At 51.3% G+C, this 281,474-nt stretch overlaps 7 protein-coding genes, 3 long non-coding RNA genes and 1 pseudogene across 18 annotated transcripts in view; 4 read left to right on the top strand and 7 right to left on the bottom strand.

Annotated features, from left to right (window-relative positions):
- Positions 1–2,015, top strand: part of Tmem217 (transmembrane protein 217) — a 34,587-nt gene extending 32,572 nt beyond the window's left edge. The window contains exon 2 of the mRNA XM_037200041.1: positions 1,279–2,015. Coding sequence (XP_037055936.1) covers positions 1,305–1,847 — 543 coding nt within the window. The 5' untranslated portion in view covers positions 1,279–1,304 and the 3' untranslated portion in view covers positions 1,848–2,015. The remainder of the gene's footprint in view (positions 1–1,278) is intronic.
- A 23,776-nt stretch (positions 2,016–25,791) lies between these two features.
- Positions 25,792–31,104, bottom strand: Pim1 (Pim-1 proto-oncogene, serine/threonine kinase). Its single transcript, XM_028885034.2, has 6 exons — positions 30,637–31,104; positions 30,424–30,530; positions 30,277–30,327; positions 29,814–30,180; positions 28,110–28,286; positions 25,792–27,239 (listed from the first exon to the last, which is right to left on the bottom strand). Exons 1-6 carry the CDS (start codon positions 30,716–30,718, stop codon positions 27,082–27,084), a joined length of 942 nt encoding a protein of 313 aa, XP_028740867.1. The 5' UTR covers positions 30,719–31,104; the 3' UTR covers positions 25,792–27,081.
- Positions 31,105–32,330: 1,226 nt separating this feature from the next.
- On the bottom strand, positions 32,331–34,424 carry LOC119086753. The gene is made up of 2 exons (XR_005090106.1): positions 34,311–34,424; positions 32,331–32,655 (listed from the first exon to the last, which is right to left on the bottom strand). It is a non-coding gene; the product is annotated as an uncharacterized LOC119086753 (long non-coding RNA).
- A 2,806-nt stretch (positions 34,425–37,230) lies between these two features.
- Positions 37,231–37,704, bottom strand: LOC114704006 (annotated as a pseudogene).
- A 36,582-nt stretch (positions 37,705–74,286) lies between these two features.
- Positions 74,287–93,620, top strand: LOC119086797. The gene is made up of 3 exons (XR_005090153.1): positions 74,287–75,206; positions 78,384–78,530; positions 93,403–93,620. It is a non-coding gene; the product is annotated as an uncharacterized LOC119086797 (long non-coding RNA).
- A 51,598-nt stretch (positions 93,621–145,218) lies between these two features.
- Fgd2 (FYVE, RhoGEF and PH domain containing 2) lies at positions 145,219–163,295 on the bottom strand. Of its 2 annotated transcripts, none has more exons than XM_028885032.2 (16): positions 163,047–163,295; positions 159,946–160,180; positions 159,210–159,290; positions 158,571–158,719; positions 157,086–157,242; positions 156,786–156,924; positions 156,213–156,271; positions 155,854–156,000; positions 155,329–155,421; positions 151,609–151,688; positions 151,488–151,518; positions 151,038–151,130; positions 150,012–150,143; positions 147,682–147,828; positions 146,350–146,496; positions 145,219–146,010 (listed from the first exon to the last, which is right to left on the bottom strand). In XM_028885032.2, the coding sequence occupies exons 1-16, from the start codon at positions 163,109–163,111 to the stop codon at positions 145,795–145,797; spliced, it is 1,971 nt and encodes a 656-aa protein (XP_028740865.2). In that variant the 5' UTR covers positions 163,112–163,295; the 3' UTR covers positions 145,219–145,794. The 2 variants fall into 2 exon arrangements, with proteins under 2 accessions (XP_028740865.2, XP_028740866.2); XM_028885033.2 differs by having other exon boundaries at positions 159,946–160,177; positions 163,047–163,271.
- Positions 163,296–177,155: 13,860 nt separating this feature from the next.
- On the top strand, positions 177,156–194,104 carry Mtch1 (mitochondrial carrier 1). Of its 2 annotated transcripts, none has more exons than XM_028885031.1 (12): positions 177,156–177,630; positions 182,458–182,542; positions 184,764–184,870; positions 185,190–185,267; positions 185,522–185,579; positions 185,862–185,913; positions 186,909–186,968; positions 189,057–189,150; positions 191,040–191,087; positions 191,204–191,271; positions 191,466–191,541; positions 193,400–194,104. In XM_028885031.1, exons 1-12 carry the CDS (start codon positions 177,310–177,312, stop codon positions 193,469–193,471), a joined length of 1,119 nt encoding a protein of 372 aa, XP_028740864.1. In that variant the 5' UTR covers positions 177,156–177,309; the 3' UTR covers positions 193,472–194,104. The 2 variants fall into 2 exon arrangements, with proteins under 2 accessions (XP_028740864.1, XP_028740863.1); XM_028885030.1 differs by having other exon boundaries at positions 189,057–189,201.
- Positions 194,105–197,268: 3,164 nt separating this feature from the next.
- Positions 197,269–205,639, bottom strand: Pi16 (peptidase inhibitor 16). 2 transcript variants are annotated; one of them, XM_028885029.2, is made up of 7 exons: positions 205,155–205,639; positions 202,165–202,386; positions 199,840–199,949; positions 199,491–199,579; positions 198,326–199,003; positions 198,005–198,136; positions 197,269–197,663 (listed from the first exon to the last, which is right to left on the bottom strand). In XM_028885029.2, the coding sequence occupies exons 1-6, from the start codon at positions 205,317–205,319 to the stop codon at positions 198,024–198,026; spliced, it is 1,377 nt and encodes a 458-aa protein (XP_028740862.1). In that variant the 5' UTR covers positions 205,320–205,639; the 3' UTR covers positions 197,269–197,663; positions 198,005–198,023. The 2 variants fall into 2 exon arrangements, with proteins under 2 accessions (XP_028740862.1, XP_037055707.1); XM_037199812.1 differs by having other exon boundaries at positions 197,269–197,665; positions 198,011–198,136; positions 205,155–205,638.
- A 17,913-nt stretch (positions 205,640–223,552) lies between these two features.
- On the bottom strand, positions 223,553–257,753 carry C16_21H6orf89 (chromosome 16_21 C6orf89 homolog). Of its 6 annotated transcripts, XM_028885026.2 has the most exons (10): positions 257,619–257,753; positions 248,407–248,616; positions 246,059–246,204; positions 242,190–242,397; positions 241,542–241,755; positions 232,020–232,174; positions 231,777–231,916; positions 228,956–229,085; positions 226,763–226,886; positions 223,553–223,731 (listed from the first exon to the last, which is right to left on the bottom strand). In XM_028885026.2, the coding sequence occupies exons 4-10, from the start codon at positions 242,376–242,378 to the stop codon at positions 223,637–223,639; spliced, it is 1,047 nt and encodes a 348-aa protein (XP_028740859.1). In that variant the 5' UTR covers positions 242,379–242,397; positions 246,059–246,204; positions 248,407–248,616; positions 257,619–257,753; the 3' UTR covers positions 223,553–223,636. The 6 variants fall into 6 exon arrangements, with proteins under 6 accessions (XP_028740859.1, XP_028740857.1, XP_028740860.1 ...); XM_028885024.2 differs by lacking the exon at positions 246,059–246,204 and having other exon boundaries at positions 257,619–257,752; XM_028885027.2 differs by lacking the exon at positions 246,059–246,204 and having other exon boundaries at positions 248,407–248,498; positions 257,619–257,752.
- Positions 257,754–262,860: 5,107 nt separating this feature from the next.
- On the top strand, positions 262,861–279,096 carry Ppil1 (peptidylprolyl isomerase like 1). The gene is made up of 4 exons (XM_028885022.2): positions 262,861–263,160; positions 266,893–267,047; positions 277,636–277,704; positions 278,184–279,096. Exons 1-4 carry the CDS (start codon positions 263,105–263,107, stop codon positions 278,402–278,404), a joined length of 501 nt encoding a protein of 166 aa, XP_028740855.1. The 5' UTR covers positions 262,861–263,104; the 3' UTR covers positions 278,405–279,096.
- LOC119086743 lies at positions 272,553–273,808 on the bottom strand. The gene is made up of 2 exons (XR_005090087.1): positions 273,407–273,808; positions 272,553–273,230 (listed from the first exon to the last, which is right to left on the bottom strand). It is a non-coding gene; the product is annotated as an uncharacterized LOC119086743 (long non-coding RNA).
- Positions 279,097–281,474: the final 2,378 nt, after the last annotated feature.

Raw genomic sequence — 281,474 nt, 5'->3', positions numbered from 1 at the left:
CTGGACTTACAGGTAGCTGAGTTTTGCTCCTCTATAAGACCACACAAGCCCCTGTTATTTTATTTTGTTTTGAGGCAGGGTCTCCCGTAACCCATGCTGAGAATGGACATTTAATGTCCTACCCGCCAGTTCCCAAATAACCATTCAGAAGCTTTATATTAGTTATAAATGTTCAGTCAATAGCTCAGGCTTATTACTATTTCTTACAATTAAATTAAGCCATTTCTATTAATCTATGTATTGCCACGTGGCTGATGGCTTTACCTGTCTCCTAGCACCTTGCTTCCTTGGTGTCTCGCTGGCATCTCCCTCGACTCTACCCTTCTTCATCCCAGTCCTCAGTTTGATTGTCCCACCTAACTTTATTCTGCCTTCCTATAGGCCAATCAGCTTTTTTATTAACCAATGAGAGCGATACATAGTCACAGAGTACAGAAGATCACCACACAGCAAACCCTTATCTTCCCACCCTACAGAACTCTCCATCACCTTACAGAGACGCTGGCATGGACACAGAGTTGGAAGCTACTTGAAGACACACACAGACACAGACACACACACACACACACACACACACACACACACACACACACAGCCAGTGGCATTTCCGTGTCCCAACAATGTGGTTCCAGTTATTTAGGCTAGACTACAGCTCAGACTCTCGGCCCACTGCCTTTCCATGGATCATTGTTGTGGAATAACCTTTTTGTACACTGTGAAGGTGTTGTCTTTGCCAAGGCGCCTTCTCACTGGTTTAACACAGAGAGCTGAATGATCAGTAGCTAGGCAGGAAGAAGTTAGACAAGACTTCCGGGTAAAGAGAGAAGGAGAGGATATGAATCTAGGTGCGGGACAGACAAGCCAGAGGTCACAGAGAGGAAGCAGGAGGTGCAAGATGAAAGAGAGATAAAAAGCCTGAAGCAAAACATAGATTCATATAAATGGGTTGTTATAAGAGCTGGTGGGACGAGCCTAAGCTATAGGCCAAGCTTTTATAGTTAATAAGAAGTCTCTGTGTCATTTTATTGTGAGCTGGCAGCCCAAAGAAAAATCTGTCTACAGATCATCTGTGCTCCTCGATCCCCAAGTTATGCCTAGTGATTTGGGAAACTGGTCTTGGGCTAGCTCTGCCTCTTATGTTGTTTTGCTTTGTCTTTGTTTTTCCGGAGCTGAGGACCGAACCCAGGGCCTTGCGCTTGCCAGGCCAGCGCTCTACCACTGAGCTAAATCCCAACCCCCACCCCGCCTCTTATGTTTATCCCTGATTTTCTCCTTCAGGACTTACCCTGCTGAGTCCAGGATAAATGAACACCAGGATGATAGCCGTGATGGCGGGCATCTTCTCTATCCTCAATACCATCCAGTTCTTCATCTTTGAGCTGAATCAGATAACACACATTGGCTTCCTCGAAGACAAATACAGCATCTACCTGGACACAGATTCTAAGGTCTCATCCTGGGCCGTGGTCTACAGGCACGACATCAGCACGGGCCTGTCCATCATCACCATCATTGTCAGCTGCTTCTTCCTCTTCTGCCTCGACAAGAACATGTTCATCGGGCTGATCATCTACACCCTGTGGATCATCACTTACGAGCTCTTCAGCTTCACCATGGTGGTGCTCATCCACGGCGCCATCAAGGATCAGTTCAAGGACCTGGGCTACCTGTACCTGCTCCTGCAAATCTCCCGCATGATCCTGCACTTCACCCCGCTGCCCTTCATCGTCAGGCACAGCTACATGCTCTGCAAGGACCCCAGGACTGTGACCTTGGCCGGCCGCCGCAAGTGCTCCTCCATCAGCACCATGGACTCCTGGCCACCTTTGTACCGCAAAACAAACTGAACCGGAAGTGGGGCGGTGCTCGCCCGCGGCGGAGCCCTCCCTTCCCGGCCTCCGGATCTGTTCAATCAACTTGCCTCTTCAGGGTTTTGGAGTTAATATGAATGGGAGGGGCAGGGATGCAGCCTGTTTGATCGTTGGTTACCTCACGATATATGTGTATGTGTGTTAGCTTTGCGTGGACTGTCTTGTTGGTACCTATTTTAACTCTTTCCAAACGATATTTCATTTTTATCGTTTTCTTTTCTTTTCTTTTTTTTTTTTTTGGGTGGGGGACAGGGTCTTATTATGTAGCCCTGTAACTCAACATGTAGATCGGGCTGGCCTCAAACTCAGAGATTTTCCTGTCTCTGCCCCAGGGGCCGGAGCTGCGGGGAGTTGTGAGCTGCCCAGCTGGGGTGCTGGGAGCCACAATTAGGTCTTCTGAGGAGCCAGGAGCATTTCCTGTCCTAACCACCAGCCCTCTCCTTCCCCTCTCGCTGCCCTTGGTTCGGACTTCGTATGTTTCTGTGGATGTGTGCCTTCATACATGTGAGTGCAGGCCCACAGGTGCCTTGCGTGTGGAGTGGTCCTCCCCCCCACCCCCCCGTTTGAGGTGAGGTCTCAGCTTCCTTGATGCAGCTGCATCCCCAGGTGAGCTGGCCTGTGGGCTTCCAGAATTCTCCCATCTCCGCCTCTCACCTTACTGTAAGAGCGCTGGGATGACAGATGTTATTACAGATGTGTGTGCGCCACAGGCCTGGCTTTTCTGTGGGTTCTGTGGAGTCGCATGCAGGTCTTCACACTTTACCCACTCTGCCGTTCCCCAGGCCTTTTATCCCCAAACATTTTCTCCCATGATGGCCTCCAACGCTCTATTAGCTAAGTATGATCCAGACTTTCTGATCTTCCTCCCTCTGGAGGCTGAGATGAAAGATGGACAGCAAGCATCATATCCCGTTTATACAGTGCTGCGGATTAAACAGGGTTTTATTCATGCTAGAGAAGCACTCTATGGGACTGAAAGATGGCTCAGTGGTTAAGAACACTGGCTGCTCTTCCAGAGGACCCAGGTTCAATTCCCAGCACCCACATGGCAGCTCACACCTGTCTGTAACTCCAGTTCCAAAGGATTCAACACATTCACACAGACTTACAAGCAGATCAAACACCAATGCACATAAAATAAAAATAATCACTAAAGAAAAAAGAAAGAAACTGGGCGGTGGTGGCGTACGCCTTTAATCCCAGCACTCGGGAGGCAGAGCCAGGTGGATCATTGTGAGTTCGAGGCCAGCCTGGGCTACCAAGTGAGTTCCAGGACAGGCGCAAAGCTACACTGAGAAACCCTGTCTCGAAAAAAAAAACCAAAAAAAAAAAAAAAAAAAAGAAGAAGAAAGAAAAGCACTCTACTGAGTACATCCCTAGTCCAAAGAGTTATTTAAAAAAAAATCAAAAAAGATTGATTGAATCAGGGTCTCCTTATACAGCACCAGCTACCCTGAAACTTATGTCAATGAGGCTGGCCTGGAACTTACAGAGATCCACATACCTCTGTCTCCTGAGTGCTAAGATTGAAGGTACCCCCTTTAATAAGCCACCTCACCCTACTTTAAAGATTTATTTTTGTCTTTTAATTCTGTGTCAGTGTGTATATGAGGATGTGGGTACGTGTATATGAGTACAAGTTCCCAGGAAGGTCAGAAGAGGCCATTGGATTCTCTGGAGTCGAGTTACAGGGGGTTGTGAACCACCAGGGTGGGGTGCCAGGAACCAAACCCAGGTCAGAACAGCACATGCCCTTAACCACCGAGCCATCTCTCCAGGCCCCTAAAGAGCCCTTATTTCTTTTCTTTTCTTTTATTTATTTATTATGTATACAGTGTTCTGCCTGCATGTATGCCTGTACGCCAGAAGAGGGCGCCAGATCTCATTACAGATGGCTGTGAGCCACCATGAGGGTGCTGGGAATTGAACTCAGGATCTCTGGAAGAGCAGTCAGTGCTCCTAACCTCTGAGCCATCTCTCCAGCCCGAGCCCTTATTTCAAAGCTGACTGCTGAGAGCTGGTGAGCACCTGTGGTCAGCAAAGAGCCACTCTCCTGGCACGTGTTTTGCGTTGAAGTGATATGTTGGAGCCAAGCACCCACTGTTCTCACAGTTGGATGACACAAGGGCAGGGAGGGAGGTGTCCAGGTCACATAATAAAAACAAACGGGAAGAAGATGCGGTACATCCTCTCCAGTACCTTCCACGCACTTCTGGACTCCCAGCACGCAGTAGCCCTAATGCTGAGTGGGACAATAGGGTCACCTTTCTAAAACACGCCCTTACATTCTTCCCAATACCTTCCTAATCTGCCAAACGCAGGCATGGTGGAGCTATCAGTCTGGAATCACAATTGGCAATAGGAGGCAGGGGGTCAGGAGTTCAAGGTCATCCTCGGCTACATATCACATCTCAAGCCAGCCTGGGCTGCTTGAGACCATGTATTGGGGGCGGGGGGTGGGGTGGGGGTGGGGTGGGGATGGAAAAGCTAGAAGCTGGGCACAGTGGCATTCATGCTCTGTCCCAGTACTTGGGAGGCTGAGACTGGTCAGTCTCTGTGAGTTGGGAGCTAACTTGCTCTACAGAGAGAGTTCTGGTCTGCATAATGAAACCCTGTCTCAAAAAATAACATAAACCTTTGGGAGTGAAGGTGAACTGTTAGTCATGATGTTGGGGGGGGGGTGTGCACAATCATGGAGACCCTAGAGGCAGAGGAAGGCGTCAATGGTCTCTCTCCTTTTCATTCCCTCAGCACAGGGCCTCTCAGTGGACCTGGAGTTTGCAGTTTCTTGGCTAAGCTACTGGCCTGCAAAGCTTCCTGTCTCCAGCCCCAGTTCTGGTATTGCAGGTGCACACAGTCCTCCGGGCTGGATGCTATGATCTTAACTCTGGTTCACAGGCTTGTGTAGCTCTTACCCACTGAGCCATTTTCCCAGACCCCATCACGGTCTGTTTGGACCACACTCCCCCTCCCCAGCCTGACAGCCGGTGACTCACTGAACCCAGAACAGTCAGTCAGTGGTCTAACAATTCCATCACCTCTTGCCAGCGAGCTACAAGAAATGATATGGACCCAGGGCAGTTCTTCAAACCACCACTAGATGGCAGTCGGTGACAAGTTTCCAGTTAACTGTGGTTGGTCAAAGCCAGATTCCCCAAGCAGGGTTGAAATCCGCAACGGGATCTAATCCCCTACGCTGGTGTCTTTGGCTGAACTGGGAACTGGGGAACCTGTACGCCAAAGAGACAAAGCAAGGAAAGTTCCAGGAGTAAGCTCAACTAAGAGATACTTGAGCTGGGCCATCCCACCTGCTGAGGAGACTGAGGCAGGAGGATCAAAAAGTTCCAGACCCGCCTGGGTTCGAGTGAGAATTGAAGACCAACCCCAGGACCTTCGTGAAACTCTATCACAAAATAAAAAATAAAACGAGGGCTGGGCTGGGGAACTGGCGAGATGGCTTCACAATCTGCAGGCATTTGCTGCCGGAGCCTGGAGGCCACCACAGCGGAAAGAGAGACCCTCATCCTGAAGGCTGTTCTCTGATGTCCCCACGCGCACCAGGGCACCCGTGCACCGGCACACACAGAGACACAGTAAGAGTGACAATAAATACATATTTTTAGGTTTTTAAGAGAAGAAAGAAGGTGCCTGGTGTAGGGAGCTCTAAGGTACCGTACACAAAGCTGAGCTCCTAAAAATACCCAAACCCCCAAAGGCACGGTTGCCCCTACTCCCTGCTTCCTGTTCTCTATTATCCTCTGGTCCAGCTGCTTCTGTTAGGGTGACCAAGGGCCCGTGACAGGTAGATACCCCTCTCCTGCCAACAGGTGTCTCTCCTGGCTCATGGACACCAACAAACACTTCTGCTCCGATTTCTGGAGGCCTCTTCTCCCCTGGCTCCAAACGCCAGAGCTCAGTCCCACCCTCCCCAGGGTTCCCTCTGCCCTCATGAGGCCCACACAGGCCTCCAGTTTGACCTCTCTGAAGTCCAGTTTGTTGATGTGCCTGCTTCCCTGAGGGGGTAGCCCCACCTCACACAGCTCAGGAAGAGCCGTCAGTGCGCATGCCCTCAACAAACAGCCCAGCAGAGAGAGATGTTGCTTCCAAGGTGAATCTACAATCAGACGGTGAGGGTCAGAGGAGAGAGAGACTCGGTTCCCACAAGCTGTCCTCTGACCTCCACACTCCAGCCCCGGCTCTGCAGTCCACTCCCATACATGCACACACACAAATATGTAAGTGTAATCTTAAATCTTAAAGTCTGTTTTGAATTTTTAGTATTAAGCCAGGCGGTGGTGGTGCACATCTTTAATCTCAGCACTCAGGAGGCAGAGGCAGGAGGATCTCTGTGAGTTCCAGGCCAGCCAGGTCTACACAGAGAAACCCTGTCTCAAAAAATAAATAATGCCAGGCGGTGGTGGTGCAAGCCTTTAAACCCAGCATTCAGGGAGGCAGAGCCAGGCGGATCTCTGTGAGTTCCAGGCCAGCCTGGTCTACAGAGTGAGTTCCAGGAAAGGCTCCAAAGCTACACAGAGAAACCCTGCCTCGGAAAACCAACCAACCAAACAAACAAACAAATGCATAAACAGATGCATAAATAAATAAATAAATAAAATCTTGAGGGCAGTGGTGGCAGATGCCTGTAATCCCAGCACTAGGGAGGCAGAGGCAGGAAGATCTCTGTGAGTTCAAGGCCAGCCTGGACTAGAGAGTGGGATCCAGGACAGGTTCCAAAGCTACAAAGAAAAACCCTGTCTCAAAAAGGGGGGGGGGGCTGGAGATAGGGCTTAGCGCTTAAGAGCACTGGCTGCTCTTCCAGAGGACCAGGGTTCAATTCCCAGCATTCACATGGCAGCTCACAACTGTCTGTAACTCCAGTTCCATGGCAAAACACCAATGCACATAAAAAAATAAAAATAAAAAATTGCGGGCATGGGTGGTGCACGCCTTTAATCCCAGCACTCAGGAGGCAGAGCCAGGCAGATCTTTGTGAGTTTGAGGCCAGCCTGGTCTACAGAGCGAGATCCAGGAAAGGCACAAAGCTACACAGAGAAACCCTGTCTCGAGAAACCAAAAATAAATAAATAAATAATAAAAGTATATATTCTATGTTAGGCGCACGCCTTTAATCCCAGCACTCAGGAGGCAGAGGCAGGCGAGTCTCTGAGTTCAAGGCCAGCCTGGCCTACAAAGTGAGTTCCAGGAGAGCAAGGACTAAACAGAGAAACCCTGTCTTGAAAAATCAAAACAACAACAACAACAACAACAATAATAATAATAATAATATATTTCCTTTGTTTATTTGTTAGGAGGGGCTGGTGTGCCTGATTGCATGTGGAGGTCAGAGGACAACTTTCAGAAGTCCATTCTCTCCTCCTTCCACATGAATTCCAGGGTTCAAACTTGGTCAGGCTTGGCAGCAAACACCAAGACCCAAGCTGTCTCACCCACCCTGAAAAACCTCTTTTAATATAAAGATCTCAGTGCGGCTGGTAGCAAGAAGCCAGCTGCCCTGTTGCTAGAGTCCCTGCAGAGACATTTATTTGGCTGGGAACTAATGTCCCCAAACCACAGACCCCAAGATCCTACCAATAACCCCCGAGTAACCTTGGAGACACTACTCCAGTCACCTCTGGTGACGAGCCCTGGGTTCTCACAGGAACTAGGGCACGCTCACCATGAACAGCCTTAACCACCGAGTGTCGGGGTCATCTGTTTCCCACCAACAGCTGAAGCAGGGAGAAACCACTTGCATGCATGTACCCACTTCCCTCACTGGTTTCAGAGGTCACTGAGCTAAATGGAGCGCTGTCCTGTCCCGGCCAGGTCTGCTGCGACATCACCTCTGACCCACGGGTCATAACAATGACAGTTGCTTAAGTTGGTTTGTCTGTTTGTTTGTTTCAGGAACTTGAAGATAGCTCAGGTAGACTGACACCCTTGGCCCCTGACCTGTGCCTGTGAGGGTGTCCTGTAGGTGACCTTTTGACTTCAGCTAGCCCAAAACTCTACCCCTTAGATCACGCGAAAGACGCACACTTCCTACAAAGCGCGGTGAAGTTGGTTTGTGCAGACCACAGGTTACCTTACTCTTCCTTCTTTCCCATCACCTTCCCCACACCTCAAACCACCGTCACCCCATTCCACAGATCCCCTAAACGTGAAATTTTCAAAACTTAAAAAGTTCTAGGTGGCTAGGCAGTGGTAGTGCATGCTTTTAATCCCAGCACTCGGGAGGCAGAGGCAGCTGGATCTCCAGGCCAGCCTGGTCTACAGAGTGAGTTCCAGGATAGCCTGGGCTACACAGTGAAACCCTATCCTGGGGAAGTTCTAGGCTACCCTGGGAGACACGAGTCCCTGTCTCCAAACAAACAAAAACAACCCAGGCGTGATGTTTATCACACACCCTTAATGCCAGCACTTCCATGCTGACAGATCTCTGAATCCATCCTCCGGTCTACAAAGTGAGTTCCAGGTCAGCCAGCAAAGGTCTCAAACACCAAAACAACAAAGTCCCCTCAGGTGTCTTGAGAGGGCTGTCTGCAGAGGAAGTAGGGAGGTGCAGGGTAAACCAGCCAGGAGCTGCTCTGCAAAAGTCTGGGCAAGGCAGAGATGAGAGCGGGGCCTGGGGTGGAGGCAAAGGGTGATAAGGTGTCTAAGATATCGGGATCTAAGTCGAAACGGATTGATGGGACACACTGAGAGCATGGCACAGGCTGGGGGAGAGAACCCAGAGATACTGGGTTTATAGGAGAAAACAGGAATGCAGGAGGGACTTGTTTTACGGCTGCAAGGCAATCATCAGGCTGTGTTAGAACACACTCTGTGTTATCCATCAGGCATCATGAGGCTGTGTTAGAACACACACTGTATTATCCGTCAGGCATCATCAGGCTGTGTTAGAACACACACTGTGTTATCCGTCAGGCATCATCAGGCTGTGTTAGAACACACACTGTGTTATCCGTCAGGCATCATCAGGCTGTGTTAGAACACACACTGTGTTATCCGTCAGGCATCATGAGGCTGTGTTAGAACACTGTGTTATCCGTCAGGCATCATGAGGCTGTGTTAGAACACTGTATTATCCGTCAGGCATCATCAGGCTGTGTTAGAACACACACTGTGTTATCCGTCAGGCATCATCAGGCTGTGTTAGAACACACAGTGTTATCCGTCAGGCATCATCAGGCTGTGTTAGAACACACACTGTGTTATCCGTCAGGCATCATCAGGCTGTGTTAGAACACACACTGTATTATCCGTCAGGCATCATCAGGCTGTGTTAGAACACACAGTGTTATCCGTCAGGCATCATCAGGCTGTGTTAGAACACACACTGTGTTATCCGTCAGGCATCATCAGGCTGTGTTAGAACACACACTGTATTATCCGTCAGGCATCATCAGGCTGTGTTAGAACACACAGTGTTATCCGTCAGGCATCATCAGGCTGTGTTAGAACACACACTGTGTTATCCGTCAGGCATCATCAGGCTGTGTTAGAACACACACAGTGTTATCCGTCAGGCATCATCAGGCTGTGTTAGAACACACACTGTATTATCCGTCAGGCATCATGAGACTGTGTTAGAACACACTGTGTTATCCGTCAGGCATCATCAGGCTGTGTTAGAACACACGGTGTTATCCGTCAGGCATCATCAGGCTGTGTTAGAACACACACACTGTGTTATCCGTCAGGCATCATCAGGCTGTGTTAGAACACTCTGTGTTATCCATCAGGCGTCATGAGGCTGTGTTAGAACACACAGTGTTATCCATCAGGCATCATCAGGCTGTGTTAGAACACACACATTGTGTTATCCGTCCGGCATTCATGAGGCTGTGTTAGAACACACACACTGTGTTATCCGTCAGGCATCATCAGGCTGTGTTAGAACACACACTGTGTTATCCGTCAGGCATCATGAGGCTGTGTTAGAACACACACTGTGTTATCCATTGAGCCCATTCTGTCCACAGCGATCACTGAGGCGGTAAGTTCCCAAAGAGAGTTTGTCGTGGGCTGAGGGGTGGCTTGGCGTGTGTGAGAATGCTCGCCACACAAGCATGCCGACCCACGTTCAAACCCCCAGCACTCACTTTTGAAGCCAGTAAAATCTCTTGTAAACACACACACACACACACACACACACACACACACACACACACACACAGAGCACATGCCCATGCTGAAGGGCAGAGTAGAGACTGGAGGATTTCTGGGGCTTGCTTGACCTCAAGACTAGCTTCAGATTCATCATCCCCCTTTCAAGGGAGTAAGGTGTGAGTGACAGAGCAGGACATGTGACATCCTCCTCTGGCCTCCAGACTTGAACTTTCTCTAGCAGGTGCTTCTACTTACAACACACGTGTACACATGCGTTTCCAGCTATGAGAACAAGGGGCTCTGTCTCAACTCCTCCTTCTCCTCAAAAATAGTGTTTGTGGCCAGGCATTGGTGGCACATACCTCTAATCCCAGCACTCCCAAGGCAGAGGTAGGTGGGTCTCTGAGTTGGAGGCCAGCCTGGTCTACAGAGTGAGTTCCAGGACAGCCTGTCTTGAAAAAAACCAAAGAAGTAAAATAAATAAAATTGCGTTTGAAAGTCATTTAGGAGCAATGCCTTCCCTACACGGCCCAGGCGCCAGCCCTTCTATCCACCCCTCTGCCCCGCTTGTCTTTGGGCACGGGCAGTGAGTGGCGATCAAGCCCATGACGTTGTGCCTGCCTGGCAAATGCTGTCACTGTACTCCAGCCCACGCATATCTCTTCCATAACATTTTATCCCCTGACTATGCATAGTCATCTCCTGTGCCCTCTCCTCAGGACACGGGAAGGCCATATTTATTTCATGGTTGTCTTCCCCAACACCTAGAGCAACGCCCAGCACATTGCAGGTGCTCCAGAAATACTCGAGTGGAATACACACAGACCCTCCGCTGAACGGAAGGGTAGCCCGGCCTGTCTGTTTTCCCAGCTGACAGGAACAGCTGCTGAGTGGCCGAGTCTTCATCTTGTTTTGTGGTGGGTTTTGTTTGTTTGTTTTATTTTTGTGAGGTTTTTTTTTTTCTTTTTAAGATAATTCCTGGACTGTAACCCAGGCTGGCCTAGAACTTGCTATGTAGCCCCTGGCCTCAAACTCAGCATCATCCTCAGTGTTGGGATGAAAGGCCTGGGCCACCATACCCAGCAAGAGGCTAGCCTCATCTTCCATATCCTTCCCCCAACTCGCCCCCCAATTTTGTTGAGTCAGAGTCTCCGGTAGCCCAGGCTGGCCTTCACTCACTACTCACCGACCATAATCTTGAATTTCTGATTAGAGCCTTGAATTTGGGATCCGTGTGCCTGGTTTCTGTGACACTGGGGTTCGGCCAAGCTAACTGAGCACCCCTCTCCTCCCTCACCCTGTCTGCAGTTTTGGGGGGAAAACTCCAGATTGCTGCTGGTAGGAGACTGGCCGAGGGATCGATCTCAGCCCCATCTCCCTCCTGCCTCCGGGGTCTTGGCCTTGCTCCTGTTTGCCGACACCAGGACCTCGCCTCGAGCTCTTTCTCACCAAGGACAAAACAGGCCTTCCCATCAGGGCCAATGTTCCTGAGAAGGAAACTCCGGGAACTGTCAAAAACGCTGGGACCTTTTCTCTTTTCCTTTCCTTTTTCTCTCTTTTTCCTAAAACCAGATCTCATTTAGCCCCAGCTACTTGAACTCCCTAGTAGCCAAAGATAGCCTTGAACTTCTGGCCTTCCTCTTCCTCCTGAGTGTTGAATTACACGTGGCCCCTCCAGGCCTGGGTTTATACAGTGTGCCCCAGTTTTCAGCCCAGGGCTTGGTGCACGCTAACTAAGCAAACGCTCACCCAGCTCAGCCACGTCCCCGGCCTGGCTTGCTCTCCTTCATAGTTTCTTACTAGGTGGCAGACCTTAGACAGGAGCCGAGACATAGCTTGGGAATCGAGTCATAGCTCACATTCCCTTGAGCTTGCAGCCCGGTGAGGAACAAGGCCACCTGAGGCTCTTGGATCCAGTATGACACGTCCCGGAGGAAGTTCTCAGGGACTCGGGGGGTGGTGCCCAACCATTAGAGGGTGGAGGGTAAGTCTTCCTGGAGGTGAGTGGGTGTCTCTAAGTTCCAGAAGAGTGTGTAAGTCAGCCCTTAGAGAGGCTGTAATTCCATCTCCTCGGGAGGCTGAAGCAGGTGGGTTGAAGTTCACGGTTAAAAAGCCTGGGCTCTAGCTCCCTGGGAGAGCGCTTTGCCTAGCAGCTGCAGGGCCCTGAGTACAATCCTCGATATAAAAACCAATGAGGGCCGGGCGGTGGTGGCGCAGGCCTTTGATCCCAGCACTCGGGAGGCAGAGCCAGGTGGATCTCTGTGAGTTCGAGGCCAGCCTGGGCTACAGAGTGAGTTCCAGGAAAGGCGCAAAGCTACATAGAGAAACCCTGTCTCGAAAAACAAAAAACAAAACAAAACAAAAAACCCAATGAGGTAACCCATGGGAGAGTAGCACTGTAAGCTCTCAGGCACAGGCCCGCCGCCTCGGCTGAAGGAAGGAGCTCTGCCCAGGGGCCAGGGTGTCTAGCAGGAGCTAGCAATCACAAACTTCCCCAGAGGAAGAGGTCTCGGTCTCCTGTTTTCCCACAGCCTCTGTTCCAGGCTGTCCACCCCCACCCCTCACTCCCCCCACCCCCTCACCCCCAGTAGTTTTTGACTCCCTCCCAATGACGGCCACTGGGATGTCTTTTCTAGGGTGTCCCACACAGGGGAACCACGCCCCTCCAACATTTGCCTGGGTTTTGAGGTTTTCCCTGTATCTGGAGTTATAGTCACTGTAAACAGGCCAGAGTGGGTGCTAGGAACCGAACTAAGGTCCCCTGGAAGAACAGGACCTGCTTTTGACCACTGAGCCACCTTCTCTGCAGACACAGAAAAAAAAAGTGATTTTTAAGGAAAATAAAGGCTCTCTTTCAGATGCACCGGAAGTAGCTATAAAAAGTGCCCAGTGACAGCCGTCAGACACTGTACAGCTGCTTGCTTGCTTGCTTGCTTTTCTTTTTTTCTTTCTTTCTTTTTCTTTTTGGTTTTTTCGAGACAGGGTTTCTCTGTGTAGCTTTGTGCCTTTCCTGGAACTCACTTGGTAGCCCAGGCTGGCCTCGAACTCACAGAGATCCGCCTGGCTCTGCCTCCTGAGTGCTGGGATTAAAGGCGTGCACCACCACCACCTGGTTCTTTTCTTTTTTTTCTGAGACAGGATTTCCCTGTGTAGTTTTGGTGCCTGTCCTGGACCTTGCTATGCAAACCAAGCTAGCCTCGAACTCACAGAGATCCGCCTGGCTCTGCCTCCCGAGTGCTGGGATTAAAGGTGTGCACCACCACTGCCGGGCAGTACAGCTGCTTTCTAAGGTCTCTCAGCTCTCCTGACATCCTCTGAGGCTGAGCCTCCTCACCTGCTACCCAGACCTCAGTCCAGTCAGTGCCTTTGGCCATAGCCTCCCATCCAAGGCTGTCTCCATTTTCTGGCCTAACAGGCATTATTACAGTCAGCATTTAATACCTCGATCCAACACCCAACCTCATTCCTCTGTAACAAACACCATGGTGGCGGGCACTCACCCGCACCTACTTTCTCCTGGCCTTTATTCAATCATCAAAAAGGCGTCAGGTCACCCAGCCATGGAAGCACACACCTGCAATCCCAACAGCCAGGCTGAAGCAGGTGAATTGCTACAAGTTTACTGCCAGCCATTATTACGTAGGGAGTTTCAGGTCAGAACTGGTTACAGGGCAACCTTCTAAAACAGACAAATGAAATGTATCCACTTTCAGGCCGCACACCAGGCAGTTCGTGCAAAAATCAAAAACAAGATGGAGTTTTGACCCTGAATCAACCCCCAGCAACTAAATCAAATGAAGGGGGCTGGAGCCATGGCTCCACAGTTAAGAGCAGTTATTGCTCTTGCAGAGGACCTGGGTTCGATTCCCAGCACCCACATGGTGGCTTACAACCATCCAGAACTCCAGTTCCAGGGGATCCAACTCAACTCCCTTTCCTGACCTCTGAGGGCATTAGGCATGTGCATGCTGCACATATGTACAAACAGGCAAAACAATCACACACAAAATAAATCCATCTTTTTTGTTGTTGTTATGGTTTTTCAACCTGGAGGCAGGAGCTGATGCAGAGGATATGGAGGGTGCTGCTTACTGGCTTGCTCTCCATGACTTTCTCAAGCTGTTTTCTTTCTTTTCATTCTTTTTTTTAAAATTTATTTATTCTTATTTTTTAATAGTGTCTTGCCTGTATGTATGTCTGTGTGAGGTTGTTGGATCCTGGTCTTACAGACGGTAGTGACTGGTCATGTGGTTGCTGGAAATTGAACCCAAGTCCTCTGGAAGAGCAGTCTGTGTTCTTAACCACTGAGCCACCTCTCCAGCCCCCTCAGCCTGCTTTCTTATAGAACCCAGGACCACCAGCCCAGGGATGGCCCCACCTACCATGGGCTGGGCCCTTCCCTGCCAATCACTAATTGTGAAAATGCCCTCCAGGCTTGCCTACAGCACAATCTTATGGAGGCATTTTCTCAACTGAGTTCTCCCTTCTGATGACTCTTAAGCTTGTGTCAAGTTGACATAAAACTAGCCAAGACATCTGACCCCTTGGCAACTTGACACACAAACACATCACTGTTAAGTCAAATCCTTTCTTGATCATCCCCAAGACTACACATTAATGAAAACATCACAATAGAAAACACTTTACACACTAAAAAGCCCCACAGCCTTACAAATTCAAACACTTTTAAAGCTCTGCTTTTTTTAAAGATTTATTTATTTATTTATTTATTATTTATTATGTATACAGTGTTCTGCCTGCACATATGTCTGCAGGCCAGAAGAGGGCATCAGACCTCATTACAGATGGTTGTGAGCCACCATGTGGTTGCTGGGAATTGAACTCAGGGCCTCTGGAAGAACAGCCAGTGCTCTTAAGCTCTGAGCCATCTCTCCAGCCCAAATTCAAACACTTTTAAAGTTCTCTCTTTAAAAATATCCAGTCTCACAGGGTGGTGGTGGTGCACACCTTTAATCCCAGCACTCAGGAGGCAGAGCCAGGTGGATCTTTGTGAGTTTGAGGCCAGCCTGGTCTACAGAGTGAGATCCAGGACAGGCACCAAAACTACACAGAGAAACCCTGTCTCGGGGGGATATATATATATACACACATCTCCAGTCTCAGCCATGTAGTGGTGGTGCACACCTTTAATCCTAGCACTCTGGAGGCAGAGACAGGCAGATCTCTGAGTCCAAAGCCAGCCTGGTCTACAGATCGAGTTCCAGGATAGCCTGGGCTACACAGTGCTGGAGATGCTGTAAATGTGTTGCTCTGATTGACTGATAAATAAAACGCTGATTGGCCAGTAGCCAGGCAGGAAGTAAGTATAGGTGGGACAAGGAGAGAGGAGAATTCTGGGAAGTGGAAGGCTGGGTCAGGTGATGCTGCCACCGTGCAATGAGAAGCAACATATAAGATGCCGGTAAGCCATGAGCCACGTGGCAATGTATAGATTTATAGAAATGGATTATGGGTTTTTTTTTTTTTTTTTTTTTTTTTTTTGGTTTTTAGAGACAGGGTTTCTCTGTGTAGCTTTGTGCCTTTTCCTGGATCTCACTCTGTAGACCAGGCTGGCCTCGAACTCACAGAGATCCACCAAGTGCTGGGACTAAAGGCGTGTGCCACCACCGCCCAGCTGAAATGGGTTAATTTAAGATATAAGAACTAGATAGCAAGAAGTCTTGGCCATTAGATCCAACAGTTTAAATAATATAAGCATCTGTGTGTTTATTTGAGTCTGAGTGGCTGCTGGCCCAGGCAGGATTGGGGATAACTCCAGCTACAACACAGAGAAACCCTGTCTCAAAAAACAAAAATAAAAATCCATTCTGTTTTAAAATGCAAATTCCCTGTATAACTCTAAAATCTCTTTTTAAAAAAAATTTAGTCTCAATCGTGGGCTCCTATGATGTCAAAAGGTAATTAAGTACTTCCTCACTTCAAGAGGGAAGAACCAGGGCACAGTCACAATCTGAACAAAGCAAAATCAAAATCCAACAGTATAAATAACTCAATGTTTCGTATCTGAGATTCACTCACCATCTTCTGGGCTCTTCCAAGGGGCGTGGGTCACTTCTCCAGCTCCGCCCTCTGCAGCACCCACAGCTCGTCTTCTAGGTTCCGGCTGGCTCCACACCACCCCGCTGCTGTTCTTGGTGACCATCTCATGGTACTTGGCATCTCCAAAACTGCTGGGGTCTTCTGCTGCCCCCAGGCTGCACTTTCCCCAGTAGCCTCTCTGGGCTCTCTCTCCGGGGACTCCAGCACCACCCAGTGCCAAGTCTCACCTGCTCTCCATGACCCCTTCATACCTTCAAAATCAGCACCACCTGGGTGACTGACTCCTAGACCACCACATCCGGCTGCCAGCAGGAGGCACCACCTCTGGAACACAGCTTCTGTGTGCTGACCCTGAGGAAATACTTCCCAGAAGTTTTCCCTTCAATAATGCGGCTCTCTTCTTAATCACAGCTGGTTCTTTAGCCCCTGCTGACCAGACACAACAAATTCTCCACACAAACAGCCTGGTAGAATCTTTCCTTCCCTCTGAGACTTCCCAAGCCAGGCCTCCATCAGCTGCACTGCTCTGAAGTCTCGTTTCCAGAGCTCCCTCAGAACCGCTCACTAAACTCTCAACACTCAATGGCTCTCCTAGCCCAAAGTTCCAAAGCCCTTCCACAATCCTCTGCAAAACATGGTCAGGTCTGTCACAGCAATACTCCACTATCCTGATACCAACTTGTCTTAGGTAGGGTTACTATTGCTGTGATGAGACACCATGACCAAAAGTAACTCCGGGAGGAAAGGGTTTATTTCACTCACAGTTCCATATAACAGTTTAATCATCAAAAGCAGTGAGGGCAGGAACTCACACAGGGCAGGAACCTGGAGGCAGGAGCTGATGCAGAGGCCACGGAGGGGTGCTGCTTACTGGCTTGCTCCTCATGGCTTGCTCAGCCTGCTTCCTTATAGAACCCAGGACCATCAGCCCAGGGATGGCACTACCCACCATGGGCTGGGCCCTCCTCCATCAGTCATTAATTAAGAAAATGCCCTACAGGTTTGCCTACAGCCGGATCTTATGGAGGCATTTTCTCAACTGAGGCTCCCTCCACTCAGAAGACTGGAGCTGGTGTCAAGTTGACTTAACCTAGTCGGGTATGGTAGTGTATATCTTTAATCCCAGCACTCAGGAGGCAGAGGCAGGTGCCTCTGTGAGTTCGAGGCCAGGCTGGTCTACAGAGTCAGTTCCAGGACAGCCAGGGCTACACAGAGAAATCCTGTCTCAAAATACAAACAAACAAATAAATAAATACCAATAAATCCACCTTGTAGGTACTGGGAATTGAACTCAGGACCTCTGGAAGAGCAGCCAGTGCTCTTAACCATTGAGCCATATCTCCAGCCCCTATGAGCTGTTTAAGAAGTTTTGTTTTGTTTTATCATGACAGGCTCTCTTGTAGCCCAAACTGGCCTCAGACTTAGTACATAGCCAAGGATAACCTTGAACTCCTGATCCTCCTGCCTCTGGATGACAGATGTGCACTTTACAGCTGCTCCTAATGTACACTTGCATAGAGATGGAAAGTCATCTACAGCAGGATCCATTAGTCTCTCTCCTTCTCATTGCTAGCTAGTCATGTGGCTGCCTGAAGAAGACAGATTACATATTCCAGTGTTCCTCACAGCTGGCTGTGGACGTATGACACAATAAAGTCAGGGAGATGTAAGCAGAAATGTTGTGAGTGAACACCGAAGACAGACTCCTTCAAAGATACTTTGGTAAGCCCATTTCACTCCAAGGGGGAAAGAGATGGGAAGGAGTGATGGGTGAAGAGAGAGCGGATCAGGTGCGTCACATGACCCTCTTGGTCACTGCAGATACCTAAGGCTGCACCGCATGGCATCTTGTCACGTTGTTTAGCAGGAGGGTCTCATGTAGCCCAGGCTGGTGTGGATCTCACCAAGTGTTGGAGGATGACCTCCGCTGCCTGAACCTCCCGCCTCCACTTCTCAAGGTGCTGGGCTCACTGGCATGCTTCACCACCACACCCAACCATCATCTTGCCTGTAAAATAGTTTTCGTGTTTCGCCAGAGGACTACGCTCCCCTTTAAGTACGTGATTTTTTAAAAATGTGTGGTATGTAAGCGTATCTCCGTCATCGCGTGGTCCCGGCATCTGCCCCCTCCACCCCCTGATGACACGTCTCTCTAATTTTACACTCTGCAGTCAAAAGTGAGATGGGACATTAAGCCAGTTCTGGTTTATTTATATCAGTCCACGGGGAGAATGCACACGATAGCATGAATAATCTCACCGGAAAGGGAACTTCCGTGGTATATTTGGCTCGGGGACGTGTTTTCATTGATGGGGAAAAGGAAAAAAGTGAACATTGAAAAAAAAAACAAAGTCATTTTCCCCATGGGGTAATTTACACACAGAAGAGACAGCGGGCAGTTTAAGTGCTCACTCGGTAAGGTCTGTTTTTGACAAATGTTCACAGCACATGAGCATCCCCACAGTCAGGACGTCCACATCCACACCCCTCCCCTGAGGTGCCTGGCGCCCTTTTCAGTCTGCCTCTTCCCCTCAGCTAGCTCCAGGTCACCACCAAGCTACTTTCTGTCACCGTGATTCCGTCTAGCTGGTTCTAAAATCTCCTTTCGATGGTGTGGTACCGGCTGTGACTGGTTTGTAGGAGTGACCACGGCTGGGTGACAGAGACTTTACAAACTCGTGACATTTATTTCTCTTCCATAGATGAGAAACCAAAACGCAGAAACTAGGTATCTGCCATGCTCTTGTGAAGAGTTCGAGTCAGAACAGAATTCAACTGCAATGTGTCTCCGGGTCAGGGAGGGGTCATGGCTTACATACCACACTGCTACTGCCCCCGGTTTGATGTGGGCTCTCAAGGTCCCAGGGAGTTAAATAAAAGGTTCTCTCATACACAGTGGTAAAATCTTGGAAAATAAAAGATTAATTATGGGAGCTGGAGAGATGGCTCAGTGGTTAAGAGCACTAACTGCTCTTCCAAAGGACCTGGGTTCAATTCCCAGGGCCCACATGGGAGCTCACAACTGCCTGTAACTCCAGTTCCAGGGAATCTGGCACCCTCTCACAGACAAACATACAAAACACCAATGCATATTAAAAATAAATAAATCTTTTTAAAAAAGATTAGTTATGTATTTCTACCTTACGGCCATGGGTTGGTGGCTATGTGGCTTAGTTAACAGAGGGCTTCCCTAGCATCCTAGGAGTCCTGGGTTCTGTCCCCAGCACCCATAGGCCAGGCAGGGAGACACACACCTCTGTCCGAGCACTTCGAGAGGTAGCAACAGGAAGATCAAAGGTTCGAGGCTAGCCTGAGCTATTAAACAACAAACAAACAAACAAACAAACAAATAAACAACACACCTAGAGAGATGTTCAATGGTTAAGCGTGCATACTAGTCTTACCGAGAGTCCAAGTGTGGTACCCAACATCCACATCAGACAGCTCACAATTGCCTGTAACCCAGGATCCAGTGTCATCTTCTGGCCTCTGCCTGTTTGCACTCAGCTTTGGACACACCCCTACACAGACACAAGCATACATATAATTAAACACTGAAAATAAATCTTTAAACTACAACATCAAAATAAATAAATGGAAAAACATTTATTTCAAAGTAAGAAAAAGCTACATAGAACATTCAGGACAGCGGGTTATGTCTGGGGCAATGGGACACTAGCTAAGGAAACGATCCAATCCACAGACAGACACAGCGGGACCCGACTGCTACTGTCCTGCTTGGAGGTCAGTCAGTATGGCCTAAAACTCACTATGTAGCTGAGGATGACCTTGAACATCGGATCCTCCCGCTTCTGCTTCCTGTGCAGGGATTCCAAGCCCCCAAACTCTCTGCCCAGGGCTTCCCGCACAGCTACATAAGCACCCTCCCAACTGAGTCACAGGCCCAGCCGGCTTAAGGTTGGCCCTTGGGCTGGGTGTTGGACGTACAACAGTATGATACAATTCCTGAAGAGCCGTGTTTAGATGGGTCATGAGACTATCCCGGACCTAAGGTCACCAAGAATTCCGCACCTCGGATGTCCTGTTAGAGTAAATAAAAATGATGCGGTCCCTCCGCTCGGTCCCAGTTCTGCTTTGTCTCCACTTCCTCCCACAGCTGCCAGTCGGAGGGGTCACTGCAACCTTGCTGTTGGCAATCGGGGTTAGTAGCACAGGGCCACTGCGGAAACGAGCCGGGGGGAGGGCGAGGCCCTATCTGCTCCAACACTGCTCTCGATAGGTCCTTGTGGTGAGGGTTTCCAAGAACCAGCGGAGCGTTAAAGGAGCTGAGCAACACTTACGAGAAATGCGAGCTGCCCCGCCCCACCCCCACCCCCTGGCCCCTTTCTCCCCCACTTTGCGGTCTCCAGCCCTTCCTCCCTTCCAGGACGCACAGGTGCTGGGGACGTCTATTTCCACAGAGTGTGGGTTCCTTCCCCAGCTCGGCTCCGACCTCCACGTCCTGGAGCCTGAAGGGGCCCTGAATGGCCCTTCGCTCAGATGCCTAGTCGTCCGCAAACACGTCTCGGGTTCAATCCCCCCCACCAAGAGGGAAATGGTGTCCGGCTAACAAAGCAGCAATGGGCACGGATGATCCGCACCCACATTCCAAGATTCTCACCTTAACAGTTCTTTATCGTGTCATTTTTTGTTTTGTTTTCATTTTTTTTTTTTTTTTGGAAACAGTACCACGTAGCGGAGGAAGGTCTTGAACTGGATAAGCTGAAAATGACCCTGAACGCCTGTTCTCTTCACCTCCCAAAGGCTGGGATTAGGCACACCCAGTTCACACGTCACGAAATACTCTTCTAAACCAGGCAGTGGTGGCACACACTTTTAACCCCAGCACTCAGGAGGCAGAGGCAGGCAGATCTCAGCCTGGTCTACAGAGTGAGATCCAGGCCAGCCAGGGCTACACAGAGAAACCCTGTCTGGGGAAAAAAACAAAAACAGACAAAAAATACTATTTTTTTTAAACTTTATTATTGATGGGGTGCATGTCGTGATACACATGAAGAGGTCAGAGGACAACCTGGAGGACTTGATTCTCTCCTCCCACTATTCGGCTCCGGGCCCTAGCGGCTGAACTCGGATCATCAAGTTTGGCAGGAAGAGCCTTCACTCACCAAAGCTGAGCCATCTCACAAACCCTCAAAATACTATCATACTTCACTACACTTTCAAGTGTAAAAATCCCCGGGCCAGGCGCCAGGGCACTGTGATCCCAGTACCAGGAGGCTACAGCAAGGTCAGGAGTTCAAGGTCACCCTCTGCTACTTTTCCAAATTGAAGGCCAGCCAGCCTGGTCTCCTGAGATCACTATTAGGAAAGGGAGGAAGGTTCTCAGCAGGAGGGAGAGGAGAAGAGAGGGGGCTGGGGGTAAAGGTGATGAAGATACATTAGATCCAGGGATGAAAATGTCGAGTGGGAGGAGGAGAGTTGGCTCAGGCGTTAGGAGCACTGGCTGCTCTTCCTGAAGACGCACACGACAGCTCACAGATGTCGGTAACTCTCAGGCACCAGGGGCGCACATGGCACACAGATGTAGGCAGGTAAAATGCCCATACACATGAAGTGGGTAAAATGTTTAATGTCAATATGGAGCCCACCTTTCCCAAAGCAGACTTAGAGTTTATCAAAACAACTCAAGGAGGAAGGGTGCTTGCGGCCAAGCCTGATAGCCTGATAACTTGAGTTTGATTCCTGGGATCCACGCGGTGGAAGGGCAGAAAAAAACTCTGGCAAGCCGTCATGTGACCGCCACAGGTCACCATGGCATCGGATCCCAGACAGCGCTGCATACTGAGACCCTGTCTCAAAAAAAATTAATCAATCAATTAATTAAAAATAATAATAATAAAATAAACCAGTGAAACGCTGCTTCCCCTTTGAAGCCTTCCCAGTCTCTTCAGTCATGGGCCCCATCCCCCATCTCCTGCCTCCTGCCCAGGAAGCACAGCAATGTCTTTTTTTTTTTCTTTATTTTTATGTGCATTGGTGTATGCATGTATGTCTGTGTGAGGATGTCAGATCTTAGAGTTACAGACAGTTGTGAGCTGCCATGAGGGTGCTGGGAATTGAACCCGGGTCCTCTGGTACAGCAGTTGGTGCTCTTAACCACTGAGCCGTCTCTCCAGTCCCCGGCTATGTCTATAAATAATGTCAAAACCATGCTGTGCTGCTCTCACAGCAAACCAAGAGAGACATGAACACCCTGGTCTCCAGCTCTTGGAGAAGAAGCAGTACCCAAATAGCTGAGCCTACCCCCCCCCCCAAGGTCACAACCCTCTTCTTACTCCATAGAAGTGACAGCCACAACCCTGACACCCTCACCACCACTCCGGGACCTGCCTGGAACCGTCCTGAACTTGCAGGAGGGATTTGCATGTGCATACACCCAATAATACCTAACCGTTCTTTCTAACAACCCAGTCAAGAACAGGTCCTTCTACGCAGCGGCCCCTCATTGGTCTCAATAATACGACCAGGTCGTGGAGAATGAGGGAAATGGTAGGATCTGAACCCAAGGCTGATTCCCCAATGGATGTCCTTAACAACTGTTCCAAAACTGCCCCGACAAGAAGACCAGCTAGGACCTTTCGCCTTCTCCAGGAGCTCTTAGTCTCAGCTGGGTACATCTGTAATCCCAGGGTTCAAAACTACCCTGGAATGTATGAGATGCTGTCGAAGAAGAAGAAGAAGAAGAAGAAGAAGAAGAAGAAGAAGAAGAAGAAGAAGAAGAAGAGTGTGGTGTGTGGTGGCACATACCTTTAAGCTTAGCCCTCTGGGAGGCAGAGGCAGGTGGATCTATTTCAGTGAGTTTGAGACCAACTTGGTTTACATAAAGAGGTCCAGGCCAGCCGGGGACTACATAGTGAGTGAGACCTTGTCTCCAAAAAGAGAAAGAAAGAAAGAAAACCCGCTACCATCTCCTGACCTCTGACCTCGTCTACCCAGTAAGAATGCGTTTGCCTTTCCCCAGACACCCTGTCTTTCCCCCAGCAGTCTCAACAGATGAGCAAAAGGCCCCAACTCATTTCAAGGGCAGGTAGGGTGAGGCTCTGCCAGATTTCATTAGAAAACCCCAGCAACTTCCAGTTGTTCACTTGCAACTTTACTGGAAAGGATGCAAGGCGTGCCTAGACTCCCCGAGCTGCCCGGCAGTGTGTGCAGGAAGGAGGAGAGGATGAAGGGGTGAGGAATAGAGGAACTTCAGAAAATCAGCCCCCAAGAACTGAGAAATCCTTCCTTCCTTTCTGCAGCCACATGGAGACTGTACTGGGGTTTGGGACCTAGTCCAAGCCGAAGTGGTAGTGGACATCTCTGGCGGGAGGGAAGGAGGGAGGGAGGGAGGGTACTGTGGCCTGGATCCTCCACTAAACACAAGTGCATGGGGCCAAGTTCCCAAGAGATTGTGGGTACACAGAGAAGAGGTCAAGACGACCCACAGAGAGGTAAGAATGTTAGAATTGTTACTAATGTGCATAAAGAAATAAGACAGCCATGTTTACACCTGGGTGTGGTGATGGTAAGTCTGTGATCCTAGACGCAGGGAGATCAGGAGTTCAAGGCTATACTGAGCTGTTTAAGCAGTTTGTCAGCCTAGGCTACATGAGACCTTGTCTCCAAAAAGAAAACAACAATGATTAATATTTAGTACACCAGGACAGGCTCCAAAAGCTGCACAGAGAAACCCTGTCTTGAAAAGAGGAAAAAAAAATTTAGTACCTGAATCAGCAGTGATTCAAATATTAAGACACACTCAGACCACATGTGAGGCAAATTGGGGGTCCCATCTCCCAGTATAAAACACAAAACAGACACTAACCTATGAAAACAAGGGCTAAAGATAGTTAGGGGTAACATTTCACTCAGTCCCAGCAAAAGCCGTCAAGTGGGCTGCAGGGGAAACGCTACAGCAAGCCAGGTAGTTCCACGTAGTCAACGCCCAACCTTCTCACTAAAGGTGAACGGACCCGAACCAAGCCCTAATCCAGCACCACGGTCCAAATTTGTGATCCTAATACTCAGGAGGTTGAGACAGGGAGATGGCTGTGAGTTCAAGGCCAGCCTGGGCTATAAAGTCAGACCCTAGAATAAGCACTTCCTAGTTTTGTTGTTGTTTTACTTTTTCCAGACCGGGTTTCTCTGTGTAACAGTGCTGCCTGTCCTGGATCTCGCTCTGTAGACCAGGCTGGCCTCGAAATCACAGAGATCACCTGCCTCTGCCTCCCGAGTGCTGGGATTAAAGGTGTGAGCCGCCGCCGCCCTTCGTATCTTTTTTAAAAGATGTATTTTCTCTTTAGTGTATGAGTGCTGGTCTACACGTATATCTGCACACACATTACTTGCATGTCTCAGATCCCCTGGAACTGGAATTATAGACAGATGTGAGGTCATATAGGTGCTGGGAACCAATCCTAGGTCCCCTGCAAGAGCAAGTCTTTTCTTTTTCTTGGGTGATCTGTCCACATGTTTGTGTGTGCTCGTGCTTATTCGCATGCTTAGTGCCCTCACAGGCCAGAAGAGGGCATTGGATCCTCCGGAGCTGGAGTTACAGATGGTTGCAAGCCACCATGTTCTCTGGAAGAACTATTAACCATCTCTCCATCTCCACCCTCTGTCCCTACCACCTTTTGAGGCAGGACCCATATAGTCCCAGAACCCTAGTCCAGGCTGGCCTTGAACTTATAGGGATCCACTTGGCCCTGTCTAATAGAGTGTTTGTCTTTTTAGTTGATTAGACAAGGTCTCATGTATCCCAGGTTCATCTTCAACTCCTGATTCGGATTCTCACACTTTCAACTCCCAAATGCTGGGATTACAAATTTACTCAAACATGCCGGCTACTCAGCATATTCTGAGATCTGTCCTATGCTAATCTTGAACTTCCGGATTCAAATGATTCTGCTAATCAGATGTTACCACCTCTGGCTTCAACTCCAGTGGAGTGGGCAAGGTTACACATGCTTTTAATCCCAACACTTAGGAGGCAGAAGCAGGATCCAGGAGCTCTAGAGCAGCCTGGTCTACACATAGCAAATTCCAGGGCAGCCAAAGCTGCATAGTAAAACCTTGCCTCAAAAAACAAAACCAATCCCAAAGTGCTATCTCTGGTCTAGTCTGTAATCCCAGCATCTTTTTTTTTTTTTAATATTTTTTTATTTTAATATTTTTTATTTTAATATATTTTTTTTAATATTACCTATTATGTATACAACATTCTGTCTCTATGTATGCCTGCATGCCAGAAGAGGGCACCAGATCTCACTACAGATGGCTGTGAACCACCACATGGTTGCTAAGAATTGAACTCAGGACCTCTGGAAAAGCAGGCAGTGCTCTTAACCTCTGAGCGATCTCTCCAGCCCCTGTAATCCCAGCATCTGATAATACCAAGTCAAGGCTCAGTGCCAGCCAGTTACAGGACACCATGTCAGGGAAAATTGTCCAGCATCCCTGGTGTTGCTAGTATGGCTGCACCTGCTTTAGAAAGGTGAGGATCCCCAAGCTTGGGGGAAGGGAACTGGTAGCCTCACAGGCGGGGGAAGCCCTGCATTCCATCTAACACTGGGTCATGCAGAAAGCCCCATACTTCTGACTGCACCCCACCAGGAAATAAGATTCAATCTGAAAGTGTCTTTTCTACCTGGCTTGGGACCCCAAGTATCCCTCTTTGTATGAATGAATGGAAAACACAAGTTAAGACAAAAGGTTTTTATTCAAAAAATGCCATGTATAAAAAAAAAAAAATAAGATCTCTTTTATTCCCCTGTACAGTATTTCACTCAGATAAAACCAGCAGGCTACATGCTGCTCAAACGAAGCTCAGCCCCAGAGGATCCCGGAAGGCACACCATGCCGGAACTGCCTTCCTTTTATGTACAGCCAGCAATGCCCCTTCCCAGACAGAGCCCAGACCCACTCCAGTAAGCAGGCAAGGGACCCCCACCACAGAAGGAACTACAGCAGCTGTCCCACCAGAGTCCCTTCACCCCAGCAAGCATTGCAGCACCCCCCCCCCAAAAAAAGGTCCCCAGGTCAGGAGGAAAAAAAAAAACAAAACAGAACACGACAATAAAATCCTCGGGCAGCAGCCAATGGAAGCTTGGAAGAGGAAGGCCAACCAAATAAATAAATAAATAAATACATTAACATCGACTTCCAGGCTAGAATGTGCCGTCTTTCAAAAAAACAAAACAGAAAACAAAAAAAAACCCCAACACGTACAATAACTTAAAGGCATTTTTTTTTTCTCGAAATTGTATCAACTACAGTCCTTTTGCAGGCTACCATGCCGACTGTACACACATTTACAGCTGTCTGGTTGTTGCATTGAGTGTGCATTCTGTGTGAGGTCTTGGCTTTGAAACAGTTAAGTGGAAACCAAAAAGGAAGACCAGTTCACTCGTTCTACTAAAGGAGGCAGAAGAAGGGCGGGCGGCTCAGCAATTGGCCCTGTAGCCTCTTCCATGGCACCTTTCATAGGAAGTGGGGGGGTGGGGGGAGGACGGGAACGGGAAAAGAAGAGGGAACCAAACCCAGGCAGATTTTTGGAGAAGCAGCAGGTAAGAGGCAAGTTCAAGTATTTCTCCCAGCACAGCCGGAGTCCCCACAGAAGGCACTCAGAGGAGTTGGAAGAGGTGAACAGGGACTTAAAATATGGTGCTAGTTTTTCGTTGTTGTTGTTTTTTTTTTTAATCCCACCCCCAACATATTTTCCCCCTACCCTAGCCCATCTTGGTGACCCCGGAAGTCTCCGTGGTGACTAAAGTTCCATGGCAGGGTTCGGACCCACTCCCACCCCCCCACCCTAGGATTCTGCAGAGCCCAGTAAAACTAGACACTGTGAGAGGCGTCTATGCAGGGGGCAGAGGGGCCTGGAAAACGTGAAGTCGAGTCTCTCTCCCCTGTGGGAGGCTGCTCCAGGAACCTGGAGTCTGGAATGAGTTCTCACTGCTGTTCCTGTCCGAAGCAGGGTCCTGCTGGAAGAAGCAGGGAGACAGCTCTCCCTCCCCGGAGTCTGGCGGAAAGGCTGCTATTTGCTGGGCGCCGGTGAGAGGCTGCGCAGATGAATCTCAGCGGTTGCCTGGGGTAGGAGGACATCCTGCATCCACGGATGGTTCTGGATTTCTTCGAAGGATGGCCGATCTGATGGTCTCAGGGCCAGACACCATCTAATGAGATGCTGACATTCTGCAGGAGGCAGGACAGACAGAGGTTAGGGATGACTCAACTTGTTTTTGTGATGCAAAGTCTTCCCAAGGCCCACAAGTCTGGAGTTTTTAAAGAGGCATGGACTTTATTCAGGACACTGCAGGGTTCTCTCAGTGGGAAAGGCTGCATACTGAGAGCCTCCAGTCTGCTCTCAGTTAAAAAGTGGCTCCCCTCCTAAACCTGTGGTTTCAAACTTCAAATAGCTCGTGCCTTTCCCACGACACCCACTCACCAGAAATAGGAAGGATGACAGGGGTTTTGATGAGCCATCACTGAGCAAGATGAGGTGATTCAATTCACTTAACTCAACAAACACTGACACTACTCAGGATGAGGTCACCGGGACCACAATATTTACAGAGCTACTGCCTTAAGGGGAGATGGCTTAAACAGCCCTTGATTTTTTTTTTTAACTTTGTTAAAGAGATCAGGTCTATGCTGGTACTTAAACTTTACAGGGTCTGGTGGTTAGGGTGGGATGTATATAAAACCTGTCTGTTTCAATTCCAGCCCGACCAAAACAAAAACTGAAACAGAAAGGGCCGAGACAAGATTCCAAGGCCAACAAAAACTCTGAGTGAAACCCTATCTCCTAAGTCAACCCAGCACACTTGGGAGGTCACAGGCAGGCTAGCGGCCCTACATAGTGACCCTGTCTCCCCATAAGAAAATGAATACAATTGATAGTTAGGATATAACCCCACACCCCCTTTTACAAAGTGCCAGGTTTAGTCTGGTTCACCCCTGCAATCTCAGTACTTAGGAGTGGGGGGCATTCCCAGAACCAGCCTTTCTAAGCTAACAACCCCAAGTGAGGGCCCCAACCACCAAAGGGCTTGGAGAAGTTACCTGAAGAGACCCTTTGCCTGAAGAACACTTGACCCTTGACGATCTCTTCGTCGTGCTCAAATGGAATATCTCCGCAGACCATATCATAAAGCAGGATCCCCAGGGACCAGACCGCTGCCGACCGGCCGTGGTAACGATGGTAGCGAATCCACTCTGGAGGACTGTACACTCGGGTTCCTGCCAGCAAGGGAATTGAAAGAAAAACGGTGTTAGCAAAAATAAACAAAGCAACTAGTCCAAGTAGCTTCTTTAAATAAAAAAAAATTTTTTTAAATGAAACAAGGTTTCTCTGTGCAGTCCTGGCTATGCTGGAACTCCTGTAGACCAGGCTGACCTTGAACTCAGAGATCCACCTGCCTCGGCCTTGAGTGCTAGGATTAAAGGCATGTGCCACCAACACCCGGTTTTTAAAATACATTTTTTCCTCTCCAAAAAATGGGAGTGAAATATGGTGCCTCTCCACCAGCACCAACCCAAAACCGAAATCCCTTACAAGGACCCCCCCCCCCCAAACACAGAGCCACTGAATAGCTTGTCTTAGGCCCTAGGCTGTAGAACTCACAATGGGATAGCCTTGAACTACACACCGACCCTGGCCAGGACCCTGTCAGATTCGATTCTCATCTAGACCCGACCGGGTGAGGATCCTTATACACACACCAGTCAGGGCGCTTCCAGGTTCCGCGCTAGCAAAGTACAAAACCTACTCTCTTTCCTCCCTAGACGGGAAAGGCAGAGTCGCAGGGCGGGTTCCAGACCACGTGATTCCTGTTTACAAACTTTGGATAGTAAAAAAAAAAAAAAGTGCTAACCTCATGTCGCTCGACAGGGGGCAGCAAAGACTTGCCCGGGGGAGAAAAAAAAAACACAAGGGAGGACTCAGCCAGCCATTAACTGTTAAATACAAAAAATGCAGCCCAACCCAGCGTCCTCCATGGGCAAAGAAAACACAAACCACAAGGCATAGTCAGAAGTTTGGAAAGGCTGTCGTTTGTTAGCGTGAGCCACTCAGCTCATGACCCACCCTCCTGCTTTGATCTACTCTCCCCCTCCGTCGTTCCTTTTCTGAAAGAACGCGATCCAAGCCCCTCCCTATGATAGATAGGTTTTCAGTCTCCCCGCGGGAGACACCCAACTAATTTTCAAACCAGCAACAGATCTTATTTCACAACATTCATTCCAGACTCCGTCACCCCACAACACCCCCAAGTGTAGTGAAACCACGGCTCTTATTCCTCAACCCTCAAAAACAAAACAAAACAAAACAAAAAACCCCTGCAGTTCTAAGAACTACCTTAAAACTCCCCCCTCAAAACAAAAACAAACTACAAAACCGGCATCAATGTCTCCCGCCACCACCACCGGCTCCACCTCCTTCTACTGGCGAGAAAACTGGGTCAGACTTTAGAAATCTGGGCTATAGCCGGTTGCCCACGACTTCTTTTTTCACCGGGAAAGTATGGAATTTCCTAAATTCCACTGAAAAAATTTAAAAAAAAATTACAACCACGCCAGAAATGTTGCAGGTTCGCTCAACCAGCTTGAAATCCCCGGCTGTACTATGCCGGGAAGCTCGCCTCTGCCCCACCCCTGCGAGCACCGAGCCAGGCGGCCCAATGACCTTTACAAAGGGCCGGAGCCGAGGCCGACGGCGGCTTCCAGGCCGGCACCTTGGGCAGCTCCCCTCCCCGGGGCCTGGCTCACCATCGAAGTCCGTGTAGACTGTGTCCTTGAGCAGCGCCCCCGATCCGAAGTCGATGAGTTTGAGCTCGCCGCGGTTCAGGTCGATCAGGATGTTCTCGTCCTTGATGTCGCGGTGGAGAACCCCGCAGTCGTGGCAATGCCGCACGGCCTCCAACACCTGCCAGAAGAAGCTCCGAGCCAGCTCCTCCTGGAGGGCTCCCCGCTCGGTGATAAAGTCGAAGAGGTCTTGCACCGGCTCGGGCCTCTCCAGGATCAGCACGAAACTGTCGGGCCTCTCGAACCAGTCCAGAAGTCGAATGACGCCCGAGAAGCCCGAGCTCACCTTCTTCAGCAGGACCACTTCCATGGGCACTCGGGTGCCATTGGGCTGCAAGGGTGAGGACCCGGGTTAGCGCGCCGGTTCCGGCACGCCCGTCACCACCCACCCACCCTTACGGAGGGTCGCCGGCTCGGGCTCACTCACCAGTTCTCCCCAGTCGGAAATCCGGTCCTTCTCCACGTGCTTGATGGCCACCTGGAAGAGAGCCCCGAGTCTCCATCAGATTCTCTCTCTCCCCTGCTCAAAGCATCCCTCCGCGCGCCCTCCCCAAAGGCGGGGTTGCCCACTCACCGGCAAGTTGTCGGCGACGCGGATGCCCGAGTAGACCGAGCCGAAGCCACCGCTGCCCAACAGCGGGCCCACCTGGTACTGCGACTCCAGGGGCTCCTTCTCTTTGCCTAGGGGGAGGAGGCACGGGACACTAAGCGCCAGGCCCACGCAGGGGTCCCCGGGGGTCTCCCCCCTCCACGACCCGCGCGCCCGGGGTGGGGTGGGGACACTCACCCGGCGCCAGCTTGGTAGCGTGCAGGTCGTTGCAGGGCGCGGCGCGCAGGTGGGCCAGGGAGTTGATCTTGGACAGGAGCATCCCCACCTCCAGGGTGTCGGTGCGGGGCCGGTGCTGGGACGAACAGCAGCGGCGACGGAGCGAGCTGGGGCTGCGCCGGCGGCCGGGGCTCAGACTGCGGGTGGCGTTGCAGCTCGGGCTGCGGCTGGCGCGCAAGGCCGAGGGCGAGTCAGAGGACGACTGAGGGCGCTGGCGGGGCTGGCGGCGGGCGGGCTCGCCGGCCGGGTCAGGCAGTACGGGAGGCAGCGGGGCGAGTGGCGCCGCGGGACCCAGGGCTGCTGCTGTCTGCGACTGCTGCTGCTGCTGCTGCCGCTGCCGCCGCTGCTACTGCTACTGCCGATCCCGCCGCCGGCACTGCCGACTCCCCTCCAGCCTCCTCCGCCACCGCGGCCGCTGCTGCAGACGCCCGGCTCGCCCCGCCGCCAGGAGTAAAGGGGCGGAGCGCGCCGCTGGGGAGGGCGCGCGCGGCGGGCGGGGACGGGGCGGGGCCTCTCCGGGAGGCCGAGGCGGGGAGCCCGGCTGGCGCGGTGGCGGAGGGCGGAGAGGGGGCGGGGAGGCGGCGGGACCAGGGCCGCTCCCCCTCGGCTCCGCCCCCTGGCGGCTTCGCCCTGTCCCCGGCCCACCCCGCGGGCGCGGCTCCAGCCAACCAGAAGCGATCTGATCTGCATAGCGCGCGGCGGGCCCCACCCACCGCCGCCCCGCCCGGCCCGGCCCCGCCCCGCGCCTCGCGGTCAGAATGGGTCCTCTAACGCCGCCACGACGTGGCGGGAAGGAAAAGGCGCCAAAACGGAGGGGAGGGGCGCGGGGCGTGCGGGAGGCGGGAGCTGGGTGGCGCGCGCGGCGGCCGGGGTGGGGTGGGGTGGGATCGGGGAGGGGTGGGGGGGGCGGGAGGAAGGATGGGGAGGGGCGTATCGATTCAAACCCAAACAATAACAAAGCCATCAAAGGCCGCCCGGGGCCAGCTCCGCCGGCGCTGGGTTTCCCGGAGATTTGGGGGTGGGGGCTGCGGGCTGGGGGGGTGTGGGGGGGTAGAATCCCAGGGCTGGAGCTGGAGCGTGGCGAGTTGTGAGCCCTGGAAGGGCGTTGGTGTGGCCGGCCGGCGCGGAGGCCGCGAGGAGGGACCGCGTGTGTGTGTGTGTGTGTGTGTGGATGCCGACCAGGGTGGTCCTCTTGTGTGACTCAGCCCCGAGACCTCCAAGGCTGCCGGGGCGGGGTGACGATGCGCTGTGGGCTAAGATCCTGGGGGTGGTGATGGTGGTGTTTTGGGGGGCGAAGGCTGTGCAAGACGTGAGTCACCGGCGTTTGCACACCGAGGGAGGGAAGGAGTCGGTCCCAGACAGGCCTGCAGCAGAGTGGGGGCGAGCCCCGTTTCCCACCGAGACCCTGGAGGAGGAGGAGACCTGGGCGGCGAGGAGCCGGTGATGAAGAGCCTCGATTTAGAAATGCAAAAAAAAAGAAAGAAAGAAAACTTAAAAGGGTATCAGTGGGTCCTGATCCCTTCAGAAATGATCCGTGTCCGAGTGTGCCTGAGAGAGGAAATCACGACACAAATGTTAGCTGGCTGGTGCCAGATGCTGCCTCAGCCCCTTCCGAGAGGGCGGGAGGAAGGAGGAAAATTCCTGATCGCGGGCGAGGGTGGGCGAGTGCCGCTGTGTTTAATCAGAGGTTGCTGGGGTAGTCACCTCCTCATCAGCTTGGTATTAGCAGTCAGGCGATACCAGCTATTATTGGCCCCGACCTCAGCCTTGGCTCAAAGGAAAGTCCCCACGTACACGTGGAAATACCACGGAAAGCCAGCCGATTCCGCTTTCTTCTTTTGTCCTTTTAAACTTCCCCGAGAGTTGATGACGACGGGGTGAAATGAGTGTGTAATTCATCAGTGGCCAGAGTAATGGAAAGCGAACCGCATCCCATTTTCGTTATTTTTTAAGTCCGAGGGGCTTACAGGAGGAACGGGCCTGTGAGAGATGCAGTTATTAACGCATTTAAATGTTTCCTTTATAAGTTTTTCCTGGTGCTTATAAAGATGCCCAGGGACTCCATAACTTTTATGGATGCCTCTTACAAAACATTACATATTTCCCTTTTGTTTGTGTTCTGTGGCTGGCCTAACTCATTCATTTTTGATGACGAAAGGAGAAAACCCAGGGGAACAAGAATTACTTCCTTTTTTGCAGATAGGAAAATGAAACGTAAGTAGCATGACACGGGGTCATACGGCAGCCACGGGAGCCGATGAAATGACCCAAATTCTGCTCCCTGAGTGTTCAGAGCTCTCCCTTAGGTCAGTCTTAAAACTCCTGTGACCCGGACATTGAACAGGACACCGGGGAAAAGGACAAGAGTGCCCGGAGTGCTGCACACACCTCCAATCCCAGCATTCTGGACCAGGCTAGTCTTGCCTAGAGAAACCCTGTCTAAATAAATAGATATTTTAAAAACACCAGCGTGACTCCAGTCCTTTATCAGACCCTCAGCTCTGCCCAAACAGGACTGTGCCCGCCTGTTTTCACTCTCCTAGTGCATGCATATTCCAGACTTTGTGCCTCTGAAGACTCCGATCTCCCTGTCCTGGAAGTGCCCCGTCCTCTTCTAAAGGTGTAAGAGGTTGGGAAATAAATCCGGGGTCTTACGGGTGCACCCCGCCACCAAGCTATACTCCAAAGCTCTTTTATTCAAAGCCTGGCCTTCTGAACTAGGGAGGCAGATGTACTTCCACATTTTTGCTGAACCAAATCCAAGCATGCATTCACTGCTCCCCTCCACCCATCTGACAGTCATGTGGGGTTATTAAAAAAAAATCTCTCTGGGCTGGGAACGCAGCTCAGCTGGTGGGGTGCTTGCTTGCCTGACATACCTGAAACCCTGGGTTTGATCCCCATCACTACATAGAGGGCACCAGGGAGCATGATCCCAGCACAAAGGAGGATCAAAAGTTCCAAGTCAGCCAGAGATACACAAGATCTTTTTGTTTGTTTTTTTTTTTTTTTTTTTTTTTTTTTTTTTTAGTTTTTCGAGACAGGGTTTCTCTGTGTAGCTTTGCACCTTTCCTTGAACTCATTTGGTAGACCAGGCTAGCCTTGAACTCACAGAGATCCACCTGCCTCTGCCTCCCGAGTGCTGGGATTAAAGTTGTGCACCACCACGCCCAGCTCCTTTTGTATTCTTAATATAATCACTATATACTCCGTAGCCCAGGTCTCCAACAATTCTTTGGCTTCTGCCTTCCCAGCTACCTACATCACAAGCACCGTGTCCACCTTGTGCTCAACAGTTACTGATGGACAAGAAAGCATAGGACCCAACGTAAAGATCATGATTAAAAGCAATTTATGAACCAGGTAGAATGGCTCATAACTGTAATCCTAGCACTTGAGAGGCTGAGACAGGAGGATTGCCAAACTGAGCTGTATAGTGAAGCCAGACTTACGGTTGAGTATGTAGTTCAGTAGTAAACATTCACCTAGCATTCCTGAGGTTCATTTCCCCAACAGAGCAAACAACAACAAAACCCCTGTACATTTAAGTGGGCTCAGGAAAAATAAAGGAAGGAGGTGAGAACAGAGAAACCGGAAGATTCAATCAAGCTGCTTTCCATTCTGAGAAGTGGTACCTGGTGGCTAGGAAAATGGCGGTTCCCTAACTTTTCTTCCTAAGGTGTAGACTGGATGCAGATAGTATCGCCTACCTCTCTGCTGTAAGAAGCAAAGGGCAGCCTGCTCCTCGCGAGAAGCCCACCCCCAGACACCGCACAAACTCCTAACAGGCCAGTTATGACGGTGGCAATGATGCCAATTGTGATGACGATGATGACGGCCACAGGAAGAGAGACTGTGGGAATGTCATTTTATTATTATTATTATTATTACATTATGTGGGGCAAGGGGCATGGGTGCACACCGCAGTGAGCATGTGGAGGTCAGAGGACAACTCTTGGGAGCTGATGTTGGAATGTTCTTACACCTGGAAGGGTCCAAAGGTAAATACTGGGTAAGGGTGAGTGAGATGGCTTTGTGGTCACGGTGCTGCCGAGCAGAGTTTGAGCTCTGGGATCTTCAACTCCCAAGTGGTCCTGTGTCCTGTTCTGGCCCCTTCAGGCACCAGCTCGCACAGGGGCCTGCCCTCCACCCCCACCCCCACACATCACTTAAAATGAAATACTTTAAAAAAAAAAACTGGGAGGGGAAAAAACAAACTACTTTAAAAGGTAATGAATTATTAGCTGGGTGTGGTGATACCTGTAATTCCATCACTCAAGGGTGCTGAGGCCGGGCAATTGTGAGTTCCAGGTCAGCCTGGGCGACTTAATCAACTCGGAAAAAACAGTGGGGGAGGGAATGGGGAAGACTAACAAAGAATCAGAAAAGTCACTAAAGACAAAAGCCACGGTCCTGCGGCACAGGTGGGGAAAGAAGACCACTAGCTGTCACTGTGCCCAACAGTAATCGCCATGCCCCATAGGTCATCTCCATAAGATAGATTTAATCAAGTCCGTGTCAAAGGTTGACCAGCAATGTTTGTAATCAGAGAGGTGTAGGAGGAAGTTTGAAGGGATAGCCACACCAGTTTTAAAGCACTTTATTTTTTCAATGCAAGGGATCTGATCGAGGACCCTGGACATCTAGGTGAGAGTACACACCAGTAAAACCGTACCCCTGGGCGTCTGGGACTGAACAGGATGATGTAGCTTTTTCTTGTTAAGGTTTTTAAGTTAATTCAGTAGAAGTAATTAGTATATGTATGATCTATTTCTCTCTTACAAAAAAAAAAAAATTGGCCTAGGCTGGGTAGGTGTGGTAGTGCCTGCTTTCAATCCCAGCACTGGGGAGGTAGAGGCAGGCAGATCTCTGAGTTTGAGGCTAGCCTGGCCTACAGAGCTAGTTCCAGGACAGCCAGGACTACACAGAAAAACCCTGTATCAGAAAGGAGGAGGGGAAGTGCTATGGGATGGTCTTTCTGTACGCTGTGAGTATGTGTTGCTACCACTGGTTAACAAAGAAGCTGCTCTGGCCCATGGCAAGACAGGATATAGCCAGGCGGGAAATCCAAGAGAGAGACAGGGAGAAGAGAGGCAGGTCAGAGGGGATGCTGTGAGCCACTGCCTGAGAAGCAAGATACAATGGAACTCAGGTAAAGCCAGGAGAAACATGGCAATACATAGATTAATGGAAATGGGTTAATTTAAGATGAGTGCGCGGCCGGGCGGTGGTGGCGCACACCTTTAATCCCAGCACTCGGGAGGCAGAGCCAGGCGGATCTCTGTGAGTTCGAGGCCAGCCTGGGATACAGAGTGAGTTCCAGGAAAGACGCAAAGCTACACAGAGAAACCGTCTCGAAAAACTAAAAAAAAAAAAAAACAGACACACACAAATTTATACATTATAATAATGACGCTGGGTGGCGGTGGCGGTGGCAGCGGCGGCGGCAGTGGCGCACGCCTTTAATCCCAGTGCTCGGGAGGCAGAGGCAGGCGGATCTTTGTAAGTTCGAGGACAGCCTGGTCTCCAAAGCAAGTTCCAGGAAAGGCGCAAAGCTACACAGAGAAACCCTGTCTCGAGAAAAAAAAAATAAAATAAATAATTTTTTTAAAAAGTGAAAAGGCATTCTATAGTTAAGTTCAGACAGTATGGCCAAGGCAAAGTTTCAAAGAAGCTGTAGAGATCTAGGAACATGATATTAGTTTTTGTTTTTGTTATTTTGTTTTTTAAATGGGTAAAAATACGGTTTTATTGGAGAAACTCATATCTAAGTTACTTTCAGTTTCTAAGAACTCCTAACAAGTATCCAGAAAGAAAGCACACACAGGTTCAAATGAACAAGACAAACAGGCTGTAGCCACCGCAAGGACACCATCTAAAAAGTGTTACCTACCTCCTGAGGAAAGTAAGTACACTGAGTGTCATAAATAAGACATCCTTACTTTATATAGGAAGGAAGTGTTGTACCTGTTTCTCGAAACCCCCAGAGACCACCAAGGAGCCGGTTTCCAATGCAAGCACATAAGGGTCCTTTTATTGTCAGGTTCAACCTGGGCCACCGCCAGGCAGATGGAGGGAAATGCGGCAACGGCCATGAGCCCGGGTGTAGAGAGTTTTTATAGGGAAAAAACACAAGCCAGGAATTGGCAACTTGGGATTGGGTAGAATGGATATGGCACAAGGTGATTTTTTGAAACTATTGGTCTATACTTTGGGGGCGAAACCACATTTGAAACCATTGGTTTAGACTTTTGGCAGGGAACCACAGCCCGCTGAACAGGATTATCTGGACTGCTCAGCAAGATTATCTAGATATCTTCAAGGGCATAAACTGCAGACAGGATGTCTGCAGGATACTGCTCTGTATCTGGTCCAGTTGCCATGGCACATTCCTGAGGTCCTTTCTGGAACTGAGTACAGCAGGTGGTCTGAGATGGTGGCCCTTTCCCCAAGATGGAGCCTGTAAAGTCAAGTCTAGGCCTTCACAGAAGAACCAAGATCCTATTTGGAGGTATATTAAATACAAAATATAAAATACTCTGTGACCCAGATGAGGGGGGACATTCTCCAACACCTCAAGTCTCATGCAATAAAATCCAGAGGTCTGTTGAATCCGCCTTTTCGATTCATGTACTGCCTGTATTTCCTCTTCTGAGACACGTTTATGGCATAGGCATTTACGGAGCCAGCTACCTTCTTCCCTTTTGTGGAGTCAAAAGAAGCAAATCCCATTAATTTCATCATTTCTATTTCTTCCTCTGTCTTACCTTCCAGATTTTCCTCACTGATCGGACGTTCTTCGATCTTTACTTCTGTAGTTTCTTTCTTCTCCACATCTCTTCTTTCCTTCAGTCAAGAATGGGAAGGAGATGTGGATCTATGCCGCCTTGGAGACCTGGAGCGTCTTTGGTGTGGGGATCTTGAGCGGCTCCTTCTGGACCTTTTTTGGCGCCTTCTTTCTCGATCCTGTGATGTGGACCTGGACTGCCTACGTTCCCTTCTCGGGGAGTGGCCACGGCTACGACCCATCGGAGCCCTACTCCTCTCTTTTTTGTTATTTTTTTGCTGTTGGTTTCTTTTCTCGCGACAAGGTTTCTCTGAGTAACCTTGGCTGTCTTGGAACTTACTCTGTAGACCAGGCTGCCTCTGCTTCCCGAGTGCTGGGATTAAAGACCATGGCCCAGCTTTAAGTGGATCTTAAAATATAAAGTATGAGTATGTAGCCAGGCGTGGTGGTGCACACCTTTAATCCGGACACTATGGAGATTGAAGCAGGCAGATCTCTTGTGAGTTCAAGGTCAGCCTGGTCTACAGAGCTAGTTTCAGGAGGGCCCAGGCTACACAGAGAAGCACTATCTTGGAAAAACAAACAAACAAAGTATGAATATGTAAAGGATAGACAGAACAGAGAGAATAAAATGAGAAAGAATGAGCCCGGTGGTGGTGGTGGCCCATGCCTTTAATCCCAGCACTCTGGAGGCAGAGGCAGGCGGATCTCTGTGAGGTCGAGGATAGCCTGGGCTCCAGAGTGAGTTCTAGGGAAAACACAAAGTTACACAGAGAAACCCTGTCTCAAGGAAAAAAAAAATAGGAAGAATGTAGGCACAGAAGCATACACCTTTAATCACAGCATGCATGAAGCAGAAGTGAGCTGATGTCTGTGAGTTCACAGTCAGCCTCATCTACATAGTGAGTTCCAGGACAGCCAGGGCTATGTAGAGAGACCTCTCAAATAGGTAGATAGATAAATAGGTAGACAGACAGACAGACAGACATATCTATCTAGATATCAGGAAGGGAAACAAAAGATGCTTTGGGTCATATCCTGTCACTCTTGTGTGTGTGTATCTAAATGTGAATGTGTACACTTACATGGAAATGCTCTCAAAGGCCAGAAGAGGGCATTGGATTTCGTGGAGCCAGAGCCTTTGGATGAAGGTGCTAAGAATCAGCATCTGTCCTCAGCATGAGCAGTCCATATTTGTAACTGATGAGCCATGATCTCTCCAGCCCCGGCATGTTTTTTGTATTTCCCTCCAACCCCTGATATGAGTGAATAAAAGTTTCCTTAAATAAAGCAAAGGCAGGAATCCAGAGGGGGCGTCAGTAGGCTCTCCTGGAGGCCGGCCACAGAGCAGGAGACATAACAAAGCTGGCTGACTTCCCTTCCCAGAGGAGAGACAGAAGGTCCCCAATGCAAAGAACCTTTCGAAGCTGCCAGTTGCTGCCTACGGTATCAGCCCACATCCGGGTCAGTTCCCGGTGTGCCTGAAATCCAGATGCCAGCAAAGGCAGCCACTAACGCACTGGCTCACTTGGAGAAACCCAAATTTACTTTTCATCGGACGGATACTTCCTCTTTTCCAGCTCTGTTTTCCTCTCCTTGGAGGTGCTGAGCTACTAGAAACAGACACATCTCAGCCCAGCCAGGGCTTCTAGGCAAGTAGCCAAGCTGTCCGGCCTCCCTCGCTTACAAACCTTTGTCAAAGACCCTTGGAAGCAGCTTGTTTTGTTTTGTGGGCTTTTGTTTGTGTTTTTGTGTTTGTGTTACGGAAGTGGTGATTGGAGGGGGTTTTTTTGTTTTGTTTTGTTCCTCTGCTTTTTTTGTTTGTTTGTTTTTGTTTTTGTTTTTTACATGGGAGCTGAGTTCAGTTCCCAGGAACCACATGGTAGCTCACAAAACCACCTGTAAGTCTAGTTCCAGGGGACTTGACATCCTTCTCTGTCCTCCAGCAGCCTCCTGCATGATCACACACAATACCTATAAACTGACAGGGTCATGCACACACACACACACACACACACACACACACATGCACCCACACATAGAATAACTAACGCTTTAAATTTTTTTGCATGTATTTCTTTTATTATATGTCTGTGTATGTGGGCTGTGTGGGGAGACAGCTCTTTCCTTCCACACTTGGAGCCTGGGAATAGAACTCAGTTCTTGGGGCTTGGCAGCAAGCACCTCACCTGGTGAGCTAGCTCCCCAGCTCTTGACAGTTTTGCATTTGGGGTTTTGATGCTATTTCCAGTATTGGGGACTGAGTGAACTAGGCCCGTCCGTGTGCAAAACATCACACAACTGCTGAACCGCATCCCCAGCCCTCCGCGCTCTCTTTAAGACGAAGACTCACTAAAGTGCCCAAGCTGTCCTTGAACTCAATCTGTACATAAGATTGTGCTTGAATATGTCATCCTCCTGCCTCAGCCTCTGAAGAACCACTGTACCTGGCTTACTTTGTTTTCTATTTTATTTTGGTGGTTATTGTTTCTATTTGTTTATTGTCATTTATTTGTTTTTAATGGTGGGCATGAAACTCACTCTGGCTTGGGGGTGACTCCATCTCAAAAGGATCTACCTGCCTCAGTTTCCCCACCATGCCCAGCTCCATTTAATTTTATTTCTGCGTATGCATGCTTTGTCTTCACTTATGTCTGTGTATCATGTCTGTGCCTGGTGCCTGTGGAGGCCACAGAGGGGCATCGGATCCCCTGGAGCTGGAGTTACAGATGGTTGTAAGCCTCCATGTGGGTGTTGGGAATTGAACCCGGGTCCTCTAGAAGAACAGCCAGTGCTCTTAACCACTGAATCATCTCTCCAGCCCTGTTAAACATGGTCTTACATTGTAGTCCTGGCTTTGTTTTATTTTTAAGATGGGATTCAAACCCCTCAGACTCAAGGAATATCTCTGCCTCAGCCTCCTCGGTAGCTGAGATTACAGACCTCTGTAGTAGGACCTCTGTAATAGAGTCGAGGAAATTGGCTCAAACCAGTTGCCAAGGCACGCACATAACATACTCCCTTATGAGCCAACCTGGAGTCTGCCTGAGGGCTTAGCAACAGGCGCTGTCAGAGTTCCTGATCTTGCAGAGTTCCTAGTTGCTGTCAGAGTGCCCAGCCAATGAGGGATAACCAGGCCATGCTACCAGATTGGGACACAGCTTGGGTGCTGGGAGGAGAGTATATAAGGCCTTCCCCATTATTGAATAAAGGAATTTGTTGTTTGTCTTCAACTGACTCACAGTGTCTGTGCCATTGACATCGAGGCTTCTCACGCCCTCCACCGAGGGAGCCGTTAGGATCCAGCAACAGGCCTCAACAGTGTACAACAGATGCCTGGAAGCAAGAGTCTTGAGTGTCTGAATACAAAGTTGGCCGTCCCCAGGAACTTAGCAAGCTGTGCAGCCCCATACAGCACTGGCATTACCTTTCCTTGCCCGGGTGGCCTTTGATTCTGTGTTCAGAGATACCACTTTACTAAGGAGCCATATGATTGAGGCATGGTGGCACATGCTTGTGATCCCAGAAGTCATGGAAGCTAAAGTGGGAAAAGCAGGAGTTCTAGGTCAAAATAAGGGCCAAAAAAGACACCCACTCATCAAGAGAAGGTCACACTTTCATGGGTCATCGTAGTCCCTGAAATCACTCTTATGAATGGGAGTTAAGCTGGCAAACAGCCAGTCATGAGTTCCTTGTGTTTGTTTCAGACTAATTGGAGGCTGCCTGGTCTTCTCTCCCTCTCCACCCTGACCATTGTAGCCACTTCTTTTCAAACTCACAGTCAGGTGGTAGTGGCACATGCCTTTAATTCCAGCACTTGGGAAGCAGGGGTAGACAGATCTCTGTGAGTTTTGAGGCCAGCCTGGGCTACAGAGCAAGTTCCAGGACAGCCAGGGATACACAGTGAAACCCTGTCTCAAAAAAGCAAACTCACAGCAATTGTTTGTAGTGCTGATATGACACCATCTAAGGATTTAGTGTCGCCATCCAAAGAACAGTGAACATCACACTGTGGCTAAGTGACAGAACACTTGTCTAGCACACATAAGGCTCTGTGTCCAACATCCAGCACCTTAGTTATCAGTCAGCCAATCAAATTAGGACTGGAGATGAGGCTCGGTGGTAAAAGCACTTGCCTAACATGTGGTGGGCCCTGGGTTCAACCTGTAGCACTGGGGGGAAAAATATAAAGTTATTTATAATGGTTAATAAGAGTTATTTTTCTATTGCTGTGATAAAACACCCTGAAAAGGCAGTTTACAGAAGGAAGGATTTAGTGGAGCTTATGGTTGCTTAGGGTGAGAGTCCATGATGTCAGAGCTCAGGCAGCAGGCAGGGCAGATGGAGCGGGCTGAAGGCTCACATCCTGAACCAAAGCAAACAGAGAGAACAAACTCTGAATGGTCTGAGTCTTTAAGCTTTCAAAGCCCATCCGGTGATGCTCTTCCTTCAGCAAAGCCATACCAACTAAACCTCCCCACACCGTCATCAGTGGAGACCAAGTCCAAAGGCCTGAGACTCGGGGACAAATTGACTGTTTGTTTGTTTCATGTAGCAGACTATCTTTGGACTGTCAGCCGAAAAATAATGACCTAGAGACTTATTATTAATTATGAAAACTTGGCCTTAGCTTAGGCTTTTTCCCAACTAGCTCTTATAACTTAATTAGCCCATATTTTTTAATGTACATTCTGCCACGTGGCTCGGTTACCTCTTAGTATATCACATCCAACTTGCTCCAAGTCTGCTGGCAAAATCCTCCGCCTAGATTTTTCCTTCCAATTTCTCTCTCTGCCCAGAAGTCCTGCTTGCTCTCCTCTGCCCAGCTATCGGCCATGTAGCTCTTTATTAAACCAATCAGAAGGCAGAGACACATCTTTACAGCGTAAACAAATATGCCAAAACAATTTTGTTTTGTTTATAAAGACAGGGTTTTGCTGTGTAGCCCTGGCTGTCCTGGAACTTGCTTTGTAGATCAGGCTGGTCTCAAACTCACAGAGATCCACCTGCCTCTGCCTCCCAAGTACTAGGATTAAAGGCGTGCGCCACCACCGCCCAGTGGCCTTCATTGTTTTGATTATAATGAAAAGGCAGATGGCTGTTCACTCTTGCACAATACAGACTTAATAGGTGCCTCATGGATGCAAAAGGTAATGAATTAGTCTCATAAAAATACAAACTTCACAGCAACTGATGGAGGCAGATGCAGAGACCCACAGCCAAACATTAGGCGGAGTTCTGGAATCCTGTGGAGGAGGGGAAAGGAGTGTATGAGCCAGAGGAGTCAAGGACACCACGGGAAGGCTCACACAATCAACTAACCTGGGCTCATAGAGGCTCACAGAAACTAAACCATCAACCAGAGAGCCTGCATGGGACTGATCTAGGCACCTTGTGTGTATATGTTACAGTTGTGTAGTTTGGTCCTCTTATGGGACTCCTAACAGTGGGAGCAGGGGCTGTCTCTGACTTTTACTGGCTTTTGGGGCCCTCCTCCTCATACTGGGTCGCTTTGCCCAACCTTAACACAAGGGAAGGTCCTTAGTCTTACTGCAACTTGATATGCCATGTTTTATTGATACTCAAGGGAGACCTGCCCTTTCCTGGATGGAGACAGAAGAGGAGGGGATAGGGAGGGGGAACGAGGGGAGGGTCTGGAAGAGGAGGATGGGGGTGATGCTGCCACTAGGATGTAAAATAGATGAATAAAAAAGGAAGAAAGAAAGAAATTAGTTATATATGACCTCTTCTCTCTGAAACAGAAAAAAACAAAACGAAACAACAACAACAAAACTTCAACCCAGAGGTGGAGGCCACCTCTGACCTAAATCCCAGAACTCAAAAGACTTAAAAAAAAGGAAGATCATTTCAAGTTTGAGGCCAGCCTGAGCTATAGAGTGAGACTAAGGCAGAAAGATCTCTTAATTTGAGGTTACATTGAGCTACATATCGATACTCTATCTCAGAAAATAAAATAAAATAATTGGACTTCAGGGCTGGGGATACAGCTCAGTAAGTGAAATTACCTAAGTATGCACAAGGCTCTGAGTTCAGTTCCTAATATCAAACAAACAAAAAACAGATTTATTTATTTATTTATTTATATTTTTATTTTTATTTTTTTTTTTCGAGACAGGGTTTCTCTGTGTAGCTTTGTGCCTCTCCTGGAACTCACTTGGTAGCCAAGGCTGGCCTCGAACTCACAGAGATCCACCTGGCTCTTCCTCCCAAGTGCTGGCATTAAAGGCGTGTGCCACCGCCGCCCAGCCAAAAAACAGATTTAAAAAAAAAAAACAAAAGCTGGGCGGCGGTGGCGCACGCCTTTAATGCCAGCACTCGGGAGGCAGAGGCAGGTGGATCTTTGTGAGTTCGAGGAAAGGCACAAAGCTACACAGAGAAACCCTGTCTCGAAAAAAAACAAAAATAAATAAATAAATAAATAAATAAATAAATAAATAAATAAATAAATAAAATATTTTTGAAGCAAAATTTTGTCTTCTTCAAAAATGTACTTGTACCAAATGTAGTGGTAGACACTTTTGATCCCAGCACTTGGGAGACAGAAGCAGGTGAGTATCTGTGAGTTTATTGGCAGCCTTGTCTACATGGAGAGACCCTATCTCCAAAACAAAACAAAACAAGAAAAAAAGGTACTGGAATAAATTTATTTCCAGATTCCAGGCTTGGGGAATATCTCAGTGGCAGAGAGCTTTTGCTTAACATGTACAAGGCCCTGGGTTCTTTTCCCAACCTTAGAAATAAGTAACTAAATATAAATAAATGAATAAAAAGATGGCCAGTTTCCTAAAGCAAAGGCCTAGAGAAACAGGTGCGGTCTAATTAAAAAAAAAAAAAAAAAAAAAAAAGATCCCAATGCTGCGTATGGTAATGCGTGAATGCCATCCTTGGCACTGGAGACTCGGGAGGTAGTGGCTGGAGAATCAGGGGTTTTAGATCCTCTCTGGCTATACAAGGAGTTCAACTGTAGCCTGAGCTACCCCAGACCCTGTCCAAACGAACAAACAAACAAAGCAAAGCAAATCAATCTTTTTTGGAGAGTGAGGGGTTGAGATAAGGTCTCACCAAATTCTTGCCGGTCTGGAAATCACTATGTAGACCAGGCTGCCCTTGAACTTCCTGCCTAATGTTCTCTTCCCTTAGCCTCCCCATAATAGTCACAGGATTACAGGTGTACGCTGCCACGTCCAGCTGCTATCTAATATTAGCTGTGTGTTAATTAATCATTTTCTGCGGCACATATGGCACATACATATTCATGTATATCCATATGGCACATACGTGCACAGTTTTCTCTAATTCTTTTAATTACTAGCATACCTAGAAAATGACATAAGTTGCCCAAGGAGCGACCACAGGTGAAGAAGATGTGTGCTGTCATTCATTCCTGGGAGATGCCTGGGGTGTCACTGTGTGTCAGCAGGCGCACTCGGATCAAAGACAGCAGAGGGGCACATTCTAGAGAACCAGGAAGTGAGGTGACAGACGAAAGATAACATTGCGCCCAAGTGGAATGGCGCATAGGACAATACTAAAAGCGGGCTGAGACCTGACTCCATGATGGAGTGCTAGTGTAGCGCACATCAGGCCCTGGGTGATACCCTGATCCTGGGCAATGCTAAAGAAGCACCGTCTTTAATCCCAGCAGAGGGGGGCATAGGCACTTAGATCTCTGAGTTCAAGGCCAGCCTGGTCTATATAAGGAATTCCAGGAAAACCAGGTCTGCACAGTGAGACTCTGTTTTAAAGGAGAAGGAGGAGGAGAAGAAGAACACTAAAAATTCAGGGTGTGAGATGTCTCAAGGGCAAATGGCTGCCCAAAATGAGTGTCAAACATTGGCCCTCTGAGAACTTTCTCTGTGCCGTGGGCAGCAGCTAATCGGAGACTCGTAACTGGCTAAGGCGCTGAGCAGTGACCACAGAGTGAGTGCTCAGCCCTGAACCGGACATCTACACCGACCACCCCCCAAGGCTTGGGGAGCAGGGTAGAAGAGGATTCAGAAGGACTGTAAAATGGGGTGGAGTGCTGGGCAGTGGTGGCGCACGCCTTTAATCCCAGCACTCGGGAGGCAGAGCCAGGCGGATCTCTGTGAGTTCGAGGCCAACCTGGGCTACAGAGTGAGTTCCAGGACGGGCTCCAAAGTTACAAACCCTGTCTCCAAAAAAAAAAACGAGAGAAAAAAGAAAAAAAAAAGATGGGGCAGAGTGCCAAGAAATGCTGTCCTCTGGGCAGGCAGGACGGTCGCACTCACGAGCACACTTCAGCTCTGGCTACCTGCACAAGACCTACACAAGATCAAGCCGACCAGACCAGTCAACACACCAGCAGGAAGCAATTAAAAATAAAATAAAACGAAAAGTACATCACAGGAGCCAGGAAACTTGCTGGGAATGCTGGGAGAAGTGAAAGGGGAGACTTGGATGCATATGATCAAGATATATAGCTGGGCAGCGGTGGTGCACGCCTTTAATCACAGCACTCAGAAGGCAGAACCAAGCAGATCTCTATGAGTTCAAGGCTAGCCTGGTCTACAGAGTAATTTCCAAACACCAAAACTACACAGAGAAACCTTGTCTAGAGAAACCAAAACCAAACCAAAACAACAACAACAACAAAAAACCCATTGTGTTTACATGTATAAAATTATCAAAGAATAAATAAAAGGTATTTGCCTGGTGTGGTTACTCAAATCCTTAATCCCAACACAGGGGAAGCAGAGGCAGGAGGATACCTGTGAGTTCAAGGCCAGCCTGGTCTACAGAGTGAATGGGAGGCTAGCCAGAGCTACATAGTGAGACCTTGTCTCAAAAAATAAGGAATGACTCTCTTGCTGGGTGGTGGCACGCCTTTAATCCCAGCACTTGGGAGGCGGAGGCAGGTGTATCTCAGTGAGTTCCAGGACAGCCAGGGCTACACAGAGTAATCCTGTCTTGAAAAACCAAAAAAAAAAAAAAAAAAAAAGAAAAAGAAAGAAAGAAAGAAAGAAAGAAAGAAAGAAAGAAAGAAAGAAAGAAAGAAAGAGAGAGAGAGAGAGAAAAGGAAAAGGAAAAGGAAAAGGAAAAAGAAAAAGAAAAAGAAAAGGAAAAAGAAAGAAAGAAAGAAATGACTCTCTTGTGTCTTGTGCTGGTACTGACTAATTTTGACAAAATGAGGAAATAACTAATATTGAATGGCTACAATATTCAAGGTACTGCTTTAAATTCTGGGAAGCAGGAAGGAATGTAGAAGAAACAAATCATGGTTCTGGTCTCTGTTTAATGGTCATTTATTTCAGATATACGTACATACACATTTATGATCCACAGACTCATAAAGATCGAGAGCTATTAGGACAATTAAAGAACTGCTCATCTGGGTTGGGGAGAAAATTCAGTGCGTAGCAAGTGTGAGGACCTGAGTTCAAATCTCCGGAACGTACATAAATCCCAGTGCTCCTGTGGAGAGATGGAGGCGGAGACAGGAGAGTCTCAGACAAGGCTGCCAGGAGCAAATAAAGATCCTGACTCAGGGTGCAAAGTAAGTACCCCCACCTGAGGTTGTCCTCTGACCCCTACAGGCATCCCTTGGCCCATTCACGCTGGTGCTGTCATGAAGATGTGCATGCGCATGTGCACAGGTGTGCATGAACACACACACACACACACGCACACACACGTGCTAGTCTGCTCTCAACCCTATAGGTGACTAACACCAAGTCTCAGAGACGCAGTGACTTGTCGAAGTTCCATGGCTGCGATGCCATACTGACTTGGTTGCTGGCACAGGCTGCTTCGACGCTCACCGAGATACCACTGGTAATGACAGGCGGTATTTGCCAAAGGGCACATTCATGGTAGAGGCAGTGCAGGCTTCTTCCGGTAACCTGTTTACAAGTTGGAGTACTGCGATAACCAAAACTCTTTCTGGGGAATTTTCAGGTGCATGGGGACTTTCCGGCTGTCCCCTCGGCGCGAATATGGAAAACGGCCTTTCTCTGCTCTGCACCTGCCTGATTCGCCCCACTCACAGGGGCCACAAGGGGAAGGTTCTGAAAGCGTGTGGTCCTTGGAGCCCCAGCACCTGGAAGCCTGTCAGAAATGCAAATTTGGGGGCTACTCCAAACCCACAAGATCAGAAACTGAGGTGAGGCGGAGCAGCCACCATCTGCTTTTTTTTTTTTTTCTGTTGTTTTTGTATTTTGTTTTGACTTTTGACTTTTGGTACAGGGTTTCATTATGTAACACAGCCAGATGGCCGTCTAGCTCACAAAGTCTTCCTGCCTCAGTCTCCTAATTGCTGGGATTATTGGCTTGCATCACCCCTTCTAACAGATTTCCTGAATTACATTTGTTTATTTTATGTATGAGCCTGGACACATGAGCTCCAGCTCTGTCCTGTGTGCCATCATGTCCCTTTCTCTTCTGGGGGTGGGGGCAGGCAGTAATTTTTTGAGACAGGGTCTCACTATGTAGCTCTGGCTGTTCTGGATCTCACTCTGTAGACCAGGCTGACCTGGAACTCACAGAGATCCACCTGCCTGTCTTCCAAATGCTAGAATTTAAGGCATGCCACTATGATCTTGTGGCGGTCCAAGGATAACTTTCAGGAGTTAAGTTCTCTCCTATCATCTAGACCCTGACAAGCCAACTCAGGCTGTCAGACTTGGCAGCAAATGCCTTTACCCACAAGTCGCCTCACTGGTTCCCCTTCCCCATTTTTATTTTTTAATTTTTTAATTCATTAGTTTGTTCAAGACAGAGTCTCCAGCCTGGTCTACAGCGTGAGTTCCAGGATAACCAGAGCTACACAGTAAAACCCTGACTGGGGTGGGGGTGGGGGTCAGAGTCTCAATGTAGCCTAGGCTGGCCTGAACTCACACTAACGTCACATCTCAGCCTCCCGTATTCTGGGATTCCCTCCCAAATAATGACATGGAGACTCCTTGTTAATTATGAATGTTTGTTAGACTTGTTTCAAACTAGCACTTATAACTTAAACTAACCCGTTTATATTAATCTATGGTCTGCCATGTTGCTCGTTACCTCTCCTCAGTACCGTGTGTCCCATTTCCTCTGAGTCTGGCTGGCAAATCCCACGTGCCTCAGATTCTCCCCAGACTTTCCCCAGAAGTCCCGCCTAGTCTCTCCTGCCTAGCTATTGGCTGTTCAGCTCTTTATTAACCCAATCAGAATGTGCCTTGGCAGAGACACATCTCCACAGTGTACAAAAATATTATTCCATAATACTGCTTCGAAAAAGAGAGCTGGGGGTAGGGTGGAGGGGAAGATTGGGAACACAGAAAACCTTGAGAAGACACAGGAAAAGACAGCTATCTACGAGCCGTAGGGAGAGGCCTAGGAGGAAAGCAGCCCTGTAGACTTCTAGTATCCAGAACTAAGAGGGGAATTGGTTTCTGTTGTTCATGAAACCCAGATTCCAGCACTTGGTTTTCAAAGTCCCAGCAAGCTAAGAGCTTCTTAAGTAACTTTTCCACAAGTTGGAGGATCTCAAATTCAAGGCAACTCAGTGAGACCCTAACACAAAATTCATGTGATTAGAGCGCTGGATGTTCTTCCAGAAGACCCAAGTTCTGCTCCTAGCACCCACATGGTGGCCTTCATCTGCTAACTTCAGCTCCCAGAGATCTGATGCTGTCCTCTGGCCTCCAAGGACACACAATACATACATACAGCACACATACAACACAACACATACATACAACACAATGCACACAATTTTGTTTTGTTTTTGTTTTTGTTTTTTTGAGACAAGGTTTCTCTGTAGTTTTGGTGACTGTCCTGGATCTCACTCTGTAGACCAGGCTGGCCTCGAACTCACAGAGATCCGCCTGGCTCTGCCTCCCGAGTGCTGGGATTAAAGGTTTGTGCCACCACTCACTGCTGGGCAAGTAATTTTTTTAAAAAAAGGGAAGGTTCTTTGGCTCAGAGGTAGATTACTTGTTCAAGCATGTACAAGGCCTTGGGGGTGGGGTGGGGTGGTGGCGGTGGAAACTGTCTCTGAAATTCAGGCGGCATCCAAAGCTATGGCAGGACGACCTTCTTTTTTTGATGACTCGGGCTAGGTCATAGTTGATTGTCAAGACTTCAAGGAGTCACTGTTTCATGTTTCCAGTGCGTTCAGGTTTTAACCCCCCCCTCCGTCCTGACTCAGCCAGTTGGAGGTTGGGCAAGCTGAACCTCTGAAGACTCAGTTTCCTTGCCTATAATTGAGGCTAATAATAGCCCCCTCCTAGACACAATTCAATAATTGCCAAGTACATCACAGGCGCTTGGGACACGGTGACTTAGCCTGGTAATTAACTGTTCACAGTGGCACCCTTCGTGAAGTTTTGGCTGTATCCTTTACACCTGTTCAGCACACATAGAAAGCACTACAGTGAGTTGTTTTACTTACGTTTATGTGTATTTTATTTTTGTTTGTTTTGGGACAGGGCCTGACGACAACCCTGGAACTCTCTATATAGAGCAGGTTGGCCTTGAACTCATAGAGATCTGCTTGCCTCTGTCTCCTGAGTGCTAGAATTGAAGACATACAGGCCACCACAGCAGCCTGGAATCCTCTTGGGAACATCTGGAGTCCTCTCCCTCCATCTCCTGGGCTAGTCTTGTGATCAGGCCAGAAGGTAACTGTCAGTGTCCTCTGCTAGGTCCCTCATCTGAGTGGCCCAGCACTCCAGACTTCTGACCCTGGAGAATCAGCTCCCTAATCAAAAGGAATCTGCCCTGTGTCCTCTTCAGCCCATCTGGTGATTTCCTTTGGATGCAGGAAGTACCATTGAGCGCCAGTGCGGTGCTCCGGCTACTCTTGGGTAACAGTCGCCATTCCGCAGCACCTTGCAGGAAGCGTCAGTGATACGTTAAGGACAAGTGCCAAGGCCATCCACGGGGGGAAGATATTTTAAGCAGGGGATTTCCTCAAACCCATCAAATTACCATGTAGACAGCTGCCTATCCCACATGACCTGGCAAACTCTCAGGCATGCAGTTAGCAATCCTCCATCCAGGGTGATGGAGGAAGCAGGCCACCCCTTCCCTAATGAGGCTTAGAAGCAGGGACTACACCATGTGAGTTACCTCATGCAAAAGGCATCCACTCTAGAACCACGTGGTCCAGAGGTTTAGAGAAGACACCCTCTGCCTAAAATTCCAAACCATTCACTTACTCCCAATGAGTGCAGGGGAGTTGTGGGTATGGGGGAGAGTGGGAGGGCAAGTGTGTGGGGGGATTTAGGATTAGTCAATGTGAACAGGGACCCACAATCACTGAGAAGAGACTAATGTGAACTTTGCAGATGAAAAGTTCCCGAAAGGGTTGAGGATGCAGCTCAGTTGCACAAGACTCTGATTCTGATAGGGAGCAGCCTTTATTCCCAGCGCTTGGGACTCGGGAGGCAGAGGCAAGTGGATCTGTGAGTTCGAGGCCAGCCTGGGCTACCAAGCGAGTTCCAAATGCAGAGCCTCAAGCTTGCAAACACTTTACCCACTGAGTTCTCTGGGAATTTTTGGCTTTCGTCTGTCTGTCTGTCTGTCTGTTTTGAGACAAAGTTTCTCTGTGTAACAGCCCTGGCTGTCCTGGCTCACTTTGTAGACCAGGCTGGCCTCAAACTCACAGAGATCCGCCTGCATCTGTCTCTTGAGTGCTGGGATTAAAGGCGTGTGCTGCCACGCCCGGCAATAATAATAATGATGATGATAATTATTATTATTATTATTATTATTATTATTATTATTATTATTGAAAATAGAAAAAAGAATGAATGAAGTTGGTCTGATTTGTCCTAACTGAAGACTGGGGGACTTCAAACAGGAGGATGGAGGCATCTCATATTCACCTTAAGAATGGAAAAGGAACAGAGCAGTCAGGCAGCGGAAGGGCATGAACTCACATTTCAGGGATAAAAAACGGCTTGTGGGGGAAAAGATAAAAAGTGTGTAAATTCCCCAATGCAGCCAGAAGAGAGGGAAAGATTTGAAGTTGCTCTGATAGTTCTTTGGGGTCGGGGGTGTAGTTCAATCGGTAGAATGCTGCCTGGCATGTGTGAAGCCAAGTGAAGCCTTGGGTTCCAACCCCAGCACCACTGATAAATATTTTTATATCCCTGGTAGTGGATTTCTCCACCAACACAATAAGCCAGATCAAGCCGAACCAAAAAAACCAGGTTTAATGAACAAAGCCCCTCCACCCTCCATCCCCTCCCCCCAGGACCATCTGCCCAAGGATGACACCACCCACAATGGGCTGAACCCTCCCACATGATCACTAAGAAAAAGCCCTCCAGCCTGATCTTATGGAGGCGTTTTCTCAATGGAGGTTCCCCACTCTCAAATGACTCTAGCTTGTGTCAAGTTGACATAAAACTAGCCCACAAGTGACCCCTTGTCAACTTGACACACAAACATATCAGTGTGAAGCCATACTTTTCTTTTTTTTTTTAATCCCCAAGATCACACATTAATATCAAGATTAATCCCAAAATTTTAAAAGTTCCAGTCTTTAAAAATCCAGTCTCTTTAAAACATCTAGTCCTTTTAATAATCTAAAATCTGTATAATATTCAAAAATCTCTCTTTTTTTTAAATTTAAAGTCTCTCAAATGTGGGTTCCTGTGATATCAATAAATAAATAAATAAATAAAAAGTGCTGTTGTGGAATGTTTGTTTAACTATGCAAAGATCTGTTGCATGTTTATGTTGGGAAATATTTAACTATGTAAAGATGTGTTACATTCATGTATGCTGCATTTGTTTAACTATGTAAAGATGTGTTGCTGTTTCACCTTGCCTGCCTAAGGCACCTGATTGGTCTAATAAACAGCTGAACAGCCAATAGTGGGGGAGGAGCTATAGGTAGAACTTCTGGGCAGGGAGAGTAAATAGGAGGAGAAATTTAGGCTGGAGGAAAGAAAGAAAAAAAAAAAAAAAAGACAAGAGACTCCAGGGGGATGCCAGACATGGAGGAAGCAGGAAAGCAGGACGTACAGAATGAAAGAAAGGTAAAAACCCCAGGCAGGGCTGGAGAGATGGCTCAGAGGTTAAGAGCACTGACTGCTCTTCCAGAGGTCCTGAGTTCAATTCCCAGCAACCACATGGTGGCTCACAACCATCTGTAACGAGATCTGGCGCCCTCTTCTGTATACATAATAAATAAATAAATCTTTGAAAAAAAAAAAAAAAAACCCAGGCAAAATGTAGATGAACAGAAACAGGTTACATTAAGCTAAAAACACTAGTAGGAGAAGCCGGACACTGATAATTATTAAGTCTCCATGTCTTTATTTGGGAACTGGTTGGTGGCCCAAAGAAAATTCCAAATACAAAGTACTTTCTTACTTCAAGAAGGAAGAACCAGGGTACAATCTGAACAAAACAAAACCAAACTCCAACAGTGAAAAAAAAAAAAAACAATGTCCAATGTCTGGAATCCAATCACGATCTTCTGGGCTCCTTCAAACGGCCAGGGTCACCTCTCCAGCTCTGCCCTCTGCAGCACCCAGGTTGACTCCTAGATCCAGGCTGGCTCTACACCTGCTGCTGTCCTTAGCAGTTGTCCCAAGGTCCTTACTGGCATCTCCAAAACGCTGGGGTCTTCTGCTGTGACCGGGCTGCACGTTCACCAATCGCCTCTCCTGGGTTCTCTTCAGGGACTCCAGCCCTGCCACACACAGTGCCGAGTTCCACCTGCTCTCCATGACCCTTTTATGCCTTCAAAACCAGGACCACTTGGTACAGCAAGTCAACCTTGGCCACCTCTGGATCACGGTTCGCCTGTGCTGACCCTCAGGAAACACTTCCCAGAAGACTTCACTTCCATGATGCTGGTATCTTCTTAATCACCGCTAATTTCTCGGCTTCAGCCGACCAGCATCATGTGCCAGTGGAGGACAGGTTTCGCTTTGATGGTACTGGGGTCTTGTTAATCACAGCTGACTCTTCAGGTCCAGTTGACCAAAATCACAGATGCTTATTTCAAAATATGCAATGGCCCCAATATAGCCATTAAGTGATTCTCAAATGTCCCTCAGGAACTTTGCAAGCCTGGTCTCCATCTCCTTGCATTTTTCTCAATTTTCTTATCTTCAAGTTCCCACAGAACAGCTCACCAAGCTTTGATTACTCAATGGCTTTTCCAACCCAAAGTTCCAAAGTCCTATAATTCTCCCCAAGAAAATATTGTTAAGTCTGACACAGTAATACCCCACTCCTGGTACCAATTTCTGTTTGAGTTAAGGTTACCATTGCTGTGATGACAAAGAGATATTCTGTTTAAGACTATGAAAGTCAGACAGCCAGGCAGTGGTGGCACATGCCTTTAATCCCATCACTTGGGAGGCAGAGGCAGGTGGAGCTCTGTGAATTCAAGGCTGGATACCTGTGAGTTCAAGGATAGCCTAGTCTACAGAGCTAGTTCCAGGACAACCAGGGCTACACACACACACACACACACACACACACACACACACACACACACACACACAAATCTTGTCTCAAAAAACCAAAAATAATTAAAAAAAAAAAAAAGAAAGAAAGAAAGAAAAGGGAAAAAATAGACTATGAAAGCTACAAAAAACAAAGAAACAAAAAACACCCCAAGTAAGCACTAGAATGTGGGAGTAATAAATGGGCCCGGCATGATGAATGGTGACATACTCCTTTAATTCCTTCACTTGAGAGGCAGAGGCAGGTGGATCTCTGTGAATTCCAGGCCAACCAGAGTTACAAAGAGGGACCCTGATACAAAAAACAAAACAAAACAAAAAACAAACAACAACAACAAAAGCACACACACACACATTTGTAACCATGACGGAATTGATTCATCTAGCAGATCATTATGAGAGCTAATTCCTCTGTCAACATCCCTCTCAGAACCCTTAAGCCTCTCAATCTCCCTGTTATTCCAAGGGGAAGTGCCTAGATCCTGCAGAACCAACCCCGATTCTCCAAGTCCCCACTCAGAACTCCAGGCCAGCAGGTTTCCACATGTGGCCCCACAACCAGGACCCGCAGCACCCAGGAACTGTACCAAATACTGGGCCAGCACTCAGAAGAAGAACAGAACAGATGCAAGGAACCTGCAGGGCACCAAGTTCACCCTGGGAGTCACTGCCTCAGCTCTCTTTAGGCTGTCCTTTCCAAGGGAGGGTGGGTGGAGAGTTCTGGAAGGAATTGCCAGGGCCCTTTATTATCTATTGGTTTGGTGTGCTTTGACATTCTCCTAATACGGGCGGAATGCAAAGCCTGCTAGACAAAACACGAACCAGACCTGTTCCGCGGAACTCTGAAGTCAGTTTTCCTTGGCTTTGCTTTGGCCATTTAAATAAAAAAAAAAAAAAAGATTGCTTCACGGGCCCTACTGGTCTCTGAACTTTTGCCTTTTCTAGTAAAACTCCAAATTCCAGCTGAGAGTCCTGACCCACAGACAGCACCCTTCTTCAGAAGCCGCTGTCCCCCACGCCTTGCCGAGTTCCAGAGATAAGATAAATAATTTACCAAATGTAGGTTTCTGGCTATTCACTCTGCTAGCATTTAGAGCTCGGAGCTCCAGCCCCAGGGGAGTTTGATTTGTTCAGATGCAACCCATCTGCTTTTTTTTCTTTCCTGGGGAGCTTTTTTTTTTTTCCCTTCTGGGGGTGTAGGGAGGGGCTTGGGGTTGCCTGGAAAATCCAGGGAGCTCCCAGCATCCCACACATATTTCAGGAATGAGCTGCTTCCATCTTAGGGGTTTTACTGGAAATTCTGGAGAACACTATTTTATTACTTAAAAAACACACAGCTGCTGGGGCTCTTGGCCTCCCCCCACATCATGCCTCCACCCTTTAAGTAGAGTGAAAACAAAACTCCAGATATGAGACACCACATCTGTAATCCCAACACTCGGGAGTTTGAGGCAGGAGGATTGCTTCTAGTTCAAGGCCAGCCCAGGCTACAGGGTGAGACCTAGTCTCAAAAAACCAAGAACAACAGCAAAACGCACATACAGACAGATGCATGTGTTATCTCTAGAACTTCTACAGAATGAGCTCTCAGAAGGGTAATTTCAGTGTTGTGCAATCCGTTTATCCTAAATTCCTGGGGCACGCTATCAGCGTCATTTCAGGGATTTCAGAGAAGAGATTACAGAGTTTCTCCAAAATCAGCGACTCTGGGGGGAAAGGGGACCTGTGCATTCCATGCAAGGCTCACACTCTTCTCACTCAGGGCCTGGAGGACAGGAAGGTGGAGGGGGGCAGAGGCTCCCGAGGCCCTTCAGCCATGGCCTGAGCCGTCAGTAGCACTTCAAACAGAAATAAAGCAAGAGTAGCCAGTGCTGAAGATCACTGAGGGTCATCAGTCACACGGGAAAGGAGAAACAAACCACCCTGTAGGGATGGAGGGATGGAACACCTTCTGTTCTTTTGACACTGATCTCCAAGTAGCTCAAGTGGCCTTGAACTCCCTGCATGTGTTTTAGAGGTCGGATCCTCCTGCCCTGGCCTCTAAAACACTAACATTGATAGACAGCATATTCTGCCTTTTTTTTTTTTTGGAGCTGAGGATCGAACCCAGGGCTTGCTAGGCAAGCGCTCTACCACTGAGCTAAATCCCTAACCCTCTGCCTTTTTTTAAAAAAAATACTTTAAATGGTTTATTATTTTATTTTAGCTAGATGTCACATATCCCCAGACAGCCTGGAATTTTCTACGTATCGGAGAATCCTCACCAAGGTTGGGAGTGTGAGCATGTGCACTAAACACGGTATCTCAGCCTTTCGTCTTCTCTGTTTGTCTTCTCAGTGTATTTATTTGTTTACGTAAACGTGTGTGTGCCCATGAGTGTGTACACGTGCACATATGCGTGTGTGGAGGTCAGAGAACACCTTGTGAGGGTCCATTCTCTCTTTCTACCAGGTATGCCCCGGGATCAAACTTGGGTGTGCAGGCTTGGCAGCAAGTGCCTTTGCCCTCCGAGCCCTCTCCCTGGCAGCTGTTTTTGAAAAGAGAGATGGAACTGGTCTAGGTGGCGTTTTGTAGGGGTGTGTGAGCATTATTCTGCTGATCACAAAAGAAAAGAAATTGAGGCTGGGGATGTGGCTCAATCTGATGGAGTTTTTGCCTAGCCTGGGCTACAAGAGACTCTGTCTCAAAACACAGAGAAGACAAGTCCGAGCTTGGTGACTTATTCCTTTAACTCCAGTGCTGAGGAGGCAGAGGCAGGTAAATAACTGAGTTCAAGGCCAGCCTGGTCTACATATCAAGTTCCAGGCTGGGGCGAGTGACCTGCTGTCTCTTGTCTCTGTTTTTTGATCCACAGCCCCACGCTCAGACATGGTGAACGGGTGGTGGTAGCTCGGGCGTTACCGCAACACCGGGGCTATATAGTGAGACTTTCTCAAAAAAAAAAAAAAAAAAGATTGTAAAAAGGACGAAGAGAAATAAATAAAAAGACATAGCGAAACAAGTTCACTAAGCCTGTAAAGGTGAGGCGAGGACAAGAGGAATCTCTTGTGCTCCACGGCTCCCGGTCTGAAGAAATTAGAGTGAACGGTGCATTTAAAAAAAAAAAAAAAAAAAAAGTACCTGCTACCTCTTCTGTTTCTGCGGGAGATTAACCTACTTTCCTAGCTCATTTCTTCTCTCTGCTACATTACCGAGGGTAAACGCTGTGGTAGCTCTCGGCCTCCGAGGGCTCCGGCAGCAGGCGAGCTAGTTGGGACACACAGAAGCCATTACCTCCTTGCTCTTGTCCTTCCTCCCTTCGCCAGGTTATAAAAAAAAAAAAGAGTCTTCCGTAGCTTAGCCACGTCCTGCCTGAGCCCAAGAATCGGCTACCACTGCTCTCCCTCGTCTGGCTTTCTGAGATAGGGAAGGCGGAGAAGCACCCAGAAAGAACACCCACCCCGGGAACTCAGGCCCAGCACTCGCCCGCCCGGGTCTGCTGCCTTCAGCCAGGATCCCAAGGGTTTCGAGTTGCTCCCGCCCGCCCGCATGGTTTTGGTTGGTTGGATGGCTGAATGAAACACTACCTTCCCTGCAGACATCAAAGCCTGTCTCCAGCCGGAGCCAGCTCTGCCTCCAGCCTTTCGTCTCCCTGGTACATTCCAATTTCGCTGAGGCTGCCTTGCATGTTAATGAGGCCTAATTATCGCTTTATCCCTTGATTGAGGTGCTGAGTTTTTGAGACAGCGGAGATCTCGGCTGGGCTCCCCTCGGCCTCCCTCTGATCCTTTAAAAGCACACCCCTTGCCTGAGATTCAGCCGGACATCTGTAGCCTATAGGTAGAACAGAAAGAACAGGATTGGGCCGGGAGGGTACCAGGCCAGCCCCGAGTAGCCGCTCGCACATTCCTGCCCAAACTGTGGGGAGAATTTGCGCATACAGGATGCTCGGAATACCACGGGAGTTTTAAGCGATTTATTACTAGATTAAAGAGTAAAACAAAGACCCGGAGCCGATTACCCTCATTCCCTGGTTTCTTGCCTTCTCTCTTTCTACACACACGGGCCCTTTCACTCCAGCTCTCGGGAGGCAGAGGCAGGAGGAGCCAGGCAAGTTCGAGGCTGGCCTGATCTACATAGTGAGTTCCAGGCCCACCAAGGCTGCAGAATGGGACTCTTGGCCCCTCAAATAATGACAAAGTGTAGAGACCAGAAGGAAGGGGCTATAAACCAGTTTTTTTTTTTTGGGGGGGGGGGTTCTAATTGTTTCCTTTGGTGAGCTGTAGTTAAACACCTCCATTGCCCCCAAATGTAAAATAAATCACAGGCATGAAGTGGCATTTTGTTATTTTGTCTTTCAGGGCTGAGGATCCAATCCTGGGCCCCTGATGTCCTAGGCATGGAGCTCTTCCACAGAGCCGGGACTCGTGGCCCAGAATTTATATTCCACTCACAGTTTCTGGCTGCTGAGCTGAGAGCACTAACTATGGTACCAAGGCCCTGGGTTCAATCCCCAGCCTATCTACCACCTTATCAAGAGTGTTAGTGTTGCAATTGCGGGTGCTTACCACCAAGCCTGGCAAGAAGTTTTATTATTATTATTATTATTATTATTATTATTATTATTATTATAGAGTTTGGGCACAGGCGTGGCACACCATGGAGGTATAGAGGTCAGGGGACAACTTTTGGGGATCAGCCTCTCCTTCCACTGTGGGTTCCAGGGATTGAATCTTCTCCCCAGGCCCTCAAGGCCTGTCCTTTTACCCACTGAGTGATCATTCCAGCCCAGGAAGGACCTTGAACCACGGATCCTCCTTCCTTTGGAAGTGTGGGCCTCCATGCCCAGCTAGATTTAAAAAAATTTTTTTACTTATTTATTATGTGAGTTTATACAAATTATGTGCATTTGGCCCTCCAGGTGCTCAGAAGGCTTCCTTCCCTTGGAAATGGAGCTGCAGCCTGCTGTGAGTTACCTGGGTCCTTTGTAAAAGCGCTAAGTGCCCTGACCTTTTGAACCCTCTTCCCAGCCCGCTCAAGCTAAATTACTTTATTATTATTAATTATTATTATTACTATTATTATTATTATTAAAGCACATAATAAACAAGCGCTTGGTCAACTGCACTATACCCCTAGCCTAGACTGATTAGTTTATTGAGTCAGGCTTACTGCGGTGGACTCCGAAGAGGCAGGAGGACAAACATTTGTTAGAGAACAACAACTTCTTGGAACTCACTGGAATCAGAGAATTTCTGAGCTACAAAAGAGAACCTTCCAGATCTATAGTCTAGACTACTGTACCTGAGACACTGTGAGTGGCGTGTTGAGGGGGGTGGGGTGGAGATAGATCTGCATTTACAGTTAGTTCTCAAGCTCCCACAGATCAGCCTTTGCTGCTGGTCAGGGGTGGTGGTTTCATTAACAAGGGTTGAAGTGTAGCGCTCTGCAGGTAAAGGATGCTGGGCCACACAGTGCTGTGGAGATCTCAAGGGCCACTCGATATGTGACTCTCCGGACGTGGCTTTTCTCTTTCACAATTTTCACTGCATTTAAATGTGTGTGTGTGTGTGTGTGTGTGTGTGTGTGTGCTCACAAACCATGCCACAGAGGTGGAGATCAGAGGACAATTTTTGATAGTCTGCTCTCTCCTTCTAGGGGGGGGTGGGTTCCTGGGGATTGAACATGGGTTGTAAGGATTGGCAGCAAGCACCTTCGCTCACTAAGCCGTCTTGCTGGCCCACAGCTTGTTATTTCCTTATGTCTAGCCTCTTGAATTCTTCTTGGAATTCCACGAGGCCTCTTGGGCAATATAAGAAGGGTTGCTGAATGCAGGACCTTCTGTACTAATGTGGGCCCGAATATTTAGCATGTTTTTTGGTCAGATGCTGGGGGATTGAGCAAGGAAGTTAACTATCCTGAACAGAAAAAAAAAAAAAAAAAAAAAAAAAAAAAAAAAAAAAAAAAAAAAAAACAAAAAACAATATGGATTAGTAATCCATTACACAGGCTCCCTAACATCAGGACTGGGGAGCCAGCCCGCCTTGAAACAGGAAATCCTGCTTCACACAAAGCCGGAAATGCCAGGAACTGATTATTCTAAGTCGGTACAGATTCAAAACAGCTTTTTGGCCCTCCTTGAAGGATGACTGAGGTAGTTAATCACCCTTGGAGAAAAGAGAAAAGGAATTCTCGGAGGGAGGAGGGGCTACTTCCTAAGCTTCAAGGGTTGAGGTCAGAGAAGTTGTCCCGGCTGTCTGTCTGCCTGTCTGTGACAGGCCAGACAGGGTCCCAAGAACCTCTGGGCGTGTTTTGTAATCACTAATTTCCAGGTAGGTGAAACTCAAGAAATTTACAAAAAAAAAAAAAAAAAGACACATTGCCAGGGGGCTGGGATTTTGCTGTGTGGTAGAACACTCACCTTGCACGTGCCCCCTGCCTCTGGATTGCACCCCCAAACACACACACACACACACACCTTCGTGTGTGCAAGCTTGAGCATGGAGATCAACTTCAAGAGTCTTTCTACCACGAGGGTCCTAGGGAATAGAACTCAAGTCATCGGGCTTGGCTTTGCCCGATGAGCCAACTCCAGAGATCCAATAAGCCACTTTATATATAAATGCGTGACGTTTTATGAACAGTTTGCTTGTATGAATTTGTGTGCAGAACGTTTGCCTGTTGGATCCACTGGGACTCGGTTTATGGACGGTTGTGAGCCGCCCTATGGATGCTGGGGACTCGAACCCCGGGTCCTCTGCAAGAACGGCAGGTGCTCTTTATCAACGAACCCTTTCTCCAGTCCTTCAGCCACTTTTTAATCTAGCCTGGAAACAAATCTTAGAAAGAGGTGTTCCCCAGGTTGGAACGCCCTGTGATCTCCTCCCGGGGACAGATGGTGTCTCTTTGAATCCACACTTGTTACATTACTATCTTATCCCCAGATCCAAAGACACATTTTTCTCTGAGCCCTTTTATCTGGAGGGGTTGAAGAGGAGGCGGATGGATGGCTGTGAGAACCTCTTTATGGGGGCGGTCGTGGACTGGGTGAGGTTTGAACGCTTTTCTTAAAATCAGAATCCCGGGGGAAATTCACTTTGGCTTCTGAGCAAGCACATGGACTTGGGCACTGGTGAGGGTGAGGAGCGAGGGTGTAGAATCAGCTCTTGGGAAGTGGAGAGGGTTGGAGGAGGGGGGGGGGCCTCCCTGGAGCGTGGTCTCCTTTAGTAATCTGCTTTGTGAATGGGGCTGGGGGAGGAGAGGAAGGGGGGCGCACATGCTTGGAATTCCTTCATCTGGGTGGGCTTCTCCTCTCCAAACTTTCAGGATGTGGGAAACAGAAGATAAAGGAGGCTGGATTGCCAACCTCTCGGGTTACAGCGTGCAAGACGGAGAGAGAAAGAGGTAGGGGGTGCGAGAGGGGGGCGGGGAGGCCCTCCTGAGAGGGGCCCCCGGGAAACCCAGTTTGAGTTCTGGCTGGGGAGAGTGAGAAGAGATGGCTGGAGCGTGGGGATCACATTTCAAATCACATCAGGGCTGTGGAATTTCCTCTCTTGCAGGGGTGTGGGGGGGGGGGCTCTGAAGATGTAGTTGGTTTAAGGTTAGTTAGTGATGGAGCGTGGCCCATGGGCGCTCGATCGAGGTCCTACTTACTGAAGGGATTGGTGTTGACAAGAAGCCGAGCTGCCCTGGCGGGGTGCTGGGGCCTTCCTCTGCCCGGGTGGTTAGCTAAAGCCCGTGACCCGAGAGCCGTATCCATGTATGGATTTTATTTGTGTCTGACCTCTGTGGTATGCAGAGAGCGTACGCAGGGGCCGAGAAAGGGGAGCTGCGGGAACTGGGAGGTGACGGGAGAGACTGCAGCGAGGGTGTGGGATCCCAGGCGTGTTTCGGGAGTCCCCAGGGCGCCCTGTCCCTGAAGGCTCTGTTTCTCTTCTACCTTCACTGTGCACCGCTGACTCCTGACCGCCTGGCATCTCCACAGATGCAGATTTAGAAAATGCATCCCTCTTCTTTCTGCTAGCAGAGCACATAGGTCTCCTCCTTCATCCAGGACCAACACTCGGTGTGTGGAACCTGCCATGCTGGACCATCCTTCCTATGGCTTGGCACATCACCTCACCAGTGAAGGACACGTCAGGGAGGAGCTGGGACCAAGCATGAAGTCCTGGCCCAGCAAAGTACACAGCTTGGAGCAGAAAGAACACAAATTCAAGGTCAGCCAGGGTTACATATCTAGATCCTGTCTCAAAACACCAAACCAAACGACAGAAACTGTGCAGACATACAACAGGAAATGATAACATAGCAGGCCTCGTTACAGCCTAGTCTGGCCTCAGACTTTGGTATCCCAGGGTACTCCTGAACTCCAGATGTCCCGTCCCTCATCCTCTAAATGTCCAACTCAAGAAAAAAAAACAATTCTTTCTTTGAGTGTAGCAAAGGCGACCCTCGAATTATGTTGCCGTGGAAGATCTAAAACTCCTTCATCCCCTGCTCCCACATCCTGAGGTGACTGGGGGTACAGATGCCACCAGGCCCGACATGCCAGGGCTGGGCATCGAACCAAGGGCTTCATGCACACTAAGGCAAACATTCTACCAACTCAGCTACATCATCCCCTGATGCTGCAAGGAATATTTATTAAGCCCTCATTCCTACCATAACTGAGCAATGTATTGTCTCGATGCTACGATGGGCAGGAAGTTATTTAGGCAGTATATAAACTGTGTCATACCACACACGGCAACAATGCTGCTTGTTTTTTAAAAAATTAGAATACAATAAAACACACCTGTCAGAGACCGTCCTGAGCTTCCTCTAATTCCCTGCCCCCTCTCTCGTTTCAAAACGATATTCAGGGTTCTCAGTGTATCAGGGTCATCATTTTCAAACATCTATTAGTGCCATCTCCCAGTCGAGGGAGAGATTCAGTTAATAAAGATTTCTGCTTGATAGAGCCGTGCCATCTATTAGAACTGCCACCACCGAGCAGTCACAACACAAGGGTTCACTAGTGTGCTGCAGACCACAAGCGCATGCGCAATTCCCCTCCTGTCTGTCCCAACGCTGCTGCTTCGGGTAGCTTTGAATATGTGTGTGTGTGTGTGTGTGTGTGTGTGTGTGTGTGTGTGCATTCATCTTTTTGTATTTAATTATGTGTGTGTGTGTGTCTGTGTGAGGATGTGCATGTGGAGGAAGTACCCTTGAAGACCAGAGGCACTTGGTCCCTTGGGATGTTGGTAGGGCCTGATGTGGATACTGGGAAACGAACTCGGGGCTCTTCAAGAGCAAGGCATGCTATTAACCGCTGAGCTGTCTCGTGCAGCTTATCCATATGTATTTGATATATATTTGACAGAGATATCTGCGTTGTGGGTTTTTGTTTGATGGTTTTTATTTAGACAAGCGTCTCTGGTCCATGCTGTTCTCAAACTCACTGTGTTGCCTGAGGGTGGTTTTGAACTTCTGATCCTCCTGCTTCCGCCTCCTGAGTGCTGGACTTACAGGTCTGCACCTCCACACTTAGCTTATGTAAGGCTGAGGCTGGAGCCCAGGGCCTGGTGTATGTCCAGCCAATACTCAAGGAGCTGCGTCCCTAGTTCTGTTCCTTCTTTTTGTCTGTCTCTGCCTCACCTCACCTCCTAAATAGATAACTAAGACTTCCATATTTTTGAAAAATATTTATTTAGGGGTCTGGGGAGACAGCTTAATGGTTACGAGCACTTGCTGCTCTCACTGAGGACCTGAGTTCAATCCCAGCACCCACACTGTTGCTCACAGCCACCTGTAACTTCAGTTCCTGGGAATGTGACACCCTCCTCAGACCTTCTCAGGCACCAGGCACACACATGGTGCACATACATGTAGGTGAAACAGGCATGCACATTAAAGTACACAAGTCTTTTTTACAACTGCCTTTTAAAATTATTATTGCGTGTGTACGTGTGATGGGCGCACATTTGAAGGCCAAAGGACAACTTTGTGGAGTCATTTCTCTCTTTCCATCTTTTACACTGGCCAGGGCATGGAACTGAAGTCTCCAGGCTTCCACGGCACCTTTACCCACTGAACCACCTCTGGCCTTTCTTTCTTTTCTTTCTTTCTTTTCTTTCTTTCTTCCTTCCTTCCTTTCTTTCTTTCTTTCGAGGCAAGGTCTCAGGCAGCCCAAGATGCCTATGTCTCTGAGGCTGACTTTGAATTCCTGATCCTCCCCCTCCACCGCTTAAACGCTGGGGTTCCAGGTGTGTTACTACACCCAGTGTGACGCTGTAAAACTGAGACCTATTAAATCAGGGGAAGGCACAGTATCTGAACTGGTCCTTCTGGAATTCTCTGTGGTTTCCTAAGAACAGGGAAGCTTAGGAGCCGGAATGCTATTTTCTGTGTGTACAAGTAACATAAGTCAACATGGATTTCTATTCTTGGTTGAAATGAAAATTAATTTTTGAAAGTCCTGTAGTCGTTCAGTCCGTGGTGTCCTGCTTCTGACCCCAGTGGCTGAGGGCCCGAGGATTCAAATGTTAAAATTAGAACTGGCTTGGAGGACTGACCCTATTTACCAGCCCAGCAGCTTGTTTTTATTTACCTAACACTTAATACAGCATTCGCTGGGAGCCAAGCGCTGTTGTAAGCATTTCCCAAATATTTGCTGGGCGATTCTTCAGACTGGGGATGCCATTATAGAAGACTGCCGGGCGAAGCTGGGCTATTATCTCCAACTCACGTATGAGGGACCCGAGAAGGCGGTGGGGTGGGGGTGCCCTGGCGTGCATCAGCCCAGGAGTTTCAGCTCTCTTCCACTGCACGCCCAGCGCGAGCTAGGTGATACAGCCCTTTTGACACTACAGCGTCGCCCCGGGGGCAGGGGAGGGGGTGACGAGTGACCACCTTCACCCGAGCGAGCAAGAAGGCTCCAAGTCCTCCTGGCGGCGGCGCAGAGGGTTTAGGAAGTCCCAGGAAAGGCAGCGTTCTCTCCCGCTGGCGTGTGTATTCAGTCTCAGAACCTTTTTGTTATTCAGTCCGCAGTCCCCATCTTGTGCGTTTCCGTTTCCTTGAACAGCAGGCTTCTAGACATGATGCTGGTCCCCACAGCTTCTGACCTCATTACTCACTCTGTTTACGGCGAAGCCTCCTCACCCTCCAGACTGCCCTGATTTCCCAGCCAGGAATTTGGCTGCCCTCCTTGTCTATGATTCAGATTTTCGCCCCAGCGACACGACAAACAGGCCCTCCCGGGCGCACATCCCTCTGACATCCTGGGGACCCTGTCAGGACTACGGCGGGGCTCAGCGAAGCACGTCCCATCCCAGTGGGTTTGGACGGGGTTCGGGGGGGGGGGGGCTTCGAGAGAAACTGAAAAAAATAGAGGGCTGGTTTTGGCCAAGATGTAGAGGAAGGTACCGCCGAGACAAGGGCCTGTGGAGGAATTGAGGGCAGTGCCGGGGGGGGGGGGGGGGGGGGGGGGGATGATTAGAGGGAAGCGTTAATGTAAGGGACAGTAGAAGAGTCACAGTTGGTCCCTGCAGTTCCCTACGCCAAGCACCCGAGGAGCTGGTGCCCTGGGAGGCAGGAGGGTGGGGTTCACCACCTCAGCACCAAGTGGAGGCTTGGCAGGCGTCTACAGTATTTGGCCTATTTATGTCAAATCTCTAGATGCCTCTCTGACTCATTCATTTACTTATTTACCTGTTCTTGGTTTTTCGAGACAGGGTTTCTCTGTGTAGCCCTGTCTGTCCTGGAGTTCACTCCATAGACCAGGCTGGCCTTGAACTCAGATATCCACCTACCTCTGCCTCCCAAGTGAGTGCTGGTGCACCCTCCCCCTACTACTGTTTTTTAAATTTATTGAGACAGGATCTTTGTGAAGCTCGGGGTGGCTGAAAACTCACTATGAAGTTGAGGATGACTTTAAAAAGAAGTCACATTTCTTATTGTATGAGCACAGGTGTCAATCAGAGTTGGGAGTTGGCTCCTTGCAACAAGTGGGTCCTGTGGGTCCTGTGGGTCCAGGGATCAAACTCAGGTCCTCAGGCTTGGCAGCAAGCTCCTTTGCAGGCTAAGCCATCTTTTGATCCTTCTGCCTCTACTTCCTAATTGCTGGGAATACAGGCATGCATTACAACCCTGGGCTCCAGGCTGGTACTTACTGAACGCTCACTGCCTCCCAGGTCTTCCCTGCGTCAGAGTTTCCCATTGAACACCCAGGGCCATATTATAAATTTTGTTTGGATGAGGTTCCGAAGGACCCTAGGTGGTCTAGAATTCTAGATCTTCATTCATAGACACACCTATCTGTATTCTTGGGTTCTTCCCTTCCTGGGCTACAGGGCGGGCAGACCCAGGTGGGCTCCGGCTGCAGGCAGTGCGATTCCAGGCTTCAGTTTGCACAGCCTGGACTCATTAACGTTGAAAAGGACCTGCTTGTGATTTGGTTTTAGCCCAGAAGTGATCCTAGGAAGGGTTAGGACGGGGATGGGGGCACCCCTCAGACTCTAGCTGACTAGTATGTGTGAAGGGAGGGCTGGAGGCACTCAGTGGTGTGGGGACCATTCTAGAAGTGTTCGTATCTCCTGGCCTGCTGGGAGGGGAGGCCGGGCTGTCCTGGCAGCAGCAGGGCTGGAGGCCTGGACTTCCCTTCCCAGGTCTTTAGCAATCTTGGATGGAGTGGCAGCAACTGTGTGACATCAAGGAGACATTTTCTTCTTTGTGAGCTCAGCGCTTCCATTTCAAAATTCCTCAGTCACAAGACAGAAGCCGCAGAAGCCCAGGCACACACTTGTGGCTGCAGCAGGTGACCCGAGCTTGTTCCAAGCCCTCCAGAGGCTGTGTAATCCCTGGGATTCCGGCGGCTGGCTGCCTGGATGGCCATGTAAGGTGCGGCGGCTGGCCTTCATTATCCCTGAGAGCTGACAGCTTCTGGACGGTCTGCCCAGATGGAGCCGGTCCCATTGGATGGCGCCCGGGAGTCACAGGCTTCCCCTAGCAGTCTGTCTCTTGTCTTTATTTGAGGTTCATCCTGTCCCTAGGTTTGACTTTACATGAGCAACTCTAATATGCTGGTATATGCCTGTCATCCGAGGTTGGAGGCCAGCCTGGGGCTGTCTCTACAGTGAGCTCCAAACCAGCCAAAGGTGCAATGGGAGTCCCTGTCTCAAGATAAAAATAAAGAAGGGGTTGGGCATTTAACTCAGTGGTAGAGCACTTGCCTAGCAAGCACAAGGCCCTGGGTTCTATCCTCAGCTCCAAAAATAAATAAATAAATAAATAAATAAATAAATAAATAAATAGACCCTCTGCTCCAATATACTACATATATTGTACATATATTACAGAAATATAACAAAAAATTAAAAAGGAAAAAATTAAAAAGGATACAATAGTGAGATCAAAGTTATACAAACATATTTTTCATTGATACATATGGAGCCCCTAGAAGTGAAATTACCGATGGTTATGAGCCTCCATGTGGGTGCTAGAAACAACCTGGGTCCTCTGCAAGAACAGCCAGCCAGTGTTCTCAACTGCTGAGACTTCTCTCCAGCATTCGGACCAGCTCAGTGGCAGATCTCTGTGAGCTGGAGGTCAGTCTGGTCTATAACGCGAGTTCCAGGACCTCCAGGGCTGTTACACAGAGAAACCCTGACTCAAAACAAAACACAACAAGAAAACCCAAACAAATAAATAAATAAGCAGAACATTCTAATATAATCTAATATATATATATATATATATATATATATATTAATCTTTATACACGCTTGAGGAATGATAGTTGAAAGGTAGAGAAAGACTTAAACCTTTATGTTTCTATTAGAACAAAGACCTTTAAGTCGGTAAAGTCAAACCCAGCAGTTTACAGCACGAGACAGCATGGGTCCCAAGCTGAGGGGTTTCAGGCAGGCCTGGCCTTGGTGGGACAGTCCCCAAACCGAGGAGACGTGGATGAGTGACACCAGGAACACCTGGGATCAACCCTTTAGTGTGCTTTTTGCTGGCTGTGCCTTCAGAAATCTCTGGCCGTTGCCTGACTTTTCATGACACACACACACACACACACACACACACACACACACACACACACATTCAGTTCCCAAACCCACATGGTAGCACGACTCACAGTTTAAGAAGCTAGACCCAGTGCTGGAGAGATGGCTCAGAGGTTAAGAGCATTGGCTGCTCTTCCAGAGGACCCAGGTTCCATTCCCATCACCTACACATCAATCAACAACCTTCTGTAACTCTAGTCACAGGGGATCCCACACCCTCTGAAAGCACCAGACACACTGGTGGTGCACGGACAGACATACAGACAAAACACTCACACATACAATGAATAAATAAAAACAAACTTTAAAAAACAAATAAGATTAGGCCAGGCGTAGTGGCACCTGCCTGATCCCAGCCCTTGGGAGGCAATGGCAGGTGAATCTCAAGTTCAAGGCCATCCTGGTCTACAGAGCGAGTTCCAAGCCACAGATTACGCACCCTTGAATTTGACCCTTGTCTCACAATGATATTTGGAGTTGGGGATCCGTATAGGGAGAACCAGGATGGATGCTCCTTTCACAACGACAAACAAAAACCTCAAAGTGGTCAGTTAAAGCTGTGTTCCAGTGAGTTTCCCCGGTAGCCAAAGCAGCTTGGCGCCCACCCGTCTGTAGTCATCACTAAGAAGCTGGACCATGCTTTTCCCAGAGCAGCACTTGGACACTGTCCTGCAAGCTCAGATTTGGAGTTTGGGTACTGAAATATCTTTTGGCTACTCTGAATCTTGCTCCTGTGGCACCTCCAGCTGGCTTAGCAGTGACCAAGGTGGAGCCCAGACAACAGCTGAAAATACAGTATTAATACCCTGTGTCTTTAGCATCCAGAGACCTGCCAGGAGCTGGGATTCCTCCTGACCAGGTGTCACCAGGGGGCAGAGGGACATGCAAATGGGTGTGTGGGACTTGGGATGTGGCTATCTAGGGGCCTTCAGAGACAAAGGCCATCTAAAATTCTCTCTCTCTCTCTCTTATTTATTTATTTATTTATTTGGTTTATTTTTTTAATTTATTATTATTATTTTTTGAGACAGGGTTTCTCTGTGTAGCTTTGGAGCCTGTCCTGGAACTCTCTTTGTAGACCACGCTGGCCTCGAACTCACAGATATCTGCCTGGCTCTGTCTCCTGGGTGCTGGGATTAAAGGCATGTGCCACCACTGCCTGACTCTGTGTGCGTGCGTGCGTGCGTATATGGAGACCAGAAGTCCACATCTGGTGTGTTCCTCATTCACTAAGACTGGCTGTCCAGACAGCCCGGGCCTCTCAAGCTTCCATCTCCCCAGCTCTGGGGTGCAGACCCTCCCTCACCCATCCCTTTTCCATGGGTGCTCCTGATTGAACTCAGCTTACCTTTTTTTTTTTTTGTTCTTTCTTTTGAGACAGGGTCTCACTACTATGTAGACCAAGCTGGCCTCGAACTCTCAGAGATCTGTCTGCTTTTGCCTCCCCCTCCCCAGTGCTGGGATTAGAGGTGTGTGCAGTACCGCTGGGTAGTGTTGGCAGCAGGCAGGAGGCAGAGGCAGGTGGATCTCTGAGTTTGAGGCCAGCTTGGTCTACAGAGACAGTTCCAGAATGGCTCAGAGCTACACAAAGAAATCCTGTCTTGGGAAGAAAAAAAAATGTCAACAAACATGTCCTGCCTATTTTTATTATTTTATTTTGATTTTTGTTTTGTTTTGTTTTTCAAGACAGGGTTTCTCTGTGTGGTTTTGGTGCCTTTCCTGGATCTGGCTGGCCTTGAACTCACAGAGATCCACCTGGCTCTGCCTCCCGAGTGCTGGGAGTCACCACTGCCCCGCTATTTTTATTATTTAAAATTGTATGTTTGTGTGTGGGTGCTCAGGGAGGTTAGAGTCTTGTGATGCTGGAGTTCCGGCAGGGTGTGAACAGCCCAACTGGTGGGTGAAACCAAACCCAGGTCCTCTACAGGAGCAGTGTGCTTCCCAGACAGGGTCTCCTATTGTAGCCCTGGATGGCCTAGAAACCAGGATGTAGTCCAGGTTGGCTTCCAACTCTTCCGGGTCCTCCCGTCTCCCCGGGTCTTAAACTGCAGCGCGACTATCACACCCAATTTGCAAATCACTTGTTGGAGCCCCCTGATGTCATGTGTCGCCCGAACCCAGTGAAACGTGGTAGCTTGCTTGCCCTTGAGTCCAAAGCGCAGCCCTCTGATGACCTGGAGGAGAATCCAAACTTGGCGAAAGGCCTCTGTGTCTCTTCAGGCCACAGTCTAAAAAAAGCAGCCGCCCACCCCGCACTCCCCCTCCCCCCCAACTAATGAACTATATCTAATGGCCTCTCTTTCGGGAGTCCTTTGAGGAGGAGGCGGTGCTTGGTTTTGACCTCATTATCCACGCATTTCCCCCCCACCCCCACTGGGGCAGGTACATTCCTTGCATTCCTGCCTGCAGGAGCTGCTCGGAGGTCGTTAACCCCGGGCGAGCCTGAGAAAACGCGGCCGACTGCCTCGGGGAGTCCTCGGGGAGCAGGCACGAGATAACGAGAGGTGACGGGGTCAGCCTGGAAGCCCCTTTGGTCTTTTCAGCTTGCTTCCAACGCGGACAAAAGGTTCTGTCCAGGGGTGCCAGTACCACTCGGCTCCATTTGATGCCTTGGCCCTGGGAGGGGGCTGGGAGGAGGCTTGGTCGTGTCTGGATATTGTTTTAGGGGAGCCAATGCCTTCCTCTCGGGACCCCCGGGACCCCTGAGGGAATGCTAAGTGGAAGGCCCTTACTGGGGCAAAGAGACCACCCAGGTCCTGGGAGGAGGATGTGGAGGGTCCGGGGGGAAGCAGCCGCCGAGCAGAGTTCACCATTTAGACAGTCAGACTAAGGGCCAGGCTGGGAGGCCACCGGGGAACCCGGCTGGATTTTGCCGCCAAAGTGAGAAAGGGGGTGTGGCTGGGAAGAGGCCTGGGCACTGGGAGGGCCTACCTCCTCCAGCTGGCCTCTAATCAAGACCTTTGTGCCTGTCCACCCCTGGAAGGGTGCCCTGGGGTGCTGGGGGCATCCCTGGGGGGACGGGGAGAGGATGTCTGCCTCCCGGAGTACCTCTATTCCTATGCTTTCTCCAACTTTCCTCAGCCACTGTGCCTTTATCAGAACAGAATTCTCCACTGAAAGTCCGTGGAGAGGAGCCGCCTTGCCTGGAATTACGTAGGTGGAGGCAGGGGCATGGAGAGTTGAAAAACAGCTGGACTACACTGGGGGAACTGGGGAGTTTTGTCCCCCCAACAACAAAGCAAAGCAAAACAAAACAAACACACACACACACACACAAAAAAAAAAAAAAAAAACACACAAAAAGTTTGAAAGTCAAGCTGGGGTAGAGGGGGACTCGAGCCTTTAATCCCAGCATTCAGGAGGCAGAGGCAGGTGGATCTCTCAAGGCCAGCCAATTTGAAAGTCTAGAATTCTACATCTGTCCACACTCCTGCCCCTGTCCTGCCCGGCCAACGATAGTCATGTTTAGTGCCCTGTTCCCATAGGACCAAACATGTTTCCTTCCCTTCCTTCTTTACCTTCAGTAACTTGCGGAGTTGGTATAACACAAATCTTTTTTTTCCCTGGTTTTTCGAGACGGTTTCTCTGTAGAGTTTTGGTGCCTGTCCTCTGTAGACCAGGCTGGGCTGGAACTCACAGAGATCCGCCTGGCTCTGCCTCCCAAGAGTGTGAGTGCTGGGACTAAAGGTGTGCGCCACCACTGCCCAGCTAACACAAATCTTAAAAGGTCTTATTAAGTGAAAACCCAGAGTCAAATATTGGGGTGAAAACTGAAAGGCCAGAGGGATAAAACAAGCCACGGCCAACTGGACCTCACCAACTCCTCAGCCGATCCTGTTTCCACAAAGAATCCTCAGACTGAAAGCCCCTGAGTCCTCACCCCTGAGGGTCTCAGTTGAACTGTTGCTAAAAGCCTCTATCTAGTTCCCGGTCCTCAGCCTTATATACCTTTCTGCTTCCTGACATCACTTCCTGGGATTAAAGACGTGTGTTCTTCCCAAGCAAAGGCATGAGATCTCAAGTCCTGGGATTAAAAGTGTGGGCCACCGATGCCTGGCTCTGTTCCCAGTGTGGCCTTGAACTCACAGAGATCCAGATGGATCTCTGCCTCCCGAGTGGTAGGATTAAGGGTGTGTGCCACCACTGTCTGGTCTCTGTGTCTAAACTAGTGGCTGTTCTGTTCTCTGACCCCAGATAAGTTTATTAGGGTGCACAATGTATCAACTACAAGTTGGTTCTCTCCTCCTACCATGTAGGTTCCAGGGATTGGACTCCAGTCATCTGGCTTGTTGACATTCATATTCACCGGGTGAGCCATCTTGCCAGCTCCCATGTCCTTATTTATTGATTTATTTTTGTTTTTTGAGACAGGCTTTCTCTGTGTAGCCCAGGCAGTCCTGGAACTTGCTCTGTAGACCCGTCTGGCCTCGAACTCACAGAGATCTGCCTGCCTCTGTCCCCTGAGTGCTGGGATTAAAGACGTGAGCCACCACTGCCTAGCTATTTATTTTATTTTTAATGCAGGGTCTCACTGTTAATATTGTAAAATGGCAGGGAGGGGCCTTGGGAGGTTTGAACCAAGGTGCCCCGGGGCGGGTGAGCGCTGTGGATGCTGCTGCAGTGGAAAGTTACAAGGCAGCCGCAGACCCGAAGGAAGTCTACAGGACAAGTTTGGTTTGGGGGAGGGTAGAGAGAATGGAGAGAAGGAGAAAGGAGAGAGGGAGAAAGGAGAGAGAGAGAGAGAAACAGGTGAGGGCTACCCATGGCGAGAGGGGGGAGGAGTTTTTTCCTCTTAAGGGGGCTTTAACATAAGATGACATCAGGACATCAGGATGCTGGGCAGGTAAAAATACTAACACTCACTCTGTCTCAGCCTGGCTTTGAACCCATGACATTGCTCCTGTCTCAGCCGGGGATTGAACTAAAGATAGCACAGAATATGCCAGACAATATTCAATATTCCATTTCTCTCTCTCTCTCTCTCTCTCTCTCTCTCTCTCTCTCTCTCTCTCTCTCTCTCTGTGTGTGTTTGTGTGTGTGTGTGTGTGTGTGTGTGTGTGTGTGTCCGTCCGTCCGTCCGTCCGTCCGTCCGTGTGTCCCTGTCTGGCCTGGGAACTCCCTCTATAGACCAGGCTGGCCTCTGCCTCTCAAGTGCTGGAATTGAAGGTGTGTGCTACCCCGTCTGGCTGGTGGTGGAGTCTTTAATATAGGTAAGTCTAGAGGCTGACAAGGGGACTCAGCAGATAAAGGTGTTTGCTTGCAATCCTGGGTTCAAGACCCAGGACCCACATGGTGGAAGGAGACACCCAGATTCTGTAAAGTTGTCTTCTGACCCCCACACACAGACCATGGCATGTGCACTCTCACGTGAATAATGTCCACTAGAGAAACAAAAAGTAGCTAAAAGAGAAAAGTCTAGTGGGATGAAGTAATGGGGAACCCTTGAAGGGATATTGGGGACCCCCCCTCCTTTTCTGCTTCTTGGTTTTTATGAGACAAACAGACTTCCAATTACTCCTGACCTGATGTTTTCTATCACTATAGGCAACAGAGTCCACACCATTAGTGAAAATGAACCTTTTTATTGAGCTGATTTTCTTGGGTGTTTTCTCACAGTCATGGGAAGATGACTATCACATTTAGTAGTAATCAGAATAAGAATGCCAAGTTGTTTTTTTTTTTCAACGTGGGGGAGGGAGTGCCTGTCAGGAGGATCTGATTGTGTCAAGGAGAATCTGCCTGGGAAGGGATTGTTGTTTAGAAAGCATGGGTTCAGGACCTCCTGGCTCATACTCAGAACCCTTGCACTCTGGAGGCAGAGGCAGGAGGATCCTCACAGGCCCGAGGCCAGCCGGGACTGCATAGCCTGTGCTGGGGAATGGAGGAAGGGGGGGGAGGGGGAGGGGGGGAAGCTTGTTGCCAGAACTGTCAAATAACCCCAAAGCTTTCTTTTTATGCATACGGGTGCTTTTGCCAGCATGTATGTATGGGCACCACATGTGTGCCTGGTGCCCGTGGAGGCCAGAAGAAGGCCTCAGATAGATCCCCTGGGACTGGAGTTATAGATGGTTTTGAGCCACCATATTGGTTATGGAACCGATCCTGGGTCCTCTGCAAGAATAGCAAGTGCTCTTAAAGGCGACCGTCTCTCCAGCTCCATTTCTTTTTTCTTTTTTCTTTTTTTTGTTTTGTTTTTCAAGACAGACTTTCTCTGTGTAGCCTTGGCTGTCCTGGAACTCACTCTGTAGACCAGGCTGGCCTCGAACTCACAGAGATCTGCCTGCCTCTGCCTCCCGAGTGCTGGGATTAAAGGTGTGCACCACCACCACCCCCGCCGCTATTTTTTATTTTTTTAAATAGGCTCTCACTATGTAGTTCTTGTTGGCCTTGAACTCACAGAGATCCACCGCCTCTGCTTCTTCGATACTGGAATAAAGGCCTGCGCCACTAACTGCATCCAGCATCTTCAAAGTTTTAACAGCATCAGGCTGGACAGCCAGACTGGTCCATCTTCACAAGGAAGACGTCCTTGTCTGTCTTCTAAGCCAGTACCCCACACCCTTTTCCATGCCCCATTAGTTTATGATTCTGCCCTCAGTTATTGCATCTGTAAGAGGTGGCTTAACACATCAGAGTCACCTGAGGGTCCGATTCTGCTACCTGGGAGGAGCCTGAGAGACTGACCTTTTAGCCAGTTGCCAGTGGGATCCAAAATGCCGAGCAACAGGCAGTTGTGATGTTTCACTTTCTAGAGAACGCACTTATAAAGCAAAACAAAACCCAGGGTCTCCTCTAGCCTACACTGGTTTTAAACTCACGAGGCTTCCTGAGCCCCTGACCTCTTCTTCCCAATTGAGGGGATTTCTGTCAAAAGCTCCCATCCCCAGTTGAGAGGGTTGTTTTTTGTTGTTGTTGTTGTTTGTTTGTTTTGTTTTTAAAGATGGGCGGAAACTGAGGATTATTTATTTATGTGTAGAGGTAAATGATTCAGCAAAGGGAAACCCGTGCAGGAGTGGTGGTATTGAGGGTGGATGAACCAGGGGCAGGGAGTGCTGGCCTGGGAGTGTTCGCCTGAGATAGGAGCCCAGGTGCTTTATCCCAGACCGCAGTGCAGAAAAGCAGAATTGGGACAAATTGACACATCCCGTGATCATCAACTGCTACTCTCCTAAGATGTTTGCCAGACCGCCTCTCTGCCTCTCACTGTGCCCTCTGTGAGGAAGATAAGCCCCAGACAAGGGATTTGGGAGAGGTACACCCTCGGTGAGAAGCAGGATGAACTAGAGGAAGGCCTTCTGCACTGCCAGGGAGAGCTCTAAGCATCGATGAGGGCGTGGGAGGAAGGAAATGGAGAAATTCAGAATAGGAGCGTGGGGATTGTTAAAGGGGTGGGTGGGTAATAATTAACTGGAAAATCCACTTAGGCAGAGTCTCCTGTAGCCCAGGCTAGCCTCAAATTGGCTATATAGCCAAGGATGGCTTAGAACTAACTCTCCGTTTTGTTCTGTTTTTGAGGCAAGCACCTTAAAACACACGTGACAGAGATCCATCTGCCTCTACCCCCAGGGTACCAGGACTGAAGTTCTGCACCACCACACCCAGTGATCTGGAATTTCTAAGGATTTGTTTTTATTATTTTTAAATTATGTGTACATATATCTGGGTATGTGCACATGAGCGCAGGTGCCCGCAGAAGTCAGAGGCACCTGATTCCCTTAGAAGCTAGAGTTACAGGTGACTGTGAACTCCAGACATGGGTGCTGGGAGCTCGAGTCTTCTGCTAGCGTGGGGAGTGCTCTTAACTGCTGAGCCATCTCTCCAGCCTCGAGGCTCCTCCTCTTAGTGTGAGGGTTTGCAGGAGTCCTCACCACACCTGCTTTATGTAGTTGCCGGGATCGAACCCAGGGTTTGAAGTGTGCTAGGCCAGTACTCTACTGATTGAACTAGTCCCTCACTCTGGCGTGAGTGTGAGTGTGTGTGTGTGTGTGTGTGTGTGTGTGTAAGAGGTGAGACAGGATGTTGTATAGCCAGTGCTGGCCTTGAACCCCTGATGTTCCTGTCTATATCACCCTAGTGCAGCAATTACAGGTATTCAGCACCACATCTGGCTGGATTGTATTTGTTTATTTTTTAATTTATTATTATTATTATTATTATTATTATCATTATTATTATTACTACTATTTTCCTTTCAGATTTTCACACTATAGCCCAGCCTGGCCTGGGACTCAGTTGGCCGAGTCTGCCAGAAATTCACAGTGATCCTGCTGCCTCAATCCCCTAAGTGCTGGGCGACAGGCATGAGCCACCACACCTAGCAAGTTAACTGAAATGTCTCCTGATGTCCCAAAACTGTAAACTGACAAACGGCTTAAGAAAGCGCACTAAGAGAATAGTTTAAACCCAAAATGCACAGGTCCTTCGGGGAGATGGATTCTAGGAGTTAAATGTCCCATCGAACATTTTGTTTTCTCCTTTTTTATTACATTGTGTGTGTGTGTGTATGTATGCACGTGTGAGCACATGTGCCCATGTGTAGGTCGGAAAACAACTTGTGAGAGTCAGTTCTCTCTTTCTGCCATGTGGGTCTTTAGGCTTAGCGTTCAGGCCCCAAGGTGAGCATCTAAGGTTGTGTTTGTTTTTGTTTTCCTTCATGTGTTGGGGGTTGAACCTGTGAGCTTCCTGCATGCTAGGCAGATGTTTTACCATTGAGCTACACCCCACCAGCCCAAGTACCCCTCTCTCTCCCTCTATTTTTTTTTTTTTTTTTTTTTTAATAATGGTCTCCTGTAGCCCAGGCTAACCTTGAACTTGCTATGTCGTCAAGGATGGCCTTGAACTTCTGATCATCCTGCCTCCACTCCCAAATGCTGCTGGGATTGTCAGGGGTGCACTCCTAGGCCCAGTTTGTGGGGACCTGAGAACGTAGGGCTTTGTGTATCCCAGGAGAACATTCCACCAGCTGAGTTATCCTCCAGCCCCAAACCTTGTCCCTTGACGCGGGGTCTGGAAATATAGGACCCGCCCACTTGGACTGAGTTGAATACAGCACAGGGAGGCGACAGCCAATGAGCTTTCAGAAGGAAGGGTCACAGCGGAAGAGAACCAAAGAAGTGGACCCATGCAGCCACAGCCATGCTCGCCCTGACCTCCCGGAAGCTCGGCACACCCCTGAATTCTCCTCCTCCCAGTCTCCTTCGCGTGAAGGAAGTGGTGGTCCACAGAGCTGTAAATGGGGGCCGTACAGAGAGATGGATGGCCAGAGATCCTGCCCTGAGTTTCCCAGTCCTGGAGTGAGCCGTTCATACATGCGCCTGAGATTTCAGACCCACGGCTCTGTCTCCTGATGATGCTTTCTGCCTCTCAATTATCTCCAGCCTGGACAGGAGGGGGGCGGTGGAGCTCGGGGGAGACTGTCTCTTGTCACTGGGAAGATAACTCCCAGACTGTAGCTTCAAAAATATAAATTATAAAGTGCTCTCCGGTACAAATTATTCCCCTGGGAGCTTGTTGAGCGTGTGATCCACTTATCTGCAGGGCTGATCGCTAGTTAAACCCTGCCCAAGTAGCTGAAAGCCTGTTTGTTTTATGACAGACAGGACAAAGGAGCCTAGCTAAGGTTCAGGGATAGCCCTCCCCGTAAGCCAAGGTAGAAAACCTTGGCTTGGGAATGCCTAAGCAGGTGTAGGCTGGATGTGGACACTCTCTTATGCCTTGTACCGAAAGTGTGTGTGTGTGTGTGTGTGTGTGTGTGTTCATGTTATGGTGTATCTCTGTGTGTGTGTGTGTGTGTGTGTGTGTGTGTGTGTGTGTGTGTGTGTGTGTTCATGTTATGGTATACCTGTGCAGTCCTCCAGCTTGAAAGGTGGAGGCCGGATCAGGAATTCAAGGCCATTCTGGGATACAAGATATTCTGTCTTAAAAAAACAAAAGGAAACAAAAAACCAAACAAGAATGAGACGCCATGGGCACAGGCCTTTGATCCCAACACTCTGGAGACAGAAGCAGGTGGATCTTTGTGATTTTGAGGCCAGCTAGTTTCTAGCTAGCCAGGGCTACATAGTGTGTCCCTGTTGAAAAAAAAAAAAAAGAGGGGAGCAGGGCGGGGGTGGTGGTGAGGAAATGTTGCTGGAGAGATGGTCTGAGATGGAGGGCACTTGCTGCTCTGGCAGAGAGCCTGGGTTTGATTCCCAGCACCCACATGGCAACATGGCAGCTCACAACCTCCTGTCACTTTGAGTTCCAGGGGATCTGAGGCCCCTCCTCTGACCTCTGTGGGCACCAGGCACTCATGTGGTACACAGTATACATGCAGGCAAAACAATCATACACAGACATAAGTATATATATATTTTAAAGAAACCCAAAGAGGAGTAATAAGTGGTATGGGGCCCCAGAGGGCCAGGTGCTGACCCCTGACACCACATGACTTTAAAACAGGCTGAGGACCCGAGAGGCCATGGCAGACAGAACTCCACTACTTGCTTCTGCAAAGAAATCGCCCTTGTCTCTTTCTGTTCCCCTTTGCAGTGGATTCCAAGCACTGCAATGTCCCCGATTTCTCGGAACCCTCACATCACCCCTGAGGTAGGTGGAGAAGTTTATTATCAAGGCTTTGCAGCTGAAGACTGAGGCTCTCATTCATGTGACTGGCCTGGGTCACAGGGCTAATAAGAAGTTGAGCTCTCTCCTCCCCAAAGTGTCCGGGAGGCATTCCTCAGCTGCCAGCTGCTCTAGAACTCCCTGGACTTCCAGAGAAGTCAGGTGAGGGGACCTGCTGTCGTCCCTGCCCATCATGCTCTGAATCCCAGCTGCAGGAACAGAGGCCACTTGTTATTTATCGGTCTTTGCTTCTGATTTCTCAGCTATAACATGAGGCAGAAAATAATCACTCCGTGGAAAGTGAGATGTACGCACACACGGGGCCCTGGGGATGGGGCTCATGGGCTGGAGAGCGTGCTGAGCCTCCTGGGCACGGTGTCTGAGGTGGTGCCAGACACAAGTGGAGGTTCTCTTTCCTCTAAGTCCCACTGCAAAACAGAAAGAACCGTTTATGGCACGGTCTACCCTCCCCTCTCCCTGCTGACGCCGTCTCCGTCCTTACAGCTTTAAAATGAATTAATTTAATTAGTCACTTTCTCGGGTTTTTTGTTGATGTTGTTGTTGTTTTGTAGTCTTGGCTGCCTTGTAACAATCCTCGTGTGTGTGTGTCTGTGGTGTGTTGTGTTTATTTCAGACGGTCTCACTGTGTAGACCAAGATTGAAGGCATACATCGCAACACCTGGTTGTTGTTGTTGTAGTTTAATTTTATTTTCATTTTCGGTGTGTGAGTGTTTTGCCTGCAGCGTATGCATATGTACCATGTGAGTGCCTGTCCGAGGAGGCCAGAATGCCTCAGATCCCCTGGCACTGTAGTTACAGATGATTGTGAGCCGCCATGTGGGTGCTGGGGATTGAACCTGAGTTTTCTGGAAGAACAGCCAATACTCTTAACTGCTGAGCCATCGCTCCAGTCCCGGTTGCTATTGTTTTTGAGATGGGTTCTCTGTAGCTCAGGTTAACCTTGAGCTCCCTATGAAGCTTGAGGCGGAGGGTGACCTTGGATTTTTTTTTTTTTTTTTTTTTTTTTTTTTTGGTTTTTCGAGACAAGATTTCTCTGTGCAATTTTACACCGTTCCTGGAACTCACTTTGGAGACCAGGCTGGCCTCGAACTCACAGAGATCCGCCTGGCTCTGCCTCCTGAGTGCTGGGACTAAAGGCGTGTGCCACCACCGCCCGGCTGACCTTGGATTTTTTAAAAATGTTTTATTTGTTTTCATTTTTGTGGATTTGTACGCCTGCGCAGTGTCCATGGAGTCCAGAAGAAGGCGCTGTAGTCTGTGGACTTGGAGTTTCAGGTGGTGCTAAACTGTGTGCCCGATGTGGGTGCTGAGAACTGAACCAGATCTTCTGCAGATGCAGCAAAAGCATTCAGGGCTCTCAACCTCTGAACCATCTCTCCAGACCTAAGCTTGGAATTTTCATCCTCCTGCCTCTGTGCCTCCAGAGCTTGGAGTACAGGGATGTGCCAGCATACTCTATGCGGGCATGGAACCTGGAGCTTTGAGCATTCTAGGCAAGTACTCTACCAACTGAGGCACATCCCCAGGCTCACCTGTCTGTCTGTCTGTCTGTCTGTCTTTTTTGCTACCTTTTCCCCCACCCCAGTCCTCAGAGCCTTGAGTAGGCTTAGAAGACAATCTACCACAGACCTATAACCCAAGCCCCAGTGTTTAACTTTTCAAAGTACTTCCTTAACTGGTCACCTCAGGAGAGTCTAACGACCTTTCCTGTAAGGTAAATGGAACCCAGCCAAGGATGGTGGCACACACCTGTTATCCCAACACTCAAGAGTCCAAAGCAGGAGACTCCTCAACTGGAGGTTAACCTGGGATACATGCTGAGGCCTGAGCTTGGTTCTTTCCTGACTGCCCTGAGGCAGGAGACACTGTCTTAGCAACCAGACTCGTGTAGCCCAAAGATAACCCGGAACTCTTGAGGTTCCTGTCTTCTGCTCTCAAGGGCAAGAGATTATAGGCGCTCACAACCACGCCCAGGCTTATCCTTTGCTTTCAGTTCTGTGTTCCTGGAAATCCTGGCTGAGCAGTGTGGCTTTCCTTTTCTACCTCTGGGGAGGGGGGTGCTAGGAATGCTAAGACCCAAGTGAGAGTCTGCAAGCTCAGGATTGCCCTGGGGAATGAACAGCGGAGTGTGGGGGGTTAGGGATGGAATTGAGGGTAAGAGCACTTGCCTACCATATCCAGGAATTGGGGCAGGGGCTGTTGGGAGGGAAGAACCCAAGCAATACGGAGTAACTCAGGGACCCTGGTTCTCAGCCCACTCGGCCTTCTACGCAAGCTGAAGACCTCGGTTGGACGTTCAGCCAGCCGCTAGCTCACTCCAGCCCAGGCTCCATCCCCAGTCACAACTTGAAACGGGGCCTGGGGGCTGGAATGGCAGAGTAGAAGAGGGCAGATTCTATCAGCCGGCCAAGACCAGCTAGATGCTGACTCCTACAAGCAGGGGAGGGTTCAAAGGTCAAAGGGTGCTGTTCTCTAGAGATTCCCGAATCTACTCAGTCCCTGAATATCTCAGAACACCTTGACCGAGCCAGGGTGCGACTCAGTTTCCTCACATTTATAACAGGAAAACAGATTAGATAATGTTTCTCTGCTGCCCTCCTGATAACTCCAAAGGGATTTGCCTGAGGTGGCCAGTGACGTTTCCCTTCCCGCCTCCCACAAGCAGGCTCTCTCTGGGTAGCTCTGGTTGGCATAGAACTTAAAATCTCTCTGGCCTTAGCCTCCATGATTCTGGAATTGTAGACCCATGTTACCATACCTGGCACTTATAGGAAATTTTATTTATCATTGTTTATATACATATCATATATATATATAATTTTTATTTTATGTTCATTGGTGTTTTGCCTGCATGAATGTCTGTGTGAGGGTATCAGAAGCCCTGAAACTGGACAGGTGTGAGCTGCCATGTGGGTGCTGGGAATTGCACCTAGGTCCTCTGGAAGAGCAGCCAGTGCTCTTAACCACTGAGCCATCTTTGGTTTTCCAAGACAGGGTTTCTCTGTGTAGCTTTGGAGCCTGTCCTGGACTAGCTCTGTAGACCAGGCTGGCCTCGAACTCAGAGATCCTTCTGCCTCTTCCTCCTGAGTGCTGGGATTAAAGGTGTGTGCCACCATTGTCTAGCTTGGAAATTTTATTAAAATTTTATTATAGTCAGATGGTGATGGTGCACGCCTTTAATCCTATCACTTGGGAGGCAGAGGCAGATGGATCTCTGTGAGTTTGAGGCCAGCCTGGTCTACAAAGCAAGTTCCAGGACAGACAGCCATAGTGGTTACACAGAGAAACCCTGTCTTGAAAAGTAAAAAAAAAAAAAAAAAAAAACCAACCAAACAAAAAACTTTGTTATAGACAAGGCATAGTGGTGCACACCTTCAATCCTAGCATTCCAGCACTCCAGAATCTGTGAGTTCGAGGCCAGCCTGGTCTGCAGAGCAAGTTCCAGGCCAGCCAGGGCTACACAGTACGTTGCACGCTTTCATGAAAGAAAGAGTACAGAAATCTAATTAGTGGAGTCGGGGACGTCATAGCTCCGGTGTCGGCGTGCTTTCCTGCCACGTAGGAAGCCCCACATGCCTGTCATCACACCTCTTAGGACCTAGTCAGCACGGAGGGAAGCGTCTGAGTGAGTGAGTGAGTGAATGAATGAATGAATGAATGAATGAATGAATACAGGGGAGGGCTCCTTCTAGAACCACATATTGGTGCAGTAATGTTGACCTGGGCTCCCAAGGAGCTCGTCTGTCTTGCTGTCTGTGGGCCACATCTTTCTCTCTGCATCAAGCGAGCAGTTATTTACCTGTCCCCTTGGAAGCCACGGCGTTTGGAAGGAAGGAGGCTAGTTTCCTGGCAAAATGTGACCCAGAGGACCATCTTTCTCCCACCTCCCAAGCCCCACCAAAAGAGAGGAGGGGAGAGAGAGAGAGAGAGAGAGAGAGAGAGAGAGAGAGAGAGAGAGAGAGCCACACTGGCTATCAGGGATGCTTCCTGTTTTCCTTTCCTGAAGTATTCTGGATGGATAAGCCTCTGGGGCTTGGGGACAGGCAGGATGGCTTTTAACCCTCTGCTAGCTCCCACATTTGAGCTGCCAGCCTTGGATGTCCCCGGTGGATTTTATGAGCAGCTGGGGATTGAACCCAGGGCTTTCTGAACACTTGGCAAGCACTCTGTGGACTGAACTCTATCCCACCCTAGCTTTTTTAACCTCTCGAGGGGCCATTCATTCATTCACCAGTCAATGATGCCTTCTGCCCAGTATCCACTCTCTGTGAAGATCTGGGGATACAGAGGTGGTCATGATGGGGTCCCCAATCTCATTAAGCGTAATGACCCCCAAGTGCTGTCGAGAGGAAGCACCACACACTGGGTGCTAACGGCAAGCACATGGGTGTGATTTCTTCACCTCAGACCAGAAACTTGCCAGGATAGTGGTAGTTAAGCTTCCCACAGGCACCGAACTGGTGGGTGTAAGGATGGGTTGGAGCCCAGGAGGCTGGCAACTGGCACCCGAGTGCCCCTTGGAGACCTGCCTTCCTGTCTGCGGCCTGTGAGTGACTCACCTCCAGCAGTTCTTACGAAAGTAATTTATCTCTGGGCGTGGCTAGGTGGCCTCAGATGGGCAGCTTTTGTTTATGCCTTATTACGGAACCTGGCCATTCTAGAGCAGAGGTGAGGGCGCCCAGCTCAGAGGCCCCGAAGACCGAAACAGGGCTGCAGCTACCAAGGGGTCCCATCTGGCTGTCCTCGGTGGACGCTGTTAGCCTCTGACTCTGCCATTTCCAGAACAGACAGTTCCCCAGATCTGCTTTGGTTTTGTTTGACTGGGTAGGAATCAGGTAACTCAGTCCGGTTTTGATCTCACAGGAGAGATGACCATGAACTTGTGGGGTCCACACGACACCACTTCTGCAGGGCTGGGGTCACAGGTACACACCACAGTCCTGGGTTTTGTGGCCTTGGGGAGCCAACCATGGGCGGCTTCCTGAATGCTAAGCAAGCATTCTACAAACGGAGTCCCATCAGCAGCCCGGATTTGTTTGGTTTTGCATTTTTTCCCCCAAAGCCTCTGGCGGAGGGAGGCTCTGACTGGTTGGTGAACACATCTCTCTAATCACACAGCTAGACTCTGCCAGGGTTTCACTGCAGGTCTGACTAACTCCAAAACATGTGCACTTGAGTTGTACCGTTTCCTCTGATACTGAAGTCGGCCGAGGGAAGAGGAATTCCCTTGCCGCCCAGGCCCAGGACAAACGAGATGTCGGCTAAGGGCACCGAGGAATCAATTGCAATCCATTGATTGGAGAGAGCCGGCATGAGGAACCTTTTTTTGATTTACTTTTATTTTCTGCTTATGAATATTTTGCCTGCATATATGTGTGCCACGTGTGCGCCTGTTCCCCTCAGAGGTCAGAAAAAGGCATTAGATCCTCTGGAACTCTAGGATCAGAAGGTTGTGAGCCACCGCCATGTGGGTGCTGGGAACTGAACCTAAGCCGGCTACAGAAGCAGCAAGTGCTTTTAAAGGTTGAGCCAGGCAGGAAGGGGTCCTAGGTGATTATGGAATTCTGTCTCTTTAAGAGCCAGCCTATAGGCTCTTCAGAGAATTCCAGGGTCGGGGAACTGGACTGGCTGTGAGGAGCAACAGAAGGCCTCTTCATTTTCAGCTGGCCTCGGTGGCTCCGCTCCCCACCCCCTTATTTATTTCCTGCAATGCGGTTCCCGGGCTCCACTGCTGTGTCAATACTGATAAAAGCAATCGTCCTACAAACAGGTGCAGCTGGGAACTGCCCCTTGGACAGCTGCCAGGGAAATGTGATGGCTCAGCTGGGGTGACCTGCCCCTGCCCAGCCCCCTCTTGGGTTTCAGTCAAGGCAAGTGTCCTTGGGCAGTTCCTGTGGTCTAAAGGTCCAGCTTGGCATCTCAGTTGGCATCATGGACTCACTGGGGTGTGTGCCGATGGAAAGGGGCGGGTGTGCACAGGGAAGAGCGAGCAAGGACTCCAGAGAGTTATCTATTTTCTCTCTCAGTTTCTTCCAACAAATTCAGAGAGACCGCCTCCTCTCCAAGTGTTTGACAATATTTCCCAAGAACACCACCAGCAGATATTTCTAGGTAGGAAACGTTTTTAATGGGGGTATGATCATGATCAGAATATATTCTACACATGTATGAAAATGTCATAATGAAACTTACTATTATGTATAATTAATATATGCTACTAAAACAAAAAAAACTCTTCAAGCCGGGTGGTGGTGGCACACGCCCTTAATCCCTTTACTCCTTGGGAGGCAGAGGCAGGTGGATCCCTGTGAGTTCCAGGCCAGCCTGGGCAACAAAGAGAGTTCCAGGACAGCCAGGGCTACACAGAGAAACTCTGTCTCGAAAACAAACAAACGAAAAAGCTCTTCAAGAAAAAAAATAAAACATTTTGAATAGTAAAAACAAACAAATCAGTATTAGGCCGGGCGTACTGGCACAGGCCTTTAATTCCAGCACTTGGTAGGCAGAAGTAGGTGGATTTCTTTGAGTTCAAGGCCAACCTGGTCTACATAGCAAGTTTCAGGCCAACAAGGACTAAAATTGCCTCCAAAAAAAAAAAATGTGATTTCCCCCCCAAGCCACTGGTTTCCAAATCCACACACACTGCCAATGACCTGACCCAAAAGGCATTTCCCGAGTACCCACCAGGGCCTCTCTACAGGATCACCTAAATAAACATTTTTGAGCCATCCTCCGTTATCCACAATGCATTGGGATGCTATCACCAGACTCTGGTTTGAGAGATTATATTTCATCACCCCTCCCCCATTTGTGTTTTGTCCCCCAAGCATCACTTCCCGTGGTCTCCAGGGTACCAGCCTCTCCGGAAATACCCTGGTTGGGCGGGTAGCCACTGCTCCCAGAGGACAGGCCATGACAAGGCTGGGGGAGCTGAGCCGCGGGGCGGGCCTGGCTGAGGACAGGGGCGGGTGCCCCGGCTGTCGCATGTCGCCCGAGTTGCTCGTGGGAGGGAGGAGGTTGCTATGCAAATGGTGCGGCCCACAGGGGTGGGGAGAGGGGGGGGCGGCCCTTACCCAGGGGCCCTCTGGTTGCCAAAACAGGCCATTCCCCCAGAACAGTCGCCTGGAAACGGGCGGGCGCTGTCATAGCAGCCTGAGCGTAACGGTGAGCCGGCCTGCTGCCAAGCAAGTGCTGGGTCAAGATGTGCAGAATTCAGCATCTCTCTCTCCTCTCTCTCTCTCCCTTCCCACCAGTCTGCACCTCGGGGAAGGGCGTGGCGGCTCAGCCTCCACCAGAGAGGAGGGGGCAATAATTGGATTGGATCGCTCCAGAAACCCATCAGCTGCTCTTCTCTGGGGACAGGGGGTTGTGCGGGAGGCTGCAGACGGTCTTTGTGATAGGTCTCAGCCCCTCTCGCTCTGCAGACCTGCCCTGACCTGGTGTGGCTGGGCCTGGTCGGCCTTCCCTGGTCTGGGACGCAGCGCAAGCTCCCTATAGGCCAGAAGAAGCAGGCGTCCATCATGTAATCAGCAGAATGGAATTCGGCTCTGATGGACAATGTGGGTGATGGGTGGGGAGAGCTGACCGGTTGGAGGGGCTGGGAAGACAGGGATGGCCTGCGGTCACCAATCAATGCTTATGTACTTCATTCTTCCAAAACCTTGTCTGTCTGTCTGTCTGTCTGTCTGTCTGTCTTTAAAATTATGTGTGACCGTCTGGGTGTGTGGGTGTGTGTATACACAGGTACACATGTGAATGCAGGCTTGTCAGAGCCCAGAGGGGTCAGGTCCTCGGACTTGAGCTGGGATCCCATGCAAGAGCCGTATGCTTTACAACTGCTGAGCCGACTCTTCAGCTGCTGCGGTTTGGGGGTTTGGGGTTATGTTGTTTTGTCTTGTATTTTGAGACAGGGTCTTTCTCTGCAGCCCTGACTGGCCTAGAACTCACTGTGTAGACCAGGCCGATTTCAAACTCAGAGATCCACCTGCCACTGCCTCCCAAGTGCTGGGATTATCACCATCACCGTACCTGGCTAAGATTTATTATTTTTTTTGTTCCTCTGTGTGGACATCAGATCCCCCGAAGCTGCAGTTAAAAGCCATTGTGAGCCACCTCGGGTGGGTGCTAGGAACCAAGCGCTGATGCTCTACAACAGCAGTAAGTACTCTTCACTGCTGGACCGACTGTCTCTCCAGCCCCAGGATACACCCTCAACTCCCTCCCACAGCTCCGTAGGACCCAGGGCAGGTGTGATGGTTCAGGCCTCTAATTCCAGCAGAAGGAGTTAGGAGAATCAAGAGTTCAAGGTTATCCTAAACTACAGGTGAGTTAAGGTCAGCCTGGCCTGTGTGAGACTCTGTTGCAATAATATAATGAAGCCATCCCATATCTGTAGGAGAGTAAGCTAAGCCATAGTTCGGGTGACATTTGTCATGTCTCATGAGATCAGCATCCTTTGATCAGCTTTCCTGTATGTGTCATAAATCCCACTTCCCCAAAGTAAAGGACAGAAATTGACTTTCCCAGTCATCTTTGCAACCAAGGTGTAGGCATGAGACCTAGATTCCACTAGTCAGAGGCACGAGTGTGAGGTTTTGATCTGGGAAAGGGCAAGTGAGCAGATATGCATTCTGGGGAAAGAACTTCAGGAGCCTGGGCCTCCAGAGCAGCAGGAAGGCTGTCAGGATGCTCAGCAGTCCAGCTGCATCACAGCATGGGCAGGAGAGGTGAGGCAGCCTGCAGATCAGCATGCAGACCAGGCTGGCCTTGAACTCAGAGATATGCCAGCTTCTGCCTCCTGAGGGCTGGGGAGCAAAGGTGTGCAGCACCACTCCCAGCCAAGATTTAAGAGTGTGTGTGTTTGCGCACACACGAGTGCAGGTGCCCTCAAAGACGAGAAGAGGCATCAGATCCCCTGGAGCTGCAGTTACCGGCAGTTGTGATCTGCCCCACCTGGGTGCTGGGAACTGAATGTGGTGCCTCTACAAGAGCTCTTCCCGTCGAGACATTTCTCCAGCTCCAAGAGTTTGTGTGTTTCTTTTCCTTCCTTCCTCCCTCCCTCCCTCCTTCCTCTCTTTTCCTTGATGTGAGGATCTGAACTCGGCTCCTCACCCTGGCACAGCGGGCTCGTCACCAGTCGAATCCTCTCCTTCCTAAGCTACCTCTTTCTTTTTCTCAATGTTGAGGACTAATAATATCAAATATTAGAGCTAAATGCTATGCACACGAGTAATCACAGCACCCAGGTAGCTGAGGCAGGGAGATCAGTAGTTCAAAGACAGCTTTGAATACATAGGAGCCCAGTCTGGGCTACACGAGCCCCTGTTATAAAAATGGGGGGGCGTGAGGGGGGAGACCTCAGCAAGATAGGTGCAGAATTTCTGTGTATGATGAGGTCAGCTGGGGACTTGGAAGCCAGCTCTAAAAACTGGACTACAACCTGACCACTGAGCAGTACTCTAGCCCCAGCAAGTTCTAACCCCGCCCCCACCCCACCCCACCCCCACCCACTTGTCTTCTGAATCCAGTGCTGGCCACCAGCCTCTCAGGCATGCACTGGGCTCATCATGCCTTGTGACATTGTCCTGACTGTTACTCAACAACCCCATTTTACCTTGAGCAAGGAGGACACATGTACCCTGACTCATCTATTGTTCCGCCCTCTCCCAGCTCTGGCCTCCATGGCACTGACTGTCCCTTGGCTGGCATGTGCTAGAGCCTTGTTCTACAGCTCCTTCTCACAGGGCATGTCTGTCATCCGCTGCCCAGCAGAGCTGAGGATGACAGTTCATGTAACCTTTGCAAGCTGGATTTCTCACAGCCCTCCAGAGAAGCAGGGTTTTACTTATGGATGAGAATCAATTTTTCGGTTGTTGCTGTTGGTTTTAAAGATTTATTTATATTTATTTGTTTGTTTGTTTGTTTGTTTATTTTTTGGTTTTTCGAGACAGGGTTTCTCTGTGTAGCTTTGCACCTTTCCTGGATCTCACTCTGTAGACCAGGCTGGCCTCGAACCCACAGAGATCCGCCTAGCTCTGCCTCCCAAGTGCTGGGATTAAAGGTGTGCGCCACCACCGCCCGGTGAGATTTATTTTTAATTGCACGTATATACGTGTGTCTGTGCGTGTGGGTGTGCACATGTGAGTTCAGGCGCCCATGGAGTCCAGAAGAGGGCGTTAGACCTCCTGAGCTGGAGTTAAAGGTGGTCGTGCACCCCGATGTGGGTGCTGGGGACTGAATTCAGGTCCTCTGCAGAAACAGTAAGAGCTCCTAACCAAAAGTTGTTTCTCAAGCATGGAAATCCTGTTCTTCATTTTCATGTTGACTTTCTCCAATGAGATGCTAAGCTTCCCTAGGGAGAGTCCTTTGTCTCTTCCCCTGGCTGGTGGTGTGCCTGACATCAGGTCAGAGCTGTGAAAAGGTGCATTCCTCTGGCCCTTTATAATGCATTAATCCAATAACAAGGAGATTCAGGATGTGTGGGTAAGTGGCATAAAACCTCTGGTGTCTACATGTACAAGAAGAGGGCTTTATTTGGGCCAGCAAAATCTGCTTTAAAGAAAAAGCCCATCTGCTGGGCGGTGGTGGCCCACGCCTTTAATCCCGGTACTTGAGAGGCAGAGCCAGGCGGATCTCTGTGAGTTCGAGGCCAGCCTGGTCTACAGAGTGAGTTCCAGGAAAGGCTCAAAGCTACACAGAGAAACTCTGTCTTGAAACCCCGCCCCCCCCAAAAAGAAAAAGCCCATCTATTTATTTGAGGCAAGGTTTCATGGATCACAGGCTGGCTTCCAAAGACTGCCTGTCTCAGGATGATCCTGAACTCGAAACTCTCCTGTCTCCGCTTTTACTCTCCGAGCCCTCTTGTAGGCTTTTTGTTGTTTTGTTTTTATACTTTTTTTTTGGTTTTTCAAGACAGAGTTTCCCTGTGTAGCTTTGTGCCTTTCCTGGAACTCACTTGGTAGCCCAGGCTGGCCTCGAACTGACAGACATCCACCTGGCTCTGCCTCCCGAGTGCTGGGATTAAAGGCGTGCGCCACCACTGCCCAGCTTTGTTTTGTTTTGTTGAGAGAGTTTTTACTCTCTTATCCTAGGCTAACTTGGGATATCCCAGGCTGGCCTCAGACTCGTGGAAGTCTTCCCACTTCAGCTTTCCAAGTGCTGGGATTACAGATGTGCGCCATCATATCAGGTTTAAAAATATTTAAAAACAACAACGACCAAACAAACAAAAAAAACCCAGAACTCACGAGCCCCACTATGGACATCCCTTTGTTCCATGGTGGGTAACTCTAGTATTGAAATGCAGTTGACCAAACCAAGGAGACGGAATGGACTTCTCCCTAGGTGGAGCAGAACCTAGTGGACCCAGCAGGGTGTGGTGGAGCACCTCTCTGAAGCCAGCAACAGGGCGGTAGAAGCTGTAGTGTCCCAAGTTCAAGGTTATCCTCCACTACATAGGGATCACTTTGGGCTATGTAAGACCCCGTTACAAATAGACAAAATAATAATAATAATGATGATGATAATAATAATAATAACAACAAGGACTTTGGACCTGGTAGGGACCCTGCCTCTGCACCGCTAAAGTGGCTTGGGACACATCACTCAGTGTCTCTGAGCCCTGGTTTCTCCCCAGTAACCCAGGTGATCAGCTTGTGCAGAAGCCTTCACGGAAGGGCGGGGCAGCGAGCCTGCCAGCATCGGCATCTGTTTAGGTCTACACCTCTTTATCTATGACTCCAAGTGCCTAGGAGGACTGAAGACAAAATATATTTAGCACAGAGATGCGAACTGAGCTGACAAAGGACCTGCACCAGCTGCCTTTATTCCCTCACGTGAATGTCCAAAGAGGTCTCTTCAGTGTTTGATTCGAGTGTGCCGTTCCAGACCCTGTGGGGCTGTAATGAAACAGTCTATGGTCTGACACTGATGCTTTTCCGAAGTCCAAAAGAATAAACAACAAGCCAGGCGTGGTGGTAGTAGCTGTCATCCCAGTACTTGGGAAGTGGAGGCAGGTGAAGTGGGGTGTGGGGTTAGGGGTGGGGGAGTGTCCAAGGACAGCCTTGAACACATATTGAGTTGGAGGAGGCCAGCCTGAGCTACGTGAGTAGCTCGAGAGATGGTTCAATGGTTAAGAGCACATACTGCTGTTTGAAGAGGACCTGAGTTCAATTCCTAGCACACCCATTGAGTGGCTCACAAAATCTGTAACTCCGGTGCCTGAGGATCTGGTGTGCCCTATTCTGACTTCCCATGCACCCTACATACACCGCGGCCTACTTACATACGTGTAGGCAGAACACTCATACAAATAAAAAAAATATATGTATTAAAAAAACAAATGAAAGAGACTCCTAAGTATGAAACATCCCCCTCCCTAAAAAGCACTGAAGAAGAATGTGGCCCCTCCCACACACATTTGCTGACACAGGCTGACTTTGTAGCCCTCACTGGCCTGGAACTCATCATGTAGCCCAGGCTGGCCTCAAAAGTCTCAGTGAACTTTCTGCCTTAGTCTGCTTAGAGGTAGGATTACAGACATGCGCCATGGCTTCCAGCGGCTGGTCCCCACACCGTTCAAATGGCCCCTAAGGACGTACAGTCCATTTTTCACCTCCTTTCAGTCAGAGTCTACCACCTCCCTGCTGGCCGGCCGGGCCTCCCCCAGGCCTGTCCCCTGGACTTGCCTCTCTGTTCCTCTCCATTCCTCACCCTGTTGAACTTAAATGCCCCTGTTCACCTGTGCTGTGGCCAGGCAGCTAGATTTTGGTGATGTCTCCTCTCCTGAACCGCCCTGGCAGTAGGGGACCCAGCCAGCAGTTACCTGCCTGTGGGATTGAGTTAATGAAAGAAGTGTAGAACCTCTCTGTGCGCCAAATACTGTCTGCAGACAGTCTGAGCAAACACCTGGCACACCGCTGCAACCGTGCTGAAGCCCCGGGTTCTCCTCCCTAGAATTTTCCCAGCAGACCGAATCCTAAAATAAACGCTCTTATTTGTGAGCCGGCAACCATCTCCAGGGAAAGAACAGGAGTCCTGCGTGCAGGCTGGAAGCCACTGTCAGGGGCCGTCAAGACCGTGTGTCATTTCCCTCTGGTCCAGGGCTGTCACAGGACTTGGGGTCAAGTTACAGCTCTTCCCCCGGCAGCCAGATGATCCTGGGGGCAGCCCCTTGTGACTTGCAGCCTCCGATTTCCTCATCCCGGAGCAGAGATCATGAATGCTGTGTGGCAGGGTTGTGGAGAAGATTTGGTGAGAAAAAGGGAGGAGTCTGAGAAGTGACGAGTGTTAGGCGCAGGCCGGGGGTTTTTGTCATCTCCACCACGCAGTGTGGCAGTGCGCGTCAACTTCCCGAGGGCGAGGCGTGGTATCTTCTGTTTTCTTTCATTTCCCCTAAGCCTGTCCCTCCCTCCCTGTTTCCCGAAGGCAGGGAGTAGTCCAAAACATGGCTAAGCAACCTGCCCAGGGATCCGGGAGGTAGAAGTTGCTTAGTCAATGGCAGCTAGCATGCCAGCATGTGCCAGCCGGCCTGAGCGAGGCAGGGAGGGCCCTGACCAGGACTCAGAGCTTGGGCCTTGGTACCAAGCCCTGTCTCTGCCCTTTGCCGGGTTAACAGTGTGACCTTGAGTGAGGTTGGTGCTAATGGACTCCTGTCCTCATCTGTCCCACGCTGTGACGGTCATCGGACAGACCTAATTTACCAGGAGGTCACCGTGCCGATGAAGGGGTTGGGTGGATGTAGGTAACTGGCCAGGTGCAGATCAAGCCTGCTGACAGCATGGGTGGTTATTATTTGACTGTTATGATCTAAGTGTCTTCAAGAAGGATCATGAGGAAATCAGCAGGCCTGGAGTGAGAGGCAGGGTGTCTGGTCCTTATGAAAAATGGTCAAGTCTTCGAAGATAGTTAGATGCTCAGACCAGCCCCAGGGCCAGCAGAAGTAACATAGGTGTCTGTTTGAACATTGTTGGCCTTGGGTGTTGACTATGTTTTCAGGCTAGACACTGTTGAGTAAGAGGTGTGTGGCCTTCACCTGAGACTGCTGATGTCTCAGGTGAAGGATGCCCCAGGCCCCAGACAGCTCACATTTTTTTTTTTCTCTTCTGCTACTAGGGATTAAAGCTGGGGTCATGTGCCTGCTAAGCAAGCATTCTACCACTGAGCTGTGAGCTGTATCCCTCTCTCTCTCTCTCTCTGTCTCTCCAGACAGGGTTTCTCTATGTAGTTTTGGTATCTGTCCTGGATCTCACTCTGTACACCAGGTTGGCCTTGAACTCACAGAGATCCACCTGGCTCTGCCTCCCAAGTGCTGGGATTAAAGGTGTGCCCCACCGCTGTCCAGCCTCTGTACCTGTCTTTACTGCTCACAGTTTCCAGACAGGCTTTGAGCTTTCTTATCCTCCTGCCTCCTAAGTAAGTGGATTTATAGGACCATACCACCAGGTCCCACATTTGATTTTTACAATTTTAATTTTACTTATGCTTATTTTTTAGTGTTTTGTATGCATAGGGCATAGGTGTTTTGCCTGCATTTGAGTGTATGTGCACTGTATGTGTGCAGTGACCTCTGAGGCCAGAAGAGGGCATCAGATCCCTTGGAATTGGAGTGACAGTTCCGAGTTGTATATGGGTGCTGTGTAAGCAATATCAAATGAGTCTTTTTCTTTCTTCTTTCTTTCATTTTTTGAGACTCTTATGCAAAACTTTTAATCCCTTCATCCAGTGAAGCCTTTGTTTACAAAAAGACCTCTGCTCTATCAAGGAATTTTGATGTGTGGAGCTGTGACTCCCTTCTTCTTCCTTTGTTTCCTGTGCACCTTTTTTTTTTTTTTACAGACTAGCCAGTCAGAGAAAACTGTGAGGTCAGACCCCAGCCGACACGGGAAAGACAAGGTCACCACCTGAGTTAGAATCAAAACCAAAGGTACCTCCTGTTTCTCTGTGTTCAATCTTCATTGTGCACCCACTTGGTCAAGAGTAAAGCTTGAAGCTGGGCATGATGGCTTGTGCTTTCAGCCCAGCACTTGGGAGGCAGAGGCAGGCGGATCTCGGAGTTCAACACCAGCCTGGTCTACAGAGCGAGTTTCTGGACAGCCAGGGCTATATGGAGAAACCCTGTCTTGAAAAATAAATAAAAAACAAACAACCAAAAGTTATGTTCCTAGTAAAACCTTTGTTTACACTAAGGCCTCCTGCTTTGTGATAACTCTTTCCCTTTCCTCCATTGTGAGCCGATTCTTTTCTGACTAGCCTATGGGATAAGAATGTGATATCCGACCATAGCCAACAGGATAAGACTTTGATAAAGGACCACAGCCAATGGGAGATGACTTTGATAAAGGATGGCAGCCAATGGGAAAAACACAGGCACCACTAATGTATGAAAGAGCAGCCAGTGCTGTGAATTGATGCTCCATCACTCCAGCCCTTTACCTGTCTGTCTGTCTCTGTGTGTATCAGAGAGGGCATGGGGAAGGCAGAGGACAACTTGCTTAATTCAGTTTTCTCCATCATGAGGCTCCTGGGAATCAAACCCACACCGTCAGGCTTGGCAGCAAGCACTTCCGCCCTCTGTGCTACCCTGCTGGCACCCCCCCTCCCCATCCCTTTTAAAAGACAAGGTCTTTCCATGTAACTTTCATGCAACTGGAACTAGTTATGTGGACCAGCCTGGCCTTGAACTCACAGAGATCCGACTGCCTCTGCCTCCCTTGTGCTGGAATTAGAAATGTGTACCATCTCACCCACCCCATCCCATATTTTAAAGTTTAACCACAATTTTTCTCTGGGTGGTATTGACAGATACCATGACACTCTGAGAGTTGGGAAATAGTTTATCCTGGGACATTTGAGTGTCTCTGTCCAGCCAGTCAAGTGTCCTCAGAAAGACAAACTTGGAAAGAAAGAAAGAAAGAAAGAAAGAAAGAAAGAAAGAAAGAAAGAAAGAAAGAAAGAAAGGAAGGAAGGAAGGAAGGAAGGAAGGAAGGAAGGAAGGAAGAAAAGAAGGAAGAAAAGAAAAGAAAAAAAAGACCAACTTTGATACTGTATCTGAAAACTGAAATCTTGTGTGACATGTGCATGTATCACATGGATGTGGCCACACATGTGTGTAGGTACACATGTATGCAGATGTGCGTGGGAGCCAGAAATGGATGTCCAGAATCATCATTAGTCAATCTACCACTTTATCCACAGAGGCAGGCTCTCTCAATCAAACCCAGAGCTTGCAGAAGCAGCTAATCTTGCTGACCAGCCTGCTGTGGGATTCAGACAGGCCGACAAACCCTGGGATTTACACAGGTCCTGAGGATCCGAAGCTCTGGATTATTCAACGGTTGCCTTAACCAGAGTCCCCTCTCCCTGGAAACCCCGTGCTTTTTTGAGGCGGCGTCTCCTGTCGCCCACACTGGCCTTGTTGCTGAGGTTGATCTTGGACTCCCGATTCCTCTGCCTGTACCTCCCAAGTGTTGGGTTTAGAGTTTACAGACACCTTTGGAAAAGGGAGCCACACTAAATTAATCTCACTCTTGACAAGGTAGAAAACAAACAGGTATGTATTATGGAGCAGAATGTTGCATTTGAATGAACTTGAAGATAAAAACAGGAGGCTTTTTTTTTTTTTTTTTATGCCTCCTGTTTTTAAAACAGTTTATGCCCTGGGGTGGGGTCGGGTGTGGTTGCTGCCGCTGCCGGGTCAGATTTGTGCCTGCTCTGGGGGAAAAACATGTTAGAGCTCCGAGTAACAAAGTTTACACACGGCCCCCTCTTCGCCATGATGTTTTCCTCTTCCCTGTCACCTGTTGATAATCTACCGCACGCTGGCTCTTCCGGCCTTAGAGTGAGTAGTTCCCACCTGTCAGTCTGTCGGTCTGTCATTCACATCCCATGTTTGGCTTCTTAAAAAAAAAAAAAAAAGGAGTGGGGGGAGTGGCGAGACTGCTCAGAGGTGAAGAGCACTGGGCTGCTCTTCCAGAGAAGCAGGGTTCAACTCTCAGCACCCACATGGCAGCTCACCACTGTCTGTGACTCCACTTCCAGGGGATCTCACACAGACACACAGGTGGGAAAAACACAAATGCACATTTAAAAAAAAAAAGTGGGCTAGACGAGGGCGATTCCGGTGTACTGATGAAGCTAATTCACATTAAAGTGTAGATGGCTGATAACAGCTGAGTGGATTACCACTCCTGTGGGTGGGAGAGCTTTTAAGGAGCCGAGGTTTCTCATGGGGAAAGAATGCACATTCGAGCCTGCAGTTTCAAGCCTGGTCACTCGCTGGGTGGGGACCTGTGTGTTGGGGGCCGGTCACTGTGACCCTAGGTCAGCTGTAGCCAGGGTTAGTGCACCCTGAAAGGATAAACCTGGAGGTTTTTCTCTCTAGCTCACACTACCTTCGTTTTTTTTTTCTGGGCAGTAGCCAAAATCAAGGCTTTTCCGAAACAGAGAGTGTCATTCCAGGAAAAGCCACGTGTGTGGCCTTGTCCCCTGAGGCAAGGGGGTGTGGTGGGGATGTTCTGAGTTCATCAGCTTGACTCCCAGGTTCTTCGGGTCAGATCCCACCTGGGTGAGGCTCCTGGGCTGCCGGCCATCAGCTGTCTGCCCAGGCAGGTGGTCCAGACATACCTGAGCCAAGGAAAGCTGCACGCTTTCCTATCGGCAGAGAGGTCTGGTACAGCTTCATTTCCAGGGAGGCCTGAGACAGGCCCCCCCCCCCCCCCCAGGCACCGGTACAGCATCCTAAGGGGAGAGTCATTCTAGTCTGAGAAGCCTGGGCTGGCTCCTCCAGTTCCATGAAAACATGGCTGCCCAGCCTAGTCCCAACCAGTGAGCTGGCCTCTGGGTGTTTGTCTGGCTCGCCTGTCATCGGGGTCTCCCTTCAGTGACTTTCAAGGAGGCAGCCTTAGCTAGTGGTCCAGACCCTGTTTGCAGGGGTTTAGAGTCTCTGAGTCCATCGTGGGGAGGGTGTGTGTGTGAGTCTTGCGGTGATGTCCTTACATCCAGCCAGGACAGATTCTCCAGATCTGCTGATGATAATCCCTGAACCTCACTTTGAGGTGCCTTGAGCTCCGGACACTTACTCAGAGCCCAGGCCACTGTCTGCACTGGAGGGCTTGGGAAGAGGAGGGTGTGTGAGAAAACCCCAAGGAAGACCTGATGGAAAGATTCTATCATTCATTTCATGTGGGGTTTGTGTGTGTGTGTGTGTGTGTGTGTGTGTGTGTGTGCTCAGCAGGTAAAAGTGCTTGATGCCAAGCCTGCCAACCTGAGTTTGATTCCTGGGACCCACATGAAGGAAGGAGAGAGTGAACTCCTGAGAGTTGTCCTCTGCCCCAACACATGCACTAGAGCATGTTCTGTCTGCCTCACTAAAACACATTTTTAAAAAAATTTAAAAATTGGCCAGATGGCGGCGGCGGCGGCGGCGGCGGCGGCGGCGGCGGCGGCACACACCTTTAATCCCAGGACTGGGGAGGCAGAGGCAGGTGGATCTCTGTGAGTTCGATGCCAGCCTGGTGTACAAAGCGAGATCCAGGACAAGCTACAGAGAAACCCTGTCTCAAAAAAAAACCACACACACACACACACACCAAAAAAAAAAAAAAAAAAAGCAAAATTTAAAAATTGGATTTTGGTAGGTAGCTCAGCCTGGCCTTGGATTTCCAGTAATCCTCCTGTCTCAGATACTGAGTGCTAGAATTATAGACTGGAGCTACATGCTGGGAAATGGTGGCTCACACCTTTAATCCCAGCATTTGGGAAGCAGAGGCAGGCAGATCTCTGCATTCAAGGCCAGCCTGGTCTACAGAGCTAGTTCCAGGACAGCCAGAGCTACACAGAGAAATCTTGTCTCAGAAAAAAAAAAAAAAAAATGAAGAAGAAGAAGAAGAAGAGGAGCTACTAAATCTGCACAAATGTAAATTTTTAAATTTTTTTTTTTTTTTTAGATAGGGTCCCACTTTAGCCTTGGCTGGCCTGGAATTAGCTTAGGTAGACCGGGTTGATTTCAAACTCAAAGAGTTCTGCCTGCCTCTGCCTCTGGAGAATTGAGATTAAAGGGCTGTGCTGTGTTTCCTTATTGATTTATTAGTGCGTGAGTGTGTGTGTGAGAGTGTGTGTGTGTTCGAGTGTGTTTATGTGGAGGTCAGAGGACAGCCTCTCCTTCCACCCCGTGGGTTCCAGGTATTGAAGCAATACCTGTTGAGCTGTCTCGAGTGTCCCATAGTATGCATATTTTACCAAGATTTTAATTCAACTAGTTATATATTGCTTTTAGACAGGGTCTCATGTAGCTCAGGTGGGCCTTGAACCCCTGATCTTCATCCCCCATTTACCAAGATCTGGATGGTGATGCCTGGTTATTTTTTTTACCATGAATATAAAAGGCTGAGAAACAGCTGGCTCAGCAGTGGGAAGGCAGGGCCCAGGCTGTGTGCCCTCTGAGAGGGGATGGTCGGGGAGCAGGCCCAGCTTGTCAGGAGGTGCTGTGGGGCAGGCTGGGCATGGCTGCAGAGTCTCCTGGTCCAGGTTGAGAAATTTCAGAGTCTCATTGAGTCACTGGGCTCAAGCCTTTGGCCTAGTTAATGAGAACAGCTACCCGGGGTGGGGTCACACAGGAGCACCCCAGTTAGCCTATTCAATCCATGTGCCTGGGGCTTTGGCCAGCTGTCCCCAGTGGGTTTGCCCTCAGAGAGAGCGACAGGTGACACAGCATACCATTGGGTTTGTCTAGACACGAAAGGTAGGACCTACTCTTGGTGGACTGTTTGCCTAGCATGCAGGAAGCCCTGGTTCCCATCCCAGAACCAAAAAAAAAGGTGGAGTGTGCTGGAACAAAACCTGCGGTCCCAGCACCATGGAGGTAGAGGCAGGAGGGGCAGGACTCCAAGGTCACTCACATAGCAAGAAAAGAAAGATGAGAAAGACCCGCTCTGTGTTCCGGGGACCCTGACATCTCTGGGCCTCATGATGTCTCCTTTTCCACCGTGTCCCCTAATTGTCCTGCCCCTTGATGTCTTATGTAAATTGGTTATAGAAATGGCCCTGAGTGACCCAAAGTTCAAAGCTAAATACCTATTGATATTATTTATTTATTTATTTATGGCCTTTAAAAAATTTTCTCCTTTTTCACTACAAAAGGGGAAAATGGCCGGGCGGTTGTGGCTCACGCCTTTAATCCCAGCACTCAGGAGGCAGAGGCAGGTGGATCTCTGTGAGTTCGAGGCCAGCCTGGTCTACAGAGTGAGATCCAGGACAGGCTCCAAAGCTACACAGAGAAACCCTGTCTCAGAAAAAAAAAAAAAAAAAATCCAAAAAAGGGAAGGATGTCAAATGTCCAGGTGAGTAGAAGCCCGAAAACTCAGGGTGACTAGGTTTCTTTTTCCTTCCTCAATTTCTCTTTTTCTCTTTCTTTTCTTTTTGACAGGGTCTCACTAGACCTCGTGGGCCTGGAACTCTCAGCAATCCCCCTCCACCTGCCTTCCAAGTGCAGGGAGGACCCGTTACATTTATTTAGATAAGAAAGAGTTGGGGCAGGGGAGCCGGTCTCACGAGTCAAGGCACCTGCAGCCAAACCGGAGGACCCCACCCCCTGGCACCCACACAGTGGCAGGGGAGAACTGATTTCTGCAGGCTCTTTCCTGAATGCCACACACCCACCGTGACAGGCGTGACCACACGTATACATGCACAATAAATACATGTTAAAAAAAAAAAATGAGGTTCCCAGGCAGTGGCAGCGCACGCCTTTAATCCCAGCACACGGGAGGCAGAGCCAGGTGGATCTCTGTGAGTTCTGGGCCAGCCTGGGCTACAGAGTGAGTTCCAGGACAGCTAGAGCTAAACAGCTAGAGGGGATGGAAGAAGAAGAATGAGCCAGGCATGGGGCTATATCCCTGAAATTCCAGCACTTGGGAGGCTGAGGAAGTAGGGTTGAGAGTTCGAGGCTAGCCTGAGGTATAGTCAGAACTCTATTTATATTTGTACTTTTTTTTTTTTTTTTTTTTTTTTTTTTTTTTGCTATTTGAGACAGAGTTTCTCTGTGTAGCTTTGGAGTCTTTCCTGGAACTCACTCTGTAGCCCAGGCTGCCCTCAAACTCACAGAGATCCACCTAGCTCTGCCTCCTGAGTGCTGGGATTAAAGGCATGCACCACCACTGCCCAGCTTGTATGTACTTGTTTTTAAATGTTTGTTTATTTTTATTATGTGTATGTCTGTGTGGCTACATGAATTTATCTGTACAAGCTGCTTACAGAAACTGCAGTTACAGGCAGCTGGTAAGCTGCTTGATGTGGGTGCTGGCAATTGATCCCAGGTCTTCTGGAAGAGTAGTAAGTGCTCTTAAGGCTCAGCCATTTCACCAGCCCTCAGAAATCACCTTTAAAAAAACCAACCAACCACCAACCAACCAACCAAAAAACAAACAACTACCCAAATAAGGAAGAAAAAAAGAAGGCTCCTAGAATTAGGTCACAGTATGGGGTCTGTGGTATAGGTGTGTGTGAGGATGAGGTACATGGACTTGAGGCATAGAATGGGGGTGTGGGGGTGTGGGCTTGGGAAGTATTGGTGTGGGGTGTAGGTTTGGAGTATACAGTTCTAGGGGATGGGAGTGTGAATTTGTATGGTGAGGGGATGGAGCGGGAGCGTCGTTGCCGAGGACTAGGGCTGGGGGAGGGATCCGACCTGCTCCAAGCACTCAGGGCACGGTCCTCCTGAACTTCCTTGGCATCTTCTAGGGCAGACCCACTGTGCCACTTCCCAACCTCGTTGGTGTCTGAACTTCTCCTGAGGGCTAGGGTGGGCCTCCAGGGGACTCCAAACACCAGAGGTCCCTTCGGCAAGAGGGACACTAGGCATAGGTGCTCAACTATATATAAACCAGCTGTGAAGGCAGAAGCCTTTAGTCCTGGCATTCAGGAGGCAGAGGCAGGCAGATCTCTGGGAGTTCAAAGCCAGCCTGGTCTACAGAGCAGGTTCCAGGCCAGGACGGAGGAGGGTGGGGACTGGAGGAATCGGGGAAGGAGACCAACAAGAATGTAGTATGATGATGTATATGCATAAAAATAAAGCCTGCTGCTTCGTAATCTAACTAGAGAAAGTTAGCGATAATTTTAAAAGTATATCACCCAGGGCCAGCAGAATGGTTCGGTGAGTAAAGATGTTTGCTATCAAGTCCCATAACCTGCATTTAATTCCTGGGATGAATGTGATGAAAGAGAGAACTGACTCCGACAGATGTCCTCTGACCTCTGACCCCCACGTGCTCACTGTGGTGTGCACACACATGCAAATAAGATACAATCATTTATTTTATTATTTTTATCTTTATTTTTATTTGCTTACCTTTCCAGAGCTTTATTAGGAGAGAGAGAAAGAGAGAGAGAGAGAGAGAGAGAGAGAGAGAGAGAGAGAGAGAGAGAGAGAGAGGAGAGGAGACGAGACGGCGTGGGAGGAAAGAGGGAATTTTTTTAAAGTACATGATCCAGGCATAGTGGCCTAAATCTATAATTCCTTAAATCCCCGCACTCTAGAGAGAGAGGCTGGAGGACCTGGAGTCCAAAGCCAGCCTCAGCTACATAAGGAGTAGGAAGCAAGGCTGGGCTACATAATAGCCTTTCTCAACGATCCCCTCCCCAGTTGACAATTAAATAAATGAACATTTTTTAAAGATTTATTTACATATTTATTTTATGTATGAGTGCTCTATCTGTACCTTTATTTCAGAAGGGGGTATCAGATCCCACTATCAGATGGTTGTGAGCCTCCTTGTGGTTGCTGGGAGTTGAGAGCAGCCAGTGCTCTTAACCTCTGAGCCATCTCTCCAGCCCACAAATGAACATTTTAAAAAACTACATGGAAATACCCAACCCAAGGAAAATAGAAGAAAAGGTGAAACCACATTTGCCTTCAAGTTTAGTTCTTTTGTTGTTTGTTTCAAATCTGGGTTTCTCTTTGTAGTCCTGGCTGTCATGGAACTCGCTTTGTAGACCAGGTTGGCCTCGAACTCAGAGATCTGCCTGCCTCTGCCTCCTGAGTGCTGGGATTAAAGGCGTGCGCCACCATGCCCCACTTAAAGTTTAATTCTTGATGGCGCCTCACTGCCCAGGGCTGGACAGGTTGCTGTACTAGCCGGTGGCTGGCACTTCAGACTGGGCAGGCACAGGGCATTTCCATCGGCTCAGCGGCCTCTGGCGGGCAGTCTGATTCTGCAAAGACGAGAAAAAACCCCAAGTGGATTTGTTTGTTTATATTCTGAGTGTTTTTTATAGGGACTGGGGCAGCAGAGGACAGCAAGGCCACCTGGAAGACCAGTGCCCTTTGCGTGGACACAGAGGGAGGCTGGGCGTGGGCAGAGTCAGGTCAAGGGAGGTGCTGGCTGCTGAAGTGAGGCCCTCATGTGCCAACTCTGGGGCCCAGATAGGACAGAGGTGGGAAGGAGGAGGAGGTGGAACTGGTGTGAGTGTCGAGGACAAAGCCGCCTGCCTGCAATGAGCTATTGAGCAAGAAGAGCCCGGGAAGAAATTCTCTCTGTCTTCTAAGCAATATATTGTTATCGGGCCTGTTTAATCAGGGAATCTCCTGTGCCCTTCTGTTCTCAGATACAAATTCCAAATCCTCGCTGCAATTACAGGATATTATCGTCTGGGTGCAAGTGCTGACTGGCAGCATTGTGGGTGGGTGCCAGGCCCAGATCCATGCACACCGTAGGCTGGTATGCTGTGAGGCAGGCACTAGAGCTGAGCAGGATCCACAGACATCCAAGGTACCATGCGTGGCAGAGTGAGGGGGTCGCTGTGTGGAAGGCTCACTGAGGCAAGCTGACCCCAAAAGTTCTTTGTCCATACAAAGCAAAGATTAGAGCTAGGTGTGGTGACGCACATCGGTAACCCCAGTATTGTTGAGACAGGAGGATCAGGTGCCCCAGGCTAGTCTTATCAACATAACTGGGGAGGCCAGCCTGGACTCTACGAGACCATGTCTCAGAAATAAAAGACAACAAATGGCCAAGAACTGCTTCAGGCGTTGATCGTTTTTTGAGGCTGAAACAGACTTTGAAAGGTGTTCATTACATTTGATTTGGCGTTTAAACTAAATTCTGGGATTTAAAAAAAAACTAAGAAAAGCTAGATTTGTGTTAAGATGGTTTAGAGGCTGGAGAATGGTGGCTAAGAATGCTCTTCCTCCCTGAGGACCCCAGTTCAGTTCCCTTCACCCCATCAGGCAGCTCACACCAGCCTGTCAGTCCACCTCCATGGGATCCAATGCCCTCTTCTGGCTTCTGAGGGCGTCGGCACATGTGGGGTGTACACACAGCCAAACACACATACACAGGCATAGAAATAACTCTCCCCTCCCCCATTATCAGAGCAGAGATTTATTAGGAGAAGGGAGGGACAGAAGAGAACGCGACCAGGTCTGTGGACATGTGCAGAGAGAGAGAGAGCAGGGAGAGGGAGAAGAGCAGAAATAACTCTTTCAAAATGTGTGAAAAGGTAATTTTATGGCCAGGCGGTGGTGGCGCACGCCTTTAATCCCAGCATTCCAGAGGCAGAGGCAGGTGGATCTCTGTGCGTTCAAGGCCAGCTTGGTCTACAGAGGGAGTTCCAAGTCGGCCAAGGCTACACAAAGGAGCCCTGTCTCAAAAAAACAAGACAAATAAATAATAACAAAAGGAAAGAAGGGATTGGGGATTTAGCTCAGTGGTAGAGTGCTTGCCTAGCAAGTGCAAGGCCCTGGGTTCGGTCCTCAGCTCCAGGAAAAAAAAAAAAAAAGAGAGAAAGAAAAGAGCTATTTTTTTTTTATGATTTGTTTATTTTTATCTTATGTGCATTGATGTTTCACCTGCATGTATGTCTGTGTGAGGGTGTTGAATCTCTTGGAACTAGAGTTTCAGACAGTTGTGAGCTGCAAGGTAGTTGCTGGGAATTTAACCTGGGTCCTCTGGAGGAGCAGCCAATGCTATTAACCTCTGAGCCATCACTCCAGCCCTAAAAACTAAAGTCTTTATGGTCCCTGCTTGACACATTTCTATATGTGTGGATAGACATGCACACAGCCTCTAGCCCTTCAGATTGCCGGATCGTCCCCAGTGCCTGTGAATTTCCCTTCTCCACCTCTTAGGGCAGACATCCTCACCTGGGGGCAACTGCTGCTCAGGCTTCCACTACCGCCAGTAAGATTTGTCTACTCTGGAACTCATATACGTGAGGGGTGAGGGCATGGTGTGTACTCCACATGTCCGGCTCCTCTTTTACTAACTTTTAACTTTATTTTATGTGTATGGGTGGTTTTGTTTTTGTTTTTGTTTTGTTTTTTTGTTTTTCGAGACAGGGTTTCTCTGTATAGCTTTGGAGCCTGTCCTGGAGCTCGCTTTGTAGACCAGGCTGGCCTTGAACTCACAGAGATCCGCCTGCCTTTGCCTTCCGAGTGCTGGGATTAAAGGTATGCGCCACCACCGCCTGGTGTATATGGGTGTTTTTTCCTGCATGTACATATGTGCTCCATGGGTGTAGAGTGCCCTGGGAAAGGAGTTGCTGATGACTGTGAGCCACCATGTGGGTGCTGGGGACTGGACATGGGTCCTCTGGAAGAGCAGCAATTTCTCTTAACCACTGAGGCATCTCTCTTACCCCTCCTCCTCCTCCTCCCCCGCTTCTTTTTTGGAGACAGTTTTGTTGTGTAGACATATCTGTACATTTCTCTGTGTAGGGTTCACCTGTACTTGAACGTCTATCGTCTCGGTCTCCCAGAGTTCTGTCACGCTTGGCTGGCTCTCCTCTGTTTTCTTTGATTTCCCCCCCAACACACACACACACACACACACACACACACACACACACATACACACACACACACGGCCCCAGCTGTCCTCGCATTAGCCATGTAGACTTAGCTAGTCTTGAACTTGAGATTCTCCTGCCTCACTCAGCTTTCTAAATATTAGAATTGCAAGTGTGTACCACAAAAATATATATTTTTATATAATTATGCATCCCCGGCTCGGTTTGAAACTCAGTCTGGCCTAGAACTAATAGAGATCTGCTGCTTCTGCCTCCTGAGTACTGGGTTAAAGGTGAGCATGGCCACTCCTGGCCTCTTTCTCTGGAACAATGACCCAAGGTCTCACATAGCCCAGGCTGGCCTCAGACTTGTTATATAGTCCTGACTGGTTTTGAATTCCTGATCCTCCTGTCTCTGCCTCCCAAGTGCTGCAATTCACAGGCGCGGACCACCACGACCAGTATGCTCATCAGCTTTTGAAGGAGAAATTTCATAAACATATAGATCCATAATCCTTCACTGGAATTCCTGGAGCTGGGGAGGGTTTTCAGAATTCAGACTCACTCCCCATTTCAAGAATGTCAGCAGACTGTGCTGTATATTGTAAATGTCCAGGCAGGTTCTGGGACGGCACTGGACAAACACAGAGAGCTTTCTGAGCAAAGTCTATGAATATTCACGTGCCGAGAGGTGTAACCAGTGACTGTAAATAACTTCACCCCAGCTCAGGTCCATTTTCTCGTCAGCTGAGTTCACTTGAGGTCAAACTTTGCAGCCAAGCATTCTGTGATGACACGTGGCTTATCTAGCCTGTGGCTTTCAAAGCCTCAGGATTTTGAAATTGAGAATAAAGGATGGCTGATAACTGGGACCTGCTTGTTCCAGTCAGTTCTGTGACTCTATGGGAGACAGATAGAACTGAGTACTTCCCTGGGCTTCATATCAATGGGATGGTACCGAATACATGCCATGGGAACGGCTCCATATGATGATGGGAGTTGGCAAAGCCCATGGGAGGGTGGCCTGGGCAGGCAGGGTCTTGGACTGAGCTTCTTACTGAGTTCCACGCACATGGGCATTCTTTTAGATTCTCTACCTCAGCTTTGGTTTATGAAAGACACCTGACTCATGGCTGGGGAAGGCTCTTCTTCAGTGGCAGGGTGCCTAGCACTTAACGCTTACCGGAGCTTGTGCATTTCCCTGAGGTGGGGAGGGTCCCATCTCCAGCCAGCACCGTGAGAAAGGAAGGAAAGAAGGGTCCAGACTGACCTGTAATCACAACACTCAGGAGGCTGAGCCAGGCGGGTCTGAGTTCAAGGAAAGCCTGGATTACATGAAATCTTGTGTCAAAACCAAACCTCCCAGAGATGACGGAGGAGGAGAAAGGACCAGCTGGGAGGTGCCTTCTGGTGAAAGCTGTCCTTAGCCTGAGCCCTGGGCTGCGGACATGATATTTTTTTTTTTTTAATTGCGGCTCCAGTGACAGGGGGACAAGGGACAAGAGGAAACAAGGGCTGTTGGACGTGGAGGCTGAAGGGAGAGAGGACGCAAAGGAAGCATAGACTCCTTGTACTGTGAAGCTGGCACAGGTCCAGGGTACCTGCTGCGCGCCAGGCTCTGGGGACAGGGATAAAGACCATCAGCGTCTCTGGGCCTTCCTCCCCCTCCTTGACAGGTAGCAAGGAACACACTAGGAACACACTCCAAGGGCAAGGAGTGGCTTCCACGTGCTTGTGTCTGTGGGCTGCATCCCATTGGGCTCCTTCCTCTACCATCAATCAAATGCCCCGATCTCTGGAGCTGGAGGGAAGGCTCAATTCAGAGAACAGATGGCTTTTGTAGAGGAACCAGGTTCAATTCCCAGCACCCCCATGGTGGCTGACAACCATCCATGACTCCAGTTCCAGGGGATCCTATGTCCTTTTTTACCTCTATATGCATATGGTACACATATGTGCATACATGCAGGCAAAGCATTCATACACATAAAATAAATCCATCTAAACAAACCAAAACACTAGCAAGCAACAAGGAAGCAAATCCCAATGTTTCCTAGCATGAGCACTGTTTTTTTCTTTTCTTTTTATTTTTTTATTTAATTTTAATTAATTAATGTTTTTGTTTTGGTTTTTCGAGGTAGGGTTTCTCTGTGTAGCTTTGCACCTTTCCTGGAACTCACTCTGGAGTCCAGGCTGGCCTCAAACTCACAGAGATTCGCCTTCCTCTGCCTCCTGAGTGTTGGAATTAAAGGCGTGCGCCACCACCACCACCACCACCCAGCCGTTTCTTTCCTTTTTTCTTTTGAGGCACAACCTTGTGTAGCCCAGGCTAACCCTAAACTTGCTACATAAGCCAAAGGTAACCTTGAAGTTCTGATTCTCTTTCCTCCACCTCTTGAGTGGTGGGATTAGTTGGATATATATTTTAATATTTTTATTACATTTGTCTTAGTTAGGGTCTCTGTTGCTTTGATAAAACACTATGGCCCAAAGCAACATGGGAGGAAAGGGTTTATTTGGCTTACATATCCCAAGTGACAGTCGCGTGAGGGACGTCAGGGCAGACCTGGGGGCAGGAACTGAAGCAGAGGCCACTGGAGGAGTGTTACTGGCTTGCTCCCCATGACTTACTCAGTGTACTCTCTTACATAACACAGGGCCACCTGCCCGGGGTGACACTCCAATAGTGGGCTGGGCCTGCCACATCAATCGTTAATCAAGAAAATGTCCCCACAGATTTCTCCACATGCTAATCTGATGGAGGCATTTTCTCAGTTATGATTCCCTCTTCCCAGATATGTCTGCATCAAATTGACAAGAACAACTGCATTTATTTGTTTGTTTGTTTATTATGTGCTTATGTATGGACAGCTGCATGTCATGGCTCCATGTAGAGGGCAGAGGACAAGTTTTAGGAATTGGTTCTCTCCTATCATGTGAGTCCTGAGGATCGAACCCAGGTTTTCAGGCTTGGTGGCAAGTACCTCAGCCTCCTGGGCCATCATCTCCCTAGCCAGAGTTGGTTTTCCTTGTGTATATATGTGGATACTGGAATTCACAGAGATCCTCCTGCCCATGAATGTGTTTATTTTGAGGTGATTTTCTTTTCTTTTCTTTTTTGGTTTTTCCGAGATAGGGTTTCTCTGTGTAGCTTTGCGCCTTTCCTGGAGCTCACTTGGTAGCCCAGGCTGGCCTCGAACTCACAGAGATCTGCCTGGCTCTGCCTCCCGAGTGCTGGGATTAAAGGCGTGCGCCGCCACTGCCCTGGCAGGTGATTTTCATATATCCCAAGCATGACTTTGAACTCCTGACCCTGCGGTTTCGACTTCAGATTGTTAAACCTGGTTTTGTGCAGTGCTGGGAATGGATGGATTCCAGGGTTTTGTGGACGCTAGCAACCACCGTCACTTAAGCCGTATCACTAGCCTCCAACAACTGCATTTCTTGCATGGCTGCTCATCCTAGTGCTGTTTGCAATAGCGGCCCCATGGAAGACAGCCCTGGTGCTCAGCCTTTGAGGAGTCCCGAAACAGCCTCTACAATTGGTTCTGAGACCCTGGGTGAATAATGCATTTCTTGTTGTATGTGTGCGGGCGGGCACGGTCCAGCATGCTCTTGTGGAGACGGAGGACACCTTCAGGACTCCATTCCTTCCTTCCACCTAGGCACTAGGTAGGTGCTGGTCCTAGCGGGCGCCAGGCTTCAACTTGGTATCCTCCTGCCTCAGCTGCCTTATTCCTCTAAACTGGAATTACAAGTGTGTGTCACCGGCCCTGGTTTATATTGAGTTTTCTAAATTGTCTTTTATCTCTGTTCATACTTTCTATGATTAGGGAAAAGGGAAACAACCAATGCAAACACCCTAGTCGTTAGGGAAAAGCTGGGGTGCAGCTCCAGACGCTTCCTTAGCACCCCCGAGTCTGGAGGAGCCCCTGCTCAAAGCCGGGTCCTTATTTAGGCAGACAGGTCCCCAGCTCGGCTTCCAGCAGGAATCCTTCCCCAAGCATCTCTCCTCCCTCCTTCACCGCGTGGCCAGCTGCAGCCGGCTCTCCCCTGGGGCCTCCCTTCTCCTTGGTAGTGGCAGCCCAGGCCAGGCTGCACATATGTACCTCGTTAGAGGCGGCCAGCACCAAAGCCGGCACATCTGGCTGCGGCGGCGGCGGCGAGACAAAGCGCACCGCGGGGCAATGAAGGGGAAGGTGCACGTCAGGACAGGCCACGGGGCTCCGCTGCTGACATCTGGATGGTGGAGGGCGGCCGATGGCCGGCTGCAGGCCTTGTGCTAGCCAAACTGGCCTGGTGGCTCAGTGCCGCAGAGGGAGAGCTCTTGCTGACTGCCCTTCCCCACCTGCAGGCTTGGGAGGCGGAAGCCTGCAAAGGACGGGGAGGCTGGTGCTCTGCTACGTGGGAAGGCTTGAGCCAGGGGCTGCTTGAGGACCTACTGTGCGAACCGGACTACTACCCAGTTTCCGGTGGCCAGGCCTCGTGGCTGCAGGCAGCTGGGGCTCAGAGTAGACCGGTGTGTTTGGCATAGCTGCGGTCCCGGGCCCCCAACTCCAGGACACCAGCAGGCCCCTGTTGTAACCTCACGTGTCAGCTTCAGGACCTGAGAAGAAGCTCAGGGTCAGAAGCAGCTTGCCAGTTCCTGCCTTCGGGCTGCATGCAGCAGCTGCTCCTAAGGTCCTTGATGAAGCTGGCCGGAGATGAAAGTCACTAGCCGACCAATGAAAGGCCAGAGAGCCGCAGACAAGCCCCAGCCCTTCCCAGCCGAGGTGCAGGAACGATCCTCAGTAAGTCTTCCCCGGAAGGGAACCCCAGGGCCCGCAGCCTGTGCTCCCCGTCTCTCCGCTCCTGCAGTGAGCAGAAGTGGCTGCACACACCCTCACCAAAGCCCCCCAGAAAGAACACAGCCTCCTCGTGGATGGAAGCAGCCCTTAGGATAGACGTTCAGAGATGAGGGGTGTGTGTGTGTGTGTGTGTGTGTGTGTGTGTGTGTGTGTGTGTGTGTCTGTCTGTCTGTCTGTCTGTCTGTCGGGGGTGGGGGGGTAAGTGGGGGGGTCCAAGCCCCTTACTATAAGGGGAAATACCCCCTCTCTCTGTCTCTGTCTCTGTCTCTCTCTGGCAGGGTCTCATGTAACTCAGGCTGGCCTTGGACTCACTCTGTAGCTCAGGCTAGCCTGGAATTCCTGATCCCCCTGCCTCCACTTCCCAAATGCTGGGATTACAGGCATATGCCACCACCATACCTAGTTTTAGGAACTTCTTACAAAACGGCTTTAGCTTCTGTGATAAAAATAATCAAACAAGGGGCTGGAGGGATGCCTCAGGGGTTAAGAGCACTGGCTCTCCACTCTAAACTGCCCAGAGGACCTGGGTTCCATTCCCAGCACACACATGATGGTGGACAACCATCTGTAACTCTAGTCCCAGAGGACACAGCGCCCTCCTCTGGCCTCTGTGGACACTGCATGAACACAGACATACAGTATGCAGGCAAAACACTCAGGTATAAAATACAAGAATTTAAAAAAATTAATCAAACAAACTGTACCCACACACATAGAATGTATGTGAGGTGTCTGGGATGTAGCTTAACTGGCACAATGCTTCTCCAGCATGCACAAATGCCTTGATTGATTCCCAGCATTGCATAAACCCAGCGTGGTGGTTTACACCTGTGATCCCAGCTCTTGGGAGGTGGAGGCAGAAAGATCAGAAGTTCAAGGTCATCCTGGGCTACATAGGAAGTCCATGGCCAGTCTGAGATACATAAACTCTGTCTCGAAAATAAAAAAGACATCTAAAAAATTGTATATTCTGAGGTTGGAGAGATGGCTCAGTGGTTAAGAGCACTGACTGTACTTCCAAAGGTCCTGAGTTCAATTCCCAGCACTCACACGGCAGCTCACAACTGTCTGATGACATCTTCTGGTGTGTGATGTACATGCAAAGTATCCATATCCATGAAAATACATGAATAAAAAATTGTATATTCTGTAACAGAGTTACAATGTAATTACATATATAATGGAGAAGGTTTACACTTTTCTTTTGAGAAGAATTTTGGTTTTTTTTGAGACAGGGTCTTACTATGTAACTCTGGATGGCCTGGAACTTGCTATTTAGACCAGACTGGCTTCAAACTCCCAGAGATCCACCTGCCTGTGCCTCCTGAGTGCAAGAATTAAAGTCATGCACCACCACGTCCAACTCAATGAATTTTTCTTGATACAGTGTCTTACGCTATAGATTGAGTTGGCTTGAAATTCACCAGGTAGCCCAGGCTAGCCTGAAATGGTGGCAATCCCCCTGCCTCATCCTCCCAAGTGTTGGGATTATAAGCATGAACCATTAGTGCCTGGTTAATTTCCATTTATAGGAAAGTTGCAGAGATTTCCTCCAAACCCTTCGCCCACTTCTCCAAATATTAGTGTGTTGCATAACTTTGGCAAACACACCCTAGTTAAGAAATTAACGTTGGCACAGAACCATGAACTAAAGCAGACCTTTCCTGTCACCATTTCTCCCAATACATATGTGACTTAACACTTGCTAATTATCCACATTAGGAGGAAGAAGAAATAGATACAATTCATTTTAATTATATATATATATATATGTATGTATGTATATATATTGCTGGGTACTTGTAATCCTAGAACTTGGGATATGTTGTGATATGGAGAAGGATCAGGAGTTCAAGGTCAGCCTCAGCTACACAGGAAGTCTGAAGCCAGCCTGGTCTACTTGACTGGATTCTGGGAGTATAGAGAACTCATATGCATGTACCCACACTCACAAACACATATACATACATTTCTAGGTTTGTTCCATCCCCAGAACTGTAAAAAGGAAAAATAAATTTGAAGATGGATAGTAATAAAATTTTTTAAAATAATTTATTTATTTTTATTTTGCATTGGTGTTTTGCCTGCACATATGTCTGTGTGAGGGTGTCCAGTCCCTTGAAACTGGAGTTACAGACAGTTGTGAGCTGCCATGTGGTTGCTGGGAATTGAACCCAGGTCCTCTGGAAGAGCAGTCAGTGCTACTAACCTCTAAACCATCTTTCCAGCACCCCAATTTTTTTTTTTTTTTTTTTGGTTTTTCGAGACAGGGTTTCTCTGTGTAGCTTTGTGCCTTTCCTGGATCTCACTCTGTAGACCAGGCTGGCCTCGAACTCACAGAGATCCACCTGCCTCTGCCTCCTGAGTGCTGGGATTAAAGGCGTGCGCCGCCGCCGCCGCCGCCGCCGCCGCCGCCGCCGCCGCCGCCGCCGCCGCCGCCATCCAACCCCCAATCACTTTTTAAGAGATTTCATTTATTTGATGTGTGTGCACACCTGCAAATGTGCCATACAGGAATGCATGTGGAGATCAGAGAGCGCCTGAGGACTTATCCTCTCTGACACCTGGGTCCCAGAGATTGAATTTAGGTGAGCAGGCTTGGCACAAGCGCCTTTCTTCACTGAGCCATCTGGACAGCCCCACCTTGCTCTTTGAGGCAGGGTATCTCAGTGGATCTGAGGTTCATGAATGAAGCTTGACTGGCCGGCCACTGAGCTCCTGTGACCCTGTCTTTGACTTCCCAGTTTGGCATTATAAGCATGTGCTACTATACCTGACCTTTTACATGTGTGCTGGGCATTGAACTCAGGTCCTCATGCCTCTGTGGCAAGCACTTTACTGGATGACCTATCTCCCCAGGACCTGTGTTTTTGTTGAGACATGGTTTCATGTAGTCCAGGCTGCATCAGAATTCAATATGTAAGCCAGAAAGAACGACCTTGAACTTCTGACCCTCCTGCTTCCATATCCTGAGTGCTGAGAGGCCAGGCATGGGCCACCAGAGCCTGTTTTATGCGTGCCCCCCAAACATGCTACCAACAGGGTCATATACATCCTGGTTGTCTTGCTCTCTGACAGTCATGTGCCAAAAGGTTTAGCTAACTGTTTTTTTGTTTGTTTGTTTAATTACGTCTTCTTTTACAGTTCTGAGAATCAAACCTGAGGTCTCGTGGATGCTGGGTAAGTCCTCGCCCACTGAATTACTTGTCTAGCCCTTGACATTTTAGAATTATTCAGATCAAGGCTATTTGGCCGCCCCTCACCTTTCACAAAGCAACCGGTGCCAACTTGTTCTCCAAGAGGAGGAGAGGATAGAGGGGGCTGATTTTTCTATTCATAGTGCGTGTGGGAACTCTCATGGAGTTAGTAATATTTGTGCCCACAGGTTGGGACACCCTCTTCCAGTCTCGAGGTACCTAGGAAACCTAATTAATTATGGAACCACGGAGCACGGCTGAGTTAATATAGAATCAAGGCCGAGGGAGTTAGATGTCTCGGAGGATGTTTGTGACAATCTGTGGGGTGCTCTGGTGAGTCACACTGCTCTTTGAGAGGACACAATTGCCTCCCCCGAGGCAGCAAGGCCACTGGTCTCTCATCAGGTTTGCTTTTCTCAGGCAGGGCTAGAGATGAGGCGCACAGGTCCGGGCAGCCCTCCCCACTTCCCTGGCTCCCCCGAGAGACCGTACATTCTGTCCATCCCTGCTCTCATCAGAGCAGAACTTCCCAGCAACCTCCCACTTCCCAGAATGCAGCTAGGCGTCCACGGATGATGCTACAGACCAATTGTACCCTGGGGACATCTCTCTCTAGAGAGAGTCCTTCTGGGAAGGTTTCCTGTGGTCAAGACCAGCTGTGCAGACAGGCTCCCTCCCAGCCACCGTCCAGGCCAGTTCCTGTATACAGAAAGGCCAAGGCTGAGGGAAGGACAGATGTATACAAAGTTCTTTCTGTCCCCAGACCATGCTCTGGGCAAGGACACTTGAAATCCTTTAGGTTGCTGAAGTGTCCAACCAAGCTGTGTGGTTGGGCACGGTGGTGCACACCTTTAATACTTGGGATTGGAAGGCAGAGGCAGGCAAATATCTAAGTTCAAGGCTAGCCTGGACTACATATTGAGTCCCAGGCCAGTTGGGGCTACAAAGTGAGACCCGTTCACCAAATAATAATTAATATCAATATTCCGTAAGTTTGAAGTCATTCTCAGGTACATAGTGAGTTCAAGGCCAGCCTAGGCTACAAGAGACCCTAAAACAAAATAACACCCCCCTGAAACCCTACACACACACACACACACACACACACACACACACACACACACACACAAATCAAGCAGACTCCACAATCTGAGACCCAGGAAATTAATTCAGAGGCCAGTTCCCTCTCAAAGAGAGAAGACTATTGACCAAGTCCCCCAGCACAGGGAAGACATCTTCCAGTGAGGCAGAGGAAGCCACTGGGTATGAGGAAGGCAGCCTGAGCCTCAGCTCTCTACTCCTCAGGGACCTGTGACCTCCCCCAACATCACCAAGGGTCCCACAGTCGGGACACCCAGACCCACTCTGGCTACCGCCAAAAAGGAGGGAGGCTTCATAGGAAAGATGAACTGGGAAGGTAGGGGTGGGGGGGACGGGACCCCAAGTGACACAGATCAGCTCTTCTGCAGGGAACGCCCAGATTCTTTCTCCAGGCCTTGGAAGCTGACACCAAAGTCAACTTCAAACATTGACTCTCTCGGCCTGGTGTCCCCTGGTGCTTCCCGGCTTCTAGCTCTTTGTCTGACCCACCACCTTCTCCCATGGCCTCCCTCCCCCTCCCACTGTGGTCCTCTGGGTTCTAGGCCTCTATGGCACAGCAGAATAGTAGAGTCGGGGTCCTGCCGGCTTGGGAAGTCATTGTCCAATACAGAAGATCCCCTGGTGCAGTAAAATGGTCCTCCCCTGCCTCCTCCTCAGCTTGTAAACAGATACCTGTCTACGGCCAAACCCTGGCTTGGGCTGAGTTGCTAAGGTGTGGCTCCCAAGACCAGCAGCAGGGGGCGGGCCTGTGGGCGTGGCAGACGCAGCTCACCCTCAAAGAGCAGCGCCCACTGTCCCTGCATCCAGAAGGAGAACTATTTTTACAGAGGGAGGATGGCCTAATGCAATTAGCGTGGCCAGTTGCTGGCACCTGCCTGTACCATCCACCTCATCTCACATGCTGCTGCGTGAGGGAGAGCCGCAGGTCCAACGTTCGCCGGCCTCTCAGCTGCAGGACACACCCTGCTCACTGTACTGAGCACTCAGCCACACAGATGCTGGCGTTGCAGGGCCAGTCCCCAGCCTCACGGTCCAGCCTGCTCTCAACACGTCCTTTAGAGGGTGGTCACCAAACCCTGGACGGTTCGGCCAGCTCAGAGCCAGCCTCTGTGTATGTTTGTGTGTGTGTGTGTGTGTGTGTGTGTGTGTGTGTGTGTGTGTGTGTGTACAGGGCTGCATACCTGCAATGGGTAGCTCTCTGTGATATCATGTATGGATCCATTAGAATCATGTGATCATGGGACTGGAGAGATGCCTATCAGTTAAGAGAGCTTACTGCTCTTGCAGAGGGCCCAAGTTCAGTTCCCAGCACCTATCCACATTGGGTGGCTCACAACCACCTGTAAATTCCACCCAGGGGCACCTGTATGCATGTGGACCCCCCCACACACACACCTACTCCCACAACACACACATATACACATAATTGTAAAACAAAGCTTTTAAATCACATGACCAAAGAACATCTGGGCATGTGTCTTAATGCCAGAATGCTTCACAGTGTGCCCAAAGCCTTGGGTTCCATTCTCCACACCACATAAACCTTGTGTGGTGCCCTGTGCCTGTGATCCCAGCACTTGGGACATAGAAGCCTGAGGCTCAGAGGTTCAAGGTCATCCTTGGCTACATAGTGAGTTCTAGGTTAGCCTGGAGATTCTGTTTTCTTTTCTTCTCTCTTTTTTTCTTTTCTTTTCTTTTCTTTTTTTTTTTTTTTTGTTTGTTTTTGTTTTGTTTTGTTTTTCGAGACAGGGTTTCTCTGTGTAGCTTTGGAGCCTGTCCTGGATCTTGCTCTGTAGACCAGGCTGGCCTCGAACTCACAGAGATCCACCTGGCTCTGCCTCCTGAGTGCTGGGATTAAAGGCATGCCCAGCTCCGTTTTCAAAGAACAAAATGGAAATCAGTTACCTCCATGTCTATGAATGTGTTTTTATATCAGTATCTATAACTTACATAAAGGATTTGAAGATGTATGAATATTTGATTTTTTGAGCCACTGTTTCAGGGTTTTTAAAAAACTTGGTTCTGGGGTCCTAGTGCATGTCCTTGTCCTTGTCCAGCAAGTGAGCACTTTACCAGCCACCTCCCTGGTCCCGAGGGGTGTGTGTACGTGTGTGTGTCTGCATGCATGCACGCACATGTGTGTTGTTGAGTTTCTTTCCCTTCTGGAGCACACCAGCTCCTGTCTCCTCTCATGGGAAGACAAGGAACCTTCCAGAATGCTCTGTCAATACCAGCTCTCTGCAAGCCTGGGGGAGGGAAGAGCAGGGTGATGTGGGGCGGGACATGGGAGCATTTGTTGTCTTTAACTATTTGCTTTATGAAATGAATACATCTAAAAAGAATTGTATGTCTGGGCTTCACATTTGTATAATGCCTGTGGAGGCCAGAACTGGAGTCAGCTGCTGTGTGGGTGCTGGGAACTGAACTGGGTCTTCTGGAAGAGCAGCCAGTGCTCTTAACCTCGGAGCCATCTCTCCAGCCCCAGCATCTGCCTTTTAACTTTTGACAGAGTTGAGAGGAGACGGCGCCATGGCTGGTGTTATTTTGTGCACATGTGGGTTTTTTGGTAGCCCTCAATTTTCATATTGTGAAGACAAGATCCTCTTGTGATCAAGAGGGAAAATGTCGTAAGGAAAGGCCCAAACAGATGTGGTTGGCCACTGGGTGGCCATCTTGCTGCCCCTTTCTGCAAGCAAACTGCTGGTCGGAACCATCGCTCCAGTGGCGCACACTTGGCTCAGGGTGGGAAACAGAGCAGAGATCCCATGAATTCGGAACCTACCCTCTCCTCTCTGACCCCCAAGGACAGCAGACACAGTGGTCTCACAGCGCATCATGGCCTGGTGTCCCCAGCATGACCCCATGGGTGCCTGCTGCCAGGCCTCTGTGCTTAGCTGGACTCCAGCCTGACCTTTCTGGCTAGACTGGCTGTTTTCTGGGCCTGGCAATGGCAGAGTGTGGCACTTGTAGGTTTGGCTGGGCACTCAGGGCTAAACCCCCACCTGGAAAAGGTGTCTTCTGCCATGAGGGTCAGGACCTACCCGTTACTAATTAGGTCTTGGGATGTAGCACCCGGCCAGGTGGACACAGGTTCCTAAACCAGCCACGGTTCCCAGTGCTGACTTCACAAGGCCACTGGTGGTAGTGTCCTGAGGCACCTGGAGTCACACCTGTGGTCATTGCTGCTCCAGCTGTGTGACCTTACATGTGTCCTTTGAGGGCTGCTATGGACAGTAGGCAGAGTTTTGCATTGAGACCATAGGCTCCTAAATAACCACCCAGAGACTTAATATTAATTATAAATGCTCAGGCAATAGCTCAGGGTTGTTACTAACTAACTAGCTCTTACAACTTCAACTAACCCATATTTCTTATCTACACTCTACCATGTGGCGGTACCTTTTTTCAGCATAGCATGTTTATCTTGTTTCTCTCTACTTCTCCTTTTTATTCCCATGACTCCGCCTTCTTCCCCTCACTCTTCCCCCCCCACCCCCCATAAGTCCCACCTAACCTTTTGCTGCCTTGCTATTGGCCAGTCAGCTCTTTATTAACCAATGAGAGTAATACTAATACAGTGTCCAAAAAGATTGTCCCACAGCAATGGACCTGTTCCCCTCCCCCATATACCCTCTCCCTAAACCCAGTGAAACAGGAGATAGGAAGAAGCCCACATTTGTGCTGTGAAATTGCTTTAGGAGATAAAGTGTGTTGTGAGTTGTTTTATTCTCAAAATCCATTCAGAGGCCGGGGATGTGAGTTGGTAGAATACTTGCTTAGCATACTCAACGTCTCGGGTTTCATCTCTAGAACCATATATACCAGGCACAGTGATGGTACACCTATAAATTCTCCACCCTTGGAAGATGGATGCTAAAGATCAGAAGTTCAAAACCATCCTCACCCACTGTAAAGGAATTTCTAAGCAGTCTTAATAAATAAAGAACACGGAACCAAATATAGGGGTGAAAGCCTTAGATCAGGGAAATAGTGAGAGCCACCCACCACCTTACCTTACCAGCTCTGTAGCTTCCAAAATTCGAGTTACTTCCTGACTACCCACGCTTTTATTGCCTTGCTTTTCTGCCCTTTCTTTGGCTATCTTAGCCCAGCTACCTCACCTCCTCTTCCTGCACAGCTCTGTCACTTTCTGCCTGTCTGTACAGACCTCCAGGTCTCTATGGTTGGTACTGAGATTAAAGGCATGTGTCACCACGCTTGGCTGTTCCCTAGTGTGGCCTTGAACACACAGAGACCTGCCTGCTAAGGGATTAAGGATGTGTGCTGCCTGAATTTGTGTTTAGTATAGTGGCGGACTTTCCTCTGACCTTCAGGCAAGCTTTATTATTATTATTATTATTATTATTATTATTATTATTTTAAATTTATTTAACTTTATTTTATGTGTATTGGTGTGAAGGTCCCCTGGAACTGGAGTTACAGACAGTTGTGAGCTGCCATGTGGGTGCTGGGAATTGAACTCAGGTCCTCTGGAAGAACAGCCAATGCTCTTAACCACTGAGCCATCTCTCCAGCCCCAGGCAAACTTTATTAAAGCACAAATAAAATATTATCACATTTCAGCCAAATAAAATATCACCCCAACCCACATATCAAATTTGAGGCCAGCCTGAGCTACACATGTCCCTGTCTATCTCAAAAACAAAACAAAACCATCCCGGCACTCTGAGGATTAAAGAAAAAACCCACTGAGGTGTGTGCCTTGTTCTGAGTTCAATTCCTCCAGCAAAGTGGAGAAGCGGGAGACTGTGGGCAAGGAGCTTGCGCTCCCTTTAAAAAAGAAAGTATTTGGAGGGTCTGGTGGTGGCTCACGCCTTTAATCCCAGCACTAAGGAGGCAGAGCCAGGCAGATCTCTGAGAGTTTGAGGCCAGCCTGGTCTACAGAGTGAGTTCCAGGACAGCCAGGGCTACATAGAGAAACCCTGTCTCAAAAAAGCAAAACTAAATAAGGATTTTTGCCATGCGGTGGTGGTGCAAGCCTTTAATCCCAGCACTTGGGAGGCAGAGCCAGGGAGATCTCTGTGAGTTCGAGGCCAGCCTGTTCTACAGAGCGAGATCCAGGACAGGCTCCAAAACACAGAGAAACCCTGTCTCGAAACAAACAAAAAAAGAATGCAGACAATGTTGGTATAGTGTTTAGCCAGCATGCAGGACGTCCTGGGTTTCGTTCCCAGCACCTTATAAGCTGGGCGTGGTGGTGCACACTTGTAGTCTCACCACTCAGGACGGAGAGGCAGAAGGGTCAGGCGTTTAAGATTTGCACAGGGAATTCAAGGCTAGCCTAGGCTATGTGGATAGATGAACAGACAGTTGATGGATGACAGATGGACACATACAGAGGATGGGAATGCAGATGGTAGGGAGATAAAGATGATCTGACCAGAGCACCGTGGGCCTGTGAAGGGGCTGCTGCTGGCCCTCTCCCTGCTCCCCGCTCTTTTCCTCGATTCCTGTGTTATTCCCAGATCGCGGAGACCCCCCAAAAGACCACCACGGAGACCGAATCCCATATGTAAAAGCAAAGAGACTTTATTTCAAGCTCCGGAGCTTGGTCCCTCTGTCTGTCCGACACAGCGGTGAGAGCAGAGAGCCCTGAGCTCAGGTGGGGCAGAGTTTTTATCATAGCAGAGGTTGGGGTGAGGGGATTTCCAGGGTCCAGGACCCTGATTGGCTGACAATTGTCTCGGGGTATCTGTAAAACAAAAATAGGTGTCTGCTAGACTCAAGGACATCTGGCCACCTTATCTAATGGTTGGAATGTTTGGGATGTCAGGTACTTCCTCACCCCTGGGTAGATCCCTGGGTGGTATCAGCTTAAGACTTTTCCTGGATCTGGGTGTTGCCTGCCAGTAAGCCTGTCACAGAAGCTGTGTCTAGGCCTCTAAGCCTGTCATGGCTGCTGTGCGGTTGAGCTATAATTCGGGGTCCCTTCACACCTGTGGCTCTCAAGCTTGAGGAGTCCCACATTAACCTGTCCTTTTCACTTTCTCAATGAGACTGTCTCAGACAGAGATAGAGATAGTGTGTCCTCGGGCTTTGACACCACCCTGGCGCCTACCCTAGCCCAGAGAACTTGTGGGTGGCCAAGCAGCTTAAGGTGAGGGCTCAGAAATGGAGGTATTGGTCACCAGAGGACCACAGGGCTGGCTTTGGTGGTCAGTGCCATCTGGGGGCCTTTGTGAGGTCCAGAGCCCCCCAGGTACCCCTTCGTCAACCTCAGACTTTCCTTGGAAGTCTCCAGGCACGCCTGTCCTGGTAGGTGTGGGAAGACTCTGCGAGCTGGGGCAGCAGAACCCTCCCATCCATTCCCTTCACGTCACGTGGTGACCGCCCAAGTGTCCTCACACTCCCGCGCTTCCCGGGCCCCACTCCAGGATTAGACCCTGCCCTGTAACTGGAAACCTTCCCGAGAGTCCTGTGGGTTAAGGTGGCCAAGGTGGTCCTGTTCCTCACAGGACAGGAGAGTGGAGCCTGGCCAAGAGTCCTGTGAGCCTGGGGAGGAGGCAAGACCCACCTTGGGGGGCCTTCCTGACCCCGGGTCCTGGAGGGCCTCTATGGGCTACCTCTTCTTTGAGAAGAAGGAAGCCCAGGGGCCTGTGGTTCCTACTCCAACCCGGGCCACCGCTGCTATTCTTTCCATGGACCATAGGGTCTTTTTCCAGAAACGGATTTATTTATTTATTTATTTATTTATTTATTTATTTATTTATTTATTTATTTAGAGACAGGGTTTCTCTGTGTAGCTTTGCGCCTTTCCTGGATCTCACTCTGTAGCCCAGGCTGGCCTAGAACTCACAGAGATCCGCCTGCCTCTGCCTCCTGAGTGTTGGGATTAAAGGTGTGCGCCACTGCTGCCCGGCTCAGATATGGCTTTGAAGGATAAAAGAAGGATTTGCTGAGTCAGGAGCCAGGAAGGCAACTCAGGCAGCCCCGCACAAGGATGGTGAGGGTCGCGCCTGCTCCCCCAGCCTCGCCCCTCACAGCCCCTGCAGAACACCCAATGATCAGTTTTGCTGAGGGCTTGAGGCTGGCCCTCAGCACTGGCGTCTGCCTTCTGTTGGGGAGGTGGAGAAGCCCTGACTGTGGACAGTGAGTAACGGTGAATCAGGATATACACAAGAGCCCAGGAACACCCCTAGGCGGAGGGTGGGAACCCCGGCAGCCACGGAGCCCGGAGCTCTGTTCTCCATCAGATAGCAGGGATTTTGAAAATTTACTTTGGGACTTTGGCAAAATTCTCTATCAAGCTTTGGTATTTTGGGGGAAGTTACTAAAAACAAAGCAAAACAAAAACAAACTTCCTCCTTCACATCTGTTTACGAATTAGCCGTTTCTCAGTTCCAAATTATAACCCTGTCTTTTTGTGTTTGATGGTACTGATTGAGGTTGGGTCTTCTCTAGTTAGCCCAGGCTGGCCTCCAACTCGGTGTCAGAGGACGACCTTGAACTTGTGAACCTCCTACCTCCACTCCCTGAGGGTTGGGCTTGTAGATGTGAGTCACGGTACCTGGCCCATTCTCTCTTACTCTGGCGGGGCCCGGTCATCTGAACATCCCTCAGAGAACCAGCCGGCATCCCGTGATGCTCATCCTGTGCTCTCAGCCTGTGCTCTTCGTTTCCATTGTTCTGATTTCGTCTCATGTTTGAGATGGATCTGGCTATGTAGCTCAGGTTAGCTTCCAATTTATGATTCTCCTGCCTCAGCTCCCAAATGCACCACCATGCCTCGATTTTGCATGTAAAGTGTGTGTGTGTGTGTGTGTGTGTGTGTGTGTGTGTGTGTGTGAGAGAGAGAGAGAGAGAGAGAGAGAGAGAGAGAGAGAGAGAGGGTTTCACTGTGTAGCTTTGACTGGTCTGGAACTCCATTATGTTGACCAGGCTTAGAACTCACAGAGATCTACCTGCCCCTGCCTCTCAAATGCTGGGATTAAAGGCATGTGCTCCCACATCCAGTTATAAAATTTTTATGACATTTAAATTTTTGTTTATTTTTTTTTCCAAGATGGGTTTTCTCTGTGTTAACAGCCCTGGCAATTCTAGAACTCACTTTGTAGACCAGGCTGGCTTTGAACTCACAGAGATCCGCCCGCCTCTGCCTTCCTAGTGCTGGGATTAAAGGTGTGTGCCACCATGCCGTGCTTTGCATTTTAATTTTAAAATTTTGTTTGTATGTGGTGTGGCGGGGGGGGGGGGCACATCCATACCACACCACATATGATGAGGTCAGGGGACTACTTGAGAAATCCTCTTTTACCATATGAGTCCCTCCCGGGGATTGAACTCAGAATGTCTGTGCTGGGGCCAAGCCCTTCCACCTGCTGAGCCGTCTCAGCAGCCCCTTCCCGGCCTGCACTTTTGTGTGTCATGTAGCCTCAGGTCCCATCCGGCAGCAGCTGTCAAGATTTATGTGCTGCTCGAGACTGCGGTCAACCATCCCATGACAGACCATCAGTTTCGGGAGTCACTTGAATTTTACAAAGTTAAAATGGAAATCATGTGTTTTTAAAGGATGTGACAGTGTCTCACAGTATAATATCTCAGGCAGGTCTAGAACTCATAATGACCTTGAATTTCAGGTAATCCTCCTGCCTTAGCCTCTGAAGTGGGGAATCACTTTTATCTCTTCTTCCTTCTCTCCCACGCCCCCTCCCCCAGACAGAATATCTCTCTAAGTTTATTAAGGTACACAATATTTTGGGGAACACAATACCACCACATTTCCTCTCTTTTTGTCTAAAATTAAAGAAAGCTTATAACTAATATAAGAAAAACTATCCAATAAGTATATACAATATATACAGCCAAAAATTACATTAATGATGTCTAGTCCATTAACATGGACTGTCTCCTGGCTGTCCTGGAACTCACTCTGTAGACCAGACTGGCCTCAAACTCACAGAGATTCACCTGCCTCTGCCTCCCGAGTGCTGGGATTAAAGGTCCTACCATGTCCAGCTTCTTTCCACTTTTTAAAATGTGGGCTCTGGGGATCAAACTCAGATCTCCAGGTTATACAGGTATACATAGATAAGCACATTTTAATAATTATGATTCCTAGCCCGGAGAGATGACTCACCAGTTAAGGCTGCTGTTCTTGAAGAGAACCTGGGTTCAGATCCCACCATCTATGTCATGTGACTCACAATAGCCTATAACTTCAGCTCCAGGAGAACTGACACCCTCTTCTGGCCTCTGTGGGTACTACACTCATGTATACACACACACACACACACACACACTAATAATTTTTAAAGATGACAACTCCCATCTCCTAGTCCTCCTGGATTTATTTTTCACTCTCTTCAAGAGCTTTTTATGGGTTGGGCACGGTGGTACAGTGCCTTTAATCCTAGCCCTCAGGAGCAGGAGACAGGTGGAGGCCAGCCTGGTCTACATAGGCAGTTCCAAGACAACCAAGGCTACATACAGAGACCCTGTCTCAATAAAACCACACAGGGGAAAAAAAGGTTATATGACTCACTTATTATTCATCTATTTATTTTTGTTTATGTGGAGCCAGGCCTCACTACGTTCTGGGTGTCCCCGAGTCCCTGGGCCTCTGCTCCGAGTCTGTCTCCAGGGGCTGGAATCACACATCTTACTGACTTTCCCTTTGGGAATGTGCATTCCAAGATGGGGTGGCTGGAGTCTCTGAATCTCCAGCACTAAGTTCAGTGCCTGACATACAGCAGCTACTCCGTGAATACTTGTTGATCAAACAAAAGAACTCTAAACTCTGGGTGACTGGCGGGCTATGCCCTGGGCATCAGAGGGGAGGGAGGGCAGCCGGAAGGACTCTATGCCCGTCCAGGGTGCCTGCTTAGCTGGTTCCAGTGGCAGGGGGACAGGTCCCTGACAGCCAGGTGAGTTCTGGGTGAATCACCCCTAATGAGCCGGTGAGGGCCACGCCAAGCCGCTTCCCACACAGGCAGCCGGCAGGTCACTGCCTGTCCCCAGGAAACTCCTCTGTGAGGAGTGAGCAGGACCCTGGGCTGGGGTGGAAGAAGTGTCCGCCTTTTGTCCGACCTCGCTCATTCCTGAGTTCTGAGTTGTTCCCCCGGCTCCTCCACCCAGCCGAGCCTTGGCTCTAAAAGGAGTTTCACTCCATCCATCCCGCACCCATCCCAGGCAAGGCCTGTTTGTCAGCTGTTCTAGATGTTCCCTGAGGTGGCAGAGGACCGAGGTGAGAGCATGGCAGACCCTTGGAGCCCCAAGTAGCTCCACGAAGACCCATCGGCAGGCATGACCTGTCCTGGCCCTGTGACTGCTGGGAAAGGGAGTCATGGCCCCATCTGTGGCATGGGGTGAAGCCTCCTGCTCTGGTGGGTGAGATCCTGGGTACACACGGGGAGGAATGTAAGTGGGCAGCCTGGCCTCTTCCCTCACACGGAAAAGATGTGAACCATGTGACAGGTCTCCGAGCAGGAGACGGGCCAGGTCACATCCCTGAGGGAACTTGGCCAGTGTACCAGCCCTCCTTCTCTCACTGGGGTGCTTGAGGATCTCCAGCCCACAAGCCAAGTAGCCCAGGCCTCCGCATGCCCTATTGTACCCACCACACATCTACAGCTTTTGGGGTCTTTGGCTGCCTAGGAAGACTGGCGCTGTGGAGCTGCAAGGGTGAGGAGACACGCTTCCTCCAGAGTTAGGAATAGCATGAGTCATAACAGACACACACACACACACACACACACACACACACACACACAATCCCGTGGACCCTTAGGGGCTCAGGGAAGGAAGTGATTCCTCAGAACCTGTGGCTACAGTCAGGCAGCCCTGTGCCTTGCTGACCTACATCTGTCACTCAGCTGCTCCCAGTCACCAGATATGGCCAGCAGCACAAGTATGGTCATGCCCATTTTATGGATGACACAGTCAAGGCTCAAAGAGGTTTAGCGACTCACCCACAGCTTCAACATTGTAAGCGGCAGGTTCCTCCTCCCTGTGGCCACACGCACAAGCCAGCCCTGCCTCTGCATCTGTGAGTCGAACCCAGAACCTTCAGAGGAAACCACAGGTGATGATCCGTTTGCCAGTGTGCTCACTGTGGACCTGACAATGGCGGCGGACTCCGGGGTCCAGCAGATAACTAACCTTTGGAGTCCTACACCCACAGAGGCTTTCACCTAAGAAGGAAGAAGACACTCCAATAAGTGTGTCTGCAGAACCATGACAGGGCATAAGGGCGTGAGGGCCACAAGCGCTGGGTGAGGCGGAAGAGACAGGGAGGCCCTTTCCAAGACGATTCTGTGGTGGTTCTGCAGTGACATTTGAGCAGCGAGCCCTGCATGTATCTGAGGAAGTATGCCAGGTGGGGGTCACATATGTGTGAAGGCCCTGGGGAAGGAATGAGCTTGGTGGTACTCTGAGGAGCCAAGGGAACAGAGGGGGTAAGGGGTGAGGGGGGGAGCGCAGAAGGAAGCTGGGGAGACCCAGCTTGGGAATCATAGTGAGGTATTTTACCCAGTGAGACAGAAGACACCAGAGGCTTTGAACCGAGAACTGGTCTGAGGCAAGCTGAGGGGATTTGTTGTTTTTGAGACAAGGTCTCACTATGTAGACCAGGATGGCTTCAAACTCAGAGATACACCTGGCTCTACCCCTGAGTGCTGAGACTAAAGGGTAGAGCCACCATATGAGGCTTGTGTTTTTTTGGTGTGTGTGTGTGTACATGCATACATGTGAAGGACAGAGTGCTTGAGGGCCATCCTCTGGAATACTGGCCACTTTTCCCTGGGACAGGGCCTCTCATTGGCTGATTAGGCCAGACTGATTGACCAATGAGCCCCAAGAATCCTGACATTTCTCCCTCCCAAGCTCTGCTGTCCCAAGCATGTGCCACCACGCCTGACATTTTTGTGTGAGTCCTGGGAATGGAACTTGGATCTTCATGCATGCTTAAAGGCATGCACTCCAGACTGAACTGTCTCCCAGCCCTTGTTTAGCCTGATTTCAAATGCTATGCAGTCAAGAATGGCCTTGAATTCCTGAGCTTTCCAGTCTGCCCCTCTTGTGTTAGGATTAGAGGTAGGTACTTCCACTCTCGGCCTTTTTTTTTTTTTTTGGACAGGAGTTCACTCTGTTGCCCAGGCTGGCCTCCAAACTCCCAGTAATCCTCCTGTCTCCCAAGTTCTGAGATTAGTCCAATTCTTTTTTGTTTTGTTTTGAGACATGGTCTCACTCTGTTGCTGGCCTGGAATGTGCTCTGTAGGCCAGACTGGCCTCGAACTCACAGTGCTGGGACTAAACGTACTCTCCACCATGCCCTGCTTTCTGGCTGGGCTTTGGAGGGATCGCCTGGCAGAGGAGCGGCTAAGGAGACAAGGCATAGTCCTGAAGGAGGAGATGGGGAAGGGCACCCGGGGTTGCCTGGAAGACAGTCGTTGGCTATTCTGAAGTCCCATTTGTATGCAGAGTGGACATGGAACAGGAAGGGCAGCAGTCCAGAGCAACCTTGCCTTCCCAAGCCGGAGGGCAGCTCACACAGCCTCCCTCAGGGTGTTTGCCTGTGCTGGGCGACGGCCTCACAAGGCCTCCTGAGGCCTCCTTGGATCTCACAGGCCATGAATTGGTCTAGCAGGGTCTGCGGCCACTTGGGCCTAGCAGGCTGCCCTCACTCCCCACCTGGTACCACCAACCTGTGCAACCTCTTCAGAAAGCTGTTTAAACACACAGAGTATTCAACGTCTCACGCCCTTTGACCCAGTGAGTCCCCTTCTAGGAAGTTCCCCGGGGCGAGCCTTCTGAAATGCAAGGCAGCACTTAAGGTCATAAGGCCCTTCCTTCCCCAGGGTTATGAAGAGAAGCCAAAAAAAAAATAAATAAATAATGAGTTTGCCGCAGAAGGGGTGTAAATCCTGGGGACCCTTTTTCCCGCCTTGCTGGAGGGTGGGAGGAGGTATTTTACTCTCAGAGGTCCATGTTCACTCTCCAACGACAGGTGGATTCAATGTCCTGTGCCAGGCCGACACACAGGCAGAGAAAAGCAAAACTCACCTTGTTATCGCCAGGTGGCACGCTCCTGTGATCCCAGCACTCGGGAGGCAGAGGCAGGAGGATGGCAAGTTGGAGGGCAGCCTGATCTACAGAGCAAATTCCAGGGCAGCCAGGGCTACGAAGTGAGACCCGTGTCTCAAAAGTACCCCAAGATGGCCCAGTGGGTAAGGGCCCTTGCCCCCAAGCCCAATGGCCTGAGTCCCATCCCCACAACCCACATGGTGGACTGAGAGACCCAACCCCTGCCTGCAAGATGTCCCCTGACCACCAACCGCTCCCCTCCATAAATAGTGTCACTATTTTTTTTTTAATTTGAGAACAAACAAACAAACAAAACCCCCAATGGGCTTTGGGCATGGAGGTCGAGTGCTTGGCTAGCAACGCACGAAGCCGCGTGCCAAGTGAGCCAGCACAGTGGTGAATGTCGGGGACCCCAGCATTTGGGAAGGAGGGAGGTGGCAGCCAGAGGGTTGGAAGCTGGTGGCTGGCCTAGTTGCTGGAGACAGTCTCCAACACACACACACACACACACACACACACACACACACACTCACCACCACTACCACCCCACACCCCGTGACTTTGTTCTCTGCAGAGGTTGAACCTCAGTCTTCTGAACACCAGGCAAGCTCTCCTGCCACGGCGCTACTGCCCCAGCCCTTCAGAAGTGAGCTGTGATTATTTGCCAGTGACTTATTTTGGGGGGGTGTTACTGTCTTCCTCTTTTTTTTTTTCCCACTTTTCTGAGTTGCACTGATAGCGCTGTGCAGGCCTTGCACTATTTTTATGATACTCTGTCTAATATTGAAAAGGGAAAGGAAAGAGAAAGGAAACGTGAATTCCCAGAACCAGAGGCCCCGCGGAGAAGGGGAACTGACCCACCCGTCCGTTCCAGGGAAAGGCTGCAGCCACGTGGACCGCGGGGGCCGGGCGCCCCGCCTGGGCCAGCGCCTGGGTCCACCTCTTCCCTGCAGGGCCTGCAGGGGGCGGGGCTGGCCATGCTGACAGATGTGGCGGGAAAGAGTGATCGACCCTCCTCCATTTCCTTCCGCCCCGGGCTCCTGGTGGAGGGGGCGGTGTCTCCTCCCCAAGGACCCCTGCAGCCTTGGGGTGTGCCCATCTGTCTCCTCGGTCTGCATTCCCTCCTCGCTGGAGGCTGCTCCTGGTGCATCCCGGGCTTCCTGGGACTGTAGGCCTCCTGGGACTCCCACCAGGGTCGCCAGAAGCGCAGCATCAGCGCCACCCAGAAACTGGATGGAAACACGAATTCACACACTCCGCCCCCCTCACCCCCCCCCCATCTTGCTAACCTGCAACCTGGGAAGCGGGAACCGCTCAGATGTATTCTAACAAGCCAGACACCACAGTCCCCCCCCCCTCTTTTTTTTGCTTTAAAATTATTTATGTGTATTTATTTATTTGTATGTGTGTCTGCGCACCACATGCATGCAGGAGCCACGGGAGGTCAGAAGAAGGTGTCGGGTCTCCTGGGACTGGAATTGCAGCCATTGTTTAACCACCACGTGGGTGCCAGGACCTGAGCCAGGGTTCTCTGTAGTGCTTTTTAAGCACAGAGTGGCCCCTCCCCACCCTCTTTTTTGACTCTAGGTCTCACATAGCTCAGGCTGGCCCTGAACTTCTGGTGAGCGCCCCGTGCCCCAGCCTTCATCTGCCTCTACCTCCTGAGGGATGACAGGCACGTTCAAGAGCCCCTGCCCCACAAGTGACACTGCCCGATGCACGCTATCTCACATTCGGGATTGTCATGATTCTTGTTCTGTTGTTGTTATTATTATTACTGTAGTAGTGGTAGTATGGGTGTGTGGAGGTCAGAAGATAGCTGGATTCTTTCCTTCCACTGTTATGTGGATTCTGGGGTCGGACTCAGGTCATCAGGTTGGTAAGGCAAGCGCTTTGCCCACTGAACCTTCTCACTAGCCCATGGCCCCTCTGAACAAGAAAACCTGTTCAGAGAAGTTAAGAGACTTACTCCAGGCCACACAGCCACGTGGAGACTCCCGAGGCCATGATTTTCAACCCCCGTGCTCAGGGCTGCCAGGACTTAGGTCCTGTTGTGTCCCCTCGGGTCTGGCTTTAGAGCCCTGAGTTGCTTGATAGGAAAACCAGAATGACTCCCCCAGGGGCCCCAGGCAGCCCAGATCCCCTGCGGGCTCTGTGCCTGCTCTGGCCTCTCTCCTGACAGCAGCCAGTGGGTGACTTCTTTAAGGCTGGACCAAGCCGGCAGAGGCGGCACACAGCACCACCTGCTGGCCAGAGCCCAGCACTGCCGATGTTGGGGAACAAACGAAAGGCCCCCCAAGACCCCCGTACTCAGGAGCGCTCTGGCAGGTGCCCACGCGCTGTCTGGGCCTGTGGGCACGTGGCACTCACGCTCAGCCCCGGGGCCTCGTGGATAGCACCGCATTCTTCCGTTTCTCTGCGTATTTCCCCATCAGTGTGGAGATACGCTGGACCCACACTGGCTGGGGGCCTGAGATTGCGGAGGCACAGTGCAGGTCAGGTGATCTCAAGGTGAACTGAAATGGACTGGGTTACTGGATGCGCTCGGTCTCTCATTTGGGCTGAGGCTGGAAATCCATCTAGCAAAGGTACTTTTTTTCCCTTTTTGATACCTGGTCTCACGTGGCCCCAACTGCTGTACTGACTGACCGCTAACTCCCTGTAGCCGAGGATGACCTTGAACTCCCGATCTTTCTGCTTCTGCCTACCGAGGGCCGCTAGAATTTGAAGCGTGCAGTCGCGGAATCTGGTGCTGTGTGTGTGTGTGTGTGTGTGTGTGTGTGTCTGCTGTGTGCTCAGGTGTCCCTGCGTGCGTGACAAAGGACAATTTGCTAAGGGAGTGGGTTCTCTTCTTCTACCGTGCAAACTCCAGAGCAAGCTCCGCGGCAAATGCCTTGACCTGCTGCGCCACCTCACTGCCTCCAGCTATTTATTTATTTACTGCACAGGACTTCCTACAGAACCCAAGCTGGCCGAACACTTCTCTCCTGATCCCTTTGCCTCCACAGTGCTGGGGGGGGTGGGGGTGGGGGAACGCCATAGGACGGGACACAGGCATGTACATGGGGAGGGGAGAGACAGGCATGCGCAGATGGGGCTTCTGCCCTGGGTCTTGCACTGTCTGCAGTCTTGATTTTTTCCCAACTTGTTGACCAGATATGGGGTCGCATCCCTCCTTTGTCCTGAAGCTAGAAGCTAAGGACTCAGGATCCCTTTGGGGAGGCTCAGCCTTCCTTAGATAGGATTGTTCACAGCACCCCCCCCCACCCCCGCCCCAGATGTGGCAGCTGTCCTTGCATGAGTCTGGGCAGGGGAGTCCCTGATCCCCAGAGAGAATTCCGTGTCCTCCTTTAGAATGCAAACGGCAGCCACTGTTGAGTCCCCCTGTACCTCGCACGCGGCCTCTCTCCATCGCCATCCGTGGCCACTTTGGGGTATCCCCACTAGGAACCCCAGTCCCGAAGTGGCTGGGCTTTCATGGGAACGGATGTACACATGGGTAGGGAACTAGAAGGCTGACAGGATCCCAGCCGGTGGGTGCAGGAGTGCGGCGTTGAGCCGCAGCAGGGTGGGGGTGCAGTGAAGACCCCCAAGAGGTGGTGGCATCTGCAAAGGTGAAGTTGGTGACTGACTGGTCTGCAGCGGCTCCCTGGCCCGCCCCCACCCCCGCCCCCGCCTGCGGTTTTCCTCAGCAGGGAAGTGGTCACGGCTTCCCAGAAGGCCCACGAGGACTTTCCTGTTAGGGGAGTCCAAGTTCCTCCTTCTGGGGAAGGGGAAGTGGTCGGGTTTCTCCTAAGGGCTTTCAGTTTCATTCTAAGAAACTCCCGTGTTGAAGGAAGAGAAATCCAACTTCAGGGGTTTTCCCAGCAGGCTCTAACTGAAGCTCCGTTTGCTGGGCCTCCAGGAGGGCCCGGCCCAAGAGGAAGTTAGCTGTGTTCCCTGGGCCCCTTCCGGATCCTCCAGGTCTCCTCAACGCGTCCAGGAGCTACAGGAGGGCCTTGTCCTGCTCTCTTCTCAGGGCGTCCTGGACCCTCAAAGCCAAATTGCAGAGCGCGCCTCTGGGCTCTGCTGACTAAAGAAAAATCTAATCAAAGCGTGTAGTGACAGGTGACTTCCTCTAGTCCTGACCTAGAATCACAAGGACAAAAAAAGTGACACACTCTCCCCACATTTTTTTTTTTTTTCCTTGAGATAAAGTCTCAGGTATTTGGGCCTCAAACTATGCAACCAAGGATGACTGAAGCCCTGAACCTCCTCCTGCCTTCCCCTCTTAAGGCTCGAGCCACCACACACCATTCAGTGCTGAGTTCCGACCCAGGACTCCTGTGTGTAGAAACCACTTCACACAGCTGAGCGACATTCCCTTCCTGGAGGCGCACGATCTTTTTTTTTTTTTTTTTTTTTAATTTATTCATGTATGTGAGTGCTCTATCTGCATGTACGCTTGCAGGCCAGAAGAGGGCGTCAGATCCCACTAGAGATGTCAGCGAGCCACCTTGTGGGTGCTGGGAGTTGAACTCAGTACCTGCGCTCTTAAGCACTGAGCCAGCTCTGCAGTCCCTTAAGGCACACCCACAATCATCGAAGAGCTCACCTGGGCACCGTCTCCAAGGCCACCATTGACTGCGGGTGCTGACTGTGTGCCCAGAGCTTCTAACCGATTTCCTCCTATAATCCCGACATCATGTCCGTGAAGACGGAGACAATTATCCCCACAGCCAGCAGCCCGCCCTTGGGAGGAGACTCTTCCCTCCACAGGCTTTGCCTGGAAAGCCTTCTCTCCGACATCCTGAGCTCGCCGCCAGCTGTGGAGAAGGAGCCAACACTCCAGCTGTGGACGGCCTCACAGCTCAAAAGAACGCCCCCACCCCAGGGCGCTTACGACATGTCACCTTTTCTGTTTCCACGCCACGACATTATTTTGGGGTTTCTGCTATGCCAACACATGTTTTGATGACAGTTGGGGATTCCCCCAACCACCACGATGCAGTTCCCTTCAAAAACATTTGCCTGAAGGTCACCAGCTGTGTGACTCATGTTGTTGTGGTAGGTGCACAGCTGTGGTGGTGTGGGGGTTAAATCCGAATTTCAGATAGTCCAATTTGGGGACATCTTCTGCCATAAGCATTGTTCTTTGTCCTTCTCTTTGGAATTCGTAGTTAGCTAAGGCTCTGTTTTGTTTTTGAAGTAGACAATTCTTTGCACTCAGCACCTGGGGCAAAGAGCAGGACAACCCCCCCCACCTCCCCACCCCCACCCCCGCTCCCTCACCCCACCCCCACCCAGACCTCAGGCAGGCTCTGGATCGAGACCCCTGCTCCCGGGGCCTTTCCTTGAGTCATGCCAAGAGCTCAAATTCTAGCCCCACTTTCTAATGTCAGGCCTGGCTTGGGAGCTCAGCGGGTCACCCTTCTCCAGGCCGCCCTTCTTCAGGCTGCCCAGCTCTTCAACGGGAGGAGTGAAGGACTCTGATAGGACAGTGATCCGCCAGACCTGGGGGTTTTCGGGCTGGGAGGAAAGCCAGCTGGAAGTCACACTCCACCTCCTCTGCAGCCCCACAAAGAGATTGGGGTGTCGTCACTGGTCCCTGTGTGCTTTGGTGGGCTTCCCCTCCAGTATATACTGGAACTTCCTCGGAAGAGGCTTTAAGGATACCCCATAACTGAATCTTTGGTCACAACACTCCAGGCCATCCATGGACAGTGTTCCAAAGGTCCACAGTGTCAGCAGGGGACGGATTATTCTTAGCTGCAAATTAGAAACGTATATGGTAACTGTTGGCTGCTCTAGTTGGCCGCGTGAACCTGGGATAGTGGAGCCTAAAAATGGGGTGGACTAAAGTCTCCTGAAAGAGCCAACTTAGTGCATCAGACCATTTATACTGTGAGGGTTAAGAGTCACACGAGTCAAGCAAGGGTCCAGTCACAAGGTCACGCCGCACGTGGCAAAAACATGTATTTCCATAGAGGCAAATAAATAAATAGTAGCCAGCTGTAATGAATAGTGTAAAGTCAATTCATTCCTATCCGCTACTCCTGAGAGGGGCAGGAAAGCAAATTCCAAGGACAACTCTTGGGTTTTTGAAGAAACTGAGGTCACAAGATTCCTGTCTTGCTTTCTTGGAGTTTTCTCATAAGCACTCAGAATTCCCCTCGAACAACTTCATTCTTGGTTCATGTTCCCATAGTACGAAAGGGATTATTACCTATCCATCCAATGTTAACCGCACAATTACAAGTCAACATGGTTATTGTGAAGGGGCCCCAAAATAGCTTGACCACACAGCAGCCATGATAGGCTTAGGGGCCTAGACACAGCTTCTGTGACAGGCTTACTGGCAGGCAACACCCAGATCCAGGGAAAGCCTTAAGCTGATACCACCCAGGGATCTACCCAGGGGTGAGGAAGTACCTGACATCCCAGATATTCCAACCATTAGATAAGGTGGCCAGATGTCCTTGAGTCTAGCACACTACAGATTTGTTTTACAGATATCCCTAGACAATTGTCAGCCAATCAGGGTCCTAGACCCTGGAAATCCCCTCGCCCCAACCTCTGCTATGATAAAAACTCTGCCCCACCTGAGCTCAGGGCTCTCTTCTCTCACTGCTGTATCAGACGGACAGAGGGACCAAGCTCTGGAGCTTGAAATAAAGGCTCTTTGCTTTTACATTCGGGATTCAGTCTCCATGGTGGTCTTTTGGGGGTCCCCGTGATCTGGGCATAACAGTTATGTAAATTATACCCGATATGTGGGTGTATTTGAATACAGGGCCCACTGGAGCATGGTGAGCATTTGCTCGGGTCCTTTAAGATCCCTAGCAGCTAACCAGAGGATCTGGGGACCAACCTTCCACCTACTGGTGGGTGGTTGCTGCCGGTGACCAGGAATGGTGTTGGGGAGTGGGGTGACCCTCAGCTGCAGGACTCTTTGGGCTGAGAGGCAGGAAGGTCCTCTGAGAGTGTCTCACACAGACCAAAGCAGACCCCACACAGCCACTTGAGAGGGGCCTGGGGAACCTGGCAGGGGCCTCAGGGACAGACACAGTCCCACTCAGGAGACGGGGTTGGAGACACATCAGGGTTGAGTCCTGGGTGCGCCCAGCTGGTTAGGGTAATGGGTGGGCCTTTTAGACTTCAGCCTGCTCAGTCAACCACTAATCTGAAACCTTTGGAGGAACTGCCCAGGGACCCCAGGGACCCAAGGCCCCATAATCACCACCATCATGTATCTTAGTGATCAACAAGACCACAGTTTTTGCTCTGCTTTGGACAATCCACATTTAATCTTATTCAGGTTATAAACAAAAGTGCCTCTAAGAAATCTGGCATCCATCTTTTTTTGTTTAGAGACAAGGTCTCCTCCAGCCCAGGCTGGCCTGTAGTGGACAGCTCAAGAGCAGTCAGATAACAGCTTGCAAGGGTTACTTCTCTTCTCCCACCGTGTGTGACCAGGGATCAAACACAGGTCCTCAGGCTTGGAACAAAGGGCCTTTACCGGCTGGCCCCTGAATTCTTAAAGTTTTAGTGTTTGCATTTCTTTCTTTCTTTCTTTCTTTCTTTCTTTCTTTCTTTCTTTCTTTCTTTCTTTCTTTCTTTCTTTCTTTCTTTCTTTCTTTCTACAAAGGAGCACATGCTTATTGTTGAAGAAAGAAAAACATTACAAAGAAAAGAAAAAAATTAAAAATACAGAGAGATTGGAGAGAAGGAGCCTTCCTAACAGGTGGTTTCTGGGGTCTTATCTGCAAATGTCTCCCTCTTCATCTCCTTCTCTGTTGATAGAATTAAACTGACTTAAAAGATAAGATTACAGGCTGAATTTCACAACCTCTGGCCAGCCACTAAATTGTGTTCACTTTGAAGGACACACTACGGTTTCCTCCGGAGCCGTGGACCACAGCGGCAGAGGCTGGATGCCAAGCAGAACCAGTTCACGTATTTTTCACTCGCTCCTCACCACCAAGACTATGGAGCCAAGGATGACCTTGAATTGCTGTCTCTCTGGTGCTGGGATTACAGGTGTGTGGCACTGGGGTTCACTATAATCAGCATGTTTTCTTTTTGAGACAGGCCAACTGCAAACACGTGGCAATCCTCCTGCCTCAGTTTCCTGAGAACTCGGATTGCAGGAGTGCGCCACCATGCCATGACTCAAGTCTATGTGCTTTCTGCTGCTGAATGACTGGGTCATTTTCCCTTTTACCAATGTCAGAAGCAGCTCGGACAACATCTTTTTGTCTAAACTATTACCAAGATAGCTTTTTGTTTGTTTGTTTGTTTTTGTTTTTCGATACAAGGTTTCTCTGTGTAGCCCTGGCTGTCCTGGAACTCACTCTGTAGACCAGGCTGGCCTTGAATTCACAGAGATCCATCTGTCTCCCTAGTGCTGGGATTAAAGATATTAGCTACCTTGTCTGGCAAGATTTAGTTGTGGGTCTATTCGTGTGTGTGTGTGTGTGTGTGTGTGTGTGTGTGTGTGTGTGTGTGCGCCACATGTGTTCCCAGCGTCCTCCAGTCCCAAAGAGGGTGTTTGATTTCCTGGAGCTGTAGTTACTTTTGTTTTGACTTTTTTGAGGTAAGATGGAGGGTCCTCCTGGGTCAGTCTTCTGAACACTGGATTAAAATCAAGTACCAAAAAAAAAAACCAACCAACCAACCAAACAAACAAACAAGTACCACCACAATCAACGATTTTTATTATTTATGTATTTTCTTATTTTATTTATTCAATTATTTTGAGCGAGAAAGAGCTGGAATATGCATGTGGAGGTCATCTTGGAATATGTGTGTCAAGGACAACTTGCAGGAATTAGCTCTCTTCCGTGTGGGTTCTGGGGGTTGAAATCATGTCACCAGACTTGTGCCCAAACCCTGACCCACCTCACCACCTCACCACCACCTTTTTATTTATTTATTTTTTTCTTTTCCATTTTTGACATAGGGTTTAGCTCAGGCTGCCTTCAAACTCGATAGCCTTGATCCTCTTCTGCCTCACAAGGGCTGGGATGACAGGTGCCACCATGTTCAACTTTCCCCTCTCTGTTCAGCACTGTCACAATGATGAAAGCAGTGATACACTGGAGACGGGCTTGTGGGCTTGAGCAGGAAGTGTATCAGTGACCTGCTGCTGCGGAACAAAACACCCGGGCACTCAGTGACTTACAGCAGGCCTTGGTTAGTTCTTGCAGGTCTGAGGGTTGGTGGCTGGTCTCATGAACGTGGCTGCTGCTGAGTGCTGGGCTGGGTCAGGAAGACTACATCCAACAGCTGCCATGCCTGGGCCTCCAGGGGTCTTTCAGGGTGATAGAGTTTCAAAAGAGCAAACGCCAAAGCTTGGCCTCAGAAGCCAGACGCCATCACTTGAGCCGCATCTTATTGGTCAGAGCAAATGACAAGGAGCCCAATTCAAGGTAGGATGACACAGTCCCCCGTGAGTCACCTTGCAAAGGGACCTGGGCACAGGGGTGACATTCTACTGGAGAACCCTGCGGTCACAATTTTCCCCACGGATGTGTACAAAGCACTGGTGTGCCTCTGCCCCCACGCTGACGTAGCATGCCGTACACTGACGCAATATGCCCCACGCTGACTCAGCATGCCCCACGCTGATGCAGCATGCTCCGCACTGACACAGCATGCCCTGCTGATGCCTTGGCTGCGACCATCCCTTGCTGACCTCACACTCAGCAGTGACTCCCGCGCTCTTGTGTCTCCCTGCTGGCTCCGCGCCCCACTCCTCGCCCCGCCTGGCGCAGCTTCAGAGCTGCCTGGCAGGCTGCGCTTCCAGCTCCGGCTTTGCTAAGGATTGGAGGATGTGATTTGGACCCTCCACGCTCCTTCCCTCTGCTCCCAGGCCCGGTCCGTTTCCCAGAACTCATAGACTGAACCCCAGGCCCTGGCTTCCCTTTGGCAAACCTTCTCCCAAGGAGGAAGCCCCAGCAGTACCAGAGTGCCAGCACCAATTTCCCAGGAAAACTGCACAAAGCACTTTTGTATGGTTTAAGTCTTTCTTTTTCATCTCCCCCCTCCTTTTCTTTTTTCAATGCTGGGAATTAAACTCCGGGCCTCACACATGTGTGGCAAGCTCTCTGTCACTGACCTATATTCCCAGCCCTTGTTTTCTCTTTTAAATTTATTTATTATTTGTTTTGAGATAGGGTCTCACTATGTATCTCTGGCTGGCCTGAAGCTCAGTATATAGAGCAGGTTGGCCCTTGAACTCATGGCGATCCACCTGACTCTGCCTCCTGATTGTTGTGATTAAAAGTGTGAGCCACCACTCTACGCACATTGAACATAACACACACACACACACACACACACACACGCGCACACACGCACACGCACACGCACACGCACACGCACACAAATACACACAGAGTTACAAAAAAAAGGACCTCTGTCCTCAAAGAATCAGTCCTCAATCTGTCTTCATAGATTGTTGCATGTTGCGAGAGACCAAGGTGGCCTCTTTTTCTTCTTATGTGTGTGTGTGTTCACGTGCACATGTGTGTGGGTGCATGTCTATGTATGTGCAACATGCCTGTCAGAACCAGAAGACAGCCTGGGGTGTTCCTCAGGAGCCATACACATTGATTTGGCCTGGAGCTTGCAGATTGGACCAGGCTAACCGACGAGAGAGCCCGAGGAATCGGCTGGTCTCTGCCTCCCCACGCTGGGATCACAAGAGTACCACCTGGCTTTTCACCAGCCTTCTAGAATTGAACTCGGGTAACCCAGGTCCTGGCATTTGCCAACACTTTGCCTTTGAGCCTGTCCCCAGACCCTGCACCTGCCTCCTCCTCTTAGTTTTAAAAGTCTAGTGGTGCCTGGTGGAGGTGGCAGAGGCAGGCGGATCTCTGTGAGTTTGAGGCCAGCCTGGCCTACAGAGTGAGATCCAGGACAGCCACCAAAACTACACAGAGAAACCCTGTCTTGCAACTGGTGGCGGCAGTGGCGGTGGTGGTGGCACACGCCTTTAATCTCAGCTCTTGGAAGACAGAGGCAGGTGGATCTTCATGAGTTTGAGGCCAGTGTGGTCTACAGAGCGAATTCCAGGACAGCCAGAGAGGTTACACAGAGAAACTCCCAAGAAACTTAGAGAGAAAAAAAAAAAATCACTTATCTTGAAACAATGTCTCACTATGTATCCCCTGGCTACATCCTAACTGGAGTTTGCTACGTAAATCAGGTTAGTCCCCAACTCGCAGAGAGTCACTTGCCTCTGCCTCCTAAATGCCGAGACTAGAGGCTTGTGCCATCTTGTCCGGCCTCCTGTTTTTGAATCTGGCTTGTATGTACCCCAGGAGGTCAGAAATGACTTGGCACCTCCATCCTACAACAGCACATCCAGTTTTTGAAGGGCTGGGGAAGAATACCAGGGTCAGGGGTGCGGTACCGGACTTCACGCACTCTGAGGCCAGGCTCCTCTTGCCGGGGTGGGTACCCAGAGGGCACGGGGCCAGTGTGCAGCAGGAGGAGCCTCCTGCCTTTGTTGTCAGAGAAAAGAGAGCAGCCCGTGAGGAAAGTTCCCGAGGTGAGGAATAGAAAGTCTGATCATGGGGGGAAATGGGTAAGGAGAGAGTCATAGACAGAGCCTGGAACGTGCATGGCTATCATCCCTGCACATGGGAGGTGGGAAGAGGAGGGTCAGGAGTTCAAGGTCATCCTTGGCTACAGCCTGGGCTGCATGAGACCCTTGCCTCAAAACATCAATAAAAAAGTAAATAAATAAAAACAAAAAAGTCTGGTGATACAGCTCAGCCAGTAGAGTAACGGCCTACCATGCTGAAGCGCCCACCCCCAGCCCCGCACGCACGGACTGAATTTGGAGGCACATGGCTATAATCCCAGCCCTTTAACGGCTGAGGCAGGAGAATACGATGTTCAAGGTCACCCTCTGCTACATAAAAGTTCCAGGCCAGCTGGGGCTGCTGAAGACCCTGACCAAAAATCAGGCTCGGGGCTGGAGAGACGGGTCAGCGGTCAGGAGGGCTTTGCTGCCTTTCCAGAGGACCAGAGTTTGGTTCCCAGCCCTCCCACTGGGCAGCTCGGATCTCTCTGGGACAGCTCCAGAAGATCCAAGGCCCTCCTCGGGCCTCCTCGGGAACTTACAGGTAGACACACACACACACACACACACACACACACACACACACACACACACACACACACACACACAGAGGCACGCACGCACGCACGCACGCAAACTAAAGTCTTACAAACAACTATGTACCTGAGTACTTGGGACTTGGGAGGCAGAGGCAGGAGGATTTCTGAGTTTGAGGCAAACCTGGTCTACAGAGTGAGTTCCAGGACAGTCAGAGCTACACAGAGAAACCCTGTCTCAAAAACTAAAAAAAGGAAGGAAGAAAGAAAGAAAGAAGGAAGGAAGGAAGGAAGGAAGGAAGGAAGGAAGGAAGGAAGGAAAGAAAGAAAGAAAGAAAGAAAGAAAGAAAGAAAGAAAGAAAGAAAGAAAGAAAGATAAAGAAAGAAAGAAAAGCAAATACAATGACCAACATAAAACACGGAGAGACTCGAGGATGGGAAGGCTCAGCTCCCGGCCAGGCTGTGACAACAGCCATGGGGTGACTGGCAGAGGCCAGGGTCAGGTCAGGAGCAGAGGCGGAGTGTGTCCTCACCCCACCTTGGCCTTCCGCCTCCAAGAGTCAAGAGTCTCACCGTCTGCCAAGGCCCACATCCAGCTGGCAGCCAGCCAGGGCCGCATGTAGAGCAGGAGAGCAGAAGAGGGTGGAGAAGGGGCCTTGGCCACCCAAGAGGCTTGTGATGTCCAGGTAAGCCCAGGCCATGGCTGGAGACTTCCTGGGTCTCTCGAGAGCCCCCTCCCTCCTTGCCCCATGTCCTATGCGTGCTGGTGACAGTTTGACATCGACTCTTCCATGGGCATTGGGGTCAGAGGGACTGATTTGTCAATGTTCGTGTTTGCTAATTCCCATGGTGTAACTACACCCACGGCGGCCAGTGTCAAAAGCAGTCCCCGGGGAGGCCAAGCAGGCGAGAGGTGAGAGGTGAGGGCCAAAGGGTGGGGTCGTGAGCGGTGAGGGGGCTTTGTTCTGATCCCCCCTTCTCTCTGTGACCTCAAACACATCGTATCACCCCCTGGCCTCTCGTCACCCCAACAGAAGACAGAGAACACCTGCCATATAGTGGGTCAGAAGACCTAGCAGAGCATACAAAAATTTATGCTTCCTTCCTTCCTTCCTTTCTTCCTTCCTTCCTTCCTTCCTTCCTTCCTTCCTTGTGTTGTTTTAAAGATATTTTTAGTTCCTTTTATTTACATGTATGTGTGGATGCATACCATGTATGTGCATGCCTCTGGAGGTCAGAAGAGGGCACCGGGTTCCTTGAGAGCTGGAGTTATATATAGGTGCCTGTGAGTTACCCAGTATGCGTCCTGGGAACCGAACCCAGGTCCTCTGAGAAGGTAGCAAGGGTTTTTTTCCACTGAGCTATCTCTCTAGCCAGCCCTTGTTGTCTTGAGTTAGGGTTGGCCCCTAACTAGCTACATTGGCCAGACTGACCCTCAACCCCTGATGTCCCTGCCTCTACCTCTGGAGTGCTGGAATACGGGCATGCCACCATGCCTGGTTTAAGGTGTGCTGGGGATCGAACCCAAGGCTTCATGCACGCTGGGCAAACACTAACACATGCACCCTACCCTCAGCCCAATGCATTACTCTCAAGCACATGCTATCTGTTAACCTCTGGGAACTAAGGGTGAATTAAAGGGTGGGTGCTGGGGGAGCTGACAGACGTGGAAGTCCTATGACGTCATCAAGAGAGGGACAGCAGCAATATGAGGCCACTGTTGCGGTAGCTGAACCCACAAATCATTCTGCCATCCCCCGATCTTCAGTGAGGATGGACCCTGAGCCCGGTACCGGAGCTTCAAGGACTCTGCCCTCCGGAAACATGAGCGTTTTAAGAGACAAATCACTAATCAGGCAAACAGAAAGCAGACTAAACAGCACTGATGTCAGGGTGACGGTTATGGACAAAGCAAAGTCAAAGGGTAAGAAAGGACAGTAGACAGGGCTGGAGAGATGGCTCAGAGGTTAAGAGCACTGGCTGCCCTTCCAGAGGTCCTGAGTTCAATTCCCAGCAACCATGTGGTGGCTCACAACCATCTATAATGAGATCTGGTGCCCTCTTCTGGCCTGCAGGCATACATGCAGGGAGAACATTGTATACATAGTAAATAAATAAATCTTAAAAAAAAAAAAAGAAAGAAAGAAAGAAAGAAAAGAAAGGACAGTGGACAGACAGTCAGGGAGCCTCCCCGAGTTGGGCTGTCGAGGTAGAGGCCTGAGTCAACCAGGGGATGTGCGGGGAGTCCCGGCTGAAGGAGCAGCAGGTGCAAAGGCCCTGAGGTGCACCTGGCAGTCATGGTCATGGAGAAGGTTATGTCTGAGAGGTGACCAGGGACTAGATCAGGAAGGGTCCGGTGGCCCACAGAAAGGGTAGTCCATCAGACGGACTTCTAGCCCAATGCCACTGCAGATGGAAACCGCCTCCTACGCATGCATCTTGGTTACTTTTCTACTGCTGTGATTTGACACCATGGCCAAGCATCTTATAGAAGGAAGGGTTTATTTGGACTTATGGTTCCAGAGAGGTAGAGTCCATGGCCACCACAGCCAGGAAGCAGGCCAGCAGGCAGTCAAGGAGGAAGAAGCAGCAGAGAGCTCGCACCTCTACCGATAAGCCAGAAGCCGAGAGAGTGAACTGGGCATGGCAAGGGGCATTTGAGACCTCAAAGTCCTTCCCCAGTGACACATTTCCTCCAGCAGGGTTACATCTTCAAAGCCTCCCCATTGTCACCAACTGGGGACCGAGTATTCAAGTGCCTGGCCTACAGGAGACATCTCAGTTGAACCACAATAACACCGTTTTAGAGTTAGAAGGAGTTGTGTGACCAGGCATGGAATTAGCCCCAGTAGTTAGGAGACAAAGGCTGGTGGGTGTCTGAGTTCAAAGCCAGCTTGAGCTACATAGAGAGTTCCAGGCTCCACAATGTGTCCCTGTCAGGAAAGAAGGAGGAGGAGGGCACCACCACCACCCGGCATAGATATATACTTAAATGAAATAAATAAAACCTTAATTAAAAAAATATAAAATAAGCCAGGTGGTGGCGGCGCACACCTTTAATCCCAGCACTCGGGAGGCAGAGCCAGGCGGATCTCTGTGAGTTCGAGGCCAGCCTGGTCTACAGAGTGAGATCCAGGACAGGCACCAAAACTACACAGAGAAACCCTGCCTTGGAAAAACAAACAAACAAACAAACAAATAAAATAAAAAAATTAAAAGCTCACATGCCTACCTGCCAAGGCTATGTACAGATTCAATCAATGGCCACCCTCCTCCCCAGCCTCAGGGATGTAGAGCCAGTGTGAGGTAACCCAGTCCTGAGCAGAGATGTGTCTTGCCTTAGAGGACACGGGCAATAGGTGGCAGGGCTGTGTGGTGGGCTGGACGCCACCTCCTGGGAGATGCTGCCCCCTAGTGTTGGCTGGGTGTGAATGGAAACTGTCTGTCACTGATTGACCTTAGACAAGTCATACTACCTTTCTTGGCCTCTCCCACCTCATCTATACCTGTGGGTACTCAGACTGGTGTCAACGGGGTGATTCAGAGCTGAGGGTGTGGCTCCGGCCGGAAAAATGCTGTGTTGGCAACACGGTGCACTCAGATCATGTTGAGACTCAGATCTTGTTGAGAAGGAAAGGGGGAGTGGAGCCTGGATCCCTGAGTGCCAGTGGCGGGGTCCGGTCCTCGGACTGGACTGAAGAATAATGTCCCAGAGGGGGAGTCTGTAGAGGCAAGCATTCTCTAGGCCTCCAGCCTATGGCCGCAATCCCTTCATCAAGATCCCCTCCCAGGGGATCCTTGCATCAAGGTCCCTCCCCAGCATTCACTACGTGGGTGCTGGGAACTGAACCCAGGTCCTCTGCAACAGCAGTAAGTGCTCTCAACTGCTGAGCAACCCCAACTCCAAGATCCTGTGGTGTGTGTGTGTGTGTGTGTGTGTGTGTGTGTGTGTGTGTGTGTGTGTGAAGAACCTTCTGGATCCCCTGAAGCTGTGGGCTCTGGGATCCCAACCCAGGTCCTCTGCAAGATCAGCAAATCCCTCCACTGCTGAGCTATCTCTCCAGCCCCAAAATTAATTTTAAAAATCAGTCTGAAGAATGGGTTCTGCTGCAGCATCCCTGCATATATCTTGTTTCCCCTCTGGTGTTCCTCTTCCCCATGCCAATTCCCCTCTTAACCCCTTTCCATTTTCATCCTCCTGTGTGCACCAGCCTTTCTTCCCCCTAAGACCTTCTTCCCGTCTCATGGTCCCCTTTCTAAGACCTAAATTAAGACCTAAATCCCCCTACGTATATACATATTCAAAACTTTTCGAATCTGCGTCCTATGAATGAGAGGAAACATGCTGTGTTTGTCTTTCTTCTGAGTCTGGCTTATTTTGCTGAACGCAATGACTGCCACCCATTTTCATGCAAATGTTATGACTCCATTGTTCCTCCTTGGTTCCTAAGAGTCCTCTGCGTATGTAACACATTTTCTTTTCTTTTTCTTTTTTTCCGAGACAGGGTTTCTCTCCATAGTTTTGTGCCTTTCCTGGAACTCCTTCTGTAATCCAGGTTGGCCTTGAACTCACAGAGATCTGCCTGCCTCTGCCTCCCGAGTGCTGGGATTAAAGGCGTGCGCCACCACCGCCTGGCTTTTTTTTTTTTTTTTTTTTTTTTTTTTTTTTTTTTTTTGAGATGGCATCTTACTATATAGGTCTGGCTGACCTCAAACTCACAGAGAGCCACCTGCCTCTTGCCTCCTGAGTGCTGGGATTAAAGGTGTGGGTCCCCACACCCAGCATAGACCCAAGATGTATTTATTTATTTATTTTTACTTTTAGTTTTTGTTTTTTTAAAGAAAGCATTTTTTTTAAAAGATTTATTTCCTTATTATGTACACAGTGTTCTGCCTGCAGGCCAGAAGAGGGCACCAGATCTCATTACAGATGGTTGTGAGCCACCATGTGGTTGCTGGGAATTGAACTCAGGACCTTTGGAAGAACAGCCAGGACTCTTAACCTCTGAGCCATCTCTCCAGCCCCTTGACTTTCAGTTTTAACATCAGAGAAGTAGGGTATGGCTAGCTACCTTATTCAAGCACTTGGGCGGTCTGGTATACTCTATTTCGCACTCATGTACCCCACACCCCCCTCCCCCCTTAAAGATGAGCTGTTCGGGGGCTCGACTGTTGGTTTGTCTCTAACGAATTTGACTCTTGGAAGATGTTCAGCATTTGTTGAATGAATGAGCAAAGGAATGAATTTCTGGCCAGCTTGGTTCTCACAGGGATAACAACAAGGGGTTTGGGGATTTTAAAAGCACTCCACTACTGCCCAGCACCAAATGGACTGCTAGGCTCAAGACAGGGTAAATGTCAACATATTTTCTCTGTATTTATTTATTTGCTGGAGGTAGGGCGCATAAGGCATGCCTGGTACACGTGTAGAGGTCAGAGGACAATATGCAGGGGTCAGTTCTCTTCTTCCATCTTGTGGGATCTAGGCTTGGTGACAAGCGCCCTTACCTGCCGAGCAATCTTGCTGGCTCCAAGCATCCCCTCTCTGTCTCTGTCTCTGTCTTTTTATGCTAGAAGGGGTGGGGCCAGACAGAGGTGCCCATTTCATCCCTATGTCTCCCCCCACTCCCCTCCCCCTCCTTTCTCTGCCTTCCTTTCACTGACTGGCCCTCTGGCTGTGTGACCTGGAGACAGTCAGTGAACCTTTCTGTGTAGATGTCCTCCTCAGCTGGAAAACAGGAGTCTTAGCTCATAATGATTGAGACAGTCCAGATAAAACACCCGGTGCACCCTGGTGTGGTACCTGCAATGCCAGCACTCAGGAGGCAGAGGCAGGGGGTTCTCTGTGAGGCCAGCTTGATCCACACAGCCAGGTTCAGGCCAGCCAGGGCTACAGAGCCACACAGTACGACCCTGACTCAACACACACACGCGCGCGCGCGCACACACACACACACACACACACACAGACACACACACACAGAGAGACACACACAGACACAGACACACAGACACACACACACACACACACACACACACACACACACACACACGCATGCGCACGTGCACAGAGGCCCCCTGGGATCTTACGGCTGTGACCACGGTCCTGATGGCTTTGGCAGGTACCCTGGGTGTCTTGGTCTCCCCCCCAGCCAAGCAGCCCAGTGCACACTGCCCCCCAGTGGAGGCCCCCCAACTTCCCTTGCCTCCCTCTCCCAGACCAAGCAAACAGAAAGCCTTGCTAGCAGACACGGACAGTGTTTAATTTCAAAGTTAGCTGGTGTCTATTTTCACCCCAACTTTTCCAAAGCTTCCCAGGTAATCACCAGCCTGGGATGATACCCTCACTAAGGTGCAAACAGTCCTTGGGGACCTGGGACTCCTCATAATTTATTGATTTTTTTTTGTTTGTTTGTTTCCTTGGTTTGTGGGGTTTTTTTCTTTTTCTTTTCTTTCTTTCTTTCTTTCTTTCTTTCTTTCTTTCTTTCTTTCTTTCTTTCTTTCTTTCTTTCTTTCTTTCTTTCTTTCTTTCTTTTTCTTTTCTTTTTTTTTTTTTTTCCGAGACAGGGTTTCTCTGTGTAGCCCTGGATGGACTGGAACTCACTCTGTAGCCTGCCTCTGCCTCCTGAGGGCTGGGATTAAAGGCGTACACCAACACCATCCGGCTTACCACCATCTGGCTTATTTTGAATTTTTTGTGTGTGCGTGCAAGGTCTCATGTAGTCCAGGCTGGACTCTAACTCATTACTCAGCCAAGGGCAACCTTGAACTTTCGTCCTCCTTCCTCTACCTAATTGCGGGGATCACAGGCGTGCATCATCATGGCGGTTTTGTGACATGCTCAGGACTCGACCCAGGGCTTCACATGTGCTAGGCAGGCACCCTACCCACTAAGCTACAACACTGGTCACACGTCCCTGTTTCAGCAAAGAACTCACGGCTCAGGGACCCCCAGCCAGCCGGAACACTTGGTTGTGTTTTCCTGAAGGAAAGGACCCGTATCTACTGGATGCAGAGTCGGGATGAACATCTGGACATAGATGACAGAATGGGTCGGTGTAACCCAGCAGGGGGCGGAGTCACAGAGTGGCGGGGGTCAGCCCAGAAAGGCTGTCACGGGCAAGGTTCCTGATGAACAGCCAGCTGTGGTTCAGTCAGTCAGACACGTCCTCTTCGTCAGGCCCCTCAGGGGTCCAGCCACTGGCTGCACGCTTGATAGCCCTCACCCAGCGGCCCTGCAGCTCCACCGACTCCGCTTTGAAGGTGTACAGCTGGCCTGACTGTTGCAGCTGGAAAACCCGAGGGTCCCCCTGGGGCCCTGCAGTCACCTGGTAGCCCAGCAGGGGGATGGAGGTGTGAGCCTTCATGTCCTGGTGGAGAAGAAAGCCGTGGGCTACCGTGCCCCACTTCAGCAGCTGCTCCCGACAGCCACACACCCCTGCTCACACCAGAAGCCCCCCGATGGGGGAGGGGGGCTGTCAGAAGATGGAGGAGGAAGAGGAGGGGAGAATGGGCCTGCCTGAGGGCAAAGCAGGTGAGGACTGTAGTCTGGGCTCATCTCTGAAACTCGACGACCTACACCTTGAGAATGCCATGTCCCCAGAGGGCCTCAGTTTCCCCATCTTCCCTGCAGGGCAAATAATACCCAAACCTCACTTTCCCCTACCCTGTGAGAATGAGGAGGCCTAGGTGGGGTGGGCATGGCCTACCTGTGGGGCTGCGTAGACGTACAGCACAAGGGGGTCATCTCGGGGAATCACACACCAACCCCGAGGGCCGCTCCTGCCCCACTTGTCTCCCATGAGCTGCAGGAAGCTACACATTAGACTCTGGTCGGGCCCTGCCAAGGATTCTTTCTGAAAGCGGAAAGGACAGTCAGGTGACAGAGTGCCCACAAGGTGTCAGGGGACCAGACATCATCTGCCAGGGAACTTCACAATCACTGCCGTATTTTCTTTTGGAGACAGAGGCTCGCATAGCCCAGGCTAACCTAGAAGTTGGTATGTATCAGGAGCTGACCTTGAACCCCTGATCCTCTTCCCTGCACCCCCAGATTCTGGGGTAGTAGGCATATGCCTCCACTCCTGACAGCCACTACCCTTAATTAATCTTTGCAGGTTACTACAAGGAAGCAACAGGTCACTGTCTCTGGAGTTTGGAGACACCCCACCACGTGGCCCTGGCTCACATGGCCAGCAACTGGCAGGATTGCAGGAGTGATGGACTGTGTGTGCTTACAGGAGCAGGTGCCAGAGCCAGGGCTGTCATCCTGAGCCACTCAAGGGACAGAGTGGGGCCTGCCAGGCATGCCACGCCAGGAGCAGGCATTTTGCCCAGTCGGGGGCTGGTCTGAGGGGACACATGGAACGGGAAGGGGCTGGAGTCTGTGAGAAGGCGCCGACTTGCATGTGGGAATGAATCTCAGCTGAAACAGGCCAGCTCTTCCCTCTTTTCCAAGGGACTGTGGGATGTCACCCTGGCCTTCCTGGCAGAGACAGGGTAGCTAGCGTCTGGGTTTTAACACTGCATTTGAGATTCAAAGATGAACATGACCGGTACCCACAGCGCATGCTCATGGGATGGGGAGTGGTCCTGGGATGCCTTGAAGGTGGCACACAGATCACAGAGGAGACCGCAAAGAGCTGTGTGATGTTAAGCGGGTCACCTCTCTGGGTTGGTTTTCCAAGGTCCCTTCCAGTTAGAACAGCGCCTGCAGTCTGCCTGACTGAGCCTGGGCGTCCCCATCCACCACACAAGATCAGTGACCCATCCCTCTCTTGACTTGGTGTAACTATGCAGTGGGCCCTGGGAACTCGAACTGGGACAGATGCTACTACTGGATGGGGACACAGGGAAGAGACTGGGTAGTAGCCTGCAGTCCACAGCTGCTTCTGGCTGTTGTCAGACCTGGTGTGGTTGGACTGGAGGAGACAGGCTGCCTGTTGGTAGGGAGATGGGGAAGGAGAGACGGGATGTCTCTCAGAACGTGGGAGCGAGTCTTCTGGGACGGGAAGAGTAGGAAGGATGCCATCAGCCCTCACCTCCAAGATGCCTCTCCTCTTATCCTCCTTGCTGTCGGGGAGCACGTGACCGGTGAGAAACGTGTAGCAGGCCAGGCAGACTCGGTTGGGTCTGTTGCCGTCATATTTCAGCTCTGCCCGGTAGTCAGAGCACTTGGCACAGACCACCTGAGGACGGGGCAGCAGGAGAAAGAAAGCATGGTGGCCACGGGAGCCCAGGCAGGAGGCCAAGGGTTCAAGACCCAGCCTCACAGCATACCTGACCACTTTCCCTCCATCAGCCTCTTTCACGGGGCTGGGTCCTAGAGGGCTCGGCAGGACGAGCCACAACTGCCAGAACCTCACCGGCCCCAGCAGGGGCAGGACGCTGTCTTCTGCTGACATAAGGACAAGGGCGGGGTGACTCAGAGGAGAAAGTGACTTTGGTGAGGCCACACAGCTAGCAGACAGCCCAGGCACCCTCCGCGTCTTGACGGTCCCACGGTGTAGGGAGCTAGGGATGTGGCTGGCACGCAGAGCACGCACAGATCCCTGGGATAAGTCCCTGGTATCACATGAAGCAGGGGCTGTAGCGCACACCCGGGATCCCAGCGCTGGTGTGGCAGAGGCGGGAGGTTATGATGTCCAAGGCCACATTGTATTTACAAGAAAAAAAGTTTCCTTGCACGTTCTGTCTGTTTTATGGCGGCAGCCGCAATTGAGTGGGGGGGATACAGAGGGGGGGAAAATGTTCAAGGCCAGCCCGGACTCTGTGAGACCGTATCTCAAAAACAAAAGCAAACAAACAAAACAAAAAAACCCCACAAAACCCAAAAAGCTGTGAGTCTGTCGTCCTATAGAACGGAGGGGCAGGAAGACCTGGCTGGAGTCCTCTGGGGTCCAGTCACCCCAGCTCACCCCTAAAGGTGCATAAGGATATTAGTGATACTGAGGAGGGATGAGTGGAGAGGTGTGGGGAGAAACTCCGGGTGCTGAGTGTGACTGAGGGAGCCGGGCGCCACGGGCGTGTTGGGTGTGGCTACTCTCAGGGAGTCACTGCGTACCCCGCCCTCCCCGGGTGCCCGAGGCAGAGAGGGTTAGACAGAAACTGGCAGCTGAACACGAAACGAAAGGGTGACTCACTGGCTCCCCAAAAGAGGACAGGCATGGGCCTCAGACGCCCTGGAGTCAGGATGAGGACACCCAGGGCCTGCGCGCCTTGGGAGGAGAGAGTAGGCTTTTATGGAGAGATTTAAACATTTGTTTCTATTTATGTGCATATGGGTGTCTGTGTGAGTGTGCGCGTGTGGGTGCTTGTGGAGGCCAGAAGAGGGTGACAGAGCCCCTGGGGTGGAGTCCTCTCCTAGTACTCTTAAGAACGGATCCACCTCTCTCTTGCCTTTATTGAGACATTAGTTTCGTATAACCATCCAGTATTTATTTTTTTCTTCACCAACCTTACTCGCTTTTCTGAGGCAGGCTCTCATGTAGCCACGTTCCAGGTCGACCTGGAACTTCTGGTTCTCCTACTTCCGACTTCCACGTGCTGAGATTACACACACGTACCGGTGCATTTGGTTTTGTGTTAAGTTGTTATTATTTTTACATTGAGTGTGTGTGAGCACAAGTGTGTGTGTGTGTGTGTGTGTGTGTGTGTGTGTGCTCGCACACCCTGTATCATGGCACAGGTGTGGAAGTTGGGGTAACTTTACAGGAGGCAATCTTTTCCTTCTACTATATAAGTTCCGGGGATTGAACTCAAGGCTTGATGGCAAACGCCATCATCCTGAGCCATCGCAATGGCATATTGTTGTTTTTTAAAGATTTATGACTGGGTCCTTCTCTGTAGCTCAGGCTGGCTGTGAATCCCCAATCCTCCTGTTTCCCCTCCCAAATGCTAAAAGTATACCTTGGGACAGGTGGGGAAACTGAGGCCTGCTCAAGAAGGTGGAGCTCACAACACATAAGAGGAAGAGGGAGCTGGAGGGATGGCTCAGAGGTTAAGAGCACTGACTGCTCTTCCAGAGGTCCTGAGTTCAATTCCCAGCACCCACATGGTGGCTCACTACCATCTGTAATGAGATCTGGTACCCTCTTCTGTATACATAATAAATAAATAAATCTTTAAAAAAAAAAAAAGAAGAGGGGAGAGAGAATGAAGTTGGGGTACATACTAAATGTGAGACTGGGTGGGGGTTGGGTGGAGGGTGGTGGTGGGTGGTGGTGGGTGGTGGTGGGGGAGGTGGTGGGTGGTGGGGGTGGTGGTGGAAAGTCAGGACTGGGATCCAGCTGGAGCCTGACTTTGGAGGCAGGAATGGCATGGGCGAAGGCAGGTCCCGGGTCCCATCCCCGGTCCCCACAGGTGTACTCACATAACCACAAGCCCGGCAGTGGTGGCGCCGACGCGTCAGGGCATTGAAGGGCTCCTGGCAGCGCATACACATGGTCACCATCTTGTCTCGGACCCACTGAGGCGCTCGGAGGCCCAGTTCCTCTGCCTGTGGCTGGGGGAGGAGAGCTGGCTGGGTGGGCACTTCACGGCCTCGTGCGCCCCTTGGAGGCCCTGCAGCATCTACCTGAGGTAGTTTTCCTACTAATATTCTTACTTTATAGGTGAGGAACCAGGACGGCCCAACAACTCCAGATCATCACCCCGAAAGCCAGAGTCCAGGGCTAAGATCCAGCCTTACCCACTCTGCCTGCTTCTCAGACACACTCGGATCCAGTTATGAGGCCTTGGCTGGACAGTGGTCTTCCCTGACCTCACACAGCTCTGCTCCAGGCTCCAACAGCAGAAATTTTTGCTTTGTTTGTTTTTGAAACAGGGTCTCACTATATAGACCAGGCTAGCCTGGAACTCACGGTGTAGACCAGGCTGGTCTCAAACTCACAGAGCTGGGATTAAAGGCCTGTTGCTCCACCTAGCTAAAGGCAGAGATTTTTATTTTTGAAGGTTCTTTTTTTTTTTTGGTTTTTTCGAGACAGGGTTTCTCTGTGTAGCTTTGCGCCTTTGCGCCTTTCCTGGGACTCACTTGGTAGCCCAGACTGGCCTCGAACTCACAGAGATCCGCCTGGCTCTGCCTCCCGAGTGCTGGGATTAAAGGCGTGCGCCACCACCGCCCGGCTTGAAGGTTCTTTTTGAGTTAGGGTCTCATGTGGCCCAGGTTGGCCTTGAACTCACTAAGTATCAGAGACAACCTCCTGCCTCTCCCTCCCGAGCGCTTGGATCACAACGCACCTGGCTCAGAGACAGATTTTGCTAACTAGGAAACTCTGGCTCTGGGTCATCAAGGGTGACGATGGTTGGAAGAGTGTCCTCGAGACTCTTGCTGTCAGTCCTGGTAGGGGACACTCTCTGTTCCTGACACCTCTCCTTGGAGTGAAGAAGTTCCTATTACCTTGGGCTCCTCTGTGTCCCCCTGAGGTCCCTGGACAGCAGCCTTGAAGGTCTCGCTCCGCTTCTCGACTTGGTCAATGGCTGCCTGGCAGGCCTGAGTGGAGGTGGGGGTGGGAGGTGAGGGCTGCCCAAGGTGGCTTACCCGGAGCCAACACATTTTGCTAAACATGCCTGCCCCAGGCCCAGACTCCAACTACAGGAAGGAGAAGCCGTTAGCTCCAGATTATACACGTCAAAACCGAGTCTCAGAGAGGTTATCGGAGTTGCTGCAGACTACCCAGCAAGGCAGTGGGACACACAGGACGAGTGGGCAGCTGGGCACACCCAAGTGTTGGAGCACACACACACACACACACACACACACACACACACACACACACACACACACTTTTTCTCCTTCCTCCCCAGTAGGCTAGGCTCAGACTCCCCTGGAGGCCTGGAGTGTCCATACCTGCATCCAGGCAATCATTTCCTCTCTGGACCTGCTCCGAAGGAAAGAGAACACAATGCAGAGGACAGTACCCACCCACCCTGTCCGGGGTCTCCCACGGCCCCAGCCCGCCAGTGCCTACCGGGCCTGAAGCTCCAGCGTGCGCTGCTTTCCGGACACCAGGAAGGAGTGTGGGAACTCGGCGTCAGTCAGCTCCCGCACCTGCCAGGGGTGGATGAAGCATCAGACCCCAGCACCGCCATCAGACCCCAGCACTGACGTCAGACCCCAGCACTGACATCAGACCCCAGCATCAGACCCCAGCACTGACATCAGACCCCAGCACTGACATCAGACCCAGCACTGACGTCAGACCCCAGCACTGACATCAGACCCCAGCACTGACATCAGACCCCAGCATCAGACCCCAGCACTGACATCAGACCCCAGCACTGACATCAGACCCCAGCACTGACGTCAGACCCCAGCACTGACATCAGACCCCAGCACTGACGTCAGACCCCAGCATCAGACCCCAGCACTGACGTCAGACCCCAGCACTGACGTCAGACCCCAGCACTGACATCAGACCCCAGCACTGACGTCAGACCCCAGCACTGACATCAGACCCCAGCACTGACATCAGACCCCAGCACTGCCAGTGGGCAGGACCAGCTCTAACCCGCCAGGCAGGTGCGCATGCTCCTGGCTCCACAGGACCGGGACTGAAGGCCTCAGAATTTTGTCAGAAGCATCGAAACTGACCCGGTGTGACTTGGAAGGACAGTTCCAAAGAGTCACCAGAAATAGAAACTGGACCTCAAAATAAGAAGAATCTATGGATGTTTACTGGACTGTTTTCATGGCTTAAATATTTCCATAATAAAAAAACTTGGTCACTCTCCGAGGAATCCTGGGAAGTGGGTCTCATCCTTATTTACATGGCACTGGGTCTGGAAGCTCAGAACAGGCTTGAGACCTGCCTGAGGTCACACAGCATTTAAGAGGCAAAACGAGGCCCCTAACATTGGGTTTCTGCCATCACCCCCACCCCCGCCCCGCCCCAAAGTCAGCCAACTCAGACCTGCCCAGGGCCATGTGCACAGAGACTGACCCAAGCTAAGACGGACCTCAGGCTCTAGAGGCTTCCTCTGGGGGTTTTGTTCCCAAAGCCCCGCAGTATCCAGACTTCTCCACGCAGTCTGCTGTTTGGGAAGGGCTAGGTGTGGTCTGGACCCTGTGTCCAGCCACTGTGCTCAAGGGGTGAGGGGCAGAGCCACTGCCCTGCAGCTCAGGCCTTTGGGTCCGGTGCAAAGGACAGCTGCCCTGGGCAGAGAAGGGTGAGGGACCAGCATGGGAGGCCTGGATAGACTCTGGAACCCCTGTCAGAAAAGAAGGTGGAGGCCCAAAGTTCGGGGTTCAGGGCAGGAAGGAACAGAGAACTTTGCGAGGGAAGGGGAACCCCGGGGAATTCCCGGCCTGGGTCAAGATGCCCTGGGATCCTTAATAGAGCCTTTGGTGTTTGGAGCTCTGTTGGGCCGCCTTAGCCGCCCTCTCTAGTTCTGGATCAACTCAGGGTCCTTCTATCCCACACAGTTCTTCGTGCCCATCACCAAAGGACTCCCTGCTTCAGAAGGCTTTCTTGGCGTTGCTGGCCAAGTGGCTCCTCTCCGGATCTTGTTAGAACAAGACACTTGACTGCCACCTGCTGGCCAGCTCTCACTAGACACGTGCAAGCTGTGCTCTATCACCAGCTGGCTACCTCCGCGATGGGGTATCCTGGTGCAGGATACAACCTGTGTTTGGCTGGATGCGAGGTTCCCAAAGGGCATGCCTCTGTCACCCCTCCTTTGCAGGACCAGCTCAGACCATGGACACAGTCACCTTGTGAGAACTGTGTGGTCCTGGCACCGGGTCACAGGCCGGTAGAGCGACTAGGGTGATTTAAGCCAGATGCCTTCAAACCTGACTCAGAAAATGGTCTCCGTTTGCTGCAGGCGGCTCTGCACCCGCCATGCCCAACAACATCCAGTAGGGGGCACCAGAGAGTGAGGCCACCAGAGAGACAGGCTTGCCAAATGGTGGCGGCCAAGAGCCGGCACACGAGGAAGACGTGGCCTTCTCAGACGCCCTTCTTTTTTTCTGAGGCAGGTTCTCGTGTGATCTTGGCCGGCATTAACCTCACTGGGTAGCCAAGGATGGCCTGGAACTCCTGACCCTCCCTCCCATAACCACCTGCCAAGTACTGAACTGATAGGTGTGTGCCCGCACATCTGGGCTCCTGGGTGCTGGCGAGCCAAACCAGGGCTCTGGGAACATTAGCAAGCTCTCTACCAACTGAGCTACATTCCGAACTCTGTCTTTTGAGATGGTCTCTCTGTGTACCCCAGGCCGGCCTGAAATTCACAGTGCAATCCAGCTTGTCCTTGGATTTGCAGCTAATCCCCGTTTCAGCTTCCCAAGTGCTGGGATTACAGGTGTGAGCCACCACCATGCTGGGCTGTGAGTCTCCTTTGGTCTATGTGGCTTGCTTTCTTTTCTCCCTCCTCCTCCCCCTCCTCCTCCTCCTCCTCCTCCTCTTCCTCCTTTACGGACAGGATTTCACTATGGGGCCCTGGCTAGTCTGTAACTCGCTATATAGACCAGTCTATCCTAAAATTCACTATATAGATCCTCAGTCTAGATTCAAGCTCACAGAGATCTGCCTGCCTCTACCCCCCGAGAACTGAGATTAAAATCGCACACCATCATACCCCACCTGGTGTCATCTGTTTCTTGTCTTCATCGATTGAGCTCTGCCACTCTCTCTAGACGGAGTCTGTCCTTCCAATATCCTTCTCTGACCCATAGTTTTGTCTGCCTCCTCCCTCAATCTTGCTCACCAAGGGCCTCTCTCAGACACGCCTGCTCCCACTCTGGCCTCTGAGACTCTCTGGCCATCTCAGGATGGAGGCCAGAAGCCTCAGGTAGGGGCTGCACACTTAAAAGACTGCAGCTAACTCAGGCGAGACACTAGGAACCGTCAGATGGTGTTCGTACCCCTGGAGATCTTCATGGGGGTGGGAACGGGGCTGAGAGCCGAGGCTCCAGACTCAGTACCTCTGAGCTTTTCCGTCTGGATTGGGCACTGTAATCAGGGTCTGCTACCTGACTTCAGGGTCCTCAGGGTTGGGATGACAGGGGCATCCCGCTCCACCCGGTTTGTGCAGTGTGGGGGAATGGGATTCAGGGTTTCATGCCCGATAACTAGGTAAGCTCTCTACTGATTGAGCCGCATCCGCAGCCCTATAACTGTCTTTAGAAGACAGAAAGACACCACCTCATCCAAGGATGATAATATCCTGCCTCGGAGGGCTGTGGGGAGGGTCTGATGGGAGGCTGCAGGGCTGGCCTCATTCATTTGAGCTCCATTCTAGACAAGGATACCTCCAGCCAGGGGCCAGGCCCGCCTTGCTCTCCAATCCTGTTCACACATCAGCATGTGGGCAGGAGTATCAGGGTCCCTTGGGGTTGCTTAGAAATGCAGGACCCTGGGGATGGGGTAAGACTCAACAGAATACTTGCCAACCATCCCAGGCAATAGGTCCACCCCCAGCAACGCACAGTAGAGCACACACCCACCAGGCTGCCAGGTCCACCGAGGTCTGCCAACTCAGAACACTGGCCACACATTACCATTTGGACAACAAGAGTGCAGAGAATAAGGAAAACACTATGAAGTTGCCAGGGTTAGAATAAGCCATGCTGCCCTCCCTCACAAGGGCCAGACAGCAGAGCTCTGCCCACATCTCCCACCAAGGCCCTGCTCTGCTCCCTGCCACCGCTGTCACCCACCCTGGGCCCTTTTTGGAGGGTGGCTCACCTTCATGCCAGCCACATCGATGCGGGTCCGCACCTGGAACTGGGCACCCACTTGGAGGACTCGGGGTATACAATAAAGCAGCATGTTGTTGAACTGGGAAGACATGGGCAGTAATGGGCAGCAGCTCAGGGTCTCTTGGGTGACCTGGCCATAACCTCTCCCCTCCCCTCTGAACACAGGTCGTCACAGGTGATCTCGGAAGGGGTGAGGATGTGACCGTCTAGTCCCCAATTGCGCCCATGGGCTCTGAAGGATCTCTCTACCATGGACATTAGGAGACCAAAGCAGCCCAAGGAGCCTGAGAGCTGACAGAGGGGTATAGACCTTGAGGTAGCAATCCTGCGGGATGTCAGGAGACCCTGGTTTTTCCAGGGTCAGCCCAGCAGATCTTCCTGGCAGCTAACTTAATTCCCTCATGCTGTACTGTCTTTAGAGGAGTAGCACAGACTTTAAAGCCAGCCAGGGCTCAGACTCTGATTTCTGCTTCCTGGGGCACACCTGACAGGGAAGCCCAGCAGCCCCTACCAAAAACAGGTAGCGTTCCATCGGGTCGCTGCGGCGGAAAGAGATCTTGAGGACAGGGCCCTCTCGGAGCAGGGTGTTGGAGGGGTCCACAATGTCATCCTCCAGGCCCAGGCGCTGGTATACCTCCCACAGGCCCTGCAGACGTTCCTGGAGATGGGGCACACCTTCAGCCTACGCTGGCTGGGCAGGGTCCCAGCTTCTTGATACTGTGCCTGGTGGGCATGGGATGAGGGAGCCGAAGGCAAGGAGGCGGCGTGGGACAGGTACCCTGGGCAAGATCAGTGGACACAAGGACCAAGAGACGGGCTGTGTTCAGGGGATGCCCCCCACACCCACCCACCCCAAGGACGGCTGCTCACCATCTCTGCAATGGCTGCATTGGAGTGCTGTGCGGCCGAGAAGATCATGTCCAGTGCTTCTAGCAAGGGAGCAAGTTATTCCTGGAGACCTGCAGCCTGGGGCTGGGGCTCCACAATACGGCCTGGGGGACCCGCCATAACCATCACCAGGCACAGCCCTGCCCATGCAGGCCAGCAGAGTGAGTGTCTAGGAGGTAGGGGTCACCCAGGATAGGGACATTGAGGCCACCGGGAGGCTGTGTGATTAGGTGTATGACTTCAGTGATTCTCTCTACTCCCAGAGCAAAGCCAGACTGAGAGGGTACACTTTACAGATGTGGTACACTTTACAGATGTGGTACACTTTACAGCTCCTTTCTGGGCTGTGTGACCCTGCCAAGTCACTTCACCTCTCTGGGCCTCACTGGCCTGTCAACTGTGGCTGTGGTGTGCATAACAGGTATGAAGTGCCAGCGATTGATGCAGTGATAGAAGGTCATCAGAACCGGTTTTAGCCGGTGTTCGGTATACACGTGGCAGTGGCCAGCCCCCTCCCGTGTCCCCCCAGCTCCCTGGGACCCATGGTGTCCTCACTCTGGGCGTCCGCACGGTCCGGGGCCTGGGCCGGCAGCTTCTGCACATATTCCTTGAGCAGCAGCTCGTACCGCGGGATTCTTTGCACGGGCTCCAGCATGTGGTGCTGCAGGGTCAGGCTGCCCGAGGCCTCGCTGCGCTTGGGGAGCAGGGAGCAGGGGCGGGAGGGTGAGGGAACGGAGGAGAGTCGGGGGGCCAGGCCTGAGCAGGGCGCCTGGCCTGAACCTGTCCAAACCGCTTGGGAGAAAATAAGGCAGGCCCACCAGCTGGCCGCGCAGGCTCCGCCCCTGCGCCGCTCACCTGGATGCGGGTGACCACCTCCTGGAAGGGCGGAGACTTGTCCATCCAGGTGGCCAGCAGCTCCGCTGCCCGCTCGAAGTTCTTCACGTACTCGCTGTACATCTTCAGGAACGGGGCCAGCTTCTGGATCACATCCCCAATGCGGGGTGTGGCTGTCCTGAGTGGGGGAGGGGATGCTCTCAGCCCGGCCACCGCCTCTCTCAGCCCCTGAGTCGGGCTGCCCAGGCTCCCCAGCCCCAGACAGCCTTCCCAGTACCCTTGGGGCAGGGGCAGGAAAGAGTGACGCCCCGAGGGTCCGACCCCTCCTTCGACTCTGAGCTCCTGGTCCCTAGCAAGCCTCCCTATGAGGTCCATGGAGGCCTGGGTGGAAAGACTGCAGAAGGGACTGTGTAGTTGACATTACGGGTCACGTGACAGTGCTGCCCACAATGGCCGCCTGTCTCAGTTCCGGGTATTCTAGCTGTGTGTCCTCGGGCAAGCTTCTCTGGAGCCTGGTTTTCTACTCTGAAAAGACGGGAGTGACGCTGGGCGACCTTACAGGCTGGGGTCCATGCCCCCCCCCCTTTTGTTTCTTTTTGTTTGAAATCGGGTTTCATTACGTAGACCAGGCTGGCCTCCAAACCTATCTCTTTCTCTCTCTCTCTCTCTTTTTTTTTGGTTTTTCGAGACAGGGTTTCTCCGTGTAGTTTTTGGTGCCTGTCCGGGATCTTGCTCTGTAGACCAGGCTAGCCTCGAATTCACAGAGATCCGCCTGACTCTGCCTCCTGAGTGCTGGGATTAAAGGCGTGCACCACCACCACCCGGCTACTCTCTCTCTCTTTTTAACATTTATTTTATTTATTATCGTCGTGTGTGATGTGTAGGGGTGCTGGTGGCACAGCACACGTGTGGGTGTTGGTGGACAATTTGGGGACTCAGTTCTCTTCTTTCCCTGTGAATCCCAGCGATTAAATCTAGGTCTGCGGGCTTGCTCAACTGTGTTTTCCTCACTAAACAGTCTCAGCAGCCCTCGGTCCTCTAACTTCCCTCTTTCGAGTTACTTATTTTATGTGTACCAGGGTTTTGCCTGCATGTATGTTGTGCAGGTGTGCATGCCTGGTGCTCACAGAGGCCAAAAGAGGTCTATTGGACCCCTTGAAACTGGAGCTACACGTGGTTGTGAGCCAACATGTGGGTGCTGGGATCACGGTTTGGGCTTCTTGCCTAACGATGATGTGAACAGCACACAGCTGGCTGGAAAACCGTCCTGTTAACAGATGCCAAGATCAAGGCCAGGGACCCACTCTGTGCCCAGTGACATCCATGGCCTCTTAAGTCAGAGGACCTAGGATATCCCCCTTCTTCCTCAGCTGTTCGAGGAGCAGAGGCCTGTAAGAGAGAGCCATGGCCGGAGTCATACTCAAGCACCTGGGCCTCACAGGCTCCGTGCCCTGGGTCTGTGACCCCCCCCCAGTCAAGTTGGGGTGCTGAGACCTGTGACCTCACCAGTCATCCACACGCCGCTGCAGCTCCGGAAGGAAGAACTGTGAATGGAAGCAATAGATGGAGGAGATATTGGAGAAGATGAGCCTCACCACGTCCTCAGGGAAGGCCTTGCTGCGGCCTGCCTCCTTCAGCAGCTCCTGGAAGAACACCTGTACAGGGAAACAGTCCCAGATCATACCCTGCCTAAGAAGGGGCCCACCCTCCACCAGCCCTGCAGGCCGCCAGGGGACGGCACAGCTCCAGGAGGATCAGGTTTGCATCCTCGCCACACCCCTGGGAGAGATGTCCAGGGGAGACTAGATTCCGGCTACTTCACAGATGGGCAGACAAGCCAGGCAGTTCCCTAGGACTTGGCCAAGGGAACAAGGGAGACAGCCTCATCTGTGTCGTCGTCGGAGGCCATGGGCTTCCTTTGGCTGATACACTAAAAAAGTAGGGGTGCCTGGTGAGGGCAACCGATGGGGAAACCAGGCAGGGCTGCCGTATATGAGGCTGGCCAGGCCAAAGGCAATGCCTAAGGGGCTCAGTTCTGATGCTGCCCCAACCCCACCCAACAGGGTCAGTGGGGTGAGCCAAAGCCAAGCCCTGGGCTGGTGTCAGTGCTCCCGATATGGAAGGTGTTGGGGAGTCTCCACTAGCCTGGTCAAGCAGATGCAGGCGAGCCACATAGGCCTGCTCGGTCTCCAGAAGCTCCCGCACGACCCTCTTCTCCTCGGGTTCCTACAGGGGTGGAGGAGAAGGGTGGACATCTTGACTTGCCACTCCTCAGAAGACACTGCGGCTGTGCCCGGTGAGCACACCCTCTGGTATTCCCGCCTTCCCACAGCACACCGGGTCTGGCCCTGGACCGCCTTTCTTAGGATACAGCCTAGAGAGATGCCCAGTTCCTGGACTGAGCCTTAAGCTTAGGCGGCCTCCTTCTGGGCTTTCATAGTTTCCAGGAGCAAAGAAGCCACCACAGAGGGGACCTGGCTGCCCGCTGGGGAGCTCGCTAGGAGGCCACACAGACCGGAAGACAGACCAGAAGACACATGGAGGAGAAGAGGCCTGGCTTCCCAGCTGAGCCGCTCTCTGGCCCTTCAGGGCTGGGGAGCCATCAAGTTACATCAGGTCAGAAGGGTGGGCCACAAGTCCACGTGGTTTGTGACCTTATAAGAAGAGGGAGGATTAGGCCTATCGGAGCACACCTGAGACCCAAGCACTGGGGAAGTAGAAGCTGGAGGAGGTGAGTTCAAGGCCAATCTGGGCTACATTCTAAGATCCTGTCTTGAGGAAGAGGGAGAGGAGGGAGAAAGAGGAAGAGAGAGGGAAGGCTGAGGGGTCCTTCCACCCCCCCCCCCCATCAGGGCCAGCAGTCCTGAGACCAACTCCTCACCTGTGTCTCTGGTTCTGGGCTGGCCCCAGGCTGGCAGGATTTCCTCCATGCCCCAGTTGACAGCTTATTTTTGAGGGAGCTCAGATATGTCCTGCTGACGGTCCGGAGCTCAGACTTCAAGGCCTCCTCACCAGGAGGTGCCTCCCAAGGCCCCGGGGACAGGGGCAGCTGGTGTTCAGGGCTATGGGGCTGGTCATCAAGGCTATGGGGTCCAGGTATTGTTCCCACGGTCCTGCTAAGAACAAAGCCACGCTAGAGGGTCCCCTCAGGGTGACTGGTGTGAGTCCCTGGTGTTCATGGGCCCCCAAGGGCCTGGCACAGGGTATAAACTTATCAAGACTTCTACATCTCTTCTCAGCCCTCCAGCCTCCCTCTTTTTTGAGCTGGGATCTCATGTGTCACAGGCTGGCCTTGACCCCTTTATAGTGGAAGGTGACCTTGAACTCCTGGTCCTCCTAACTGGACCTCCCTAGTCTAGGATTATAGGCATGGACCACTGTGCCTGGTTTACTCGGTGCGGGGGGGACAGAACCCAGGGTTTTGTGCGTGCTGGGCAAGCGCTCTACCAACTGAACCATATCCCTGCTCCACCAACACCCTTCTGGGAGGAACTCCATCAGCCCTCTGGATGAGTCATTGTGGACCGTTCTATTCTCTGGGGAACCATATACTTCCCTGTTTCAAAGGCGACCAGGTCTAGAGAACCCTCCCTCGGCACACAGAAGCTTTTCAGGGGCTCCCTCGGGATCACCCTCACGTTTGGACTTCACCAATGTTTTAATTTCTGTACCTCTCCTGGTCAAGGGAAGGTAGGAGCCATGGAGGACTACAGAACGAGGACACGGATGCCAACACAGATGCTGGGGCCTTTCGGGGTAACCTACGCCCTTCACCCCATTACCAGGGGACAAAGGCAGCCTGGGGAGCAGGGCCCCTGTCCCCCAGGTCGGACCGTCACAGGGCAGTTAGCTGGGCTGCATAGACCAGTCCTGCAGGCCAGAGAAAGCCTGCATGGACAGAGCTATCCCTGTTAGGCATGCGCAGGGAAGCAGACCAGGGTAGTAGGCATTCCCATGAGAAAGACAGGTCGGGAAATAGATGCTAGACAGGTAACAGCCTCCAAAAGCCCCAGAGAGAGAGCATCACTGAATCTATGCTGCAGTGGTGGAAACTGAGGCAGAAAGGATGAGAACTCAGCTGGGGTTCAAAATCGAGGGGGCTGGGGTCCAAACCTCCACAGTAAGGTACCTTTTCTCTCGAGAACTGAGGCGACTGCCCAGGTCACAGGGCCTGATGGAGGTAGAAGGGATATGGGAGCCCATTCCAGGCCCAGAAAACTGAGTTCCTTGGCTGCAGGGCCCGCAGCCAGCGAGGCGGGGTGGGGGGGGGGGGGGGGGGGGTAGGGTGAGGTGGTGGGGCGGGAGTGTGCTGAGTATCAGGTTTTCTCTTCTACATTTGGTTTCAGCTTCTGCATTTCTAAGCACTCAGGCCTGTGGCTGTTTCCTTCCCAGTGCTTAGTTTCAGATCAGCGAGGTGCCAAGGGCCCCATGGGAAGCCTGTCTGCTACCCCTCGGCTCAGTAGGCTGGCTCCCACACCCCTGAACATGGTTCTTGGGACCTACTCCTGCTTAGGGTTACTCCATGTGCAAGGCACAGCCTGGCACAGCCTGGCACAGCCCAGTGCCTCCAGGGCTAGCACCCCCATGAGCCTACCCACCCTCCAGGACTCTGGCTGTGGTGGTCCCATGTCTGGGGTGGTGGGCCGAGAAGGGAGTGACAGGGAGCTGTCCCGGGTGCTGAATAGGATGCGTTTGAGCCCCGGAAGTGAAACTACTGCAGGGGTGAGTGCAGGACTCCATGTGGAAGCCCCAGGAGCCTCCCTTGGCCTGCAGGCCCCCAACACAGCATGAAGGCCTTCCCAGGACATCTGAAGCCTGTGGCCTCGCATCGTGGAAGGATGGAACATTTTATCACGAGCAGAAGTCTGTCCCTGCATCCTCCATAGGCGCCTAGGCGCTGCACTGTGTTCTCGTGACTCCCTGGGGCTGGGAGCACTGGTGACTGAGCATTATCTATCGGCAGAGTCCCGGCTCTGGGAACTGCCCTCCAGGGAAGAGCGCGGTCTCGCCCAGCATCTAGCAACTGGAGGCATGGGTGCCCCAGCTCGGATCCCTGTGGCGCATCCCGGTTCTGGAACTCCCCAGCACAAACAGGACTCAGCCTTGCCCTCCACTTGCCCCTTCTCCCCTACCTCCCAGGTTCTGTTCCCCAAAGCTTCCCCCTAAGCCTCCTGAGGCCAACCTCTGTCTGGGTGTGCACTCCCAGAGGGTGGTACCACAGGCCTGTAAAGTGGCTCCATGTCTCACACTCACAGCCCTCCAGGACCACCTAAGACCCTTTCCCACACTTAGCTTTGTCCTTCCCCTTCAGATGCAAAGCCTCAAAAATGTAAAGAACCTGGTCCCACCCCCCACCCACCTCCACACCCACCTCCTCTTTCTTCCTTAAAGCTGGGCACAGAACAAGACACACCCCAGGACCATCAGGGTGAGACGGGAGGTATGGAAGGGAACTTAAGATGGTGGCGTGGGCCGGGCATTGGTGGTGCACGCCTTTAATCCCAGCACTCGGGAGGCAGAGCCAGGCGGATCTCTGTGAGTTCGAGGCCAGCCTGGGCTACTGAGTGAGATCCAGGTCAGGGGTCAGGCTCCAAAGCTACATGGAGGAACCCTGTCTCGAAAAATCAAAAAAAAAAAAAAAAAAAAAAAAAAAAGATGGTGGCATGGTGAGCATGGCTCTGCTTTGCCCCGTCCAGTCCCATTTCATCTGGGTCCTGCCTCTTGCTCCCATTTCAATGGCAGCCACTTCACGGTGTCCTGGTTTGAGTGGGAAGTGTGTGTGTGTGTGTGTGTATGCGCGCGCGCGCGCACGCTGGGGGTCTCCCAAGCATCTTGTTTGTTTACCCTGTCCAGCTCAGCACCCCAAGAGAAGTCTCCCGTACTGCCGGTCACCTGTCGTGGAGGGACCTGGGAGAAGGACCCAGAAGGACCCAAAGAGCCAGGCAAACAGAAGGGCTTGACCCCCTCCCCCGCCACCGGTACCTGTTCTCAAACACAGCCACCAGGTTGCACACTGAGGCCTGCTGCTTCTCACTGGCATGCTCCATCCTGCAAGCCTGCAGGGTGGTCCACAGCTACCCCAGGAGCTAGGAAGGAGGCACCGGCCAGCGCACTCACCACGCTCCCCGGCCTGGGGGCGAGGCGGGGCTAGGACAGCCCGGAATCTGAGCCCATCTCTCCGGACTGTTCTGCAGCGTGGCTCCTGTTTTCACAGTAAGAAAAGAGGAAGTGGTCCCAGCTACAGCTCGCCCTATGGTGGGAGGAGCCTGTAGAGCTTTGCCCTGCCCTGCTGGCCTCTGACCTTTACCCCCTGGAGATGCCTACCCTGCCCCTACCCTGGTGCCAGCAGTGGCAACAGGGGCTACAGGAAGTTTCTGGAGCTGGAGCCTGGATGGAGTAGCTCGGCCTGACACCATCTTCTGTATGGGGTTCAGGGTTTTTTTTCTTTGTTGTTTTGTTTGTTTGTTTGTTTGTTTTTATTTTTTGTACCATCCTCGCATCTTTTCTTGCATCTGGCCCTGTTCACTGTAAGGAAACAGCTTCCTTGTTAAAAATGGATCACAGGGCTGGGAACGTATCTCAGGTGGTAGAATGCTTGCCTGGCATGCCGGGAGCCCTGGCATCCAGCCTCAGCACAGCAGAAATGGGTGTGCATGCGAGGCATGCCTGTGGCGCCCCCTGGGGAGGTGGATGCAGGAGGAGAGTAATCCAAGGTCATCCTTGACTGCATAAAGGGTGAAAGCCAGCCTGGGCTACGTGAGACTTTGTCTCAGAAAAGAAGGGGGAGGGTTGTTGGTGGCGGTGGATGGGCTTTGAGATGGCTTAGCAGGTAGAGTACCTGCAGACAAGCCTGGCAGCTTGAGTCCAATCCCGGAGCCCCACACGGTGGGAGGAGAGAACAGGCTCTTTCTTTCTTTTTTATTTATTTTCAGTTTTGTGTGTGTGAGTGTGTGTGCACCACATGAGTGCTTGGTGCCCACAGGGATTGGAAAAAGGTGCTGGATCCCCTGGAGTTAGAGTTACAGATGGCTTCGAGCCACCTTGTGGGTTCCAGGAACTGAACCTGGGCTCTCTGTAAGAGTAACAAATGCTTTTCAACACTGAACTATCTCTCCAGCCAGAGGCCACTCTTTCAAGTTGCCTCTGAGATCCAACCCCCTCTACACTGTCTCTTGTACCTCTCCCCTAGAAGAATTAGTATTAAACACACACACACACACACACACACACACACACACACACACACACTGCTGGGTGGCAGTGGTGGTGCACACCTCTAATCCCAGCACTCAAGAGGCACAGGCAGGTGAATCTCTGAGTTCAAGGCCAGCCTGGTCTACAGAGTGAGTTCTAGGACAGCCAGGGCTGCACAGAGAAACCCTGTCTCCAAACAAACAAACAAACAAACAAACAAACAATTAAATCACGAACTGTGAGGAACTGCAGGGCAGGCCCTGGGTCCTCAGCTCCTCTCTGGGTGCTTTCATGTTAATGGCGCTGATGTCACCCTGGTGCCCCAGGGGAGCAGCTGAAGATGACAATGCAAACAAGCTACCAGCTGACAGATGTCTTCGTGGTGACTCCCAGGGCTGCCTTATGCAGTTCGCTCTGTCACTAGCTCCAGTTTTTACAAGAAACTGAGGCTCAGGGAGGTCGAGACACCTGCCTGAGGCCACCCATTTCCGGAGCCCAGGTGAGTATCCTACAACTCCAGCAAAGTTCTGGGGAACCCGGAGGACGACCTTCACGCTGTCCCATCTGGTCCCCTGCCTGCCGACTCCTGATCCCCTCGGTGCTTGGGGAACACATGACCGATGCTGCTCGTTCAAGCTGGAAGGCCATTCATCCATCCCTCTCCCGTGGGGCCTGAGCCAGGACCGTCCACTGAAGCCAGTCTTTGTCCTCGGCTAAAGTGTGAGTCATTCTGAGCCCAAAGCGCCTGGCACAGGTTCTGCTGCAGCAGCTGTGGCCCTGGGGCCTCCTGCCCAGCAACCATGCGCCCTGAGCTTCCCTCAGCTGCCTTTTCCCCCGAGGCTTGCCCAGTCCTGAAGCCCAAATCTCACTAACTTCAAACCCAGATCTTCTGCAAGTGCGTTTTTTTCTTTTCTTTTCTTTCTTTCTTTCTTTCTTTTTTTTTTTTTTTTTGAAGATTTATTTATTTATTATGTACACAGAAGAGGGCACCAGATCTCACTACAGATGGTTGTGAGCCACCATGCGGTTGCTGGGAACTGAACTCAGGTCCTCTGGAAGAGCAGTCAGTGCTCTTAACCTCTGAGCCATCTCTCCAGCCCTTCTTTTCTTTTTGTTTGTTTGTTTTGAGACAGGGTTTCTCTGTGCAGCCCCGGCTGTCCTGGAACATGCACTGTAGACCAGGCTGGCTTCGAACTCAGAGATCCACCTGCCTCTGCCTCCTGGGTGCTGGGATGAAAGATGAGCGCCACCATCCCCTTGCATGGCAAGTGCTCTAACCACTGAGTCATCCAGCCCTCCAGCCCTCACAAGGCCAGTTTTACCCAGGCCTGAGAACTCAGAACTGGCCAAGCATTCCACCAACTGAGTGTCACCCTCAGCCCGGCTTGTACTTTCTGTCTCAGAAAACTTAGACTATACCCAGAAAGAGACAGAATGAGCAGCTGACCCAGGGAGCCCTCAGCCCACACCCAGCTTCAGCCCCCAGCCAGTCCCAGCCTGTGTGCTGCCCTCACCATTTCCCCTTCTGTGTCGTTCATGATCAAGCAAACCCCAAACGCCAGATGACTTAGCCCATGATGAGTTCTGTGTGTTCTAAAAGCTGAGGGGACTCCTAAACATCAACACACACCCATGTAAATGTACACATATCTACACACTCACTGTAGTAACATTGTCTTATTGACATGCATGTTCATACATGTGTACATACCTATAAAACAGTATCCCTCCCCCCGAAAATTATAGTTGGGCGGTGGTGGCACACGCCATTAGTCCCAGCACTCAGGAGGCAGAGGCAGGCTGATCTCTGTGAGTTCAAGGTCAGCCTGGTCTACAGTATGAGTTCCAGGACAGCTTACACAGAGAAACCTTGTCTTGAAAAAGCCAAAAAGCACACAAACAAATAAACGTCAGAAACAATATTGCCACTACCGAACCCCATGAGATGTCTGGCAACAATCCCTCTGTATAACTGAGTATCCATCCAGGAAGCTCAGGGCCAGCCACTACCAACAAAAAGCAGGGAGGAGGTGGTGAGATGTTGCCTGGCAACCTGAGTTCACACCTGGAACCCACCTGGTGGGAGCCTGGCAACCTGAGTTCACACCTGGAACCCACCTGGTGGGAGTCTGGCAACCTGAGTTCACACCTGGAACCCACATGATGGGAGTCTGGCAACCTGAGTTCACACCTGGAACCCCCATGGTGGGAGTCTGGCAACCTGAGTTCACACCTGGAACCCCCATGGTGGGAGTCTGGCAACCTGAGTTCACACCTGGAACCCACACGGTGGGAGTCTGGCAACCTGAGTTCACACCTGGAACCCACCTGGTGGGAGTCTGACAACCTGAGTTCACACCTGGAACCCACATGGTGGGAGGAGAGAAGTGACTCCTGAAAGCTGTCTTCTGACCGTCACCAGCACAGCACACCACGGAATGCTTGCACGTCACACACACACACACACATACACACACACACACACACACACACACACGTTTTAAAAGGCTCTGTCCCTCGCTGAGGTACTAACGGCAGCTAGTGGTCACTAAGGGAGACAGTGCCGTTTTCTGCACTGATATCGCCCCTGGCAAGCAAGCTGCCCATCCCCCAGTGGACAAGCCCCGACTCATGCTCCCCCAGGCCACCTTAATTAAACTCAGTGGGTCACATACATCCCTGTAATCCTAGGACTTGAGAGGTGAGGGGGGAGGATCAGGGATTCAAGGCAATCCTTGGCTAAATAGTGAGTTTGAGGCCAGCCTGTGCTACATGAGACCCCATGTCCAAAAAAAAAAAAAAAAAAACAATAACAAAACAGAAAATGCCCAGGCACAAACCCATTCCAAGGATACCCTGCCTTTCTCCTGGGCTCATCCTCTTCTTTCCGTGTGGCTGGTGAGGACAGTGACAGCCGCCTCACAGGTCCCTCCACCGGCAGTGAATACCATGCTTTGGGATGTAACAGCATTTCTGTCACAGGTTGAGCAGAGTCTGGGCCACTTCATCTTTAGGGGCAGTTCCTCTAGCTACTCCTGGTCTTGGGGAGACCCCTCTGTGGTACTGGGGTTTGCCCTCTGCCTCAGCAATGTGTGACAGGGCTTGGGCACTGATGCTCCCAGCTCTGCACCGTGTTCCCCCCCCACACACACCCGAAGCCTTTGGAATGGACTGAACCGACATCACTCCCTCAGTCCAGAAAGACTGTCCTGTTGCTCAGCTGTCAAGGCCTTGAGCTTCCAGAGAACAGTCGAAGGCGTAGGCAGCGACTGGGTGTGTTCTAGGCCCCTCCTCAGTCCTAATCCACACAGCCAGGCACACAGCACCCTCAAAATGTCAAACTAGCCTGTGAGGCGGCTGACACCAGGAGCTCTGTGCCTTCAGCATCCCCTGAGGCCACACCCCTCCTCTTCGGGAGGCCCTGGTATGTGGGGGGGTGGAGGAGGGTGCTGCCTGGTCGGTCACATGCAGGCAGAGGCCACTCATGGCCATTGCTAGTGGACAGGTGGGTGCCTAGGTAACCAGTCCCTGGCCGTACAGGAAGGAAGAAGGGAGGGAGAAGGGAGGGAGGGCCTCTAGCCCAACCAGAGAGTCTGAAGCTCACCCTTCCTGCCCCTCCCCCAGACAGTCGGGATTTTTCTGTTTGTCTCTTTGCCAGAAACTCCACAGTTTCCTCAGGCTTTCCCGTGGAAGGGCTTGCAGCTGGCTGTGCCCTCGGCAGGCACAAGGTTCCACTAGCTTCCTGATGTCCTTTTCCTAGGAACTCGCCTATGCTCGGGCTGCTGAGAGGCCTGAGTGTTCCTGTATTTTATTTCTGTTTATCTGAGCAATGTCCTCACTGGTGAGCCCTGTGAGGACAGGGAGGGAGGGAACCCGTGCGTGAGCCAGGGCGGTGGCTTGGTGGTGGGCCCCCTCCGGTCTCTGTCCATGCCACAAAGCCAGAGTGACTGCAAATATGTGGGCAGGCCTGACCCGACACCTGCAGCACGCGTCAGTGGGCCACGTAAACAGTCTTTTATTCTTCCGAGCGTCAACTATCCAGTTTCAAAGCTGAGAGTTGGCTGGGACCTGGTGAGGCTGGTGCCAGGCCCTCAGGGAGGGCTCAAGGTCATGAGAGGTGACGCCTGGGCTGACTGGGGGCCAGGAGGGGCAGCCTGGGCCTGGGGACCAAGCAATGGGCCCAGCCGGCCTGGGACAGTATGGAGCTGGCGGAAGCGGGAAGCGGGGGGGGGGGGGGGGGGGGGAATAGGGATTGGGGAAGGGGTGCCAGAAGTGACCCCAGGGGAGGAGCCCTGCCTGAGAAGGTCCCTGCACCCCACACAGGGCCAGCACATGGGCCCTCCCAACCTAGCTTGGGCTTTTCTATATTTCAAGGCCCTGACTGCTTTAATGGCTCAACAAGAAACCCAAGTGGCTTGGAGAGGAGTGGCCAGGCTTCCAAGTGAGGAAAGGAGAGCTCCTTCCTGCCTGTCCGGCCACCCTGCCTGCTGCTGCTCTCTCTCCCAGCCGCACCCCCTCCCAGGCTGCCCCCCCCCCCCACTGGCTTCGCCTGCAATGGTAAGCAAGGAGACCTCCCGCAGCCTGGCCATATCATCCTTCCCACCGTTACTAAGTGCCTGTACGATGGCCTTCAGGGAGAGCGGTTACGTGAGCGAGCCACGAGAGACACAACAGCTCATTTCCAGAGGTGAGTGAAGCTCAGGGACATGGGGCTTGCCTAGCTTGCAGGAGGTCCTGGGCTCCATCATCGCTCGGGACTTGGCAACCTGACAAAGACGAACCTTCGGTTTTAGTCCTCACAAAACCCAGAGAGGGTGGACACACCTCATTTCTCCCTGTCCCCCAGAGGCCAGCACAGAGTCTGCCGACCAGCAGACCCACCACAGAGTTCTCCCAGAAGGGAACAGAAAGGACCCAGGGTTCTCTTTTCTCCACTTCCTACCTCCAAACTAGGGATGGGATGGGCAGTCACAGAAATACAAAGGTGACCTTTTCACTGAGAAGCCAAGGACAGCACCCAGTCCCAGACTGCAGGCCACTGTCAGACCAGTTACCAGGTCTGAATATACAGATGTCCCCAGATAGAGATCAGGCTGACTCCTGGTGCAGAATCTCAAGGGCTCAGTTAACTCTGAATGGAAGCTAGAGCTTGGTTATTTATTCTTCCTTGATTCATTCTGAGACAGGGTCTCATACTCACTATGTACCCCAAGATGACCTTGAACTTCTAATTCTCCTGCCTCCTCCATCTGGCCAGTGCTAGGATTGCAGGTGTGACATCACAACTCGTTGACATGGCCCCTGGAGAGAAACCCAGGGCTTTGTGTATACCAGGCAAGCCCTCTACATACTGAGCCACATCCCCAGCCGATGTTTTTGAGATAGAACCTTACTCTGCAGCCAAGGTGGGCCTGGAATTCACTGTATAACCCAAGTTGATCTTGACCTCATACAGATCCCCCTTCCCCTGCCTCAGTCTCCTGAGAGCTGGGATTGCAAACAGGAGCCACCACACCACACCTGGCAAATAAAACGTCTCACTATGTCTCCTGGCTGGCCAGAACATTCTTTGTAGACCAGGTTGGCCTTGAACCCTGCTTCCATTTCTCAAGTGCTGAGGTTAAAAGCATATGCCACCTGCCGGGTGGTGGTGGTGGTGGTGGCGGCGGCGGCGGCGGCGGCGGCGGCGGCGGCGGCGGCGGCGCGGAGGCACACACCTTTAATCCCAGCACTCGGGAGGCAGAGGCAGGCGGATCTCTGTGAGTTCGAGGCCAGCCTGGACTACCAAGTGAGTTCCAGGAAAGGCACAAAACTACACAGAGAAACGCTGTCTTGGAAAACCAAAAAAAAAAAAAAAAAAAAAAAGCATATGCCACTAGGCCTGTCCCAAAGCGCCTTTTAAAAAAATGTTTATTGGCTGATGTTTATTGTAGATAGTACTAGGTTTCACCTTTGTACAAATTTATAGTTTTTGACTATGTTCATTCCTGTACCCACCCCCTTCCCTTTCATTCTCCCCTTCCACGAGCTCCCTTCATCTTTCTGGGTAGTTTTTTTCTGGAGACAGGGTTTCTCGGTGTAGCTTTGCACCTTTCCTGGATCTTGCTCTGTAGCCCAGGCTGGCCTCGAACTCACAAAGATCCACCTGTCTCTGCCTCCCAAGTGCTGGGATTAAAGGTGTGTGCCACCGCTGCCCGGCTTCCTGGGTAGTTTTGCTACTGCTTTTCCGCTATAGAGACAGGACTTTATGCGTGTGTATGAAACCTAGAATCTACACATGAAGCAAAATATGACATATTTGTCTTTCTGAGTCCGACTTTGTTCACTTAATATGATAATCTTTGGTTACATCATTTTCCCTCCAAATGACATAATTTTATCACTTTAATGGCTGAATAAAATTCCACTTTTTAAAAGATTTTTCATTGTACGTGTGTGTGTGTTTGTCTGCATGTGTGTTGCTGATGCCTTCAGCGGTCTGAAGAAGTCATCGGATCCACTAGAATTGGAGTTACAGGTGGTTTTGAGCCACGTGTGGGTGCTGAGAATTGAACCTGGGTCCTTTGTATGAGCAGCAAGTGCTGTTAACCACAGAGTCACTTCTTCGACCCCATCAGTTTTTTTTTTTTTTAAAGATTTATTTATTATGTATACAGTGTTCTGCCTGCATATACACCTGCAGGCCAGAAGAGGGCACCAGATCTCATTGCAGATGGTTGTGAGCCACCATGTGGTTGCTGGGGATTGAACTCAGGACCTCTGGAAGAACAACCAGTGTTCTTAACCTCTGAGCCATCTCTCCAGCCCTCATTTTTTTTTCAAGTAGGGTTTTGCATAACTTTGTCTAGCCTGGAATTTTCTGTGTAGCTGAACTCCTCCTTCTCCTGCCTTCAACTTCCTAGTGCTGGGTATGCCACCATGCCTGTCTATTTATTTATTTATTTTTGAAAGGGTGTCTTTTGAGTTAGTGTTTGTCTTAGTTAGGGTTTCTATTGCTGTGAAGAGACACCATGACCACAGCAACTCTTATAAAGAAAACATTGAATTGGGGTGTAGCTTACAGTTTCAGAGGTTTAGTCCATTATCTTCATGGTGGAAAGCACACTAATTTGCAGGCAGATGTGGTGCTGGAGAAGGAATTGAAAGTTCTACATCTTGATCCTCAGGCAGCAGGAATTGACCGTAAGCCACTGGGCCTGATTTGAGCTTCTGAGACCTCAAAGCCCACCCCACAGTGACACACTTCCTCCAACAAGGCCACACCTCCTAACAGTGCCACTGCCTTTGAGGGCCGTTTTCTTCCAAACCACCAGTGTTCTATTGCTATGAGGAGACTCCACGACTAAGGCAACTCTTACAAAGGAAAGCATTTAATCATGACCTTGCTTAAAGTTTCAGAGTGTTAGTTCATCATCTTCATTATGGTGGGGAGCGTGGTGTCACCAGGCTGGCATGCTGCTGGAGAAGTAACTGAGAGCTTTATATCCTGGTCCTCAGGCAGAGAGAGAGAGAGAGAGACAGACAGACCGACAGACACAGAGACAGAGAGACCTGACCTGGCCCTGGGCTTTTGGAAACCTCAAGCCCACTCCCAGTGACACACTTTCTCCGATAAGGCCACACCTACTCCAACAAGGCCACATCTCCTAATCTTTTCCAAATAGTTCACCAACTAGAGACTAAGCATGTGAATATTTGAGCCTAGGGGGGCCAATCTCACTCAATCCACCACAGTTGGGGCATCTTACTAGTATCCAAAGCTGGCTGCTCTTCCAGAGGATCTCAGTCTGGTTTCCAGTATCCATGTGAGTCCACTTACAGCTGCCTGTAACCCCAGCTCCAGTGCATCCAGTGAACTCTTCTGGCCTCCTTAGGCACCTGCACACACTTGGTGTATACACACACACACACAAAAAAAAATAAATAAAATAAAATAAAATAAAATAAAATAAAATAAAAATAAACCTTAAATTTTTTTATGAGAGAGGGTTTTAAATTTTTTTTTAAAGATTTATTTATTTATTATGTATGCAAAATTCTGCCTCCATGTATGCCTGCCCGCCAGAAGAGGGCACCAGATCTCATTATGGATGGCTGTGAGCCACCATGTGGTTGCTGGGAATTGAACTCAGGACCTCTGGAAGAGGAGCCAGTGCTCTTAACCTCTGAGCCATCTCTCCAGACTGGGGTTTTACATTTTTTTAATTAAATTTATTATTTGCCCCGGCCAGTGGGGTCTTCAATGGGGACCTAAAGGGAGGGCCGGTGAATGAAAGGGACAAGAGACACAAAGAATGAGAGCAAGACAGGACGTCTGATCAAGCTCCAAAATTTTATTTTACTCTCAAGGCATATATAGGTAGGCAAAGGGGGTTGCGAGCAGGAAGGGACTTAGTAATGGGCTGTTCGGCCAGCAGGAAATGTTGCTCTGAAGGTTATCTATCTACCCTTGTCTAATGCCTAATTGCCTAACTGCAGCTCATTCACCTGATATCTGAGAAGAGGTTCTGGAATCTGTGGGAAGAGGTTCTGGTGCTGTGGAGACTTAAGCAAGGCCTAGATCTAAGAAAAGAGGAGAGAAGCCCAAATATGGCAGCATGTGTGTCAAGGGTCGCTTAGGCTTATGGCTCCCGTCAATTATTATTATTTTTTTTGTCATGCTGAAGCTGAGGTTTCAACATGCCATTCAAGTGTGCCCTGCTTCCTTTAATCCTATGGTGATCCTAATAATGGGGATCAAGAATGGAGGTGTCCAGACAATGTCACAGTCATGTAGTGCTGGCTCTTGGTGCCCCAAGTCCTACTAAGTGCCCAGAGTGAGCACAGGCACCCCAGGATGCCTTGTCTTCTGCCTTCCATAGGGGAATCTGTGGCAGTGTGTGACCAGAATTTAGTCCCACGGAATTCAGTCCCACTGAATTCCGTGGGGTACAGCTTGGGGTACAGCTCATGGGTAGACCAATCACTTGGGATGCGTGGGGCCCTGGATTCCATTGTCCCTTGTACTGCTAAAAACCACAATTTTAAAAAGAAAGGAAGGAAGGAAGGGAGGGAGGGAGGGAGGGAGGGAGGGAGGGAGGAAGGAAGGAAGGAAGGGGGAAAAGAAAAAGGTTAAGACCATGTTGTTACTGGTTCTCTGTGGCACACAGTCTAGCCAATGATTAGTACTGATGCCAGCTGAAACCACACAGGGAACAGCACCGACCTCAGAGGCTGCAAGGTGGACGTCATGTGTGGAGAAGCCAGGCCCATCTCCTAGGGGCAGGTTTTCTACTGAGATGGCCTGTGGTTGTCAAGAGCGGATGCCAGATTTTCTTTTTTGTTCTCCTGAAAGGACTCAGGGATGTTTGTTTGTTTGTTTGTTTGAGACAGAGTTTCTCACTTGTAGACCAGGCTGGTCTTGAACTCACAGAGATCCATCTGCCTCTGCCTCCTGAGTCCTGGGATTAAAGGTGTGCGCCATTACCACCTGGCTAAGACTCAGGGATTTTTAAAATAAGCAAATAAAGAAATACTTTATACGTATGATTGTTTTGCCGGCATGCATGTATAGACTCCATGTGCATGCCTGGTGCCTTCGGAGGCCAGGGGAGAGCATCAGGTCCCCAGAACTGGCGTTATGGATGATTGTGAGCCACCATGTGGGTGCTAGGAACCAAAGAGCAGCAAGTGCTCTGAACTGCTGAGTCCACTCCCCACAACTTCAAACTCTTCATTTCTCGCCCCTGCTTCCCCAAGAATGAAGGTCTGAGTTTGGTCTCAGCACCCATACTGAATGACTCACAACAGCCTGTGACTCCAGTTCCAGGGGACCGGCCACCTTTTTCACGATCGGTAGTCACCACTGTAAGAATATAATGTCAATCCAGCTGCTGTTCAGGCCGCAGTACCTGGCAGTAGCTCCGCCCCTTTCCCAGACACCTACTGATAAGACATGCCTGAGTTCCCAGGCCGGGATCTCTCTCCTGGAAAGTGATCAACATCAAAGGAGGCATTGGTGGCCACACATCCTGTCCCTCCCCCTTCTCTGCCTCCTGTGGGGTTTTGGTTCCTCTCTTCAGAGCCCACTCTGATGACTGTCTCTGGTGCTGGGGTGGGGCATGGGGTGTGTGTGGTGGGGTGGGGTGGGGGCTAGTGGGGTGGGGGGTAGAGTGGGGGGTGGGGACCAGCTGAACTCCCCTCAGAGGTCCTGCTATGCTGTTCTCATCTATTTACGTTGGTCATGACATTTCTACTTCAGTTATTTTGTGGATGTGTGTAGGTATGTGTGTAAGTGGGATGGGTGTGAACGGAGGTCAGAGGAACACTTGCAGGAGCGGGTTCTCTCCTACCATGTGGGTCTGAGGATCAGATTCAGGTCATCAGGCTTGGCAGCAAACATCTTTACCCCTGCACCATATCATTGGCCTTGGTTGTGTCTTTTAGGGCAGGGTCGTTTTTTTTGTTGTTGTTGTGTTTTCTCGGTGTAGTCCTGGCTGTCCTGGAACTTTGTAGACCAGGCTGGCCTCCAACTCACAGAGATCCGCCTGCCTCTGCCTCCCGAGTGCTGGGATGAAAGGCGTGCGCCGCCGCCGCCGCCGCCGCCCACCAACATCTCTAATAAACTCTGTATTCCCCAGCAATCTTTCTCAGCAGTGCTCATGAACTACAGCTCTCTCCAAGACCTTTCGGCCACCGCCCGGGCAGCACTACCCACATGGCAAAGACAAATAGCTTATTCCTAAAGGTAAGGAGTCCCCACCTGGAAACGTACCAAAGCAGAATGGGAACCTAGAGGCACATGGGCACACTAAAGCCATAGTAAGGGCTGGAGAGACGGCCCCGCCAGTAAGCTCTCTTGTCACTCTTAGAGACGACCTGGCTTCAGTTCTCAGCTCACAACCATCGGACCTCCTTGGATACCAGGCACACATGTGGTGCACATAAATATAAATGCAGACAAAACACTCATAAAACAGGCCTCAGAATTTAGCAAGCCAGCCCAGGAAAGGATGTGGATGGCAGACTTATGGTTTGACCAATCAGTATATATGTCAAGGGACAAACAGAACTCCCAGCAGCCCCAGGGGCTTCAGCTCGGCTGGGTCCCCGGTGTTTGCACAGCCTGTTTGAATTGCCATCTCTCCAGCTATCTGCTTATCTGCCTGGACCTAGTCCTTAGCAACCCCACTCTCTCTGCTAGATCCGCAACCCTTTTGTTCTCCGCACTTCCTCAGCAGCTCTCAGACTGGTTAATATCTAACCTCAGAAGTGACTTTCTCTGCCTCTAATGCCTCTTTAAAGTCCTTGAACTCTGTGGCCTTTGTAAGCCTTTGAAGTCATTTTGTAACACACACACACACTTACAGTGTGGTTTGTATCTTGAGTTCATATTAGTAACTAGTCAGGTGGTGGTGGTGGCGGCGGCGGCCGCGGCCGCGGCGCACGCCTTTAATCCCAGCACTCGGGAAACAGAGCCAGGTGGATCTCTGAGTTCGAGGCCAGCCTGGTATACAGAGTGAGATTCAGGACAGGCACCAAAACTATACAGAGAAACCCTGTCTTGAAAAACCAAAAAAGAAAGAAAAAAAAGAAAAAAGATGTGAAGGAAAGAGCCTGTGATTGCCAACACCCAGCTATCAATTGCTGTCAAGGAAATTGATGTAACTGAATGAACGGCTCAGGGTGGCCTTGAACTCCTGATGCTGCTGCCTCCACCACCTGAGTACTGCTGGATTTACAGGTGTGAGCCACCACACTGGATTGTTTGCACTTAAGTTTCTTTGTCTGGTTCATTCACTTAGGAATGACTTCCCTATATTTGGGGTTGTGGAAGTCAGACATTAATGCCAGACAACACAATGCAGTTCCCTTACAGGGAGCCACAGTCTGAAGGAGCCAGACAAACACAGAGCCCGATGGTGGGCAGTCAAATTCCGACGGAAAAACAAGGCGCTGGGGAAAATGCAGAGGAAAAGCCCACGGAAGGAAAGGATTTGTGTGGGGAGGTGTCAGGAAGGCAGGCAAATCCTGCCCCTTCCCCCATCCCTGGAAACCGGTCTTCCGGGTATACTGCTGGGCTGTGAACTTGACTTTGAAGGTCCCCATGAAAAAGCTAAATCAGAATCCAGGCAAGAGGAAATCATTTAAAGTCCTTCTGGGAGAAGGTGGAAGGTTTGATGACACAGGGAACTGAACCCCCACCCCTGCCCCTTCTGGAGTGAAAGAATGAACAAGCCTGGATTAGGGGAGCAGAACTGGGGGTGGAGGGAGCCCACTTATGAGGGGAAACTGTAAGGTTTTGAAAATAACAAAGGTTTGTTGTCAGAAGTGGTGGGGGGTGGTGGTAGCAATGGGCAATCAGGAAGGGGTGCAGACATCTGACTAAACACCTTCCTCAGGGACGAACTACCACAGAATAAGGGCAGGCAAAGGGTCCGGATCCCTGCTGACTCTAAGGTCCATTTACCAGAAAGCTCTATTACTGGGCAGCGCACTATTAGCAGAGCGCTGCCGGGCTTGCTCAAAGATGGGAGACCGTTACAAGCAAGACCCTCGCCGGGGTGAGCGTCTTCCTGGAAGGTGGCTGTGAGGATTGCACTTAAGCCATACGAAGCTCTGTGCTCCAGGCACCAGACTAGAGCAGCTCCAGGCCTAGTTATTTAGCAACAAAACGCACCCAGCACCCGGCCCGCGCGAGTGCACATGCCGGGGGTGCTCCCAACCCTCATCAGCCATGAGTTACTCAAATACTGAGGGGTTTCCACTCAGGCCCGGGGGGCGCGCTGGAGGGGTGCAGAGGCAGTGTGTGCAGAGGAGGCCGCAGAGGCGCTGATCACTAGGCACAACTGCGGAGACAGACCATGTCCGCAAAGAGGCGGGCCGGGAGCTGCAAGGAACGGGCTCCGGGCGGGGCGGGGCCCGGCGGCCGAGCACCGCTGGATCCCGCAGGCCAGCCAGCCACGCCCCCTTCCCCCCGCGGCGCGAGTGGTGCCGCCCGGCCCCGCCCCCTTGACGCTCGAGGGGGCGTGGCCACACCACGTGACGGGGAGTGACCTCGCCGCCTGGCGCCATGGGGGCTTCGGACCCGGAAGTGGCGCCTTGGGCTCCCGGCGGCGCCGCGGGGATGGCGGGAGCCGGAGCTGGAGCAGGAGCTCGCGGCGGCGCGCCGGCGGGAGTCGAGGCCCGCGCTCGCGACCCGCCGCCCGCGCACCGCGCGCACCCTCGCCACCCCCGGCCCGCGGCTCAGCCGTCGGCGCGCAGGATGGACGGCGGCGCGGGGGGTCCGGGCTCCGGGGACAACGCCCCGACCACCGAGGCGCTGTTTGTGGCGCTGGGCGCGGGCGTGACGGCCCTCAGCCACCCGCTGCTCTACGTGAAGCTGCTGATCCAGGTGGGGCGGAGGGGCGCCGCGGAAGGAGGGCGCGATGGGGGGTGCGGGTGGGGGTTGTGGGGAGGGGGGGTAAGGGACCTGAGTGACAGATGTGGGAAAGGAAGGGGCTTGGAGGTGCAGGGAGGGGGCTAAGGGACGTGAGTGACAGACGTGAGCCAGGAAGAGATTTGGGGGGTGCAGGGGAGAAGCAAAGAGACATGAGTGACAGACGTGGGATAGGAAGGGATTTGGGGGTGCAGGGAAGGACGATAGGATGTGGGAGATAAATAGTCGGAGGCAGGGGGCTTGAGATTCCGAAGGGTGATGGATTTGGGGTGCGGGAAGAAGCCACAGAATTGGGGGAGGGCCGAGAAGTTTTGGTGAATGGGTAGAGGAGGGCTGGGGACGAAAACTAAGCGTTTAAAAGGTGAGTGAGTCCATTTGAGCTCAGCAGAGGACAACGGGGCTCTGGATTTGTAGGGATGGATAAAGGCGCTTTGAGGGACAAAGGCGTGGGCACCAGGGCCAGAAATTTAGGAGGGAAAGAATGCAGCAGGGAAGAGCTATCGGTTTACTTGAGAAGGGGGCTGTGGATTTGATGGCGACGACAGATTTGGTGGGAGGAGGGGCCTCTCCGCATTGGGGGAGTGGAGCCGCGGTAGCGACGCGCCTGGAGAGGGGAGCCAGGAGGCGGCTTTTAGGGGGAAGGGGATGACGCACTTAGGGGAGGAAGGAAATGGAATTGCAGTGATCGCGTCTGCGTGGGTTGGGAATGGGCAGAAAGGGCAGTGGGACAGGCACAATAGGTGAGGGCCGGCGAAAACTGGAGCAAAGGTAGGGATGTCTGGACTCAAGGATGCTCGGGCACCTGACGTTTATGCTTGTTGCCAACCATGCAGTCCAGAAGAGAATGAGGGAGGATAAAGGGGGTGGAGGGCTAGAAGAAAGCGTGCATTTGGCAGAATTGGGTGGGTGGGATGGGGGGGGGCAGTTTTGATTGGCATAGTTCAAGCTCAAGACGGATACCCAAAGATTAGTCTAGAATTTTCCAGTTCGGAGGAGTGGAGGATGGGTAGTGAAAATTGAGATGGACACCCAGCTAAGATCTGAGCTTTGATTTAAGGCAAGTGGGTGTGAGATGTTGCTGTCCTTGTAAGAGAACTGAGAGCATCAGAAATACGTTTGGAATGAGAAGGCCTTGGGAATGGGAATCCTTGACGCTCTGGCGTCTGAGGAATGGGGATAGAATTTGGAGTTTGACTAGAAAATATGACAAGGAATGAGAAGATGAAGTCAGGCCTCCAACTGTGACAGATTTGGAGGTGGCTGATGGGGCATTTACAACATTGGGGATTACAGCCCCACTAGGCCTCAGTTTAGGAGAGACACTGAGCTTTGGAGGTATTTTGAGTTGAGCTGCAGGGGTGCTGGCAGCCGATGGGGTGAGAGTTGAATGTGGACTTGAGGACGGCAGGCGGAGTGTCTGGGTGGGGGTGGGAGGCTGCTGGGTGCCAGGAATGGGTGGGCTTCATGGGAGGGCGGTGGGGAAGTGGCTTATCGTTGGACCCCGGTGGCGTTAGTATATGGGTTTGAAAAAAGAATGACATGAAAGGGTTTTGGAAAAGAACCTGGACAGTGAGTGGGAGCCCCAGGCTGAGGAGAACTGCGTGGCAGGTGGGTATGACCCAGAGAGGTCTGCTGGGGGTGACAACTTCCGGGAGAGAGCTTAATGGCTGTAGCTTGGCAATCAGTAACACTGAAAAAAAAAAGTAATAATAGTGGCAGGTTGCCTTCTGCAGGGAGCAGGTGTGCAGTGCTAGATGGAGGTTGCCTACACTGAGGGGAATAAAACACAAGGCCTGAGATCAAGGCACGTGGGTGTTAGGGTGGAGATGGTGCAGACTGGAAGAGAGACAGGGAACTGGCTCTGCTGGTATTAGGGCCAGGGTCACAGTGTTGGATGTGGTCAGGACACCTAGAAACACATTTGGGCGAGCAAGACTTGGGAACAGATCATTTAGAACTCGACCATAGTTAGCAGTGTGCCTTTGATGGTAACCCAGTGGCCATTAAGAAAACAGACTCTCGGCCAGGCGGTGGTGGTGGTGGTGGTGCACACCTTTGATCTCAGCACTCCGGAGGCAGAGGCAGGCGGATCTCTGAGTTTGAGGCTAGCCTGGTCTACACAGAGAGAAAACCCTGTCTGTGGAAAAATAAAGACAGTGCACTCAGCAGATTTGGGTGCCATGAGGATGTGTGGCTGGGGGGGGCAGGTTTCAGGACCGGGTTAGAGTTGTAGTGGTTAAGACTGGGCAGACTTCACAATAGCCAGAGCCTGGGCCTTGAAGTTGGGAGCACAAAGGAAGGACCACCACTACTTGAAGATGGCGAACTTCAGACCTACAAGAAAAACTATGGAAGGGAAAACTGTTGCCTGGATCACCTGACTCTCTTCTGAATAAGCCCTTGTGAGCTGCACTTTTTTTTATTTTAAAGACCTCACAATAAAGCGGTTTTGAAATGTACAGTCGGGCTGGAGAGATGGCTCAGAGGTTAAGAGCACTGACTGCTCTTCTAGAGGTTCTGAGTTCAATTCCCAGCAACCACATGGTGGCTCACAACCATCTGAAATGAGATCTGGCACCCTCTTCTGTATACATAATAAATAAATAAATCTTAAAAAAAAAAAAAAAAGAAAAAAAGAAAATTACAGTCGGGGTCTGTGAGATGGTTAGCAGCAGACAGGTCACTTGTCGATCAAGCCTGAGGATGTGAGTTCGATCCCTGGAACCTTACAGTCTAGGTGACAAGAGAAACCCTGACTCCGAAGGTGTCCTCCGACCTCCACCTACACAATAGTAATAAAATCAAGAATTAAAACATTTCTAATCAGTCATCTTCAGTATGTCTCAGAGCCACGCCCACAGGAATAATGTGAACTTGGAGGAAATACCTCCGTAATGAAGAAGCAGCAGCAGCCAGCAAGGGCCCAGTGCAGTTCGCAAGGCCAGGCCTCCTGTCCCGTGGGCTGTGTCCTCACTGCATCCAACAGGTGCCCCCGGTCTGTGCTGAGGGCACAAGGCTAGGGTGCTCCCTCGTGCCAAGTGTGGTGGTCCTCACCCCCACTTAGGCTCTGGTGTGTACCCTCCCACCCTGCTGGCAGCAGAGTTTCTCATTGATTGGCAAAATATTAGCACCCTGGCCCCTCCGCAGGGGCCTCATGTAGGTATGGATGACTCTGTCCTCTGGCTGCCCGTCTGTGGGCCTGACAGATACTCGGTTGTAACGCACTGCTGTACAGTGAAAGGTTAGATGATGTGTGGAAACCAGGGTCATTCGGTCCCAGGGATACAGGGTGACTGGGATTAGAACCCAGTTAAGCAGCTGAGTTTGAGACCCGCACATGCTAAGCCTGGGCCGGGCAGGGACAGGTGGGGAGGTATCTACAGTAGACTTAGAGGAGTTGGGGGAGGTGGAACGGGGCTGTCTGCAGCCGGGCCCGAGACCCAAGGCTGCTGTTTTCTCAGTGTGCTGTGAATTAGGCTGGGATGAAGTTTTATCCTGAAGATGGGAGTTAGCAGATTTAGTCTCAGAGGAGACTGCAGAGGGAAGCCCTTAAAAATGGGTGCTTCCAGTCAGCGGATTGGCTCAGCAGGTAAAGACACTTGCTGTCAAGTGTGATGGATGACCTGAGGTAAATCCCCAGAACCCTGAGCTTGAGGCCAGCCTGGTCTACAGAGTGAGTTCCAGGACAGCCAGGGCTATACAATGAAACCCTGTCTCAAAAAAAAAAAAAAAAGAGAGAGAGAGAGAGAGAGAGAGAGAGAGAGAGAGAGAGAGAGAGAGAGAGAGAGAAATCCCTGGAACCCACAGAAAGGACAGAGAACCTGTTCCTGCAAGTTGTCCTCTGACCGCCACATGTGTGCCCCAACACATATGTCCACATAAGTCAATAAGTGTTAAAAAAAAATTTTTTTAGATGGCCGGGCAGTGGTGGCGCACGCCCTTAATCCCAGCACTCTGGTGGCAGAGGCAGGCGGATCTCTTGAGTTCGAGGCCAGCCTGGGCTACCAAGTGAGTTCTAGGACAGCCAGGGCTGCACAGAGAAACCCTGTCTTGAAAAACAAAACAAACAAACTTAAAGGTGTGTTTCTGGGCCAGTGAGATGCTGCGGTGGGTAAAGACACCTGAGGACCCGAACTGAACCCAAAGCCCTGCATGGTGGAAGGGAGAACTAACTCGTGCAAGTTGTTACGCACACCATAGATGTGTGTGTGCTGTACACAAACACACAGGGACACAAAACAAACAGTTCTATCCCTGGAACCATCTAAGGGTGGAAGAAGAGAATCGACTCCCCAAAGTTGTCCTCTGACCACGCACATCTCATTCCCCCTCCTCCCATCATGCACCTGATAAGATTGGGCTGGAGAGATGGCTCAGAGGCTAAGAGCACTGACTGCTTTTCCACAGGTCCTGAGTTCAATTCCCAGCAACCACATGGTGGCTCACAACCATCTGTAATGAGATCTGGTGCCCTCTTCTGTATACATAATAAATAAATAAATCTTTAAAAAAAAAAAAAAAACCCAAAAGGGTAAGATTGTAAAATGTAGTAAAAGGCTCTTAAATAATCAAATAAAAGCAGGTGTCTGCATTGAGATCCTCTGCCATCGAGGTTGTGGAGGGTGTGTGATTTAGATTGGGGCCGGGGTGGGACCTAAGACTAGGCATTGGTGAAGAATACCAGCTGATGCTCCCGGGGAGGTGGGAACAGCCTCAGCCTGTGTGGGAGGAAGCGGCACGCTGCCTTCCAGTGACCCTTGGTTTTGTCTCTTGATTCTGAAGGTGGGTCATGAGCCGATGCCCCCCACCCTTGGGACCAACGTGCTGGGGAGGAAGGTCCTCTACCTGCCAAGCTTCTTCACCTACGGTGAGTGCCACAGGCCCAGCCAGCCCTGGGAGCCAGTGCCAGCTCTAAGGAGGGGGCCCGAGAGTGGCCCGAGGTAGCAGGAGTTGGGTGGGAGCCTGTGGGGGCTGCAGGACCCAGGCTGCAGGACCCAGGCTGGTTCTAGAACTGTGGAGGGGGTTGGTAGATTCTATGCAGATACATGAGCTTGTCTATGCAGGTGCTCTCCTGTTCTAGCCCCGCTGTACTGTGTAGACAAAGGGACACTAACTGCCCAGCTTCCTCACTGCATCCCACCCCTCTGTCTTTGCTCCTGTCCCCAGGCCTGTGGGTGACAGCTGGCTAGGGCATGGTAGGTTTGCTGTGTCCCCCCATCCCCTCCCGCCAGCATGAGGGTTCTTCTTGAAGTGCCTTTCTGAGGTTACTTGCCTGAGTCCCGTTCTGAACCGCTCTTACCCATTTGGCTGGTCTAGAATGTTCTTTGCGAGTCTCCCCTGCTCCATAACCTGGTTCTTGACCTCTGAGCCGCCTTCTCCAACACGCACTTGTCGTTGGCAGAGTCACAGGTCAGGTTCTTTTCCAGTTCTGCCTCCGGTTCCGGGTGCAGCGCCTAGGCCAGGCAGAATGGCCATTTAGTGGGGAAGTGTGTTTGTATTTATTTCAAGATCGGTGGTGTAGGGGAAGAGGGGAATCATGGCAGTCGAGCGCCCCCACCCACCATTGGGCACAAAGATAACGAACACGGGCGTGTGGCCACCCTGCTTTCTCAGATTGGCCCACGGCAGCCAGCACCATTAGGAAGGACTCATGTCTGAGGTCATGCCTGTTCACATGGGACCATCCTGACCTTTATCTAAGGGCCTCCTGCTAGCGTGAGCCAGGTTCTGAGGCGCCCCCACCCAGGTTTTAGAAATGTTTCAGATCAGATGTCAAGAGCAGATGTCTGCTGGGCTCCTCTGGACACTGGCTGCTCCTGAGTCAGGAAGTGCCGGCCGTCTGGCTGTCTGGAACTGTCTGGCCAGTGTCTCCTCCTCCCCCACACTGGCGTGGAGAGCCCCACAGCTGTGGACGGTCTGTGGTGCAAGGCTGGAGTCCCTGGGGGTTTGCAGGCTCCGCAGAAAGGCCGTGAGGTGGTGGACGGGGGCAGCTCCGGAGAGGGCCTCTCTGCGCCTTGCTGCCTCCTCTTACTTGACGCTCAGCCGAGAAGCGGGCAAATCCCGGAGATGGCTCTCTGGCAGCTGCCCCGAGGCTCTGCCCGAGCCTGCCCCTTAGCCTGGAGTAGAGCAGCTCCACACTGAGTCATTGCCCAGCCCCCAGCACCCTCGTCCCCTTCCCCAGCCCTCCCCTCCCTGCCCTCCCTTCTCAGGAAGCTGTACAGGTAACAGGTGCACTGCCCTGTCCCTGGGAGCCCTGGCCGGCTGTGACGTGGAGTCACCCGCCAGCTGTGCCGCCCGCAGAGGAGAAAAGGGCACACATGCGCGTCACTGCCTGTGTGCGGTGCTAGAAAGCTGACGTCACAGGTCTGAAAGGGGATCCTGTGGAGGGCGTCGTCTGTTGGCTCCCAGGGTTCAGAGAAACACATCACGTTCTTGAACTGGGGTGAAATGCAGAGTAGGGATGCAAGACACGCCTCACGCTGTCCGAACGGCAGCCGTGGGACAGGAGTCCCCACTGCCTGCGACCACAGTGTCCCCCAGGGCCACTTTGTTTCTACCTGTCCCTGACTTAACAGAAGCCAGCAGGTGCCAGAGGGCGTCCTAGATACAGCACAGCATGGTAGCGGGCTGTGGTGTCCTGGCCACACCGCGGCCCGCAGACCTGCCTGGCCATGGCCTGCCTTTCCCCCTCCCTGAGGTGGGGAAGGTCGTCTCTGCCTGGGGGCACCCCACCCCCACCCCAAGTAAAACACTTCGTAAGCAGCTGAAATTGGTTTTGGATTCCAGCATTCCAGCTGCTGAGTTGGGAAACGACAGTTGAGTTTGCCAAGTAGTTTTCAGAGCTCAGGAAAAGACAGGAAGCAAGGAAGAAGTCAGATGGGCTTATTTGTCAGAAGAACGTTGGAACGGTTGACCAAAAGAGACAGGTCAGAAGACACTTGGGGTCGGAGCTGGCCTGTGTCAGGCCCTGGACACACACACACTCTGGCTGCGTTCAGCAGGGATTGGGAAACAACCGGTCTGGGTGTGTGGTCCGGCAGCGGGTGTCCCGGGCCGGGCGTGACACCGTCCCTTTGGCCTCCTTACAGCCAAGTACATCGTGCAGGTGGACGGGAAGATAGGGCTGTTCCGGGGCCTGAGCCCTCGCCTCATGTCCAACGCCTTGTCCACGGTCACCCGGGGCAGTATGAAGAAGGTGAGCAGTTGCCCAGGGTGTCCATCCCCCCCCCCCCCCCCCCCCCCCCCGGCTCCGATTGCTGGCCGGTGCAGCCCGCCGGCCCTGGTCCCACATCCCCATGCAGACTCAGACTCCAGTGCGCGGCCCGAGGCCCCCCCCACGCAGCCCTCCCTCTCTCCCACGGCCGTGGCAGCTGTGAGGGCGGCTTTCCAGCTCAGTTCCCCGTCCCGGTGGTTACCGACAGCCCAGACAGCGAACACAGTGCCCGGTGTCCCTCAGGCACTCGTGTGTGATTCACGGCTCTGTTTTCCTTCGGCCGCTTTGTGTTTGTGGTCAGGTTTTCCCTCCAGACGAGATCGAGCAGGTTTCCAATAAGGATGACATGAAGACGTCGCTGAAGAAAGTTGTGAAGGAGGTTGGTGTCAAGGGACAGAGAGGAGACATCTCACCCCCAGTCGGCTGGGTCGTTAAGCCTGCCTGGTGGAAGGAGGCTTGGCTGGACACCGCAGGGGACTCCCTCCCTAAAAATGCCTTGGAAGCTGCTCTGGCCCAGGATGGCAGCGCACCTCGGGGAGGTGTGGGGTGGGGGTGGGCAGCCTCTGGTAGACTGAGGCAGGCTTGTATCTCCCTGTGGGTACCAGCCTGATGGTGCCCACCCTCCTCTTGCAGACATCCTATGAAATGATGATGCAGTGTGTGTCGCGCATGCTGGCCCATCCTTTACACGGTAAGGACATTGCTGCTGGACCCACTGCAGCACAGGTGGGCGGGTGTAGGCCGGCCCCGCCTGGACACAGCGTAAGCCGTGGTAGATGACTGGGAAGATCCAAGGTGGGACTGGAGACTGGCTGGGGCCCGTCCCAGGCACAGGGGATGCTGTGGCTTTGGGCTCTGAGGCCCAATCCTCCTGAGCTGTGTGGCACAGGGGCCACTGTGCACTGGACACCCCAGGGGTAGGGTGCCCAGCCATTGGCTCCCCCCGTCACCCCAATGTTTTATCTTTCCCCAGTCATCTCAATGCGCTGCATGGTGCAGTTTGTGGGACGGGAGGCCAAGTACAGGTAGGTAACCCTCGGCTGTCTGTACTCTTCTGACTCTGGGGGAGAGCTCGATGGCTGCCTCTCTTCTGAGGAATGTAGGGTGGCTTCTGTCCTCGGCTCACTTGAGTCTCTAAGTGAGCCTGGTTCCTTGCAGAGCCCCGTTTCCCTGTGTTGGAGTCTGCTTGGGTTAGGTGTGCGCTGGGCTCCCCAAACTCCTGAACCCCCCCAAACCTGGCTTTCTGCTCTCTCATCCTCCACTGAGAAGCTGCCCAGTTCAGCTCGGGCCAGGAAGCCCATGGCCCGAGCACACAGCCTTTTCCGCGGCTGCTTCCGGGCTTCAGTTGTTGTCGGCGGCCAGGATACTTGGCCCTGGGTTCACTCATGGGAGTCGATTCCCTAGACTGAGACGTGAGGTTGGTCAATGACCCGAGGGGACAGACAGCTCGGCTGAAACGCCAGTGGGTCAGGCCACTGTCACGAGAAGAACATAGAGTGTGGTGGGCCAGGAGCCCGCGGCCAGCTCTAGCTAGCCGGGCTTGTACGCCTGCCTCTTCCACCTGGGCCTTGCAGCCCCTCCGTGCAGGCCAGCTGACGTTTCCAGTCACCGGTCACAGAGGTGGCTCTGGAGCCAGGAAGTCCAGCCTGCCGTCTGCCCTCCAGCCGGCTGCACGGCAGGCAGGACTCAGGACCCCAGGCAGCCGTGTGGGAGGGCTGAAGTCTTTCCTGGGTTGACCCCAGGCCTTCCGGCTGCAGTAACCCTCTGCTGCCATGTCAGGTGGTCCCATCTACCCGCCACCCCTCCCCGTTCTCACTGGCCTTCAGCTCTTCTGTCCTGTGGGTTGTGGCGCCCCAGCGTCCATGAGCGGTGTACATCCACCTCGCCCCAGAAGAAAGCTTTCTCCTCCCCTTGGGCTCTTCCTGGTGACAGACTTCCCGTCCTGGCCCGTGCCTGCTGACCTGAGTGAGGCTGGAAGCTGGGCTTCCACTAGGTGACCTTCTCCATCTTGTCTCCCCAGTGGCGTTCTGAGCTCCATTGGGAAGATTTTCAAGGAGGAGGGGCTGCTGGGATTCTTCGTGTACGTGAGTTATTCCCTGTAACGGCCACATGTGGCTCCGCCGACAGGTGTGTTCTCAGTCTCTCGGCTCAGCTGCCGCCCTCGACTAACCAGAGCGTGCCACAGTTGAACAGCTGCTGCCCAGCTGTGCTGTGCTTCCTGGCATGTTGGGGACCAGAGCTGTCCAGGCCTTTCAGGTCACAGCTTAAGTGAAAATGGACCTAGGCAAGGGGTGTAACTTAGTGGTAGAGTGCGGCGCGCCTGAGGGCCTGGGCTCTGCACCCAGTACCACACACACACACACACACACACACACACACACACACACACACACACACTAGCTCACGCTGGGGAGGTGAGCTAGCCAGCCCCTGCCAGCCCCTGCCAGCCCCGTCTGGGCTCCAGGGTTGCCAGAGACACAGCGCTCGTCGTCAGAAGCACTGCATCGTCCTTGGTGTCGTTGCCAAGGTGTCACCGTGAAGCTAGGACTCGGACGAAGGATCGGGTGCTGGCAGCGAGGACCCTGCCTCCAGTCAGGGGGCTCTGTTCTGACAGTTAGTGGACATTGAGTGCTCAGGATGGTTTGCTCAGACGTCCATGCTTTTGGCTTCTCACGACAAGTCAGAAAACCTGACCCTTTGGGCCTGTGTTTCCAGAGGGCAGCCATTAGCAGAGGCCCAGAGGCCTGTGTCTCTGGGTATGTGATCTGAGGGCCACAGACCCAGCACTCTTGGCCTTTAGCCCAGCTTACTTACCCACAAAGCGAGCTCAGACCATGCAGACTATTCAGGAAGAAGGGACGTCAGACAGCCAAGGAGCCGGGCTGACAAGTACGGCTTTTGTTTCTCCACTTGAAGGTGTAGGCAGTGGCCTGCAGTGGTCGGATGCACAGCATACCGATCCTGGGCTCCTGCTCACCGTGCTGGTCAGGCGACGTTTCCCAGTTTGTCAGATGGTATTCTGGTCTGTGTTTAACCAAGAAGTGACTTGGAATAGAGAGAGACAGACAGCGTGCTTCTCAACAGGTGATTTGCCCCTGGGGGTCCTTGGTGATGTCCAGGGACATCTTGTGGCTTTCAGAACTGGCATGCGAGACAGACCCCCAGCTGCTGCTACACCTCCTGAAGTGCAGAGGACAATTGGGTGTTGCTCAGCTCCAGATGCCATGGGGCAAGGCTGAGAAACCCATCTCTGTACACACATCCCCGTGTGAGAATGTGGATTCAGGTGCCTGGCACATCAGACTTGGATGTACTGCCCAGCACTGTGCAGCTCGTGACTGGGGTCCCACGCAGCACATGCTTACTTGGGTGTGATCTTGGAGTAGGGATGCATATAGGTTACAGCCTCTCTGCAGCCCCTGGGGAAGGAGGTGCATCTGCCAGGATGTTTGTTGACGGCCCTCTGAACACTGGTATGTTACTTAACACCTCCGTGGACTTTCAGAAAAAAGACTTTTGAAAAGGTTTATGTATTTGTTCCTTTTATGTGTGTGTGCCTGTGTAAGTTTGTGTGCACCGGGTGCACACAGGAGCCACGGAGGCCAGAGGAAGCCTCAGGTCCCTGGAGCTAAGCCAGGTCCTTTGCAAGAGCAGCAGGTGCTCCGACCTGCCTGTCAGTGTCTCTGGTGCCTCGGCACCTTCACAGGGCACCTTCCAAGCCGGATTTAGTCAGCGGTCTGCCGTAAAGGCTATCACTGCGCGGTAGCTCTCCTTGCAAGCACTTGCATGGTGCATTGTTGGTGGAATGTTCCGGATGGAGGACAGAGACATCGAGCGGTTCTTTGAGAATTGGTCCGATGAAGCGACCAGGAGAAGCCGCCAGGCGCCAGGCACACCTTTGTGACCTGTATGTGCCGGGTGCGGCTGCGGTCACACCATAACACCGGGATTTCTGCAGACTGGAAACAGCTGGTGACCGCACTGACTAGTCTGTGACACCGGAGTCCTCCTTGAGGGAGGAGGGCCGCTGCCTGGCCTGGTGTAGTAACAGTGCTCCCTCCAGGCCCTCCCCGAGGTCCGGCCTGGGTGCTGCAGGTGTAAGCTGGGGGCAGCCTTGGCGCCTCCTGGGTCCCCTCCCTGCTCACCTCTGCCCACCTTGTCTTTTTAGCGGCTTAATCCCTCACCTCCTGGGCGATGTGGTTTTCTTGTGGGGCTGTAACCTGCTGGCTCACTTCATCAATGCCTACCTGGTGGACGACAGCGTGAGTGACACCCCAGGGGGGCTGGGGGACGACCAGAATCCAGGTTCCCAGGTTGGTTGGAACAAGGGTCGCCGCCTTTCTTTGTGTGTGCTGATGCCCAGGGTCTGGGGCAGGCTGGGACTTTGGGATTGTCTTGACTCAGGGGTGAGAGGGGACCCCTGCCTGAGAGGAAGTTAAGGAATTCCATGTCTGCAGTGTTAGAAGTGGGCCCTAGTTTATCCGAAATTCTCGGCAAATGAGAGGAGGGCTAATAGCCACAGTCCTTCATAGTCTGTGTTTTTAAAACCCACTGTGAGTTGGGGGGCGGTGGCACCCGCCTTTAATCCCAACACTTGGGAGGCAGAAGCAGATGAATCTCTGAGTCCAAGGCCAGCCAGGGCTACACAGAGAAACCCTGTCTCAAAAAACAAACAAACAGGGGCTGGAGAGATAGCTTAGTGGTTAAGAGCACCGACTGCTCTTCCAGAGGTCCTGAGTTCAATTCCCAGCAACCACATGGTGGCTCACAACCATCTGTAGTGAGATCTGGTGCCCTCTTCTGGCCTGCAGGGACACGTGCAGACAGAACACTGTATACATAATAAATAAATCTTTAAAAAAAAAAAAAAGACAGACCGACAGAAAGCCCCACTGTGGCCTGGCATGTATGGGGAGGCTGTGGTAGGAGGACTGTGCAGTCAAGGCCACCCCAGACTGTAGATGAAGACTCTGCTCTCCTAAAGTGCCTCTCCATGACCGCCGTGACCTTTGGTCCTGGCAAGGGAAAAGCACAGGTTGAACATTCCAGGCCAGATGGTGCCACCTGATGTTAACCCGCTGTGGCTGCGGGGTCTACAGACCTCACCTGCAGGGGTCAGGCATCAGAAAGCCCGGGCACCTGATGGGTTGATAGGTTCTGCTCAACCAAGATGAGGATTGGGGTCCACAGCGGGTTAGGGCTCCTGGAAGGCGTTCTGGCGGCAGGAATGGCCGGGCCTGGAAGGCTAGGGGAGGGGTCGTGGTCCATGGGGTGTCTGTTGGCTCCGGTTGGCAGCCTGGGAGGGGAGGGTGGCCTGTGATGGGAGGAGACTGGTGGCCCTGGGGCTGGGTTGGGGGATCTTCACTGCTCTTTCGGGGGTCTGTGGAGATGCTCCCTCATCTGCAGTGACGTTGACGTGCCCGCAGCTCGGCTCTCCCTCAGGGGCCGCGTGGGTGGGCGGGCACTGTGACAGGAAAGAGCAGGGCAGGACAGTGGGCAGTGCCCCACACCAAGGCCCTTGACCAGCTGTCTGGGTCACGGAGCACAGCTCTGCTCAGGCCGCTCACACACCTTTCTGAGCAGTCGGCTCTGGTATGGAAGGCACATCCTGTAAGGACTCGCAGGTTTGGAGAGGCTGCCTCACCTGTCAGGCCAGAGTTACCTTCTGCGGGGCTCCGGGCATCCTGTAGTGGGATGACCACTTGAGAAGACACCAAGGGGCAGGCCGCCACCTTTCCTAGTGAGAGCTGTTCTCTGGGGAAAGTCCGGCGTTAGGAGTCGGGGTGGAAGCTCGGTGAGCTGGGACTGGCAGCGGTAGCCCAGGGTGACCACACGCTTCGTGCCCAGAACCGGGCTCTGGCCTGGGACATGAGGTGGAAGCTTGTCTTCTCCTTTGGGAATCCTCAGCAGATTGTGACTGCTCCATGCTAAGGTGTTGTCAGGCAGATGTGGGCCACACCTGGGAGACTCACCCCAGACTCCACAGGTGTCTGTCTGCAGCCCAGCTGGCCTGGTTCCGCCTCCCAGCCTCTTTCCCAGCTGACGGGGAGGGCACAGGAGGGACTGGCCTGGATGAGGCAAGGGGAGGGTACCACAAAGCTGAAGTCTGCCCTAACATCCCTGTGGTAACCCGCGTCCTTTCTGTCCGCAGTTCAGCCAGGCCCTGGCCATCAGGAGCTATACCAAGTTTGTGATGGGGGTAAGTCCCGCTTACTGCCATTAAGGGCCAGGGTGGGCTGGAGGCAGGTCTGACTGGGCCTGTGGGGGCTCGGGGAGGGGCATGCTGGTGCTGATGTCTGTCTGTCTGTCTTTCAGATTGCAGTAAGCATGCTGACCTACCCCTTCCTGCTTGTTGGAGATCTCATGGCTGTGAACAACTGTGGGTGCGTGTGTGCCCTCCCACCCGGCCCCTACCAACGCTGCTGGCACATCCAGATGAGCGAGCCCTCGGCCCTCTGCCCACACACAATTTCCTGTGGCGTTAGCATGGCGGTGGGGTGGGTGTAGGGCGCGGCTCCTCTGAGTTCCCCGGACCTCTCTGACAGTGTGTCTGAGGACCTCTCTGTTTCCTCCACAGGCTGCAGGCTGGACTCCCTCCTTATTCCCCTGTGTTCAAGTCCTGGATCCACTGCTGGAAGTACCTGAGTGTGCAGGTGAGCATGCTGGGGTGGCGGCTCTTGGCTGCTCTGGAGGATGAGGCGCCTGGAGGAGCTCCCTTGTGAGAGAGTGGATGGGAGACGCCTGCTCTGAGGCATCCACACGTTCCCCTTTCAGAAAGGCTGCAGGGCACTAAGTAGGTACCAAGTAGGTACTGAGCAGTCCCAGCTCTGGCTGAGGGGTGAAAGTCACATGAGACTGAGGCTCAGGGCCTGCACCTTTATTTTTATTTTTTATTTTTTTGTTTTTCGAGACAGGGTTTCTCTGTGTAGTTTTGGTTCCTGTCCTGGAACTCGCCTGTCCTGGAACTCGCTCTGTAGCCCAGACTGGCCTCGAACTCACAGGGATCCCCCTGGCTCTGCCTCCCGAGTGCTGGGATTAAAGGAGTGTGCCACCACCGCCCGGCCTGTGCCTTTAAAATTAAACAAAGGTTGCCCCTCCTCGGGAGGCGGTAGGTGGCAGAGACCAAGAACTCATTCTTCCAATGACAGGGTGTCTGGGATGCAGTCAGCCAAACTCCTTCCTAGGACCCTCCTGGACCTGGGGGATCTTCGGGGATCAGCTGGGCCTGATGAAGGGCTGCGAGGAACAGCCGTGGTGTCTGGGACTTTGCACTAAAGCCTCCTGCTTACTATAGCTTTTGGGGGCAGTGGCCAGCGGTCAGGACCAGGCTCGGGGCTAGCGGCAGGTGCTTCCAGTCAAATGAGGTGCTGGCCGGAAGAGCCGGGAGAGCCGAGTGGCCTGCAGGTTGAGGTGACTCAGGGTGACGGGTTTGCTTGGCACTCCTGAGAGCCTGAGTTCAGTCTGCAGAGTGCACACGAAGGCAGGAGGAGAGAACCTCCTCACCAGCTTGTCTTCTGCCCTCCACACGTGAGCTCTAACGTGTGCACACCTCACCCGTCTCACTCACACACACACACACACAGTAAACATGGCTGGTTCTCGTCTTTACTAGGAGGGAGGAAGAGGCACAGCCAGTTGGGCTGCCTGCGTCTCGGCCTCCGCTTGGGGTTGGAAGAGCAAGTCTCCTCTTTGGAGGTTTCCTCCAGGGCTGGGGGCGGGGTTCCTGCTCAGACACAGGTACCGGAGCCCCCAGGCAGGAAGGGAACCCCTTCCTTCCCAGAGATTCCGCACAGGCGAACTCGTAGTTTTGAACCCAGTGTCTTGTGAGTGCTAGGCAAACACTCTGTCTCTGACCTAGACCCATTCCAGCCCCTTTTGGTTTCATTTGGTTTGGTTTTTGAGACAGGGTGTCTCAGTGTAATAGTTCTGGCTGTCCTGGAACTCTCTGTAGACCAGGCTGGCCTCAGACTCACAGAGATCCACCTGCCTCTGCCTCCCGAGTGCTGGGATTAAAGGTGTGTGCCACCACCGCCTGGCTCCCAACCCCTTTTTTACTTTTTTTTTTTTTTTTTTAAAGATTTATTTATTATGTATACAGAAGAGGGCGCCAGATCTCATTACAGATGGTTGTGAGCCATCATGTGGGTGCTGGGAATTGAACCCAGGACCTCTGGAAGAGCAGTCGGTGCTCTTAACCTCTGAGCCATCTCTCCAACCCTTTACTTTTTATTTTTAGACAGGGTTTCACTAAGTTGCCCAGGCTGGCCATGAACTTACCTGTGGCCCAGACAGAGACTGAATTGCAGTCTTCCTGCCTCAGTATCCCCATGGCTGGGTGTACAGGCCCGAGCCACCAGGCTGCTGGTGCAGGCAAACTCTGCCCTTGCTTTCATGATGGCGCCTCGTCCCTTCACACCTGTTACATGTGATCCCGGGCCTCTGGGCCCCTTGCTTCTCTTACTCTAAGGAAGTATGGCCTCGCTCTCATTGACTGCCGCTCTTCTCCCGCAGGGCCAGCTCTTCCGTGGCTCCAGCCTGCTTTTCCGCCGTGTGTCATCAGGGTCGTGCTTTGCCATGGAGTAACCTAAGTCACCTGACCAAACATTTACGGGGTCTTGGCCTACCCCCGGTGAGGGCCCGTCATCTCGGATGCCTGAGGGACTCCATCCCGGCCTGGCTTCATGTCCATATTTGCCATGTGTCTGTCCAGATGTGGGGCTGGTGGAGGTGGGGGACCTGGAGAAGCAGTGTTGGGGAGGAAGGAACCCCTTCCTGCCCAGAGGTACCTGAGTCTGTCTTGTGCAAGGGCAGAGAAAGGCCACGGAGGCAAAGGTCACAGGCAAGGCTTAGGGGTCAGGTCCTCTCCACCTCCAGCCCAGCCCACCCCACCCTCAGCCAGAGGCAGCCGCTCCTGCTGTGTGAATAGGGCACCATCATGCCTGGGCCCGTGCTGGGAGGCTATGCTGTGTCCTGCCCTGGTTCTCAACACTACTTTTCTGACCCAAGGGCAGTGCCTTCTCCTGCTGGGAAATCATGTGACTCCTCAGATTATCCCCCTCATCCGCTTGTCTAATGGTGACGCCAGGCGTGAGGGCTCTGTCTCCTGTGCGGTGTGTGCATACGCACAGGTTACACAGGCTCATCGATGTCTAGTCCTCCCCTTGTGGTAAGATAGGACCCCTTCTCCTCGAATAAATGTATTGGTGGTGATTTGGACTTTGGTGGGAGCCTCTTATTTCCGTGAGCTTCGCCAGCCCCTTGTGCTGGTGTCTGAGTTCTCTGGACTGCCAGCCTGGGCCCAGCTGTGGCAGGACCGTGTCCTCTCTGTCCTCGGGGTTGAGGCTGCGGTGTCTCTTCACAGAGCAGCGGCTGGCACTCAGGCCTTCTGCCAGGGAGGTAGCGGCTGTTCCAGAGTCCCACCCAAGCTACCGAGTGGCACTTGGCACCTTTTGAAGGTGACTGTTTTCAAGTCTTTTTGGTGCAGCGGCCACACGGTCAGAGCAGGAGGAAATGGCCAGCCATCTTCTGCCTGGCCGTGAGTGTCTCCCTCCCTCCACGGGGCCCGGCATGTGAGAGTTGCAGTTTGCTGCCTTTCACTTCCCCTCAGGTAAGGTCGGGGTCATCCCCAGAAGGCTTTGGCGATCTCTTTTCCGGTAATCTAGTGACAGGGACTGGGGGTAGGTCTACTCTGCGTGTCTTTAATGCCCAGCAGCGAGGTGTGGTGGGCCCTGTGCACGCGAACAGTGTTCGAGGCCTCTCTGCTCTCGTCACTGTTAGTTTACATTCCCTTTGCCGGAGAGCCTCACCCCAGACAGCTACGGTCCCGGATGTTGCCACATCGCCTCGTGAGCGTCACCTTAGGTCAGTGTCCTGAGGCTGTCCGCCCAGCGAGCGCATCCCCACATTGACCACAATGCTGGGTGACTTTTCCTCCTTGTCCTTCTTCAAGTCCTGTCTGCACTGGTCCTTCCAGGGACCCCCAGATTTAGGGGCATTTGTGTTTCACAGCTGAGCTGAGCTGTCCTAAAGAGGTGCCCCTGCCCTGAGCCATAGCCTCCCAGAGGTTCGGAAGGAGCTGCCCGGCCTAACGACTAAGGAAGGGTTTGGTTGGTCTGACCACTGGGCACAGGAGGCTCTGCTGTGCCCAGATCCTATCCTGGGAGCTAGAGCAGGAGTCTGTCTGTAGGAGGTCTGGTGGCTTGAGCAGGGCACTGAGCCGCACTGCCAGTGGGGAGGAGTGACGGGCGGGAGTGTCCTGCAGGAGCAGTGACTTCCCTTCTGGATAAGCGTATTCTTAGGAGAGTTGGAAGGGCCGCGGCCGGCCTTCTGAGACTGTCTCCTAAGGCGGCAGCGGTAACCTGAACTGTCCCTTCGGCGGCCCTCGTCACTGCCGGCCCCCAGAAGCCTGGAAGCCATGGCTTCCCGCGTGAAAGAAGACTCAGATCCTCAAGGCTCCTGGGTGCCGGTCTTTAGTCTTCTGTTGAACACCGTTCCGTCCTTACCGACATGTCCCCCTCCCTGTCCATCTGACAGCCTGTGCTCCTGAAACCTCCCTGATCCCATACTCCTGATCTCTGATAAACAGATGCCCCTGCTGGTAAGTCAGGAAGAGCCACAGAGAAACCAGGATAGGCTTGGGCCTCTGCGGGCTCTGCTTGGCCCAGTCCCATCCCTGACCACGCATGCCTAACACGAGCTCAAGCAGAAGGCCTTCCCAGGAATGCAGCAGCTTTGACATCTGAAGATCAAATGTTAAAGTCATATACTCTGACCACACGACCAGCTCAGGAGACGGGAAAAGGCCTTTGGAAAAAGTCAGCCCTCTCACAATAAGATACAGACAAGGACCAAAATGGCGTTCATGAAGAATTCTCCCAACTGGGGCTGGGGAGATGCCTCAGCCAGTAAAGTCCATGTTGCATAGGCTTGAGAACCCAAGTGTGGTCCTTAGCACCCACATAAAAGCTGGGTGCAGTGACGCAGGTCTGTAGCCCTAGCACTGGGGGCAGGGGTGGGGAGGGTGGAGACAGGTCCCTGAGGCTCACTGATGGGCTAACCGTCCTAGCCAGATTGAGCTTCAGCGTCCACGAGAGATGCCGTCTCACAAAAGAGGGTGACGGCCCCTTAGAGTGACACCCAAGACGGACCTCTGGGCTACACGTACTTATGCACCCGTGGGTACAACACACCCGAGCCCATACACACAATGCAACTTTGTAGTCAAGAAAACATTCATGCTGTAGAATGCATGAACCTTGGAGAGATGTTAAGTAGTCACAAAGACATGATCTGTCACGAATTTATATGAAAAGTCAAAAACGGGCCAATGAGGGCCATGAAATGGCTCAGCAGATGGAGGTGCTTGTTACGGAGCCTGACCCCTGTGGTGGAGGGAGAGGAGGTCCTCTGACGCATGAGCCCCTCCCCCCAACCAAAAAGGAAGGAACAGGAAATGTCCATACAGATAGGAAGTGGATGAGCAGTTGCTTTGGGCTGAGGGGGGTTGTGTGGGAGTGGGGACCAGTGGGTAAGGTGCTTGTTGGGTCATGGAAATGTCCACTGTTGGTATTAGTTATAGTTACACAGTCCTATACTATACTAAAACCCATCAAGCTGGGGGTGACCAGTTGGCTCGGTGGGTAAAACAAAAACAAAAAAAGCAAAAAGAACAAAAACAAGCAGAAAGAACAAAAAAACACAAAATCTCAAAAACAAAAAAAAAGCAGAAAGAAAAGCCACCCAAATAAAGATGTTGGAGTGGGATACATGTGTGCCGGGCACTTACGGAGGTTGGAGGAGGGACCTGCAGGAGTCAATTTTCTCTTCTACCGTGTGGGTCCAGGGATTTGAACTCAGGCCCCTTTACCCATGAGCCATCTCACTGGCCCCCAGGTGTATAGTTTAAATGGGTGACCTCCGTATCTTAGTGTATTGAGAGGAACAGCCTTGATAGGTCAGCACCAGCCAGGACCTCCCTAGCCCAGGTCACCGCCTCTCGTTTGTTGCCTTTTGCCCTTGTTCTCCTGGCCCACAGCACTTCTGGACCACTCTACTCTGATCCCCAGAGAGCTTTCTAGGCCCTGGGACCCTGTCTCGGGGCTGCTCCAAACACCTGGCCATTTTGAAACCTGTGGCCATCATACCCTTGTGGAAATGTCCCGAAGCCACCTACCTACCTAAGCTCCACTGACAACTTCTGAGGTTGGGAGAGGCAGCCAGGAACCCCGGGCCTTTCCTCTGTTCTTTCTCTCTCCTGCCGGGGGGCGCGTGTCCTTGGATGGAGTGGAAGTTACCGGGAGGAAAGGGGTGGCCCAGAGTGTAGGGAGAGATGCACAGGGGGCAGAAGCAGATGTCCCACAGCACTCCACCTCATGCGAGCAGAGACTTAGACAGGCTTTATTCAGGAGTCAAGGCCACCTCGGTTACCGGCTCCCTGTCTCCCCACCCACAGAACCCCACTTGGGTGGGGCTTGTTCTTCAGCTGCCCCTCATGGCCTGACATCCAAGGCACATGGGCACTCGGAGATGGGGAGCCCCAGAGTCTGCAGGCAGACGGCACCCCCCACCTCCACCCTGTGGGGCAGGCAGGTATCCTCGGAATCATGCCGTCCGCGGGACGCTGTTGTAAGGGGCAGGAAGGGCCCTGGTGTGCAGTTTCTGGTGAGCTGGACCCCACAGCTCTTCCCTTCCAGAGGGCCGTTAGCCAGGCAGAATCTTGTTTGAGGGCTGGGGACAGGGTGGAGGACACAGCAGTTAGGCAGCTGACCTCTTCTCCCTGGGAAGGAGTGGGCACCTCTGTAGATACGCCTGGACTCAGAACGCTCCAGAAAGAAGACGTTCCCGAGGAGGCTACGATCCGCTGTCCTTAGGAAACCAGGCATGCACACGCGCACGCACGCACACACGTGTGGTCACTAGAACACTGCTGAAGGCAGCGTCCCCCCCACCCCCACCCCCGTGGAGAAGCACTCCTGGGGGTACTGGGCTGGCACTGCTCAGTAGAGAGGGAAACGGGGGGGGGTGCGTACAGAGAGCAGGACCTGCTCCAGAAGCTCTGGCTTCTAACTTGGAGACAGAATCCAGAATGGGCAGGAGGCCAGTCTCCCCAGGCCTTGCCTCAATTTGAGGGTCCCCTTCAGAATATTCCAGCCAGGAGCAAGGAAGGCAGCAGCAGTCCCAGGAGAGGGCCCCACACATGACCAGAACTGTGCTTCAAACCCAAGCCGGCCTTTTCAGGGTCCTCTGCACCTGCGGAAAGGAAGGGGCCGTGGCTCAGCTTGAGAACAGCCTGACTCTCCACCCACTCCATGCAAGGTGCAGGCAGCAGGCAGGGAGGAAGCCTCTTCCAGATCATGCACGCTTTACCCTGCCCCAACCACCGGTGCCGGCCCAGGATACCTGCATTCTGGAGCCAGGAATAGGGGCTGCAGGCCTTACCTGTCCGGGGTGACTGTAGGGCCAGGGTGCGTCCGCCTGTGGCATTAGCCGCCGAGGCAGAGGCACTGGGGACATGGGAGGCAGGGTGGCCCGAGTGGTCCAGTGAGGCCTGCGGCCCATCATGCTCCTGGGCTTGACCCAACACCTCACTGGAAACAGGCAACTCGGCCTCCGCCTCAGGCACCTCGGCCTCCACCTCAGCCTCCACCTGGGCCTGGGGTAGGGTCTCTCCTGTCTGTGTCAGGGACATCGTGGGGTACAGAGATTTCTCTGGGCTCACGGAGGTTGCGCTCGACTTGCTGGCTTCTTTGTCCGTAGACTCGGGGTCAGGGATATGTGTGGATGTGGGGAAAGTAACGGGCCCCTCATCCAGTGAGGGCTGGGTGTGCGTGGTGGAAACCGAGGGGACCTCCGCCAGGAAAGACTCAGCCTCTGTTGCCATGGAGGAGGGGCCTTCCGTTGCTAAGGAAGATGGGGCCTTTGTTTCTAACGCAGGTGAGGACTCGGTTGCCAGGGAGTCCGAGACCTCTGTTACCGAGGTGAAATGTAGAGTCTCAGAGGTTGCTAGGGACGGAGTACCGGATTCCCTGGAGCTTGGGGCTTCAGTTGCCCGGGTGGAAGGGACCTCGGTCACCGGTGGAGGCGAATCCTGCTCCTCTTCCGGGTTTCTTGTGGGCTCTGTTTGGCAAGGCTAAGCATTAGTGCTGCAGACGGGACCCCACCCGGCCGCGCAATGTCCCACCGGGACGCGCAGGCCACACTTTTCTGCAGCGGGTGTGCCCCTCCGGTAATGGAACTTCTGGACATTGACCCAACTCCTCCACCCTTCTCCAAGCCTAAGGACTGCATGATAGCCCCGCCTATTCGATCACAGACCCCGCCCACCAGCCCAAACCTTCCCGCTCAGCCACGCCCCCTCGCACGGCATCCTGGGCCAACCGGTCTCAACCCTCTGTAGGGATGGAAGGACGCAATCTGTCACTTGGGGTAACGAGGTGCCAAGGCGGCGGGCGGTGCAGGGAGGGCAGAAAGTGGCAGAGGGTCCCCACCGTCGCGCCCCGTAGCCCCATCTCCTACTTCTCAAGGTGGGAGTCCTGAGACTCTAGGTCCCCCCAGGCAGGGTCACATTCTCCCAACCTCTTCTCAGCTCTGGCCTGCCACTCACCACAGAGAGAGTTCTCGCAGCTGTAGTCAGGGGGGCACTGGGAGCAAGGAGTCCCCTCCTGGTAGGGCTTGCGCCCCTTCACGTTCCCCCTGAAGAGAAGGCGTTGCTGCAGGGGAAGGTCCGCACCTTCCTACCCATCCCCACGGTCCCTCCCCAGAGGCACAGCCGGTCCATCCCCAGGAGCCCACGAGGCTGCTATCTCCCACTGGGGACCACGGGCTCCCTGGCCTCGCTGGCTAACCAAATTAGACCTCCCGTCGGGCCACATGTTGCCAGAAGGGTCAATGCCGACATTACCAGCCTGCAGCTTCCTTGTCCTCTCCCAAGCCTCTGGCCTCTCAGCACTTACGGGGGTTCATAGTTGCACACCAGCAAATGAATGTTTCCTTCCTCCACTCCCTGGAGCGTCTCACAGAAGTGGGAACCACAGCCGATCCTCTCCGTCTTGCTCCAGATTACCTAAAGCAGGGCCAACCCAGCGGCTCAGCTCTGGGCTGGGTACACGGTCCCTTCCCCGTGTAGCTCTGCACCAGCTCTCTGTGGGTGGCCTTGGCCTTCCAAGTCCCTGAACCTGTGTGTTTCAGGCCAAAGCTGCTCAGGGGTTAGAGGCAGGAGAGGTAGCATTGTCTACCCTCTCCTGACAAACGGAAGTCACCAGGCCTCTGATACACCCTGCCCACTTTCCCGTGGCCTCTTTCTAGAGGTGTTTTGTTTTTTGAGGCAGGGTCTCTCTGTGTAGCCCTGGCTGTCCAAGAACTTGCTTTATAGACCAGACTAGCTTCGAACTCACAGAGATCCACCTGCCTCTGCCTGGGAGTGCTGGGATCAAAGGGCTCTGTCCTTTTAAATAAGGGGTGTATACAAACCAGTGAAATCCCACCGGAAACTTTTCCCATCTATCACCTTAGCTGGGGCCCCTCCCACCCACCCCACCCATTTGCCCCACCTCTTAGAGAATAGTGGGGCTGCTAGATTAATTTCTTCTTACATACAAAAAGGAAACAGTGTTACTCCCAGCACTGGAGGCCGAGGCAAGCAGATCTCTGTGGGAGTTCCAGGCCAGCCAAGGCTACCTAGTGGGACCCTGTCTTAACAAGAAAACAAAAATGTGTGTCCTGCCACTGGGGTGAGAACACCATGCTTTCCTCAATTCCTAGGCTCAGGTTGTGTGTGTGTGTGTGTGTGTGTGTGTGTGTGTGTGTGTGTGTGTGGTGAGGGGGGCAGGTCCTGCTTGCATTAGCTGTGGTTCCTCAGGTTCCTGTCTGAGCAGGTGTGTCTCTGGGCAGAGATGGCTCCTGGCTTAGGGTAGAGCCAGAGAGAGCTTGGTCAGTCTGGCAGGCCTGTGTTGGGTGAGGGTGAGGCGCAGATGTCTCAGTCGGGAAGGTGCCGGGACCTCACAACTTCCCGACTTGGGTGGGTGCTTCTGAGTATTTCCTTAAGATTAGGGCTAAAAATATCAGCTCAAAAGGGCACTGAAAACGGGAGGGAGGGATGTGGGTGGGATTGTTTTTTATTCTTTGGTTTCTGGTGTAATCATTTGTACAATAAGCATTGGGAAGAGAAAACAATTCCTTTAATACTAATGCTGAGCCTTGGTGGAGACTGCCTTTACCCACTGAGCCACCCACCCCCCCACTTACAGAGGTTTTTTTCTAAAGCAAAAATTAAACAAGTTTGTCTATTCGCTTTATCAGTTTGGCAGATTAGAAACCACAAATAAGGCATGAAAAATGCCAAGGGTGCAGCATTAATCCCAGCACCCGAGAGGCAGAGGCAGGCAGATCTCTGTGAGTTCGAGGCCAGCCTGGTCTACAAAGTGAGATCCAGGACAGCCAAGGTTACACTGAAAAACCCTGTTTCGAAAAACAAAACAAAGAAAAAGAGAAAAATGCTAAGAACAACAGTGTCAGGAAAGGGGTCAGTGGGGGGGGGGCATCTGTGGCTGCTGCAAATGCTTTGGGCCACTCGGGGTCCACTGTCACCCAGGACAGTCATCGCATTCAGGAAACCCACGCTGTGACACCAGGCTGAAACGGGGTGACCTAGGTTTTCAAAAGATGTGCCTTTTTGAAGAGATGAGGACGGTGTTTGAGTGGCCTCTGACTGCGCGCTGTGTCCTGTGTCGGTCTTTAGGGAGGCTCTAAGGAGAGGACCATTCTAAAGCCGGGCTACTCTAGCTGGAGCCAAAAAAAAAACCAAGAACCACCCCTCCTGGCCCTGCACGAGGCTCCACCCAAACCTGGCGATCCTGCCCGCCCCGCCCCTCCCCGCTCGCCCCGCCCCTGGACCAGGTGGCTCCCCCCCAACACTAAGAGGCCCCAGCCCGTCCTGCCCAACGTGCACGTGGCTCCACTCGTCACCTCGAGGACCAGACGAGACGCACGCACGTGGCACATCACGTCCCTTGAAGCCCTCCCCCTGCTTCGCGAGGTCCAGATCCTATCCACCCATGTGGCCCCACCCCACACCTGCAGGCTCCGCCCATCGTGCTGCTGCTGGTGGCGATCCCCAACACCAAGAGACGCCCCCCCCCCCCGTCACGTGGCTCATCCAACCAGCCGAGGCCTGCCCAACACCTGGAGGCCTGAGCCCTCACGCCACGCCAGGAGCCCCCACCCCCCGCCCACGCCTGAGCTCACCGCCCCGCCCCCGCGCTCGGGCTTGGCCCTGTCACCTGAGTGTAGTGGCCGCACATCTGGCCGGGATCGCAGGTGGCGGTGCTGAAGTTGTAGTGTTCCCGCTCCTCATACCAGTTCCCGACGGCCAGCGGCACGTCCATGCCCTGGTCGGTGATGGCGAACAGGTTCTCTCCGCGCCGGCCCCGCTCCTTGTTGTGCCCCCACACGCACTTCTGCGCATAGGCCTTGGCGAAGGCGGCTAGGTCGTCGTCCCACCTCTGCAGGGCAGCAAGCGGGGCAGGAGAGGGAGGTGAGGGTGCTTAGAGGAGGCTGGGGGTGTCCTGGAACCTCAGGAGGCCAGAGACTGGCTGGCCTCCCCACCCCTTAGCAAGGTGACTCCCGGCTTTTCTCAGGAATCTGTTCCCCGTGGGTTTCGGTGGGGTCTGGAGAGTGCCACCTCGGGCCCTGGGGCACCTCTCTTACCCCTCACAGGGGTGGCGGGGTGGCGGAGGACTGATGATGATTTGACTTTGAGTGTTGTGTGCAGCTGGGGTGGGGGGTGGAGATGCTCCGAAGATGTCCAGAGAGATGACGGAGGACTGGTGGTTTTTTTCTGGTCCATGCAGCTAACACAGGGCACCACCACCCACGGCCAAGGCTCTCCCTAGCAGTCCCTCGTCTTAAGTGCTCAAGTCCCTTCATCGGGTCCCTCCTCCCCAGGAAACTCTCTGTGTGGCACGCTGAAGGTCCCTCACTTCCAGTCATCAGAGCCCTGGCTAAGCCAAGGCAGTCAGACCCGGTCCATGATCTCCAGGAGATCGCAGGTGAGATGCTGGGAAAGGGTTTTGCTTAGAGCGCCTCTGGGGTTCTGTCCCTGGCTGGGAGAGGATGCAGGAGCGTGGGAGGAGGCATCTGACCCCAAGGACTAAGGAGGGAGGCCTGGATCCCATTAAATTCTGTCCTTGGCCTTTCCTGGAAATGGATGCCTGCTGTGGCTCTTGTTCAGCCCTCTTGGGGGGAGAGGGGGGGCTCCAGCTTCCAGAGCCGGACAGCCAAAAAAGAGTTTGGGTGACCATGATCACCTCCCAACCACTCAGTGCTCTGGGAAACAGCGGCCTGGAGCCCTCACGGGAGCCTGAGCTGGGGTTGGCACCACTGCTGTACCTCAGGGAGTCCTTTTCTCTCTCTGGTCACTCTTTCAAATTAAGTATCTATGTACTATTAGGTGTGTGTGTGTGTGTGTGTGTGTGTGTGTGTGTGTGTGCTGGCGCACGCCTCACTGACCGCTGGAAGGTCAGAGGACAGCTTTCGGGTTCTCACAGTCTCTAGGGAGGAACCTTAGGTCTTCAGGTTCGCTCCGGCAAGCGCTGTCACCCGGTGAACACCTGGCCATTCCTGCTGTGGCCATTTTTGTTTCAAATCACAGGTTTGGGTAGTCCGCTGGACTCGGGCAGTAGTGGGCAGTGGAGGTAGAAACTGGGATCATGGGTCTGGGGGGGGGGCTGCAGGGCTCCAGGGTAGACAGGCCCTTTCTAGGGCAGCAGTAGCAATGATCTCCCCCTGTCACAGTCTGGGTATTATGGGTACTTCAGCCATGTCAGTTTTTGATGATTGAGAGACAAGCTCAGAGCCGCCCCAGCTCTAGCCCGCAGACTGGGTCCGTGCCACGCCTCAAGTCCCATGGGGACGCCACTGTAGGCTTCTCAGCCTGTGGCATTGCAAGAACCACGGTCCTCTCCCCCTGGAAGCGGGTCCATCCACCCGTCATTCAGCAGTCCTGGGCACTGGGCCAGGCCAGAGCAACAACAGCAAGAATCATGAAGTTCACGTGGTTGTAAGTCACTTGGAGCACGTGACCACTGTGGCCAGTGGCACAGGCAACTGAGGGGGGCATGGGAGGGCCGTGTAGCCAGGCTGAGGGTGGAGAAAGAGATGGGGCTAAAATGACAAGGTGCCAGCCAGGTGGGGGGCACCCTGGGCAACATGCACACTGGACAGCAGGGTGTGCAGTGTCTACAGAGAGGAAGTGGTCAGGCCGGATCTCAGCACTGATAACCAGTATCCCAGCTTTGGATTTGTCTGCAGCTCCTGGTTGCCAAGGACAACGGGGTTGAGAATGGTTCTCACAGCCATCCTGTCAGGAAAAGGCTCCCCTCCGAGTCACCCAGCCACAGGGCACAAGCTGAGGCTATCACCTAAATGTTGGGCCCCCGACTTTGCTGCTGCATTTCCCAGGTGACTTGGCTCTTAGCTCGGGGGTTCCAGAGGGTGTCTGGGGGTGGGGGTGGGGGGACTGGACCAGTCAGACCTCTTGGAGGACAGAAAGGAAGGGACTCCCACTTTATCAACTGACGCCAGAGCAGGCATCCTGTCCCAACCCTGTCCTCTGATAACTTCCCTTCTGCCAGATTGGCCACCACCACCCTGCCTCTGGCTCCTGCTGTCTGTGCATGTTCCTCGCTGTCGTATAGACAGTTTGTGTTTCTGTTATATGGATACCTTAGATTTCACTGCATGTGGTACTGCATGCGGGAGATTCAGCCCACGCACGCACGTGGATGTGCTTACGACCTCGTTGTGTGAATGAGAAACTAAGAGTCCACATGGTTACAGAACGTGCTCTACACCCCGTGTCTCCCTGCTGGAGACGGCACCTGAGCTGTGGGCCCTGGAGTCTGTTCTCCCTCGTCAGCGCTTTCCGGGCTCGCCCTGCCTCTCTCCCTCTCCTCCTCGGGGATTTTCAGAGCATCCACAAAGAGTGCTTCCCCCTCCAGGTCATCACATCTTGGTAAGATTGAGGAGGAGGCCCCTGGTGTGGGGAGCCAGGGCTTAAGCCTGATCACAAGTCCCTCGACCTCAGCTTCCTCATCTACATGATGGGCTGCTCCTGAGGACCAGTGTTACACAGCATAAGGGACTCGGTCACAGACCAGAGGAAGGGGTCTGAGAGAGCATCCCCACCAGGAGTGGGGTGAGGAAAAGGGTTGTGGCAGGCCATGCCCAGCGCCCCTTCAACCCCAGGAGGTGGGCACCCGGCTACACTCACCATCTGCAGCATGTCTGACGCTGGAGGGGACACCTGGGCACGGTAGAAGTTGTGAAGCTCCACCATGGTTTGCTTCTCCCCCTCCGTGAGGGCTGAGGTGGGGCCCGGGGCAGTCAGCAGCAGCAATGGGAACAGGGTCGCCCAGAGGCCGCAGGAGCTGTGCATGGTGGCCAGCTCCCTCCGTCTCTCCCGATCAGGGGTCCGCGGGCGGCTGGACTTAAAAGTCCCTTCCCAGACAAGCACCACCCTGGCTGGGGTGGGGCGCCGGGGGCTGTGTCTGGAGGCCCAGCCGGCTCACACAATGTCTCCAGGAGGGCTGGGTGCCTTGGGTCTGGACCAGAGTCGAGTCCACTCCCCTGGAGCCCTTGGCAACAGCCTCCTTGCTCTCGGTAACGGGGGCTCAGGCCAGGGGCTGTGAGCTCCGTGGTCCCTACCGAGGTGTGGACAGAGCCTCAGGGGACAGTGCCAGAAACAGCTGCAGAGCTGTGGCCGTGGCACCCAGCTCCTACCCACTAGATGCTGAGGACAGACAGGACAAGGAAGGAGCCTTATCGACCTGCCCCCCCCTTCCCCAGGATTGGGTAAGACGAGGAGGCTGCCAGTGCCATTGAGAGAGCAAGGGAGGATAAGATGATGTGTCCAGCTGCCTGGGTCCCCGGGTCCTGCCCACTGTGATGTTTGTGATAGGATAGAGTCATGGCAGCAACATTCAGTGCCCATCTTGCAGGTCCTCTGTAGGAGCGGCAGGCATGCTGACCCACTGACCCTTCTCTCCAGCCCCCGTACAGCCTTTTAAATAAGACAAGGAATAGCCACGCGAACAAGAAAGAAGCTGGGGTGGGGTGGGGTGGGGTGGGGGGTGTTCGGAGGCCTCTCCTCCTCAGATGAACTTTTCATCATGTAGCCCAGGTTAGCCGCTCTCTAATTGCTACCCTTCTGCACTTGCAGGTGTCCCCTCTCCATTTTTAAAAAGATGTTCTCTAGCCGGGCGGTGGTGGCGCACGCCTTTAATCCCAGCACTCGGGAGGCAGAGGCAGGCGGATCTCTGTGAGTTCGGGGCCAGCCTGGGCTACCAAGTGAGTTCCAGGAAAAGGCACAGAGTTACACAGAGAAACCCTGTCTCGAAAAACTAATAATAATAATAATAATAATAAATAATAATAATAATAATAAAAGGATGTTCTCTGAGGACACGACATGTGGAGTTGAAGTTCCTGGCCAGTGCAGATTTGTGAACACTCGAGGGTGACAGCTTAAGAGGGGACAGACGGCCCACAGGGCCTTGCGCTCTGCTGTGTGGCAATGCTCCTGCCTCAGCCACCTCCGTGGAGCTAGATCCTCGTGTGCACTTTCATCACTGTGCTGCTCCAGACCCCGCCAGCACTTCCGGCAGCCCACTGCAGACTTAGGGGTGGCAATGCCTACCTGTTTAGAGCCCACGGCCCTTCGGGTTCTTCCTTCCAGAAGCAGTTCTAACACCCTCTCCACGTGGCCGCCTGGAGCCATCGTGGGAGGGGACATCTGGCCCCTGTGGGCCACTGGCCCCTTCTGGAACCCCTGGTGTCCACACCTCAGAATAATCTTCCTGGTGTAACACCTGCTTCCTCTCGGAGAGAAGGAAAGAGCCTTAGGCCTTTCCACCGGGGGATTCCCAAAGCGGGATGGTCACATGTCTGCGCTAAGAGGACACACAGACAAGGGGCGGGTGGAGCTCAGGGTCAGGGCACACGGGCTTGATCCCCAGCACCGCAGACCACCACCACCACACCAGGAAGGCAGAGGAGGAATTTAATCAAATTAAGAGGAAAATAGTTAAAAATTATTTCAAACTAGGAGCACTGCGTTGTGGGCCTGACTCAGTAGGCCCCGGGATTGGGGAGGGAGAGCCTGGACAGGGAGAGGGAGGGATGAAGGAGGCAGGCGAAAGGCTGGGGAGGGAGGTGTGCCTGAGGAATGGAGAGGAGGGCATGGCAGGGGAGGGCATGGCAGGGGAGGGCATGGCAGAGCCTCGGCAGACTGACCCAGCTCCAGCCTGATGTCACTCTCCGGCTGAGCAGGGCCGGCTACCCCTCAGCCCCGAACTCTGTCCACACCTCGTTGGCGGCGGCGGCGGCGGCATCTGACAAGTTGTAGTTATTGTAAGAAGGTGAAAAGAGGGGACGATTTCCAGAGGCCTCGGAGAGCAGAAAAGGCTCTGCTGCCTCCAGGTTTGGTGTCCCGATGGGCTTTGGGGACAGGACCTCATCTCACACCTGGGACCCCAGAGGCCTGCACTCCCCAGGAGAACCTAGCTCTCCAGATAGCCCCAAATCTGTAGAGTCTGCCCCCTCACAGCACCATGCAGACAGAGGAGCCTCTCATCTCCTGCATGCCACCCTCAGACACATCCAGAGCCTTCAGCAGGGGGATGGCGGGCACCCGGGCCAGGCCCCCAGGGACTCCTACATTGCCGGCTTCCTGTCTCACAGGACAGATGGGACAGAATGATAAACCACCTTCTTCGAGAAACACGAGGCTGGGCCTGACGGAGGGAGGGGCACTGTCGGCACAGCAGGGGCGTGGAGTGTGTGACTGGCGGCGGCCAGAGTTAGAGCTACTGACGGCTGGCACTGGGGACCAGGGAAGAGTGTGAAGACAAGGGAGCAGCTGAAGGAAGGGTTAGATGTCCCCAAAGCGACCTTCAAGTCCTTCATTTTCATCTTCACGCCTGTCGTGTGTGTATGTGTGTGTGTGTGTGTGTGTGTGTGTGTGTGTGTGTGTGTGAGAGAGAGAGAGAGAGAGAGAGAGAGAGAGAGAGAGAGAGAGAGAAGGAGGTCATATGTAGCCCAGGGTGACCTTGAACTCACTACGCAACTGAGGATGCCCTCAAACTCCTGATCCTCCTGCCTCCAAGTTCTGGGACTGCAAGTGTGCCCCCCCCCACTCCCAGCTCTTCCTCACAGTACGCCTCACGGACAGCCATCTAAAACTACAGATAAGTAAAAGAATTGATAATAGCAGGGGTGCCATGTGCCACATCCAGACCGGGAGATGGCATCAGAGGCCCCGTGTCCTCTCACGTGGCTCACATGGGACATGCTCCCCTGCCTCCATGAGACCTGTCTGTGGTGGTCCCTTGGCCACTGCACGGTCTCTGTTGCGCTGTTACTAAGCACGACACACCAGGGCAGTATGTACACTGTGATGCCGTCCAGCACCAGTGCCGTCCAGCGGATGTTCTGTATGGTAGAGGTCCCACTCCGTAGCTGTCAAGGCCCAATACACAGGCTACGAGCACATGTATGTGGTCGGGGGTGGGGTTGGGGCTGAGGACTACACTTTCAGCTTAGTTTATTCAGGCTTGTCCAGACAGGATTAGATCCTGACTGCTCTGAGCTGAGAAATGATAATGCGCTCCCTCGATGGACGCATAACACAGCGGCATTGTTGGGAGAAGGGAGCCCACAGGGTGTATCCTAGAAGGCGGCTTCCCCCGAGCTCCTTCCTTTAGGCTCCTTTTGTGGTTCCTGGTTACCGTGGTGTGAGCGGCTCCACTCTGTCCCCTCCTCCATCCTAGGATGCAGAGAACCCCATGTTCTGTGTGAACCACAAGCAAAAAGCTGGCTCCTGTCAGGAGTCAGCTGAGAAGGCCCAGGATGGTCTGTCAACCTGGAGGGCTGTTCCTGGCAGGTGGGGAGAGCCTGTGTACATGGCTCTCCTCCTCCTCCTCCTCCTCCTCCTCCTCCTCCTCCTCCTCCTCCTCCTCCTCCTGAGACAGCCTGGCTGTCCTGGAACTCACTCTGTGATAGACCAGGCTGGCCTTGAACTCACAGAGATGCACCTGCCTCTGCCTCCCGAGTGCTGGGACAAAAGGCCTTTTCTGGGCTTCACTGGAGCCCAGACAGGCATGGTCTTTAAGGGTTCTGTTCTCAGTGTGCTCGACACTGGGTCTGCGCCTCCGGGTGACTTTGTGTCTGCTGTTCTGATTCATTTTCTGCTGTTTGATGGTTTCGTTCTCTGAGAGCATCCTGTTTTCCAGTGTTTAGTTCAATCTCCCAGGTCTCTCAAAAAAATGGAGGAACTCCGTGCGGCAGGACCCTGTCCCTTTCTATAGCATATAGGCCCCAACTGGGCATTTGACGCTGGAGTTGGCACATCAATAGGCTCATACTTGATCACCACCTGTTGGTGAGGTTTGGAAGGCTGTGGAAACTTCAGGAGGAAATGGGCCATGGGGGTGGGGCCTAGGGTTTTATAGCCGGCCCCACTTCCTGATCGCTCTGCTTCCTGACTGAAGATGCAATGTGGTGCTTCCCTACTGTGATGACTCTCTTTCCTTTTTTTTTTTTTTTTTTTTTTTTTTTTGGTTTTTCGAGACAGGGTTTCTCTGTGTAGCTTTGCGCCTCTCCTGGAACTCACTTGGTAGCCCAGGCTGGCCTCGAACTCACAGAGATCCGCCTGCCTCTGCCTCCCGAGTGCTGGGACTAAAGGCGTGCGCCACCACTGCCCGGCCTCTCTTTCCTTCTTAAGCTTCGATTCCGAACAAACCCTTCTGCTCTTCAGGTGCTTGTCAGGCATTCGTTATAGCTAGACCAAAGCCGGACTGGTCCCGGTGCAGAGTTTGGCTCCAGACAAGATACCCCGCTAGCAGGGCCAAGCTGCAGGGCTCCAAGAGTGAGGTCAAAGTAGACGTGGCTGTGGGCCCAGAGTCCAGTCCTGCTCCTCCAGCTTCTTGTGTGGCAAGGGTGCTCACCCGGTAGAATGTAGCCGCTGTCACCCAAGTGGGCAGGAGAGCAGCAGAGGCCCGCCCCCTCAGGATGCCGAAAGCTCAGCCCTGGAAGAAATCCGTCTTTGTTCTTCAAAGCTGGGCCAGCAGGGCAGGGACATTCGGCGCTGGGAGTCCTCAGGGGTTTGAAGGCTCTGCTTGGTACGGGGCCGTGCAGAGACTGAGCATCCCCTGGGTGAGGTCTACAGGGCTCAGGATGATTCAGGTCTACAGGGCAACATTCCCACAGGCTGAGGCCATTGGCCGCTCCTGACTGGCCCAGCTCAGGTCTCAGCTCTGTGCTCCCTGCAGAGAAGGCAGGACACAGGGCTGTGGCTTGGGGTCCAGCTGCCAGCCAGGGCCAGCTCTGCTGTCACTGGTGGCTTAGAGGACAGCTCTGGAGGCTGGAGGACACCTGTCTACAGAGGAGGGCAGAAGCAAGGCCTGCCTGTCCCATCCCCACCCAACGTCACCCTCTCAGCAAGCTGAAGTGAGGTGTGTAGGGAGGCCATTGGTCCCACTTTGAGGGCTGACCGAGCTGGGTCTGACCTGAGGGCCCTAGTTCTTACATTGTTTTATTCTGTCTTGCTTTAAATTTTACTTCTTCTATTATTTAATGTGCATGGGATAGGGCATGTGCATGCCACGGCACGCATGTGCAGGACACGTGCAGGGTTGGATCTCTCCTGCCATGAGTCCCAGGGATGGCATTCGGTAGTCAGGCTTGGTGGCAGCATCCTCACCACTGAGCCATCTCACGGAACCTTTCCCTTGGTTTTGATAATTTCATTTTCTGTATTTTTTTTCCTAGTGGAGGTAAATATAAGGATTTAAAAAAAACGAAGGTGGGGTTGGGGAGGGAACAGGAAACGGTAGGCAGCTAGGAAAATGTTAGTTCCTGTGTCAGGGACAGTGAAGAATGAGGGTCAAGAAAGGGCAGGGATTCTCATTGTTGAGCTGGAGACGCCTTGGCTATCGAAGAGCCAGGATGGTTAGTGGCAAGTCCTACGTGGGCTGTGAACGCGAGTTCTTTTAAAACACGAGGAAGAGTCTGGAGAGATGACTCAGTGGTTAAGAGCACTGGCTGATCTTGCAAGGATCCAAGTTCAATTCCCAGCACCCAAATGGCCGCTCATAACCATCTGTAACTCTAGTTCCAGGTGATCTAATGCCCTCATCTGAATTCTGTAGGCACCAGAAACTCTCGTGGTGCACACACACAGGCAAAGCACTCATTCCCATAAAATAGTAAGTCTATAAATAAATAAAAAAAAAACCTAACTGGTGAGTACTGTGTACTGATTTGTGAAGGTACTCATATTCCACAGAAGCCAGAGGTCCAGCCTGGGCTACCACAGGAGGGGTATGGGGGCTGGGGTATGTCTCATCACACTCTGTGCTTAGCATATTCTAACCTGAGGCCAAAATTAAAAATAAAAATAAGTAAATGAATAAGGAAGGAAGGAAGATGGTGAATAGAAAGTGGGTGGAGAGGAAGAGAGAGAAAGAGAAAAAAGAGATGGGGGGGGGCCGGTGGCTGCAACAACTTCTGACTGGCAGAAGGAAGGACAGACAGCTGGTGACAGGGCACAGGTCTGGCAGGCAGAGAACAGGGCTCCCTGAGCCCTCCGATACAGAAGAATGAGGGCTCAGAGAGGAAGCAGCAGACCAAAGGAAAAGGACACAGTGAGAGACCTCACAGACCTGGAGCAGGGCACCGCAAGAAGTTAACAGACAGAGCTGGAAAAACAGCTTGTTTGGTTTTTTCTGAGACAGGGTTTCTCTGTGTAGCTCTGGCTGGCCTGGAACTCGCTCTGTAGACCAGGCTGGCCTTGAACTCACAGATCCCACCAGCCTCTGTCTCCCAGAATGCTGGAATTAGAGGCGTGTGCCACCACCGCCTGGCAGAGAAAACAATTTAAATAGAAGGCTTGAGATAGTCACGGTAAATGAAAGAAAAAATTTTAAAGGCTAGAGTTATAAATACAGAGAATGAGTGTAGATAGACTCAAAAGCAAAAGTCTTCACACAGGTAAAATAAGGATTCATAGCATGATGGGGTGGTGGTGTCACACTCCTTTAATCCCAGAACTCAACTCGGGAGGCCAGCCTGGTCTACAGTGAGTTCCAGGACAGCCAGGGCTTCACAGGAGAGAGAGAGAGAGAGAGAGAGAGAGAGAGAGAGAGAGAGAGAGAGAGAGAGAGAGAGAGAATTCATTAAACAAACAAAACAAGGCATACAAAGTGGCTTAGCAGTTAACGACAATGACTGCTCTTGCAGAGGCCCCAAGTTTGGCTCCAGGATCCACGTCTGGCAGCTGACAACCATTAGCTCCTGCTCCAGGGATCCAGTGCCTGCCTTCTGGCCTCTGCAGACATCCATGGCACAGTATATACACACAGACACATTAACAGAGTTAAATATATATATTAAATGATGGGTTCCTAAGAGACAGCTCCTAAGAGCACCCACCGGCTGCTCATCCCGAGGGAGGACCCAGGTTTGATTCCCAGCACCCACACAGAGGCTCACAACTGTCTGAACTACAGCCCCAAGGGATCCAACAGCCTGTTTTGGCCTCTGCAGGCACCCGACACTCACATGGTAAGCAGGTATGCATGCAGGCAAAACACTCATACACATAGGAATTAATAATTAAAAAGAAAAGAATGTGTGATTTCCACAAAAATAAGCCATTGTGCTGAGAAGAAAAAAAAAGGCACTTGGTGAGGTATGTCTTGAGCACAGCATCCAGAGGCTCATCAGTGAGATTATTAGGAGACTAAAGAATGTGTCACGCTGGAGGAATGTGCAGTCGTAAAATCGAGCTTAAACGGAGCTGAAAAGGACATGCTAACATTCAAATGTTATCATGGGGTGGGAATCACAACGTCTAATTAAAACAGCCTGAGGGTGTCACTCAGTGGTGGAGCACTTGCCTGGCAGGTATGAGGCCGTGGGTTGACCCCAGCATCACAACCAATCATTCATATATATATAATTCTTTAAGATTATGATGTGTGTGGTGTTTTGTCTGCATGTATGCCTGTGCACAATGACCATGTATATTCCTTGTGCCCATGAGGCAAGGAGGACTTCAGATCCCCTGGAACTGGAGTTACAGTTATGAGACTCCATGTGGGTGCTAGGCGTTGAACTTGGGTCAGCCAGCACCCTTAACCACTGAGTCCTCTCTCCAGCCCTCTTTCTTATTTTTATTTTTATCTTTCCCTTTATTTCTTTTTTTATTTGAGACACTCACATAGTCTAGGCTGGCCGCAGCTGAGGATGATCTTGAACTTCTTCTGGTCCTCCTGTGTCCACCCCGAGTACCGGGTTTACACAGTGCTGGGATTGAATCCAGGTCTTTGTGTAAGCTGGGTGTCTTAGTTAGGATCTCTACTGCTGTGACAAGCACCATGAACAAAAGCTACTTGGGGTGGATAGGATGTATTTCAGCTTACAGTTACACTCCATCATCAAGGGAAGTCAGGGCAGGAACTCAAGGTCGGAACCTGAAGGCAGGAGCTGATGTAGAGGCCATGGAGGGTGCTGCTGACTGGCTTGTTCAGCCTGCTTTCTTATAGCACCTACAGACCAGGGGCAGCACCCCCCACAGTGAGCTGGGGCCCTCTCCCATCAATCATCATTCAAGAAAATGCCCCACAGACTTGCTTACAGGCCAACCCAGTGAGGGAATTTTCTCAGTTGATTTTCCCTCTTCCTAGATGACCTTGTTGTTAAGCTGACACAAAGCTAGCCAGCGCAGTAGTCAGGCCTACATCTCCAGCCCCCGAAAATAACTGTGTGGGCACGAGCATGTATCTGGATCCAATTCTATAGCTGCCGTGAAAATCCCAGCCCAAACTTGGAGCACGTGTTCTGTAGACGCCGAGAGCTGACTCGTAAGTTCACACTGGGCACCAACCTCAGAAGACCCCACTCAACACAGAAGGAAAAGATGGCATTACTGACATCAGGATTTGAAGAAAAGCCACCGCCGTCATACGGCATCCTCCTTGTAAAAGAATTCAGAGAGAGAGCATGGAGAACAGGAGTGAGTCCTGCAGGGACCCACGAAAATGCAGTCAGCAGGGGTGGCTGGCAGGGAGCAAAAGCAGCGTCATTCATTGTGTGGTAAAGATGGTCTTCCGGACAAACAGGGCCAGGACAACGGAACTGACACAGGAAGACAAGCTGGGCCCAGACCTTTCACCCACCACAGAAGTCAACTGTTTGGCCCCAGCACTGAGGAAATTAAAAAAAAAAAAAAAAAAATAACAGGAAAATAAAGAGGTGAAGCCCACAGGATGGATTATGCAGAGTGAAAAACTAAAAACTAGAAGAAAACCTAGAGTTTAGAGGTGATGTTTAAAAATATTTTTTTATTTTATGTGTATGGGTGTTTTGCCTGCATGTATATCACCGTGTGTAAAATACCCACAGAAGCCAAAAGAGGTAAGATTCTCCGGAACTGGGGCCACCATGTGGGTGCCAGGAACTGAACTCTGCAAGAACATGGAGCCATCTCTTCAGCCCCAAAGGAGACTTTTATATCCAATATTAAAGGCATAATCCATGAGCTTGACTAAAATACAGAAGTTCTCAGCTAGATGTGGTGGCTCAGACTTGTAATTCCAGAGCTCAGAAAGGTGAGGCAGGAGGATTGAGAGTTGAGGCTAGCCTGGGCTTTGTTGAGGCTAGCCTGGGCTTCAGTGGGACTGTTTTAGGAAAACCACACACAGAAAAAAGGTAAACTTCTCTTTTAAAAAGACAATGTCACCAGGTGGTGGTGGCGTAAGCCTTTGATCCCAGCACTTGGGAGGCAAAGGCAGGAGGATCTCTGTGAGTTTCAGGCCAGCCTGGGCTACAAATCATGTTCCAGGACAGCCAAAGCTGTTATATAGAGAAACTCTGTTTCAAAAACAAAAACAGAAACAAAACAAAAAAGACAATGTCACAAGAATTAAACAGACTATGGAGTGGAGGAAATATACATAAAAGATAGTTAATAAGAGGTGATTAGCAAAACATACAGAGAACTCTTAAAACACAACATAAGAAAACAAACAATGTAACTTAAAAATGGGCAAAAGACAGGAGGGACTTCTTAATGAGTACATACAGACGGCAAACACCGACAGTGTTCTTCATCATGCATCACTGGGGAATCACAAATTAAAACAATAAGACAGTAATACCAGCAACACAGACCAGCCAGAAGGGCCAAAATCCAAACGTGGACGTCACCAAATGCTGACAGAGACTGAGAGCAACAAAACCTCTCATTGCTTGGGCAAGAGTTAACACACAGACTCGTGACTGATCAGAGTTCTCAGCCCCTGCTGAGATTGCTATCAGCTGCTGTTCCAAGGCTCAGGGCACATTGCAAATGGGGGGTGGGGGGCACAGAACGTAAGTAAGAGCTGCAGGGTGGACAGGAGGGCTGGGAAACACTGTCTTTCGGGCATGATGTAGTCACTGAACTCACCACAGCAGCTGTAGTCAAAACCTGCCTAAGCTGGGGCCTGTCACGATTTCATCATGGGTGAGGGAGGGGCTGACAAGGCCTCACCCGTCCCTGAAGAGCTGTATTAGCAGTTTACAGTTACTGGAGCTGGGGTCATTTCTTCATCTGGGCAGCTAATGGTAAGCTGTCCACATGTCAATAAAGAACCCCTACCCATGCTTTTATACGGGCAACCCTAATCAAAACAATAACAAAGTACGTGAAAGTGGGTGAGAACTCATCAGGAAGAAGAGATCGGTGGGAACCGAGTAAAATGATCAAAAGGCATCATATCCGTGCATGGAATTGTCAAAGATTTAAAGAAAAACCAACCTCCTCTCATTGTCAGTGGGAATGCAGGACGGCCATAACCACTTGGTAAGAAGATCTGATTGATGGCTTCACAAAAAATTCACTCTGTGTACTCTTACTGTAGAGCTAACAATTGTACCCCCAAGTGAACTGGAAATGTGTCCACACAAAACTAGCACACAGCACATCCTAGCAGCTTTATAACTGCTCAAACCTAGAGGCAGCCGAGAACGCCCACCAGTCGATGCCCCGGGACGTCTCGGCAGCGGAGTGCACAGCAATGTGGCTGAGCGCTCAGGACATGCTCCTGGTCAGAAGCAGGGGCTGAGAGCAAAGGGCAGGGGCAGGAGGTTGCCAGGACCACTGTGGGCATGGGAGGGCTTCAGAACATCAGTGGTGAAGGGGAGAAGCTGAGGGAAGGAGACGGGAGGGAGGGATTCAAGACACACGCAAATGCTCTCAAAGGCTAAGATTAGCACTGAACAGGCTACCTCCCTTCCCTTCAACATGGAATCAAGTGCTAATTGGGGCCAGAGGTGTTAACGTGTTTAGTTCTGAGTAAGCAAATCAGTTATCAGTGTGGAGTGCAATGATTTCTGAAGAACGCACATTAGGGTGGTAATGAGCAATAACATCCATTTTGCACAAACAAATACTTAACACCAAGCTTCTCAGTGTATAATGCCAACGGTCGCTCTGCAGGCTGTGGTTCACCAACAGCGGAACGGCTGGATTAACGGACGGACGCACAGCCACTCCACCAAGTATTAACCACGAGGAAGGATGAGGGAGAGCCCAGCTGGCAGCCCTAGGGGAACTCCCTCTGTGGGGAGCTGAGCACAGGGCACCAGGAGGAAGCTTCTACTTTGAGGGGCCGGTAATGTGGCTCAGATGGTACAGTGCTCACCTGGCATGTGAGAAGCCTTGGGTTTGGTCCTAGGTATCGTGGTCCCTGACCAAATCTCAGTACTCTGGAAGCAAAGGCAGGAGGATTGGAAATTCAAGATCACTTTTGGCTTCATAAAGAGTTCAAGGCCAGCCTGGCTTACATGAGACCACCTTAAAAAAAAAAATCCAGGCAGGCTGATCTCCATGAGTTCGAGGCCAGCCTGGTCTACAGAGTGAGTTCCAGGAAAGGCTCCAAAGCTACACAGAGAAACTCTGTCTCGAGAAAAAAAAAAAAAAAAAAAAACATACGATAAAGCAAAGCTCCTCCCCCATCTTTATGACTATGATCAGAGCCTATGAAAAGATCCACAGCAGGGCACGGCTGTGCACACAGCTTAGCAGGGGAAGTTGAGGGATAATGTGAGGAGAAGGGAAAGGACATGGCACGTAGTAAAAACAATGAAATAAGATGGCCTTGAGGCTGGGCATGGTGGTGCACGCCTATAATCCCAGCATTTGGGAGCCAGAGGCAGGCAGAGTTCTGTGAGTCAGAGGCCAAGCCCGGTCTGCATAGTGAGTTCCAGACCAGTCGGGACTACATAGAGATCTTGTCTCAAAACAACAGTGAAGAAAAGAAGAGAAAAGAAGAGAGGGCTGGAGAGATGGCTCAGAGGTTAAGAGCACCGACTGCTCTTCCAGAGGTCCTGAGTTCAATTCCCAGCATCCACATGGTGGCTCACAACCATCTGTAATGAGATCTGGTGCCCTCTTCTGGCATGTGGGCATACATGCAGCCAGAGCACTCATACCTAAAAAATATATATATATAAATAAATAAAATAAAAAAGAGAAGGAGAAGATATGGCCATGTTATGCATTTATATAAAAATACAAAGGGGTTGGGGATTTAGCTCAGTGGTAGAGCACTTGCCTAGCAAGTGCAAGGCCCTGGGTTCGGTCTCAACTCCGACAAAAAAACAAACAAACAAACAAACAAACAAACAAAAAACCAAACATGAATACACACACACACACACACACACACACACACACACACACACACACACACACACACGCCACCTTAAGTTAATGGCGTGCCTGTTGTCTTGTGGCAGGTAGACTGAACCAGCAGGGTTTGGGGTCTCCACTTGTGCCACAGGTGAAATGCCACTGTGAGTGTGGCACCCTCGAGGGCACGTGGTCACGAAAGGCTCTGTGTGTGGCTGCCTGGTGAGGACAAAGGACCCCTAGCTGATTTGAATTGAACTGAAAATCTGAGTAAAATGTGTAAGAATGGGGAGGGGGGGTCTGAGAACTGAGACTGAAACTTGAGGGGCAGCGGATGAGAGCCCGTGGCAGAGGCCACAGGAGGGGCGAGGCGAAGGGGGCGAGGGCAGGAGAGAGGCCAAAGCCGGCCAGAGGCCCGGGGGAGCGTCACAGACCGGCCTCAATTGTCTCCTCACCACCCATCCACTTCCCGGGAAAAGAGCAAAATGGGAAAATTAAAGGACGCCAAGAACAGGGAAGGTCTTGCCAAGCAACATACATACTTTTAAAAAATAAAAAAATTATTTTAAAAAATAAAAAAAAAATCCATTACACAAAACTTTAATTCACATCCATTCTTTCCCTGGTGCAGTCCTCCCAAGTCTGTAGTATACTAAATTACTGTCAACACTCTAGAAGAGTGGTCCTCAACCTTCCTGACGCTGCGACCCTTTAATACAGTTCCTCATGCTGTGGTGACCCCCAACTATAAAATTGCTATCATTGCTACTTCATAACTAATTTTGCTACTGTTACGAATCATAGTATAATATCTGATATGCAGGTCTTAGGCGACCCTGTGAAAGGGTCACGTGACACCCCAAAGGGGCTGTGACCCACAGGTTGAGACCCACTGCTCTACAGGATGCCGTGGCTAGGACAGGTGAATGCCTCTCTCCTCACATGGCCACCCAGAAGCCACATCACGATTCTCTAGACCGCATTGGTCCCCGAGGACAGCAGGAAGAGGCTGTGTTGGAGCATCCTTGGCTACCTTGTGCCTTTCCTTCCCTACTCTGGGCATCTGTGTTCGTCCTTTCCACAGGGTCAGGGAGACAGAGGGGGAGGGGTAAAAGGTCACAGTTCCTGGGGAGAAGTATGGACAGATGTGGAGGGCAAAGCTGCCTTGGTGAGATAGGCTTCTTTGGAAATGCCTGTGTCCACTGGGTCCTGAACCAAGTGCAGCTTGAGGGACGCCGTGGAATAAAGATGGCTGCCCAGGAGGACCCCACCCCAGAGTGGCTGTGGTGTTATGAAGTTAACGCCTAGCACGAAGCAGATGTTGACTCCCCGATTTGTTTGAAACTCAAAACGCAGCAGGGTGGGGTCCCCTTCTCTGCAGGGTGCTGGCAGCTGTGGCTCTTGGACTAGTGACCACTGCCTGCCTGACAGGCTCTGAGCGGAGGCGGAAGGGTCCCTGCGTGGTTATGTAACATTCTTTTACGCGGCTTGGCTTCAAGAGTCTGGACATTCCAGTCTCCGGAGGGAGAAAGATGACAGATGTATTTAGCACTAATGCTGAAATTATGCAGGGCAAGGAAACCAGACATGGAGGGGCCTGGACAGCTGACAAGCTGGCTGCAGGGCTTCTCCAGAGCCCGGACTTGAAGTCACACGGTGCTCAGGCAAGCTGGCTTGGGCACAGAGTGAGTACCTGTCTGTCATCTCCCTGCTGTGCTCTTCTGGAAGAAGCTGCTGGGTACTGGACACAGGTGAGGACCGGCTGCCTGCCCGGGCCTTGTTTCACATTTGCCACACGGCTGTCTCCACGAGCACCTACAGCTCCCTCACGGACATGCATGGGTTCTGAGGTACCACGGTAAAGCCCATTCCTTAGTCCCTGGCTGGGGGGTGGGTGAGCCCCCTCCCTTCCCCCCATGGTCTAGCCTCAGCTGGGCAAGGAGACGCTGACCCTTGAACGGTCGCTGTGGAGACGATAGGCTGAGCACACCCAGACCACGGGGGCAAGGCTGAGGTCACCTGTGGGGAAGGAATGGGATGCTGGCTTTCAAGGCAACAGTTCTGAACCACTGCGGCCCCTGCTAGGTTTTGGAAGAAGGGGATAGAAAACTTGAGAACTGAAAAACAAGTGATGCAACTCCAACGGGACCCACAACTGGAACTGGACACACATCTGGGAACGCAGTGATGGGAAAATGGCTGGATGCAGTTGTGTTCCAGCCACTGACTGTCAGGAATGAGTTTTCACATGGGGAGGGACACAGGGCGGGTTTTTATAACGACTGCGTGGTGAGATTCTTTCCTCTAACGTCTTCCCGAGCGCCTGGAAAGCAAATCCCATGGAGCTCTGTTTTGCTGACCTTCCAGGTCGGTCTCCCACGCCAGTGGGGCATGCCCACAAGCCAAGGGCATGCTTTCTGGGTGGAGTCACCTGCCACCTGCCAGTAACTTCCTGTTCTAGCCTCAGTTTCTTTTCCTTGTGACAGGGATTTGCCCCTACTTCCCAGGACTCCGTGAAGGCTGAGGGATAGTGTGTGCAGCCCCAGGGGCACCGGAGGCTGGAATGACTTGGATGTTACTCCTTAGAAAATGAACCACGTAACTCCAGCACTCGGGAGACAGAGACAGGCAGATCTCTGTGAGTTGATGCCAACTTGTTCTACACAGTGAGTTTCAGGCCAGCCAGGCCTACACAGGGAGACCCTGTCTTCAATCCACCCACTCACCCACCCACCCACCAACCCCCAAATTTGCTCTGAATTGCACCCAACAGGTGAATTCTAGTGTCACAAGACACTGTCTGCCACTCCCTCTCCTCCTTAAAATCCAGAGTGGGGTGAGGACAAGCCTGCCTCTTCCACAAACGACAACAGCTGTGGTGTCCACTCGAGAGTCGACCGCGTGAACTCTGGCCACGTGGACTCAATCGCTTCAAAGAATACTTGCCTCTCCAGAGAGCTGATTTCTAGGGCCTGGAGTCCCACAAAAAAAAAAAAATGAACCTAACTCACACAGAGGTCACCATGTCACTGCCTAGTAACCACTTCATAACCTGCCCCGTGCCTGGCTCACATTGGCACCTGAGGGGAGCTGGTTAGATGGGTCCCCGGCCTTCCCAATGCCAGTTCCTCTTGCCGACCCTCACCCTCCTGTCCACACCACCACACGTGCAGAGGGGCCTTTGCTGCTTCTGTCTCCAGGCCTCCAGCTGGCTGAAGAAGACCCACTGGCAGCCCCCGTCCTTCCTGCAGGACTCCAGGATTCCTTGAGGTGAGCAAATTCTGTGCAGTAGTTAAGAGCAGAGAAGCCTTTGAGAGTCTCTCCCTTGCCCGCACCACACACACAGACACAGACACAGAGACACACACACACACACACACACGCACGCACGCACGCACGCATGCACGCACACACAGCCTGTACTGCTGTCTGCTGGGTGTCTAGGACTTTCAGGTCTTCCCAGGTGCCTCCGAAGGCCAACCCAGGCAAGGTTTCCTTGACTTCAGCTCGAGCTCTTTTCTGGCTCTTTTCTGGGCTCCAGAGGTAAACATGGAGTCAAACATGGAAAGAACACCAGGTTCTAGACTGCGGCAGTGGCTCTGAACCTCTGAGCCTCCTCTCCAAGGATGGAGTTCCAGAAGGCTCTGGAGGCCCAGGACCCGAGTGTAACTCCGCCCACATGCATGGGGGAAGCACACTGTGGAAGCTTAGAGCTGGCCTCTCATGGTCCTCTGACGACAACCTGAGTCCCAGCTCTTAGCAGCGGGACTCCATTCCTTCAGGGAAAGCTCCCCCAGGTGCAGGTCACACTTTAGCCTGAGGAGGCCCTGAGCCGTTCCACCCGAGCTCTGTGCAGGCCGCTTGTCTCCCACCAACCCACCGACCACCTCAGCCTCCTCTCAGAACCCTCTGGTTAACCCCACGTGTGCTCCCCACTGGGAGCCAGGGCCTGGGAGAAGACACAGGGCCCCTCTAAGGATGGGGAGGACCCCACAGGGGTCACAACTTCCATCACCGTGGACCGCCTTGGCCTACACAGACCTACTGTGCAGTCTTCTGACTTGTGCAATTTGGAAATAGAGGCCACCACTCAGTTTGGTTCTCCTTCACCTCTGTGAGGCATGGTCAGTGGTCAAGTACCTAGCCATGGTAATAAAGGACCAATAAGAGGGCAGAGGAAGCTGGGTGTAGTGGTGCACGCCTTTAATTTCAGCACTGGGGAGGTAGGGGCAGGCAGATCTCTATGAGTTCAAGGCCAGTCAGGTCGGTCTACATGAGTTCAAGGCTAGCCACAGCCACAGTGAGAAACCCTGTCTCAAAACAAACAAACAAAAAACAAAAAAGGTAGAGGAAGCAAGAAAAAGTATCCCTTCCAGGGGGTGCTGACACATATCTTTAATCACAGCAGAAGAGGCAGAGGCAGCCAGATCTCTGAGTTCGAGGCCAGCCTGGTCTACAGAGTGAGTTTCAGGACAGTCAAGGCTACACAGAGAAACCTTGTCTCAAAAATCAGATTGGTTTCTCAGAAGCTCAGCCTCCCCTAGCTGGCCAGCACCCTCGCTGAGGCTGCCCTTGTCAACTGCTGCTGCGTCCCACCCCCTTCAGAAGGAATGAGTTAGACTAGCTGGCCTGAGGGAGACAGGCACCTCCCTGAGTTTGATCTTTAGGCCTGACTTTCTACAGAGATATTTTTCAGCAAATGAACAAACAAGGGGCATCCTTCTTTGCACTGTTTGATGAAGACACCCCAAAGCACTCAGGGGAGCAGTAAGCACAACAGATCACCTAGTCAGGATAGTCGTGCATCCTGACAAAACCAACATGTCACCTTGCCTCCCAGTACGAAGACGGGATCACGGTAGGACAGAGGGCCACGAAGGGAGCTGCACACTGATAGTGAACGCTTCAGCTCTGCAGCTCCTTCCCCGACCACATTACATCAGCCTTGAGGCTGCTGAAAAACATCTCTGTAGAAAGTCAGGCCTAAAGATCAAACTCAGGGAGGTGCCTGTCTCCCTCAGGCCAGCTAGTCTAACTCATTCCTTCTGAAGGGGGTGGGACGCAGCAGCAGTTGACAAGGGCAGCCTCAGCGAGGGTGCTGGCCAGCTAGGGGAGGCTGAACTTCTGAGAAGCCAATCTGATGGGCAGTGGGGGAGGGGCATGGGACCCTCTAAGATTTAGAATTGTAAGCCAGTCTCCAGCATCCCTCACCAAGCTCCAGGAGCCATGGGCATTATACAATAGGGGCTTTCCTTTTCCTCTGTGACGCTGAGGACTGCACTCAGCGCTTCACACACACGGCAAGCGCTCCACCACTGAGCTACATCCCTAGATCTAGGAGGTACATTTGGGGCGGCGGTAGTGGGGTGGGTGTGTGGGTGTGTGTGGGGGTGGGGTTTGAGACAGGGTCTCAATCCTTGGCAAACCTGGAACTCACTATGTGGACCAGGCTAGCCTAGAGCTCCCAAGTGCTAGGATTAAAGGTATGTACCTGGTACTAGCAGGTACTTTTAAAGATACAATTCTGGCTATCTGAGCCCCCCCCACAATGGTTCCCAATTCTTTCTGCTTGTCAAACTGTAGTGATTTTTAAAGTCGGCCATGGATTTCCCTTTTGTACTTTTTAGTGCAGGGTGATGTGGCCAGGGAAGAGTGGACAAACAGATCCACCTGGTGAAGGATGTGGCGTGAGCACCCATTGCTGCCCTCCACTTCGAAGAAGCCGGTAGAGGAGCCATGTCCACACCCAGAGGGAGCCACCAGCCATTCCCACACCTCGGTGTCCCAAGGCCTGGAGAAGACAATGTGGGCAAAGCCTTGGGCAGCAGCCAGGCTGCAACCCTCCCTGAGGAATCGCGGGACAGAGATTTGGGGTGGGGCCCTGGCCGCTGTCTCCGATGCACCCAGGGCAGGTAACTAAGCAACCAACCCGAGGAAACTGTTTTAGCGATTTATTCCCCTCCCCACTCTTTTCAGCCTGGTGTTCAGCTCTTCAGGTAGTTCCCGTGGACAGCTGTTTCCTACAGTTCTGAGAGAGTGGTTCCATCGCAGATGATCAAAGGCTGGACCCCTCTGGCTACAATGTAGGCCTTCCAGTCGGCAGCCCCGGCATAGCCTTGGAGGAAGACAGCAGAGGAGAGAGTGAATGTCAGGGAGAGGGACACTGGCCGGAGCCACGGGTCCGAGTCCTGCTGCTCTTGCATTTGACTGCGAAGGCCTCTGTGCTCTCTGAAGCCTAAGGAAGTATGCCTAGTTCTCTGTGACCTGACATTCAAAGAGACACTCCAAATGCAGACATGTCCTCCCCACCATCTTCTAGACAACTGAATCACATTTTGGCCAGTCACAAAGGCAGCCTGTTTTCAATGAGGAAACCATTAGCCACCAGTTCTCAGGCTGATTTTTTTTTCCTTTTCTTTTTTGAAGTGGAGTGTGTGTGTGTGTGTGTGTGTGTGTGTGTGTGTGTGTGTGTGTGAGAGAGAGAGAGAGAGAGAGAGAGAGAGAGAGAGAGAGAGAGAGAGAGAGAGAGAGAGAGAGAGAGAGAGATAGGTTGTTATGTGGCCTAGGCTGGCCTCAAGCTTGGGATCCTCCTGCCTCAGCCTCTTGAATGCTAGGACTTCGGGGTGCATGTCACTATGCCCAGGTCTGGATGGGTTCTGTGGGGAACACATGGCTATTCCTAAGATAATTTGCTCCAGCACACACAGATTTCCCAACACAGCTCTGTAAACAGTGTTCTGAAGATCTGAAGACAGAGGCTTCCTCGGTTCCATAACTTCTCAGAGTCTGTGTATCCTGCGTACCATGCATGAAGACAGCAGTTTCCAAAGTCTTACTCAGAAAGCCTATTCCAGGGCCTTCTCAGGATGCTCTTGTTTCCAGCCCTGGGGTCAGGAGTGATGTGAAGAACCGTCTAGAAAACTCAGAGCTATTCTATCTGGGTGTGGGAAGGTGACCTGCTGCTGCTCCCAGGGCTGTCCTGCATGCTCTAACACTCAGCACTGTGGATCTCTTGCCGAGTGTGGGGCTACACCTGTATCCCAGCACTTGTAAGGCTGAGGCCGGCCAGGATTACACAGCCAGACCCCACCTCAAAAGGACCAGAGTCACTCAAGTAAACAAAGAAATACAGAAAAGCTGAGGTGGTGGCACGTACCTGTAATGCTGGCACCGAGACTGAGGCAGAACTACTGCAAGTCTGAAGCCAGCCTGGGCTACCTATGATAGCTAGGCCAGCCAGAACTACACAGCGAGACGGTCTCCAAAACTTCTGAGTAGTGAAGAAAACCGTCTCATGCCCGCCCTCAACTGCAGTCTCCAGGATGTGACGGTTGGTACCTGTCTAGACGCGGAGTGCACAGAACAGGCACTGACCAAAACCTGGTGACTGAGGAAAGGTCACATGACCTTGCTGGGACTGTGCCGTGACAGTTGATGCTGTGCCCAATATTTATCATCCTTGACTATGTCTCCATTCCAGGATTCCTGGTGATCTGGAATTCCCACCCTCCACTTCCAGTTAAAGAGCATTTTAGTTAAAATAAATAAAGTCACAGAACAGCTTGTCCCCGTGCCGTTCTGACGGGTCCTGAGTGGCCACGCCCCCCAGCTCCTCTCCTCACCGACAGGTCTGACTCTGGTCCTGTCCACCCGGGCAGATGAACTGTCACCTCCCCTCCTCCCAGGGCTCCAGTCCGGGCCCCCCCCCATGCTTGTTCTTTCCTCAGGGTCTGCCCCCTCCCTTTTTGGAATTAATTAGTTAACTTAGCATTGGTGTTGTGCCGCACATATGTCTGTGTGAAGGGGTGAGGTCTTGGAGTTCGGGCAGGTGTGAGCTGCCATGTGGTGCTGGGAACTGAACCCGGGTCCTCTGGAAGATCGGTCAGTGCTCCTGACCGCTGAGCCGCCCTCCAGCCCCCTCTGCCCTCTTCTGCGCTTGCCATGTGGCTGCCACTCAGGCTCTGCTGCCAGGAGCCTGGCGTCTGTGTTTTAGGCTGCTCCTGCCTATCAAAGCTTCCTTGGCAGCTGCCAGTCACCTCTTCTTTTCAAACTTTCTAACTGGCATTCCGGATGCTCGTGGGAACTGGAAATCTAGAGTCTGGAAATTGAAGGTGCTTCTGAAGTGGTCTGAACAACGGTGTTGGTAGAAGACGAGACAGAGGCCTGTCTCAGCGTGCCCACAGTTTCAAAGCCTGCCCTCTGTGACAGCCACTCTCACTGCAGGAACCAGGGCCTGCTGTTCCCACGCACACATTCACTTTACCGCAGCCCTGCATGGCCTGCACCACTGGACCATGATTACTGCTCAGTTTGTTATGCTCCCCACACCTACACTGAAACAAAGGTTCTGGGAGGTGGAGCCACACTTGGCACAACGCCAGCTCCCGGCCTTCCCTGAGGTGAGAGCTTCCGGCACCCTGGGGCTTCTGATGGCCAGTGGTAAAAGCACCCAGTGGAAGCTGGCCTCAGCCTGGCAGGGGCTCAGATCTTGTGAGGTACAAACAGGGACACCAGTGGCATCCTCCAAGAGGACTGCTGTCAACCGACTGGTCTGGAATAGACTCAGGATACTGGGTAGGAAGCACAGAGCCAGAATCAAGGGTGGGTCGTCAGTGTGAGCCGGGTCTTGGCTGTGGGACGCACACAGAAGTGGCACCCATGTGATGGTGGCCCTTCACTTCGTGCTGTCTTATCTGCAAAACAGGCGTGAAGGTTTCCTCGGACCTTGCCGTGGTCTGGCCTGGCATGCCTGTGTCAGGCCGGGACTCGAGGCTACCTGACTTGACGGTGGGACATTGGGAAGGTCACTTGACTCTCATCTATAAAAGGATAAATTCTTCTAAATAACTCCCAGAATCCCTTCTACCTTGGAGTCGGTAGGCCCAACCGACCCCCCCTTCTCAGCGCTGACTGTACACACATCTCCCTGTGCTACTTCACCTGTTCTCTTGAAGCCCAATAAACACATCAACTGTGTTGATAAAATGTTACTCTTGATTTAAACAGACAGAACCATCGTGTATTTCTGGTTGTGAGCCTAGCCTCTAACAGCTGAACCATCTCTCCAGCCCAAAGGCTAAAACCTTCTTGAGGGCAACGTGAGATGCTTAGAAAGACTGCCCCTGTCCTCCTGGGACCCTCCATACCAATGTCTCCAGGCTCTATCGGCATGGCCACGGACTGACAGTGTCTTCGGCACTGGAAAGGAGGGATGAGCTGCAACATGGCTTCTCCGCTGCCAACAGTGAACAAGTCATGCACCTTATGCATCTGGAGTAAAGAATGGGTGCGGGAGAAAGAAGGAGAAGAATGAGGGTTGGTGGACAAAACCCTTTACACATAATGGCTTTTTCTTTCCAGTCTGTCTGTCCTGGAACTCTATGTAGACCAGGTTAGCTTTGAACTCACAGAGATCCACCTGCCTCTGCCTCCTGAATCCTGGGATTAAAGGTGTGTGCCAAAAAGCCTGGCCTTACATATGGCCTTGAGTTTCCTAGTAGGCTGAGCAATGAGGAAAACATGAATAATAACAAATTTCATAATTATCTCTAAAAGACAAAACAAACTAGTCTCTCCTAATCATGGCATCTCCTGGTACTGAGACCAGGGTAAAAATTTCTTCTCTGGGTTATTCATTTATTTTTAGTAATTTTTTATTTCATTATCTGTAAGCCTATGTGTGGGTACTCTTGGAGGCTAGAAGAGAGAGCCAGAGTCCTTGGAGTTTGAGTCCTAGGAGTTGTAAGTTGCCAATGTCGGTGCTGGGAACTGAATTTGGGTCTTCTGCAAGAGCAGAGTGTTCATAACCAATGAGCCTCTCTCCAGTCACCTATGGGTTCTTCTCAAGAGGAACTGCACGACTTACTGAGCAACATCCTCCCTCAGTGACAGCCCAGGAATGTCTCCAAGGCCATACGGAGCCATTTTACTGGCAACCAGGGGCACAGGAGGAGGCCTCTTCTCTTGAGCTGGCTTGCAGGGAACCAGTGCCAACACTGGCGGATGCTCTGCCATCTGTAGTCCTGAAGACGACCTAAGACCACCACCAGGCAGGTGCAGCCCTCACTCAAGACTCAGGACTCGGGCATGCCCTTCATGCCCAGGATGGAATGGGTGACTGAGGGCCAGCTCTAGGCAACACTGAGGAATAGGAGAAGTAGGGCTGCACAGTGACCAGACCCTACCTCTTCTCTATCCCAAGACTGACCTGGGATACTGGGCCTTGGCTTTACCAGGGCCTAGGGACCAGGAGGAGGACAGCAGGGTGGAGTAGTGAGGCTGGGAGGAAGGAAAGCTTGGGCCAGGGTGGGATACACATGCTCTAAGAAACCAGGCTCTCAGGATCCTAGCCTTTGGGACCACTGCCTTCTCAGAACACCCCACAAGATGACTTTGATAACCACTTGAATGGCTGTATGCACTCCTCTTCTGGACTCCTTTGTGTTCAGCAAACTGAACTTCACCTCAGTGTTCCAGTGGGAAAACTTGTAAAGTCCCTCGCCCAGATTCTGTCGTAACTACGAAAATGAAACCCTAACGGGGCCCTGAGTTCTGGTTGGACAGAGCGGCCAAACCAGGGACGTCTGCAGTGAGAGCGCGGCCCGCCCTACGCTGCAGGTCTTCCCTCCAGGGCAACCCTCCCTTCTCCACACAGCCACACAGCGGCAGGCAGCACTCAAAGTCCTTCAGGAAGCTCAGCAAGCTGTTACAAGCAAGGAGCATCGGGAGGAGGCTGCAGACACCAGCCAGAGCTGGCTGAAGGCCCCAGGTGGGAAACCCATTATTCAAATCAATCACAATTCTGAAACCTTCCTCAGGAATGGGACTCAACAAAAGAGCGATTCAGACCAAAGTGGACAGACCCCAACACAGACGGGCTTCTCCCCAGCCACTGGCCCTGGCCAATGGGAAGGAAGGAAGGGGTGGGATAAACAAATGTCCCAGGCCCTCAAGTGTTGGCCTTTCCTATCTCTGTCCTGACTCTCTTGGTGGTGGTGGGTTTTCAAAGTTCTCCTAAAGTTGGGTTAAAGGTTTCTCTCTCAGGTTCCATTTCCCTATTTACAAAAAGAAAAGGCTGGGACTATAATGACACACTATTCATCTATGGCCTGTCTACACTCTGATTTGAGGTAGGGAGGTCAGATCAACTTCCCACTCCTTTAAAGAGGAAAGGCAGCAGGACACAGATCTGCAGGGAGGATTTCTGGGAATATGCCAGATGCCCGCAGTAGGGACCAAAGTCAGCTCACTCTCCGAGTCCACATGCAGAGAAGGCCTCCAGCGCTCAGCCCATATCCCACAGGGGGAAACAGCGAGCCAGGTCCTGCCAACACCCTTACCTTGCTGCCCACCACAGGTTCCGGGTGGACCAGGAAGCACTTGTTTAAGGAGGCATCTTTTGGAAATGGAAGTTGGGTAAAAACAGGAAAAAGCTCCCGTAAGATTTGTGATCTGTTCAGAGGTCTCCTCCTGAAAAGGTGTAAAACAGAAACCAGTCAGCTTCTAGGTTAGCCAGCCCATCTGCAGAAGGGACAGGGGTGGGGTGGGTGGGGGGAGTGGGGGCGAGGTGGCCAATGGCAGCAGGTACAGATGGGAAAGAGCTGGACTATGCTTTTTATTTTGTCTTTTTTTTTTAAACATTTCTTTTTTAATTTTTTATGTCTGTAGTTGGGCATGGTAGCACACACCTTTAATCCAGCACTCAGGAGGCAGAGGAAGGTGGATCTCTGTGAGTTTGAGGTCAGCCTGGTCTGCACAGTGAACAGAACTACAAAGGGAATAGGAAGTAAATTTACTATCTCAATAAGTAAATAAAATATATGTGTCTGTGTGAGTATGCCACATGAGTGTGGGTGCCCACAGAGGCCAGAGAGGGAGCTAGCCTCCAGAGCCAGTTACAGGAAGTTATATGCCGTGGTGGGGGGAATCAAAGCCAGGTCCTCTGGAGCAGCAAGCACTCCTAACTGCTGTCTCCTCAGACCCTGTTTGGTCTTTTTGGGACAGTCTCATGGATCCCAGCTGGCTTCCTATTCACTTTGTAGCTGAGGATACTAACCTTTATCTGATCCTCCTGCCTCCACAATCCAGTGCTGGGATTACTGGCATTTGTCATCTTTCCCAGCAGGATCATGTCTTAGGTATTAGATCCATGATGACAGTCACGCAGAACTGATGAACTGTACCACACACATGCTCACCAAGAAGCGCCCTCTAGGCAGTTATGTGTATGGGCGGAATGTTAAGTTCCAGCTGAAGCGGTACAGAAAATGAGAATCCTCTCATTCCACTTTGGAAAGGAGCTGGAGTAACAGCAGGCTAGAGGCAGGGGAAGAGAGACTGACGAGAAGGAGAAAGGGACAAAAAGCACGACTTCCTTCGCAGCAGAGTGAGGACAGTGGGCAGCCGGAGCAGTCTGTTAACGAACTTAAAGAAAGGCGGGGGCTGGGGAGACGGCTCAGCAGGCAGCCTGAGCTTGACCTTTGGAGCTCATAAAGTGGCAGGGGGAATCAACTTCTGAGAGCTGTTTTCTGACCCCCACAACCGAGGAGGGCCTAGAGAGGGCTCAGAGGTTAAGAGCTTATTCTATTCCTTCAGGGGACCCGAGTTCGGTTCTCAGAGCTCATGTAGCGTGGCTCACAGGCACCTGGAACTCCAGGTCTAGAGGGTCTGATTCGTCTGGCCTCGGAGGGCACCTGTGCTCACGGGTATACCCCCTCCCATACACACAGTATAAAATAATAAGAAACAAATCTAAAAGAGGTGGCTCAGTGAATGAAGGCACCCGCTGCCGTGTCTGGTGTCTTTTTGAGTGTGGTTCCTGGAAGCGACATGGTAGAAAGAGAGAAATGACTCCTGAATATTGTCCTCTGACCTCTATGTACATGCTATGGCACGCAAGTATCCCCCCCCCCATCTAAATCACGTAACAAAGACTAGAAACGGACAGCAGAGGCACCGGGAACTGTCCAGAGAAGGGGCTGGTGTGCTGACTCAGGCGGCACAGGCATCTATCCGATGCCAGGCCTGCCACCTTAGCTCCATCCCAGGACCCGGATGATGGACAGTGGGAACTGCCTTCTACAAGCTGGCCTCTGACCTCCCACACATACATGATAGCATGAGCACTCACACACAGGCACACAATAAACGAATGGATGTAATCAAAATTTTAGATGTAAAAAACATTTTAGAAAGAAGTTATCCAACAAAACGCAAAGTGCAATTTTAATTTTCCTTTGAACCAGTTCTCCACGGAAGCTGGCTCTTCTTTCTTGCCAGAGGGAGCCTTAAGGACTGGCCCATGTTTTCTGTAGGACACAAGAAGGAACTGGAAAGCAAACAGGTTTCCATCGTGAGTGAGCTTGGCAACAAGCTTAACCTGGCTGAATGTAATCTTCTAATCCGAAAAGTGGCTGACGATTCCTGCTTTGCTTGGCCGTGGATCTGCAAAGTGGCTGAGAATTCCCGCTTTGCGCCTTGACCACGATGCAGCTCTTCTATCTGCTAAGTTTTCTCTTCAGCCCTCAGCCCCCTGACCCTCTCCTTAGAGCAAATGTTAAGCAGCTGCAATCAGGTTCACGACTGAATGATAACGTCCTTCCTGGCCTCAGGTGTTGGCACTGTCCGGGGAGGCTTAGGAAGCTGGCCTTGCCTGAGGTGTCACTCTGAGTTTAAAGATTGTCTGCTGGGACAGGTGACGGACTCTCATTCCTCTGGAAATACAGGCCCAAATACACACTGGTCACAGTGTTCCATCACAGCAACAGGAAAGTAGCTAATGCATGAGCTTCTGCATGGCAGCAGATTGACAGGCAGAGACCCTGTTCTCTTCCTCCCTGCACTGCACGGCAGGTTGACTCAAAAATGTGCTGATCACCCCCACCCCAAAAAGCAAAAAAGCCAGGCCACGGTGGCGCACGCCTTTAATCCCAGCACTCAGGAGGCACAGCCAGGTGGAGCTCTGTGAGTTTGAGGCCAGCCTGGTCTACAGAGTGAGTTCCAGGACAGGCACCAAAGCTACACAGAGAAACCCTGTCTCGAACCCCCGCCCCCCCCCAAAAAAAATAAAATGTGCTGATCAGATCTATGGTACCGGCTCTCACTGTTTTAAACCTGTCCTGCCCCTTCCTCACATACAAGCTAAGCACCTTTCAGACTCACCATGGGTAAGAAAACGGGAACCACCTCTCAGGAAAGCAGCGCCACCACTTGGTGAGAAACCCCTCAGTGAAGCCCTCGGTGGCTTCAGGGTACTGGCATGAGAAGTGCTGAATCTCTGAAGACAACAGAGGCTGTCCTGTCTTGGTGACACAGAAGACCACAGTAAGTCACCACAGCTTTGCAGAGCTTGATCCTGCCTTTTATGGGCAGGCTGTTCACAGGAAAACCTGGCTTCTTGCCTACCTTGATCACCAGAGGACGGAGTCTCTCAAAATTCTTCGGCGTGTCCTCTGGGAGCGTTACTTTGAGGGGTAACATCTCCGCACAGCCAGTGCAATTGGCAGGGATGGGCTCCGACTCATTCTGCTCACAGTCACTTGATGACCAGGGGTCCAAGTCTGCGAGAGGAAAGAGAGGGCAGACAGGTGCAGAAGGACAGTGGGGAGCCCAGCAGCCCAGGAACAAAAGCAGACAGGGGAGTACCAGTTCCCTTGGAGACCTCCGAGAGCAGTCTGGAGGACAGGGTTCTGGGGCGAGAGGCGCTTTTCTCTGCTGCATGCTTTTCTATACTTTGTGGAAAGAATCTTCTAACACGAACATGCATATCCTCAATCAAATCACTCAGCAGAGCATAACAGTTGCAACAAGCATTCAGTTACACAGTTCTTCTGTCTCTACCCTGGACCTGGCATGTCTGAACATCTCCAGCCCAGGGGGGGGGGCAGTACAAGGGTGCTCCCACACCCTGGTGTGGCCCTAGACTCTCGTTCTTATGAACCCCCGTGGAGACCAGGGTGACTCTGGGAAGGAAGAGTGAGGTGAGGGTCACTCTAAGGCAGAAGGGATGGAGACTTCTCTGGCTATTTCTGGTGGACAGTGAGCTGCCTCTGCCCATAAGACAGTGCTCCACCTCAACTCAGAAGGGATGTGCTACTACCAATTGCTGCTTCCAGCTCCAGGGTTCACGGTATGGTCAGAATGGGAGTCCCAGACCCAAGCATTAAGTGCCAGCTAGCTGCTTGGCACCCTCCCTGGCTTCTCTGAGAGGGTCCTGTATCCACCACCTCTTCTTTCTCACTCCTAACCTATTGCATTATTTCTTGTTTACTTCCAATTCTACGTTCTCTAAGAGCGTGTTCCCACAGTGTTTCACAAGACGGTTCTGAGAGATCCTAGAACCAAAGTGGCGGAGTCACAGTCAGCTTCTTAAGTCAATACATGCACATGGAAAACTGTTGGAGTCAGTGTGTTCCAGGACAGCTTGAGCTACACAGAGAAAACCTATCTCAAAACTACAACAAAACAAAAGACAAAACAAAACCACTCCCCACAGAAGTCCTCGGAGGCAGGCAGGCAGCACACAGAGTTCTTTCGGAAGGCAAGTGGGTACAGGGTCCTCACCAGGAGGGACTGCACTGGGCACTCCCTGCCCCCTGCATCACCCACCACACACAGCACCTGGCTTTCCTTGGGAGAGACCTCCACTTCCAGGGCTCTCAGGTTGATGATGCACCTTTCCTGGGCGGGGCCTCTCCCCTTCAGGGCCCTCCAGGGCCACCTGTTCACATGGCCATAGGGGGCTGCCAAGTCGGACATTTTTCTCCCCTTCTGGAATAATTTCTTTCTTTCTCCTCCCCCCCCGCCCCCCGAGACAGGGTTTCATTGTCCTGGAACTCTGTCTGTAGACCAGGCTGGCTTCAAACTCACAGAGATCCACCTGTCTCTGCCTCCAAGTGCTGGGATTAAAGGCGTGCACCACCACCCAGGAAAATGTTCCTTATCAAAGACCAAATATGATGATTTCTTGTCAAAATACAAGAACTCCACGAGGCAATGGATACACAAGGAAGCATAAACAAGGATAAGTTACACTGTTGGGAAAGAGGCTCGTGCATGGAGTCCAGGCCCGTCTCAGGCGGCCTGCGTAGCCCTCAGTGGGAGGCCTCCTTTCTCACCTCTCAGAACAGACCAAGTGAGTACAGAAGTTCCCAGGGCACCCGAGGGAGGACAGGGAAGAGCACTGGAGACAGTGAGCAAGGACAGAACGGAAGGGGACAGAGCTGCAGCAAATGGCGATGAGGGCTTCAAGTCGCCCAGCTCTCCTCCCTCAGGGACTGTCAGAGGCTTCTGAGCACTGGCTTCCTGAGGTTTTAGGAGGACTGTTCTAGGCTGTGACTAGGATATCCTGAGAGGCCGGCACATGATAAGCAAGCACACTGAGAAGCCAGAGGCTTGGCAGTCTGGAAAGAAAGAAGTGTGGACTGCAAGAGCAGCGGGGAAGACACTGATGGAACGACATGGCACTTCCTGGTGTCCCGAGCCTGGGGAGGTCAGTGTGGGATCTGCATGCACATCTGTCTCAGACTCGTTCTGCAGTAACGTCACCGCCTGGGGAGAACTGGTTCTTACAGCTGCGTCTGCATGGGCTGGAGAGGGCTCAGCTGTGAAAGTTCACAGCTGAGAATGTAACAGAGCCCCGTGTTTTCTGCAGGCAGGGAAAACACACATGCAGGCCGAAAGCTAAGGCACAGAGAATGTGGAATGGAGTACACCTGTGCATGTGTGGATCCGTCTACTACTTAATCTGTGTAGAGGCATATTCTTCTCCCATGAGGAAGGGTGATTCAACAAACATTAAAGACTAGGGATCTCTATTTGTAAGAAAGTAGTTTGATCTCTAATCTTTCAAATACACCAAAGTGAATGCCAGATTACTTAAAGATATAATGATAAAATTTAAAGACTAGAGAATGATTTTATTGTATTATTACATTGTTTCATTTGTATGGGTGTGTTGTCTGTATGTATGTTTGTATACTATGTGCATAACTGGTGTCTGAAGGGGCCAGAAAAGGGTGTCAGATTCCCTGGAACTAAAGTTACAGAGGTTGTGAGCTGCTCTATGTAGGGGCTGGGAATTGAACCTGGATCCTCTGAAAGAGCAGCAAGTTCTCTTAACCAATGAACCATCTCTATAGCACTTGTTTTTTGTTTTATTCTTCTTTGTTTTGAGATAAGATACTTCTATGTAGCCTTGGCTGTCCTGAAGCTTATTATGTAGATCAGGCTGGTCTCGAACTCAGAGATCCACCTGACTCGGTGGTTGCAACACTATCCTCCCTCCCACTTTTAGAGACAGGGTTGTACTAAGTAGCTCTGGCTGACCTGGAACTTGCTATATAGACCAGGTTGGCCTTAATCTCACAGAGACATATGCCACCACCATGCCTGGTCTTATTATTATTTTTTAAATGTGCATTGGGTATTTTTTCCATGGGTGTCAGGTCCTCTGGAACTGGAGTTGCAGCCAGGTGTGAGCTGCCATGTGGGTGCTAGGGACTGACCCTGGGTCCTCTGGAAGAGCAATGAGTGCTCTTAACCACTGAGACATCTTTCCACCACCACCCTTGTTTTTTAAAGACAATGTCTTACTAGGCTGGTGAGATGGCTTGGGGTTAAAGTGTTTTTGGCACAAGCTTAATATAATGTGAGTTCAATTCCTGAACGCCATGGTAGGAGAGAACTGGCTCCAGAAAGCTGTTCTCTGGTCTTCACCTGTGCACTGTGGTACCCACACTCACACAAAAACAAACAAATAAGTAAATAACCAATACTTAAAAAAAAAAAAAAAAAAAAAAAAAAGAATATTTTACCACGTAGCCCAGACTGGCCATGGCCTTTAACTGTGACTTCTGCCTCAGCCTCCCGAGTGGCAAAACAAAATGTGGAAACTAGCTAAATTATAGGATGGTACAAAACATAAAACCCTTCAAAAGTATTGAAGGGGTTGAACAGCACCCCCATTCCTGTCCTTTCTGGACTTGGAAACTGTATCTTTGCAGAGATAATTACGATGGGACCACACTGATGTAGAGTGGGCCTTGAATCCAGTCTGACCGATGCCCTCATAGAAGGAGGGGCAGAGAAAACCACAGAGGAAAGACAGCATGTGACGATGGCGGCAGCCAGCGGGCGGAGCACAAGCAAGGAAAGGCAAAGCTGCTCCCCAGCAGCAGCAGCAGCCGGAAGGAGTGCAGGACTGTGGACGGAGCACAGTCCTCCCAATACTTCATCTCAGAGTCCTCGATCCCAAGTCAGGACTGTGGACGGGGCACAGTCCTCCCAATGCTTCATCTCAGAGTCCTCGATCCCAAGTCAGGACTGTGGACGGGGCACAGTCCTCCCAATGCTCCATCTCAGAGTCCTCGATCCCAAGTCAGGGCTGTGGACGGGGCACAGTCCTCCCAATACTTCATCTCAGAGTCCTCGATCCCAAGTCAGGGCTGTGGACGGGGCACAGTCCTCCCAATACTTCATCTCAGAGTCCTCGATCCCAAGTCAGGGCTGTGGACGGGGCACAGTCCTCCCAATGCTCCATCTCAGAGTCCTCGATCCCAAGTCAGGGCTGTGGACGGGGCACAGTCCTCCCAATACTTCATCTCAGAGTCCTCGATCCCAAGTCAGGGCTGTGGACGGGGCACAGTCTTCCCAATACTTCATCTCAGAATCCTCGATCCCAAGTTCTGTGGTTTTGAGCCACCCAAGCTGCCATACTTTGTTTTGGTAGCATTAGAAATTAATAGTGTAAAACAAAACAAAATAAAAACAAACAAACAAAAAAATCAAAAAAGAAATTAATAGTGTGTCTAGGTAACAGTACTGTATATGTACACATGACCCAAGAAGGATCAAATATATGCACATATTTGTGTAAAAAAGTGGTTTTTAGGCCAAGTGTGGTAGTACATGCCTGTAGTAATCCTAGCACTTGGGAGGCTAAGGTAAGAATATCATGCTCGGTGGTGGTGGCGCATGCCTTTAACCCAGCACTGGGGAAGCAGAGGCAGGCGGATCTCTATGAGTTCGAGGCCAACCTGGTCTACAGAGTGAGTTCCAGGACAGACACCAAAACTACACAAAGAAACCCTGTCTCAAAAACCAACCAACCAACCAAACAAACAAAAAAACTAAGCTAAAAAAGAGTATCATGAAGGGAGCCAGGCGGTGGTGGTGGTGGTGGTGGTGGTGGTGGTGGTGGTGGTGGTGGTGGTGGTGGTGGTGGTGGTGTACACCTTTAATCCCAGCACTTGGGAGGCAGAGGATGGTAGACTTGAGTTCAAGGCTAGCCTAGTCTACACAAGGAATTTCAGGTCAACCAAAGATACATAGAGTCCCTGTCTCAAAAATGAAAAAGAAAAAAATGTTTTAATTGCTTCTCAGCCTTTTGGCTAAGATCATGTATAAAGATATTCTGAATTTATTTTGTATTATTGTTTATGTGTGTGTACATGACACATGTGGGCAGAGGCAGGAGGGCAACTTGACGGAGTCAGTTCTCTCCTTCTCCCTTCATGTAGGCTCTGGGATCAAACTCAGGCTGACAGCACAGCGAGGCGAGCATCTTCACCCTCTGAGCGTGTGCCAGCCCATCGTACTTTCTTTAAAAACACAATCTTAGGTCTCTTCATGGGGTTTATACTCTTTAGGTATCTCCCAGGGAAGATGTCTTTGGAGATCAGGGACACTTAAGGCAAGATCATCAACTGAGCCTGAGTCTCTGCTAAGGCCGGCCCAAGTGGCCCCTGACAGGAGCAGGGGCAGATGCCAGGCCGGTGGCCAGCAAAGCGAGGGGAGTGATAAGGGGAAGGACCAGGTACCACAGCTCGCCCACATGGGGGAGTTACATTTGCTTCCTACAGAGAGAGCCCTGAGATCACTGAGGAGGAATGGTCAGCCATGGATTGGTGGTGATTATGGTGGTGATGGGGCATGGAGATGTGGTCAGCCTCCCGCTGGCCCTCCACCTCTCCACAAAGGCTTGTCTGACGTGTCCTCTGTAACAGTGACAGCAAACAGTGGGAAAACGCCAGCAGCAGCAGCCAGGGCACCAAGCCACCCTGGCTCAGAACCTTCCCTCAGCTCCTAAACCGCTGCTCTGTCTCTTCCCAGCCTCTGGTTCCCACCCACCTGCTGGGCAGCAACAAGGGAAGGGCCGCCTTGGGAAGGCAGGCACTTACCACTGCCATCTTTCCCTAACTCCAGACTCTACTCCAGACACCCTCCTCAACAACTAGTTATCTCAAGAAACAAAACCAAGTGTGACTGCCAAGGGACACCTTGGAGCCACCTCTCAGGTAGTCAGACCTCAGCTAACCTACGTTCTGCGGAGTACCCAACCTCAAAATAAAGATGGCATGTGCCCACCCTCAGGATGTCTTCATGATTTCTCCTACTTGGATTTTTTACTTGAAATGTGCTCAGTAACCTCATGACCTGTATGTATTCCGAGCTCTCCCCAGGGTCTGGATGGTTCCACTGCTTGAAATGTCAAAATCAGCGTCTCAGACCAACACAGCCTTGAAGTGCGTGTGCAGGAGACCTTCCCTCCCACCTGTTCTCACAGACCGGCACTCTGCAGAAGAGTGGCTGGGCTGACCTGCTCCCAGAAGTCCTAGCTGCTGACAAAGAAAACTGACTCAGGCTAGCTCCATGCGGACAGCCATGGCACAGCCTAGAGTTCTCAGTGGGGAAGGCCTTTTACACATATTATTAGCCCGGCAGAAAGCAGGCTACAGCCCTTTCTGGGGAAAAAGGCAGTGAGGAAAGCGCGAGCACAGAGCTCTGGCTCTGCGGCAGAGTCTGTGGGCCTGTCTCTGGTCTCAGGGATCACTGCCAACAGCGCAGGGCATACGTGGAGGAGGGTGCCTGGCTTTTCAGGATCTTCACCCGGGGAAGACTGTCAAACGAGGAGCAGAGTGACAGACACCTCAGAAGAATGCTGACAGGAACAGCCCGTGATGCACTCATCATGGCTCCCCATGCCAGACTTATTCTAGCAATGTGCTCAGGAGACCTGCGGAGCCCCAGACCCCTGTTCTCATGGGTGTGTGCTCAACATTGAATCAGACTCTGGCAAGTTCCTGTTGCAGAGAGCCCCTGCCCGCTGAGCCAGAGCACTGCTGGACTGAAGCCTGTGGATGAAGGTGGCCTTTTCAAGCGCTCTACATCGGAGGCAGCGTGCCCGGAGCCATTTCACCAAGTGGGAATGGATTTGGCGGTGCCATTCTGCCACCAGCTTTACTTCAGGAGGGCTGCACTCTATAGAGCCCCGGTCCTCCTGAGTTCTCATAAGCAATCCTTTCTCTCCGCTAGCTCGGGCAAGCCAGCCAGTCCCCATCACAGTCCACTCCTCGTTCTGAGGTGGGCACAGACACTGCGTGAGTCTGGGAGACTGAGAAATGAGCACGGAGTGCACACACAATGCCCAGCAGCCAGCAGGAGGCGGCCAGCTCTCACCACGTGAGTGTATCTGCAAGTGAGAGAGGAGGGCAGGCTGGGGCAGCTCGGCGAAAGCAAGCACCACCGCAGATCCGAGGATTCCACAGCGGGCTGTGGTGAGGACCCTAAGCCTTATTCATTCCTGAGCTCTGAAGCAACCAAGGGCCGCTTGTTCCCTAACCCTCGATGATACTACATCCACGTCCTCCTTCCTTAGAAGGTGCAGGATGCAGAAAGTTCTACTCGTAGCTAGCTAGAGATCCAGCTTCCCCGCATGAGGCCAGCTCAGGCCTTCACAGTGTGAGTGTGTTCTGACTGAAACCTGTCCACTGACTTTAATCTGACTGTCGGGATGAGCATGCGTGGAGGTGTTATTTACTGGAGCATGAACACCAGTGCCTACCCCACTGAGGAAACTACTTCCCCCACCAGCAACAATTAAGTGCCACGGTTCCTCAGGGTGGGTGGTCTCACGAGCCCCTCCTCATTTATGGTGGAGTGATGCTGGCTGCGTCTTGTGCAGGCAGCCACGGCTAACTTTAATGTGAGTGTTTTCAGAAACATCCAAATTCTTATATGTCAGAGATCTGTGAGAGAAAAGGTCAATTTGTGTAAGCTGTGCGTGAATTTTCAAACAGAATTGTTAACTGTGGTACTGGAAATCGGTATTCAACTGTATGGCAAGAAATAAACATGGTATTTCCAGTCAGTTTAAAAATAAGTTCCCACAAACAAGAAATCATGGCGCAGAGTTCTTATCAGACAATGTTCCCTTCCTCTGATTTCCCAGATAATTTGGGAAATCTTTTCATAACTTCCTCAAATGTACACAGACAGCATTCAAAGGCAACCAATCTAAAAGGCGATTTTTATGACTAAAAAAGTCAGGCTTTAAGGAATGACATTATGATTTTATAAAAGTCAGCTTAAACCAGTCAAGTTTTTTTCCCCAAAACATTTTCTAAAACCTGTCCTGAGTTCTAAAGGTTTCTGAAGAAAGTTCTAAAAAAATGTGGACAGCCGGGCGGTGGTGGCGCACGTCTTTAATCCCAGCACTCGGGAGGCAAAGTCAGGCGTATCTCTGTGAGTTCGAGGCCAGCCTGGGCTACCAAGTGAGTCCCAGGAAAGGTGCAAAGCTACACAGAGAAACCCTGTCTCGAAAAATCAAAAAAAAAAAAAAAAAAAAAAAAAAAAAAAGTGGACAAATGAGATTAATACCACCAAAAAAAAAAAAAAAAAAAAACACCAAACAAACAAAAAGCTGGGGTGGGGGTAGGGGTGGCACACCCCTTTAATCCCAACACTTTAGAGGCAGAGACAGGCGAATTTCTATGAGTTCCAGGCCAGCCAGGGCTGTTACACAGAGAAACCCTGTCTCAACCCCCACAAACAAACAGAGCTTGGGCAGGTTGGCAAGGTGGACCAGTGGGTACAAGTGCTTACCAGGCAAGCCTGACACCAAGTTCAATCTTAGTCAAAAGAAGAGAACCGACTCCTGAGGGTTGTCCCCTGTCCTCCACAATTGTGAGTGCTGCGGCACACACACACACACACACACACACACACACACACACACACACACACGATGCACACAATACTAATAAATACAATTGTGAGTGCTACAGCACACATGTGCCTGTGCTCACATACACACATACATACAGGATGTACACAATACTAATAAGTAATATTTTTTTCAAAATTTTAAGGGGGGTTGGTAGTCTAGCTCAGTGGAAGGTTTTAGCCTAGACTGTTCAAGCCCTGGGCTTAATCTCCAGCATGGAGGAAGAGAAAGAGAAGACAGGACTCATTCCCCCAAACTTCCCTGAGCAATATCCTTCTGTTCTGTCTCAAAATGTGGGTCTAAAGTGATCCCATACTGCACTTTTTCAAACGGAGGCTCCTCTGCAGTCTACAAGACTGGAGTTCCTCTGCTGCACCATTGCTAAGGGGTCTCCTGACACGCTGCACTAACGTAAGCAGGTGGGAGTGACAAACGCCGGCCCAGCAGGGTGACAGCGATGAGGACCTGGTGAGAGGTGCCCACCAAAGATCCCAGGGGAGGAGGCCTGAAAGAGAGGGGGTCGGCCTTCTGTGACCGTCCATCCTAACATCGTGTCCTAACGGTAGAGAATTTGAATTTGGCTCCACCAGACATGTTTCTCTGGCAAGTTTGACTTTCCTGAGCCTCAGTTTTCCTGTCTGCAAAATAGGGAAAACACAACTCATCCCCCAGTCTTAGTAAGGGCTGAATGAAGGAAGACAATATAGGGAAGATTCCAATAAATCCCTTTCCATCAAATATCATCAAGAACAGTGGATCTCAGGCTGGGCATAGTGGCTCACGCCCATAATCCCAGCACTGCTGGGGCTGAGGCCAGCCTGAGACACAAATCACGTTCTAGGACAGGGTCAGCAGGAAGAGACCATCTCAAACAAAACAAACAAAGACAACACCAATCTGCTGAGCAGGAAGCAGCCTTCTACCTGGGAAGGGTTTGTCTTCCTCTCCACCTTGCAGAGGAACGCCCTTATTCTCTGGCATGTACTTCTTGGTAATGGGCAAGGACATCAGGCGAATGTGATGGATGAGGGAGCGCCAGGTGTGAGCTCCGGAAAGCACAGGCTCGGGTGCTAACGAGCTAAAAGGTTGAATTACAAAGTAGGCAGTGAACAAGATTAATCCCAGAGTTAGGAGGACCTAGAAGGAAAGACAAGAGTGACATTAAGAACTGCCCGCCCCAACAAGAAAGTTCCGCAACGCTGAGTGAGGAGAAGGACAGGCCTCTGGGGCTGCTTCCAGGGTACCTAGAACTAGCCCACTTCATAAAGGAGCCATCTGCTTGCACCTCCAAAGGCATTTAGAGCTTGAGCTCTATGAGCCCTGTAAGGCTCCCCAAGCTTCCATCCCAAACCAGGGGTTGCGTCCACTACACACACACACACACACACACACACACACACACACACACACACTTCACTTAATGCCGGTTGACCACACAATCACATTTCCTAGTGACAGACAGCAAGAACAATGCTGTTTATGCTAGAAAAACCCCGTTCGGTATGGGAAGCAGTCACAGTAACTGGAGGGAGCGGAAGCACCTGACGGAGGTTCTCCAAGCAACACCTTACCTTATACAGGGCTAGGAGGAGAGGGTACTGGGGTGGTCCCCTTTGAGGTTCATTCTTCTCCAGTAGCTGTCTGATAAATTTTTCGATCGCTTTTTCTGACATTCCACACTGATGGCCTGTCTGTCTCACCAAATCAACAGTCTCTGAAAGCTTGTCATAGATGCTGATCTCATTAGCAGCAAGATCCATGTCTTCCAAAAGGAAATCCCTGAGAGAACAAAAGTAAAATGAGTTTCTTTTTTTTGAGACAGGGTTTCTCTGTGTAGCGCTGGCTGTCCTAGAACTCAACTCTGTAGCCCAGGCTAGCCTTGAACTCACAGAGATCCGCCTGCCTCTGCTTCCTGAGTGCTGGGATTAAAGGTGGGTACCACCACCGCCCAGCAAATGACAGTTTCTTTAAATCCTTCCTGCTCAAGGCTACTTCCTTTCAACAATGTTTCTGGACCCTCTGAGACAACAAATTTTGTGTTTTTACTCCCACACCACACCAGACCAATGCTTCTACCAAACACAGTAAACATGTAAAGTCAAGGTCAAACTGTTGTATGTACAACACTTTTAAATTATTATTTTGTTTTCTGTTTTGAGACCATATATCTTGCCATGTTGCTCAGGGTGTTAGAGTTCTCGGGCCTGAGTGATTTTCTTGACTCAGTCTCTCCAATGCTGAGATTACAGTCCCAGATAGGCCACTGCATCCAGTTTATGCATGACTCGTAAAATGTCATTTAACTAGGCTGTGTGTGGTAATGCACACCTTTAGTCCCAGCACTCAGGAGGTAGCAGGAAGTGGATCTATAGAGTTCCAAGCCAGCCAGATCTATAGAGTTCCAGGCCAGCCTGATCTATAGAGTTCCAGGCCAGCCAGGGCTACACTGTTAGATCCAGACTCAAAAAAAATTTTTAGGGGCTGGAGAGATGGCTCAGAGGTTAAGAGCACTGACTGCTCTTCCAGAGGTCCTGAGTTCAATTCCCAGCACCCACATGGTGGCTCACAACCATCTGTAACAAAATCTGGTGCCCTCTTCTGGCCATCAGTCATATATACTGTATACATAATAAGTAAATAAATCTTAAAAAAAAAAATTAAAAAAATTTTTAATTAAATACGTTTAATATTTTTTCATATAGGAGGAACAGTGCTTAGGATTTTTCTTCCCTTAAAAGCAGAGGGTCCTCTTATTTGCCTGCTTCAGTCTCAAAGTGCTTCTAACCTTGCAAAGCTCTTGACATGGAGCATGTGGATTCTTCACTAACAAGATGCTGCACCTGTAGGGTAGATCAAGTCAAGCAGCTCCACGGAGAAGCAGTGGCCTGACATGTCACCACTCAGGGCACAAGCGAGCGCGGCTCCTTTTCCCTGCAATGTGCCTCCTGCCTCCTGTGGGTATCTTCCATCTGGTCTCCTTTCCGTCTAAACACCTGGTCCACTGCTCTGAACATAGCCTATACATCAGAATCACTGCAGAGTTGTTACAAGGTTGCCCAACCTGCCCCTCTTAGGGGCTGCTATGTTTATGCCACATCAGCAGGCAGAGTCCACAGTGAGCTTATGAAGCTCTACTCCTCACCACATCTGACTTCAGAACACAGCCACCCCAGGGGATGGGCAGTGGTGGCTCACTGTGATTCTGATCTGTATTTCTCTGCAGGTTAGTGATGCTGAGCATCTTCTCAGGTGCTTACAGGCCATTTAGATCCCCCTTCTGCAGGAAGGGCTGTCCTTTGTACATTTCTATTGGGCCATCTCATTATTGGTCTATAGGAATTCTCAGCGTGCTCTGTCCTGGACAGCAGGCCCATCAGACATTGCAAACAATCCCTTCAGACATCTAAGCTTGCCTCTTCCTGTTGGCAGTACTAGGGTTGAACCAAAGGCTCAGCTCCATTTCATTTTCCTTCTTTCTTCCTCTTAAAAAAAAAAAAAAAAAAAAAAAAAAGTCCTGAGCAGCAGTGGTGCACGCCTTTAATCCCAGCACTCGGGAGGCAGAGGCAGGCGGATCTCTGTGAGTTCAAGGCCAGCCTGGGCTACAGAGCGAGATCTAGGACAGGCACCAAAACTATGGAGAGAAACCCTGTCTCGAAAACCCCCCAAAAATTGTTTAAGAAAGAGGTCTCACGTCGCCCAGCCTGACCTCGAACTTGATGTGTGGCAAAGGCCTTCCTTGAACTTCTAATCCTTTGCTGTGCAGCACCACACCAGGTTCTGTGGCTTCCCTTTTGGACCTTTCCTCTTTAAGTTACGCTGTGTGCACGAGAGCAGGGATGTGCACGCGTGCGTGGTGACGCCCAGAGCCAGAGTTAGTCCAGCACTGCACAGGCTGGTGCGGGACGAATGTGGACCCTCGTGAGGACTCCCCACTCCAGCTCCACTCTCGGGCGGCTCCTTCGCACCACAGCTTCAAGCTGCACAAGTTCAACGTCTCCCTCTGCCACTGGTGCTCTGCAGCACACGGAGGGAACCAGTGCCTGGTGCAGCCTCACAGGGGGTTTTTGTTTTGTTTTTAATAATTTATTTTAAGTTTATCTTATGTGCATTGGTGTGGAAGCGTCAGATCCCCTGGAATTTGAGTTACAGACAGGTGTAGGCTGCCATGTGGTTGCTGGGAATTGAACTCGGGTCCTCTGGATGAGCAGCCAGTGCTCCCAACCTCTGAGCCATCTCTCCAGCCCCTCACAGAGGGTTTTTAATTTTTTATTTTAAAGGTTATTTTATGTATATTGGTGTACAGCTGCATACCCTGTGTGTATGGTGCACTCGGAGGCCAGAGGAGGCATCAGATTCCCTGGTATGGAAGTTACAGACAGTTGTGAGCCACCATGTGGGTGCTGGGAATGGAGCCCAGGTCCTCTGGAAGAGAAGTTAGTGCTCTTAACCACTGAGCCATCTCTCCAACCACACAAAGGTTTCTCTTTATGCTTTCTTCTAACAGTTTTATTATTTATTTAATTTTATTATTATTGTTATTTTGTTCTTGTTTTTGAGACAGGGTTTGTGTAGCCTTGGGTATTCCTGAACTAGCTCTGTAGACCAGGCTGGCCTCAAACTCACAGAGATCCACCTGCCTCTGCCTCCCGAGTGCTGGGATTAAAGGCGTGCACCACCATTGCCTGGCTCTAAGAGTTTTATAATTTTAGCTTATATACATTTATTTTTCTGAACCACCTTAAATTGATTTTTGTGTGATATAAATAAGGATCCAACTTCATTCTCTTATAATGGATATCCCTTTAGTCCCTTACAGACGTGTGTGTGTGTGTGTGTGTGTGTGTGTGTGTGTGTGTGTGTATGTGTTATGCAATACTAAAGACTGAACCCAGGGTCTCAGGTATGCTAGGCAAGCACTCTACCGCTGATTCTCCTGTCTCAGACTTTTCAGTGCTTTTAATCTTAGTACATAGAATGCTGAGGCAGGAAGATTAAGATTTCAAGGTCAATCTGGGCCTGGCTACACATCAAATCCCAGACCAGTCTGGGCTATCTAGAGAAACCCTGTTTTATTGTTTGTTTGCTTTTAACGGAACACACATGTACCATGTCAGTAAGTTTTGAAGTTAGAATCATTTGGGGAATGAAGTATGTAAAATAGAGCTGAAAAAAAAAAAATCAGTAAACTACTAATGGGGGTGTAAAACAGTGCAGGTACTGTGGAACAACAGCTGTCCGTTTTTACAAGATAGACAATGAGTTAACACGTCATACAACAACAATTCTACTCACAGGTAAGCACCCAAGAGAACTCAAAACATATGTCCACACAAATACTGCAAGACAAATGTTAGCATCGGCATTATTCATAACAGTCCTAAACCAGAAGTAATCCAACGAAGTTATGAATGCAGAAACAAAATGTGATACATTCACTTACGGAATATCACAGGCCAATAAAAAGTGATGGCGTCCTAATACAAACTATGTGGCCAGCCTTGAAAACACTGTAGTGAGTGGAAGACAATCACGAAGACCACCTACGAGCAGGTGAGTCTACAAGATAAGAAGTAGACTAATGCTTGCCTAGAGAGAAAAGTGGAGAGAACAGAGAGTAACTGGCAGTAGTTAGGGGCCCTCTCTCTGCACAGTGACAAAGTGTCTTCATCTTTTCAAGTGGGTGAACTTTGTGACACATAAATTATATCTTAATAAAGGGCTAGTGCATGTTTATGGATTTGAATTTACCCCTATTGTGGCATTTATTATTCTACACTGTGTTCTATTTCCTACTGTCCAGACACTGGCCTCTGAGGTCTATGAGGGCAGGACACACACGTACATATTACCAGAGGTCAATGTCTGGTGCATATAATAAAGATTTGCATATACTTGGTGACAAAGAGAATGATAAGCTGGCTGAAGAGCATCAAAACAAGTTATAAAAAGGTTTCTTTTACAAGTCTATGGGTCTGGGGATGTGGCTCAGTTGGCAGGGTGCTTGGCTAGCATCCATGAGGCCCTAGCTTCAATCCTTAGCACTGAGTAAATGTGGGCATGGTGACACACATCTCTAAGGTGGAGCAGGGGGACCAGGAGTTCACCCTCAGTTCACACCAAGTCTAGGCTGCCTCATACAGCCCTGGAAGGCCTGGAACTCACAGAGATTGTCCTGTCTCCGCCTGGGATGAAAGGCGTGTATCAGGGCTGCAGTGACGGCTTGGTGGTTAAAAGCACTGGCTTCTCCTCCAGAGGACCTGGGTTTGATTCATAGCCCCACAGTGGCTCACAACTATCAGTAGCTCCAGTACCAGGGGATCTGATGCGCTGTCTGGCCTCTGAGGACACTGCAAGCTTACAGGGCACAGACACACATGCAGACTAAACACCCACACACTAAAATGAAAATTTTTAAAAATAAAGCTATTTTAAAGGCATTCACCATGCCCAGCCCTCCAATAGATCCTCTTACTGCATGTGTTCCCTGCTGTAAACTACTTGTTAGTATGTGCAGACTGGAACAATCATCACAAGTGACCCAGTTCAATGCTTTAAGTTCTGGGTGAGGAAAAGATGCATCTGAAGCCAGTCAGCTGCACCAGAGCTTCATCTGGACCTCACTCCTTCCATAAGGCTACTCTTGATGAGCAATTAGGAGAAAGTGTCAAGAGCCACTCTGAGGACAAACCAAACAAATGCAGATGCAGTGTTTCCAAGCCAGGTATTGGTGGCACAAGCCTTGTGATCCTAGCACAAGTGGGAGGGATTTGGGGGCTGAGGATAGAGCTCAGTCAGCAGAAAGCCCTGGGGTCCAGTACTGTAAGAAATAGCACTTGGAGAGGGGTGGCAGTGGCTTATGCCTTTAATCCCAGCACTTGGGAGGCAGAGCCAGGTGGGTCTCTGTGAGTTCAAGGCCAGCCTGGACTACAGAGTGAGTTCCAGGAAAGGAGCAAAGCTACACAGAGAAACCCTGTCTTGAAAAACAAAACAAAACAAACAAACAAAAAAGAAATAGCACTTGGCAGGTACAGGCAGGAGGATCAGAAGTTCAAGGTCAACCTGAAATACATAAAACCGTCTCCCTCCCCCAAACAAAACAGGCACATTTCCAAAGAACAATAAGGCAGGTTATCTCTGTAATGATTCTGTAATCATAAAAATCCTACTGCTACTCTTTCTTTAAATTTATTTTATTATGTATACGGTGTTCTGCCGGCATGTCTGCCTGCACCACCAGAAGAGGGCACCAGATCCTATTACAGAAGGCTGTGCAGCACCTTTGGGTGCTGGGAATTGAACTCAGGACCTCTGGAAGAGCAGCCACTGCTCTTAACCTGAGCCATCTCTCCAGCCCTCTACTGCTCTTCTCATGGAGCATCACTGGGCACAAAAAGCATGAGAGCTGTGAAGGGAAGACAGCTATGGTGAGCCACGGCACCCCAGTGACTGCTGCAGGAAACACGAGGTGAGGGTCTGGGGGTTCAGAACAGTGGTGGCAAGAACAGGGCTCTGGGCTCAATCCCCAGCACACAATCAAAAGGGAATAAAATGGTAACACCATATGATCCTTTTGTGACTAGTCATTCCAGCAAAAGCAGTTTCCTGTTTAAACTGGAGACTTTAAAAACTACCAAACAGAGAGAATGTTAGTAGTTGGATATAATGTTATTGGACAACAACAACAATCTTGCCCATTTAAACACATGAAACACAAAGTCACAGCTAAGCACTGAGCACGAGAAGAACGAGTGAAACCAGCTGAGGCTTGAGGACAGACAATCCATTTACCTCCAGAAAGAGGGTCCAGCCTGGCAGAAAGGAGCTCTGTCTCGGAGGGAAGTTCGGAAGAACGGGCTTGACTCTTTAACAGTGGTTTAACTCTGCAAGGGCACAGGCAGGGTCACCGGGAGTCAGGAAACCAAGGCTTCTGTCCCACCCTTGACATACAGTCATCCTCCGTTAGCGATGGGGGAGATTTTCCAGACCCCCAGTGCAAGCCTGAAACCACATTGTACTCAACTGTTAGACACACCAGGTTTTCCTCGTGCACACTTACGAGTAAGTTTACTTTATGAATGAAGCACAGTGAAATAACAAAAATAATGCAGAAACAGAACAATAACACACTCTAATAAAAAGTCAGATGAATTTGGTCTCACTCTTCAATGTCTTGTACTTACCCTTCTTATGATGCTGTGATGGGCTAATAAACACAAATCACGTGAGGTGAAGGACACAGGCACGGGGGTTAAGACACTGCTACGTTCCTAACAAGTAGGTGGCAGGCATAGATAGGCATGGGGACACTGAACAACTGACGCCTGCCCCAGGCAGGTCAGTGGGCGAGTTCAACCTGCTACTCAGAAGGGCACACTGAAAACGTATGCACTGCTGACTGCCGGTACTAAAGCCGGTTACGGGAGACTATGGTCTTGAGTTCCTTCCAGCTCTGGGAGTGGGACTCAACAAAATGCTTTCAAGCCTCTTCCCTGCTGATTAAAAGCACACTCTGGGGCCAGGGGTCTAGCTCAGCAGAAGAGCCTTGGTTCAATCCCCAGCACCGGAAAATGAGCGGAAGTAACAAAGGCGGCTACTTCAGGACGGCAGCTCTCACCCAAGAGTGATTCTGCTCTTGGGGCATTGCTGCTGTCTGAAGGGTTTTCCTCTCCGTCCTTGTTGTCAAAACTGGAAGAGTCCTATTGGCATCTAGTGGGTAAGGGCCGGCACCACACAGAGCCCAGGCAGTCCTCCCCAATGGAGAATGGCCCTGCTCAAAAACAAAGGGCTGAGCCTGGCTTTCAAGAGAGGCCTGCCGGGGTGAGCCGGGGTGAGCCAAGGTGAGCCAAGGTGAGCCAAGGTGACCCAGGGTGCTGGTTCACAGTGAAGGGAGACCTCAGGAACAGAAGCAGGGCAGCTCTTATGAGATGCTCCCCACAGCTCCACCCAGGCCTCAGTCCCTATGGAAACAGCCTGGGAGCATGGCCCATGGAACTGCTGGGACAGAACTTGTCAGCAGAAAGTGTGTAAAGAGCTGAACATGGCAGCACTATGAGTTCCAGGCCAGTCTCAGCTATGAGTTCAAGATCATCTTGGACTATGTGAGATCCTGATTCAAAAAACAAACAGGGGCTGGAGAGATGGCTCAGCAATTAAGAACACTTGCTGCTCTTGACAGAACCTGGGTTTGGTTCCCAGCATCCACATCATGGCTCACAAACACCTATAACTCCAATTCCAGGGAAACTAATACCCTCTTTCTGACCTCTTCAGGCACTACATGCATAAGGTATGTGTGTATATAATATAATATATACTGCATTGCATATTGTGCATTGTATATATGTTATAATGTATATATATCATATACATATATACAGTAAGTAAATTTTATATAAAAGTCAAACAAGTTTGTGGAAAGCAGAAAAGAGGCTAAGAGAGCAAAATAAATGGAACTGTCACTTTGGCACTAGCCAGTCCAGTGACATGACATGTCCTGAACACTGACATGAACAGCTTTGGCTGACCAGCAACTCTAAGACACAATACTGATCCAATGATGCTTTAGCTAGGAAGCATATATTCCAGCTGCCAACAATGAGAACAATCTGCAGAGAAATTCCTTCTCCTGTTTGGTTCCCTAGTTAGCTGTGGGGTGTGCTGTACACTCTTCATGAATACATTCCATTCAGGGTCATCCCAAGGTTCTCGTGACTGTAGAGAATAATGCATCCATCAGATTCCAATTAAAAACTACCAAGAGCCAGGGGTAGTGGTGTATGATTTTAATCCCAGCACTAGGGAGACAGGGGCAGGTGAATCTCTGTGAGTTCAAGGCCAGCCTGGTCTACATAGTGAGTTCCAGGACTGCCAGGACTACACAGAGAGACCCTGTCTCAAAATAAATAAACAAACAAATAAAAACACAAACAAACAAACAAAATACCAAGAAAAACTCAACATATTTAAGGGGAAATAACTGATAAAACATTAAAATGCTTTATGTGGTTCAAAACAGTAATAATTTAAAACTGTAAGTACTTAAAATTTCTAATACTGTGAATTTTCACTGTTGGTAAGCACGAAAACAGAAAATACCATGGGAGTGTTGGAAATAACACAGATTTGTTAGCATCCAGCAATCCTACATGTGGATATATATTCAAAGAAAGTGAAGCGTGGTTTCTGAGGAGACATCTGCTCCCCCAAGCTCACTGCAGCACTCTTTACAATAGCCCAGACAGAAGCAACCCAAAGTCCACTCACAGGTTAGTGGGGTTGGTCTACACTAGTTCAAGAAGAGGTGGCTATAAATACAACGGGAAACTGGTCTTTGAAAAGGAAATGCTGAGTGAAGCCACACAGAATACTAGTTATACGGTGCCACTATAGGACTAATGGAAACCAGTTAACACAGAACCAGCCAGGAAATGGCAATTGTAGGGGCTAGGGAAACCCCAGAAAAATGAGCCAAAGATTAGAAAGTTTTAGGAGGCTATCACGATGGCTCAGTTGGTACAGTGGCTCACTGCCAAGATAACCAAAGTTTGAGCTTCAGGACCCACGTGGTGGAAAGAGAGCGCCAACTCCCGAAGGTTGTCCTCTGACCTCTACATATGCTCCATGGCAGGTGGACACACATTATACACACAAAATAAATAAATACAATAAGGTTTCAGTTGTAAAAGAAAATAATTTATAGAGATCTAACCATATAGCAAAGTGCCTAGAGTTAATACTATATATTCTACACTAAAAATATGCTTAAAGGGGATTTTTTGTTTTTGTTTTTGGTGGCTTTTTTGAGACAGAGTTTCTCTGTGTAGTTTTGGAGCCTGTCCTGGATCTCACTCTGTAGACCAAGACCAAGCTGGCCTCGAACTCACAGAGATCTGCCTGCCTCTGCCTCCCGAGTGCTGGGATTAAAGGCGTGCGCCACCACCACCCTAAAGAACATAGCAGTGACTGAGCATTAGCCTAGCACACAGAAGGCCCTGGGTTTAATCCTCAAGTCAGAAACAAAACAAAATAACGGGGCTGAGGAGATGGCTCTGAAGGCAAGAACATTTGCTATGCAAACCTCAAGAGCCAAGTTCAATCTCCGAAACCCACAGGAAAAAAAGGTGCCAGAGACAGTGGTAGGCACCCCTATGAGCACTGCCATCCCAGCACCCCTGTGGGCAGATGGGAGGCAGGGGCTAGCCTGCTTAGCACAGTGGCTGCCTCCAAGTGGAAGAAGGACACCGACTCCCAGAAAGCCGTCCTCTGACCTCCACACGTGCTCCCCGCCGTGTGTGTATCCGCACTCACAAGTACACTAAATAGATCTTGGAAAACAAAGTGTTTTTTAATGCTAAGATCTTGCAAATAATGAGGCAAGAGGAAGCCTGCTGATGTGAGGGGCAGGCAAGGCTGTGCGGCAGTTTCGGTGTCTACTTCTCTCCAGCCCCACCAGGCTGCGTATCTCAAGTATACACAGCTTTCTGTTTGCTGACTAGACTCCAGGCATGGTGGTGCATGCCTATAAACCCAGCAGAGGCAGGGGGATCTCTGAGTTCAAGGATAGTTTACATAGAGAGTTCCAGGACAGCCAGGGCTACACAGAGAGACCTTGCCTCAAAAACAAACAAAAAACAAAAAACCCAGAAACAAAAAATGAAGTTGGGGGGGTAGTTTAACCCTACAAAAAAATTACAATCAAGGAAATGACTTTTTTTATATTCTATCATGTGATCTAATGACCCTCTTTCTATGCATCCGCCTGGCAAGACCTGAGTTTAAGTACTTCTGCACTCTTCCTAACTTGAGAGAAAACAGCCACTCCATGGATGCACCCTTAATTCTGTATTTCCCCCAAACTTATTGTGAAAGATTTCAAACTTCCAGAAACAAAAAGAACAATGAACATCTACGCGGCGATCACTTAGACCGTCCGTTGTCAACACTGTCCACACCCTGTTTGTTCTGATCAGAATCATCTGAAATTAACTGTGACACACCATTCAATTACCTCTAGATAGTCACCATCTCATAATAAGAATTTCCTATGTAACAGTTAGCATGCTCCATTACCATTTCCACTAAAACTACTGATTTCCTAACGTTACATACTATTGGGTGTGTAGTCAAATTTCTCTCTCTCTCTCTCTCTCTCTCTCTCTCACACACACACACACACACACACACACACACCCACACACACCATACACTTTTCACAAATCCAAGCACTAACTACTGAGCCTCACTGCTGGCTCTTACCTATTCAGCACAGAACACCCCTCTTTTCACTGACTTCTGACCTGCAGCAGAAGTCTGACATCTTTAAACTTACTTCTGTCTACCCCAAGCCTTGTTTTTTCCTGTTTCTACTCCTTAAACATCTGTCCCCTCGGGATTTGTACTAATCTCTCGGTCCCCCCCCTTCAGGGGAGGCACGGCCTCACTTACTGTCTCTTCCTCAGGCCTCCGTTCCTCCTCTGTTAGCCTGCTGAATCATATTCCTGCACTCTCACTTGGCCAATTTGGCTCTCACTAGTCACCAGTGGTTTCCCTGGTGCCAAGTCCAAAGGGCGTTTTCAGTGACTGCTTTATCTGACCTCTGCTAAGCACCCACCATTCCGCCCGTTTCCCCAAGTCCTCTCAACCTTGGCCTACCTGTCGTGTCCTCACACCGGAAGTTAACACTCACCAGTTGTCCTTGACCTTCTCATTCCCTCCACTGCCTCAACCACGCCTATTAAGGATCCCCAAATCCTTTTCAGTCCACAACTCTCTATGGAGCCCAAGAGCCAACCCTGTGTTTGCCCAAATTGAGCACTGTGGAAGGTGTCCGTCCATCCTGAACTTGTCTTCCCTGTCAGCTCACTCTCCCATCCCTTTTCCTTCTCAAATGTTTACTTGACTTTGTGTACATGCACACACATGGAGGACATGCGTCCCAGAGATCAGCTCAGGTCATGAGACTTTAATCCCGACACTCAGGCAGCGGAGGCAGGAAGATCTCTGCAAGTCTGAGACCAGCCTCATCTACATAGGATTATAAAATGGAGATTTTATCTAAAAGAAAGTGAGTAATTAACAACAAGAAGAACATTTCTACTGTGGGCCATCCCAGAGATAGTCTGTTTGAATTCCCAGGCCTCTCCTCAGTCTGACTTTTTTCTTGTTCACAGCTTACTTACTTTCTGAAGCCAAGTGGGTCAGGGTTAGGCACCCTCAAGACGCTTGCCGCTCTTCTGAAGCACAGCATGGTTGCTAAGGACACAGGGGCTGGAGCTGGGAAAAGCTGGATCCATCTAGCTTCTTCTACTTACGGACAAGTTCCTTAAATCTCACAATTTTCATTTACAATACAGGGATAATGAACCAGATGTGGGCTGCACATCTATAATTCTAGCACTCAGGAATTAGAGTCATCTACAAAGCAAATCTGAGGTTAGCCTGGGTTACATGAGACCCTATCTCAAAAATAAGGCGACACGTGCGGGGGGTGGGGGGGGCAGCTAATTATAGCTATTCCAACTGAGGACTACACAATGGTATATGTGAAATATTTGTTCCACTATCAAGTAAACTCAATACTTAATGATAACTGTTATAAGATGAAGTCTAAACTACTTACCACAGCCCTTTTTGATCTGGTCACCACCTACTTGGTCCATCTCATTCTCCAGTAACCCTTTCTCATCTTCTCCTGTTTCACAGCTCTCTGCCTTTGTACACATCACCTCCTCTTCCTAAAAAGCCTATCTTCCAGTGCTTTGTCTAAAAAGTCCACATGCTAAGCTCTCAACCTGGAGTCCATATTTGAACCTCATACAACTATCACTCTGTGCTGCCTCCACATCTCCCTCCCTCCTACACTGTGAGCTCTTCAGGTCAGGTAAGGAGGGGAAATGCAGACCGCAGAGATGGCTCAGTGATCAAGCACACTTACTGATATTTCAGAGGACTTGGGTTTGGTTCTCAGCACCCACAGGACAACTCACAACTGCCTATGACTAACACACACAAACACACACTCACTCTCTCTCTCTCTCTCTCTCTCTCTCTCTCTCTCTCTCTCTCTCTCTCTCTCTCTCCAGAGAACCTGGCACCCTCTTCTGGCCTCCTGCACACATGTGGTGCACATACACGCACTCAGAATCACACACACATAGTAATTAGAAAATAATAACTTGGGGCTGGGGAGATAACTCAGCGGTTAAGAGCACTGGCAGCCCTTCCAGAGGACCTGGGTTCAACTCCCAGGACCCACATGGCAGCTCACAACTGTCTGTAACTACAGTTTCAGGGGATCCAACATACTCATACAGATACACATGAAGATCAAACACCAATGCACATAATAACAATAACTTTAAAAAAGATTTTTTTAATGGAGAAACTAACAACACAAAAAACTAAGCCTAAATATGGAAGTTCACTTCAGTTATGGAACCTGACAGAGGAACAAATTCACAAAAAGGAACCACTGAGCCCTGTTCCCAATCCTATTTCCTGGTGTGCTCACTGTACTTCCTTCTGAAATGCACCAGCCTGGTGAGGGCCAGTCAGCAGCAGACTTGGAAGCCAGTACTTGGTGTGTTACAGAGTAGATGGGGAGGACAGGGACTCAAACTAGGTCACAAAATATGTCTCAAGGCAGAAAAGGCAGTTTCAACGCAGACAAAGGGATAAATGGAGAAAATGTGGGCTGCCCGAGATGGCTCGGTGATTATGAGTGATTACTGCTGTTTCAGAGGATCTGGGTTAGGTTCTTTCTGGTACACAAGTCAGAGTCTGTGACTACTCAGCAAAAGTGCAAGGCAGCAAAGGTGAACTTTTACACACACACACACACACACACACACGTATGTACTTTATATATGCATACATGGGGTCTTAGGGTGGGCTTTTTTTGTTTTTTGTTTTTCGAGACAGGGTTTCTCTGTGTAGCTTTGCGCCTTTCCTGGAACTCACTTTGGAGACCAGGCTGGCCTCGAACTCACAGAGATCCGCCTGCCTCTGCCTCCTGAGTGCTGGGATTAAAGGTGTGCGACACCACCACCCGGCTCCCTGCATGTTCTTAAGAGAGAAATTAAAATAACTTCAAGTTAACCAAATGAGAGAGACATGTCTATAAAAAGTTCTATCTGGGGACTACCAAACCAGCAATGAGAAGGACTGGAATACTAAGTATGCAGTAGTCTGGACTACCAAGTGCATGGTAACTAAAGGAACACTCAATGCCAAGGCTGTGCAGGCTTTTAGATCTTAAGGTGTGTGTTGTGGTCAGGCTGTGTGCCCGGCTCTATGTTACTACATGCTGTGTGCAACAACAGCAGCTTTCAGGCTGTGCCTTGCCCTAGGTGACTCCATGTTAGTGAAAACGCAGAGGCAGGAAGACTACGCTCCCTGCGTATATACACGACACTGCTCCCTGTCAACACCTCCCACAAGGCACAGACTGACAGACAAATCACTCGCTTCTAAAAGTAAAAACCATAACCTTTTTCACCTATAAACTTATCACAGTGGCCAGATGCGCCGGCTCGGGCCTTTCATCCCTGCGCTTTCGAGGCAGAGGCAGGCCTGGTCTACACAGGGAGTTCCAGGCCGCCCATCCAGGAAAAACCAAACAAAAACCAACCAACCAACCTATCAAAGTATTCTGGCACCCTAGGAGCGCTAAGTGTACTGAATTCATATCAGAAAAATCACTAGACTGAGGCAAAGATCCAGCACCTTAACGTGGACCCCATGAAGAGGAAGGCTGTAACACCGGAATGTCAACAGCCCCTCTGACTGGTTATTGACTGAGTGTGTTCCCTAAGAACTGACAGAGAATCCTAACTATCCCTGCCCCCCCCCCACACACACACACATAGATGTGGCCACCTCTCTGTCCTTCTTTGCCGAAGCTCACCTCCATGGCCAGGGCCTCCCTCAGCTGAGACCCTCACGTCTTATCTGAGCACTCGCTTTTCTCTTCACATCTGGGACATTCTCTTCTCCCTCACCTACAGCCCCTTCACCCCCTGCGTAGTCATTCAATAACCCAGAGAGAGATAATCACTGTGGATGTGTAGTGTCACGTCGGAGTTACTATTCCCCAGGGAAGCCTGGAATAAAATAGCCTATTTTTGGCAACGGCCAGCGGTCAAGGGAAATCTCCCAATTCTTGGCAAAACCTCAGCCAACGGAAGCCAGCTTGGGAGTCTGTTCCTCGATACGTTTTGACACTGAGAAGAAAGGGCAAACGTGTCCCGTCGTGTTTCTAACACTGCATACTCACGACACGTGGCCTGCAAAGTTAAGTCTGAGCATGCGACGGGACACCAGGCAGGGGGGTTTCTGGCACTGAGCGGCGCTTGCCAACAGCTCTTTAAAACACTCAGGTCAGTAGTACCCCAGGACACGCTCCCGCCTGAAATCTGAGTCGCCGCCGGGGTTATCATACGAAGGCCACGTTTAAAAACAAACAAACAAGGGGCTGGAAAGATGGCTCAGAGGTTAAGAGCACCGACTGCTCTTCCAGAGGACCTGAGTTCAATTCTTAGCAACCATGTGGTGGCTCACAACCATCTGTAACGAGATCTGGCGCCCTCTTCTGTATACATAATAAATAAATAAATCTTAATAAAAAACAAACAAACAAACAACTCCTTAACAATTAGGGGGAAGATGTCCGAGAAGGGGCCGGGGGGGGACTCTCGGGACGCTAAGGGAGCCGTGGCGAGGGGGGCCAGCGGGGATCAGGGCTTCCGGACACGGCCGCGCCGCCTGCGAACCGAGTCCGAGCACGGTCTCCTCCTCGGGAGCGTCTACCCCGCGGGAGCGGCCGGGGGATGTTGTCAGTCCGCAGAACGCGGGGGGCTCCCGTCCGGGGCTCCCGCAGCGGGACTCCGGGGAGCCCAGGGGAAAGGGGCGGCGGCGGCGGCGAGGAGGGGCGGCGCGAGGCTGCGGAGGCCGCCGAGGGCAGCCGGCCTCCCCCCTCCCGGCCTCGGGCCCCAGTCACTCACATGCGGGCCCGCGCCCTCTCGGGCTCCTCCCGCCTCGGGGACACCAGTCGCCGGGCGAGGAGGATGGGGCTCACAACTTCCTGCTTCCGGCAGCGCGACCCGGAAGCGCTCCGCGCGCCGCGAGCCCGGCCGCGAACACAAAGGGAAACCTCCCCCTTCGCGCCCCACGCTCCACGACAGATCCCGCGAGGTCGCGGCGCGCGCGCGCCCGGGGGGGGGAACTCTCGCGGTATCTGGGAAGAAGCGTGCGCTCTTGCGCCCCCTGGCGTCCACTTCGCGCTACTGCTCCTCAGAACTAGAATTATTATTATTATTATTATTTTTTTTTTTTTTTTTTTTGGCCCAGCCTCGTAGACCTCAATCACTTTTTTTTGGTTTGTACCTATTACCCGCTGATTCTGTGGCAGGCATTACTAAGCGCTGCACTCTTATGAAACTGCTTCACCAATTCTACTGTAACATAAACAGTCTCGCCACACTTAACCTTGTAGCAGCCACGCAAGCGTATGAAGCTGGTTAACTACTGGAGATGTCTCTCGCAGACACGGAGTGGCAGTCGGCATTGGACGCCAGATTCCTCAGCCCGAACTGTCTGTCACGTTAGAACTTTTTTTCAAAGAAAAAAAAGAAAGATGTATTTTTACTCATGTTACTTAGGTGCGTGTGTGTCTCCATGTAGGTATGGGCACGGAGTGCATGCGCCCACCACCCTCAGAGGCCCTGGATCCCCTGCAACTGGACTAACAGACAGTTGTGAGCAGAATGATGTTGGTTCTGGGAACTCAGATCCTTCGGAAGAGCAGCGTCCAGGAGCTCTTGACAGCTGAGGCCTCTCTCCAGCCCCTTTGTCAGAGTTTAACTGATTTCCACACGGGACCCGCAGACCAAAACCTGGGCTGGTGAAGCTGGGTAAACCAGAGAAAGGGACTGAACATGGCCTCAGGGCCATCAGGCCACACGCTGCTCTCGCCCCCACGGCCACAGACAATTAAATCTCCTCTCTCCTGACACCTGTTCCCTTAGCTGACCTACTGAGACTGTCGGAGCTGGGAAGATGGCTCAGCAGTTTCGAACCCTGGCTGCTCCTGCAGAGGACTGGGGTTATGCACCCACATAATGTCTAGAAACTGTTACTCCAGTTCCAGGCGATCTGATGCCCCCTTGCACCTCCATGAGCACTGGGCACACACGTGATGCACATACATGCATGCATGCATGCATGCATGCATGCGGGCGAAACACTCATACACATGAAAATAAATAAACCCGAAACAAAATTTAACTCCAGTTCCACTATGAACTGGAAAGAATTTGGGTTAATTTAACAATTTTAATTCACGTTTGCACTTACTTCTCAGGCAGTTTGGTACCAAGGAAACTATCTAAAAACACCAGCACATGTAGACAGCACGCACATGTGCAGAGACAAGGCGCAGCGCACGAAAGCAATCCTTGCTCCTAAACCAGCACTTTTAAAACAATCCGAGTTTTCCTAGAGTCCTGGTAGAGAACTAACCGTAGAAACGTGAACTTGGAGCCTGAGCTGGTCACTTACAGGCTTAAGGTACAGAGGGACATCTGGACAGATGCATGAGTACAAATCCTGAAGCTAGTCACGTGGACTTAGACGATCCTTTTTCCTGGTCCCAGAGATAAATAGCAGAAGAGGAGATGCCTTCTAGATGGAAATGACTTCCACGGTGTCACCTTAGGCCAAAGCTTTTTACTCTTTTAATTAATAGTGAGCTGAACTTCCTGCCCATGCTTGTATGTGTGTCTAGAACGGTGAGGGGGAGGAGACAAAAATAGAGATGACTGGACCAGGCATCATCTGCTGGTCCCGTGCTCTGGAGCCCTTCCTAGACCAGGCTCTGCAGGCATCTGACCATCCATTGTCAGCTGTTAGTCCAGCTCGTCACCAAGGCTCAGGCTGCTATTCAGGTCTGCGAGCATCCCCGGAGGCGTTCTCTTCTTCCGGGGTCAGAAGACATTGCAAAGCCAGTGCCACGTTTAAAGACAGATAATGTAGTAACTAGGGCTTTAACCTCTTATAGAAGTAAGAACATATGGAGTCTAAATTCATCTATCTTGGCCTTGGAAGTTCTAGAAGCCCCTTCTTCAGAACATCCCATAATGAGAATGCTGAGGAGGAGGCCAGCAGAGTTCCCGCCCCTTGGAGCTGTGCAGCTCAGGTGAAGCTGCATTGAAGAGGGAAGGTCGCTTCCCCTAAGGGTATGAGCTCCCCCAAAAAGTGCAGGCCAGAGCAGCAGCCTCCTTAGACCAAAGGCCGGCAGAGAACAGAGAGCACCTTCAAGATTTTAGTGTCAGGGGGCTGGAGAGATGGCTCAGCGGTTAAGAGAACATCTCGGCACTCAGGAAGCTGAGGCAGGTGAATCTCTGAGTTCGAGGCCAGTCTGGTGTACAGAGTGAGTTCCAGGATAGCCAGGGCAACACAGAGAAACCCATTTCTCAAAAACAAAACAAACAAACACTCCCCAAAACAACAGCAAAGGAACCAAGATAACTCATAAGCCTTGCATAGCAGGGCAATCCAGCCAAGCAACGCTCAGGGACGCTTACCCACAATGCTTCGGATGGAGCCAGGAATGAGCTCCCAAGATGTCAGAGGTGAAAGTGACAGAGACATAGACTGACAGTGTCACCTTCAACTGCCCAAATCGGTCCACTAATCTTTTAGAGATTTTGACTCAGGCAAACTCCAGGATTCATGATGTGGATACAGCAGAGATTTTCAGGCCTAACTAATTTAAAACAGAGCTGGGGATTTTTATAAAGATATTTTTAATGACTTAAGCCATGAGAATTAAGGGAGCAAGAGGGCGAGGCACTGAGAAAGACAGACATATCTAAGCACAAGGATGCTGTTACGTGCTTCCCGAGGGAGAGCAGCTGAAAGACAGCCTGAGATGAGCCGTGCCCAAGGAGGAGGCGGAGAAGGGAATGGGGGGGGGCACCAGAGGCAGAGGAAGGGACAAGAGTGTCTATGGGGTAGCCTGCCCGCATGACCCCCCGAATCTGGGGGAAAGCCCCCTGAAGGCCTACTGACACAGGAGTGACCCAGGCTCACCACCAGCTCCCCCAACCTCACAAACACACAGAAGGCTGACAGGCTGGCTCACTCAGCGCAGGCTCGGGGCAAAATGTGGGTCAGAAAGGACTGTGGCAGTGTGGAGCTGAGCGGAGGGCCTGACCTGACACTGGATTTCTAAGTCAACGTGGCTTGCCTTAATAGAACACAGTTGTAGAACACATTGAAAATGCTAACACTTTAAAAACGTTTCAAAACACTTTTAAAAACTTAAAAAAAGAAAAAAAAAGATAAAAAGCACCTATGATATCAGGCTGTGGAAGCCGGGTGCTTTGATGTTTAAGTGTGAGCTTCTAACACGCTGGGCAAGCGCTCTACCACTGAACTATAGCCCCTGCCTGTGTGTGTGTGTATCTTACGGGTGTCAGCTCTTTTCTTCCATTGTGTAGATCTCTGATTGAACTCAGGTAACTGGGCCTGGCCCAGGTGCCTTTATCCTCTGAGCCATCTCTCCAGCCCAAGAAACTTTTTTTTTTTTTTTTTTTTTTTTTTTGGTTTTTCAAGACAGGGTTTCTCTGTGTAGCTTTGTGCCTTTCCTGGAACTCACTCTGTAGCCCAGGCTGGCCTCGAACTCAGAGATTCGTTTGCCTCTGCCTCCCAAGTGCTGGGATTAAAGGTGTGGGCCACCACTGCCCAGCGAGACTGTTTTTTAATCATTTCCCTTAATCGTGAAAACATGTCATTCTTGGGGATGGTGAGATGGCACAGGTGTTAAAAGCACTGCTTTTGTGGAAGGTGCAGTTTCTGTTCCTAGCGCCCACATTCCAGCTCAAAACTGCATGTAACTTCAATTCTAGGGGGATCGGACACGCTCTTCTGGCCTCTGTGGGCTCATGTGTGCCCATGATGCACATACACACACCCAGGCACACATGCACACATGCACACATAAACATACACAATAAATTAAAGTCACTTTTATTTATCTAGCCTTTGATGGTGGAGTTCCCCATGAGCTCTTAGCTCCAGCTCTGTTGGGCAAATAAAGCTGCTACATTAAAGGTTCAGCTTTCTTTTCTGTAATAGCTTTTGCTCCATTTCCTTGGGAACTGAAGGTTAGGGTTTACATTTGCCGTTTTTTGCCTTGCTGCTCAGGAAGTGGGCGGGTGGGAGGGAGGATGCATCTTAGAACGGAAAAAACAATGTAAATATTTCTCTACTTCTTTGTTGTTAATTATGGGATGTTTAATATAAAACATCTATTTCCCTTATAGCTCAATGAACTTGGAGCAAGCTGTCTGGGCTAGACTGGATGGCCAGCCAGCTCCATGGATTCTTGGGTCTATGTCCCCCCAGTGCTGAGGTCACAGGTGCATTGCCTGGCATTGCCATGGGTGATGGGGACTTAAACTCAGGTACTTGGGCAGCAGGCACTTTACCTACTGAGTCCTGTTAGGCAAGCACTCTACCAGCTGGCCTACATCTCCAGCCCCAACACTAATTCATTCATCCCACCTCTATCCTGTCCTCCCTCTATGCTGCATTCTCGACTCCTCTTCGTGTCTCCTGTCACCCTGAACAACTTTGGGGTGTCAACCTATCGAAAGCTAGTTTTTTTTTTTGTTGTTGTTTTTGTTTTGAGACAGGGTTTCTCTATGTAGCACTGGCTGTCCTGGATCTCGCTCTGTAGAACAGGTTGGCCTTGAACTCACAGAGGTCTGCCTGCCTCTGTCTCCAGAGGGCTGGGATTCAGGGCATAAGCCACACCACAGGGCTTTGTATTCATCTTTCCTGGCCTTTTCCTTTTTCCACTCGGTCCTTGCTTTTGGAGTCAGGAGGACCAGATTTGCCACGTGGCACTCAACGACAGAGTCTGTTTTCACACCTGAAACACAGGAATACTGTTATTCACAGGATTGCTTTGTGAATAGATGAAATAAGAAAGTGCGCTGGACGTGGTGGTGCACACCTTAAATCCCTGCACTCGGGAGGCACAGGCAATGAGTTCGAGACCAGCCTGGTCTAATTACTGAGTTCCAGGACAGCCGGGGCTACGTAGTAGTAGTAAAGCTAGTGTCTGAGCCATCCAAGTCAGGGAACTAAAAAAGAAATTCTTCAATGTTTGACGATCCCTCCAATCAGAACGAAGACTGTTGTTCCCGCCTTCCGTGCCTAAACAGACCAATCGCCGTTCCGGAGCATGGCGCGAATCGCCGCTGAAGGACTTTGCACTGGTCCGCGTCTCCGCCCTGGGGATCTCGTCTTGCAACCCCCTCCCCAGCCTCGAAAAAAGATCCTTCATCTTCCTTTCCCCAGCTCCCTAAACCCTATCACCAAAACCGGCTGAGCGGCGGGAACCGGAAGTGTGCCAACCCGGGCCGGGTCCCCAGTGAACTCCGCCGGAAGTAGCCATTGCTAGGGGCTACTTTCGCTCGGCATGGCGGCGATCCCCCCTGACACCTGGCAGCCGCCCAACGTCTACCTGGAGACTAGGTGAGGGTTGGGGGCTGGACTGGCCAAGGAGACGTGGGTTCGTGCCGCAGCGGCCAGGCTGAGACAGGCCGGCCGGCTCGCACGTGGACGGCACCGAGCTGCGGCCGGGAGTACCCGTGAGTTCTGAAGGGACCTCAGGGAGCCCCTCCAGCCTCGCGGGAGACCTCGGCGACTTCTGTCTGCTTTCCTTTTCCCACCCGGTTCATTAGTTCATTTATCTGTTTCCATCTTCATTCATTCATTCACTCACTCACCCACCCACTTATTCTCAACCAGTGTGTGTTGAGCCCGCCAGCCATGCACGTAGGACCTGGACTTTTGAGGACACAGAACTAAGTAAAACAGTGTATTATGGTGGAGGAGACGGGCATGTGAACACTACGGGAAAAGTCGTAGGGCCGTGTGAACAAATTGCTTTGAAAGTAGAGAAAGACGAATTTGCCCCACCAAGAGTGATCTTGGCGCTTGGGGGTAGGGCTCAGTCGGTAGAGCGCTGAGCACCCCGTGTGTGGTGTGGTTGGCACATGTCTACGATCCTACCTCTCTGGAGGTGGAAGCGGGAGGTTCAGAAGTTCTAGTCCGGGTCGGGGATGGGTAGAATGCTTACCTAGCATCTAGGCCCTGAGTTGAAACTCCAGCACCACAGGCAAGAGATACACATTCCACGGGGTTGTGAGGCATGCCTTTAATCCCAGCACCTAGGAGGTAGAACTCCAAGTTCCAGGCCAGCCAGGGCTCCATGGTGAGACAGAAAGAGAGAGAGAAGTTCGAAGTCATTCTTGGCTGTGTATCGAGTTCAAGGCTAACCTGAGCTACATGAGACCATGGCTCTAAAAAGGAAAAGTGATCTCACCGTATGATTAAGCCACCTCCTGCTAGTGCCATGCCTCTGGTGCGTGATTGCATTCAGTTAAATCTTGCTAGCAGCTCCTATCGTGAAGGCATTGTTACACACACACACACACACACACACACACACACACACACACCCCAGCTTTAACCAGGGAGATGGCACATTTTACAGATTTACCTGTAATCTGAGTTTCATGGTGAGTGGAGAGAGCCTTGTTTGGAGACTGGTAGCCTGCCTGCTGACTTTAACTCCATCCCTTCCTTGCTCAAAGACGTCTTTCCAGAGCGAGGCCAGAGATCCTGTTCAAAGATTTAAATAGCCTCTTGCTTCTCTGATTGTATTACCTCTAGTGAGGTTATACAAGGTGATTTTCCTCCCTAACCTGGCCCTTGCTGACTGGGTTCCCACCTGAGCAGCCGAGGCCAGCCACAGCGTCTGCCCTTGCTGATTTCAGCAAGAGCCGAGGTCTCAGTCTCTTCTGTATTGGCTCATGCTGTCCTTGCTCCAGCTCTGTCTTCAGATCACATAATATGACAAAATCCTCCTGCTTTTAAGTCCCAGCTTGTAATTGTTTTAGTCCTCTCAGTATTTAAAAGAATTACATTTATTTCATTATTATATGTGTGTGGAGGGATGGATGTATATGCACACTATGGCACACGTTTGGAGGTCAGAGGACAACTTGGAAGAGTCAGTAATTGTGTTTTGTTTTGTTTTGGGAGGGTGTTTGTTTCTGTTTTTTGAGACAGGGTTTCTCTGTGTAGTCCTGGCTGGCCTGGAACTCACTCTGTAGACTAGGCTGGCCTTGAACTCACAGAGATCTGCCTGCCTCTGCCTCCAGAGTGCTGGGACTAAAGGTGTGCGCCACCACCTCCTGGCATCAGTAGTGGTTTTAATCACAAAATACATTGAAAGTTAACTCCAGGTAGTGTAAAAGATTCGGGGTAAGCCACAAAAACCGACTCTCCCGGGAACCACTTGTTGATGGCTGCCCAGATTGCTTTTACATGTATGTTTTATCTCTTAGCAGAGTTGACTCAACAGCATGTAGCTGCCCTGTGGTGTGGTAGTTCTGTGTTATCTCCCTTTTCAAGAGTCTATAAGTTGCTTCTAATTTTCTTTTCCTTCTTTCCTTCCTTTTTTTTTTGGAGACAGGGTTTCTCAGCGTAGCCTTGGCTGGCCTGGAACTCAGTAGAGATCTTCCTGCCTCTGCCTCACAAGCACACCAGGATTAAAGGCATGTGCCACCATTGCCTAGCTTTACTCCTAGGTTTCTTACTGCGACAGATGATGCATCTGTTGTATCGGGTCATATTTGTACACAGACTCTTAGGCAGCTGTAACTTTTCTTAGAGAACAGATATTTAGAAGGTGAAATTGCTCAGAGACACATTCGTTATACAAGTACTTCCTGCCTACCATTCTGTGTCATTTATTATCTCTAAAAAACACCTACTAAGGCTGGTAAGATGGCTCAGTGGATACGGGCGTTCGTCCCCAAGCCTGAGGATGAGATCCCTAGGGTCCGTGTGGCGGAAGGAGAGGACTGACTCCTGGAAGTCATCCTCTGACCTCCACACCTGTGCCACGCACATTCCCAGCCACACACAGGATAAGTAAGTGTAATTAAGAACAGTACCCATCAATACACAAAATAGGAAGGAAAAAAACCACCAGAATGTGAGCTCCCAGGGGAAGAACACCTCAGATGTTGGCTCTCACAGCATGACTAAACCTGTGTTGATTGGTAGCCACCAGAAAGAGGAATCGCAGGCAGGAAGGCTGCCAGAAAAGTGATTTTCTAGTACATTCTACATGTATTTATTTATTATGGTTTTTTGAGACCGTTTCCCTGTGTAGCCCTGGCTGTCCTGGAATTCACTCTGTAGACCAGGCTAGCCTCGAACTCAGATCTGCCTGTCTCTGCATCCCGAGTGCAGGGATTAAAAAGGTGTGCACCACACTGCCAGTCTCTACTGGAGTGCTCACACTGCTGGGCCCTCTGTGTCTGGGCCATACAGACTCAACTCAGTCCTCAGGTCTCTAGAGCTCAGTGGGTGAGGGCATGTATCGTGAGCCCCCTGCCTCGTCTCCCACTTGTTCATCCTAAAATGTACTGGGGGAGAGAATAAAAACACTCACACTGGGTGTGTACAGACACGTGCAATAGCCAGCCTTGGCGTTTGTTTTACACACTCTAGATTTTATTTTTATGAGTGTGCATGTGTGCACTTGAGTACAAGTGCCTGCAGCGGCAGACCCCCTGGAGCTGGAGGTACAGGTTGTTTGTGGGGAGCCTCCTGACTAACGGTTAGGAACTGAAGCCCGTCCTCTGGAAGAGCAGTACATGCTCTTAGCAGCTGAGCCAACCCAGCCCTGTTTGACCCACTTTTTAACAAACTGCTTTTATTTTTCTATTCGAGTTCGGTTTTAATAGGTGATATATTTACATGATCAAAAAAGACATAAGAGTTAGAAAAGGTATTTCTTGAACATCCTGCCTCTTATCTGGCCAGTCACTACCTCCCCCCCCCCCATGCAAATGTCTATAAACTCCTCACACTGATTATCCTTTTATTAAATCTGGAGATGACATGTGTGGCCCTTTTCTTTCTTTAGGGTTGGTTTTGGAGCGTCAGTGTATGCGCTCAGAATCTTGACTTGTCTATGATTGCTTTGCTTAGAACATATGCCAGAAGCATATGTGCCACACTCGGGGGCTTGGCTGTAGCCTTGTGGCTTTATGGGTTGTTTCTTCAGAGCGTGACCTCTGGTCACAGTTTGATGCCTCACGAGGCTGAACGACAGAAGTCCTGGTGGCCCCACGCTGCCGCCTGCTGTGACCCCGCTGACTGCCGTCTTGTCTGTCCCGACTGCAGCATGGGGGTCATTGTGTTGGAGCTGTACTGGAAGCATGCGCCGAAGACCTGCAAGAACTTTGCCGAGCTGGCTCGCCGAGGCTACTACAACGGCACCAAATTCCACAGGATCATCAAGGACTTCATGATCCAGGGCGGCGACCCGACAGGGACAGGTACGCTTAGGCCACCGTACATGTTTGGAGTCTCACTCCGTGACAGCCGGGTCGCAAGGCAGCCACAGAGGCTTTTCCGTTGGCTGGATCTGGTTGGTTTTTCTGTTGAGACAAGGCCTCACAGCTCAGGCTAGCCTCCCCCTCACTGAGAACGACCTGATCCTCTGATCTTCCCGCCTTTATGTCCTCAGTGCTGGGATGTCTGTGGGCTGCCATGCTCAGCTTTGGTCGTGCCAGGGACTGAACCCAGGGCTTCCGGTACACTGGGCAAGCGCTCCGCCAGCTGAGCTGCGTCGGTAGCAACACCCCCACAAATAAAAGCTGCCAGCTGAGCTACATTGGTAGCTAGCCCCCCCATCCCTCTCAGCTAGGGTTGCCCAGGTTGTCCTTGAACTCCTGGCCTCCTGCTTCCACCTCCCACATGCTGGATTACGGCACACCCCGGCTCTGGGTCATTGGTTCCGCTGATAGCGCCTGCCTTCCTCAGAGTCACATGTGTAACTCGCTGGAGAGTAAGCCTCACTCCTAAGCATGATAGTGATGTGCTGTTGGATCAGTCAGAAGTGAAAAAAGACAGTCCCAGGTCTCGGAAGATAAAGTTTGAGTTCCTTTATTAACGCGTCCATCTGACAGATGTTGAGCGCCTGCTTTATGTCAGCGACTAAGCTCTAGTGATGCAGCTGTGAGCAAAGAGACAAACGCTTGCTCTCAAAAAAGCAGGGGGAGGGTGTGAGGATCCAGTTTCAGAAAAACCAGAAAAGGCCTCCATGGGATGCTGCTGGGGCCTTGACGTGGGGGCGGCGGAGCCCTGGGGCCCTGAGGCAGCCTGTGTAGACCTTACAGAAGGAAGAGTAGACTGGACCTCCTGAGGAGGGTCACAGCCACTGCTGTGTTGCGAGCAAAGTGGCAGGATCTGGCCTGTGTGTTCAGAGGTCACTGGCTGCTGCTTGGAGATTAGAGGGAAGGGCAGGAATTAGCGCACATCTTTAATCCCAGCACTTGGGAGGCAGAGTCAGGCGGATCTCTCAGTTCCCGGCCAGCCAGGGCTGTTTTACAGAGAAACCCTGTCAAAAAAAAAAAAAAAAAAAAAAAGGATGCAGGCCCGGATCCCCATGCAGGCAAGAAGTACATGGTAGAGAAAGTGGTGAGATGTTCCTGTGTTCCTGCTCCTGGGTTCCCAGGTGAGAGTGCAGGCGTGTGCCCAGGCCCTGGGGATTGGGGATCCCGGGGTACTCTACCGTCTGAGCTGCGTCCCCAGCCTGACAAGTTGTCTTTATTGAAGATTTGCTGGCAGACTGAAGAGATGGTATGAGATGGTGGAGGGCGCATCGGAGGCCTTTGACCGACAGTGAAAGAAAGGGAGGCTGAGCATGGAGGGCTGGGTGTGCAACGGGAAGTCACAGCTTGGTCTTTGTGAAGAGTCGGGTGGAAATGCTTCAGAACCCTTAAGGATAATATGAGGCCAGTAGTTGGAGATGAATGTGGAGCTAAGGGGACATATGGCAGGGAGATAGGAACTGGGCGTTCTAGGTACTTAGATAGCAGTTTGGTCTTCGTGTGTGTTGGGGGAGGTTCGTATGTGCATACACATGGACGTCACAGGCCGACATCTGGTGTCTCCCTGGAGTGTGCATCACCGTATTCTGTAAGGGGCTGTTGTGGGAGATTTGTACACTGTATGAAGATGTGCTGCTGTGGTTGGTATAATAAAAAGCTGAACAGCCAATAGCTAGGCAGGAGAGTAGAGGTGGGACTTCCAGGCAGAGAGGGAACTCTGGGAAGAAGAAAGGCAGAGTCACTAGCCAGACGCAGAGGAAGCAGGATGGTTAGTATGGAGGTGAGGTAATAAGTCACTTAGCAGAACGTAGATTTAAAAAATATGAGTTAATTTAAGTTACAAGAACTAGTTGGGAAAGAGCCTAAGCTACGGCCAAGCTTTCCATTAATAAGTCTGTCGTTATTTGCTCCCAGTGATGGGGTGACAAATCTGTGTCACCGTGCCTGGCTTTTCCATGGCTACTCAGGATCCCAGGTCTTCAGGTATTGACAGCAGGTACTTTGCTGGCTCAGACACCACCCCCTTTCATAGCCCAGGCTTGCCTTGACTCACTACGTAGCCAGTGATGGCTTTGAACTTTTCTGAACCCCAGCCTCCGCCTTTGGAGTGCTGCGGTCACAGGTATGGGCCACTGCCCAGCGTGAAGGGCTTTCTTAGTGAACCCGGGCTCTTTCCGGAGCCCTTGCTCAGTCTGCGTCCGCCCTGCTGACTTGGCTCTTAAAGAAGCATGGTTCTCCCCCCCTTCCTCCCCCCCACACACACCTTGACTGTTGCCTTCGTGGCTGGAGGCATTCCATGCCTTTCCACGTCTGCACTTACTTCAGGAGAGCAGAGTGCAGGAAAGCGGGAGGGACCTCTCAGAAGCGTGGGTCCTAAAGAGTCCTCCCTCTGTTGGCCTGTCTCCCACCCAGCTCGCAGAGAAGAGCCGCGCTCACTTCAGGAGGCTGTCTCTCTAGAGCTCCTTCGTCCAGTGACTAAACTAAAGCCAGGTGGGATAGATAACGAGCTAAGCAGAAATAAGTTCAGAAGAACGGGGTGTGTGTTATGTTTAATTCTGTGTCTAGTTAACGGAGAATCTGACTCCCTCATATGCATGAGGAGGCAGTTAGTACTTAGCAATTTTCTGTTCGTTCTTAGTCTCCCACCTTAAATCTTTTTTAAAGTTTAAAAAAAATTTATTCATGGTAATTTTTAAAAATTATTATTTTATGTGTATGAGTTTGCCTGCATGTATGTCTCTGCATCAGGTGCCTGGCTGCTATTCATGAGGGCCAAAATCCCCTGCAACTGGAGTTACAGATGGTTGTGAGCCACCATGTGGTTGCTGGGAATTGAACTCAGGACCTTTGGAAGAGCAGCCAGTGCTCTTAACCTCTGAGCCATCTGTCCAGCCCATCACATCCTAATTTTTATTGTTGGTTTTGTTTTCTCTTTTACATCCAAAACAAACCTATGGGGACTGCATTTTGGTGGATTTGGTACTCAGCTACTCCATTATTTTAACAAGGACTGGGGGCAGTGTTTCTTTTTTCAAATAGTGTGTGTGTGTGTGTGTGTGTGTGTTGGGGTCAGGGGACTTTTCTGGAGCTGATTCTCATCTTCTCCCTTGGACAGTCCTCTCTCATTTCTGCTGCACAGCCTTCTTTGGGCAGCTGGCCTGGAAGCTTCTAGCAGGTCCTTCTGCATCCCATCTAGCTTGGAGAGTGTTGTGATTACAGATTCATTTCACCACAGCAGTTGTTTGGACTGAACTCAGGTCGGCAGGCTTGCATGGCAAGGCTTTTTCCTGGCTGAGCCTTCTCCGGCCAGGGTTCTGTCTCTTGGTTTTTTTTTTGCAAGGCCTGAGGGTCTTCTGTTTTTGGGTTTGGTCCTGTTTCAGACTCTGCCTCTTGCCTTTGTCCTTAAAAAAAGGCCTTGAGCATGGATAGTGTTATAGCGGAGCCGCATTCATCCCCTCAGGTCTGCTAGTCTGGTCGTAGCCTTCTGGTTTGAATGCGGCTTCGGGAAATCCAAGGCCAGATGTGCTCCCCCAGGCAGGAACAGAGTAGCTCCTGGCCTTGCGTGCCGTGTTCCAGGGGGCTGCTATGTCTGTCGCGTTTCCCGCGGTCAGTGAGATGGACGGTTTCTCCCTTTTCCCTGCCTTCTTCGCTGAAACCCTCTCGGCCCTCCCCTCTGTCCTGGTCAGCGGTCAGCGGTCAGCTGGGTCAGCAGTCAGCTGGGTTTGTTCTGGACGTCCTCACGGCTCAGAAGCTGTGTCACCGCCGTTAGTGTCTTTTGGGTCCCAGCCTGTATCCTCAGCCCAGCTGTGTCTTCGCCTCACTGTTCATGATCTTGGACTGAGCCTCTGGCTTCCTGGGCTCTCACTGGGGTCTGCAGAGCCCTTCATGTCCTGAGGGCCTCAGAGGGACTCCTTCGTCCCCTGTTGTCCTTGCGTTGGCTGGGGTCCGTCCCAGACTGCCCATGCATTTCTGTTGACCCTGGCGTCAGCGCGGGTGTTTTTGTTGGGGTACGGTGTAAGCGGATTCCTGTTAGGTTTCTGGGTTTATGTGGGCCCTGTGTCTGCCCCACTGCAGGTTCGAGCTTGCTGGCTCTCCACAGCATCCCATCCTGAAGAGGAACTTCCATGTGGGAAGGCTAGCCTGTTTTGTCTTCTCAGGTTCCAGTAAATTCAGTCCCAGGGTTCCTCTGTCCTCACCCCCAGTGTGACCCTGGAAGGTAGTCGGTCCTGCCCCACCTGTCCTGTGGTGTGTCAGGGCTGCCGCCCTCGGGCTCTTCCTGGCACCCTCTGTTGGCTTTTCAGAATTGCAGCCTGTGGCACTTCCCAGGGCCTGCCTCGGCTCTGTCTTCCAGGCCATTTTCCTTTCCTGGGCCATTTCTTCAGAATTGTAAAGATACTGTTTCTCATTATTTAAGAGGGTCTCACTGTGTAGCCCTGGCTGGCCTGGAACTCACAGATCTCCTCTCTCTGCTCTCGAGTGCTGGGGTAAAGGTGTGCTCTACCATACCAGGCTGTGTTTCCCTTCGGTTTCGCCCTTGAAAAATCTTCCTGTTCTGGTCATCACTGGGTATTGAGGCAAGGCAGGACTAATGCGGACATTTGTGTCTGTCCTTCCTGACTTCTCTCCCTATTTATTTTTTATTTTTGAAACATGGTCTCTCTGTATGTTCCTGCCTGTCCTGGAACTCACTCTGTAGACCAGGCTGGCCTCGAACTCACAGAGATCCACCTGCTCTTCCTCCCCAGTGCTGGGATTACAGGCGTGCGCCACCATGCCCCGCTCCCCTCCCTTTCGTGGCTATAATGAAATGACTGTTGATCTGTAACGCCAGTGTGCCCAGAGCCTGTGCTCGCCGAACGGGAAGTGGCCTCAGAAGTGAAGTCCTGGCACTGCGTGCCTGGGCCTCTGTACTCACTCTGCTGTCTTTCTAATGTCACATTTCCATGATGTACTTTTAATGAAACTGCAGCACTCCAAAGATTTCCAATAATGCCGCAGGCTCAAGTATAGCAAATGTTTGCGCAGCCTGCCAGCGGGTCTGTGGGAGAAGCAAGCAGGAGGCAGCCCTCCTAGGCACTAGACCCCGCCCGCCAGCTGACGAAGAGACATTTTTGGCTAACTGTCGCAGGTAGATAGCAGGTAACATTGTAGGTTCTCAGCAAGCTGGGTGTTCCTTCTCTGTTCCTGTTGGATGTGGCCTGGCTCCTCAGAAGCCTCCCTTCCCAGCCTTCCTCACGCCTGTCCTTGTCAGATGCGTTCTCAGCTCAGATGCGCCTGACTTCCTGCGTTTCACTCTGAGCCAACCCCCCCAACACACACCCAGCACACACACACACACACACACACACACACACACACACACACACACACCCCTTACACTGCCCACACTGGAGTGACCACATCAGCCCTCTCCTCGGCTGTCTGTGAGCCTCACCCGTTTCTGCTCACCTGATTCCCTCCCCTCCAGTTAGGTCCCGAGACCCTGCCGAGCTTGTCTGTGAGGCCGTCTTGCTCTGCTCTTGGCCTTGATTGGTTGCACATGGCTATCCTGCGAGCAGCCTCCCTCTGATGTCATCTCTTCTTGGTGGCCTCAGGAACACCTGAAATTTGTCTTGTGGGACGGAAAGCCATTGTCAATTTTACTCATTTAGCGAATATTGGCTAAGAGTCTGCTGGGTGTCCTGCACATTCCAGGGCCTCTGAGGAGCGGTAAAGCGCGGAAGCCGAGGCAGTCTCTTTCCTCATGGAGCTCCCAGCTCCTCAGGAAACAAGCTGTCATTTTAAGAAACAGAGAAGTGGTGACGTCATGAGCGTGCAACTCTGTGCTGGCATTCTAGAGTTTTAGTGTGCGGCAGGTTGGATAATTTACAGTGAGGGGACGGGTCCGATGGAGTGGGGTGCAGAGGAGGCCGTGAGGAGGAGCTTGAAGGAACCATAGGCCTTGACTCTTGGAAGCCAAGGGCAGAGCGCCTTGGTACTACTGCAGAGAAGCATGGGGGGGAGCCTGCCGTCCGCGAGTCGGGGGCTCACTTGCTTCGCTGGTCCTGGGACGGAACCCAGCCAGCTGTTCACTCTTGAGACTGGAGTTGGATGACTCTGAGGCCTTCTGGGTCACACGTCTCTGACCTGCATGTATAGAGAACAGGAGAGGAGCGGTTGGGGCAGATTGATCACCTGTGGCAAAAGGTAAGATGGGGCCGGTTAACGCAGGTCCCACCAGCCAAGGGTGCTGATTGGATCCAGCATGATCGGGTTTAATTTGGCCCTGGGGGCCCTTGTGACTGGAGTAAGAAGGAAAATACCTGAGAAGCTGAGCCCAGCTGGCGAGGTAGAGTCACATCCAGGCGCCAGGCAGGGATGTGGGGCCCAGTGTGTTAGACCCGAGTCCTGCCTCACAGCCGCGGGTCACATAGGTACAGCGTAGGTGACTTTGCAGAGCTCTCGTCAGGAGGTGAGGAGCATGGCTGTCCATTCCTCCTGGGGTTATTGTGGAGCGATGTGAGCTCGTGCTGGTGACGTGGTTGGCAAAGGCTTGCCACAGGAACGGCGCAAAAGAGGATTTACTTTGGTTACGTCACTTAGCATTCACGGGTACCTGCTGGACCCCTCTGTGGCCCAGCTGCTGGGGCTGGGGTCCAGCAGGGGAAGGTGGAAGGTGAGCCATTTTGATGGAATGTCAGGTCCTGACGAGTGACCTGACAACAGTGTCTGTGGGGAGAGCAGAGTGTCTGTCTGCCCCTTGGCGTTATCAGCTGAGGCTGGACAGCTCTGATGTGAGCGAGGCTGGCACCGAGGGATGTTGAGCAGCCGGCCTGGCCTGGCATCTGCCCACTAGATAGTAGACCCTTCAGTTCTGACAACCAAAAATGTCCCTGACATTACCCAGTGTCCCCAGGGCCACAGCCAACCCCTCTTGAGAACTGCTGGGCTGGTGCCCATAGGAAAGGCTGGTAAGGTGGGGTAGAGCTGAGTGCCAGAGTCGGGCAGCGACAGTGCCAGGGGACAGCGGGCAGAGGCCTCGAGCAGGGTGCTCGCCCCAGCAAGGCAGGGAGAGCGAGGACAGTGACCACAGCGTGTCCTCCGGGGTGGGGTGGGGTGGGGTGGGGTGGGGTGGGGTGGGGTGGGGTGGAATGCACATGGAGGAGTTCAAGCAGCCGGTGAGGGGTCCTTCAGCTGCTACATGAAGAGGCTGCCTGCGAAGAGGGGAGCAGGGCTGGAAGGCAGAGCTGGTGGCCCTGGCTGGCGGGGCTGAGATCGTTGTAGTTTGGACCAGGGTGAAGACAACTGTGTTAGTTTTGTGTTAGTTGATCCCTGGAAAGCAGATACCCCGGCAGTTAGGTGTTCAGAGATTGACTGGGGGAGAGAACCAGAGGGGAAGAGGTGCGTTCTCAGGCCTGTCCCCTGAGAAAGAAGGCACCAGTGGAGGAGCTGCCAGGGAGGGGGACCCCGGGGCAGTCTTGGATAAGGGTGACACCAACTGTGAGAGGCTGCTGGGGACCCAGGGAGGCCTGAGGGCTCAGTGGAGCTGTGGGGTGAGTGTGTGTGGACAGAACGAGGGTGGTGCCCCCTAACTCTCAGACCCCAGATCAGAGTAAGGAGATAAAGCAGCTGTCCCTGTGAAGGGGACCCGGGACATAGACCAAGAGGAAATATTAATGATGTGCAGACAGGAAGGGGAAACTGAGGCAGGAAGCTTGTAGCTGTGGGCTTCCACAGGTGTGGCCTTGGGTACATGGTGGCGAGAATCTGACAACAGTTCAGAAGGAGCATCAGTAACAGGAGGAAGTGAGGGAGAAGTGACTGGGAGGAAGAAGAACCAGGAAAGCCAGGAATGGTGGAGGAAGGATCGGGCCAGGCTGACTGCTGGCCACTGTAGGTGGTGACTGTACTGTCCCTGCTGTCCCTGGCTAGTGGGCTCAGCGTCCCTATAGCTTCTGTGCTGGCTTCCTGTGCACCTCCATGACTTCCCGAGAGAGGGCCTCCGCCCTGCCGTTCCTAAGTGGCTGTCCTTGGGTTGCTCAGCCTTGGCTCCAAGTCACCAGCATGGCGGCCATTGTGTCTGTGCTGTTTCCCCATTGTAGACTATCCTGAGGAAAGCAGTGTCCTCACTGGTCCTCTTCCCAGCACAGCTGTCGGGGCTGAACTCGCTGTGCCTCTCTGTATGCCTCTCTTAGCTTTTTGCCTTTGATCTTGAACTTGTGTCTTACACTTTCAAGAGGGCTGCAGCTGCCTTTGAAGGAAGATGAGAGAAGGCTACCAGGAACGTGGAGGGGAGAGCTCGTCTGTGTTTCCACGGAAAGTGCTGCCTCCGTGGGAGTGTGGCCTGGCAGCCTTGTTCATGTTGTAAGACAGAGCTGGGCCATGGCCTCAGGGGCCGCAAAGGAGCTGCCCTGTACCTGTCTTTGAGGCCGGGGAAGGTGGGCAGAAAGTGCTGGGGATGCCCAGGGTCAGTGACCTGAGGTGTCCGTTGGAGGTTTTATTGGTCAGCTGACTAGGTGTCGGGTGCCCATGTGGTCCTCCTTATGGGCTGCTGCCCACCCTGGTTCCTTTTGGCTGCCTGTCATGGGCGGGTGGGGACAAGTAGCACCAAGCACAGTAACCGTCGTTGTCAGCCCACGCTTCTTGTGTCGTGCGTGCCTTTGACGTCAGTCTGTTCCTCTCCAGGGTTGGGGGGTGGGGGTCCTGGGGAGTCTTGGAGATAGCTTTATTTATTTATTTGTTTGTTTGCTCTCCAGCTGAGACAGCGAGAAAGGTGATTTATTGCACACGAGTTAGAGTTGGCCACAGGTGAGGCCAAAACTGGTCCAGAATGCCGTAGGTCCAGGGCTGTGGTGGTGGTAAAGCCGTCGGTCTCCCAGGTGGTCTTGGAACAGATGGTGGAGTTCCAGAGCCACTGAGACTTAATACCCACAGTACCAACACATACCAGTGTCCTGGCCTTCAGTATCCCTATTTTTTGGTTTTTTGGTTTTTCGAGACAGGGTTTCTCTGTGTAGCCCTGGCTGTCTTGGAACTCACTTTGTAGACCAGGCTAGCCTGGAACTCACTTTGTAGACCAGGCTGGTCTCAAACTCACAGAGATCCGCCACCAGCACCAGGCCACACCCCCATCTCTGCTCCTCAGCAGCTCCTCTGGGTGCACAAGCTCACTTACCTGGACCTCTGCTTTGTCATTCTCCTCTCTCACTTAAGCTGGTACTCGTTCCTCTCTCCACTGCGCTCTCAGCGTGCAGGGTTTCAGGGAAGATGGAGCAAAGGCTGAGAACAGGTGGCTTTATTTTATTTTGGTTTTTCAAGACAGGGTCTCTCTGTGTAGCCCTGGCTGTCCTGGAACTCGCTCTATAGCCCAGGCTGGCCTCGAACTCACAAGGATCTCCCTGCCTCTGCCTCCCGAGTTCTGAGATTGAAGGCGTGCGCCACCACCGCCACGCGGCTAGTAGCTTTCTTTTTTAAGAACAGCACAGATCATCTGTAAACATCTCCATGCCTCACAGAATCCCCTTAAACAAGTGAGAGATGGCAAGGTGGCTTCAAAGGTAAAGGTGCTTGCCACCAAGCCTGGTGACCTGAGTTTGGTCCCTGGGACCTGCGCCTTAGGAGAAAACAGATTCCTCTGGTCTCCACCTGGGTCCCATGGTGGGCATGTCCACACACACACAAATGCATAACAAGTAAATGTAATTAAAACATCATCCCGACGACGTTTGCAAAGCATCAGCGGGCAGGAGTTAGAAGGCAGAGTGGCCGGTCAGAGCACAGAGCGAATGTAAGCCTGGAGTTAGGACAGCTTCAGAGAAACAGACAGCGGCGTGAGGGGCCGCAGCATAGCACATGCAGCCTTGGGGTTCACAGCCCCTCTTTCCCAAACCCAAGTGTCCTAGACTGATGTCTCGGGGAGTGAGGCGGGGGCCTGGAGGGAGGTGAGGAGCACTCTGGCAGGGCTGCACCGTGCGCACACACCCTTCGTTTAGATTTATTTCATCTTATGAGTATGGGTGTTTCGTCTGCGTGTCTCTCTGCACATTGCAAGCTTGGTTAGGGATTTCTGTCACATGCATTTGCAGTGACAGGAAGAAACTGAGCTTGACGAGCCCTTGGTGGCCAGCCAGAGCGACACGACACTGTGAGACCCTGTCCTAAACGTGAGCAGACTAAAGTCTAACCGACAGACCCGTGGGAGCTGTGGTGCCCAGGGGCCGCCTGCTGTGGCGGGCTCCTTTATAGCAGCTGTTGTTTGGGGAGGGCAGACCCTGCTTTCCACCTCGTTTCTGCAGCAAGTGGACTCAGAGCCAGGCTCGCTCACCCTGCTGTCTAGCTGTGGCTGCTCAACATGGACAGACCCGTGGCCGGGGTATAGTCTCTTAGCGGTGGTGAGAGCCTGCCTCCTGTTAAGTCTTCCTGTGTGAACGCCAATTTCCTTTCTTTTCTTTGAGACACTGTAGGTCAGGTTAGTCTTAAGCTCGCCAGCCTCCTGCCTCTGTCTCCCGACTGTGGGACTGGCCGGCTCACTACTTGTCTTCTGGTTGGACAGGTCGAGGCGGCGCATCTATCTACGGCAAACAGTTTGAGGACGAACTTCACCCAGACCTGAAGTTCACTGGTAAGTGTGTGGTCTGGCTGGCTGGGCAGGAGGGAGACTGCACACTGAAAGCTTGCTTTTTTGGCTGAGATTCAAGGTGTGTGCCTGACACCTGGCATGGTGCCAGACAGCTGCCCGCCATGGCGCCACAGAGTGCCCTGGCAGATGAAAGAAAACAGCGCCTCTGGAGAGTCCTTGGCAATTCTGAGTGCTGGTCTGTGTGCCGGACTCGACTCACTTGTTCAATGTCATGAAATGAAGGCTCTCTGGTGCTTCCTCAGCGCCAAGCAAGGCCCTGCTGGGTCTTGAGAGGAATGAGTAGTGTGGGCCAGTGGTTAGTGAGGAGCGGCACAGTGAAGCTGGAGAGAGGCGGAGGCAGGGGCATTGAGGCTTTGGGGTGCAGGCAGAGTCCGCCCTGCACTCTGTAGCCACGGAGCATGGTGCCACCCACTCTGTGGGACTGAGGGTCAGGGTTCATGTTCTTCTCTCTTCTCCCCCAGGGGCTGGGATTCTTGCGATGGCCAATGCAGGACCGGACACCAATGGCAGCCAGTTCTTTGTGACCCTCGCTCCCACCCAGTGGCTGGACGGCAAACACACCATCTTTGGCCGCGTGTGCCAGGGCATAGGGATGGTGAATCGAGTGGGCATGGTGGAGACAAACTCCCAGGACCGGCCCGTGGATGACGTGAAGATCCTTAAGGCATACCCTTCTGGGTAGACGGGATGCTGTCTCGGGCACACCCAGGTCTTCTAAGATGGTCCCAGGGAGCCGTCTTCCGATGCCATAGTGTGCCTTGTGTCGGTGTCGTGCATACCTACTCTGACACCCCGGAACAGAAGGAGCCAGAGGGTCGTCCTTGGGGGCTTTTGTGTTCTGGCCAACGTCACAGACTTGAGAAGCGGGCGGTGTTGATGAGGCGGTAACTGCACAGCCCTCCCAGCCTCCGACGTGTGCTCTTCCAGGAATACACACGCTCTCTATTTTCCCCGCCGAGCCTGAGCGTCAACACCGCCGCTTCTGACACTAAACATCCCACGCAAAGCCATATTGAATTTTTGCCAAGTGAAAAATGCATCCAGCAATCAAGTTGCTAAGGAGGTGTCAAGTGGGGAATGCTAATGTGTAGTGATTGAGAAATGGATCTCGGAGAGGAAGCAGGAGCGCTGACCATTTGCCCCCGGGAAGGACTGGCAGTCCTGAGCACAAGGCCAGTCCTTCCAGAGTCTGGCTCACACGCAGGGACACTCTTCAGGGCTTTAGAGAGAGTAGGTAAGAGGATTTTATACATGACATCTTTTTTTTTTAATCTTTCTGCATGTGCAGAGGGTGTGGGGCTGAGAGGAAGGATGTTAATACCTATGTAATACATAGAAATTTTCAGAATAAAGTACCATTGGTGGTCGAAATCAGTGCTGTGGTCTCGGTATTCTTCGAGATTCCTGCCCCGCCCCGCCCCCCCTGCCCCCCTTTTGAGACAGAGTGTCAGTGTGTAGCACTTGCTGGCCTTAACCTACTATATAGACCAGGTGGGCCTTGAACTCAGAACACTTTAGCCCTAAGTGCTGGCACTAAAGACACACTCTTGGCCATTTTAATCTTGGTGGTGGAGGGGTGCTGTGGCATTCCTGGCTTCAGGATTCGCAGTGCTGGGTTTGTGAGTCTCCACCTGGCTTTCCCTAGAGAAAGCCACATGTGATGTCTGCTAGTGTCCTGAGGGAGGGATGAGCTGACGGTGGACCGGATGTGTTTTAGTTGGCCCTTCTGCTGTGATGGAGCACTGACCAGAAGCAGCCCGGGGAAGGAAGGGGTTATTTCATCTTCCCATCCCAGGTCACAGCCCGTCATCCAGGGAAGACAGGACAGGAGGAACTCGAGACAAGCACTAAAGTGGTGGCCGTGGAGAGATGCTACTTACCGGCTTGCCTCCCTGGCTTCTCAGCTACCCCCCCCCCCCAGTCAAGTTTTCTCTGTGTATCCCTGGCTGTCCTGGAACTCACTCTGTAGACCAGGCTGGCCTAGAATGCACAGAGATCCGCCTGTCTCTGCCTCTTAAGTGCTGGGATTCAAGGCGAGCATCACCCCCACCCACTGGGCTACCTTAAATAACCCGGGCCCACCTGCCGTGGGATGGCTCTGCCCACAGTTGGCTGTGCCCTCCTCTATCAGTTAATAATCAAGAAAACGCCCGCAGGCCCCATGAAGGCAGCTCCTCAGGTAAGTTTCCTCCTCCCCCGGTGTGTCAAGGTGATTAGCCTTAGCACAAGGTGGCTGTGCTAAGGAACACAATCAGCTCCCTGTCGCTGTGGGCCTGCGGCGGCAGCGGACTGTGGCTTTGCTTCCTTACAGGGGGAGCCTCTTAAGGGACCACACGCCTGTGTGTCATCGCCATACCTTTTGAGAAGTGACCAGAGGTTCCATAAGCCTTCACCTTCAAGCTCTTTCTTCTCTCAGCAATGAAGAAACCTTGCGTTGTACAGAAGCTAGCAGCCATATAGGTCCAGGAAAGGCTCGACTTGACTGTCTTCCAGTTGTCCAGGGCTAAAGCACTGCATTAAATGTGTAAGGTCTCATCTGCATGGATTTGAGTGCAGAAACTAATAGTCTCCGAGTAATGAAGAAAAAGGGAAAGCCACCAACTGGCCCTGAAAATGGCTTTGGTGTGCAGACCTGTACTCTGTCACGTGTGTCTTCCGGCTGGCCTGGAGCTGCTCCTCAAAGCAAAGCACAAGACTCCCACCCGCCACCTCCCAGAATTACACCCTGTCCTGTGTCCACACAGGCCCTGGGCATGATGGGAACATCCCAGCTGCTGTGAAGTTAAGGTTCCACGTACACTGGGCAAGAGAGCAGCCCGGGCGTGGCTCCTGGTTTCTGGAAAGGTCTCCACACACATGCCAAGGCAGCCACTGGTCGGCACAGGCCTGTTTCCATACAACACGGCCTCAAAAGAGGGAGGCTGAGCATCTCACAGTTTTTAGTGACTGCTAGATAGCCTGAGGTGCAGACCCCTGTCTCCTGTCCGGAAGCCTGCTTTTAACAGGGAGCCTGCGGAATTAGTCCATTAGCTGTCACCCTGTCAGGGTGGGAGCCTTTAGACTTGGTGTGACAGCGGGGCACAGGGGTTCATTCCACTGTGGGTGACAGGAAGGGTTTTACAGTATGGACCAGTTTATGACTTAGGAAGACTGAGGCAGGTGGCTGTGGGACTTCTGGGGCTTGACAAAGGACAGGAAAGAGGCGGCCTTGGTGGGAAGAGTCCAGAGTTGGAGAGAAGGTTTGAGGTTGGGGGTAAATAAGGCAGTGAAGAATCCTTCAACCACATGTCCAGAGGAAGGCACCCATGCTGTAAGGTGTGTGACCTGGCGTGTCGTAAGGTGGCTGTCTGGGCTCAGGCTCAGGCCATGAGTACTCAGTCCCCTGGAGATGGTGACTGCTGGTCCAGATGCCACACTTTGGGTAGCAAGGTCGGAGGGCGCGTTCGCTCTAACGTGAACCGGAAGAGGGAGCTTCTGCAACAGCGCAGGGCAGGCAGGCAGGCAGGCCCTTGACCCCACGGTCTGCTTTCGAGAACCTCCTCTGCCTTTTGTGGCCTGGAGAGAAAAGGCCCAGGCCGAGTTCAGCGCTGCATCCCAGCTTTGGCTGCCGAGGACACCGGAAACAGTGCCCTGCTGTGTGGACACCAGCGGAGCAAGTGGCTGTGAAAGGGAGGGGCCCTGGGGTCCTAGTGCGGCTGTGAAGTGACCTGGAAACACGTCTTACGGACCGTGTTATTTGTGACAGGTTCACA

This window comes from Peromyscus leucopus, chromosome 16_21 (genome assembly GCF_004664715.2).
Source record: "Peromyscus leucopus breed LL Stock chromosome 16_21, UCI_PerLeu_2.1, whole genome shotgun sequence".
NCBI classification, from domain to species: Eukaryota; Metazoa; Chordata; class Mammalia; order Rodentia; family Cricetidae; genus Peromyscus; species Peromyscus leucopus.
This window is presented reverse-complemented; position numbering and strand designations above follow the sequence as displayed.

What these genes read in the sequence shown, in the direction of transcription:
- Pim1 (XM_028885034.2), bottom strand. Translation starts at nt 30,718, where the DNA reads ATGCTCCTGTCCAAGATCAACTCCCTGGCCCACCTGCGCGCCGCGCCC. An exon ending in CGCTACCAAGCTGGCGCCGG is followed by an intron (nt 30,531 to 30,636) that starts GTGAGTGTCCCC and finishes TCCTCCCCCTAG; the next exon opens with GCAAAGAGAAGGAGCCCCTG. An exon ending in AGTCTACACGGACTTCGATG is followed by an intron (nt 28,287 to 29,813) that starts GTGAGCCAGGCC and finishes CCTTGCTGGCAG; the next exon opens with GAACCCGAGTGTACAGTCCT.
- Pi16 (XM_028885029.2), bottom strand. Translation starts at nt 205,319, where the DNA reads ATGCACAGCTCCTGCGGCCTCTGGGCGACCCTGTTCCCATTGCTGCTG. An exon ending in CGTCAGACATGCTGCAGATG is followed by an intron (nt 202,387 to 205,154) that starts GTGAGTGTAGCC and finishes GCTGCCCTGCAG; the next exon opens with AGGTGGGACGACGACCTAGC. An exon ending in GTGTGCAACTATGAACCCCC is followed by an intron (nt 199,580 to 199,839) that starts GTAAGTGCTGAG and finishes CCTTCTCTTCAG; the next exon opens with GGGGAACGTGAAGGGGCGCA.
- Fgd2 (XM_028885032.2), bottom strand. Translation starts at nt 163,111, where the DNA reads ATGGAGCATGCCAGTGAGAAGCAGCAGGCCTCAGTGTGCAACCTGGTG. An exon ending in GGACCGTGCGGACGCCCAGA is followed by an intron (nt 156,272 to 156,785) that starts GTGAGGACACCA and finishes CTCCCTTGCTAG; the next exon opens with AAGCACTGGACATGATCTTC. An exon ending in ACGTCTACGCAGCCCCACAG is followed by an intron (nt 146,011 to 146,349) that starts GTAGGCCATGCC and finishes CTTCTCCACCAG; the next exon opens with GACATGAAGGCTCACACCTC.
- C16_21H6orf89 (XM_028885023.2), bottom strand. An exon ending in TCCGTCCTCTGGTGATCAAG is followed by an intron (nt 231,917 to 232,019) that starts GTAGGCAAGAAG and finishes TGTGTCACCAAG; the next exon opens with ACAGGACAGCCTCTGTTGTC. An exon ending in TTCCCGTTTTCTTACCCATG is followed by an intron (nt 229,086 to 231,776) that starts GTGAGTCTGAAA and finishes ACACCTTTTCAG; the next exon opens with GAGGAGACCTCTGAACAGAT.
- Mtch1 (XM_028885030.1), top strand. Translation starts at nt 177,310, where the DNA reads ATGGGGGCTTCGGACCCGGAAGTGGCGCCTTGGGCTCCCGGCGGCGCC. An exon ending in ACGTGAAGCTGCTGATCCAG is followed by an intron (nt 177,631 to 182,457) that starts GTGGGGCGGAGG and finishes TTGATTCTGAAG; the next exon opens with GTGGGTCATGAGCCGATGCC. An exon ending in GCCAAGCTTCTTCACCTACG is followed by an intron (nt 182,543 to 184,763) that starts GTGAGTGCCACA and finishes GCCTCCTTACAG; the next exon opens with CCAAGTACATCGTGCAGGTG.
- Ppil1 (XM_028885022.2), top strand. Translation starts at nt 263,105, where the DNA reads ATGGCGGCGATCCCCCCTGACACCTGGCAGCCGCCCAACGTCTACCTG. An exon ending in AACGTCTACCTGGAGACTAG is followed by an intron (nt 263,161 to 266,892) that starts GTGAGGGTTGGG and finishes TCCCGACTGCAG; the next exon opens with CATGGGGGTCATTGTGTTGG. An exon ending in CCCAGACCTGAAGTTCACTG is followed by an intron (nt 277,705 to 278,183) that starts GTAAGTGTGTGG and finishes CTTCTCCCCCAG; the next exon opens with GGGCTGGGATTCTTGCGATG.